The sequence below is a fragment of the Mustela putorius genome, unplaced genomic scaffold (genome assembly GCF_011764305.1).
Source record: "Mustela putorius furo isolate JIRA1106 unplaced genomic scaffold, ASM1176430v1.1 tig00003834_pilon_pilon_pilon, whole genome shotgun sequence".
Lineage (NCBI taxonomy): Eukaryota > Metazoa > Chordata > Mammalia > Carnivora > Mustelidae > Mustela > Mustela putorius.
In genome coordinates this window covers 74,785,741-75,074,098 of record NW_025421987.1, presented here as the reverse complement: position 1 = coordinate 75,074,098, position 288,358 = coordinate 74,785,741, and the positions used below count along the sequence as shown (strand labels likewise).

The 288,358-nt window shown below is 38.2% G+C and overlaps 4 protein-coding genes and 2 pseudogenes across 12 annotated transcripts in view; 3 read left to right on the top strand and 3 right to left on the bottom strand.

Moving 5' to 3' along the window:
- Positions 1 to 67,604, top strand: part of SPATA16 (spermatogenesis associated 16) — a 244,138-nt gene extending 176,534 nt beyond the window's left edge. For both annotated transcript variants that reach the window (XM_045088170.1, XM_045088171.1), the window contains exons 6-11: positions 1,205 to 1,352; positions 18,891 to 19,037; positions 20,087 to 20,199; positions 26,581 to 26,745; positions 29,491 to 29,574; positions 67,273 to 67,604. In XM_045088170.1, coding sequence (XP_044944105.1) covers positions 1,205 to 1,352; positions 18,891 to 19,037; positions 20,087 to 20,199; positions 26,581 to 26,745; positions 29,491 to 29,574; positions 67,273 to 67,395 — 780 coding nt within the window. In that variant the 3' untranslated portion in view covers positions 67,396 to 67,604. The remainder of the gene's footprint in view (positions 1 to 1,204; positions 1,353 to 18,890; positions 19,038 to 20,086; positions 20,200 to 26,580; positions 26,746 to 29,490; positions 29,575 to 67,272) is intronic.
- A 12,390-nt stretch (positions 67,605 to 79,994) lies between these two features.
- On the bottom strand, positions 79,995 to 80,793 carry LOC101692257 (annotated as a pseudogene).
- Positions 80,794 to 132,188: 51,395 nt separating this feature from the next.
- ECT2 (epithelial cell transforming 2) lies at positions 132,189 to 194,593 on the bottom strand. 7 transcript variants are annotated; one of them, XM_045088631.1, is made up of 26 exons: positions 194,436 to 194,593; positions 190,951 to 191,102; positions 187,765 to 187,844; positions 187,549 to 187,641; positions 186,091 to 186,273; positions 184,664 to 184,753; positions 183,824 to 183,931; positions 182,791 to 182,864; positions 181,962 to 182,092; positions 181,666 to 181,781; positions 181,135 to 181,197; positions 179,618 to 179,840; positions 175,451 to 175,587; positions 170,741 to 170,860; positions 163,330 to 163,398; positions 161,402 to 161,512; positions 160,634 to 160,730; positions 159,784 to 159,865; positions 153,986 to 154,064; positions 153,486 to 153,605; positions 150,634 to 150,772; positions 148,706 to 148,860; positions 137,831 to 137,938; positions 136,579 to 136,725; positions 134,809 to 135,077; positions 132,189 to 133,540 (listed from the first exon to the last, which is right to left on the bottom strand). In XM_045088631.1, exons 2-26 carry the CDS (start codon positions 191,078 to 191,080, stop codon positions 133,477 to 133,479), a joined length of 2,988 nt encoding a protein of 995 aa, XP_044944566.1. In that variant the 5' UTR covers positions 191,081 to 191,102; positions 194,436 to 194,593; the 3' UTR covers positions 132,189 to 133,476. The 7 variants fall into 7 exon arrangements, with proteins under 7 accessions (XP_044944566.1, XP_044944568.1, XP_044944567.1 ...); XM_045088633.1 differs by having other exon boundaries at positions 179,705 to 179,840; XM_045088632.1 differs by lacking the exon at positions 194,436 to 194,593 and adding an exon at positions 194,206 to 194,425.
- Positions 144,277 to 144,783, top strand: LOC106006195 (annotated as a pseudogene).
- A 20,846-nt stretch (positions 194,594 to 215,439) lies between the features above and the next one.
- NCEH1 (neutral cholesterol ester hydrolase 1) lies at positions 215,440 to 274,904 on the top strand. 2 transcript variants are annotated; one of them, XR_006609157.1, is made up of 7 exons: positions 215,440 to 215,767; positions 253,148 to 253,376; positions 255,421 to 255,490; positions 266,401 to 266,572; positions 268,899 to 269,964; positions 273,361 to 273,441; positions 274,362 to 274,904. XR_006609157.1 is itself a non-coding variant. In XM_004756591.3 (5 exons), the coding sequence occupies exons 1-5, from the start codon at positions 215,630 to 215,632 to the stop codon at positions 269,514 to 269,516; spliced, it is 1,227 nt and encodes a 408-aa protein (XP_004756648.1). In that variant the 5' UTR covers positions 215,440 to 215,629; the 3' UTR covers positions 269,517 to 272,620. The 2 variants fall into 2 exon arrangements, 1 of the variants encoding a protein (XP_004756648.1); XM_004756591.3 differs by lacking the exons at positions 273,361 to 273,441; positions 274,362 to 274,904 and having other exon boundaries at positions 268,899 to 272,620.
- A 6,995-nt stretch (positions 274,905 to 281,899) lies between these two features.
- Positions 281,900 to 282,918, bottom strand: LOC101691965 (heterogeneous nuclear ribonucleoprotein A3-like). The gene has a single exon (XM_045088630.1). The coding sequence runs from the start codon at positions 282,875 to 282,877 to the stop codon at positions 282,392 to 282,394; it is 486 nt and encodes a 161-aa protein (XP_044944565.1). The 5' UTR covers positions 282,878 to 282,918; the 3' UTR covers positions 281,900 to 282,391.
- Between the last annotated feature and the right edge of the window lie 5,440 nt (positions 282,919 to 288,358).

Below are 288,358 nucleotides of genomic sequence, written 5' to 3'. Positions count from 1 at the left end.
AAGTTTACATCATTTTCTAATGAAAGTCTCAGAGAAAGAAGGACACTTTGTATCCAGAAAATGCTTACAAAGCTGCTCTTTTACATTATATAGATGATCAGAAGAGGCCATTTGACGTCACTGAGAAATGGATTAGGCAGTGAACAAGTTAAATTAGGTTAATCGGTTTAAAATCGTCTCCTTATTGCTCTTAATATCAATCAGAAACTTGTTTACAAAATGCTAATGCTGGTAATAATATAAATTGCTGTTTGTTAAATGGTTTTTCTTTTGTTGGACAGTTCAAATCTATTATTTTTCCTTAGGGTTATTGGCACTCTTAGTAGTCACTGAAAAAAATATTCCTATAAATAAATATGCATTTTTATAATATGCCTTCATGCTATTTTCAGAAAAATAAGATAACTATGGAAATTTCTGCTTTTTTTTCAATGTTTAAGCCTCATTAGAAGGAAAAGTAGGAAAGGAGTAAATTCCTTTTAAAACTCCACAGAACTTTCTTTTTGGTCTGTTTCAAACAGTAATGGACCTAGTTAAAACAGGAAGCTCAGGATGATGGCAGGCTTTATCAAGAAAGGTACATGAGCAAAGAAAATTTAAAGAAATTCTTAAATAGCCAAATCCATCTCAAATGGCTCTTGTGATCTGGAGGGAAGGGAAGCTTTAGTGGGAGGAAGTTGAGAAGGTTTTTCTTATTCCAAAGGCTTTCCCCTGTGTTGGAAGAAGGAGGAAAAAAAAAAAAAAACTTTGTCTAGTTTGTTGTGTTATTTATAGAAAATACTTAGTTCTAGATATTTCAATTGGTTTTTTTAAAGTACAAATTGCTCATCAATGTCTGTTCAAGAGTAAGATAATTATTTTTAAAAAGTAGGATAATTATGTTAGTCTTGAGAATTTGATTTTTAAAATCAAGTGAAAGATGACACCTTGGAAACTAGAATTTTTATTTTTATCTTAAAGCATGCTCTGTGTAGAGGCGCCTGTTTACAAACTTTCCTCATTTAATTGGTTTTCTTAATATGAAATAGTATTTCCAGAACTAATTAAAATTTTATTCTAATGAATATTCAGGACCAAAATATGTTATCTTTGCAGTACAGTATATAGATTTTTAAATTATCCATAAAGGTAATTATATTTCTTTACATTCGTAAAGAGTCATATATTGTTATTGATGCCAAATGGGTTTTTTGCTTCCTCTCAGGCTATGATTGAAGAAGCCATCACCAGAGCAGAATCTTTCTCAGTTATGTATACACCATTTGCAACAAAAATCAGAGCTGATAAAATAGAGAAAGTAAGAGAGGTTTTCACAAAAACTCATCCTGCATATGTGGAATATATCTATACAGGTAATAATTCAAGAATCGGCTGATATTTTATTTCTATTAAAACGAATACAGGGCCATTTCTGATTTATTTGTTTATTATTATAGTTTCAGGAGTACATTGCTGGGTGTGGTTTTTTTTTTTTCATTTTAGTGTATTTTTTCATCATTGTAAGTGTACTTTTTAATCCCCATCACCTATTTCCCCCATATTCCACTTCCCACCTTCCCTCTGGTAACCATCACTTTGTTCTCCCTAATTAAGACTCTGTTTCATTGCTTGCTTCTCTTTTTTTTTCCTTTGTTCATTTGTTTCTTAAATTACACACAGGAATGAAATCATATGGAATTTATCTTTCTCTGACTGACTTATTTTGCTTAACATTAAACTCTCTAGCTCTACCCAAGTTGTTGCAAATGGCAAGATTTCATTCTTTTTTATAGCTGAAATATATATATTATATATATATGATCACTTCTTTATCCATTCATCAGTCAGTGGACACTTGGGCTGCTTCCATAGTTTGGCTATTGTAAATAATGCTGCAATAAACATTGGGATGCATGTATCCCTTGACTTCGTGCTTTTGTATTCTTTGTGTAAATACCCAGTAGTGTTATTCCTGGGTTATAAGGTGATTCTATTTTTAATTTCTGAGGCGCCTACATACTATTTTCCACAATGGTTGCACCAGTTTGCATTCCCACCAACAGTGCAAGAGGGTTCTACTTTCCAACACTTATTGTTTCTTGTATTCTTGATTTCAGCCATTCTGACAGGAGTGAGGTGATATCTTATTGTGGTTTTGATTTGCATTTCCCTGATGATGAGTATCTTTTCATGTGTCTGTTGGTCATCTATATGTCTTCTTTGTAGAGATGCCTATTCATATCTTCTTCCCATTTTTTTTTTAAAGTTGTTTTTTTTTTTTTTTTAATTTATCAGAGAGAGAGGGAGAGAGAGCGAACACAGGCGGACAGAATGGCAGGCAGAGGCAGAGGGAGAAGCAGGCTCCCTGCCGAGCAAGGAGCATGATGTGGGACTCCATCCCAGGATGCTGGGATCATGACCTGAGCCGAAGGCAGCTGCTTAATCAACTGAGCCACCAGGCGTCCCGCTTTTTCCCATTTTTAATTGGATTATTTGGTTTTTGTGTATTGAGTTGTATTGATTCTTTATATATTTTGGATACTAACCCTTTACCAGATATGTCATTTGCAAATATCTTCTCCCATTCCATAGGTTGCCTTTAAGTTTTGTTGATTGTTTCCTTCACTGTACAGAAGCTTTTTATCTTGATGAAGTCCCAATCATTGATTTTTGCTTTTGTTTCCCTTGCCTCAGGAGACCTATCTAGAAGCTGTTCTATAGCCCATGTCAGAAAGATTAATACCCGTGCCCTCTAGAAGGAGCTTTATGTTTTCAGTTCTCACATTTAGGTCTTTAATCCATGTTGAGTTTACTTTTGTGTATGGGGTAAGAAAGTGATCCAGTTTTGTTTTGTTGCCGTCCAGTTTTCTCAACACCATTTGTTGAAGAAACTATCTTTTTCCCATTTGGATATTCTTTCCTCCTTTGTCAAAGATTAATCGACCATATAACTATAGTTTCATATCTGGGTTTTCTGTCTTATTCCACTGATCTATGTGTCTATTTTTATGCAAGTACCATACAGTTTTAGTTACTACCACTTTGCAATATAACTTGAAATCTGGACTGTGATACCTCCAGTTCTGTTTTTCTTTTCCAAGATTGCTTTGGCTATTTGAGTTCTTTTATGGTTCCATACGAAATTTAGAATTGTTTAGGGATACATTCTTTTAATCTGATGAATTGAAATGGGAAGTTATTTTAAGGTTTAAAGTAGAACTAGTCCTCTAGGTCTAGCACAATATTCCTTATGCTACGATGTTTCTATACTTTAAGAGAAGAGGTAGAGACACCTGCATGGCTCAGTCCGTTGAGCATCCAACTCTTGATTTCAGCTCAGGTCATGCACTCAGCGTCCTTGGATGGACCCCCACAATGGGTTCCAGACTCAGTGTAGAGTAGGCTTGAGATTCTCTCTCCATCTCCCTATGCCCCTCCCCCACTCGCGCACTCTTTTTCTCTCTAAAACAAATAAATTAATCTTTTCAAAAACAAGTAAAAGGAGAGGTAAATTCTAGAAACTCTAATATTTTTATTTTTTTAATTTTTTATTTATTAATACATTAATAAATTAATATTTATTTAATTTGTTTATTTATTTTATAGAGGGAGAGTGCAGGGGGAAGGGTGGAAGGAGAGGGAGAGAAGCAGATTCCTTGCTGAGCAGGAAGCCTGATGCAGGGCTAAATCTCACAACCCTGAGATTATGACCTGAGATGAAATCAAGAGTTAGATTCGTAACTGACTGAGCTAACCAGGAACTCCATAAACTCTAAATTTTTTTAAAATGAAGGAATAACCTGTAGTAAAATGCTGCCTTTCCCCATATTCCTCATCAGTAAACTAGAGGATTAGAGTATTTTCCAGAAGATGAAATTTTTCCAATGCTTCCCTTTTCTACTTTCCTTCTTCCATCTATCTCACACTTCAAACTTCCCTCTTTCCTTATGTTCTTGGATCATTGATATCCAAATGAGATCTGGTTGCTCAAGTATACATAGAGGACACAACACTGACATTCTCCCTTTTCCCTCTTTTTGTCTTTGGAAGACACTGGCTTTTATTCATTCATTCAAAAATCATTTTTAATATCTACTATGTGCCAACCATTATTCTGAATTAAGACAAAGACAAAGCCACTCAATGGCTACCATGGTAAGGAAAATCTCTAAATGCACATACCTAATATCACATCTTCCCATTAAGAGTCCTTCATTCCTCATTTTCATGGTTTTGAGACCAAGTCACTGGTTTGTATGATTAATAATGTACTCTGTTAGCGATTGCTTTTAGGTGCCAGTATTATGGACTAAGATGATTCTCAATTTGAAACAAAAGAATAGCACCCAGAGAAAACAAATAGCTTTTCCAAAGATGCATAGCAAATTAGTGGTGGCAGGCCTTGGATTTGAACCCATGTCCTTGCTATTGAGCAGCTGTACCATTTCCATCTGATAAGAGCAGAGGTGTGACAGAAGTATTAAATTTAGGTCCTACATAGCCCTTATTTTTCACGCTCTTTAGAGGAAACGTATTACATAAACATAAATAGTGATGATTGAATACTGAATCTCTAAAGAACAATGAGAATTTAAAGGCAAGGTAAGGGAAGAGAAGAAACCATAGTTTATGCTATAAGGACCACTGATGCTGATTTACTCTGAACATTTTGTAAGGAAGTGGATAAGAATGTTTCAGAACTCACATTTTTTGCTAATTGTTATAAAGCATTTATTATTTGTTATGGATATATTAAGAGTTTTTTGGGGAGTAGCCTTAATAGCAAACAAGAGTCATGTCTATCTAGTGTCATGGAAAATGAATTAGATTCAGCTATTTCCATATCTATTCTTGGATCCATTGGTAATGAAGAGAAATTCATTGAGGATATCACCTGTTTGATAATTCTTCTACTGGTAGAATGAGTTTAGTTATATTTAACTTACTTTACAGAGAATTCATGAAGATTAATTAATATTTTGGAAGCACTGTTGCCACTCAGAGTTTAAAAACAATAATAACTTTAATGAGCCAGATTCATGTCTCATGTAACTCTATCAAACCTGTTATCAAGATGAATTGTGATCTATTGGCAAGATGATTCATGCTAAAGGATCTTATATGTTGGAAAAGAAGATAATAATAAGTTACTAATGATTGTTTCTATTATTTTATAATTACTAATTGCTGGAGTATGACAGTGCTATTTTAAGGAAACCAGAGAGGAAAGACACAGCTTCTGGAGGGAAAAGTGGAGGTAGAGAAGATAGTCTAGAATTTTAAATTTCATTGGGATTGGTTAGGTGCTTCCCCTGTAGAACTTGTACTTTAGGTGACCAATGCTATTGCACTGATGACATTACTTGACTGGTACAAATCAGGGAAGGATCTTCCCCAAAGTCATTGTTGTAATGGTAGTGAAACCACTGTTATTAACTGTATGTGTACAGTCTGTGGTCTGGCTTCTTTTCCCCCATGCAATTTTAATGTGAGTGAGGACCTAAAACATAGGAAAAGGGAACATAAAATGTTATCTTTAGCATCTGTATCTCTCTTATAGGTGGTACCAAGATATTAGGGCAGGCAGTAGCTAGAAAGTGAGTCACACAAGAGAATAGTTATTTTGTTTTGTTGACACTTCCCCAAAACCAGGATTTTCCTTTTTTCTGTCTCATAGATAGAATTTAAGAAACTTCTATTCTGCCAAAAATTTATTCAGTTATTTTCAACAAATAGGCACATAGCAAAGCAGATATGTGCAAACAGATTTTTTTTTTTTAACCTATACATATTCATCTTTGGTCTGTTCAGGGCCAGTAATATATTCTATCCCATTCCCATGGACTCAGTCTCCTTCAATCTTTTTTTTTTTTTTCCAGTGTTCCAAAAATCATTGTTTATGCACCACACCCAGTACTCCATACAATACATGCCCTCCTTAATACCCACCACCAGGCTCACCCCTCCCCTCCAAACCTTCAGTTTGTTTCTCAGAGTCCACAGTCTCTCATGGTTCATCTCTCCCTCCAATTTCCCCCAACACTTCTCCTCTCCAATCATTAATTTCTAGGAACTCTTTCTTGAGCTCTCTGTATCCTTTCTTATATACACCATGTCTTTTAAATGGATGTAGAATTTTTTTTTTTTAACTCCCAATGTCCTCCATGTCACCAAACTGTGGAAAGAGCCAAGATGCCCTTCAACAGATGAATGGATAAAGAAGATATGGTCCATATATACAATAGAATATTATGCCTCCTTCAATCATTTCTAAAATTTAATCTTCCTTCAGTAACTAATCAAATTCACCAGCTTCCCTTCCCCTTTTCATGGGATTTTCTTCTTTCCCGGTCTGGTTCAACTTTCACAGAGCTCAAGCATACCCATTGCCCAAAAAGGTCAGTGGATATATGAGGAAAGATTCTTTTTTTCGAAGTCTGATGCAGGCTGGTGCAGCTGCTGATTACATGGCTAATGCAACATGAGATCACCTCTGTTGACGAGCACAACCAAATGGGCTCATTTATGTGACACGTTAGGTGACCCAAGGATACCTGTATGAGTTCTCCATGCTGTCTTTTGATGGAGATGCTTTTTTATATGTATACCAATCACCCTCACCACGTAAGTTGGCCCAAACTAGAGCCATTCTCCGAGATTCCCTTTCATTGCCAGAGTGCTGGCTAGTGAACCCAGTCACTTTCTGGATCTTACTCGAAAAATCCCCTGTACTCCACCAAAGGCTGGTAGTAGTTTTAGCCCTATATTCAATTCGCTGTGTTAGTCTGCCATGTCTCTTCTCCCTTTCTTGATGCTCCAGAATCCCAAGATACTCAAGACAAAAAGAGAATCAACAATGGAGATGGGTGGTTTGTTCATTTGTTCATTTATTCATCAAACATTTATTGGGCACATATATTCCAGACTCTATTCTAGGGAGTGCTAGAATATACCTGCTCCTAAGAAAGGACCTGACCTTAGTAATTTGTAATTTAGGGTAAATATTAGACTATATTTTTCCACTCTTCTGGAGAATATTTTCAATTAAAACCTAAGCTCTAATGGTGGAATGGAAGGCTGACTCTAATTAAAAGAATGATGGAGGAGAAAACAGACAAGGGAGCAGTTTGAAACTAGAAATCCTCCCCCCTGAAAGCAGCAGAGACTAGCTAGTTGTTTACCAAGTTATTTTTTCCTCTCATGTATGTAACTAAAATAAATTTCCAGCCTCCCTTGTGACTGAGTAATGGCCAATAGAATGTGGGCAGAAAAAGTACATGCCACCTTCGGGGCTGGTCCATAAAACCCTACAATGCAGAACTCTCTTTCCCTGACCACTGTAGATAGGACTGTGAAACTGAAGAAGCCACAGACAAAAGAAGCTTGGAGTCCCTGAATGACCATGTTGAAGGTCACCCCTCTAAAGACCCACATGAACAAAAAACAAAATTCTCTTGCTTTAAATCACCGAGCTCTGGATTTGGAGGTCTTTTGTTTTGGGTGTTTTTGTTGTTAAAATGCATAGCTTTACTCTACTGCACTGCCCTATATCATAACAGGTAGGCAGCTTGTTACTCTATCCACAATGCACACAATAAATTCTTGTGAACTCAGTGACTAAATAAACACTCCCTCAGAAACACTCAGTTTGTACACATTCTTTTCTACTTCACTCTCACTCATCCTTCTCCATACAGCTACCGGTGACTGCTCTCAAGCACACATGTTTGTACCCACAATGGAAAAATAATATTTCAGGAGACCCACTGATGGCCCACGGAAAGCAGAACACAAGTATGTAGTTTTGATTGCAGCAAGAGAAATTTAGGCCATAAGAACTTCTAAATTATAAAGTTCATCAAAATAAACAATCAACAGATGAAGGTCATAAAATCTATACCTTGAAGATCTTGGATAAAGAGTTACCTATCTATGTTGTGCTGGATAAGTAGTTATTATCATTAAAACTTGGAGACTAACACTTAATTCTCCCAGATGGGCTGGCAGAAAAACCTCTAACTCAGAAACTCTGCCCAATCCAGGTCACCTTCATCAAGCCTAGATAGTGTTGAGTTCTTTACACCTCCATCTTGTGACAGTGCAGTGAGCCCAGCAATAGCTGGCAGAGGTGGCGGTAATGAGCAGGTAAAGTTTTCACAATAAAGATTTCTGGGGCAGTATATTTTTCTCTAGCTAACCTTCAATTCACAGTCACCCATGTCAGGGATTTCCACAAAAACAGATGGAAAGGGGAAAGCTATAAAAATAAATCAATTTTGAGATGTGTATAGGTATAAATATTTTTAATCTTCTTACTGAATAGACCAACTAAATGAGTGATTCGTTATGAGAAAAATCCACTTCACCCTCAGTGGCAGACAGTAGAACCATATTGCCCTTCTAAGGTCTACAAGACCGACGAGGGAAGGTTAAAATTCAAATCTGCCTTCTGGGACAACCAGGCTTATACATCCTCAGAAACTTACTATGCATCCTCTGCTATTTGGAGAATCTAGTAAGACCAGCCAAAATCTTAAGCTGTATTATATTATGTTTCTCAGAGAAAAAAAATTACTGAATTTTTAGCAGAGTAGCTATCCATTTTTCTTATTTAAAGAAAAATCCAGTTTGATTCATGCCGAGTAGTCAGGGTATATAAAGCAAATAATAATTCATCAGCCCCAGAATTATGTTTTCATTTATAAAGATTTTGCTCAAGATTTTTATTCATATATTCCAGCAAAATAATGTAATTTTGTATAGTTCTCATTCTTGCATGGTTGTATTTTAATAATAATAAAGTAATACAATAAGCATATCCTGTCTCCTCTTGATGAAAATATCAAGATTTATTTGCTAAATAAATAAATATTCAATAATGGATCTATGCTTAGTAATGTTTAATAGAAAAGTTTTCTGGATCAGATATCAATTACTCTAACACTTAGGTGGATAGAGTCATATTTTGTCTTTCCAATGCAATTTAACTCCCAGGAGTAAATATGTATGTTCAGAGGAATAATATATTGTTTTAAAATAGGCCTTTAAGAATTGTTTTTTACTGAAATTTATAACCCTGTTCTTGTTCAGCCATCATTCACCAGTAAGGATAATACATTCTTGTGCTTTCTAGAACAAGAAGTTAAAAATTCCTCATTTTATTCTTTTTTTCTTTAAAATGTTATAATTTTACCATGATCATGAGTTTTCAAGATCAGACTATTTCCTCTTTGTAACTCACTTTCTCAGATGGAAAAGGTTATAGAATTAAAGGCCTATTCCCCAATATTATTACGAAAGTATTATGGCCAGGTTGGTTATAAAGATGATAAATCATCTTATATTTGTACCACAGTATTCTTGTTAGAAACAAAGAATCATTCCCAAAGTACAGAAATCCCTCATATAGAGAGCTAAATTCTCTGTTCTTAAAAATATAAAAATGTTGGGGCACCTGAGTGGCTCAGTCTTTAAATGTCTGCCTTCAGCTCAGGTCATGATCCCAGGGTCCTGGGATCAAGCCCCGCACTGGGCTCCCTGCTCAGTGGAAAAGCCGGCTTCTCCCTCTTCCACTCCTGCTTATATTCCCTCTTTGGTTGTCTCTCTGTCAAATAAATAAATAAATAAAATATTTTAAAAATATATGAAAATGCTGGTCTTTCCAACTGGAAGTGTGGTTTTCTGGCACTGTTCGATCTTTTCAATGAACAGTTCACTAGTCCTTTGCAGTAGCAGGTTACAGCACTGTTTGCCTCTGGTCTCCATCATCTACTCTTACCTTCCATGATTTTACTTTTTCTGGACCTCCCTGGAACTTTAATTCATCCTGGTTGGTATGTTTTCTTATGGAGTCTGACTGAAGACAGATAGAGTGGCATTTAAAGAAATACCATTTAATGATCCAAAAATAAGTGGAAGTATTGTAAATTTTTACGGCAGCCTCTCAAAAAAAAATGGGTTGGGGCAAGATGGAGCTCTTACCATGGGATACATGGCAGGAAGCAGGTTTTACAGGTACGGTACCCATAATGCTCAGCAAAACCTTGTGATACACATACACACTCACAAATACATATATATGCATGCACAAATGCAGACACACACACATACACACACACTTATATGGCACCTTCTTTCCAAGTTCCCTCTCCCACTCCACTCATAAATTCTTCCCAAATTTATTCCTTCATAAATAGATTAGGTCCTTTCCAGTGTTAATCTCTAGGAATATTGTGAATGAAATAGTTGATCCTGTTTAATTCTAATAAGTATATAAAAATTTATAGAACACATTTTGGGTATTAACCTCACTTACGGCTTTATCACCCATCTCTTACTTTTCCTTTTGCTCTGTTTTCCTCAGACATTCTTGTACACTTTTTCTTATGTTATAAATATCTATGTAAGGCAAGTCATTACACTTCTACCGTGGGATATAAACAAACAAATAAGTAGATTACCAATCCAGATAGGCCGGGAAATTAAATTTTCAGTTTATGTAAGTCTTGTTTTGCATTCTTAGTTAACTATCCAAGAGTCACTTTCTATAAGATGTAGAATCTAACCAAAACTGAAAAAGTAGTAAAGAAAATGATCAAGATGAAAAAGATCAAGAAAAATAATGCTAGTATATATTTAAGTTTAATTATTGGTAATAATGTCATAATACTATTATCATAATAATGGCACCACCAAGATGTATTCAATTTTTCTATCTTTGTCTAGTTGTAAAAATTAATTCCTAATCCTCAAACAGTTGAGTCTTAAATAAGGAATATATTCTTCCCAGATTCTTGAAGAGTTTATGATTTCCTTGCATCTCAACTATAATATTTAAAGGATTCCAAAGTATTTGCAGATATATTGAACTACTAGCTAAATACCTATATCAGAAATCTTTGGTTTCAAGTGGAAGGAATCACAGCTCAAACTGACTTCAGTATATTATAAGTTTTAAAGGGGTAAGGAGAGATATGGAACACATTGATTTATATTATTGAAAGATCCACAGGCGGCACTGCCTTTAAATGCAGATTAATCCCACAACTTACTCACTGCTCTGTTTTCTGCTGTCAGCTTTATTCTCAAGTTCTGCCTGGTATTCCACTACCTATATCATCCCCTCAAGTGCTAGGATCTTGAGTAGTAACAAAATGCTCAAATGTCATTACAGATCTCAAATCACATTGTCCTGAAGAACAGTGAGTGCCTCTTCCACGCAGTCCCTGGACTCACTCTTACTCATTGACCCAAATTGCACTTATGTTTATGATTGAACCAAAACTGAGGTCAAGGTAATGCCAGGATTGAGTGTTCTGCACCAGTTAGGCCTCACTTTTAGAGCAGGTAGAGATTAAGAAATTTGCCAAGAGGAAAAAGAAGTAAGGAGAGAAGGCATAGTAGACAACCAACCAAGAAATGTCCACTCTAATTCTTATATCCTGCAAAAATATAGCTGGGGGCACTTGGGTAGCTGAGTCAGTTGAGTATGTCTGACTCTGGATTTTAGCTCAGGTCATGACCTTGGGGTTGAGAAATTGAGCTCCATGTCAGCCTCTGTGCTCAGTAGGGTATCTGCTTAGGATTCCCTTGATTCTCTTTCTCACTCGCTCACTCTCTCTCTGCCCCTTCCCTACTCTCTAGCTCTCTCTCTCTCTCTCTCAAATAAATAAATAAATATTTAAAAAAGCTGTTTATGGGATTATAACAACATTGTATTATTTCTTTGACTGTGACTCTAATAATATTAAAGGGAATAACAGTAATTTAATGTTTGTATTGTCTCAGGTCTACATTGGTGGGGATAAAATTAAGAAACTCTCCCAGAATCAATACAGTACAGCAAATTAAACATAAAACTTTGGAATCAACATGAATTCCAGGTGAAATGGAAATGAACTAAGCATAAAAATCCTGTGGGATTATTTGTTTTTTCAAAGTTTATATATGGTCTATGAGACCAACCTTAAAAATTCAAAGATCGGTTTTGAATCAGAGAAGACCAACAACCTGAAGTGAAAATTAAGAATCTCAGGAATGGAAACTAAATTTTTCCATTTGCATTCAGAACTCTATAATGAAGGTCAAAGGGAAAATGCAGCTTTTTATATGAAGATTCATTATACATAGAGCTTTCTCACACATCAAATGCAAAAATCAAAATATGCTATGTTTTTAAAAGTAGAAACTGTTTTATTATTTATGGGAGGCAATAATGATAACTTAGCTGCAAAGCTGCTGCCTTTTGCTATTTTCTTGCTGATGTGAATTTGTGGATAACTTCCAAGATAGAAGTATTGGCATTAAAAGGAGTACAAGATAAAACTCAGAAAATGGTTGGAAAAGAACTAATGACAAAGTGTTGGCATTACGAAGATACTGTGAAACTGATCAGTAAAAAGAAGTCATATAACACTGACATGGTCCCATCTCATACTGAGCAATTGGGACCTTTAGAAATGAGATTTTGCTCCAACCCAAAATGTCAGAACATTTTGTTATGGACAAAGGGCAGAGAAATGACATAGATGCCAGAAAATAGAGAAGGAAATGAAACTTAGAGAAAGGTGATGATAGAACACTAACAGATCTGCATACTTCTAAAAGAGTTTATAAATTTTTTGTGCTTTTTCTTTTTTAAAAAAATTTGCTTTGTAAAGTTCATTCGTAGTTTGTTGTCTACGCTTATAATGAGGTGTCCAACAGAAAACACTGATGCTGATGGCCTCTACATTTTGTACTTTACTTCCAGAGAGCTTATATTTTACAGATATTTAACTTAATAACAGTTAAAGCTATTTCTCATATATATAGATGAGTCTGCTGATCTACAATCAATATTTCATGTTTGTGCAAATGCTTTTCTGGTGATGCCGACAGTTTCGCTAAGTCAGACTCTCTCTATTAACCCAATCTTTTTGTGACTATGAGTTTGTATTTCTCAGAGAACAAGCTGCGACAAAGGTACAACCCAAATATGAAACTAATTTTTCCATCCAGGCAAAGCTACTCTGTTCATTTGAGCATTTTACTCCATTGAGTTATGCAATACTTATTATTTTACTTCACTCTTCATAAGTTAAACAGAAACCACTTGAGATTTAGGTAAAATAAGGACCAAAGTCTGTGTGATATTTATTTCTAAGCTTAGTGACAAAGAAATAAATCATATCTCAGAAGCTCTGAACATTTTATTCGTTCTTTCTGAAGTTCTTTTTTTTGAAAAAGATTTTTTGAAGTTCTTTTTTTTGATCATTAAAAATTCAGGGTTTGGAAAAGTTTGTTTTTAGATTCAAATATTGATGAGCACCTACTAGATGCTTAGGCATGGGCATAACTTAAAAATAACTTAAAAGAGGATTAAAACTTGTTAGGGAGATAAGACATACTCCCATGAAACCTTAGGAAATTCACTCTGGAGTGAATAATATAGATTTCTTTAAGAGTTTGAAGAGTGATGTTGAAATATTCAGGTAAACCTGCATGGACAAGATGGGACTTAAATTAGGTACATCTGGAAAGATAGTCATCAACTGAATAAAGAGAAAAAGAGAATATGTAAGTGTTTCTTAGGAAAAGAAGTTTTCTGAACAAAGAAAAGTTCAGAAGCAGGATAAGCACAGGCTGGTACAAGTTAGTGAAATCAGCAGAGCAGATGATAAAGGTTTATATTGGAGGAAATGTAGGAATTAGGTAGAGACTGTGAAACAGATACACACAGTTGAGAACCTTGAATACCAAGAAAGAAGTCACTAAAGTTCCTGAGAAAGTATGTGGCAAACACAAAGGCAATGTTCCAGAAATATTCCTTGCATGGTGGGGTGGCATAAAATGATAGTGGTGGCAGTGACGTTGGCTGGGAAACTTTTTCTGTAATCCAGATGTTATGTGACCAGAAATTTGACCAGGATGGTAGCAATGGTTATGCTCAGAAAGAAGTTAATATGAGATGTATTACAATGGGCAGACTTCATTAGTTTTTGAGACTCACTAAATGTCAGAGATAAGAAGAAAGAAAAGTCAACAAGGGCTTCCAGATTCTAAGCGCGAATAATTGGGTGAATAATGGTTATCCTAACAACACATCAGTGAAAAACAGGGAAGAGGGAAGTTGTGGAAATTATGAAAAATCACTTTTTTTTTAAAGAGTTTATTTATTTATTTGACAGAGAGAGACCACAAGTAGGCAGAGAGGCAGGCAGAGAGAGAGGAGGAAGCAGGCTCCCTGCTGAGCAGAGAGCCCGATGCGGGACTCGATCCCAGGACCCTGAGATCATGACCTGAGCTGAAGGCAGCGGCTTAACCCACTGAGCCACCCAGGCACCCTGAAAATCACTTTTGAAGAACCTATTTGCTCCCTTCTGGTGATTTCTGTAATGATGAGCCAATAGTAAGTATCAGGAGACATTTGGAAACGCTGGGTTTGAATTTGGCGATGATTTTTCAGACCAGACTAGAGCTTTGATCTCTTTTTGCTTAGAAGTAAGAGGGAAAGACACAAAAATTGAGAAAGCCCCCAGGAGTGTGTATATGAAGAACTCGTCAGTGAGCCAGGGACCGCCTAGAAGAGTACTGACTGAGAAGGCAGGAGGAACAACAGAGAAAGAGAATCTGGGAGGTGTGTGTGTGTAGGAGAGAGGGTGAAAGACAGGCACAGAGACAGAGAGAAAGAAAGTAAAGAGACTGTCACTGTACTCCAGGGAGGTGACTTCAAGGAGGAGGGCAATGCTAAAGAAGGTCAAGGTGCATTAATGACTTGAAGACCTGAAAACTGGTCAGTTCCAGAGTTCTGTGGTACAATGAAAGGTTCTTGATAAAGGGCAGACTTCATCCTCTTTTGCTGAAGTGAGGCATATTTCAAAAAGAATTGCAAGATTATGTTTCTATGCAAGAAACTTAATCTGCATAATCTATCTTTGATATATTTTTTAAAGCATCACTGGTGGTAAAAATTTGGAACTATGTCATACCTGCAAACTGATTTTTTAATGATAAATTTGGCCATGGTCATCTAAATTTCATCTCTAATTGCGATAAATTGTAAAAGGACGCATTAAGGTACTTATTTCTTTTCAGTTCTTCTGACATGACAGAAGCAAAGAAGACATTTTTAATCAATTCAACTTTCCTACCAAAGAACAAAAAAATACAATCTGGTTAACTTTCATATCTATCAGGGGCACAGGGCTTTTCGGACGTAGGTAGAGGTTTATGAGCATAAAATTGAGAACAATTAGCACTCAAATTAATGTTACATGAGATTCAACATCTGGTAAGTATGTCATCATTTTGGGTCATAGACCACCTGCTAGGCTAAATGTTCATACAATTGCAATTTACTCTGCATACAAATCGAATAAGAATGATACTTTAAAAAATATTTTTTTCTAAACTTAACAGTATGAATGTAGGGGCCTCTCACATTTTAAAAAACATCACCTGGAATTTAATAATAGATCAAACACACAAGATGAAACATACAGGGTCGAAAGGAGCAGAAAATAGTTCTATTTTTGCAAGCATATTTTATAATAAAATAGCTATAGTGCTCACATTAGTTTCACTAGTCAATCTAATCACTGCAACTATTAGTATCAGTCTCCTCTTTGTCCCCCAAATATTTATGAGCAAGAAGACGTCAACCTCTCAAAGTTCTCCTGTTATTTATATAATCGAGCTCTCAAACATCTGGCTGCTTCTGGCAATAGAGCTGCACTGGAAAATAACAAATCTCAAGATGCTCCCTACAAACCCACTATAAACACCAGCCTATGGGCTGCACACCCCAATCAGTTCTGGACTTTGCCACTCTGGGGCCTCCTGTCACTTCAGTGTAGACCTTAAAGTTTTAAAGGTGTCCTGCCAGGAGCCCTCTCTGTGCTAACAGGTTTCAGCCATGGGATCCAGAAGCTTCTATGTCTGGATGCTCCTTTCTGGGTTTGTGTGGAGGTCAGAGCAGCCACACCAATTCTTGGGGACGCTAGTCTTCCAGAGGTACCCAAGAAGCCAAGAACATCTCCATAGGACAGTCCCCAGCATCATCCCCAGAATGGCCCATGGAGACCTGCAAGCCTTCTATGTCAGGGAGCAAAAGCAGATGAAAGAGCAAACCGTAGCCAGGGATCACATATCTTCCAGCCTCAATCTCCAGAGTATGTCAATTCCTGAAGATGCTGACAATTTATAAATGTTGGCATCTTATAGAGAACTAAAGGATGAACACGAAAGAAATGCGATGACCGTGTATCAGGGTGAGTTAGTGGCCTTTTGATTTCTCAGCAAAACTGGCAAGCTCTTCCTGTATTGTTCAGAGCAAGACAGTATTCAGTTGGAAGCAGAGGGTGTGTCTGTGATGATCTAATGCAGATTTCAAAAGCAAAGAAATTTCCTGCACTTTTGAGATTGAAATGCAGAAATCACATTTTTATCTTGTTTATAGAAATGAGACATCCTTTTAAAAAGAAGCCGTTTGTAATTCAAACACCAACTCAAGAGGCATGTTTAAGCTGCACGTTAAAACCCACAAAAGTTACTCTCTTCATTCTGAGAACTCTGTGTGCTTGCTATACTTTTCTAGTTAGGGTAGGAAATGTTCTACCCAGAATCATTGGCATTGCCATGATTTCTGGAACACATTTCCCATTGGTTTTCAGAGTGATCATTATTTTCATGGCTAAATTGTCCTGGGGATAGTTTTGGGAGTTAAGTTTTGACATCCAGCTGCCTTTCGGTTCTGGTCCCTCCCATTTGCTCACTGTGTGATCTTAGGAAAGTTTGCAACCTCTTCTTAAAGCTCAATTTTGCCATCTGTAACCTGGGCATAATAATATGCCCTGTCCTGCCTGGTTCTTGAGTGAAAAAGGTAATCCTGAAAAAGCATATGGAACAGAGGTTCTAAATAATAATCTCAGGCCAGATAAGCCCTCAATAATCTCAAGGGATTGCTTGATTTTGAATCACCATGAAAAGACTAAAGCATGTCTAATATATTTTGTTCTGTATCTTTGAAACAAAGATATTTTGTGATATTTTTAATTTTTTCAATAGTGAGCATACATGTTAACTCTCTGTCTGACAAGCATACCCTATTTTCTTAACCAAAATGTGCCAAAGAGCTTTGAGAAATTATTGTTCTGGGGAAGGATTGAAGATGGCTATTGCATGTGAGGTGTAGAATAGGGTACAGACATGAGGATGGGTGGTCAGTATCCCATGCTCCAAATAGAACAGCTCTATTTTAGCAACTTTAAATATTGGGCTTAGTAAATTTTTGTTTGAACGAAGGATTCTGCAGCTAAAAACAGGAATGGAGGATGCCAGGGAGGGTGGATAAAAACACTCATTGTTTACTACATCTATTTTTTTTTTTAAGATTTATTTATTTTAGAGAGAGTGCACAAGCAGGAGAGGGGCAGAGGGAGAAGGAGAGAGAATCTCAGGCAGATTCTGTGCTGAGCTTAGAGCCCCATCTCAACCCCAGGGCCCTGAGATCATGACCTAAGCCCAAATCAAGAGTTAGCCACTTAACTGACTGCACCACCCAAGAATCCCACATTTATTACTTTTTAAGGACATATGGCAGATAAATAATGAAGGCTATATCTGAATCATTACCATTTAAGTTCTGATTCTACATTAAAAATTGACTTTTAACTAAATCATAATTCAAGGATATTTGGAATTCCATTTTTTTCCCTTTCTGGCAGCGTTAAGTAGGGAGAGCTCATTAAATCCTCTGCTCATCATCATTCATTTGTGAAGTCTATCACAATCAAAGTGTTATTACTCAGAATGGAAGTGAATTAAGTGAATCTGGCCACCAAGACTCCATGGATGACATTTGTCCCTATATCGAAAGTAATCAAGAGCCTAGCAAGCCTGAAGCAAAATACAATGGTTAGGTCTGTGGTCTCTGGAGTCAGACCGCCAGGTATGAATCCTGCTTTGTCCACTTATAGGTTATGTTCTTGTGAAAGTCACCTCCCATCTGTGTACTCAACTTCCTAGTCATTAAATGGGGAAAATAGCACCAATTTTGTCAAGTTACCATGAGGATTTAAAAAGACATTGCACAGGAGCACCTCGGTGGCCCAGTCAGTTAAGCCCCCCAACCCATGATTTTGCCTAGGGTCATGACCTCAGGGTCTTGGGACCCAGCACCACATTGGGCTCTGCACTCAGAGTGGAATCCGCTTGTCCTTCTCCCTTGCCTCTCCCCGCTGCTTACTCATTCTCTCTCTTTCCCTCCCTCTACCTCTAAAATAAATAAATGAATAAAATCTTTAAAAAAAGAAAGAGACAATCTGCTCAAACTACTTAGAACAAGGGAAAGTAGAAAGTAAGTACTCAGTAAATAGTAGCTCTCAAGGTCATTAAGTATGTGAGTTTGTTTTACGACCATTCTCCTGACCCTAAAATTATTTCCAAGTCTAATTGTGAAAGTCAGTACATTTGTCATTTCAAATTTTCTTCAACTATGGGAGGGATGTAACTAAGTTAGCATGATAGATTTTAATTCTCACTTGGTAATTGTTCTCTTTCCTTTCATATAACATTATTTCTTTAAATCTTAAACTTTGAACAGAAAAATCAAATTCTCTTGAAAAGAGCACACAGAAAACTATTAAGCCTGCAAGCTGGTCCTGAATTTTCTATTATTTTGAATATGGAGAAAGAAATCCATGTAATCCAACCATATTTTACTAATTGTTCTATGTCTTTATATTTTAAGAAAAGTATAAATAATGAAATGTGATTTTGATATATCATCTATTTGACATTTTAATGCATATACTTTTACTTTGCACATTTAATATTTATATTTATCATGTCTTCCAAGTACAATTCCTGAATAGGAGGAAAAAATACCCTTTGTAATCAAACTCTTTAGTTCATTTCCTATTGTATTTCAGATCTTCAAGGACTCCATGTATTGCCCCAGACAGTTGACTGGTCATCTTTTCCACCCCAACAATATCTCTTGACTCTTGGGTTCAAAAACAAAGAAGATGGGAAATTTTTGGAAAAATTATCAAGTAGGAAGCTGCCTACATTTACAGGTAAATCACCTGGACTTATTATTATCATTTAATGCTGTTATAAGGCAGGAATTGTGCTTTCTTCATCAAGTCTTATTCATCATAAGGCCTAGCATATAGTAAGGGTAGCCCCCCAAAATATGTTTGTCAAGTTATAATGAACTTATTTCAGTCTTCTTTGTGGGTTAGTTACCAATATCTGGGATTCAGTTTCCTCTAAGACCAATGCAATTCTAGAGTGCCTGCCTCCCTCACTCCAACCATCTCATCCCAACCATGCTATTACCAGTGCCTAAGCACAGGGCACTTAAAGAATGTAAGTTTTTGTCATCATCCATTAACAAAAATTATCCAAAATACTTGTGTAAAATCAAAAATACAGCCAATGAAAACCTTAAATCACTTGGATTATCTGTTATATTTCTATTTGTTCTACTCTTTTCTTATGTAATTTACCAAGAGCTTAAATCTCCTGAGGAGTTATTATACTTTAATGGTACTCAGTAATTCTGTTGAAACTTCCAAAACTCAAGAAAATATTTACATGGAGCCGAAGTTTCAGATTTGTGGGCAAAATTCACAACCGGGTTGAATTTATTCCTTCAGCTCTACCCACATAATTAAGGATTTGTGTTTTGTCTGACACTCTGTCCTCTGAGGCTTATCTTAACTTCAAGCTACATTCAAAGTCAATGGGATCTGCACACTTGAGTAATACCTCGAAGGAACAAGACAACAATCAGACACATTTATGACAACATTTTTTCACAAGTCAGGGAAAACATACCCTGCTGAGAGGGATGAATTGTTATAGGCTGTCTCTTAGATCTCTCAATCAGGAAACACAACAAAATGAATAAATGATAGTCTCTAAAGGGCAATGTCTCCTCTGCCTTTCTCCTCATAGATCTTTCATTGCTATGCATGTGGTCTAGGGATGGTGCTAGTTTCTACACTAAAAATTTCATATCTATTAACATTGAGATATCTGTTTATAGCTTGCTAAAGAAAGCATTTGGAAATGGAAGCCTGGAAAAAGTAGTATAAAAGTTTATTGTTACAATTTTTAGAACATAAAACTCCCTTCGGTCTGCTGACCAAAGAAGACACAGTGAGACACATGGAGACAATGGGGAAGCGAATCTTGCCAATACTGGATTTTATTAGAAGCACCCAACTGAATGTAGGTATATGAGTCTTTTATATTTGTCCAATGCACAAATATTAGGCAATCCTAGAAGTATGGAAAGTTTACGGCACAAATATTGCAAGTGTTAGAGGAGTTTAGAAACATTCACAGTTAAATCTCATCTGCAAAACCAAGCAAAGTTTAGCTAATGATTTTATTTTATTTATTTTATATTTTAAAACATACGACAATGCTACACTTTGCAATTTCCAGCATTTATTAGGCTGGAAGAGCCTTTGTGTGTGTGTGTATGTGTGTGCGCCTTCCTACTATCTAATTCAAGTTTGCAGTACATTTCCTACTTCAAATCAAAAACAAAATTTTAGTAAATATAGTGTTTCCCTATTTCATATCCTGGGCTAGCATACATAACTATTTTGTTATCTACACAAGAATTTGGAGTTTTCAAGCTAGTGCCTCCATACCACACTGATAAATTAGAGGCTTCCCGATGCATTGGCAATTGATCTTTGTACACCCTTAGGGTAAGTTATCTAATCTCTTTTTCTGATCTGGGGAAAATATGCCCTTTTACTTTTCAGTGTTAAAAAGCCCAAAATAATACCTGGATTTTGCTGTGCTGTTTTACAAAATTTAAGCCATTATACTGAAAGTACATAAAGGGAACTTCTCATTAAAGGGCTATAAAGGCTGCATATTTCCCCTTTTTAAAATATTTTTCAAAAGGCCTGTAAGCTGGAAATTTTGAGGAATTTTCTTTTTGTGGCTTTTGTATTACATCATTGATTTGATGTTCTTACCTTACAAGGGGAACCAAGGGGGTCATCACAAACAGCTACTTAACATCTGTTGAGCAGTTTATCTGTTCAATAACATTATTCAGCATTTTAGAAAAGCTATAAAATCCCTAATCTATTTGCATGATTTGTAATTCTATGCATTACAAATACAAAAGCACATTTTTATCAATTTTCCTACCACCAGAGCTCCCCCCCTTCCCATAACTCTGTTCCACTCGATTATCTCCCCTATATTTCTATTATGAAGAAATTCATTTCCATTTTCTCACAGTTCTAGAGGACAGAAGTCCAGGATCGTGGTATCAGCATGGTCAAGTTCTGATGAAAGCCCTCTTCCTGGCTTTGTAGACTTCCATCTTTTCTCACATGGCAGAGAGCAAGCTCTCTGGGATCTCCTCCTATAAGGACATCAATCCCATTATGGGGCCTCCACCCTCATGACCTTGTCTAATCCCAAAGGCCCCATCACCATACCATCACATTGAGGGTTAGGACTTTAATATATGAATTTTGGGTGGACACAACCATTCAGTTTACAGCAATCTCATTGGCTTTACCACAAGCTTTAGGTCCTGTTCTCTAAATTACCCTTTATCATAACCTCCTCTAGCCACACACCATCATCACCAAACTCCCCATCTTAATTAGAGATCCACATTCATCATCCCTGTCAACATCAGACCTTTATACATAGTAGAATCTTTGATAACAAGAACCATCACCATAGAGCATTATTTTTCCTCATCGGTTCATGGTAAGCCTAGCAGAGCCAATGTACTAGAAGTTGTGGAAGTGATCTGCCTGTGTCCTGGCTCTTTGGGGGCAATACCTGCCATACCTTGTTACTCGTCAGGACACTGGCCACATCACCTCTTGCCAGCTCATATCTCAGTGTTCTGTATTCAGGTTGGGCCTATCTAGGCATCACACGCTTTTTAAGTGTTCTTAACTCATTTTTTTTTCACCCTCCAAAGGGCATTCTAGCCACTTAGAGATTGGTATACACATGTATCTTTATGTGTCTATAAAGGATATTTGAAAACCATAACTAAGATTCTTGGCATCTAATTAATAACTGAATCCTTTAAAATTAGTCAGTACTACTTAGCTAAGTGCGAAGAATTTTATCAACATTTCTATGCTAGCTTCTGTGGGAATTAACAGATTTTAGAAGATTATCTCAAAGATTTTAATGAAATTGAAGCAAGTGAGCTCGAAGGTATCCAGGGACCACAAATATATCCAAATACTGGCCTCTAGGTTTTTTATTATATGCCCAACCACAGCTTAATAAAGCAGGACTGAATAAAATTGGCTGCAAAGGTAACCTAGATTAATGAAGCAAGTAATGAGTTGGTGAGTAGAAATTATTCCTACATGGTACCATTAACTGTGACCCAAGAAGCACTCAACAGTGTTTTTAGGATTCCCTGAAGTGTGTTTTTTTCTTATCACATAGCAAATGCTGTCCACTTGAATGTCTGGGTATTGCACTGTTCTTATTAGTTGTCATCTTCACTTGTGATGCCTGTAGATGAAGACTTTTGTCCATAGATGTGCTCTGTCAGTATAACCCGAAGGCAAATCATTTAACTTCTGAGCTCTTTTTTCTCATTTATTAAATAAGCTTATATCTGCCAGGCCAACTTCACAGAGTTGTTCTGAGACCCCAAGTACATAATCCATGCTGAAGCACTTTGTTAAGCATTACAAGTTGCAGAAGTTTTTAATTGTTTATATTGGTTTTTTAGTGTGCTTTGACAAAAGGACTATTTTATAGACCTTTCTCTTACTTGACTCAAGTGTGTACTCTGAAATTATATATTCTTCTAAAATGAAGATTATGCAGATGTCCTACAGATTTCTAATTTTTTTCCTTATATCACTAATGTGCTCAGAACTACTCACAAAGCCAGGATTAGCGGTGTTATCTCCAGCCATGGAATAGATCTACTAACCACAGCAGGCCTTCCCAGGGAACGTGAATTTTCACCGCTTGCCATAAGATGACAGAAGGAAACAAGGGCTTTCCTTGTATGAGGGAGGTTTCTATGTATCAGGCAACGATTCTCCTTACACTCTGATCCCAGTTTCCTTACTTTATAGATTCCTTTACTAGACATAAATAACCATGGCCATACAAGAATGATTTTGACATTGAGTTATAATTTAAAATATTCTACCGCTTCCTACATGGTGGCTTTTAATCCTACTGAACATCAGTCCCATTCAACCAGTAGCTCTGTTCTAATGGTATTTTTCTTCTCTGGATCCTTGTCCTAATGATTTCATGTGCTACCCGATGCCACTGTACTTTTCCATTCATTAACTTTATTGGCTGCTGTCAGTTTCAAACCTTATGTATTGTGCTTCCTGGGCTAAATGTTAAAAAGTTAAAATAATAAAATCTCTTGCCGTGCATGAAGCCTTCTTCACAGGCTGACTTGCCAAAAAATGACCTAACCATGTTTTTAATACCTCATTAATTTTACTTTTAATTTCCTCTAAGTGAAGCATAAAAAAATGTTTACATATACACATTTGAAATGAACAGTAATATGCGTTTTCTATCCCTTTTTGGCAATTAATGTTTCTATATGTATGTCAAATGGAATTACAGCCCAAAAACTTGGGCTCTGCTTTCTGGTGGTATTATGTAGTATCACTTACCTGCCAAACATTTAACCATACCTGCTATTACAGGTAGGCAATTCTCTGACTGAAGTCTTCATTTAAGCTTGCTATTTACCTAACCTTCATTATACCTGTGTGAGGTTTTAGTTTCAATCTTGGCCACTTTATTACCCTCTCTCCAGCAGTTAAAGACCCCTTTGATCATTCCTGAAGTCTCATGGGTGGGGTGGGGGAAGGACTACTTCTCCTTTAGATTTAGCTCCTGGTAGCATTACACGTTTAAGCTACTTCATCCCTTGTTATTTCCTTTATTTTCTTAAAGCAACAGCATTAAAACATTCTGCCTGGCTTTAGATGGCAATTTGTATCTCTTTTTCACTTTGTCTCTCAAAGACCCCCATCATGTATAGGTAAAATATTAATTTATTAGTTTCCTGATGAAAAACTGCATCGTTTCCCAAAAACTGCATTGGCTTTAGGAGAGGAGAAGGATAGGTGACTATTAGCAGTCAACTATGTTCTGTCCTTGGTATCTGATTCGCATGGAGCACTTCCTGTTTTGTTATGCATCCAACAATCTAGCTAACAAAGCACCATTGCCTTCCACTATTTTTATTTTCCTGATGTTTTGGAAAATTACACTGATAGATTATGTTCCCTAGCAGACTGCTGTTGTTTCTGCTCTTTGGAGTTGAGTCACTACACTACTTTCCTACAAGGAGCCCCATTGTTTATTTTAAAGAAGAACAAAGCAAGCAATTTTTCTTCAGAAAGAAAACGGTTTCTCCTGCAACTTGCTTTTCTCTATTTGACAGTATCCCATTGTTTAGCTGCATGTTTAAACTGAATGGGTAGGCTAGCTATTTTGTCAAGTCAAAGAAGGGATCCCAATTCCACGATTTGCAGTCATCTCTCCTATAGGTTTATAGGTTTTCAGATAAATGATTAATCATAAAGAACAAATTAGCAGGGATAGAAGGACATTATTCAAGTGATATAGATAGGTGTTAGAGAGACACACAGCAAATACAACGTAATGGTGCTCAATCATTCGGTATTACCAAGATTCTAGAAAAGTGCCAAAATATGAGTATGACATTTCAGAAGGAACTGCTTTGCAAATTCAAGTTGAAATTCAGATGCTCTTTAGTAATGTTAGCTTCTAATAATTTTTCTCTTTAGAAGAGATTTTCTTTGAAGAAGAAAAAATCATGTCTGCCTTCTCTAATGTCTGGGGAGAAAAATCTGTTTTATAAGCATACACAGACTAAAATAGTCCTTGTTCAGATACTAGCCTTTCAGATGGCAGTTTGTTCAACTTCCGTTTGAAATATTAGAAGATTGGGGGTAGGAGGGCACCTAGCTAAAATTAATGTTTCTAGGACCACATATCAAGAGATAGGTGATTCACCCAGTAAGGCCCAGGACTCTGCCTAGTTCACAAAACCTCATGATTCTGGTCCAGGTGGTCCAGGAGGAACCCTATGATAAAGGAACACTGGTCAACCAGACTTTCTCTTCTGGTTCCAGGATGCAGAATGCAATTGACAAATTAAATCCTCCTGTGACTTCCCACTTCTTATCACCCAACAAACACGGCAGAAACCCAAAGCTTTTCTGTTAACCCTTAGATAAACTTTATGCCCCCCTTTCCCCAATATAAATGAGAATTTTGTGATAAACTTTACATTAAGCATGACAGTTTGTATTAAAATTTTTAGAGAAGGTCATGTCTCCTCTTTTATGGCTGGCAGTAGAAAAACACATAGCTGGGCCATCTTACCAAAGGTATCCCGCATTGTTAGAAAGCCCAAAATAAGGTGCCTGGGTGGATAAGTAAATTAAGCATCTGCCTTCGGCTCAGGTCATGATCCCAGGGTCCCAGGATCAAGTTCCACAATGGGGCTCCTTGCTCAGCAGGGAGTCTGTTTTCATCTTCTGCCTGCCGCTCCCCCTGCTTGTGCTCTCTATCTCTCTCTGACAAATAAAATCTTTTTTTAAAAAAATCCCAAAATACTATAGGGGGTGGTGGTCTCTACAAATGTACACAGTAGCCTATTTCAAGATGGATTTTATCAGTTGTTGGGATGGTTCAAGGAACCAGAATCAAGTGCTCTAATACCTCAAGGAGGGGAACCAGAATCTAAGGCCATCCAGTGAAAACTAAAGATGAAAGAAGAGCTGGAGATCCAATGTAAGCCATTGGGGTAGACAGAATTCAACTACACAACGTTTTTCATGATTTAACTTTCATAGAGAATATTATCTTATAGAAATAAGTTAGAGGGACACCTGGGAGGCTCAGTCAGTTAAGCATCTGCCTTCGGCTCAGGTCATGATCCCAGGGTCATGGGATGGAGTCCCCCACAGCAGGCTCCCTGCTCAGTGGGGAGTCTGCTTCTCCTTCTGCCTGTCTCTCCCCCTGCTTGTACTTGCATTCTCTCCCTCTCTCTGACAAATAAATAAAACAGGAAGGAAAGAAAAAAAGAAAGAAAGAAAGAAAGAAAGAAAGAAAGAAAGAAAGAAAGAAAAGAGAGGGAAGGAAAAAAGGAAAAAAAAAGAGAAAAGAAAGGAAACAAGATAGTAGGCAACTCTTAGCTCCTGTGATGCTTTGGTGACATAGATAAAGTCCCCCTCTTTAAACAAACACACCTTTGTGGGATCCCTACTAGGAGAGTGGAATGGAATGCATGTTCAATTTCAGTCCCCTCTCTCCCCCTTAGCCCAGGTTCCTTATGCAGGGCCACCTGCAAATCTTTCTGAACAGTCTTGCAAAGAATTCCCTTTTATATACATTCATCTACATGAAGGCAGGGTACAGATGATTCTCAAAAATAATGGAAACAAACATTTATTTGTGCTCAGTACTTATTGCTTCAAAGGATGTAAACATATCGCAATAATATCTGACTTCAATCCCCGGGGAGAGGTCTATGTCTGTGATTTTGTTCTAAAACACTTCCTTTTACTGGGAGACTAGGGGAGTTTCCACGGGTGCTCAGGTGTGATGGAGAAGTTGCAATACGCCAGCCTCCTCAGCGGACTGCAGAGAGTAAAGGAGCAGTCCCAAGTGATCAATCAAGCCATGGCGGAGCTAGCAACCATTCCCTATCTACAGGACATCAGTCAACAGGAGGCAGAATTGGTAAGTGTTTTTCTTTGTTTAAGGATTTCATGGGCCCTGGGCTAACAGAAGAGTGATATGTTCTGAAAAGAAAAAAAACTGTGAGAATCAATGTAGTCTGAGGGAAAACTGCCCAACCCTCCTGAGACATTTTAATAAAGAAACTAGAAAATGTAGAAAGGTGTTTCTGTCTTTTATTTGCTCTCATCAACTAACTTCCATTTTTATAGCAAGAATTTTGTGATGGTAAAAACATGGAAAAGGGCTGATTATTCATATCGTGGATCAGGCTTTTTGTTTTAAAAAAAGTATAATTATAATAAATTATTTCTTAAACTCCAAGTTATGTTAATATATAATTTTCTTGAAAGGGAAAGTGAGAGGACAAGAGTAATCGCTATATAAAGACCAACCCTGCAAAATAGTCTTTAGAGTTTTCTTATTCATTTCTAGTTTCATACATATGTTGGCAGTGCAACACACACACACATTCACACTGGTACATTTCTTTTTTAAGATTTATTTAGAGAGAGGGAGCACAAGCCGGGTGAGGGGCAAAGAGGCAGGGAGAGAGCATCCTCAAGCAGACTCCCCACTGAACATGAAGCCTGATACAGGGTGTGATCCCAGGACCTGAGCTGGGATCAAAGTCAGACACAATTGACTGAGCCATCCAGGCGCCCCCACACTGGTCCATTTAGATAAAACAGTTGTTTCATTGAAAAGGAAAATGTAGTTAGTCAAATGATTTTTTTTAACTAAATTGACGAATGAACTCAGAAAACACAGAGCCAGTCAAAAATTAGTTGAAGGAATATCTTGGAGAAACAATCTTCAAATAGATGTGTATATTCTAACAATAATCTTAGGAATAATGGCTCCTCATTTGTAAAACTATTACTAACCCCTGTGAGGGCCATTCGAGGATAGGTAAAATTTACTATATATGGAGATCCTAATGGTTTATAGGGAAGGGCTCTTTACTTTGAGGCTTTAATTGAAGGTAGCCAAAACTAATTATAGACCTGAATTGAATTCACATAGCAGGGATGAGATCAACCCAAACTGATCACCTGTAATTTTCAGATAAATAAAGCAACCCTCCCTCTTGGAGCTTTTAAAGTTGTAACAAATTAATCCATCAAGAAATTAACTGCCAACATTTATAATGTTCACCTAGGTATTAAATATGTAGTGATATTCAGAGTCAGTATATAAAGTGGTCTGACTCGCCAAATAATAAAATTATGCATACTAAAGTTTGAAACTATGGGGTGAGGAAAAGTCTATTAATCAGGGAATTATAAAGTCAAAACTGGCAAGAATACTTTCTAAACCTTTATGGTTCTGTGCAGTGGAACACCTTCTAAAAGGCTAAGTGTTTATCCTACCACTCATAAGACATTCAGGAATGCAGTAAGTATGGAGTTTTCAAAGTGCATATTATAGCCAATTTTAGATGATTAATGCTCCTCTGAGATAAGAGGAAGCAAAGAAAATGTTAATTTAAGAAGCTGGCACACTGTTGATCCTGTCTTCCTGAAAAGCACATTCAAGATTTAAATGAAAAAATACAGGGGAGTTTCCTGCACTTAGGTTTTTCAACCACTTATCTGCAGCTTTTTCCCCCCCTCTGGAAATAACTTATATTTCTAAATATAGACAAAGAGCATCAAACTAGCATTATTGACATGTTTTACTCACATGTTAGTGTAATAGCTCACTATCTAAAACCTTGGAAAATAGATTCATGGAATATTTTCATAATTTTTATGCCTACTAGAAAAAAAATTAATGTCTATGGATTTATATGTATAGGCCAAATATTTAAAAATCACATATCTTGCAAGATTTCATCACCTTAAGTAATAGATTTTACTTTCCAACTTCCAAGCGCAGGTTAACCTAGGAAAATAAATCCTAGTAATATCACCTCTGGTGCTACATAAACAAGGACTGCTCAGTAGAAGAGTCTTGAGTGACTCAACCCTCCACCTTCCTGCTTAAGCTCTGCAATATCTAACGTAGAGAGAGATCATCTGAGAGTTCACACTCTGATGCCACAGTGAACTGGGTTGGCATTTGTTCTTTTTTTAGAGAACTTTCTTTTTCAGTTTTGATCATCACATGGCTTGATGCAGTTTCATTACTTTGCAGCCACATACGCAGCATGTACATGGGATTGTTTTAACTTGGAATGTGGCAATTTTGGGCAAAGGGCGGAATTTTCTAAACTTGCCTTTGAAAAAGGCAACTTGGTTATTTTGAAATTTTAGAAAATAAAAGAATAGTAAAAGACTTTAAATGAGCTAACATCCTTTAGAAGGCAATAAAACAGCGCAATTTTAGTATTGTCCTCGGGTGAGCTTTTGCATGATGCCTCGAATAATGATACATTAGCCTCAGGAGAAAATACTAAAATGTGTTCATGTACTACATGCCATTTCCTGAGTGAATTAACTACTGCCTTCATTCTTTACAATCCGAATCTGTTTTTTTACAAAACATCAACACTTACTACATTAAAACCTATATGTTTTCTACAAATTTTCAAGAAGAATCTTTTCATTGTTATAATATTTTATATCTGCAATAATACTTGGTAATGACTGAAGCAAAGACGAGGTGGCAGTGTTCATTGTTGGAAAGATGAGTAATAAAATCATCAGCGTACAAATGATTTTTTAATTAGGTTTTAATCTGTGTATTTAGAGAAGTTATTTCTGTGTGAATTCCACACTGATAATTTTTATCTTGGTGCCACAGCTGCAGTCACTAATGGCAGATGCTATGGACACCCTTGAAGGAAGAAGAAACGATAAAGAACGTGTGTGGAATACAATCCAAAAGGTAAAACTTTCAGCTGAAGGGAAAAGATATATTATTCTCAAAGAAAATATCCATCTTGGGTCAAATCTGTTTAGAAGATAAAAAGAAAAGAGAGCTCTTCAGGTTCTTTTATTGTTTGTTTTCTTTTTTAAATAAATGCAGCTATCTCCCTGGAAGTATAACCAGAATCAAAATGGATTTATATAATGTTTCCTCGAGTCTGTTTCTCCAACAGATTGTGGTCATATGCTTTCATGGGTCTTCTTATGTTCATTTTCATATTCTATTTTCATTATCTGCTTTGTTATTGGTTAATATAGACTTTTTTAAAGCCCTCTCATCTATGTTTTAGTCCAACACCCCCCCCCAACACTTTCCCCACTTGAGGAGTAATGGCTACATTTCAGGGAACTACAAAGAAAATAGCACATTGATGTCTTGGGTGAAGGAGTAACATACTGGTTGTTAGAGGTAGAAAACCCTCCCTTCATTGGCTACCTCAGTTAAATATAACAAGCACAGAGCTGCACCTAGTACCAGGTACTCGGAAGACTCATGGGATACTACAGAGCTCTTCGATAACGTAGAAGGGAATATGTTGAGTCTCCAGTCCAGTTAAAGGCAATAAATTGTAGTCAGTCTACTCCCTATTCAGTCTCATCCAATCATTTTCAGAACCCATAAAGGGAGAACTGGTGTCAGATATGAGAAGAGCAAACCAAAGGAAACTCCAGTTTAAGAGGTAACAGTCAGCCATGATGGATTCTAGTGCATCTGAGGGACTGGGTGTCTTCTGTAATCAGTTCAGAGGCCCTATCATAAATGCATAGAACAGAAATGATATTTCTGTTGACTGTCTACTGTGCTGGAAGGAACACTGGGTGTTGTGAATATTGTGCTGGACAATACAAACACAACCCCTGCCTACGTGGCCTTTACCATCTAGGAAAGAAGGCAAGTACACAGCTACAAGTTTACCGAATATTATAGTTAAAAAGTAGATGTGCAATAATCTGTAGAAACAAATAGGGGAGTATAATATGGTCTGAGAGGTCAGAAAAGTCATTTTGGAAGGGCTCCTAGGTGGCTCAGTGAGTTAAACATCTGCCTTCAACTCATGATCCCAGGATCCTGGGATTGAGCCCCAATTCAGGCTCTCTGCTCAGCGGGGAGTCTGTTTCTCCTTCTCGCTCTCCCTCTGTGGTCTCCCCACAACTTTTGCTTGTGCATGCTCTCTTTCTCAAATAAATCTTAAAAGAGAGAGAGAGAGAGAAGCCATCTCTGAGAAAGTGATACTAATACAACATTTTAAGGATATGTAGTAGCTGTCCAGGTAAAAACAGATTTCTACAGAGAGGGCAGAGTTTGTACCAAGAGTGTAAAGAAAGCATGGCAAATTTGAAAACCAATAAAGGGAGAAAAACTAATGAAGGAGCAAGGAACATGTTTCAAAATGAAGTGCAGAAGCAGAAGTCAAATCACAGAAAGACTGATAAATTATGCTAAGGATCCAGAGTGTTTCAGAGAGTATTTATCTGTAAAGTGTTTTTTGATACATCTCTAGGGCTACAGTGAGAGAACAGATTGAAGAACTACAAAAAACATGGAAAGGTCAGTTATAAGGTGGTGGCTTGATCTGTGGTGGTGGGTGTACAGATGGAAAGAAGCGACAGTTAGAAGGAATGTGCAGGGAGCCAAATCTATAGGCCTTGTTCACTGATTGCATAAGGGAGTTTAGAGAACAGAATAAGTTAGAACAATGCCCAGACATTGGGCTTGAGCCACTGGGCAGGGCATGGGGAGAGGTTTGCTGGTGCCATTTACTAAGGAAGAATGCACTTCAGAAATGTAGCTTTGGTGGGTGCCTGGGTGGCTCCTTTGGTTAGGCGGCTGACTTCAGCTCAGATCATGATCCCGGGATCCTGGGATCCAGCCCCACAGGGAGCCTGCTTCTCTCTCTCCCTCTGCTGCTCCTCCTGCTTATGATCTTTCTCTCTCTCTCTCTGGGTCAAATAAATAGATAAGATTTTTTTTTTAAAGGAGGGGGGTAGCTTTGTGCTGAGAATATAAATTCAGAGTCCAGTCAGGAGACAGAAACCAATGCAGATATTTGAAAGAGAATGTAATATAAAGAATGGTCCACTAGGTAAAACATTGTTAACTCAGTAACTGAAAAAGCAAAGGAGAACAATAATTTAGCACAGAAGAAGCAATTAAAGGGAGCGGCAACCACCCATTAGGGCTGGGAAATCAAATAGAAGAGACTGGAATTATTAAAACTTGGAAACTTGAAGCAGGAACCACCCTGTGGACCAAAACTCAGACCTCCCTCTAAGAGGCACTGCTAGGGGTGCCTGAGTGGCCCAGTCATTGGGCGTCTGCCTTCAGCTGGGGTCATGATCCCAAGGTCGTGGGATCAAGCCCCACATTGGGCTCCCTGCTCAGCGGGAAGCCTGCTTCTCCCTCTTGTGTTCCTCCTCTCACTGTGTCTCTCTCTGTCAAATAAATAAAAAAATCTTAAAAAAAAAAAAAAAAAAAAAAGAGGCCCTGCTCAACTGGTGCTATTATCTCCAAGCTTGGAGGAGGAATCCTGAAGGGTTGAGATCCAGGCTTCGGAGGAGGGGCCACTAACTGACTGGGGCTGATGGGAGGAAAGGTGGCGGGAGTGAGGAGGCAGTTATAATGGAGGTAATTCTGCAACTTTTGGAAAAACTAGATTCAACGGCTACTACAGAAGAAAGCATAACTTTCTGGGGCAAAGAAGCCTTGCTAAAATGATGCTCGCAGGAACCCCCAGCAGACAGGAGATCAGCAAGTCCCTGCTTTCCCCTTTGGCATTGCAATATCCCTCTAACACCTCCTATTGACAGAGACTAACAGCTGGCAAAACAGAGATGGGGTTTGCAGAGTTCCAGCTCCCAGCATAACAGAGCTAATCATAGAAGGGTGGGTTTGGAGTTAAGAGGCTATAAGCTAGTAACTGGCACATAAGTGTGTTGAACTCAGGATGCTGGAAAGACATCCAGGAGGATGTACAGGAGTCTGGAGTTCTAGATAAAAAACTGAATCAAGAGAGATTTCTTGGTTGTTGGCAAACTGATACTAACTGAAATCATTCGAGAAGTTGAGATGACAGAGAAAGAACATTGAATAAGAAGAGAAGAGAACCTTGAGGAGCACATTTCAAACTTAGGAAGAGAGCCCTACAAAGGGGTCTCAGAGGAAATGGCAAGAGGAACTGGAGCTAGAGGTGAATCAAATCCAATTCTGATGAGATTCAAGCAATATAACCAAATACCTCTGTTGTTTATAGAAATAATTTTTTAGCATAGGGTCAGTAAACTACAGCCCACAGGTGAAAACCAGCCAATCACCTATTTTTATAAATACAGTTTATGGCACACAGCCCTGTCACTCATTTATATATCATCCATGTCACCTCGGCCAAGTTGATTAATTGCTATGGAGACCGTAAAAAACAAAATATTTTACTGCCTGACCCTACATTGAAAAAAATTTGCTGTACCCTGGTTTATAGCATTATCCATCCCAGAAATATTTACATTTGTACAAACTACATATTTGTATTCACAAATCCCAGTGATAACACAGCAACAGTCCAATTGTGAAATTCCAAGGAGCAGCCAAGAAGATGGAAGAAAAATTAACATTCGTCCCTACCTGTCTCCATCTCATAGACAATCACCAATTCCACCTGACACTAAGCTAGGTTTTGATGTCCACACTCATAGGAATGCTTAGCCCGTGGCTTCCCACTTTGCCCCTAATGCAGTTATTTATTGTTGTTATATATCACCCCAGATATAATGGTTTAGAACAATAACCCAGTACTATATCTCAATTCTGTGCATTGACCAGACTTGTCTAGGTGGTTCTTGCTCAGTGTCTCTCATTCAGTTCAGTCAGGTCGCTGCTATGCCGGGGGCTGCCGTATTCTGAAGGCTAAGATGTACTAGACTACAACATGGTTCACTCATATGGTTGACAAATGACATCAGTCAACTGAGACAGCTGACTGGAGTGCCTGCATGCGGACTCTTCGTGTGAATTAGGCTTTAAACAGTTGGGTTCCAAAAGGAACTATTTCAAGAAGAAAGGAAATAGAAACCACCAGTCCTCTTAAAGGTTAGGCCCAGGACTTCTGCCATATTCTACTGGTCAAAATAGTTACAAACCAGTCCAGCTTCACAGGGTTGAAGGAATAGGTTCCGTTTCTCCAAGGAGATATGTGCATTCATAAAGAGAATGAAATGATAACATTGATCTTGGAGACAAGCTCCAGCAGCAGAGCTTTGGATCTCCGTCTTGTGCAGGAGAACACCTGCAAGTGAGAAGAAGTCAGAATAGTAAAGTCAAGGCATCTGAAGCTGGAACATTGCAAAGCCACACTACCCAACCATTAGGTGTCTAGAAAGTCTCACTGGCGAGCAGCCAGTCTTTCCAAATTAAAAGCCCTGGTAATGATCCTAGCTTTCTAAATGGAAGCTCCTGAGAGGTCTTTAGGAAGATGTGAATGGGAAGGAACAGGGTGCCAAATTTTTCCCAAGGGCTTTTAATTTGGTTAATGCGGCTCTACAAAGGATGATCATATCACTTTCAGACAATTCCGGTAGCAAGTAAGTAATTTCCTTTTACTGCTACAGAGTTAATTTGCGTGTGCAGAAAAAAATAATTAAAAAAACCTAATTGTACAAGCTACACTGTGTTCTGAGCCCACTAGAAGTTGATATCAGCATCCCCACCTCTGAGATCTGTTATCTGTAATAGAAACAGCTGTTGTACCTAATGAAAACACTTGGAATTTTCATCTGAAGCAGCAGAATTATAGCAGCACCTCCTAGCTGCACGTACTTAAAGGGTCTGTCAGAATCCCCATTACCTAACACAATTTCCAGGGCTTCACTTTGTTACAGGCCTATAAAAAGCCTATCAAGATGAAATCTGATTCATGAGTGCTGACCTCCTGTCTACGTTTTTTTTTTTTTCTTTGAGATTTCTCTAGGAACCCAGAAAAAAGAAAGGAGACAATTGTGTTTTTTCCAATTCACCAAAACTAAAATATATTCTTTATAGAGTTTTAGGAAAGTGGTTTTTGGTTTGGTTTGGTTTTATAGGATATTTTCTTTCTAGTAATTAACTCAAGAAAAATATAGGTACGTTGGATAAGCTGTGGCAATACAAAAATAAGCATTTTGTGTGTAAAAAAAAAAGTATGTTTTCTTATGTTGGAAAGTCCCATGTCACAGCAGGACTCTTTAACAAGGTTTAGTCCATAACGACAACAAAACCCTAAGAAAACATACACTTTTGAATATCCCAAAGGTCTTGTTATCATACTGCTCATTCATGCACACATCCAACCTTTACTGGGATCTCCTGTGGGTCAGACAGTGTTCTAGACATTGGAATACAGCCGTGAAAAAGTAGTGTCCTCATAATGTTCGCATTCTAAAGTAGACACTGAATTACTGAAAGTAATATACAATATGTTATAAGTAATGATTGCCATGGCTGGAGGAAGCTGGAAAGGAAAATAGAAAGTGCCAATGATTGCAACTGCACTAGAATAGTCAGGCCAGGATTCACCAAGGTGATGCTTGAACAAAAATCCGAAGAAAATGCAAACCTTGCAAATACCTGGTGAAAAGCATTCTAAGTAAAGGAAACAGCAAATGTAGAACCCCGAGTTGAGAGAGTACCTGGCATGTACAAGGGACTATAAGGAGGGCCAGGGAACCAGAATAGAATGAGCAAGAGTAACAGAAGATGAAGTGAGCAAGCAGAGGACACAATGCTTTGTCAAAGAGAAAAACAAAAACACTCTAAGCTGCTGAGTTGAGACTAGATTGAAGGGGGTGAGGGGAGAGTCAGGGAGACCAGTTAGTAGTTTACTGCAATAATACAGGAGAGTAATTATGATGGCTTGAACCCAAGTTTGGATGGCTTCAATCTTGAACCCAAGTGGGAGCAATGGATGTGAGAAATGGTCAGATTCAGTCTTCTATCCAAAAGAAGACCAAAGGCTTATTTAGAGGGTGGCTAGAAAAGTAAAAAACCACCCCAAAATAGCAATTTGGAGACCTGGGCCTGTTGCATATTAGCTCAGAAGCCACTTCCTTTCTCTGGACCTCAGTTTTTTGATCTGTAAAGTAAAGATATTGAACAAGAAGATTTTAGGTCCCCTCTCAACTCTGAATGGATGAGTCTTTTGAAAGCCAGACCATCAAACTGAAGAAATAAGAGTCAGTGCTTACTGAGCTCTCAATACGTGCCAACACTCTCCTGTATTCTCTTTTCATATACCAACCTGCTAATCCTCGCATGAGGTCAAATGTTTAACAGATGTTTATTAAACAGAGAGAGGTCAAATGTTTAACAGATGTTTATTAAACAGAGAAGTTCAACAGTTTGCATTGATCTGCACTTGATCTGACCCTAGAGCCTAACCTCTTTCTTACTAGAAAGAAGCGGCCTGACAAGGCCCAACAGACCAGCATCATTTTACATATAGCTGAGCATTTAGGTGTGAGGCCAAATGGGGAATTATGGTGACTTCCAACTAAAGTGAAATTTGACCATAAACTAGAACAGTTTGATTGTCTTCAATTCTCAAAATAAATTTCTTTCGATCTGGGCCTAAGGAGTCACTAATCAATTCTTGGTGTAGTCTACCTCTATCATCCTCCAAATAGGATCCTCATCCTCTGGTCCTTAGTTTTTCATTTAGAACCAGAAAGGGTGCAGAACCTGAATCTGCAAATCCCTGACCATTAATTCAGTACCCACTCATGGGACCTTGGGCAAGTCACAACCTTCTGAGAAATGTGTGTTTATATCCTTACCACCTTCAGAGTCTATGATTTTATGTTACCTTGCATTGAATCCTAAAGCCCATTAAAGCTTTATGAACTAGGCCTGAAGATAAATAGAAGAAGTCTTTAGAAAAAGGAGTCTTAAAAAAAAAATCATGTGCCAACTGTTAAGTTGGAACATTCCTATTTCTTCTCACCACAAAATGAGTTAAGAGAAACAGTTAAGTAGCACTCTGTCTGCAACTCAGAAGAAAAGTTCTTTGTTCTTCCTTTACAAAGTCTAAATTTCACATTGAGGAGATCAGAATTTAATCTGGTACAACATAAAATACTGTCTTTATTCTGATATGCCTCTGGATCACTGATTTGAGACTCTGAGGAGAAATGAAATTTTGTTATTTTAAAAGTAATGAAGAAATACTCTACCATGTAAACATGGTTATCCTGTGAATTTTCATGAAAAGAAACACTATTTTAAACTTTCATCAAATATTATAATGTGGTACATCACAATCTTCAATGAATTCAACTAATGGAGTATAGGTAGATATCTTTAAACCATCCATATGAACTTGTTCAAAATTATTTAGCTTTTTATGTCCTTTTGTCTCAAAATCTTAACTTATAAGTCATATTCATCATCATACAGACATGATATTCATTGATATACTAATTTAGTCTTTTAAGATGAAAATGGGATAGAATTGTATGTCACTTAGCAACTCTGTTCTGTTCAAGGCTGTTGATGTAGGCAGAGCAAGCAGGGGAGAATACAAATCTGGGAGATGGGCCAGGGGCAGTTGGTTGAGGAGGAAGAGAGAAGAGCAAATTGGAACATTTTATTTACTTTCCACATCAGCATTCAAACCTGAATCCCTCCAGAAACTCTTCTGAGAGAGATTGCATATGCGGCACTATCATTCATCGGCCAGTCATTTGGGCTGACTAATATGTGGTTAGGGCATGCAGTTGTGTCTCTCTGAAAGTACCACTGGCTTTTCAAAGATTCAGCAGCCGTACTACTCATTTGCAAAGCAGTTTTTCCAGCAATCAGGCTTTTCCTGTGTGTCTTGTTCTTTAAGGAGTCTCTGCAGATTTATTGCAATTTGATTGTGAATCTTCTCCGCTTCTGGTTATAGGCTTCCTCATTAGCATATCCCCAAATTCCTTTACAGTGTGTACTCTAAGCACTGCTAAGCAGTTCTGTCCATGGTATAACGCAGACTGTGCGGAGAAACCCAAGCGCTCTTGTTGCTGACCACACTGGGGAGAAGGGCAGGGACAGACTCTGAGGTCAGAGAGAGAGGCAAGGCTCAAGGAGCAGAAAAGGCCAGATGATGGTGCAACATGGAGGCTTAAGTAGGTAGAAGAATAAATGAAACAAGATGGGATTGGGAGGGAGACAAACCATAAGTGACTCTTAATCTCACAAAACAAACTGAGGGTTGCCGGGGGGAGGGGGTTTTGGAGAAGGGGGTGGGATTATGGACATTGGGGAGGGTATGTGATTTGGTGAGTGCTGTGAAGTGTGTAAACCTGGTGATTCACAGACCTGTACCCCTGGGGATAAAAATATATGTTTATAAAAAATAAAAAATTAAAAAAAAAAAAAGAAAAGAAAAGAAAAGGCCAGATGCCTGGGATAAAACGTTGAGGTCCCTAGGATAAATGAGTCTGTGCCAATAGGTGTCCAGACAATAGCAATAACAGAGTAGCTGCCACCAAAGCCCTGTCAGACCTCCTGGGTGTGGTCAGAGGCTGGGCACTGGGGCATTTGGACCTGGAAGGAGCATTTCATCCTCAAACGTTGCACTCAGCAAAGCCAAGTCTAGCCCAAAAGTGGAGAAAGCCAAACACCTTGGTTCTAGTCATTTTCCCCAGCTGTAGTGTGACCCTCCAAATCTAGATGACAAATTTCAGTTACCATTTAAAGTAAACAACATCTTTCTCCTCTGATTTAAAGGAAAAATATGTGGTTAATCTGTTAAACATTTTCAACAACTGTATTTGCTAAGCACTTATTTTCCACCTGTGCTTGTTCTTCCCTCCAAAACAAAGAATACCTCTTTTATGTACTTCATTGGTTGAAAGTATTCTAAAACTTTCATGATTTCTGCAGCAGAAGCATTTCTGTGCAGGAGTCAAATCCTAGCATGGCCCTCATCCAGGAGCTTTGCCAGATTTAACCAGGAGTTTATCAAGGGGCAGACAAAACTAACTGCCATTGTGCTCACATACCTTATAAAATACTGTGTTACTCAACAAATGATCAAACTATGATAGTCTCTTTGAAGTTTGCTTTTGAATAACTATCCCAATTAAAACAAGCTATGGAAAATTTTATTTCAGATAAGTAATTATGTTAATTAATACTGTGGTGATGGCAAATATTACCAGTGATTACTATTGATCTTTTGATATGTGCCAAGCACTTCATCATCAGGTTATCACATTTGATCATTGCAACAACCCTGTGAGGGAGATGTTATTATTTTTCCTTTGAAAGATGAGAAAAAGAGCTTGTAGAATTAACAAGGAAACAAACCTAAATTTGTAGTGACGGTGTTTAGGTTTAAATCAGATTTGTTTGGGTGGACAAAGGCTCTGTTCCTAACCATTAGCTAGAACAATTATGTTAAACCAAATGCAGCTACTAAAAGTCAGTGGCACAAAGAATATTGTCTCACCCAAGTTCAGATTCTGTAAGACAGCCAGTAAGACAACCCTTGAGCCTATTTTTTAGCAGTGAGTAGACTAGAAGCATCAGAGGCTGTTGTAGCCATCCTCCGTCCTTCTCTAGATTATGGCTGACTGGCCCACCTGAGGATTTATCCAGACAGCTTTGAAGTAGTTGCCTGACCAAATCCAAAACTTGGCACCCAGTGTCCCCTGGATCATCAGCTCTCAATGTCTTCCCTCGTTATCCTTCCTTCTATAAAATAGTGTTTAGATTGGCTTTGATATCTTACCATTTTCCTCTCTTCCTGCAACATTAGAACTTCAAGGAAAGAGCTTAGAAGTCTGGTCATTCCTATAGTGTACTTGTTATCGATCCGAGGGCCACCTTCTGGTGAGTTATCTGAACTATTCTGAAATGCAGGCTATCAATGATAATGCAATTTCAGAAGCACATATTGCCATAACCCCTCCAAGATTATCCTCAGAGCCTGGAAGCCTTGAGCCTGAGACTGGACAACATATTTTTCTCATTCCTTCTCTTCCTGAGATGACTCCCCGCCTGTCCCACTAGTGAGCTAGTATAGGAAGGTAACTAAAACAGAAATTGGAAATGCTTATGGTTTTTTTAATGTCTATAAAAACTTTTCAAACCGTATCTTTCAGAAGTTCAGTGAAATATCTGGGGCAAGGGAGGGGAGCATATATCTCAATTCTATTTTGAACCAAAGAGTGAGTTTGCAGTTCATTCTAAAGTTACTCTCCTTAAATTACCAAAGGTGTCTTCTTTGCTTGGCAGCCCAGCATTTTATTGCATGTATTTTATACATTAAGTTTTGCAATCCTTTATAATTCTGGAGAATAACACAATAACAGCTTATACCACTTGGTAGTTAAATGAACCATAGGACATCTTCCGTTCTGCATTGAAAGTGGGATTAATACAGAGTTCAGAGCAATTGACTTGTAGCTCATTCAATCATTTACAGTGTACTCATTACACCTTTCATCTTTTGGAGAAGGGCAGAAATGAAAGTGCCTTTACATGCAGCCCTAAAGGAAGGTATGGCCCATTTCTCATTCTGATTATTTCTTAAAGTGGTGCATGTGGAGGAGGGGATAAGACTATAATCTAAAACACATATAAATGCCATAAGCATAAACACACCCATATCTCTTAGCATCAAAACTGTGTGTGTGTGTGTGTGTGTGTGTGTGTGTGTGAAACTGACGTGTACTCTGCTAAAAATGGTTTTCTGCTTAGGAGAAGATACTGAAGAAGAGCATGAGATGGCTGGTGAAAGGATGAATATAGACCTATGTTAGAGATCAAATCTAAAAACAAGATAAAGTTAGGCCTCCTCTCTTACTGAATTAAAAGGTATCAGAGAGACTTCTAACTTCCAAGACCTCTTATGCAGAAAAGACCTCTTCAGTTTCATAATGATTGACTACATCATATTAGCATAGATAATTAGAAGCAACTGGAAAAACTGATTCAAGAAATGACAGTATATCTCTCTGAAGTACAGGGGTCAAAAATTATTTTTTAAAAAACCATAATAGAAGACTTCCACTTCAGGAACATGGGGTAGATATGCTTTTCCCTATTCCTCCCATTAAGTACAACTAAAAATCCTGAACATTATATATAAAACAAATACAAGATTCTGGAATGTGAAATGAAAAGGACTGACAACCGAGAGACATGGAGACTTAAGGAACTACATGATGGATTTTTGTTTTCTCATATATCCTACTTTTGTTGCTGAAGGAGGTAGAAACCCAGAAACACTAACATGTGTTGACAAAACAAGCCCCAACAAAAGCATGCTCTCTCCAGTCAAAGGACAAGGAATGAGGAAGCCTAGCAAAATGGAAAATTCTTAGACAATAATCATTCTACTCCAGCCAAACATCATAGAAAAGAATGGTGATCCAACACACAAAATAGTCAGCAAAGGTCAAGGAGTTAGACTTCTATCCTCACTAGGCTCTAACAAGGTGTCCAGTCTTTCCACTCTAACAGGGTGGTTTCAGAAAAGACCAGATATGGACTTTCATCTCCTCTGGATGGTAAGACACCACTTCCTCCACTTCCTCCTGCTAGTGTGGTGTCAGAGGCCTGGTAGGCAGTCAAGATTTTTGCCATGGACCAACAATTATGAGCCTGCCTCCTCAACATGACGTTAGTGGAGGCCACATGGCAAACACTGATGAGGTATTGCTACCCCTCCCAGCTAGAGAAGTATCAGTGAAAACCTAGTGAAGAACATCCTCAACCAGAAGTGACAAGGAGCCCTTTCAGTAGTCAATGAAAGTTGAGTGGGGAAACTGAACTTGCATACCCACCTAGCAGTAACAAGGCAGTGTTCCTCCCATCCTCTGCCATATCAGTGTCAGAAAAATCTGGCTAAATGAGAAGGTTTAAATAAGATCCAGAGCCTCATATCATAATGCCCAAAATGTCCAGATTTCAAGTGAAAAATCACTTGTCCTACCAGGAAGCAGGAAGATCTCAAACTGAATGAGGAAAGACAATAGACTCTAACACAGAGATAATAGAGTTATTAGAATTATCTGACAAAGATTTTAAAGCAGCCATCATAAGAAATGTTTTAGTAAGCAATTACAAACACCTTTAAAAAATGAAAAAATTGAGTCTCCACAAAGAAATAGAAAGGTTAAGCAAATAATAGAAGTTATAAAAAAGAACTAGGGAGGAGGGTAAGATGGCAGGGAAGTTGGAGACCCTATTTCAACCGGTCCCCTAAAGTGAGCTAATTACTACCAGAGCACTCTGAACACCCATGAAATCAGCCTGAGATGTAGGATTATACACTTCTGGATCTCTACGGGGGCAGAAGACTCCAGTAGAGAGGTAAAGCAGAGTGGGAATGATCGAACTGATATCAGAGGACAAACAGAAGGGGGAGGGAGCCACCAGAAGCAACCCATTAGAAAGTAATACCCCAATACAAGAGTACCCTGTGATTGGGGACCAGCATTAACTTGGAGTCTGGTTAAAGCACTCAAAAAGAGCAAAAGATCTTAAGGGGCAGCTGGTGGAATTAGGCGGTCACAGGCATGGGCGTGGGCCTAAGCCCACAGACCCAGGATGGCCTGGCCAGTGACCACCCATGCCAGAAAGAGTATGGTGGAGCCCCCCAGGGTTGCACAGCTTTCACCACCACTCAGCCAGGGTGCACTCCTGCCCCTCATGAGGGAGTCTGTTGATGGCACCAGCCTGTGCTCCCTAGAAGTTTTGCCCACTGCACTACCCAGGTCTGACCCACCTGGGAAAGCTCCATCCTGGTGCTAGCTGACCATCTCTAGGACCAGCTGAGTCCCAATCCCCCAGTGGCAACCCAAGGTCTGGACCCCAGATAGCAGTCCCAGCAAAGGCAACCACTGGAAGTGGGCTCCCTGAACCAATATTGCTCCTGGTTTTAGTGACTCAGGGTTGGGGGAGGTGGTGCAGAGCCAAGTAGCCACTTTGCATGACCCCTGAGATGGTGACTAGGGATGTGCTCTGCCTGTGGGAGGTTGCACAGCTCAGCAGAGTTTGCAGAGGGCGAATCTGTGTGTTCTGGACTACCCAGAGGGGAGCAGACTGAGGCTTCTCTCTGAGACGGAGGTCTGGGTACAGTTTGCTTTCTACTAAACCTCTGAAAAGCTGCAAAAAGCCGCCAAAGAATAAAAACCTCCAGAGAACAAAAGCCTGAAAAACCGGTTTCCATAGAGCCCAGCTCCTTGATAGGGAGCAGAAGGACTCAACTGAAGCAAGACTGCCTGAAAAACAACATAGCAGGTCCTTCCCCCAGAAAGCAAGCCAAAAGAACGAGAGGACAACCAACACAGGGTCCTCTTAAAACTGTAAAACCCCAATATCAGGGGAAAACAATATATTGAGCTCCTGGTATTGCCTTAAAACCTGTATATTTCATAGATACAACTTCTATTTTTAATTCATTCTCACTATTCTTGTTCTGTAATTTTTTTAACCTATTTATCATTACAACTAGAGGTTTAATACAACATGTTCCATAATAACCTTTTAACTTGAACTTTTTTCATATGTATACCTGTGCTTTTCTTTTTCTTTTCTATTTTTTTAAATATACATATAGATATAAGCTTCAAGGTAATCCTCTTTCCCTAATCAATACTACCCCTATATATAAGAGTTTTAATCTCCCTTTAATCTCTGGAAAGTTTAGTCCTTTAACAAAGATATCAAGATACACCCAGGAAGAATCAAAATATCCTTTCTCACCCACATGAAGGATTTATAACCACCCTCCCATCTTTTTCTTCTGTCAGTGTTTCTGTGTATTTGTTTTTGTTCTGGTATTATATAAATCTTATCCTTGGGGTTCATTTTGGCTGGGTTCTTTTTTTTTTTTTTTTCTTGTCATTTTTGTCAGTCTTTTTGTTTGTCCATTTTTGTTTGTATACCTTATAAATAATACCTCTGGGACCCATTCTGGCTGGGTTTTTTTCTTTTTTCCTCTCTCTCTCTCTCTTTTTTTCTTTTTTCTTTCTTTTTGGTGGTGACTTCTGATTGCTCAGAAGTGTTCCAGGGTACACCTTGCCTAGATCGCAGTTGATAAATTTAGCTACACATCTGCTCAACCACCTCTCACCAAAATGACTAGGAGAAGGAACACACAACAGGGGGAAAATTCAGAGACTATGCCCTCTCCATCAAAACTATTGGATATGGACATAAACAGTATGTTAGAAAGGGAGTAATTATCCAGGCAATGGCCAGGTTGGAGAAAACTATTAGTGACAACATGGAATCTCTAAGGGCAAAAGTGAAAGCCTCCCAGGAAGAAGTTAAAAATGCTATCAATGAGATCTAGTCTAATCTAAATACTCTAACAGCTGGGGTAACTGAGGCAGAAGATAGAATTAGTGATCTAGAGGACAAACTGATACAGAAAAAGGATCAGGAGGAGGCCTGGAACAAACAGCTTAGAAGCCATGAAAACAGAATTAGGGAAATAAATAATGCCATGAAATGTTCCAACATCAGAATTATTGGGATCCCTGAGAGGAGAAGAAAGAAAGAAGACTAGAAGATATAGTTGAAAAAATTCTCGATGAAAAATTTCCCAATCTGGGGAATAGAACCAGTGTTCCTGTTCTAGAGTAGAAAGAACACCCTCCCAAGATCAACGAATCTAGAAAGACCTTGAGGCACTTGATTGTGAGACTAATGAATCATAATTTTAGACTAGAATTTTTGATAGCAGATGGGGGAAGAGATCCCTTACATACAGAGGAAGGTCCATCAGAATAATGTCAGACCTGTCCAAAGAAACCTCGCAAGTCAGAAAGGGCTGGAAGACATATTCAGGGCACTAAATAAGAAGAACATGCAGCCAAGAATACTTTAACCCACAAGGTTGACATTCAAAATGGGTTGAGAGATAAAGAGCTTCCAAGAAGGGTATGTGAAAAGGGTATGTGACCTCCAAGCTGGCACTATAAGACATATTAAGGGGGGTTCTATAAAGGAAGAAAGAACCCAAGAGTGTCATAGAAGAGAAAATTACACAGACAATCTATAGAAACAAGGACTTCACAGGAAACATGATGTCAATAAAAATGTGTCTTTCAATAATCACCCTCAATATGAACAGCCTGAATGCTCCCATAAAATGGCACAGGGTTGCAGACTGGATAAAATGACAGGACCCATCCATATGTTGTCTACAAGAGACCCATTTGGAACCTAAGGATACATCCAGACTGAAACTAAAGGGATGGAGGAGCATCTTTCATGCCAATGGACATCAAAAGAAAGCTGGGGTAGCAATTCTCATGTCAGATAAATTAGATTTTAAACTAAAGACTGTAGTCAGAGATAAAGAAGGACGCCACAGCATTCTTAAAGGGTCTATCCACCAAGAAGACCTTACAATTGTAAATATTTATGCCCCGAATATAAGAGCAGCCAACTACATAAGACAACTGTTAATCAAGATAAAGAGTCATATTGATATGAATACAGTAATAGTAGGGAATCTTAACACACCACTCTCAGTAATAGACAGATTGTCCAAGCAGAAAATCAATAAAGAAACAAGAGCATTGAATGACACATTGGACCAGATGGACCCCATATATATATATACAGAACATTCCACCCTTAAAACAACAGAACACTCATTCTTCTTGAGTGCACATGGAACTTTCTCCAGAATAGACCAGATACTGGGTCACACATTCGGTCTCAACTGACACCAAAAAATTGAGATCATTCCCTGCATATTCTCATACAACAATGCTTTGAGACTGGAACTCAACCACAAGAAAAGTTTGGAAGGAATTCAAACACTTGGAAGCTAAAGACCACCATGCTTAAGAATGTTTGGATTAACCAGGAAATCAAAGAAGAACTTAAACAATTCATGGAAACCAATGAGAATGAAGACACTTCAGTCCAAAACCTATGAGATAGAGAAAAGGCGATCCTAAGGGGAAAATACATAGCTATTTAAGCCTCCCTCAGAAAAGCTGAATAATCCAGAATACACCAGCTCTCTTTACACCTTAAAGAACTAGAGAAATCAACAACAAATTAAGCCAACCCCATACACAAGAAGGGAAAAAATCAAGATTAGAGCAGAGATCAATGAGATAGAAACTAGAGATAGAGTAGAACACATCAACAAAACTAGAAGCTGGTTTTCTGAAAGAATCAATAAGATTGATAAGCTATTGGCCAAACTAATCCAAAAGAAAAAAGAGGACCACAATTAATAAAATTATGAATGAAAAGGGAAAGATCATGACTAACACCAAGGAATCAGAAACAATCATCAGAAATTATTATCAACAGTTATATGCCAATAAGTTAAGCAATGTAGACAAAATGGATGCATTCCTGGAAACCGATAAACTTGGAAAACTGAATCAGGAAAAAATTGACAACCTGAATAGACCAATATCTAGTAAGGAGATTGAAGCAGTGATCAAAAACCTCCCAAAAAACAAGAGTCCAGGACCTGACAGATTCCCTGGAGAATTCTACCAAACATTCAAAGAAGAAATAATACCTATGCTCCTGAAACTGTTTCAAAAAATAGAAACAGAAGGAAAACTTCTTCCAGACTCTTTTTATGAAGCCAGCAGTACTCTGATCCCCAAACCAGGCAAAGACCCCACCAAAAAGGAGAATCTCAGACCAATATCCCTGATGAATATGGATGCTAAGATTTTCAACAAGATCCTAGCTAATAGGCTCCAACAGTACATTATTCATCATGACCAGATAGGATTTATTCCTGGGATGCAAGGATTCAACATTTGCAAATCAATCAATGTTATGGAACAAATCAATAAGAGAAGAGAGAAGAACCACATGGTCCTCTCAATTGATGCAGAAAAAGCATTTGACAAGATACAGCATCCACTCCTAATTAAAATGATTCAAAGTACAGGGATAGAGGGAACATTGCTCAACTTCATAAAATCTATCTATGAAAAACCCACAGCAAATATAATCCTCAATGGGAGAAGCTGACAGCCTTCCATTTGAGATCAGGAACACGACAATGATACCCACTCTCACCATTCTTGTTCAACATAGTACTAGAAGTCCTAGCAACAGCAATCAGACAACAAAAAGAAATAAAATGTATTCAGATTGACAATGAAGAAGTCAAACTCTCTCTCTTCACAGAAGACATGATACTTCATATATGAAAGACTCTGCCCCAAAAATACAACTCATATAGCAATTCAGTAATGTGGCAGGGTACAAAATCAATGTACAGAAATCAGTTGCTTTCTTATACATTAGCAATGAAAATATAGAAAGAGAGAATGGATTCCATTTACTATAGCACCAAGAACCATAAGATACCTGGGAATAAACCTAACCAAAGAGGCAAAGGATCAGTACTTGAAGAACTACAGAACACTCATGAAAGAAATTGAAGAAAACACAAAAAGATGGAAGAGCATTCCATGTTCATGGATCAGAAGAATAAACATTGTTAAAATGTCTATACTGCCTAGAGCACTCTATACTTTCAATGCCATCCCGATCAAAATTCCACTGGCATTTTTCAAAGAGCTGGAACAAACGATCCTAAAATTTGAATGGAACCAGAAGAGAACCCGAATTGCTAAGGAAATGTTGAAAAAGAAAAACAAAACTGGGGGCATCATGTTGTCTGATTTCAAGCTTTACTCCAAAGCTGTGGTCACCAAGACAGCATGGTACTGACACAAAAACAGACACATAGACCAACAGAACAGAGTAGAGAGCCCAAATATGGACCCTCAACTCTATGGTCAAATAATCTTCGACCAGTGTAAAAAAGACAGTCTCTTCAATAAATGGTGCTGGGAAAATTGGACAGCTATGTGCAGAAGAATGAAACTCAACCATTCTCTTACACCATACACAAAGATAAACTCAAAATGGATAAAAGACCTCAACGTGAGGCAGGAATCTATCAAAATCCTAGAGGAGAACATAGGCAGTAACCTCTTTGTCACTGGCCACAACAACTTCTTTCAAGATATGTTTCCAAAGGCAAAGGAAACAAAAGCAAAAATGAACTTTGGGGACTTCATCAAGATCAAAAGCTTCTGCACAACAAAGGAAACAGTCAACAAAACAAAGAGGCAACGCACAGAATGGGAGAAGATATTTGCAAATGACACTACCGACAAAGGGCTGATAGCCAGGATTTTTAAAGAACTCCTCAAACTCAACACACACAAAACAGATAATTATGTCCAAAAATGGGCAGGAGACATGAACAGACACTTCTCCAATGAAGACATACAAATGGCTATCAGACACATGAAAAAATGTTAATCATTTTTAGCCATCAGGGAGATTCGAATTAAAACCACATTGAGATACCACCTTACACCAGTTAGAATGGCCAAAATTAACAAGACAGTAAACAAGAAATGTTGGAGAGGATATGGAGAAAGGGGAACCCTCTTATACTGTTGGTGGGAATGCAAGTTGGTGCAGCCCCTTTGGAAAACTGTGTGGAGATTCCTTAAGAAATTAAAAATAGAGCTTCCCTATGACCCTGCAATTGCACTACTGGCTATTTACCCCAAAGATACAGATGTAGTGAAAAGAAGGGCCATCTGTACCCCAATGTTCATAGCAGCAATAGCCACAGTCACCAAAGTGTGGAAAGAACCAAGATGCCCTTCAATGGACGAATGGATAAAGAAGATTTGGTCCATATATACAACAGATAATTATGCCTCTATCAGAAAAGATGAATACCCAACTTTTGAATCAACATGGATGGGAATGGAAGAGATTATGCTGAGTGAAATAAGTCAAGCAGAGAGAGTCAATTATCATGCCGTTTTACTTACTTGTGGAGCATAAGGAATAACACAGAGGACATTGGGAGATAGAGAGGAGAAGGGAGTCAGGAGAAATCGGAGGGGAAGGCAAATCATGAGAGACTGTGAACTCTGAGAAATAAACTGAGGGTTTTGGAAGTTGGGGGGTGGGAAGGTTGGGTGAGCCTGGCGGTGGGTATTATGGAGGGCATATATTGCATGGAGCACAGGGTGTGGTTCATAAACAATTCTGGAACACTGAAAATTAAATAAAATTAATTTTTTTTAAAAAAGATATAAAGAAGAACCAAATAGTAATTTTAGAACCGAAAATACTGGAATTAAAAACAAAATTAAAAAAAAAAAACCTCAGTTGATATAAAGTATGACAAGTATCTGAAATGTGGAGGGGAGAGGAGTAAAGAATGAGTTTAAAATTAAGTGACAATCATCTTAATATAGACTGCTATATGCAGAAGATGTCATATATAAACCGAATGGTAACCACAAATCAAAAAATTATAATAGATATGCAAAAATTAAAAGTAAGGATTTAAAATAAATCCAAGGGTAAAAAAAGAAAGGACCAAAAAAAATAATAATTTAAAGAAGAGAAATGATAACAAGCACCATAGAAATATAAATTATTGTAAGAAAATATTATGAAAAACTATATGCCAACAAATTAGACAACCTAGAGAAAACGGATAAATTCCTAGAAACATAAAACCTACCAAAACTGAAGCAGATAAAAATAGAAAATCTGAACAGACCAATCACCAGTAAGGAGATTAAATCCAAGAGTCCAAAAACTCCAAACAAACAAAATCCAGAACCAGACAGCTTCAAGGGGAATCTACCAAATATTTAAGGAAGAGTTAATACGTATTCTTCTCAAGATAGTCCAAAAAATAGAAGGAAAACTTCCAAATTCATTCTATGAAGCCAGTAGCACCCTGATACCAAGCCAATATCTCTCATTAACATAGATGCAAAAATCCTCAAAATACTAGCAAAGTTAATCCAACAATACATTAAAAAATCATTCACCATGATCAAGTGAGATTTATTCCTGAGATACACGTGTGGTTCAATATTCATAAATCAACTTGATACATCACATCAATAAGAAAAAGATAAAAACCATATGATCATTTCAATAGATGCAGAAAAGAATTTGACAAAGTACAACATCCATTAATGATAAAAGCTCTCCACAAAGTAGGTTTGGGGCACCTGGGTGGCTCATCTGACTTTTGGTTTTTGTTCAGGTCATTATTTCCATATCATAAGATACGCCCCACATCAGGCTCCATGCTGAGTGTGAAGCCTGCTTAATATTCTCTCTCCCTCTGCCCCTCCCCCCAAACTTAATCTCTCTCTCACTCAAAAAAACGTAGGTTTAAGGGAACATACCTCAACATAATAAAGGCCATATGAAAAACCCAAAGCTGCCATCATCCTTAATGGGGAAAAATTGAGAGCTTTTCCCTTAAGATTAGGAAGACAAGGATGTCCACTGTCACTTTTATTCAACATGGTACTGAAAGTCCAAGACACAGCAACAAAAATACAATAAAAAGAAATAAAAGGCATCCAGATTGATAAGGAAGAAATAAAACTGTCACTATTTGCAGAGGTCATGATACTATATACAGAAAACCCTAAAGACTCTACCAAAAACTACTAGAACTGACAAATGAATCCAGTAAAATTACAGGACACAAACTAAATGTGCAGAAATCTGTCAAATCTCTATACACTAATAATGAAGCAGCAGAAAGAGAAATTAAGAAAACAACCCCATTTATAATTGCACCAAAAAATAAGATGCCTGGGAATAAACCCAACCAAAGAGGTCAAAGACCTGTATTCTGAAAACTATAAAACATTGATGAAAGAAATTGGAGATGACACAAGAAATGGAAAGACATTCCATGCTCATGGATTGTAAGAACAAATATTGTTAAAATGTCTACACTATCCAGAGCAATCCATAGGTTTAATGTGATCCCTATGAAAATACCAACATTTTTTCATAGAGCTAGAACAAACTATCCTAAAATTTATATGGAACCACAAAAGACCACAAATTGCCAAAGCGATTTTGAAAAAAAAAAAAAAAAGCAAAGGTGGAAGCATCACAGCTCTGAACTTCAAGTTATATGACAAAGTGGCAGTAATCAAAACAATATAGTCCTGGCACTAAAATAGACACCTAGATCAATAGAACAGAATAGAAAACCCAAAATAAACACCTACTTTTATGGTCAATTAATCTTTGACAAAGCAGGAAAGAATATCCAATGAGAAAAAGACCATGTTTTCAACAAATGGTGTTGGGAAAACTGGACAGATACACGCAAAAGAAGGAAAATGGACCATTTTCTTACAACATACAAAAAATAAACTTAAAATGTATTAAAGACCTAAATGTGAGACCTGAAACCATAAAAATCCTAGATGAGAACAGAGGCAGTAATCTCTCTGACATTAGCCTTGGCAATATATTTCTAAAATGTGTCTCCTGAGGGAAGGGAAATAAAATCAAAAATAAATTATTGGGATACATACAACAAAAGTTTCTGCATAGCAAAAGAAACAGTCAACAAAACTAAAAGGAAGCCTACTGAATGGGATAAGATATTTGCCAAGGACTTATCCGACAAAGGGTTAGTTTCCAAAGTATATAAAGAACTGATACAACTCAATACCCCTCCCCCCAAAAATAATGCAGTTAAAAAATGGGCAGAAGGCATGAACAGGCATTTCTCCAAAGAAGACATCCAGATGACCAACAAACCATGAAAATATGCTCAACATCATTCATCATCAGGGAAATGCAAATAAAAACTACAATGGCATATCACCTCACACCTGTCAGTATGGCTAAAATTAAAAATAATAATAAATAAATAAGAAGAGACAAGTGCTGGCAAGGATTTGGAGAAAAAAGAGCTCTTGTGCACTGTTGGTGGGAATGCAAACTGGTGCAGCCAGTATGGAAAATAGTATGGAGGTTCCTCAAAAAAAATAAAAACAGTACTACCCTACAATCTAGGAATAGGACTACTGGGTATTTATCCAGGAAAAAAGAATGATTCAAAGGAATACATGCACTCTGATGTTCATTGCAGCATTATTTATAATAATCAAACTGTGGAAGCAGCCCAAATGTTCATCAACTGATGAATGGATAAAGAAGAGGATGTGTGTGTGTGTGTTTGTGTGTGTACACACACTGTGGAATTTATTTGGCCATAAAAAGAATGAAATCTTTAAAAAAGAATGAGATCTTGCCATTTGCAACAACATTGATGAAGCTAGAGAGTATATCATTAAATGAAATAAGTCAGAGAAAGACAAATACCATATGATCTCAAGCATATGTGGAATTTAAGAAACAAATGAGCAAAAGTGGGGGTGGGTGGTGAGGAGAGAGAGATAAACCAAGAAATGGACCCTTAACTATAGAGAAGAAACTGATGGTTACCCAAGGGGAGTGAGTTGGAAGATGAGTGAAATAGGTGATAGGGATTAAGGAGTGCATTTGTATTGTTGAGCACTGGCTGATATATGGAATTGTTAAATCACTTTATTGTACAACTGACACTAATATAAAAGTGCATCATAACTATACTGGAATTATAATAAACACTTAAAAACTCAGTGGAGGGTCTCAATGACAGAATGGAGGGAACAGAGAAAAGAATCAATAAAATGAAGATAGGAAAATAAAAAAATAATCTAAACACCAATCGGCCCTAATAAAGTCTTGTGTCATGGGTCCTGCCTCTCTCTATCTCCTTGTACCTGCCTCGACTTCATATGGTGCTTCAAGGCATGCTGTGGACTTCCTCCAGGACTTACGAATAACCTATTTCTCTATTTCAGTTTCCCTTGTGGTTTTTTGTTGAATGCATTCAGCTCATCATCCGGCACCCTGTGCTCTACTTAGTAAATGTTGACAAAGTCATATAACAGCCTTCCAGTTTTTCTCCCCCTTTTGTGGTTTGAATTGGGTGTTTTATATGACTCTATTTTCTCTCCTTTCTTAGCATATCAGTTATAATTTTTTTACCAGTTGTCTTAGAGTTTACAATATATATTTACAACTAATCCAAGTCTACTTTTTTTTTTTAAGATTTTATTTATTTGACACAGATCACAAGTAGGCAGAGATGCAGGCAGGGGAGGGTGTAGGAAGCAGCTTCCCTGCTGAAGAGAGCCCAATGTGGGGCTTGATCCAAAGACCCTGAGATCATGACTTGAGCCGAAGGCAGAGGTTTAACCCATTGAGCCTCCCAGACGCCCCCAAGTCTACTTTCAAATGGATACCACTACACAAGTAGTGTGAGTCCCTTATAATAAGAAAATAATCATTTTTTATCTCTGTATCATTGCTTTCATTCATTTTGTTTACGTATATAAGTAGCCACAAGTGTGTGTACAGACACACACACACACACACACACACATACACATAAGAGATGTACATAGGCAGACATAATCAAATACACTGTTGCTTTATTGTTGCCCGTTGGCCAAGATAGACCAATTCTAGGCCATAAAACCCACCTTAAAATTTAAAATAATAGAAATCATACCATGTATGCTCTTAGGCCATGATGGAATTAGATTAGAATCAATAATAGGAAAATCTCAAAATACATAGAGGTTAAACAATATACATCTACATAATACTTGGGTCAAATAAGAAATCTCAAGGGAAATTTTAAAATATTTTAAACCAAATGAAAATAAAAATATAACCTACCAAATTTTTGTGCCATATTGATAGTAGTGCTTAGAGGGAGATTTGTAGCATTTGAATATACACATTAGAAAAGAAGATCTAAAAACAATAATCTTAGTTTCACCTTAAGAAACTAGGAAAAAAAGAGCAAATTAAGTCCAAAGTAAGCAGAAGAAAATAGGTATTAAGAATTAGAGCAGAAGTCAGTGAACATGAAAATAGGAAATCAATAGAGAAAATCAACCAAACAAAACTGGTTCTTTGAAAAGATCAATAAAATCAATATGCCTCTAGCCAAGCTAACTAAGGAAAACAAAACAAAACAACACCGAAGACACAAATTACTAATAACCAGATATTAAAGAGGAGATACTATAGATCCCATAGAAATTAAAAGGACAAAAAAGGAATACTGTGAACAAATGCTATGCCCACAAATGTGATAACCTAGATGAAATGGTCAAATTCCTTGAAAGACACAATCTGCCAAAACTCACTCAAGAATAAATAGACAATCTGAATAGGTCTATCTATTAAGGAAATTAAATCCATAATTAATAACCTTCTAAATATATGTAGAGCAAATATTTAAATGGGGGAATATATGTAGTGAATTATAAATGGAGAAAGGTAAAGACATGTTAAAGTAAGGTCTCTACAATCCAATTGAACATAAAATAAAGAAAAAAGTAAACAAAATTATCAGTCTACTGGTGTCTGCATTTAACATTTGGAATGTATTTATATATACAAATATTTATATATAATTTTATAGTATATATTGAAATACATACTAATACTTAGAGCAACTACTAAAAATGCTATATAAAATGATAAAAAACACTAGTAAATTAAAATGGAATTCTTAAAAATGTCTCAGTATGCCTAGGAAGGTTTTAAAAAAATTAAAAAACCAAAGAGCAAAAAGAAAACAAAAAATAAAATGATAAAGCCTTACATAACAATAGTTATATTAAATATAAACAGTGTAAATATACCAACTAGAGGACATATTGACAAAATGAATTTAGATTCATGATTCAATAATATGCTGTCTACAAACTCATCAAACATAAGGGCATAGGCAGGCTGAAATTCAAAGGATGGAAAAAGGTATCACACAGATATTAATATAAGAAAAGTGGTAGTGGCTATATTAATACCAAAATTATTTCAGCGCAAAGAAAATTACTGGAGACTGAAAGAGAGATTATGTAATGATAAAAGGTTCAATCCACCAAGAAGACATTGCAATGTATATGCACCAAATGAGTCTGAAAAAGATGAAACAAAAGTTGGTAAGACTAAAAGGAAAAATTTAAAAATTTAAAATTTAAATTTAAAATTTAAAAATTTAAAAAGTCTGCGATTATAGTTGGAGATTTTAACTCCTCTCTCTCAACAATTGATAGAGCTACTAATAGGAAAGGCAGCAAATATATATATATATATATATATATATATCTCCATAACACCATCAAGCAAGAGTACCTAACCCACATTTATGGAACATCTATCCAACAAGAGCAGAATACACATTCTTTTCACGTGCCCCTGGAATATATACCAAAATAGACTATATCTTGGGCCAAAACAAACATCAACATTATTTTTAAAAACTGAAATCAAAAACAATGTTTTATGCAACTTCAATGGAACAAACATCAGAGAGATAACAGAAAATCTCTAAATACTATGATAATCCATGTATCAAAAAAATGTCTCAAGGAAAATTATAAGCTACATTGAACTGAAAGAAAATGAAAATACAAAATATCAAAATTTGGGGGACACAGCCAAAGCAGCACTGAAAAATGTATAACACTAAACCCAAAGAGTATAATAGAAAAAAATCTCAAATCAATTATTGAAGCCCCACCAAGGACATAAAAAAGAAAAGCAAAATAAACCAAAGCAAGCAGAAAGAAAACTAAAACTCCATGAAAATGAAAACAGAAACAAAATAGAGAAAATTGGTTAAACAAGACACTCATTCTTTAAACAGATCAACAAAATCTGAAGCTTGAATAGCACTAATGAAGAAAAAAAAGAGAAGACACAAATCACCAATATCAGAAATGGAATGGGATATCACTAAAGATACTGCAGACATCAAAAGAATAATAAGGGAATACAATTATCAACTCTACACATATAAATTTGTCACTTAGATGAAATGTACTAATTCCTCAAAAAACACAAACCAGCACAACTCACCCAATATGAAATAATTTCAATCATCCTATAACTATTAAGAAAATTTAATTCATAATTTAAAACTCCCAAAAAAGAAATCTCCAAGCCCAGTTGGTTTGATGTAAATTCTATATAATCTCTTCCAAAGAATACAAAAGGAAGAAATATTCCCAAATTCACATTATAAAGTTAATATTATCCTGATAACAAACAAGATAAAAACAGTACCAGAAAATGCAACTTAATATCCTTTATGATTATAGATGCAAAAATCCTTATAATCTTAACAAACAGAATTAAACAATATGTAAAAAGAATTATAAGCTATAACCAAGTGGAGTTCATTCCAGAAAGTCTGAATATTTGAAATTCAATGTAATCTTTCAAATTAACAGGAAACAAACAAATAAAAAATCACATGATCATATCAATTGATGCAGAAAAAGCAGTCAACAAAATTTAACACCTATTCATGATAAAAAAAAAAAAAGTCTCAGAAAATTAGGCATAAAAGAGATGCTAAACAGCATCTATAAAAATCCTATAGCTAAATTATACTTAATACTCAAAGACTGAAGGCATTCTCCCTAAGATCAGAAACAAGGCAAGAGTATCAGCTCTCACCACTCTTATTTAACATTCTACTAGATATTCAAGCCACCTCTGAAAGGCAAGAAAGGGTAACAAAAGGCATAGAGATCAGAAAAGAAGAAATAGAACTTCCCCTATTTGCAGATGGCATGATTGTCTACATAGAAAATCCCAAGTATCACTCTTTATTCAAAAGCTGACTAAGGATCGCCTGGATGGCTCAGTCATTAGGCATCTGCCTTCAGCTCAGGTCATGATCCCAGGGTCCTGGGATGGAGCCCCACATCGAGCCCCACATTGGGCTCCTTGCCTGGCAGGAAGCCTGCTTTCCCTCCCTCTTTTCCCTCTTTCTCACTCTCCCACTCCCCCTCTCCCTCTTCTCCCACTCCCCTTGCTCATGTTCCTGCTCATACCAAAAGCATGATCCATAAAACTCTAACTGGCAAATTAGACTTGAAAATTAAAAACATTTGCTTTGTGAAAGATTCTGTTGCACAGGATGAAAAGTCAAGTTACAGTGCAAGAGAAAAATATTTGCAAACTACATATCCAACAAAGGATTAATATTTAGATTATATAAAGAACTCTCAAAATTCAACAGTTAAAAAGCAGTTAAGCCAATTTGAAAGTGGGCAAAAGACAGGAAAAGACATTTCACCAAAGAGGATGGCAAGTAAACACATTAAGAGATGTTGAACATCACTGGCCACTAGGGAAATGCAAATTAAAACCACATTGAGATAAATCATTGCACACCTATCAAAATAGCTAGAATAGAAAATAGTGGCAACACTAAATGCTGGCGAGGATCTCTCATATATTGCTGGTGGGGATATAAAATGGTACAGTCACTGTGGAAAACAATATGACAGTTTTGGGGAAATGAGGAGGTTAGGGTTTGTTTTTTTGTTTTTGTTTTTGTTTTTGTTTTTTAAGGAAGAGAAAGAGCATGTGTGTCAGGGGAAAGGGGCAGAGAGAGAGGGAGAGAGAGAACCTTAAGCAGGCTCAACACCCAGCACGGAGCCCGATGCAGGGCTTAATCTCGCCACCCTGAGATCATGACCTGAGTTAAATTGAGTTGAATGCTTAACTGACTGAGCCTCCCAGGCACCCTGACAGTTTTCTTTATAAAACTAGATATTCATCTTCCATATAACCTAGCAATTGTACTCCTTGCCATTTTTTCCAGAGAAACGAAGTCTTATGTCCACACAAAAACCTGTACACAATTGTCCATAGCAATTTAATCCATAAAAGCCAAAAATGAGAAGTAATCTGGTCACCCTTCAAAGGGTGAATCCTTAAACAAACTGTGGTACATGGGTTACTACTCAGCAATGAAAGGGACAACCTGCTGATACAACAACCTGAATAGGTCTCTAGAGAATTGTGAAATTCTATGTGTTTCCATGTATATGACTTTCTTAAAATTACAAAATTTTATAAATGGATAATACATTAGTTGTTGCCAGTGCTTCAGGGATGAGAAATCTGGAGAAAAATTGGTGTAGTTATAAAAGGACAACATGTGAGAGATCTGTGTGGTAATGGAGATGTTCTATGTCTTAACTCTATCAGTGTCAATATCCTGGCTGTGGTATTCTACAGTTTTGCAGGATGTTACCATTGGTGCAAACTGAGAGTACATAGGTTGTATTGCTTCTAACTCAGACGTGTGAATGCACACTTACCTCAAAATTAAAGTTTTAGGAAAATATATTTAAGTCTTCAGATAAATTATGCCATTATATATTGAAAAATAGGCTGCCTGGTGGCTCAGTTGGTTGAGTGACTGCCTTCTGCTCAGGTCATAATCCTGGAGTCTCGAGATAGAGTCCTGCGTTGGACTCCCTGCCTGGCTAGGGGTCTGCTCCTCCCTCTGACCTTCCTCCTCTCACACTCTCTCTCATTCTCTCTCTCTCTCAAATAAGTAATATCCTTTTTAAAATGTTGAAAAATATTTTTTTTAAAAAACATGATACATGGTTTCCTGGACAAAGTCATAAGATTTTGTAATTATTCTTTAACTCTATACTAAACATGACAAAAAGTGTTATCATTAGGGGAGTTTTCAATCAAGAGCTGATAATATGGTTTAATACAAAGTTTTTTTGCACATATAATTTCTCAGGGGTGGGGGCCTCATATTTTCACAATGTACTTTTATGACGAAAATATGGAATAAAATCCCAAATTCACGAAATAAAAAAGGAAAAATGTGGGGCTTGTCTGCTTGAATGCAGGCCAAAAGCTGAAGGAAATTGATATATTATGAATAACAGAAACAACTTCGTTTCAGAAACTAAGTTTATTTTTGAAATTAATTTCAAGCCTATTTGAAAACAACTGTCATTCCAATAAGAATTAAAATTCAAACCATTTTGGATGATAAATATTTAAAAGCATTTGGTCTGGAAACTAAATGGAACAGAGCAAAGAAACTAATGTTATCAAATCCACTGTGGTGGAGTGAAATGTCTGTTTTGCCGAGAGGATTTTGGTCCATACTGCTAATCTCTAGAAACACATTCTCCTTCTGTAACCACCATCATAGTCATATAAACATGATATTTATTCCTGAAGAATGTGATTCTTATTTCATCTACATTTTCTCTTCTTAATAATCATCTTTAAAAGCTTTACTTAAAAATCCTTTGAGCACCCAATTCCTAAGGCATGAACATATGCAAACAAACCCCTGTCAATATACCTAATCCCCTCTCCGTGATCCAGACTACAAGAAATCCGATAGGCAGTCCCAATTCAACTCTTCTTAGTGTAATTTACCCACGCTTTCACGTTTGAGGTCAACTTCCTCTCGCTGCCATTATTGGAAAGAAACTGCCGTGGTTCCCTTGGTACATACTAAACTGGGCAGGCTTAGTAAGGAGCATGAACCAGCAGGAAAAGTGAATTTTAGAAAAGTATCAGTCATGTTTGAGGGTAAAATTAGAACTTAACTGAGCTTCCATTAACTTTATGTCTCAGTTGTTGTATTAGTTTGCTAGGGCTACTATAAGGAAGTACCACAGACTGAGTGGCTTAAACAGCAGAAACTGATCATCTTGCAGTTCTGGAAGCTGGAAGTTCTAAGATCAAACTGTCACAGAGTTGGTTCCTTCTGAGAGTCATGAGGAAGAATCAGTTCCATGCCTCCCTAGCTTTCCGGGTTTGTTGGCAGTTTTATCATACCTTGGCTTATAGGAATATCACCCCAATCTCTGCCTTTGTTTTCACACGGCACTCTCCCTGTGTGTCTATCCAAATTTCTCCTTTTTATGAGAACACCAGTCATTTTGGATTAGGGCCCACGCTAATGACTTCATTTTAACTTGACTATCTGTAAATAAGGTCACATTCAGAAGTACTGAGAGTTAAGACTTCAACATATGGATTTTGAGAGAACACAATTCAACTCAATCCAGTATTGTTTGATTTTAATTGACTTGGGAAGGAAAGGGATCACGCAAATCTTCACAGTGACTCTCCTTCCCCTCTGAATGATCTGAATGACTCCCCTTTCAAAACGTTATCAGGCCAATGCTGTGTAGTCTCTTATTGTTATCTCTCACTAAATTTGCTCATGTTAAGCTTTTGGTTATTTCTTTCCTTATTTTGCCCCCATTCCTAACTATTGCCTTAAATTTCTGTTCCTTTCTTGGCAGTGCCTTTGGTCTCATGATAGCCCTCACACAATAAATGGAAGGCAGGAATGTTGCTTTCACCTTGGCTCATATGCCTTCAATTACCATGTGAAAATAGGTTGAATCTCTGTGCAAATGAAGGCACAGTCAACAACACAAAATGATGGAGAGTTCATGGTAATCCTTCACATGAAAGCTCTTAAATGAACAGAATGTCACCTGACCCAAGGGCATCCCTATACTTTCCACCTACATATAAGATACAAACCAATTTAAAGTAAAAGATTATTGGAGTAAATATTCAAGTACCTTTTAGCATGCCTACATTTAAAGTGATTATGAGTGGTTGTATGTGGGAAAACATATTATTTTTATCTAATAAAATGTTTCATTTTATCCTGAAATCCAGTAGAAAATTATAAGTTTTGATATGCTGAAAAAATATAAAATCATTAACTGAAAAGAAATATTTCAGTGCCAGTACATAATCTTGCACAGTTATAAGATGAAAAGGAAATGAATGTTCTGTGAACTACCTTCTGCTATTAAGCTAATCCATAATAGGGGCCCTGTGCATGCAAGATACAATTCTGATACATCTAGAGAAGAAAATATAGGTCTTTCAGATGTGATAATCTTATAAATGGGACACAGGGGAGGCTCAAGAGTCTCAGTATCTATGGGTGTTTATAGTAATTAGTTCAGTCCTTTCAGTATATAAAAAACTACAATAGAAGCTGTTAGATCCCTCTCATTTCCGCAGTGCTTTTCCATGTAGTACAGGCAAAATGCAATATGCCCTCCTTCCACGGAGCACATTTCTGTGGAATGAATCCTGGTCAAACTAAACATCATGGAATTAGTACTTTAAAGTTGGAATGAATTTTAAAAATTTATTGAGTCCAACCCCTGGCTTACACATGACTCACAAATATTTCATGCTCTCCAGAAGAGTCATCTAATGTTTGATTTCCAGTCTCCGTGATGGGGACGGAAATAAAAAATGAAAGTCCCTTTCATTTTTATACAGTAGTGAAAAGAACAGTTATACCTCATATCTATTCTTTCACTCGTTTGATTACTCATCCAGTTATTCATTGACTCAGCAAATATTTACTGAGAACCTACTATGAAGCCACCAGGCACTACACAATGTAACTGCTATAAAAATCTTCCTGGATGGCTTAACCACTTATGAAGAACTTTTCACGAACATTAAGCCATTTAATCCTCACAAAAACCCTGTCAAGTAGAGAATGGTTATCATTATTAATTCACAATTTATATGAGAGATGAGAAAGTTAAAGGTCAGAAGTTAAGTCACATGACTAGCGGAAGACTCAAGAATCAAACTCTCTAATTGTACACAGCATTCTTTCCACTGTATTAGCTCACACAAAACAAATCCACCACCCCTTCCACATAACTACCTTGATATACTTGGACACCACAGACTCCTGTTATGATTGCAGGAGCTATCCAGATCCTTCAGCTTTTCTTCTTACAGTTTGGAATTAGATCCCTCACACATCCAGAACCAAGCATGTGATATGACCTGAGCAGAGAAGGGATAAAAGTATTAGTCTCCTTTGAAACAGATACATTTTACCTGAAAGGGTTTTTTTTTAATATTTTTATAGAGATATAATTGACATATAACGTTATATTAGTTTCAAGTGTACAACATAATGATATTCATATATGTTGTGAAATGATCACTACAGTAAGTCTAATTAACATCCATTACCACACATACTTATAAGATTTTTTCCTTTTTTGTTTTGTTTTGCTTTAAAGATTTTATTTATTTGTCAGAGAGAGAGTGGGGAAGCACAATTAGGGGGAGTAGGAAGCAGAGAGAGAAGCAGGTTCCCCACCTGCAGGGAGCCCAACTCAGGACTCAATCCCTGGACCCTGGGATCATGACCTGAGCGAAAGGCACATGCTTAACCGACTGAAACACCCACGCACCCCACCTTCACCCAATCCTGAGAAGCGTCAGCATCCTTATTTGATTTAATTGACTTAGCCACCCAGGCATCCCTACAAGCTTTTTTTGGTGATGAGAACTTCTAAGATTGAATCTCTCATCAACTTTCAAATATACAGTACCATATTATTAACAGTAGACACCACGCTGTTCCTTACATCCCCACAACTTATTTACTTCATAACTGGAAGTTTGCATCTTTGACTGCTTTCATCTATTTTGCCCACCTCCCCCCATCCCCTGCACTTCTGGCAACCACCAGTCTGTTCTCTGTGTCTATGAACACGGTTGTCTTTCTCTGACTTATTTCACTTAGCATAACGCCTTCAAGTTCCATTCATGCTGTTGCAAATGACAAGATTTCTTTCTTTTTTCTGGCTGAATAATATTCATGTGTGTGTGTGTGTATGATATTTTCTTTATTCATGCATCCACCAAAGAACATGTAAGTTGCTTCTATGAGACAGACACATTGCTGTCTACAAGGAGACTGATTTCCAGGGAGGAAATCAGAGAATACTGTTGATTTATATTGAAGTTGCTACTAATACGTGCTATCAGAAACTCTTCTCTCCTCTCCTTTCTCTGCCCCCTCCTAATTCTGACTTTTTTATATAGTGGAATTTTGAGACCTGATCGCAAGACTTTAATGTGTGGCAACTACAATTAGTGTAGGTACTGAGCCAGGATCCCTGAGGCCAAAAACTGAGTGTCTATTAATGCTGTTTATCTTTTTTTATTTTACTTCACTTCTGTATTTTTTTTTTCATTTAGTTATCTTTTTTCTATTTACTGAACACATACTTCTAGATTCAAGTATTAATGTTACTATTAAATAATAGTGATTCAGACCTATGCAAATACTTCTCACAAATTAATTTAATCTTACTAGGATCCTGTGAAGCAATTGATAGAAAAGGAAACTTAGGTTTCAAAAAGTTAAATAAAATTGCACAAAGTCACACAACAAGAAAATGCTGGAGCTGGAATTCTAAACAGGTATACCTGACTTTGATCCAGTACCGTATCTCTGTACTAATCACCTTTTTACTCTGAATAACTGAAAACATTGTTTTTGTTTTTCTTTGCACTTTTTAACTGCTAGAATGCTTTTCACATGGTAGACTGCAAAATGGTAGGTTGTTAGTTTTTTTTTAATTTGGAGTTTTGATCAACCTGGCTTTTAGCCTAATACTAGGCTATTATTATAGGTCCATTTTTAATTAATTTCTTATTATGTGACCTTTTCTCCATTTCTTATATTTGTCACAAATCAAACTCACTTCTTTCCCCTAAAACTGTTCATCTAGTTGTATTTCTTATCTCACTAAAAATCATCATTATCTCAAGTTAGAACTTTGATAGTCATTCCAAATTTTGCATGCCTTCTTGTCCCAACACAGAATTTTTCATCAAGTCTATAGAGCTTTCTTCCTAAATATCCCTTAAGTTCTTGATTCAGGTCCTCATAATATTCTCCATATCCTATTATACTGGTCTCCTAATTGATTCACCTGCCTCCAGTTTCCCTGGCTACATTCCACTCCACATAATGGTACCAGATTTACTTTCTAACCACATGGCTAAATATATTTTCCATTCTTACAAGCTGACCCAAATCAATATTCCCAGCTGTATGTATCTCTATTCCCAGGCCCTTGATGCCCACATCTATGCTAGAAGAAACTTATCCTTATTAAATAGCCCATGTTTTTTCACAACCTTGCTCTGATGGAATCCCCTTCCCTCTGTCTGGAATGCACTTCTTGTCCTGGCAAAGAGCCAGCTCCTATCTCCCCAATGTATGCCTGTGTTCCTTCGAGTAGAATTCACTGTTCTGACATTTTTGCCAATAGGAATTTTCATATATAATTCTTACAGAAGCAGTTATGCTTTATTGCAATCATTTTGTTTTTAAGCCTCTCCTGCATCAATTTGAGTTCCTCATAAACAAATATCTTGATATTTTTGCTTATCACCCTATTACAGTGCCAAGCACATAGTAAATGTTCGATAAATATTTGCATGAAAGAACACATGTGCTCCCTTTGAAATCTGAGCTGATTTAGAAATTTTCCTCTAATATAAGTTGGTCTGTTTAGTTACCTCCCCATTTCTCACTCAATTGGTATTTATTTGTTTTTGTACTGTCAAAATTTCAATTTGGAGATCTCCTATTGCTTCTCAGGCTGTCTTCTCTTTTAGAGTTGCATAGCTCTGAACTTCATTCTGAACTTCTTGAATCTACACGAAATCCTGACTGAGAGATTTTTGTGTATAAGATTTAAGAGTCCTGAGAAACTCATTGATAATAATTTCCTTACTCTTTGATGTGAATTATGACTGATGGCCATATGATAGGTGAGCATCTGCCCTCTCACTGAGACCTTCAGTCCCCTTGATCATCTGACATCCCAGAATTCTCTGCAAGCTCATTTGGTCTGATGTCCATAGCTCTGTAAAGCCAAGTCAGCACTGGCACATAGATACATTAAAAAAATGCCATCTTTCCATTTTACAAATGGGAAAATTAGACCCAGAATGACCAAGTAGACTATCTGATACAGTTAAGCAAGCAGATTCTGTACCGAAAAGAAAGTCTAATAAGGCCTCTGCTCCAAAAACTGGCTCATTTCCCTTCCTTACATGCTTACATATTTCTTTGTGTTTTATTTCCCTAAGGGCTTTATAGAAATTTCTATCGTTTGCAATCTGTTCTTCTTAGTTATATGAATCTATTTTCTCTTCAACTAGCATTTTTCTTTCCTTGACTTAAAAAAAGAAAATAAAGAACCAGTTTTACTAAAAACATGTTGCAGCTCTCCTACACTTCAAAAAGTATAGAAGCTAAAATTGACTTACTTTGCTGCATAGTGTGTCATTCATCTAATGGTGTAATCTAAGAGAATAACCTCTGATTTGAAAAATGTGAGGACTCATGTAAGATTGGACTAACTTAGATGCGATGTGAGTACAAGTCATGGAATTTTTTGGCTTGGTGTGTCCTTGGAAATTATCCAGGCGAACCCTTTCTTCACCAAAGATCAGTTAAGCTAAAGCTCAGAGAGGCTAAGTGACCGCTCTGGGGTCACAGATCAGGGTTATCAGTCTGGCCACAAGCAGAACTCAATACTCCTGACTCCTTCTTTACTCGGTGCCTTTTGTACCTTAGTCCGTTTTGAGTATGGAGATCACACCTGGTTAGTACCTTGCCTGGAGACTCTTAAAGCTAAACAATGATGACAGAATGATGGCATGTGAAAGTGATAGTTATTTAATTTGTAAGAGAAAAGAAAGCCTTCTGATGTGCTGCATACTAGGTATCATTGCGAATATGGAAAAACAATTTTGTTGCTGAATGTCTTCAGCTCTATTATCAGAGAGAAGAATTATGGAGGGTCTACCATATCCTAGATTCTGGGAATAGTGGAAAACATGTACCTCACTCCTGCCTTAGAGACCTTAAAACCCAGATGGGAAGACAGATATTAAAGAAATCACTATGAACAATTAAGTAAAAAAAAAAAAAAAAAAATTACAATTTGCAATGAGATGAATGGGCTGCTGTGGGAATATATATGTTACTGAGAGACCTAACCTGGTCTAGATTATAAAGGAAGATGTCCCTGAGGCACTGATGTGGAACCTGAAATCCAGAGGAAATTTAAGGGCTCCAGTGGGAGTATTCCATCGCATGGCCTATCATTAAGAAGATCAAGGGTGCTGAGAACACTGTGCTGCTGTGTTCAGATAACTGAAAGATGTACTACACACTGAGGCGAATGCAGTGATCGAGACAGAATTAGAGATGCAAGTGACACCAGATCAGTCAAAGGTGTGTGGGACATGTTAAGGGATTAGGAATCCATTTAGGTATTTTCAGCAAGGAATAATGTGACCAAACTTACGTTTAAAAAGATCATTCCAGTACCAGTAGGAGAATGGATTGAAAGAACAGCATGTAGACATGCTATGTAGGAGGTAAACACCCAGGCCAGGCTAAGACAGGTAAGTAGCACATACTCTAGACCTCCAGCTTAATTCAGCAGTACTCTCTGTCCCACCCAGACCTCCTGTGTTACTTCTTTGTCTTTTATAATGAAGGCAACCGAGTTAGTCGACACTGCTATTAATAAATATAATTTAAACAGGAGAAAAGACAGCAGCCACCTAATGGATATTTTAAAGCAATTATCATCGAAGAAGCTTTTTTTGTTGCATTAGGATTGTAATTTTAAATTGTATTTGGACTAATTGCAAACATTCTAATTGTAAAGAGCGTTGATTTAAGTGATACATTTTCAGTGCATAAATATGAGGGAGTCATCAACTCAACTATTGAAGTAATGGTAAAGTGCCATCCATTATGTCTGTTTTGATTGTGCTGTGTGTTAATTTTTTACTTACTATTTTGGTATAAGTTGTATGGAATGTATCAATGTATGGAATATATAGAATAATTCACTGGCTTCATGACAATCCAAAAATATTCTGTCAAATTATTTTGACGACTACCACAATGATCAGACATCATAACAACGTGCTTTTGGAGAAATTTCCCTGAAGTGATTTTTAGGTTTTCAAAAAGAATTGTTTTCACATAAATAAATTATCTTATTTTTTTAAGGAAACCGACAGACAATTTACATCACCTGGTGTGATAAAAGATCCAAGCATAACATATAGATGAGTGCTACCATTTATTATTCTCTTTTTGACAATCTGAATTATCTTTGGGATATTACCCTGAATGATAAATCAAGTAATTTAAAAGTAGAACTCAAAATTGGAAAATTAGAATTTAAGTGCTTTTATCTTAAGTAGGTGATATGTTCATGTACCTTGAATAATAAGTGCTCTAGTTCTGAGCTAACTTTATGACAATGGGCTCTTCAGTGAGTGACATTAGGCTAATGCTATATGCAGGTGCTGGGAGTCAGAGCTAAGTATAAATTATTATATCTATGGACTTTCATGAGAACCCAACTCAGCATATATGCAAACTGTTTTATTCTACAGTTCTTTAGTAGGATAAAATAGTGACAAATAGTACAACATATTCAGCCATCACTGAATAATTATAAGTTTTCTTTGGTAGAAAGACTAATAGTTTATTTTTGTTTGTTTTATTTTTAAACAAAATATTTTGTTTTGTATATCATTATTTTATCTTATTCCCCTGGGGTGTGGCATTTTTTTAAGAAAATGTATTTCCCCAAAATTGTGTTTTGATTTAAAGGAGAAATGTTTCTTTGCTAAGACAATATGTAATACCATTTTTCTCCCAAGTTGGCCAGGGGCATACAAATGCTGGAAACTCTGGCTTTGACGGGGGTGTATTTGTTTCTTTCCATTGAAAAGGAATCGTTTTTCACCATTTCTTTCTTTTTGAAATCCCTGGTTTTACTGACCATCAAAGACAGTGGGTAATGATAGTTCCCACTTCAATAGCCAGGACATAGGACTGAGTGGTAAAGCAAACTCCTGCGTGTCTGCTTCACGTTCCTGAAATAAGGGAACCCAACATGGAGACTGAAGGAGGCTTTTACGTTCAATCATTTCCAGCTCTGCTAATTCTGTCCCAACATGGACCTGCGTGTGCCTTTTCATTTTAAATACCTCACCATTTTCCTAATTACACAAAACCTGAAAAAAAAGAAAAAAAAAACCCACAAATCTTATTTCTTCTAGGTTGGTCGAATTGAAGACTTTCTATACCAATTAGAGGACAGTTTCTTAAAAACTAAAAAACTGAGAACTGCCCGAAGGCAAAAAACAAAACTGAAGCGGCTTCAAACTGTGCAGCAAAACTAGGCACTGGGGAGCAGGTGCTGCCATGAAGAGGTCCCAGAGGAAGGGGCAGTGGTCTCCCACCCCACTGAGGGTGACCAGTCCAGTAACAAAGGCTGAGCCAAAGAAGTGAGGGCACCCCCAACCGGCTCGTCTTTACAAAGGGATTCTATACATCTTTCATTTCCACTGGCAGCAATAAATGTTCTCAACAAGTTTGATTTGACTCCGGTTCCAATTTGACTTACTTCGTTCAACAGCTTATAAAATAACCATTGCTACCTCTTTCACCTGCTTTATTCTTTCAAAATCTACTAACATTTACCAGGTCGACTCAAGTATGCTTATTATATTCATGTGCATCATTAAGAATTACTCACATGTCATGTACAGATATGGACAAACAATATATGTGCAGATTTCTCAAGTAAATACATAAAAATCCTTAAAAAATAATAAAAATCATAAAACTCATAATATACTTTCTCAGTCCTATGGAGAGAAGTCTTATGTGGTTAGGCAGATATTATCAGTTGAGTTGTCTCATTAAAATCTCTGTTCTTTCCTCTGGGTCCTTTATATTCCCTTCCCTTAAATGTGTGATTCAGCACAAATACACAGACCTGACAAGGTAGTGAGTCAAAAGCCATCACTCAAGACCTCCACTGACACCACCAAGGGGGTGTGAAGAAAGGTAAGAAGGAAGAACTCAGACATAGAGTAAAATAAACAGGAAATCGGATTTTTTTTTAATAATGGGAAAAAATGAGTAGGATCTCTGAGAACATTGATAATAACATGAAAAGGAAAAATGAATAAAATACATAGTGCTGAATTTTTCATGATATGATAAGATTGTAAAGTCATCAATTAATAATTTAATCTTAAATGTATGTCAGATTGTGTAGTCATAAGTATGCAAGGTATAACTACTTTTAAATTTTGAAATAAAATGACTTTAGTTTTCCAGGGGACCATCTTACCTTTATCAAATCGTCCCCTTTTTTACCCCACGTCAGAGAATCCATCACTGTTACCACCGTCCCTCAGGCTAGTTGCTAATACAGTTGTAGGCAGTTAAAGGCTGTGAAGTTTAAGAAACTCCTTTTTGTTTTTAAACTCACACTGTCATAGCATCTCCGTTCTATTTTTGTAAGTACTGGAAAATAATATCTTTCTATGGTAACTTGAGTCCAGCCAAATGTGGGAATCTAAAGTAAATGGCTCAGACTCCCATCTGACCACCTCTGATATTATCACGTCTCACCATTGTGAGAATTCCCCATTATTTGAAGAAGAAAAAAAATCTCATAACATCTCTAGGAAATGAGGCTTGTTCACTTTGAATTTTAACTTTAGTGTTAAAATTTTATTTTCCAAAAGGATTTCTATGCTCTGTAACTGTTTTTTGGTTCTTAATTGAGATAAAATCTTACACTGCCTGTTGGTTTACGCCCCTGTTTTATGGAAATCCTATTGATATTCAATAGCTGATCAATTGCTTTATCTTTGGTTTTTGAAAATTAGAGTCCTCTCATTCCACAGTGCCTGAAGATTGTATTTGAAAATAATATAATTGCAATTACTTGATTACGGCTTCAGTGTTTGATCACTTTCTCCAAATCCAACACTAAATGTCCATAGGTTATTTTGGCTGGTGCCTGGTTAGGGATAGATAGAGAAGAAAGTTTCTAGTCAGTGTTAGGAAGGATGATGTATAATGGAAATCCAAAACTTTCAAAAGAAACTTCTTTTCAGAAAGAGAGAATCTTCATAGCTTTGCAGTAAGGTATCAAGGTAACATATCTTTAGAATTCTTAATAAGTTCAACAGCATTGTCCATAGAAATGAATTTTGCTCCTGATCTCAGTTTCTGCGTCCATCTCAAGAGCCTTGCATAGCAACAATGCAGCATAAATTTACTGCACCTGGCCTCCCATCCTTTCTTTCTTTCTTTCTTTTTTTTTTTTTTTTTTTTTTTGAAAGCAGAAAGGGGCAGAGAGAGAGAGTGTGAGAGAGAAGATTTTCAGCAAGTTCCACGCCCAGTGAGGAGACAAAATGGGGCTTGAGCTCAGGACACTGAGATCATAATCTGAGCCAAACCCAAGAGTCAGATGCTTGACTGACTAAGCCAGCCAGGCGCTCCATCCCGTTTTTGTTTTTAAGTTCTCTTAAATATTTGTAAAGTAATAAAGTAAATAAAAAACAAATATAAAGGATTTGTAAAGTAATATGGTATTAGTAAAATAATAATTATTATTATTAATAGTAGAGAAAGCAAAGTTTATAAAGTACTTTCAGAATGTTTATTTCATTTCAACTTCACAAGAATTTCATATATACATTTTCTCCATTTTACAACTGAAGAAACCAAGAACCAAAGAGGGTAATGCCTACCTTAAATACAAATACTTGTTTTGTCCTCTACTTGCTATTTGGGATGTGATCCGTGGGCCAGCAGTATCAGCATCACCTGGGAATTTGTGAAAAATGCAGAATTTTAAGCTCCTCCCCAGATCACGTGAATCTGAATCAAGGTTTTTAAGAAGATCCCTAGGTAGGGGTGCCTGAGCGGCTCAGTAGATTAAGCATCTTAACTCTTGGTTTTTGGCTCAGGTCATGACCTAAGGGTCATGAGATTGAGCCACCACAGAGCTCTGTGCTGAGCATAGAGCCTGCTTAAGATTCTCTGTCTCTCTCTCCCCTACCCCTCTCCCACATTACCCCCCACCCACATTCTCAGTCTCTCAAAAAAAAAAAAAAAAAAATCCCTGGGTGATTTATATGCATATTAAAGTCCAAGAATTATTCCTTAACTGTATTGGAAATATTTCCTTGTCAGCTCAAAGCCAACCTGACACAGGGACTAATGATGTAGCCTCTCTTAAGTTTTGGTTCAAATTAGTATCTCCTAATATCATTTTTGCAGAGGTTTATGGACCAAAAGAAGCAAAAACTTAAAGCTCGGTGATAATAGGATAACTACTTTCTCTCTGCCATTTTCTTGAAGAGATACTGGATTTTATTCTGTAACATTACAAAGACATGTAGTGAAACAATAACAAAAAAAGACATATTAGCCAAAAAGGAGAAGCGATATACACTTAATAATCAGACCAAGTGAAATCTTATTAATTGTATAACTAGTCCACGCCATAAATGCTTCAATAATCTCAGCTTGCTTTGTCTTCTACTACTTCCCATGCCCCTCCAACATTTGCTGAAGCATCTGGAAGACTCTCCTGATCTCTGGTGTTGGGGGCAACTTCCCTTTCAAAATGTCTAAACAGATTCTTCTCAACTTGTCTATATTAAGATGATAAATTCCGTTCATAAAATATACTGGGAGGTTGGCAGTGGGTATTCTTTTGTAAGAAATAGTTCAAGTACACAAGTCCCACACCCAAAGGAAGAATTCCGAAGGAGACTGCCCATGATCACGTGAAAACCACATATGTTCTGATCCACATCTGCCTTGATGCCAGGCCCTTGATCATTTTCAATCAATCCTAGGTCGTTCTTCAGGGCCTGTGGTGTTGTTGGATGAGTAGGGATTCAGAATATATCACCCTAAAATATCTTGAATAAAGATACTTAAGAAACAACCAATTTAAGAACATTCTGAACGTCCTCTGTCCCCCTGAAAGCAGGAAATAAACCTCTCATGTGACAGGGACTCTCCCTGTACCAGGAGGATAGAAGACAACCTTATCACTAGAGATAGGGCCGAGAAGGCTTTAATCAATCTTGTTAACTCTTTACCATTTGCTACCCCAAGCCCAAACCCCTCTGCCTTGTTAATTCTACACAACCATCATTTCTTTTTCTTTTTTTTATTTAAAGATTTTATTTATTTATTTGACAGAGGGACAGCGAGAGCAGGAACACAAGCAGAGCGATTGGGAGAGGGAGAAGCGGACTTCCCCCTGAGGAGGGAGCCCCATGTGGGGCTCCATCCCAGGACCCTGAGATCATGACCTGAGCCAAAAGCAGACGCTTAACCGACTGAGCCACCCAGGTGCCCAAAACTTATTATTTGTCTAAAAAGCATAAAAGCTGCCTGCTCTGGTAACCTTTTTGAGTCTCATATATTTGAGGGGCTCCTATTCATACATACATACGTAATTAAAGTTTTTCTCCCATTAATCTTTTTATACAGGAGTGTCTTGGCCAAGAACATAGAAGGGAAGAAGAAAGTTAGTTTTTGTCCCTTATAGATGTTTGTTTTTCTCATCTTTCCAATTTCCAACTTTTCAAACCTATAGAAAAGTGACAAGAATAGTAAAAATCACTGATGAACTCTTCACATGGATTTCCCCAGTTATTTCCCCAGTTGTTAAAATAACCTTTTTTGCTTTCTTTCTGCTCCTTGTATCTATCTATCTCTGTCTCTGTCTCTCTCTCTCTCTCTCTCTCTATCTCAGTTTTGCTCTCTTTCATCAAGTAAAATCCATTAAAACATGTCCCATAGAAAAACCAGGTTGTTTCCTTTAGAAAAATCACCTTGTCATGAATACACCGTGCCCATCCCCTCGTTCAGATCTAAATTTGTTCTCTGCATCAAATGCAGCCAAGTGAGCACCAATACTTAGACACCGCCAGGGGAGGAGGTTTTGGACAGCACACACCACACTGCCCCTCTCCTCCTCACTTCTAGCCCTTCTCTGGCATTTCTTCTTCTTCTTCTTCTTCTCCTTTTTTTTTTTTTTAAGATTTTATTTATTTATTTGACAGAGAGATCACTAGTAGGCAGAAAGGCAGGCAGAGAGGGGGAAGCAGGCTCACCGCTGAGCAGAGAGCCCAATGTGGGGCTCGATCCCAGGACCCTGAGATCATGACCTGAGCCTAAGGCAGAGGCTTTAACCCACTGAGCCACCCAGGCGCCCTCTCCGGCATTTCTTTGATGGTCACAGCAGCATCCAACAGGAGCAGGGTCCTCAAAGAAGGAAAAGCCAGTAGCAAGGGCCATTGGCTGGTAATTCATACTTTTGTGTATCTTTGAGGGTAGCAAGTCTTCATTCTTTGGGAACAGATCATGCAATTTTGAAAAGAGCCAAAAATCACTCAGAACCTGAATTGGTGACATTATTCTATATTTAAATCATGGGCCCCTCTGAAGTAACAGCATGTACACAGGCAACTACATTTAAATAAGTATAGCTCTTTTCTGAAGAGAACATCTGTACTTTGGTTATCTACATGCTAATATATTTGTTTAAAATATCTGTCTTCTCAAGCACTACTATATGCTTCTGATGGGACAGAACATTGGATAAATTAAAAACCTTCTAGAAAGGAATGTGTCAATATGTGTCATGAGCTCTAAAAATATTTATAAACTTTGCACAATAATTTCACTTTTAGGAACCTATACTAAAGGAGTGATAAAATACGATTTAGAAGATAAAAATTCAAAGGTGTTCATCACAGGGTTATTTTAAAGAGAAAAATAAAATGAACTCAACCAAAATTTTCCAATATAGGTAATAGACTAAATGATTTATGAGTCTATCCAATGTTTAACCTAGTAACATAAAACTTTAACAGTGTTAAAAGAAAAAAGCAAGATATAAAACTATATACAGCACAATTATAACTAGGTTATAAAATACATGCTTATAAAAGGCTGGAAGGAAATACAAAATAAATTAAAAATGGTTATCGTTAGTAGGAGTACTTATGGGTGATTTTATTATCTTTCCCTTAACATTATACAATAAATATATGTTCCTTGATAATAAGAAAAATCCTTTAAAAACTCATTATTCAATATTATTCTGCAGAGAAAGGCCAGTTCACATCAGCTTTCCTTTGCCCTTTTATAAGGAAAACATATATTTTGATACTTGCATCATAGATCATTGCTGTTGCATAGACAGAGGCCTGTGGAAGCATTTTATTTACAGAATGCCCATGGCATAAAATTTTTATGACTACCTCTACCACACATCCCTGAGACACACAGTCTGGAAGGTCACGGAAGTAACTTTCACATGGTACCAATTATAATGTTTCACCTGCCTTTATAAATAACAACATGATACCATGTGTGGATTAGCCCTATTTCCTTTGCTTATGTTCCTCATACCTGTCTTCTCCAAATGTTTCATTTCATTCTTTCCCTGCACTTACAGAATATCACCTCATAAAGGAGGAGATGATCAGAGACCAAAGTCCCTTAAATCAAATGTATTCAAAGTTGGAAGACCACCGGTAGAACAAAGCTTTAATTTACAGTGGCTTGATTCATTGAGATGGCATGATGGAACCCAAGTTCAGTCAGATATTTCACAAGTTGCCTAATGCATTCAAAAGTGCCCTGGGCTCCCAGACAAGGACACAAAGGACTATGGGACAGCCTTGACAAGCAGCAGATTGTCAAGACAGAATGGACTGGAATGACACATAGGGGCAGACTCCAGCTTTTGATAGGTCATCAAAGGAAGAGAAAAATCAGAAAACAGACCCAATGAGTATCCCAAAACTTATAAACGTAAGCATATTCTGCTTGTGCCTCAATGAAAACAAACCCAAAACACTCAGACTACATGAGATAATTAGAGCTCAAAATCACTGTCGACACACAATCTTTAATAAATGGCATGGAAACTTGAAAATTAACTATTGCTTATGTTCCTTCATTGTGATCTATCAATCTGAGGCCATGTGCCAAAAACACATGCCATGAATAATCAAGACCTTAACTTTCTTTTTAGGTAAGTGTTTAGGGAAGTAGAAAGGCAAATATTTCATGAGAAATGGGTAGTCTGAATCCCTAATATCAATAACAAGTCTGCCTCTTCTCTAAGCCTTGTACAATAGGTTTATAGATATGAATAGCTGTGTCAATCCCTACTTCCTCAAAACCAGAAGGGGAAAATTGGTGTAGTGTGGCTATCAAAAGTGCATCCCTAAGAAACAGTACCTCTCGGGGGCACCTGGGTGGCTCAATGGGTTAAAGCCTCTGCCTTCAGCTCGGGTCATGATCCCAGGATCCTGGGATGGAGCCCCGCATCGGGCTCTCTGCTCTGCGGGGAGTCCGCTTCCTCCTCTCTGTCTCCGCCTGCCTGTCTGCCTACTTGTGGTCTCTGTCTGTCAAATAAATAAAATAAAATAAAATAAAAATCTTAAGAAAAAAAAGAACAGTACCTCCTATAGAGACCACTCGATTCAAGCCAACTGGCAGTGATAGTAATCATAATATGGAAAACAAAATAGGCTTAGATTTTGAAGACCTGTTCTAGATCTTTTATAAAGGGAAATAATAAATTTTTCCATTCTTAATGAGATTTCAGTAAGGAGAAAATGAAATAATGAACTATGAAAGGATTTTTAAACTCTGAAACAGTATTACCTTGCCTTTATTGACAACTCACTGTAAGGTAGGCATTGTCCTATTTAGTCCTCATTACAAAACTCAGGCCAGAAATATTATCTCTTTCCACAGATGAGTAATCTGAGGTCCAGAAAGTGAAATAACTTCCTTTTAGACAGAAAGTAGCAAAACTAGGGTTCAAACCCAGAGTTGGGACTTAATATATTATTTCTTTGTGTTTTATTATATTACTGTTTTTAAGATTTGCTGGTTCTCAGATAATACTAACATTATACATACCTGGGATTGCCCAAAAATGACTCCAGGAGCTTGCTCTGTGTCCAATACTGTACCCACTAGCCAAGTAGGAATATCAAGGACCTGAAATGTGCCTACCACAAAAAACTAATTTTAATTTAAACTTTATTTTTTAAATTTTTTTAAAGTTGAATTTAAAAATTCGTACTTAATTTAGGTATTGGAAAACTTCAAAGTATTTATTTGGAACAATTTGGAGATGAAAATCTACTTTCCTTTTTTTTTTCTTAAAGATTTTATTTATTTATTTGACAGAGAGAGACACAGCGAGAGAAGGAACACAAGCAGGGGAGTTGGCAAGGGAGAAGCAGGCTTCCCACTGAGCACGGAGCCTGATGTGGGGCTTGATCCCAGGACCCTAGGATGATAACCTGAGCCGAAGGCAAACACTTAACGACTGAGCCACCCAGGCGCCCCAAAAATCTACTTTCTAACTGTAAATTGTATGAAATCTATATACAGATAAAGTATTTCCAAAAGAAGTTTAGTGTCCAAATTGAGAAATTCTGTAAGTCTAAAATACACACCTGATTGACATTAAAGACTTAGTAATTTTAAAAAATGTAAAATATCTCAATATCAGTTTTTATATTGATTACATGTTGAAAAATTTTGGATATAGTAATTTAAATAAAATGTATTATTAAAATGGATTTCACATTTTTATTTCCTTTTTCAACTGTAGTTAGTAAAACGCTCACACTTGCATATACGGTTCCTATACATATACGTTTTTCTGTTGATCAACACTAGCCTGGATAAGTCATCTGCAACTGAGACCTCTCCCCTCTTACCAGCAGGAGTTGCTGATGAGGAACATGGCCTTTCTATCCTAGTGGTAAGTTACCATGGACCCCAGGTTCCCTTTGTTTCCTCAATTCTTCACAAATTTATTGTTTCTTTGTCTAACATATAAAAGTGCATTGATCACTTCTTTGGTGCTCCTGTAGGTATAAAATTAAATTTGTTTTTCTCTGGTTAATCCGTTTTATGTCTGTTGAATTATTAGACTAATCAAAGAACTTAGAAGGGAAGAGTAAGAAAGTTCTCCTCTCCTACACTTGCCCTATAAGATGAGAGATCGAGAAACAGGTCCTGCTCCTAGAATGTTCACCCTAGAATGTGCACAGTGCATTGCACACAGCACACCTTTCTATTCTTGCCATTCATGTCATGTCACCACATCTTGCTGAACATTGCTTAAAGTTCCCCTAGCAAAGCCTTTCTAACCCATCGAACTGTAGAATTTGCCTTGGCTCATGACAGATGGTGACTACGAAGGGACCCACCTTGCACAACAGGGGCTCCTGGGAATACTCGGAGAAAAAGATCTAGGAAAAGTCTGAACTTCTTCCCAATAGAAAGATAGGTACTCAAAGAACAATGAGATCTGTGATCTTATTCTAAGTGTGACACATGTGTAATTAACACCGGAGAAGCCAAGGGCATACTGGTTACATTTGTAACCAGTGTTGGTCTCCTGAGGCACATTATCCCATAAACACAATAGTGGCTTTAAAGCAAGATTCCTGTACTAACACACAATGCTGCATTTAACCCAGGATAAAGCTGAAACACAATACAACTTATATACTCCAGGGACAGGGGAATCCCTATCTGCTAGCAAGCTTGACAGAGGGCTACCTATTGATGAGAAAATCTACCTCTGTTTAAACGCTAATTAAACATCTACTGAGAGCATCCACTATATGCCAGGACATAGAATAGACATTAAGATAGTAATGTGAAATAATATAAAAAGCATTAGCTTTCTCATTATGTGATCGAGGTCTCCACTCTCCCAATCTGGGAAACCATGATAGTAGTCCTCAAATGCGTATTGAGAGCCTTAAGTCAATCACGTATTTTAACGACTTAGGGAGTGACGTAGTAAAGACTTTAAATTTTAGCTCCCTCCCTCTGAGAGCTAGAAAAGTGGAAAAGAGTCCCTGGCCTGAAGGAGTTAATGCCATATGGCTGGAAGGGGTGGGGAGCAGACCAGACTCTTCCTTGGGGCTCCTAAGGCAGTGCTATAGCTGAGGGTAACCAAGGACAGGCACGGTGGCAGGAAGGAAGTAGAGCCACTGCAGAATGTGGGTGTGAAGGTAGGAGAGGAAGGGCCAGGAATGTGACCGGGAAGATGAAAGAAATTGAAATGATCTAAAACGATCCCAGAACATAAAGGAAGAATTCCCTCCTTAAATATAAAATTGATTTTCAATTTGATTTCTTGTCATTTGCCTTTCCAAAAAAGTGGAAAAACCACTTATTTGAGGAATTTAAAGAACTATGTTCCAAATAATCACAACTTTAAACTAAATATGTTGTGTTTTACCAGAATTCTAGATTTTTATGAGATGGAAACATGCCTTCCCCCTTAAACTCTACAACTAGGTGTTTGGGTTAAGTTGTTGTTTTTTGGTTTGGGTTTTTTTTTTTTTCCATTTTCTCTCAAATCTCAAATTTGTCCACTCCACTCCCTTAGTTCCTATGGTCACTGTCTTAGTTCTGCCTTTTTATCTTCTTTCTGTCATTTCCTGATGGGCCCTGCTTTCCAATTTGTCCTCGCTCCAATCTCTCTTCCGTGTCATGACCAGAGCACCGTCTCAGGATCCCACAGTGCCTGCACTTCTTACACCATCTGCAGCTCCCCATTTCTACAGATGAGCCCCAGCCACCTGGAATGCACAGGGAGGGACTACACGTGTCCTGCCTAATTGGCTGCCCCAGGTCTTGAGCAGCCCTGCCCCGGGACACGCCCTATCTGGGACATGATGGGTTTCGCACCCTGGCCATCTCTGCCTTCCCTGTGCCCTTGCCTTCTCTCTACTCTGCCTTCAATTTATCAGCTCCAAATGTCACTGACCCTTTAAAACCTTCATCCATTTACTTCTCCCTCCTCCACCCCTGGGCAGATTCTATCACACTTCCTTAGCATTTACAGAGTGCTTCGTACATACCGCTAGCACAACTCTGGTCATATTGGATCGTATGAGAATGGATTATTTTTAAAGATTTTATTTATTTATTTGACAGAGAGAGAAAGCACAAACAGGGGGACCAGCAGGCAGAGGGAGAGGGAGAAGCAGACTCCCTGCAGAGCACAGAGCCCAATGCAGAACTCAATCCCAGGCCCCCAGGATCATGATCTGAGCTGAAGGCAGACACAACCCACTGAGCCAGCCAAGCATCGCTAGGACATCTTTTCTGTATCCTCAGTTTAACACTGGACATGGGCAAGGTATCATCTTCAAAAATTAGAGCAGGTAGTATAAAGTGTCCAGGATAGAGTGAATGTCTTTAAAAAATTTATAGAAAAGAAGAAAATTAGAGACTAGAAAAGGAAAGACCAGGGGGAGGTTTTTTAGCAACTGAATTTAAAATTTAACACAATTGGTTCTTAACCTAGTTCCTATGAAGTTGCAGTGCTGTGATCGAGGATAACCCACATTGTTTCTGTGAATGTCACTCACCCCATCTACAAAGTGGCAATAATAATAGTAGATCTTACCGCCCTGGCACTGTTATGGAAGTAAATGAATTGCAAGAGTGGCTGTAAAATTCCCGTTTTGAATTGAATCCAAGGTCATTCTGTTTTTAAAAATGTATTTTTCAGAAAATTGGAAATTTGCTCTAAAATTTTTATTGAAAAAATATTCTCTTTTGTTGAATAATGATAGGAGATAAAACACGCTAGAGTTCCAACTCATCCCCCTTTATTAATGAATTAAGCCACATCAAAATGCAATAAAAAGGGTAAAAGAGGCTCCTAAGAAGCATTCAAATTTTTATCTGTCATTTCCCTTCCATAAAATGAGCATTTCTATTAAAATGATATTACATAAAAATGGAATTTTAATGTGTGGAGATTCTTTAAAATCATAAGACCACCTGGTAAAAGGCAGGCTTAACACTTCTTCTCCCTCCCTAGAAATTAGGAATGAAAGAAATAAAAAATGATTAAAATCAGGAAATGCAAAACCAAAATAGCCACAAAATAAATGTGCTCCCCAAATGTGGAAATGTCAGGGCACCCAACTCAAAGATGCCATTGTTAGGAGTATTAGGCTCTTGCTCGGCAGTACACGGGAGGTAAGAAGGTCCACATGGGTCATGAAAGCACATAGGTCGTGCAGGAAGGCATGTGCAGGAAGGTTGTGCAGGAAAGAAGACCAGTCTGACCGAGAAACGGGGACTGTGACACTGCAGAGTGGAAAACATGCCATGAGAGTCACCGTAGGCAAATATACAATAAAGTGGAAAGGATGGTCCACAAGGACCAAGGGAAATGGGTTCCACAAAGAATAGGGAAAAGGTGTGTTGCTAAATATCTATCAGTATTCAGGCTATGATGTCATTTTCAAAATACGACTATAGATGATGAATAGAAAACATTTTAAATTGAGAAGTGTTGAGACAACAAGCATAAAAGCTCATACACTGTATTTATAAATATTTGGGGGATGTGAATATTTCTCTTGATCAGCTCTGAAGAATTTTAATTTTTTTCTCATTTATATTTGTAATTGAAGCATTGCTACTCATTTTTTCTCAGATCTCTCTCATAGGCACCAAATTTTAATATCTAAGTCAATCTTTGGGAAGAAATAGCATCAAGAACTCCCCTTCAGAACAAAACAATGATGTTCTTTCCTCAAAGAAACCAAATTTAAAGTCTACCAAAACAAAAACAAAAAGCCTGCATGTAAAAAAAAGGTAAGAAAAATCACATTATAGGGATTCAGTGCATTTAGCAGTCTTTACTGTGGAGCCCAATCATCCTTCAGCTGACCTTCAAAAAAAAAATAACACACTAGTTCATCAAAATATTTATTTCCCATTTGTCCTTTTCTTCATTGAAATAATTTTTAAAAAGAAAGAAACCTTGAAGGAATTCACAGTGAATCTCCTGACTCATTTGGATGTCATGTACAGCATGCAGAGATCAGGAAAGCTGTTTGCAGCACACATGATTAGGGGATATTGGTCTTCAAGGCTTTGCTTTCTTCCAAATAGTGTAAAATCTCCACTGTTGCCAGTATGAAGGAATTCAGACTATCTCCTTTGAGAATTCCACAGGACAATACAGGCACCCAAGCTGTTCACCATAGAATGCCAGGGCTTCTGTCAGATTGACACTGTTACCCTCTGGAAAATATTTCCCATCCTGTTTCAGAAGAAACAGATCTCTTTCATGAAGAGGTCAAGAGTCCGTCTGAGCAACTCCCATATGAAATCTTCAGGAGATGCGGAGATCAGAACGGCTGTCAGATCATTAATCCACATAATCAAACTCTCTTCCTTCTTTGATGTACCTCTTTGGTACTAGAATACAATCTTCTATTAAAACCTGAGAGCAGTCTCCCTTAAGATTGTCTAAGGGGTGGCTACATGGTTTTCACAGGTGTTCCTTACATCCGTCAATCACCATTGTGTCAATCTCTACCATAGTGACCATCTTTGGTTTCGGTTTGACTATTTCACATAATATGCCCCCTACCTCCACCACCTGGAGTCAGTGTATCTTAGCCACCATACGTAGTCTTTCCTACTGCTTGGGATGGCCTATGTGAATCACACTCCACTGGATGAACATCTCCAAACTGCTTCGAGTGTAGAATTTTGATGTTCTTATAAGGGGAGTCTTCATCATACACAACTTCATCGATGCCAGGAGACCATCAGTAGTGAGCCAATACCTGTCGAGGCCCTCCTTAAACTACAGGTGGTAATCTCTACACCTCCTCAGTATGGTCCTTACCCAGTTCTTTCATTCTTTCTTCTACTGGTTTCAAAAGACTGTCAACTTCCTGGCCTTGCAAATCGTCACCATAACTCTACGCGTCCAACAACGCCAATCCATGTGGGTAAATTCTCAAATTGGCGAAGCTACCATTTTCGTTTCTACACATCATTAAAATAACCATTTGCACACCATTTGCTAGGTGTGCCCCAACTCTGTCTTCCCTTACTCCTGGAAAATGGATTGGAGACCCTTTTAGAATGGTCTCACCACCAATGGCCCAGCGTGCCAGTGCTGCAATGCTGTCATAGCAGGGGGAGACCCTGCTATGCGGAGGTGGCTTCAGGAGACCAGGGGGCCATGGGCACGCCAGACTGCCCAGGGAGTGCCTCTCAGAAGAATTTTAATTCAAAAAAAAAAAAAAGATAAAAAAATGTATGTGAGAGCAAAAGACCCAACAAACAAAATTCTTTCAGGGTATTAGCTGAGTACCTCGGAGGGGGCAGCGCCTCCATAGTCCCTCAGACACAGCTAAAGAAATAACTTTTCTTACACTAGTGTTTCCCCAGTGTACTCGAACTGGGTCTCCCAAGGGATTTCATTCACTGTTAACCATCTTTCATAAGCAGGAAAGATCTAGCTCAAAACACTCAATGTACTACGTCTACAGGGCCACAAATCACTAGGACTATTATCTCCCATTAGGCTTTCTTACCTCGCTGTCAGATACCAATACTGATGACATTTTACATTTGCTGTAGGTCATTTATAAGAAATATATATTTGGTCATTTAAAATATACATTTTCTTTATTTATTTGCCTCCTCCCACAGTACTTAACTGACCCCAAAGAGAGATAAAGTTATCACTTGTTATGTTAATGAGGTGACTTTTGCAAAGCGCTTAAGGATGGAGCCTGGGGGCCCCTGGGGCCAACCCTGGTATCTGAGGGTGAGAACGCACAGTCCCACCCCTTGACCCATGGGGTGGGGTAAATGGTAAAGGTCGGAACAGTTGCCAACCACCAATGATTTGAATCAGTCATGCCTATGTAATAAAGCCTCCTAAAAATCCAAAAGGCCGGGACTCAGAGACTTCCAGGTTGAAAAACATGGGGAGATTTGGGGCGAGTGGTGTGCCTAAAAAAGGCATGGAAGCTTTGAACCCTTTGGCCATACCTTGCTCTACACCTCTCCTCTATCTGGCTATTCCTGACTTAATATCCTTTTATAACAAATCAGTAATTTAGGAAGTAGGATATTTCTGTGTTAGTTATTAATATTTATTAATATTAATAATAAATATTAATATTAATTTATTAATGGTTATTAATAGTTATTACTATTTCTATTTCTGTTAGTTCTGTGTTCTAGCCTCTCTAGCAAATTAATCACACACCTGAGAGGGGGTGCTGGGAACCAACGATTCATAGTCAGTTGGTGAGAAGTGCGAGTAACAAACCTGAGCTTGTGGCTGGCCTCTGAAGGGTGGGAGGGACAGCAGTCTTGGAGCACCGAGCCCTTAACCTGGAGAATCTGCTGTTATGTCTGGGTAGAGAGTGTCAGAACTGAGTTAAATTGTAGGACATCTGGCCCGTTTCTGGAGCATTTTTTGTTGTGGGGAATCCCAGCATGTGAGCGCGCGCACACACACACACACACACCCCGGAACTGGCTTCCCAACGTGGGAAAAGTTTCCAAAGCAACTTCACACACACTAGCTCTTTTGATCTTCAACATGGCCCCTTGCAATATGTATTTCTGTTATGTATTTTTGTTATTTGGGGGATGAGAAACCAAAGAGCATGAATGTATCCTCCTGGAAAGAGGCATGTGGTAGACAAAACTCCAGGTCTCCTGGGTCCAAACCTTCTGCCTGTCTTGCTTCCCTTTTAAATTGCATAAATAACAAGTTTCCATTCTCCTCCCTCCCAGGGAGGGGGGGGAGAGCAAAACCTTTGGCAAGTGCCCCTACTTTTTTCCAGGGCCCCTGGGAAGAGTAGGTGCTGTGTTTTCATCACCTGGGGAGGATAAGACTGCGGTGAGCTGAATTTCTCCCGTGCGTGGAGGCGTTGGCAGCGGACTCAGGCTACAGATGGGCTGAGGGAGGGGAGACCAGGGGACCACGCTCCAAGCGGGGATTAAACATGCACAGCGGAAGGAGAACAGCTGTAGCCCCTGTACATTACAGTTTTAAAATGCTGCGCATGTTAAGAACTATAAAAATCACAAGTAGGCCCTGGATCATAACAGATGAATAAGGGATTTATAATCTTTAAACTGCAAGGAGAATGGCTTGCATTTGTACCATTTCCTATTTTGATTACAATCATTGTCCTGAGAGCAGATTCATGTTGTGCCTTTTCTGATTCTTTTTGCAATCCATCACAAGCAGACAACAGAATGGTAATGCTGCTGTACATTCTTTGAAAGACAATAAAAGCCTCTAACTTCAGACCTTCCCATTTGGGTTTTTGGTTTTGTTTTTTTCTTTTCCTTTCTTTCTTTCTTTCTTTTTTTTTTTCATTGTCATAATTTGATTGGGCAGTCATTTTCTATTGTGGCCTGTTAGCTACCTCATTAACCTGGAAAGGTGAGATGGCCTGGACAATTAATTCCAGAATATTAAAAAGGTTAAAGCAAGAAACCTGCTGCTTAGTGCTTTTCATAAACTAGCTCAAATATTAAATTCTGATATCTTGTTCCAGGTTTCCAGGCTGTAATCGTAAGAAATGGCACAAAGCAAGGCTCTTCCTGAATTGTTTTACAATGACATTCTTCTCCTAATGCTTTCTGGGCCTGTGTAGTTTATACATCAATAAACCTTAGGGAAATTTCTATGCCTCCCTACGCTACATTGCCCCGCTGCAGCCGGATGTCCTTTATTCCTTGGTAGGGACTTTTTCAGCTCCATCTGTTTTTCTTGGTATTAGAGGAACATGCATAAACTTGATAAGAACTTCTATCACAACGAAAATTTTCTATTAGTCTGGAATTCACCATCCACAAATGTGGCGTGAGGGTAACAGAAGCTCATATGCAAAGAAACAAATGCAAAACCCTTAGAAATGGGTGGGCGCCTCTGGGCTCTGGCCTGGCTCTCAGCTCTTACGGCCCAGAGTAGGGCGACAGCGGGATGCACCTGCCCGTCTTATCGTGCTATCCATGGAGCCATCTGGAAAACTCTCACTGCACCCATGCAAGAAAAATGAAAAAGGAAGCCATGGGTTAGATGACATTTTTCAGGTGTCATTCAAATCCTACCACTGGGTAAATACAAGGATGACATGAAAATCCAGTGATTTCTAAATTCAGAAGGAAACATGAACTTTTTCTTCGCTATGTTAGTTTTTGTCACTCACAGCCCAGCCAGATTGTCCAGGCTTTTATAGCCTAGGACATATGTGGATCATAAGAAACTAGTAGAAGGCCCTCAGCTGGACCTGACCTTACAGAAGTGCACTCCTAGCCACATCCCCTGCGTGGCTTGATACCCAGGTAGCATTTGGGACCTATAGGGAAATGCCCTTTGGAAGCCACAAAGCCTAGGGTAGGTTATATACCACATGTGGCATATCTAGGAGCTCATTAGGACATTTTGACACAGTGCTTTATGACAGATTCAGCAGCCTCAGGAATTTCAGTTGGATACAGAAAGAGCCTCTTGTCTGTTATTCTAATTGTGGTCCTTATACAAATGGAAATGAAATGTACATGTACATGTACATGTACATTCTGCTCTTCCTTTGCAAGTAGATTGGGCAAGTTGTATCTGAAAAAACCAGCCTTGTCATCCACTTCTTTTACCAATCAGTATCCATCTCGGACAATAGATTAACTCATGCATTCACCCTTTCATTTATTCCACAAACACTCTACATCTCTCACGCACCGGGCTATGTGAGAGGGTAACACGCATGGGATATACAAAAATGGTGAGAGCTCTCTGCCCTAGTGGGGAGAGAAATCTAGACAGATAAATTAAAAGTACTATTTGTTTGTTAAGTGGTATAATTCATGTGCCAATAAAAATCTATATCGGGAAACCCAAGCAGGCGGGTTTGGTAAACATGTTATTTGAATCGGATTTGAGGAATGAGCAGGACGTTTCCAAACACACAGCTCTGAAAACATCTTCGATGGGGAAAGAGCAAAGGCCTGCAGAAAGTGTGTGTCAAGAGAATGCAGTGTTAGCCCCCGCCTAAGCAAAATATAATTCAGTAAAGGAAATCCGCTCTCCATTGCTTCCTCTCCGTCTTCCCTAAATCACATAACATGGGCAAACTCCAATACAAATAATCCGGCACTCGGCTTCTGTTCTTCTCTGCTGTAAAAAACAAAGACAAGATTTTGTTACAAGGGTCACAAAGGTGCCGCGCTCTTCGCCATCTCCTTTGATCTCACAGGTCGTAGGAAGCAATCTAACGCTGTTGCAGGACAGACAATGTCTCAAGGAGCTGGTTAGTGCCCCAGCAAGGAAATGGTCTGGGGACTATATTTTCTAAAGACAGAGTGAAAACGTGGGGTCTGGTAACGGGACAATATTATCTTGAAGAGCTGCCAAGATGGAAGGGCACAGCAACTATTTCTCGGAGCAGATCTGTTCTCCAGACCGGGACTGCCCAGGAAGAATTTAACGTGAGCCACAAATGTGAACCGCATATGCAATTTTAAAAAATTTTGTCGCTACATTAAAAAAGCTTTAAAGAGTGAAATTCATTTTAATTATGTATTTTATTTAATCTCATCTACCCAAAATATAATCAATGTTGTTAAGTAGTAGCAAGACATTTTACCTTATTATATATATATATTTTTATACATAAAGTCTTTGACATCCCATGTGTATTTTCCACTGACAGCACATTTCAGTTTGGACTTGCCCCACTGCAAGTGCCGAGTAGTCATGGGTTTCTGGTGGCTCTGGTCTCAAAAGGCATGGATCTATACGTGAGAAGCTCTCTGCAGTCCTCTCTTCCCTGAACCACTCTGCATTGGTTTGGTTTGTAATCCCCAAATAATCAAAGGACTAGCCAGGGTTAATAAAAACTCTAGCTAAGGACAAGTGGTAAATATTCTCGGTTCTCCATTAATTCACTTACTCACTTACCAAACAGTGGTTCAGCAACTATTATTCTATGTCAAGTTAGGTGCTTCATGTGGGAACAACAAAGGAAATGGGTCTTGGTCTGTGCTATCAGAGTCTTGTTGAGAAGAAACAAGTACCCAATGAGGGTGCCATGCCTTGAATCTCTGACTGTGTGTCACAGGAAGTCTTAGGAGCTCAGAAGAAAGTCAGGAGTGAACAAGGAAAAGAAGGGAGCTAAGGGAATCATTCAGAGCATGGTGGGGCCAGTGAAAGTTTAGTTAAACAGCTGTAAAGTGGAAGGGAAAACATACCTTGAAAGAAAAAGGAATATGTGCAAAGACCTAAGGCATTATTCTGCAAAAGTCAAAAGCAAAAGTAAAGTAGGGTACCTGGGTGGCTCAATCAGTTAAGCATCTGCCTTTAGCTCAGGTCATGATCTCAGGGACCTGGGATCGAGCTGCAAATCAGGCTCCCTGCTCAGCAGGGAGTCTGTTTCTCCCTCTCCCCTTGCCCTTCCCATGTTCATGCTCTCTCTCTCTCTCTCTCTCTCTCTCTCAATCTGTGTCTCTCAAATAAATAAATAAAGTCCTGGAAAAAAAAAAAGTAAAGCATTATTTACAATAGCCAAGATATGGAGACAACCTAAATGTCCATCCATAGATGCATGGGTAAAGAAGATGCAGTGCACATATACAATGGAATATTACTCAGCCATAAAGAAGAATGAGATCTTGCCATTCACAGTGATGTGGATGGAGCTAGAGGGTATTATGAAATAAGTCAGACAGAAAAAGAAAATACCATATGATTTCATTTATATGTGGAATCTAATAAAACAAAAGCAAAACAAACAAGGGAACAAACAAACACAAAAGCAGAAACAGATCCATAAATACCGAGAACAAAGTGATGGCTACCAGAGGAGAGGAAGATGGGGGGGTGGACAAAAAGGAGGAAAGGAAGTGGGAGGTACAAGCTTCCATTTATGAAACAAGTAAGTCACAAGGATAAAAGCTACAATATAAGGAATATAGTCAATGGTATTGTAAGAGCTTTGTGTAGTAGCAGATGGTAGCTACACTGGTGGAGAACAAAGTGTACAGTATAGAGAAGTAGAATGACTATGTCATGCACCTGAAACGAATGTAACAGTCTGTGTCGACTGTACTTCAATAAATAAAATAAGTAAAAGCTTTAGCAGTGGGGTGCGGGCATTCTGAGGATATCAGAGAATGTGTTAGGAACATCTGTGTGCCCGGGTTGCATGTACCCAGACACAGCCGGCATGACATGGAACCAGAGAACCTGCAAGCCTCCAGTCGGGGTCTAGAATGTTCTAGTGATTTCCACGAAAATCCCTGCAACTTGCTTTTAGATAGGGACAGTAGGTATCTGTTTTTAACACTCCAACACTCCAGACCCAAACTAAAAATCCAACAACTTACACCACAAATTTATATGCCAGATGTGAATATAAGGTACTGCCAGTTGCTTAAAATATTTTCAAACCAAAGACTGGAGGCTTGAGGTCAACATGTCTTGCTTATAAAATAGAACATCTGATACCAAATCGGAGAACTCTATGCTAAAATATTTTCGGCAATAGCAGCAGAATTACACTTACCTTGGTTGACTCCCTTTGACTCTAAGGTGGTAGACAAGCTTGTTTCTCCTCCTACATCCTCACCCTGACATTCACATGTGCAAGCAAGCTGCCCTCCAGTTGTGGCAAATCACACACCCTTCCTGAAATACAGAGCTGTGTCTCTCCCATTTGCCCACCCGAGGTCCTGCAATTCCCAGAATGCGCTGCTAATTTCTACCTAACCAGCTCCTTAAAACTCAGCTCAAGCACAATGTCCTTGGGGAATCCTCCCCAATCCTCCCACTCTCCTGGCTCTGGGTGGGTATTACTTGTAGGTCCTCTCTTGGACCCCAGTGAATATCTCCACCACAACTTTTTCTTCCATTTACTTGCTATCTTCTCCCACAAGACTGTTAACTGCTAGTGGGCAAAGTGTTTCTTTTACCTCTATATCCCCTACTCAAGTGCTAAGTGATGATAAATGAATAAATGAATGAAACAATCAGTTAGTTAGAACAAAATGATTTGAGTTGAAGCATTTATGTTATGAATAATTTCCATACAAAAGGCAGAGTTGGGGCCAAATATTTTTTTATCGAAAGTAATGCATGGTAAAGATATAAAAGGTTATAACTGATTTAAAGAGAGGCAGATGTGGGATGCCTGGATGGCTCAGTCAGTCAAGCGGCTGAGTCTTAATTTCAGCTCAGGTCATGATCTCAAGGTCCTGGGATTGAGCCCCGAGACGAGCTCTGTGCTCAGCACAGAGTTTGCTTAAGGATTCTCTCCATCTCCTTCTCCCAGCTGACCCTCCCACCCTCTCTCTCTCGTTCTCTAAAATAAATAAATAAATCTTTAAAAGAGAGAGAGAAAGAGACATAAGTTTGGGCTCAAAGTAGAATTTTCTAACATTCGGGGCCATCCCACAAAAGAAGGGCATAACTCTGCCTAAGCAAATTATGCCAGTGGGCTGAATCCAGCCCATGCCCATTTTTGCAAATAAAGTTTTCTTGTAACACAGCCAGAGCAGAAGTGAGTGGTTATCAGAAAACCCTAAGGCCTGCAAAGCCTCAAATATTTACCATCTGGCCCTGTAGAGAGAGTTTGCTGACCCCTGATCTACTAATGAGGTTGTGAGATTCCCATTATAGAAAGTATTCAAGTAAGTCTTGATCTGTCCAGGATGTGGAAGAAGTATGTTCTTTTAACAGGAGAGTGGTAACCTTTAAATTTCCTCCCCTCTGGGCAGGTCTGTGATCACAGGCCTCCTTTTGTGTGACAAGTCAGACTCTCTAATTCATCTTTGACTGACAGCCCATATAATGGGCAACATTTCTAGGTGTGGAAAAGGAAATCATTGCCCAGCCGTGGTTGAAGTAATGCATCTGACTCCCTAAATACACTTTACTGGTGCTCTGGATAATGAAAGAAATAAATTTTTGCTTTTAAGCATCACCACGGCAGTAGCATAGGAAGCTGTCGTGAAAGATTCAGAGGAAGCCAAAGGGACAGTGACCTGACCTGCTGCTCACTTTGTATTTCCCACAGACCTAACCCAGGCTCTCCCTTGGGACTCCATGTATTAATCAGCCGGCAGCCCTTCGGCCTTCACTGTTCTTGGAGAAGCTGGGTGGTGGCAGTGGGAGAGGCCCTCTCCTGCTTGCTTGCTTCTTATCGACTCTGCTCAACAGTGCCCGGAGGTCAGGCCTCCAAGGCCGCTTTTCATCCTTTGGCAGGTTTACTTTCCAGGAGCGACAAATTCTCGGAGTCGAGCGCCCTGGATGAAAAAGCATTCCCTTTCAGACAGTATTTCATCTTCATGTATTAACATGAGACTTGTGGAATGTTGTTGATGTTGGACTAAAATGAGGTCTGTCCAACCATTTGTTGTTTATTAGGAGGGTTGAAATGTCTGTACGCTTCCAGACTTTCCTTTCCAGAGGCAGGCCCCTTTGGGTAGATGAAGGAAGGAGCTCCTGGATCAGGAAGACAGAAGGTGGGTCTATATCCTGCCATGGAAGGCCTTGCTGCAGGAAACTGGCCACGGAGGGCAGGGAGGAAACAAGGGGTGTCTTGTTCCCACTGCCACATCAGTACAGCTCAGCGGCCGTCTTAACACATTTACGGTACCACTGGGTATATTGTTCTACAAATAAAGAAGGGACAGAAGCTAGCCCCAAAGACGACTTCTTCTTCTTCTTCTTCTTCTTCTTTTTTATTAAGATTTCGTTTATTTATTTGACACAGAGAGAGAGCACAAGCAGGGGAAGCAGGAGAGGGAGAAGCAGGCTCCCTGCTGAGCGGAGAGCCTGATGTGGGACTGGATGCCAGAGCCGTGGGATCATGACCTGAGCTGAAGGCAGACACTCAACCAACTGAGCCACCCAGGCGCCCACACCAAAGGCCTCATTTTCAAGTGGTTATATGAGCTTTCCCCAAAGACACTTAACATTCATTCAACCCCCCTTCAAATTGCTCCTCACCAAATCTATCAAGTCCCAGGAGATGCTCAAGGAGGAAGGCAGCTGAAAAGACCCCCAAATATTTGTGGTCAAAATTATTTATGGCTTCTGTTGACTTCTTCCTTGGCCACATTCGAAAATGCTTTCGGGTTTCTAACTAATCCTCCATCGTTCCTTCCCAACCCTTCACGCAGTGGCTGTCTCCTTATTAACCACAGTGGCTGTGCCAAGGAGTTGCACTCTTGCTTCCAGATTTCTGCCGACCCTTGTTATCAGTCTGAAGGAACCGGCTGCTTTAGAAGGGAAGGGAAGAAATCTCTCCAGTATCATGTAGTATCAAGGAGCATCCTGTAAGTTATAGATGTCTGGGGCCAACTTGCCCAGATCCCTGGCGTTGGTTACCCTCTCCCTCCTTCTCCCCCTCCCCTCGCTGCTGGAGGATACCTGTGGTAATAAAAAATAATAGAGAACATTTTGCTCCCATGAAACCTTATTGAGATGTTTCACGGGAAGGAGTGACTGGAGGTCAGTAGGGAAAACGTTCAGTCAGTGGGATTCAGAGCATCACTCCCTCTTCTGAACTCTGTAGCACCAACGGGCTGAACAAGTCCATGGCATCTATCAAATCCTGCTCTGCTCCGTTGTCCGTGTGTGTCTGTCTCACCTACTCAAAGATCTTGTAAAAATTCCCTAAAGGCAATATAATCGCACCTGCTCTCCCCTGTACTTCAATAGCTCCAAGCACAGGACCACGCACCCTGAGATCATTTGACTTTTGTTTTGTTTTGTTTTTTTGTTTGGTCTGCTACTTTTGAAGCCTGTGAGCTAGTTTGAATACACTTAAGAATTATTAAAAGTTTGGAGAGTAACCCAAACACAAAGAGAAAGGATCAGATTATTTGATCCTTCCTTACTGCGGTAGTCAGAATGATGGTACTCCAGAGATGTCCAAGTTCTAATCCCCAGAAGCCGTGAGTGTATATTTGACATAGCAAGAGGGAATTAAAGTTGCAGAATGAATAAAGGTTGCTAATCAGCAGACCATAAAGTAGGAAGGTTTCCCTGGATTATGTGGTTAGACCCAACATAAACACAAAGGTCCTTGACAGAGGACGCAGGAAGTAGAAGGACCAGTGTCAGAGTAAGGCCATGTAAGAAAGACTCTGCTAGCCATCGCCGACTTTGAGGATGGAAGGGGACTCAAGCCAACCATGTGGGCAACCTCTGCAACCTGGAAAAGCCCAGAAAACAGATATTCCCCAGGGCTTCCAGAAAAGAAGGCCACTGGGTCAATTCCTCACTTTTAGCTCAGTTCTGCCTTCCCCAAAGGTAAGGTAATAAATTTGTGTTGTTTTAAGTCACCAAGTTGATAAAAATTTGTTACAGACTTAGTAAGAAACTAACAGACTCAACTATCCAAGATTTATGGAAAAGGAAAAAAAGTTCAATGAGGAAATATTAAGGATGTTTAATAAGGAAGGGAGTCTAATTTCATGGAGAAGGATAATGTCACCCAGTTTACTTTCCCAAAAATGTCCCTCCTACTTCCCAATGGGACTTGAGAACTGGGAAAGTAATACCTCAGCCAGTTGAATAGGGCACTGTCCGTGGTTTATGTAAGGAAATCTTTTTTTTCTTTCTTTCTTTCTTTCTTTCTTTCTTTCTTCCTTTCTTTCTTTCTTTCTTTTTTTTTAAAGAGAGCACATGGAAGGGGAAGAGGGACAGAAGGGGAAGAGGGAGAGAGAATCCCAAGCAGGCTCGCAGAGCCAGAACGGGGGCTCAATCTCACAACCTTAAGATCATGACCTCAGCCAAAATCAAGAGTCAGATATTCAAGTGCCTAAGCCACCCAGGCACCCATCTGTAAGAAAATCTTGTATCAGCAGCAATCAGGGGTCTAGTTTTCATGACGGAAAACCTCTCGCTATGGTGCCTGGTCAACAAAAATGTCACTGAAAGTGGTGTCCCCAAACCTGATAAGCCGTGGACGTTGCCAACTGAGACAGGCTCAGAACCAATGATACTAGCTGGAAATGCAAGGTGATGCTTGGCGACACAGGTGTCTGCCAAGCCAGGAGGAAAATCAAGAGAACTGGGCTCCAAAGACCATCTTTGCTAATATCACAATTTTGCTTACAGTCAAACACTTAAAGGGACAGGCTCCCCAGTTTAGTCTTTATTGAGCGGATTAGCCTGGGAGGGCTACGGAGACTGCCTCTATTACACGCATCGAGTGAAATAGGATCCTCCAGGGTTCCTGTAATTGCTCAGTACCAAGGTACAAGTCAAACACATTTATGGGAGTTGGCCTCTAGCCCACTTCTTATGAATACACATAAACACACCTTTTATTGCTCAATAATGTTTTCCCTTTTGCAACTTTTTATGAACCACTAAAAAAATGGGGCCTGTATTTTAATTTTTTCCAAAAAAGGAACCAGAGAAATACCAAATCTTCCAAATGGGAACTCCTCTTGGCTGCTGCCTCAACCAAATATTATTCGCCAAGGGAGCGGTGAAAGCCTCAGCATCGACAGCTTGATATTAATTTGGCCCAAATCCAACTGACTCATTCCCCAGACTGAGTTTCGGCATTCCCCTTTATGAGCCCAACCTCAGCCTCCAGGGTGCCAAGGTACAAAGCAGCAGAATTCATCAGCTCTTTATGCCTATGGGAGGGGCTCCCCACTGGCTCCGTTACTATCAATGTTCTTGCCTTGGCTCCCATCCAGAGAAGCAAGAAGCTCTTTCCTCTATGCACACCTTTCGCTGCCACCTCTACAACGTGAGTCAAGCCTTTGTGAACCCCTACCTGGACCATTGCAGTAGTTTCCTAACTGAGTACCCTATCTCCAGTATCCACGTTTCCCAATCTCTCTAACCAACCACACCCAATCTCTATGCCAAATTAATATCTAAAGGAGAGATTCAATCATGTCAGGCCCTGCCCATCCTCAAGACCTAGTTCAGACATCACTTTGAAGCCTGAGAGCATCTGTCTTGTTGTGTACCTCTAATTCAAAGTATGCTCCCTCCTGTCTTGGAGCCCTCTTACTTTCTTCCTTGATTTGTAATTTTTATCTCTCATCCCTTTCTTCGCTAGCTTTGGACTGAGGAAGTTACACACACACCCCCTTCTGCTCCAGTTTCTGGGTCTATAAAATGCAGACAGTAATAACTGTTTCACAGAATCTTAGGATGTAATGGGATTAGCTCAGGGCCTGGCACATAGTAGGTCCTCAGTATATGCTGTTGTTGTTTGTATTAGTCTGGCATCATCACCATTATCTGTATATAACTCTTTTAGACTGGAAGCCAGGATGAATCTTTCTGTATGGACCTCAGTGAAATATTTTACATACAAAACTATTTGCCACTCCTGGTGAATAAATGACTCAAATCAATAGAACAATCAATCAATGAGGTAAGAAAAAATTTGGAAGCTGAAATTAAAAGTGGGATTTCAGTAGGCCTACTTTTTCTACTTTTGCTACCCAGTAACAGACCCCAGCTAGAAGAGCAAGGGTCATTATAGAAGTTCTGAGAAACAGACAGAAAGAGAGCTTTCCGTTGAACACTCTGTGGTCGTGAGGCGCTTGGAAATACAGCCCCAGCTCTGTTCTTTTGCAGCGACAGCCTGTGTCGGCAGGAGATTTAAAAATCGATAATGAAAAGAAGAAAGAAAGGAGGGAAAGAGAGAGGCAAGGAGACCATTCATTAAATCTTTAGAGTAGCCCATGATAATAGGAAGCAGATACCCTAGCCCCCGACCTAGTTTTCCAGCTCCGTCAGTAGTCGCATCAAGAGCCATCCTAGGCGTTGCTACTGTGTACAGTAGTTAGGATGCCCCTCCGGCTTTCTTATCTCCTTGGTTACCATTATGAGTCTGTCATCTATGAATTATCTAAACCTTCTTCAAATCTATTTATATGCTCAGCCTTTGCCACTTTCCACTTGTATCTTAAAGCTTTGCTTTAAGCCTCATCTGGATGACTGGGGTGGGGGGAATAAGCAAAAATAAGTCTTTCCAACAAAAAACCAAAGAAAGTCCCATTGAAATCTTACCTGTGCTACTCACTCAGCAGCCTCGGACCAGGCATTTGCTCTCTCTGTTTCATTTTGATTCACTTAACATTGACATGATAATCTTCAGATTAGTACATAAAGGTTGATTAGATTTTAACTTTTCCTGCCATTTAAGAACATGAAGGAGATTAAATACATATTACATCTTATTACTGATTATGGATTAGAATCCATTTTTAATTTGCCTAATTATGTGCCACTCCCTGATCAATTCTTTGACATCATATTTTTTACACCCTTTCGATAATTATGATAGGACCACAACAATGGTTGTGTGGCCTATGCACTGCAGTACCTAAGGGACAACATTAATACCTTGTTTATCATACATGTACATTTATTATCAAAATTTCCGGACAAGTACCAGTAAGGTGTCTCAAGGAAGGGTTACCTTTTTCTACCTCACACAAGATATTAAGAAGACATTATGGCTGGATTTGAGACAAAGTATGTCTTCCCCCACTTTATCCTTGGGTGTTTAATACACTTCCATATTAAATAGATTCAAGGGAGCCCACTGGTAATTCGAATGCAATGACCCCCTGCATCAGACTTATCACTCACAGTGTACTGACAGTCCTTTGATGGCAGCTGTTCCTTATGGAGTTGGTTCTTGTAAGATGCCAGCAAGCGGGTGCAGAGGTCTTCTCAGTCAACAGCAGCCCAAGGCAAGCCCCCAAGGTAGGTAAGTTCCTTGTTTCTTAAACCTGTCACCTACCAATCTGGAGTGGTCTGCCTCTTTCTTCAATCTCTTCCTGCCCTCTGTGTGCAGGGCAGAGGGGGACCAGGGGAGCTCCTGAGACTGCAAACCCCAGCACCTAGTCTTGGGCCCAGCACAACATAGTCAGGAAATGGTGGCTGGGGGATGGGATGGAGGAAAGAAGTAGAGGGAGGGAGGGAGGGTAGAAGCAGCAAGGTGACAGGACATGAGGATTTGGCACTGAGACCCACAAGGCTCCATCATTTGGTACAAATTTGCCTCCACTTATAGATTTTGAACTTAAGAACAGAGATCAAAATTTAGAATCATCCTTATATTCCTCCAGCCAAAATGCCTAATATAGACCCAAACATGTACTAAACATTCAGTAACTGTTCACAACTTTGAATGTCCTCAATGAAATGTGTTGGCTTCCTTCTTTCTCTTTTAGGGAGGGTAATGTGTAGATTAGCCATACTTTTTAAAATCCACAGGTTTTTGTGGATGGGTAGCTTCTAAATCCAAAATTATAATGAGTTTACTCCTAGTACTAGTAGTAGTACCAATGCTCTTCTTGCCTCTTATGCCCAGGAATACTTAAGAAACCCATGGGCAAAGGAGACTGGAGTCTTTCAAAAACTCAAAATTAAATGAGCCTATCTTCACCTTCTCTCCAGTATGCCAGCAAGAATTAATTGCCTGCTTTGGGAAGAATGAGCAGAAGCATCACCCCATCTAGAATGGGAAAACCAGGCCCTTGGGACTCAGAGGACTTCAAAGCTGAGCCTGCTAAGCTGCATCAGTTTAAGGGGGATTTAAACACTTTAGTCTGTTTCCTCTGTGCCAGAAGTGAATCACATTGCGATGAGAAGGAGGTCTAGCAATGACAGCAAGCATCTCACATGAGGTCAGTTGGCATCGTCTATCCTAGATACTGGAAGTCTAAAGATAGCAACCGTGTCTCTGGAGTTAGCACAACTTTGAATTATTAAGAACAGGGATTCAAGATTAGAAAGAAGCCTTGAATTTAAAAACAGATGGGTTTCTCTTAATTTCTAGGGAAATTAGGAATGCCTAGATGCTGCTGCTGATGGAATTGACTTTTCCTATTAGCATACTACAAGGTTGATGCTGGGTCATTTGTGCTTTATTGCTCTGTAAAATTCCAAAATCTTTAAGTGCTCTCAACAGTAAAAACCCAAGCAAACGAAAAAGCTACTTTTGACCACATCCCTCACCATCTTGCGCTTCCCCTCTTCTGCTTTGCCCTGAGTACTTTCTGATTAAAAGGCAGTCAACCATAAAATGCAGGCAGAAGCCCAGAAAAGGTAATGTGCTTTCCCTTTATAAAATGAGTGGAATGTCAAGCTATTACCCAGTACACCAGTTTTAAAGATCTTCAGCAAGCTTTCTTTCTAGGTGATAAGCAGTGCACAATGATTCACTCGTTACCTGAACAAACTTTTCTTGAGCATCTATGTTATGCCGGGATTGAGCTGTCATATGTACTGGTCAGAATCCATCACCAAGGGTTTAGGGCAAAAGGCAATGGTCTAGACCTCACAGGCACAAAGGCCAGTGCCCTCCATTCAGTCAAAGGTAGGGTGTGATCTCTTCCCAATGATATACTGGCAAGAAAGAAGAAAGTCTTCATAGTGCCTCTAGTGGCCTTTGAAATAAGTTTTTATAAATCTCATGACTTTTTTTTGAAAAACCTACTTACATTGCTCTCTATTTCTGTGTTTCAAGAATTATTTGGTCATAGATAGGTACACATAGATACACATATATTTTTTAATATGCCAGTTTTTAACCCTGTTTTACCATTTCTCCGTGTGTGAATAGACTGGGTATCTCAAAATACGGAAGTGGCCCAGGCATCCCCAAGAGTATAAAATAATACAGCCAGCATTAGTTTGTGGAAGCGACATCATTATTTTCTAGCACTTAAATCATCTCAAAAGTAACAATTACTACCCTTCTAAATCTCCACTAAAGGTTTCTGACAACTCTCTTCATAATGGCTTGATGGCATTTCCATGCAGTTTCGAATTGTATTCTGCTGTACTTTCATCTAAATCCCCCCCGCATCAATTTCCCTCCATTCTTTCTTGACCCATTGGTGTATGTAGAAAAAAAAAGAGCCATTGACCATCTTTTATAGTGGCTACTCCTTACCTTCCTGCAGTGCATATAGACAAAGTACTTTGCTTATCATAGATGCTGAACAAATGTTATTCAAATTTAACCCAACAGACTCCTACACCAATTATACCTATCTATTAGCTATACATAGATATATAGAGAGTGAGACTATTGAGCAAACTGCTTCTTCCAAAAAACTTCATGTACACTATTTTGCAAAATTCCTGTAAAGTTGTTTTTATTATCCTCGATTATACCGCTGAGGAAATGAAGTTTCAGAGAGGCTAAGTGACTTGCCCCTCGTCACACTGCTCATAAATTACAGAGTTGGGACGTAAGCCCAAGCTCATCTGACCTCAAAGCTATATTTTTGGCTCCAGATTACTAGGTAGTGTCTCACCTTTGATCCTGGGGCTAGATTTGGCTGCTTCTAATTGCCGACAGTCTCCATATGTACTTTCTAACAAAAACAATTCTTAGCTGTGAACAACTCTACAGAGAATTTGAAAAAAATGAAGAGTAAATTTGGAGAGGTCAAGGCTTTGAAATTTGTTCTCATCATATTTCTTGAAAGTAATTGCCCAGGAAGATAAGGTGGTACTTGCTTCCAGTAAAATGGTGACAGTCCCAGAAATGCTGACTCACTTGTAAGGGAACATCATTCCTGGAACTATGTCCCATATAAAGAGTCCTATCAGAGCTCTAGTGGGCGTGAGAGGGCCTCCCTGACCATGGCACCTCTTCCCCCTCACGTCAGCAAAGGTGTTCAAGGGACACCTGTCTGCTTGATGCTGACACAACATTTCTGCCTTAAAGAAGCCACCACTTCTCTGGTTGCATTCTAAAATATGTGGCTGCCAGGACAGTTGTTTTCTTTAAAATGAACAGTTTGAAATTAATGACTTATTTTGTCTCCTTTATTATTTTAGCATTCCACTGTTTGGATTATTATGTGCTTACTTCATTTATGTGCAAGTCACTTTTATGAGCTCTGACCCTACATCATATAGAGCAGGAAGCCAACCTCTGGCCAACCCTCTCTCCAAAGCTCCCCACCCCATAATTTCTAGTGTCCTACGGCCAAGCTTTATAAAGATTCATGTCCAGCCTATCATTTCTCATTCTCTTTCCAGTGTTCAGCCTTCAACCCACTGTTCCCTCCACCACAGTAAAATGGTCTTAGTCATGTACTTCTCAAAAGTCACATTGAATGGACATTCTGTTCCTTATTTATTTAATCTCCCCAATATTTAGAACCACTCACCATTCCCTCCTTGAGACTTTTGTATCCTTTGATCTCCTTGGCATCATATTTTTCTTGTTTTCCTCCTCTTTGGCCAATCCTCCTTCCCATTTTCATATCCTTCATCATTCTTTTTCCTCCTGCATACTGAATGCTGATTATTCATGAGATCCTATTTCTGCACGTCTAACTTAGGTGACCTTACTCTTAAGACACTCTTATAATGTGCCCATACTGCTTCTGTCAACTACTGCAATCGTAATAAAGGCAAGGATCACACCAGTCTTGGTCTGGAGCATAGAAACTGGTTATTAGATGTTTGTGGAATGCAGAAATATCTGTCTTCAACCCAGGTCTCCCTCCTGGGTCCCAGACAATAAATGTATATATGTACGTGTGTGTGTACATACTACATGTCTACCTCCTGGACTACTCCACCTACATTTCCTACAGGCATCGCACATTTATCTTAGTCCAAAGAAGTTTATTCTGCTGGCCCTCAGCCTCTTCCTTGCCTTTGGTCCTCTTTTTTAGTAAATGGCGTCATGCAAATCAGACACCTAAAGGGTGTCTTTATGACTCCCTCTTCATGCACTTGCCCTCTTCCCATATCGAATTATTCATCAACCACTTATTTTTCTCTTCCAGAGCTTTCAAATCTACCCTCTCTAATCCATCTACCCATGTGACCACAACCTGAGTTCAGGCCTTGATCATTATGTATCTACCATGACCCTTCTAACTGGTCTGTCTCTTCACTCTCTGAACACCTCCAGGCATCTTCTACTTTGCCATCGGTCAGAGTGTTTTTTTTCTGAAAGTAAACCCAATCCTGCATAACTATATATCCAGCATTAAATGTCCATGAATTTCCCCCTTTCTCCATCCTTATAAGGACTGCAACAAGCACATTTCATGAAAGGCAAATGCAACTATGCCTTTGTAACAGGATTCAGCCAACCTTCTCTAATGAGGATCAGAGCACCAGGTCAAGAGCACCCTAGATTCTTTTTTTTTTTTTTAAGATTTTATTTATTTCTTTGACAGAGAGACAGAGAACACAAGTAGGCAGAGCAGCAGGCAGAGAAAGAGAGAGAAGCAGGCTCTCCACCAAGCAGGGAGCTCAATGCAGGGCTCAATCCCAGGACCCTGGGATGATGACCTGAGCTGAAGACACACGCTTAACGACTGAGCCACCCAGGCACCCCAAAAAGCACCCTAGATTCTCTGTGTTCATGCAAGCGTGGTAGTACCTGTACCATATTCCCAGGCAAAAAACTCATCTTGAATAGTACTTATTTCACTGCTGTAAAAATTTTTGCTAGCATCCCTTGGGCTAATTAATAAACCCTCTAGTGCTCACTGAGATGGCTGAGACTTTAGCATTTACAGTAGCCACCTGATTAGACTCTTGTAAATGCCAACTAACCTCCTCTGGGGTGTAGATTTCTGATCAAGGTACTTCCAGTATTAGCAAGCTGCCTTCGGAGGTAAGTTTAACTAAACACACACTTATGCATTACACTTTCTGTGCTGGCATGATTTTCAACTAGATGACAGAAAATATAATGCCCTATTTTGTGGGGTCTTCCATGCTGGTGTAATTTACCTACTGGGTAATTAAGCGGTGCCAGTAGATACCCAGCCCTTGGCCTTCTTGCCTCAATAATCAATACAGGAAGGAACACGCAACAGAGGTTTTGTTAATGAATAAATGAGTGACTCTCCTCACTCATACGTTGTAAGGACAAAGATTCTGGACAGGAACTCAGAGTTCATTTCACCTATCTAGGCTTCCGTCTTCTGTTTCTCGGATCGTGGCTAATATTAAGTTAAAACATACTGAAAATGCCATCTTTAAAAGTGAAAAACCTGTGACTATTGGCAATTTTACATGGTTCAGCCTTCCATGAGGCTTCCAAGCCACCTTCAAATAAATGACAAGTGCTTTAACCTTGTGACAAGTTTCAAGTCCTTGTAAGAATCGAGTTCTGTTGAGATGCCTAATGGTGGGGTCCCAGGAAGAGGAGCCCCTGCCTGTCAGTGTTGTTCATGCCTCCAACCCCCTTAATATTCCTTAATCATTCAGTGAGGGCTGCGGCTGCCTTGAAGTTGTCACGGATCAATTTAAATCCCGGGTCCTTCAGAGGTGACATACAGATTAGTGGCCGGGTGAAAAGAAATCAATTCTTACTCCTCGGCCTGTGGGTACCCAACGATGTCCCGGCGTGACGAGTGAACTCTCATTTCAGACACAAAGGCAAGGGGGACCTCCCCTTTCAGAACCACTAGCTGATTGCTGAGGTGATGCGTGGAAGAGTAGGAACCCCAGGGGCCTCGCCTTGCCATTAAGGGCACTGACACAAAAAAGACCTCTTTATACCAGCAGTTCCAAAGAGGGCAGGACAGAATTCCTCTTTCACCAGTCCTTGAAGTGAAATTACCTTGAGAATTCGGGCTTCAAACAGGGATAAGAGCACCAGCTTTCATTACCCAGTCAACAGGCGAAGGGAAGAAATGCTTTCTGTGAAAGAGTGTCCCCGCAGAGGGGTGAGGGGAAGGAGGAGCGAGGCAGGTTGAGGCAGGTGAATTCCACCATTTAATAAGCAATCACCCCTGACCCACCAGACCCAGAGAGTGTGATTCCTGAATGGTTAAGTCAAAGCAAAAGAGCAGGTAATTAGACCGCGAGCGCCAGAGCATTGACGAGTGCTCCATTTCCAGGGTTTGCACTGAGAGCAAATTGGATATATGTCCTCTGCTTTTAATGTATTCTGTTTTCTAATTAGCAATCAGGGCTGATTTGTCAGTCATTCCACCTCTAATGCATAAAGCACTGGAACATGGGGCGGGGGGAGAAAGCAAGTTCACAAAATCAATTATGCTTATATTTACATTCCCTCCAGGCTGAGGCGTTACAAAAAAAATGCCGAAATATTATCTCTCTCTTTACAAAGGAGCAGAAAGGAAGGGTGAGATTGCAATTCAATATAATGAATAAATCTCTGGCTGTTTGGGGAGAGGTATAATAGCTGAATATTTATGAGACCGATGATGGGAAATGCATTTCATGTGGTCAGCAGTTGTGGAAATAGTCTACCATTTTTAAAGAGCCTAGGAACAAGTACATGGCGAAGAAATATAGAATCATCTTTTCTATGTGGGGTATTAGCAGGAAATGTTTAAAATCCAGCCTTTTTTTTGAGCGGGGGGAGGCAGCATGGGAATGCCTCACACACCTCCGAAAGCCATGTGAGCGTAACCACACTCTTACAAGAGGTGGTATCTAACCTCTTTCCAGGCTTCTCAAGAGTGTCCTCTAAACTCATTCAGTTACACCACTTCCTCAGCCCACATTCAGTCCCCAAAGAAAATGAAGGCATTCCTTTATCATCAGCCGGTCCGACGAAGCCCTCGGCCAAGGCCACCAGGATCTCTTAATTTCCAGGTTTGTGAAAACTTTCCATACTCATCCTAACAGACTTCCCTGTGATTGTTGCCACTGATGCCTCCTCCCTTCTCCTCCAAAGGCCCTCGTCCTTGATGTCTGGAGATCTCCGTCTGCCTCTCTGGCCACTCCTTTTGTATTTCTTCCATGAGCTTCCCTTTATCTACGTGTATCGTAAATATCTGTGCTGCCTGCTTCAGCCAGCACATTTTCGTTGAGTGTTGTTTCTGACCTTATTGTTTTAACAGCCACTGGCGGGCCAACGACGCCTAAGTCTCTGCCTCTTGTTCTGATGGTCCCTGAGCCTCAGAGTCAACATCTAACTTCCAGATGGGCATTTCCACTGAAAAATTCACCAGCACCGCATGCTCACATAGAACTGGCTTTTACGTCTTATCGCCCCAGCTTCCAATTCCACTCTTCCTCTTGCCTTCCCTGCTGTGGTTTGCCATGTGTGGCAGAAACCCTCTCTGAGACGCCCCGAAGGACTCCCACTTCCTGTTCATGTGGTTTCATTCCCCTCCCCTTGCATGTGAGTTAGAACTAGTGATTAGCTTCTAACACGGAATATGGCCATAAGTACATCCAAGATTTGGTTTCCAAAAGAGATAGTGACTACCTTCTTGCTTGCTCTCTTCCTCTCTCTCTCCCTGGCTCTGAGGAAAGCCAGCTAGCAAGTTGTGCACTGCCCTACTGAAAGGCTCACATGATGAAGAACTGATGTTTTCAGACAGCAGCCTGGGTGTGCCTGTGTCCTGCCAAAAGCCAAGTGAGTGAGTTTGCTAGAACATTCTCCCAGAGTGGAGCCTCAAGATGGTTCAAGCTCCAGACACTTTGATGGGAGCTTTGCAGAGCTTGATCTGGCTTATATACTATAGGAATTCACTGTTGAATAGATTAAACAATGAATTTTTTAAGAAAAAACACACATGGTGAAACAATAAAAAAGCAGAAATTATTAACATAGTATTGAGAGCAGTGGTAACTTTGGTAGGAGAGTATGGAGAATAAAATCAAAGAAAGGATCATAGGAACTTTGGAGGTGTTGGTACTATTTAAGTTTGATGGCAAGAAGTGTTTTGTCATTTAAATTTTATCTTTGTGTGTGTGTGTGTGTGTGTGTAAAATGTACTCTTAGTGTACATTTGTATTTGCAACATTTTACAATAAGAAATTAATGTATCCCATACAATCCAACAATTCTATTTCTGGGTATATATCCAAAGAATTGAAAACAGGGTCTCAAAGAGATAGTTGCACACCCATGCTTATAACAGCATTCTTCACAATAGCTAAGAGGTAGAAGCAAAGTGACCATGGATAAATGAATGGATAAACAAAATGTATTATAAACATAAAATAGAATATTATCCAGCCATAAATATAAAATAGAATCTAATTTAGCCTTTAAAAAGGAAATCTGGGGCGCCTGGGTGGCTCAGTGGATTAAGCCTCTGCCTTCGGCCCAGGTCATAATCCCAGGGTCCTGGGATTGAGCCCCGCATTGGGCTCTCTGCTTGGCAGGGAGCCTGATTCCTCCTCTCTCTCTGCCTGCCTTTCTGCCTACTTGTGATCTCTCTCTGTCAAATAAATAAATAATCTTAAAAAAAAAAAAAAAGGAAATCCGGGGCACCTGGGCATCTCAGTTGGTTAAGCGTCTGACTCTTAATTTCCATTCTAGTCATAATCCCAGGGTCATGGGCAGTGCCCTGTGTAGGGCTCCACACTCAGTGGGGAGTTGGCTTGTCTCCCTCTGCCCCTTATCCCAAATAAATCAGTCTTCAAAAAAAAAGAGGGAATCTTGTCACGTGCTGCAACATGGATGAGACTTGAGGATATTATGGTAAGAGGAATACGTCACATAAGGACAGTAGTGTATGATTCCACTTAGATGAGGTACACAGAGTAGTCAAAATTGGACATCAGAAGTTAGAATGGTGGTTTACCAGGGGTGAGGGAAAGAGAAGTTGTTGTTGCTTTTAATTATGATTTTAAAATGCTGCTTATTTATTTGAGAGAGTGAGTGAGTGAGAGAGAGGTCATGAGCAGAGGAAGGAGAAGAGGGAGAGGGAGAAGCAGACTCCTCACTGAGCAGGGGGCCCAATGTTGGGCTCAAACCCAAGATCCTGGGATCATGATCTGAGCCCAAGGCAGATGCTTAACTGAGTGAGCCCCCCAGGTGCCCTGAGGAGTTGTTGTTTAGTAGGTACAGAGTTTCAGTTTTGGAAGATGAAAAAATTCTGGAGATCTGTTTCACAACAGTATAAATATTTTTAACACTACCAAATTTAACCTTAAAAATAGGCAAAAAAATGGGCAAGATGATACATTTTATGGTACTGTCTTTTACCACAATTAAAAAAAAAGTATTTAATTAAAAGAGTAAATCTATGAGCACCTGGGTGGCTCAATCATTTAAGCATCTGCCCTCTGGCTCAGGTCATGATCCCCGAGTCCTGGGATCAAGTCCCACATCAGCCTCCCTTCTCAGCAAAGAGCCAGCTCTCCCTCTGCCTTTCACCCTACTGGTGCTCTTTCTTGCTCTCTCTCAAATAAATAAATAAGTCGTTGAAAAAAATAAATATATTCATTTTTCACTTCAAAATGGCAAAAGGTATACTTTTTATACAGAAAGGTCCTTTCTGAGACTAGATTTAAATGCTAATAAATTGTTTAAATTTTATAAAAATAATTTTAGACATAAAAAATCTGGATAAAAAAGAACATTTAAAGTTCAAGTATACCCTTTACTCAGCTTCTTCTTCTAAACTTATAAGTTACATACACAATTTAATGATCAAAACTGGGACATTAACACTGTACCAATACTATTAAGTAAACTAGAAAATGTATTCAAATACCATCAGTTTCTCCCCTAAAGTTCTTTTATGGCTCCAAGATCTAATCAGAATCCTAGATTGCCTCCTTAGTTTTATTTCTCATTTTTCCCTTGTTTTTCATGCTCTTGACAAAATACTGGCCAGTTATTTTGTAGAAAAGAACTTAATTTGTTTTCTCTCCTGTTTTCTTACCACTGGATTGACCTTAATTCTTTGGGGCAAGAACACAACATTAAGTACTGTTTGGCCTTCTCTGTGCCTATCAGAAGGTCATGCCTTATTACTTGTGATGTTAGCCTTGATCACTGACTGAAGTGGTGCCTGCAAATTTTTCCTTCCTAAAGCTACTATGATTCCCTTTGTAATTAGCAGAGATGGTTTGAGACTGTGCTAATACCCTGGTTTTTCTCAAAATATTACCCAATCATTTTAGCATCTATCTTAGTTAGAGGATCTTTCTTCTGGATTTATTCAGGAATGATTTTGTATTTCCTTTCCTTCTGTACTTTTTAATTGGATTTTTTCTGTAAGAAAGAGCTATCCCTTTTCTTCATGTATTTATTTGATTATTTAATCAAATAATCAAGTATTGACTGAAGGAGACTTACTTTATTTTATTGATTATATATTTATATATGTCATATATATCAAATGTTATCATCTTTATATATACAAGCACTAAGCCACAAATGCACACATCTATATTTATTTCTACATCAATCTATCTGCATTTTTATTAAAAATCATGAATTCGTATTGGTGCATCTGATTTGAATCCAATACGATGAGGTTCATTCTTGTTCTCTCCCTTTACTTTTCTGTAACTTCTTTCCTCAGGGAGACCCAGCTGTCATTATCTACAATATATCATGTATTTGTTTAAAAACTAGTTTACACATAAGGTAGTTACACTATTGTTCATCAATATCTCTAAGAGAAACAGACTTACTAACTAGATAACAATATTTGTATATCATCTGGCCTCTCAATATCCAGTCAAAACCTTTTCCAAATCTATTTAGGTGAGTTCTTTTTTAATCCATTCATTTCAGTGCAGTTATGCCTTTCATTTTTAATACAGTTAGATTTGTTTGTTATTGATTACATTCTATTTTAGATTTCCTTTACTTCCTCATTGATTTTATTTATGAAGGAGAAGGTTGTATATGAAACATTACTATGGTTCTAAAAGTCACACCTGTATTTTATTTTATTTATTTGTTTATTTTTTTAAAAGATTCTATTTATTTATTTGACAGTCAGAGATCACAAGTAGGCAGAGAGAGAGAGAGAAAGGGAAGCAGGCTCCCCAGCAAGCAGAGAGCCCTATGTGGGGCTCGATCCCAAGACCCTGAGATCATGGCCTGAGCCGAAGGCAGAGGCCTTAACCCACTGAGCCACCCAGGCGCCCCTCACACCTGTATTTTAAAACATACATAGTACGTACATGTATAATATAATGTGTGCGTGTGTGTACCATTATGTGTGTTTCTCCCTCTTCCTCCCTACTAACCTGTTCCCATTCATGCCTTCTTCCTGCATCTTTTCCCCCCAGCTTCTGCAGTAATCAAACTCTTTAGTTTCTCGTTTATCTTTCCTGTCTTTCTTTTGTACGGATGCACAGATACATGCGTATTTTCTTATTTCCTTTCTTTCACACATGAAAGGTAGCATCCCATAGACACGTGTTTGTATTTTTCCTTTCCACTTATTTGGAAAAACGTCCTAGAAATCACTCCATAACAGCTCAGAGAGATCTTCTTCATTCCTTTTTACCAAAGCAGACAATTACTGTGTAGGTGGCCTATAATGCTTTCAGCCACTCCCCTATGTATTGGAATTTAGATTGTTGCCAGTATTTTGCAATTACAATCAATGCTGTCATAAGTAACATTGACATATATATTTTATTTATTGGAAGTATATCTTCTGATTCCTAGAAATGGGATCTCTGGGTCAAAAAGCAAGTGTATAGGTGGTTTTGCGATACTATTAATTTGGTCTCCAGGAGAGTTGTAATGGTGCACATTCTCACCAACAGTTTATAAGTAGGTATCCATGTCCTCAGAGCTTCACTAACAAAATGTGATGACATGCTTTTTTTTACCAGTCTCATAGTGAGATGTACGTTAATGTATGTTTCTCTGTTTTAAGTGAATCTGAACATCTTTGCATATGTTTGAGGACTTTCTGTAGATTTTTGTGTCAGTTCATGGGTTTTCCCCATTTTTCTAACATGTCTCAGCCTTTGTCTCTCAGTTTCTCTGTATAAATATCTTTGTGGTATATGTTATAGATATTTTGTCCTAGTTGTCAATCCACCTTTGATTTTGTTTATGGTGTACAGGTTTTCCTGTGAAAAATTTTTTAATATAGTTAGAGTTCTCAGTCTTTACTTTTATTGATCTTTGATTTTGAGTCATGACTAGAGAGATTTTTCCCTCACCTTTAGTAAGGTTGAAGGGGAATTCGCTCATGCTTTCCTCACATATTGTACACTTTCATTTTTTACATTTAGATCGCTAATCTTTTGGAGTTCACTCTTGGGTACAGTATGAGATATGAGTCGAATAATATCTTCTTCCAAATGGCTACCCACTTGTACAGCACTGTTTATTAAAAAATCCAACTTTGCCCCAATGATCATAGATGTCACCTAATAAACTAACTTCTAAATTTGACAATGAAGAGACTATGAGAACCATCAACTGACAAGAGATTTCCAAAAATTATTTATTACAAGAAGCAGATAGAAGAACATTGACAAAAGAGGGTGAGCTAAAGAAGCCATGCCTAAAATACATACAGAGGAGTGACATTTTCCAATGGCAAAAAAAAAAAAAAAAAAAAATCATCAGGAATACATAACACTCTTAAATGGGTTTAACTGTAACATGTCTCTTGACTGATGTTCTAATCTAACAAAATATTATGGGCCTCATTTAACGCAAGCGTTTGGGTTGGAAAGCCATTTCTTTATTGTTTAGAAATTGTTTTCCATTTCAACCCACAGAGCCAGAGGCGCAACAAGGAGTTTTCAGCCACATCCATAGCAACATCTTAATATTCTCAACATCCTTTAGGTCCTTGGGACACAGCTGGATATAGTATTCATTTAATTTTTCCAGCTGTGAGTTTTTAGCTTTTGCTTTTGGCTTTTTAAAATTTTACCAATTAATTTCTATTTTTCAGGTAATGAAAATGTCAAAAAAAAAAATTTTAACAGAGTGGTTCTGGGGCATGACTTTATTCTAAAAAGCCATGAAAAGTCAAGCAAAGCAGCTACTGGCTACATAGTACAGGTAATTCCGTTCTGTGTTAGTCCTGATCACTGCTCAGCTTCCCACTCTGCGAAAGCAATGAACTTCAAAAAACACTATGTGTTCGTTACCAACTGGGTGATGATTTTTGTTATAAGTAAGATCAGTTTGATATTTAGGAAACTCTCCAGAAGCCATTTTTAAGGTGTGCATGAGATGGGTAGATTAAATAACTAGAATTCATACCAAAAGATTTTTCCATGTCTCTAAGCTATTAGAATCAGTGAGTCAGCTAAACTCTTCTCTTCATGTTTATGAAATGTATTTCCTCCAGGGAGTTCTCCTCACACTCATTATCTCATTAATCATCCACCTATTCCCTTGGAGAAAGGAAAGTGGGTAGACGTGGGTTATGTTAGCTCTTTTATTCCCAGGAGGGAATATTGATGCTCAGAGAGAACAAAAATAGTAATTCAAATCTGTGGGGGGGAAAATGGCAACCTAAGGAATGTGTGGAGTAATCATGTAAATTTTACTTTTAATTGATACTGAGAATAAAATGTGAACTTTGCCCAATGAGTATCATTAGCGTCAATTTGTGCTTTAATGTGAAAAGAACTTTAGAGCACTGTACCAATAATGTTGGTTAAAGTTTTGACATAAAATCCAAACTTATAAGACTTTTTCTGGCCCAGCTGCTGAAAGACCTATCTTCCTGTGCAAGCTATGAAGACTTATCTGTGATTTGCCTCAGATGGGGATAAATTACTGAATTTCTTCATCTATAAAATGAGTCCTCTGGCCTTGCCCATATGTTTTTGCTCTAGGTACTTGGTGAGAATGAAAGATTAGAGAAGTTCCTTATGCTTTAGAACAAAATAATTCCCTATGGCTAGTCCACAGATTGTTGCAGGTTGAAAGCCGCAGGACCTTAAGAGAAATGAGGACCTTACGCCGCTATAACCTCAGTGAGAATTTTAAGAAAATGAAAATATACCATGAAAGTACCTACAGCTGTTTTGTGCCTCCTGATATTTATTTCTGGTGGAGCAAGGCTATCATCCCAACCAATGAGGCTTTCATAGGTTGGTTGTTTCCATTTGAAGGTATTGATGGGTTTATCACACATATGATAGAATGAAACTAACTAACATTTGAAGGTACTACCTTTGAGTGTGTAATTGCAATTATTCTTAACATCAGCTAAAACAATAAAGCATTATTATCCTCCTTGAATATTTTATATAGATAAAATTATAAAAGAAACTTATCTAGGATATCATAGCCAGTATGTGGTAGAGCTGAGATTTGAATTCAGGTATTTTAATTCTTAAATACAGGTTCTTTCCAATCCACGGAAACCTTGTCAGCCATATTGTATCATTTTAATTTGAATTATTGCAATATTTTAAATTGTGTAATTCGCAAAATGGACATACATCTGTATTTACTGTTTTGGAAATCCTGGGGTTCTGGATAAGATGGGAACAAATTCAACATTCGTAAGTAGAAGAAGGATATATAGTGTCTCTTCTTGAGAAAGGCATCCCTGGGGAGTTTGCAGCTCATAGAGATCCTCTGAAGAAAGTTCCATAACCTGACATACCTGGGAAAGGAGTTGTTGTGGGTATTTTTAATATAACTGAATAGTGGGTACTTTCAAAATAACAATGTTCAGGGCTAAAATTATGATTGTCATTCAATATGACATAATTTTCAACTTTTATTTTACCCCAACATCCCTGTGGGATACAATACATTGATACCAGTCATAGTGGTGTGGTTCTCTGCTATACCATCCACAGCCAAGTGAACAATCTGTCTGATTGCTTAAGGATGAGGTGGTATAGTCTCTGTAGAAAAGTTCCCTTTCTCACATAATTCAGCTGTGAGAGTTGGGAGAGGTAAGGGGAGACATACTCTCAACATTAACTAAATCCAATACTTGGGACACCTTGGTGGCTCAGTTGCTTAGGAGTCTGACTCTTGATTTTGGCTCAGGGTATGATCTCAGGGTAGTGAGAATGACCCCTGTGTCGGGATCCACACTGGGCGTCAAGCCTGCTTAACATTCTCTCTCTCCTCCTCCCTCTGCATCTCCCCTCTCTCCCTCTGTCTCTAAATTAATTAATTAATTAATTAATTAAATCCAAACCTCATTAGAGCAGACCATGCTTTCACACAAATTATTAGAAATAACAGCCTAAAAAAATTACAGATTCCTGTAATTGTATGGGCCTGGTGTAGCCCATACACGGCATGTAGCTTGAAAAGTACATATTATATACATCAGTCCCAAGTCTCCTCTCTGGGCTAACTGGGGGTTACTCTCCACAGCTACCAGCAGCGACAACGCTCAGGGGCAGTGAAGATACAAGTCTCTACATTTTATTAGAAGCACAGAATGATTCCAACAAAGTAACTGTTAAAAGATTAAAACTTCAGTGTCTTTGCTCCTCAGTAATTATCAACAACTCAGTTGATTTACTTCCCAGAAACATTTAACCTAACTAGAAATTAAAGAAAAACTAAAGTGATTTTCCACTTCTCAAAACTGTGATTTTTATAAAGTTTAAACCAATGCTGATGACTCAGACATTTCTGCTGGCGGCGTGCATATTGGTACAAACTTGCTGGAAAGCACCGTGGCAAAGTGACTCAAAAAGTAAAGATAGAGACACCTGGGTGGCTCAGTCCATTAAGCCTCTGCCTTCAGCTCAGGTCATGATCCCAGGATTCTGGGATCAAGTCCCACATGGGGCTTCCTGCTCAGTGGGGGACTTGCTTCTCCCCTTCCCCCTACTTGTGCTCCCTCTCTCTCTCTCTCTCTGGCAAATAAATAAATGCAGTCTTAAAAATATATTTAAAAATTACAAAAGTAAAGATAAAGGTTACATTATAATTCCAACTGTTTTATATTCAGGAAAAGGCATACCGTGGAGACATTAAAAACTGTCAGTGGTTGCCAGAGGTTAGGGGGAAGAGAGGAATGAATAGGTGAAGCAGATCATTTGTAGGGCAGTGAAACTATCCTGTATGATACTATAAATGGCAGATACATGACATTACGAAGTTGTCAAACCCATAGAACATACAACACAAGGAGTGAGCCTTAGTATAAACTGCAGACTTCGGGTAATGACGTATCCATGTAGGTTCGCTGTTTGTAACAAGTGTCCCACTCTGGTTCAGGATGTGGTTAAGAGGCGAGGCCGTGCCTGTGTAGGAGCAGGTGGTATAGGGAGAACTATAATTTTCACTCAATTTTGAGGTGAACCTGAAACTGCTTTAAAAAAATTAAAGTAGGGTGCCTGGGTGGCTCAGTGGGTTAAGCCGCTGCCTTCGGCTCAGGTCATGATCTCAGGGTCCTGGGATCGAGGCCCGCATCGGGCTCTCTGCTCAGCAGGGAGCCTGCTTCCTCCTCTCTCTCTGCCTGCCTCTCTGCCTGCTTGTGATCTCTTTCTGTCAAATAAATAAATAAAATCTTAAAAAAAAAAATTAAAGTATTTTAAAGGAAAAATTTAAAAATTTTGTTTTAAAAATCTTACTACTAAGAATCAATCTCGAAAAAATACTCAACATGCAATCAGAAAGTTACATTAAGGATGTTTATCAGAGTAGTTGTGAAAATTTAGAGACTAAATATCTACCAGTAGGATAACAGGAAGAGAACTAATGGTATAGCCATAATGGAATACTAGGCAGACATTGAAAATCGACCTTTTGATGAATACATAAAACTATGAGAAGATTCCCATTGAGGGTAAAAATCAAGATATAAAAGTGAAGATATAAAAGTGAAATCCGTAGGATTTATAGTCCCTTCCATCTCCAGGATATAACAAAATCTGTATCTAGGAGAAAGTGTGAAAGGTTTTTCTTTTAATTCGCGGATGGGGAAGGCTTTCTGAAGCATGGCAATAAAATCAGAACCCATAAGAAAAAATGGATGAAATTTAATTACATAAAATATTTTAACTGCTGGGCATCAATCAAAACAACAATTTAAATAAAATTAGTTGTAAACTGGGGGAAAACTCTCACAGCATATGTGACACAAACAAGCAGTGAACTAACCTCACAATCTGGTCATCCAGACCATTTCTTACTTGTGTTTGTTCATATTAAACCTCTCTTAAATCAGTTTCTGTTTCTCTAATAATAGCTACCATGTTCAGTTGTTGTGAGGATGAAATTAAACTTTGAAGTTCTTAGCACAACTTATGACGCATAGTTCTAAATTAAAATAGCTGTTACTAGTAATAAGCTAAAGAAAACTCTAGCAAGTCAGTATTTTTCACCCAAAATATTAGTAAAAACTAAAATGGAAAATAATACCAAGTTCTGGGAAGGGATGAGGACTCTCATAGTTTGCTGCTTGGGAGTATAAACCTGTAAAGTCTTTTTTGATGGCAATTTGGCAATACATATCAAAATCCTTAGAATACCCACATTTTCTTGGAGAAATATCGCTTCTTAAAATTTACCCTAAGGAATACCAAACACACTATGATGAATATACAAGGTTTTTCATGAAAAATTGTATGTAAGGTTGGAAATAATCTTAATGTTCAACAACAAGGAATTGATTAAATAAATTATGGTACATTAATACTACTAGAATTTTTTTGGTTATAAAAGAGAGACTCGTTCAATTTGCCTCAAGTAAGTGAATATTTATTGAAACTATAAATGGCACAGAATGAAGTTGAGAATCTTATCCACATTATCATGCTTCAGTGGAACCCAAAAATATTCTCAGAGGAAGCACTAGTCCAACCGTCCGTTAAGACCTCCCAAAGATGAGAATGAAATTAAAAGAACTAAGGAGTTATTCAGCAGGCAGCAACCTAAGAAACCCAGGGTATCTGTCCGCTCGGCACTCTTGAGTTTGTGCTGACTCAGCTACTATCGAACCACTTCTGCTACCCAGCTACCCCATCCTAGCAGCTTCTAATAATAATGATTTTCTCTTACGCTTGGCATACTGCTCTTTCACTTTCCTTCTGCGATCTCTTCCATGAGGGTATCCTAATTTCTGCTCTGTCACTGACTAAATCCTTGAATTTATCATACAAATTCTCAAAAGAATATGATTGGTTGTGCCAATCGCCGTGGTCTCTGAGTAAGCATGCTTTGGTAGTAGACTATCTCGTAGGTCCTAGGTCCTTGGAACATGCACAATTGACTGCTCTTAGAAAGGCCAGGATTGGGGAGGGCACCTGGCTGGTGCAGCACACTAAGCAATTGACTGTTGATATTGGGGTTGTAAATTTGAGCCCCATATTGGGTATAGAGATTACTTTAAAAAAAAAAAAAGCAGTTCAAATCAATAAGAGTAGTATCTCATTTTTTTTGTAAAAAATATATGAATTTATATTCAGTCATTGCTTGTTGAATCTAATCCCTCCCCCATTTGATACATTGGATTTCAAATCTGGAAGTAGTGGGAGAGTGGGCTATACCTATTCCACTATTTTAAGGTTATGTATTTTGGGAGAGAGCGTGTGAGTGGGGCGGGGAGGGGCAGAGGGAAAGGGAGAGAGAGAATCTTGAGCAGATTCTGGGCTGAGTGCAAAATCCAAGCAGAGCTCCGTTCACGACCCTGAGATCATGACCGGCACTGAAACCAAGAATCCACCAAGCCACTTGGGCATACCATATTCCACTATTCTAAATGGGAAAAATTATAATCTGTCCATCCAAAAACCCCAACAAGTTCTCCAAAATTTAACTAAATATTCTTAAACACCTATACAATAATATCCCTAAGGATTTCTGCATAAATGTATAAAATGCCAGCTACATACTTATTTAATACCTTGTGGGCTTTTTAATGGATCAGCTTTATATAATATGGAACAATACTGTAGAAATTAGTTTTCCATCTGTACTGCAACAAGCACATATGATAGTATAAATTTAAAAGTACTATATCTTTTAAAGTTATGTTAAAAACATAAGTAACAGTTAAGCAAACATGGAAATTGTTTTAAATGATTACATATCAAATAAGGAGTAGTTTCGGGAGAGGAAGTTAGGCCCTGCTGATGTTGCTCAGAATGGGGTGAAGGTGGGGCCCCTGGGTGACTCAGTCCGTTAAGCTCAGGTCATGATCCTGGCGTCCTGAGATCAAGTCCCACACTGGGCTCTCTGCTCAGTGGGGAGCCTGCTTCTACCTCTGCCTGCTGTTCCCCCTGCTTGCGTGCGCTCTCTCTCTCTCGCTTTCTGCCAAATAAATAAATAAAATCTTTTTTTTAGAAAAAGGATTGGGTGAAGATGAGCTGGAGGGAGTCGGCAGAGAGCAAGTGAAAACAGCAAACACCTACAGTTCACTCGTGTTAAGTCCAAGACTCTAGTGAATAGTCATCTCTCTTTGGCACTTGAGTTTCTAGAAGTGAAAGGCTGTGCTTCATTATCTAAAATGGTAGATAACCACAGAGCAACCAAATAAATAAATAAAACCTTGCAAGAACAGTCACTCATCTGCATAATTCCAAGTTCCCTAAAGATCAGCAACAAGTATTTACGGCTCTGCTTCCTTCTCTTCCTTTGACCTAGAATGAACATCAAGTCAACCAAGTGCAAACAAGTGCCTTGGTCGTAAGTTCTTTGTACCATCCACTTCACTAAATCTAGCCTTCTTCACAAGATTTAGGACTTTTGCTCTGCGTTAATCACTTCCTCCAAACCTTGAAAGTCAGCAACAATTGCGGGACTAGTTTCTCCCATACAGCATTCATTGTTTGTTATGATACCTGCCAAACCCAGTTGATAAATCTGAAGACCTTCTGAATGTCAAAACTCTTCCATAAATCCTGAATCGAAGTAGTGTTGCCGGCATCATCAGACCATCTATCAGCAGATAAGCACCACATACTGCATCACCATCTGTAAACAATATGCCTTGAAGGCTGCAGCAACTCGTAGGTTCAGAGGCCACAATAGTGACATAAGTCTGGGAAGCAAAAAGACCACTGTGACATTATCTCCATAATCGTCAACACTGGAAGGACATCTGGGCGCATTGTCTATTCTTGAAAGAGCCTTGTTCGCAAGTTTTCCATCCTTGTGTGCTCTCTGATGAATAGAGACAGTTAGTCCCTCGTATAATCACGGAACACTGCCTTGGTCCCCCAATCTTTCTGAGCTGAGTATCTCAGAACAGACAATTCCCTCTTCAACAGCCCCTAAAAGGCGCCGGGGTTTTCGAAGTGATACAGCAGCAGAGGTTTTAGCGTCAACATCACAGTCACTTTAAAGCAACGTTAGCCTGTTTTGGATGGTTTATGTTCTGGCACTTTTGTCTCCTTTACTGAAATGAATGTGCAAAGTAGCCTTCACTTCCAAATAGCCTCGTTTCAACAACACTGAAAATCTGCTTTGCAGGTCAATTGCCTTTGTCAATTGTTGTCTGCAATTCACAGGCCCATCTACTTTCTGCACAGGCTTTTCAGCATTCTGAGGAGACATTTTCATTTCATAATGCAGGGGATCTGACGAAATAATGCACAATGTGTGTAAAGTGTGCAAGCACGGGGTTCCATGTGATCAGCAGAAGAGTTGAGAATCCGTTGCAGTGGGCTCTCTATTGTCTCCTTTGAATTTGTGTACAATTCGGTTTGGCTGTTGTGACAATGTGGGTTTGCTAAAGCAAGTTCTTTTTTCAGAGAGTGAATTTGGGAAAGGAGAAATTATGTCATTTAAACACGGATTTGTGTAGTGAGATTCGGAAGACAAGACATGTCCGTTAGAGTGTGAGAAGAATATGAAAGGATATAAACCAAGGTTAAAGCAAACTATCCCTAAAGCATGGGACAGCCATTTTCATGACTTTTCTCTCTGTTCATTAATGCTTCTAACCTCTCAAGAATGAGAACATATCAATTTTATAGCTGAAATGGGAAAAAGAGATCAATCAATAGAATAAAATGTCATCTACCTGGACTAGGAGATACTTTACACCTGAAGCACATGTTCTGGTCCTCAAAGGAGAAAGGCACTTTAACAATATTTCTCATCCACTTATACTGCAGAACTTTATTAAAAATGTAACAAGGTATTGGGGCTCCTGGGTGGCTCAGCTCCACGTTCGGCTCCAGTCATGATCCCAGGATCCTAGGATTGAGTCCTTCATCCTGCTCCCTGCTTGGCAGGAAGCTCTCTTATCCCCCTCCCACTGTCTGCTGTACCCCTTGCTTGTGCACTCTTTCTCTCTCTTTCAAATAAATAAATAAAATCTTAAAAAAAAAGAAAGTAACGGAGTACATCATACTCGAACCTTAAACACACCTTCCCTACCAGAACCCATAGAAAGCCATCACCCCAGTCTGTTCCAGCCACAGATCTACTCCACAGTGGATTGTCTTTATGTTCCACTCACTGTGACTCAAGGAACTGGTCCTGAGGGTGGTGGCACCAGCTGTTGCACAGCTGAGAATATGTCCAGAATATAGTGCGTGGCCCCCTTCTCACAAATACACCAGACACTCTGCAGGCACATGAGTGACAACCTCAATCTTAGCTTCATCTTACAATTTCTACTTTTTGTCATTGTTCTCTTTTCTCTTTTCCTGTACTACATTTCTATATAAACCACCTCAAATCCTTTCTGTACTGTGGCAGGGCAATAAATATATTTATCACAAATGTCTACGGTCCTACCTTAAAATAATTTGTACTAAAATTCATCTCGGACATAATTCAACTTTGTTCTGATAACTATAAAGAAGCTTTGGGGTCTTATAGTGCCTTAAAATATTATCATATATTATGAACTCCAAATTTAAGGTCACAGGTAAGGAAGAGGACAGGAGGATAGGGGACTGAAAAGAGAGTGATTAAAATTCCTCTGCGATACACCTGGGAGATGGGGTGGGGAGGTTGTGGGGACAGTTGAAGGGAGGAAGGCAATACACAGGGGGAAAGAGCCTTACAAGAAATTTCTGTCCCCCAAATCATCGACACTAAAATATGGCACGATTTTGAACAGCTGGAAGAGGGCTTGCGGAAGAAATGGAAATCCATTTGATTTGGCTTTGATTGGCTAAAATATTGAATTTATAATCCTAAAATTATTTGTCTCTATATAGGACAGTATTCGCTTCATCATAACAAAGGAAATACTGTGTATTAATATTCAAACTTTGAATTCACCTATGAACCAAATCTGGAAAACTTAACAATGTTAAAAGAATGTAACACAATGTAAATGTTGCAATTTTGACATTATATGGTTGATTTCTTTGGGCACAGACTGTTAATACTCTCCACCTGCTCACACCCCCCACCATCCTTCCTGTGGCCCTCTGCTCCAGGGCACCCCCACACTGGAGCCCCTGCCAGGGTGCACGAGAGCACGCCCATCACCAGTACCACTGTTCCCACTTCCAATGCATGGGACCTGGAGGAGCTGCCTTTTCATTTCTGGAACGTAGGGACAGATGGATCAGAAAGCTTCCTTGGGAGAAGAACCATAGAGTAAAAAGAAGAATCATGATACTCTCCCTGTAGGAGGTGAACAAGATGTGTGTGGAGAATGAAAAGGAAGAAAGAGTGGTTAGATGTAGGGGACAGGAAACACATGAAAAAGTGGACAGACATAGTGGAAGGCAGACAGGCATTCTAAGAGCCTCCTTCATGTGGGAAATAAATATATTTGTTACAAACATATTTCTCACTGTGGGGAAATTGGAGCTTACTAACCAAGAGCACAGACTTTAGAGCTATCCTACCACCACCACTTATTAACTGGTAACCTCATGCAAGTTATATAAGGGCTCTGTGTCTCAGTTTCCATGTATGACAAAGAGGGAAAAGAATGGTGATTTCTCAGGTCCAATGTGAAGATAAATGAACTACCTGAGTTCTAATAAAAATTTGCTCAATAGGGGGGCCTGGGTGGCTCAGTGGGTTAAAGCTTCTGCTTTCGGCTCAGGTCATGATCCCAGGGTCCTGGAACTGAGCCCCGCATCGGGCTCTCTGTTCCACGGGGAGCCTGCTTCCTCCTCTCTCTCTCTGCCCGCCTCTATGCCCACTTGTGATCTCTGTCAAGTAAATAAATAAAATCTTTTTTTTAAAAAATGTGCTCAATAAATTTAATGTTATCTAAAGTCATTGAGAGGGACGCCTGGTGGCTCAGTTGGTTAAAGTTCTGACTCATTTTAGCTCTGGTCATGATCTCAGTATTACGAGATGGAGCCCTTTGTGGGGCTTCACACTGGGCGTGGCAACTGCTTAAGGTTCTCGTTCTCTACTCTTCCCCCACTCAAAAAAAAAAAAAACAACATTGGGAATTATGAGATGCTGTTTCATGTAATATAATAAAAAATCAAACAAAAATAACAATTGTTTTAAATTGGAGGTAGAAGGAGGCGAGGAGAAAGTGTAACATACGTAGACTAAATATTTTTTAGCCTCTCAGAAGTCTGGCTAATAAATAATGCCTAAAGTTGACAGTTGAAGAAACAGCAGTATTTTGTATTATTTAAAGTTAGGGAAGTAACCATTAAAAACACTAAAACCAGGAATAGTAAACGCATTTATTATTTTTTAATCAAGTAGAAAATTATACAGTTCTTCATTTAAAAAAATAAAGTTATAATAAATTTGGCATGAATTAATTCTAGGGAAGTTGAAACCACAAAAGCCAAACAAATCAAGCTTAATCTATTCTTTTGCAAATGAATTCAGCCTGGCAGATTTATTTGGAAGTGAAAAATAATCTCTCAGCCTACAATATTTTCCCAAGTCTCTGCCACACTTTCTCAGGGTTATTTCCAGCAATGCCCCTCCTCTTGGCAGCGAGGCACAAATCCTGGGGAGGTACAATATTAGTGCCGTATGTCACATTTTCCAACTCTGCAAAAATTATCCTGGCCCACAGCCCAACTTCATCCGGGCTTACGTGGCTGCTTTTCTAGCTCTAGCATGTGGGTGCAAGGTATGGGGACAAGGAAACACTTTCTCTAATGGATTGCTACAAAGGTTATCAGTTTTCACACTTTTTGCAGGCAGGTGATCAGCCAAGCACTGTTTCCATCAGTAACAACAAGAACTCTTTCGACACTTCTAGCAGGTCAGAGCTGCCACCTTTCTCATCTCTTTACCTAACACTCTTCCATGCAATGCTTACAAACTGCATTCTTCCTGTGGCACATCTAACTGAAACAGGTTTGATTTACACCTGCTGAGAGGAACCAAAACCCCAAAGGTATTTAGACATACATTGAATGTGGTTATTTCTCACTTCAGTGATGGAGTTGGTTCACTTTCCCCAATATACTTGGAAAATTTCGATTGTTGTTGAGCACCTGTTACCTGCGGATTCTGTGCTTGCAATTGACAATCTAGTTTAACAGAAAAATTTGACAGCTCTCCCCACCCCTGCAAGTTCTAGGACGAGGGCAAACACAGAATGCTGCTAGAACATGTAGCAGGGGAACTAATTTAGCCTAAGCAAAAGAGTAGAGCAATAGGTATGGTTTCTTAAAGGAGAGAATAGTTAAGCAAAAAAGGAGAGGAAGGGCATTCTAGGAAGAGGGTGCATTATTGACAAGGAGCTAGAATAAGACTGGGAAATGTTCTGGGAAGGTTTTATATGAGGAAGTGATGAGTGAGGGCTCTAAGGAGGTAGGAAGGGGGCAGATCATAAAGAGAGGACCATTATAATATTCTAAGAAGCATACATTTTTCTGGAAGTATCTAGCAGAAACATCAAAATAATTTTAAACAAGAAAATAACAGAATCATTTGTTTTTAAGACATTGCTCTGGGGGCACCTTGGTGGTACTGAAGTATCAGTGGGTTAAGCGTCTACCTTTAGCTCAGGTAATCCCAGTTTCTGGGGATGGAGCCTGCATTGGGCTCCCTACACAGTGGGAGTCTGCTTCTCTTTCTCTCCCCCTGCCCTTCCCCCAACTCATATGCTCTCTGTCTCCTAAATAAATAAAATCTTAAAAAATATATATTACTCTGGCTCTAAAGGATGGACTACAGAAGTAGAAGAATCTGTCAGTTAGGAGGTAAATCAGACACTTCCTAATCTACCTCAAACCCCTCCCTCTTCTTACTGAAACCAGTGATGAAGAATGTGCTACCTACCTCTCACTTCTGCCCCAGGCCATTTCTGAGGCTTGGAGGTGTCAGAATTGCCTGGCATTCAGCAGGCAAATACAGCCTAGAATTGCTGAAAACCTGACTTTAAAAAACTGGGGATGGAAGCTTCCCCCAATAACAAAATTTTTCCACAGGACTGAGCAACCCTGGCTTGTGGTAGTGGCCAACTTGATAAAGCAAACTGTGTTGGATTTCCCGTCTCTCTTTCTCCATTCCTACTCAAGATAAATCAACTCAAAACAAAACAAAACAAAAACCTTCAACACAGCCTTGTTCCACATTCTGCTTTTGTAGAATGTAGGCTAAGACTAGATTACCATATAAGTCAAGGAGAAAGTCATGTACACCTAAAATAAAGTATAACAATTAGAATAGTGATATAGGCATGGATTCCTTTATAAGATCCTAAGGAGTGAGATCCCAGGTTGACTATGAATAATAAGAAAGAGAGACAAACCAAGGCATTGGATGATTCTCAGGAGTCTGGCTCAGGAGACAGTGTGGACAGCAATGCCATTCATAGAAAGACATAGAGGGGAAAATAAGAAAGAAAGAAAAACAGTATTACAGGGATGAAGGAGGAGGAAGAGACTTCAGATTTGAACTATAAAGTGTGAGGTGGCTTTAAGTCAGGGGATGGTTAACTTGGGAGCACCCTAATATATAAATCAATTAATAACCAAAATAAAGAAACTCATTTATAATAATAATACAATAATAGTAGGGTACTTCAACAACCCATTTATAGCAATGGACAGATCATCTAAGCAGAAAATCAACAAGAAAACAATGACTTTGAATGACACATGGGACCAGAGGGACTTAACAGATATATTCAGAGCATTTGATCCTAAAGCAGCAGAATACACATTCTTCACAAATGTACATGAAACATTCTCTAGAATATATCATATACTGGAACACAGATCAGCAAGTAAAAAAAGACTGAGATTATACCATACATATTTTTATTTTTAGACCACAATGCTCTGAAACTTGAAGTCAACCACAAAATAAAATTTGGAAAGACCACAAATACATAGAGGTTAAAGAACACCCTGCTAAAGAATTAATGGGTTAACCAGAAAGTTAAAGAAGAAATTAAAAAAAAAAAAATACATGGAAGCAAATGAAAATGAAAACACAACAATCCAAAACCTTTAGGATGTGGGGTACCTGAATGGCTCAGTGGGTTAAGCCTCTGCCTTTGGCTCAGGTCATGATCTCAGGGTCCTGTGATTGAGCCCCATGTCAGGCTCTCTGCTCAGTGGGGAGCCTGTCCCCCCACCACCTGCCTCTCTGCCTACTTGTGATTTCTGTCATGTAAATAAATAAACTCCTTAAAAAAAAAAAAAAAAAACTTTAAGACACAGGGAAGGCCATCTAAGAAGGAAGTATATTTTGATATAGGCCTACCACAAGATAGAAGGAAAGTCTCAAATACACAACCAAACCTTACACCTTAAGGAGCTAGAAAAGGAATAGCAAATAAAGCCTAGAGACAGCAGAAGGGAAATAATGAAGATTAGGGGAGAAATAAACAATATAGAAATGAACAAATAAAAAGAAAAACAGTAGAACAGATCAATGAAACCAGAGCTGATTCTTTAAAACAATTAATAAAATTGATAAGTCCAAAGCCAGACTTAACCAAAAGAGAAAGGACCCAAATAAAAAAAGCACAATGAGAGAGGAGAAATCACAACTAACACTACAGAAGTATAAACAATTAGAATATTATAAAAAATTATATGCCAAAAAACTAGACAATCTGAAAGAAATGGACAAAGTCCTAGAAACTTATACACTACCAAAACTAAAACAGGAAGAAATAGAAAATTTGAACAGACCCATAACCAGCAAAGATATGAAATCCATAACCAAAGATCTACCAACAAACAAAAATGCAGGGCCGAATAACTTCCTAAGGGAATTCTACCATATCTTTATTTACTTATTTTTAACATTTTTATTTATTTACTTGACTGAGAGAGAGCAGCAAGAGAGGAAACACAAGCAGGGGGAGTATGAGAGGGAGAAGCAGGCTTCCCACTGAGTAGGGAGCCCAATGTAGGGCTCAATCCCAGGCCTCTGGGACCATGACCTGAGCTGAAGGCAGATGCTTAACAACTGAGCCACGTAGGCACCCCTCTTCCAGATATTTAAAAAAGAGTAATAACTATTTTTCTCAAACTGTTCCAAAAATTAGGAATGGAAGGAAAACTTCCAAATTCATTCTGTGAGTCAAGCATTACCTTGATTCCAAAACCAGACAAAGATTCCCTGGAAAAGAGAAACACAGGCCAATATCCCTGATGAACATAGTTATAAAAATTCTCAAGAAGATATTAGCACATCCGATCCCACAGTACATTAAAAGAACTGTTCATGGGTGCCTAGGTAGCTTAGTTGGTTAAGCAACTGCCTTCGGCTCAGGTCATGATCCTGGAGTTCCTGGATCAAGTCCCACATCGGGCACCCTGCTCAGCAGGGTGTGTGCTTCTCACTCTGACCCTTTCCCTTCTCATGTGCGCGCACTCTCTCCCTCAAACTCTCCCTCTCAAATAAATAAATAAATCTTTAAAAAAAAAAAAAAAGAACTGTTCACCATGATCAAGTGGGATTTACTCCTAGGCCACAGGTGTGGTTCAATATTCCTAAATCAATCATTGTGATCCACCACCTTAGTAAAAGAAAGGATAAGAACCATATGTCCTCAATAGATGTAGAAAAAACACTTGACAAAATAGGGCATCAAATCTTGATTTAAAAAAAAAAAACGTCAGGGCGCCTGGGTGGCTCAGTCGGTTCAGCAGCTGCCTTCAGCTCAGGTCATGATCCCAAGGTCCCAAGTCCCATATTAGGCTCCCTGCTCAGCAGAGAGCCTACTTCTCCCTCTCCCTCTGCCTACCACTCTGCCTACTTATGCTCTCTATCTCTCTGTCAAATAAATAAATAAAATCTTAAAAAAAAATCAGCAAAGTAGGTAGAGGTGGAACATACCTCAACATCATAAAAGCCATATATGAAAGACCCACAGCTAATATCATCCTTAATGGGGAAAAACAGCTTTTCATCTATGGTCAGGAACACAACAGGGATATGCACTCTCACCACATTATTTAACATAGTACTAGAAGTCTTAGCTTCAGCAATCACAACAAAAGAAATAAAAGGTATCCAAATCAGCAAGGAAGAAGTCAAACTTTCATTATTTGCAGATGACATAATACTCTACATAGAAAAACCAAAAGATTCCACCAAATAATTTCTAGAACTAATACATTAATTCAGCAAAGTTGCAGGATATAAAATCCATATATAGAAGCCTATTGCATTTCTATATACCAATAATGAATCAGAGAAAAATAAATCAAGTAATAGATCCTATTTACAATTGCACCAAAAACTGTAAGATACCTAGGAATAGATCTAATCAAAGAGGTGTAAGATCTGTACTCTGAAAACTATAGAACATTTATGAAAGAAATTGAAAAGAACACCAAAAAATGGAAAAGTGTTCCATGCTCATGGATTGGAAGAATGAATATCGGTAAAATGTCTATACTGCCAAAAACAATTGACACATTTAATGCAATCCTTATCAAAATACTACCAGCATTTTTCACAGAGCTAGAACAAAATCAATCCTAAAATTTGTTTGGCACCACAAACAACTTTGAATAGCCAAAGCAATACCGAAAAAGAAAAGCAAAATTGGAGGCATCACAATTTAAGACTTCAAGCTATATTACAAAGCTGCAATCATCAAGACAGTATGGTACTGGCACAAAAACAGATGAATAGGATAGAAAATCAAGAAATGGACACAAAACTATATGGTCAACTAATCTTCAGCAAAGCAGGAAAGACTATCCCATGGTAAAAAGACAGCCTCTTCAACAAGTGGTGTTGGGAAAACTGGACAGCAACATGCAGAAGAATGAAACTGGACCACTTTCTTACACCATACACAAAAGTAAATTCAAAATGGATGAAAGACCTAAATATGTGACAGGAAATCATCTAAATCCTAGAGGAGAACCCTAGAGCAGCAACCTCTTTGACCTCAGTCATATCAACTTCTTACTAGATATATCTCTGGAAGCAAGGGAAACAAAAACAAAAATGAACTATTGGGACTTCATCAAGATAAAAATCTTCTGCACAACAAAATAAACAATCAACAAAACTAAAATCCAGCCTAGGGAATGGGAGAAGGTTTTTGCAAATAACTTATCTGATAAAGGGTTATTATCTAAAATCTATTAAAAAAAGTTATCAAACTCAACACCCATTAAAAAAAAAAAAGAAATAAGCAGAAGACATGAATAGACATTTTTCCAACGAAGACATCCAAATGGCTAACAGATATGTGAAAAGATGCTCAACATTGTTCATCATCAGGGAATCACAAATCAAAACCATAATGAGATACTACCACACACCTTTTAGATAGGCTACAATTCACAACCAGATGTCGGTGGGAAATGTCGGTAAGAAAGGTGGGACCCCTCTTACACTGTTGGTGGGAATGCAAACTGGAGCAACCACTCTGGGGAAACAGTGTGGAGTTTCCTCAGAAAGTTAAAAATAGAGCTATCTTATAATCCAGCAATTGTACTACTAGGTATTTACCCAAAGGATACAAAAATACAGATTTGAGGGGTACCTTGGTGGCTCAGTCAGGTAAGCATCAGCTCGTGGTTTTGACTCATGTTCTAATCTCAGGGTTGTTGAGATCGAGCCCTGTGTGGGGCTCCGACTCTTGGTTTCAACTCTGGTCAGAACCTTAGAGCTGTGAGATTGAACCCTTTGTCAGGCTCCACACTGGGCATGGAGCCTGCTTTAGATTCTCTCCCTCCCTCTTCCTTTGCCTGTCCACCACACCTCCCCCTGCCACCACACACACCATTCCTGCTATTTCTCTCTTTAAAAAAAAAAAAAGAAAGAAAATACAGATATGAAGAGTTACACACCCCCCGATGTTTATAGCAGCATTATCAACAAGAGCCAAACTATGGAAAAAGCTTAAGTGTCCATCAACTGATGAAGGGATAAAGATGTGGTACATATCTACAATGGAATATTACTCAGCCATCAAAAAGAATGAAATCTTGCCATCTGCAGTGACATGGATAGAGCAAGAGTGTAGCTAGAGTGAGTTATGCTGAGCAAATTAGTCAAAGACAGATACCTTATGATTTCACTCGTAAGTGGAATTTAGGAAATAAACACATGGGAAGGGAAAAAAAGAGGAAAGGGGTAGGCAAACTATAAGAGACTCAATGGTAGAGAATAAACTGGGGGTTGATGGAGGTAGGTAGATGGGGTATTAGCTAAATGGGTGATGGGTGTTATGGATGGCACTTGTTATGATGAGCACTGTTTATTTATTTATTTTTTTAAGATTTTATTTACTTGAGGAAGAGAGAGAGAGAACATGAGCAGGGGTAGGGTCAGACAGACAAGCAGACTCCCCAATGAGCAACGGAGCCTGACACAGGGCTTGATCCCAGGACTCCAAGATCATGACCTGAGCCAAAATCAGATACTCAACCGACTGAGCCACCCAGGTGCCACAGCACTGGGTATTATATGTTAAGTGATGAATCACAAATTCTACCCCTGAAACCCATATTACACTGTATGTTAACTAGCTAGAATTTAAATAAAAATTTGGAAGAAAACAAAATTAAAAATAAAAAAAAAGGAATCAGAGCTGTTTTACAAATAGATAGTTTTATAAATATTTATGTGTATTGATATGTATATAGATGTAGAGATAGAGATTACATACATACATACATACATAAAATAGTATAATGTAAGTATATAAGATGCAGAGAAATAAGGACCAAAGATGAATATTTGGGGAGCATCTATATGTAAGAAATAGAAAAAGATTATTTTATTCACTCAAAGATATATTTGAGATGTAGCTCAACAGGTAGAGGGGAAAAAAGTAGTGTCACAAAAAAGCTATATTACAAAGCTATAGTAAACAAAATGGTTTTTATTGGTATAAAAACACAAATACTGATCAATGGAACAAATGAGGAACCCTCAAATATATTCATGGATATATGGTCAATTACTTTTTTTTAACAAAAAAGCCAAGAATATAGTGTGGAAAGGACAGTCTCTTCAATAAACAGTGTTGGGAAAACTGGTTAGCCATGAGAAAATCAATCAAACTAGACTGTTATTTCCAATACGGACAAAAATTTAACTCAAAATGGATTAAAGATTTGGGTAAGATGTAAAACCATAAAACTCTTATAAGAAAAATAGGTGGTAAGCTTCCTGACAATGGTCTTGGCAGTGATTTTTTGGATTTGACACCAAAAGCCAAGGCAATCCATAAAAGCAAAAATACACAAGCTTTGACTACATCAAAAAAAGCTCCTGTACAGCAAAGGAAACCATCAACCAAATGAAAAGGCGACCTACTGAATAGAAGAAAGTGAAAAAACAATCCAATTTAAATATGAGTAGAGGACCTGAATACGCATTTTCTAAAAAGATATACAAATGAACCAACAGGTATATGAGAATGTGCTCAACATCACCAATTATCAAGAAAATGTGAATTTAAATGCAATGAGATACCCATTTATACTGGTTAGATTGGCTATTATCAGAAAGGTAAAAGATAACAAGAGTTAATAGAAATGTGGGGGAAAGCAAACCTTTGTGAACTGTTGGTGGAAATAAATGTAAATTTGTACAGCCACTATGGAAAGGAGTAGGAAGTACCTCAAAAAATTAAAAATAGAAATACCATATGATCCAGCAATATTAACTATTTAGATGATTTCAATTGTGAAATGCTTGTTTTTCTACATGGAGGTCCAATTTTTTTGGCTTTCTAACTCTCTATAATACAATTCTGGCTAAGTCCATCAGTTATATAGGTTGTACACATATACGTTGTGACTTCTGCTCTTAATGATGTCTTTTCATGACTAGAAGTTCTTAATTTTAACGCAGATTTATCAATCTTTCCCACTACAATTATCTTAAACATAGTGAGACGTTTAAGCAATATTTTCCAGTCCTGGAAAGATTAAGATACTTTGCTGTATTATCTAGTAAAATCTTTAGTTTTACCTTTCATATTTACATCTCTAATTCCCCTGGAATTGATTTTGTATAGAGTGTGAAAAGAGATTAGATTTTTCTTTTTAAAGAAAAAGATAGCTATTTTTCTCAGCACCACTTATTGAAAAGACTGTCTTCACTGTTTTAAAGTGCCACGTTTGTCTGTTTATCAGTTTTCAATTATGATCCCTAATTTATTTGTGTTCACTGCACCAAGACTTCCAATATCTGGCTGTCCTGATACTACTGTTTTATAATAAACCTTATTTCTGATAAAGCAAGTTCTCTCACCTCTTCAACAGATTGCTCATATAACCCTTTGTAATACTCATATACACTCTGCAAACAATTTGTCATGTTAACAACCCCCCACACACACACACAGACATGAAACTTGTATTTTGATTGCTTGGATTTCTATCAATTTCCCACAAATGGTGAGTTCCATATTTTTCTTTACCCTCAGTTACACACTAAAATTTTTTTGTATTTTTTAATATTTTTAAATTATATTTCATAAATGTTTGATATTTCCATTAGAAGGATACCCACTCTAACTGAAGTCATGTTGCCCAAGTCTTTAGTTAGAATTTTATGAATTACAGTGGCTGAGTTTTATTAAATGGCCTTATAGAATCTATTGATAAATCATGTTTTTTTCTCCTATAAATTGTAAGTCATGTTCGTAAACTTCCAAATATTGAACAACACTTGTATTCTTGAAAGAACACTATTTGATGCAGTAAAATCCCTGAAACTTCAAAAGACTCTTTACATTATTATTGGATCCATGCAAGAACCTGATTCCCATTTTGGCTCCACAATGGTGCAGAATTGAGAAATTTGAATCAAACTACTCAGTCTAGGGTTTTGATAGATTCCTCCCTCACATTGTGGTCTTTTATCCATTTAGAGTTTATTTTTGTGTATGCTGTAAGAGAATGGTCGAGTTTCATTCTTCTATACATAGCTATCCAATTTTCCCAGCACCATTTATTGAAGAGACTGTCTTTTTGCACTGGATATTTTTTCCTGCTTTGTCGAAGATTATTTGACCATAGAGTTGAGGATCCATATCTGGGCTCTCTACTCTGTTCTGTTGGTCTATATGTCTGTTTTTGTGCCAGTACCATGCTGTCTTGATGATCACAGCTTTGGAGTAAAGCTTGAAATCGGGCAACATGATGCCCCCAGTTTTGTTTTTCTTTTTCAACATTTCCTTAGCAATTCAGGGTCTCTTCTGATTCCATACATATTTTAGGATCATTTGTTCCAGCTCTTTGAAAAATTTCCGGTGGAATTTTGATCGGGATGGTATTGAAAGTATAGAGTGCTCTAGGCAGTATAGACATTTTAACAATGTTTATTCTTCTGATCCATGAGCATGGAATGCTCTTCCATCTTTTTGTGTTTTCTTCAATTTCTTTCATGAGTGTTCTGTAGTTCTTCAAGTACCGATCCTTTACCTCTTTGGTTAGGTTTATTCCCAGGTATCTTATTGTTCTGGGTGCTATAGCAAATGGAATCAATTCTCTCATTTCCCTTTCTATATTTTCATTGTTAATGTATAAGAAATCAACGGACTTCTGTACATTGATTTTGTATCCTGCCACGTTACTGAATTGCTTTATGAGTTCTAGTAGTTTGGGGGTGGAGTCTTTTGGGTTTTGTATCACCATGGACAGGACTGGAGATTATGCTGAGTGAAATAAGTCAAGCAGAGAGAGTCAATTATAATATGGCTTCACTTACTTGTGGAGCATAAGGAGTAACACGGAAGGACATGGAGATGGAGAGAAGTGAGTTGGGTGAAATTGGAGGGGGAGATGAACCATGAGACTGTGGACTCTGAGAACAAACTGAGGGTTTGGAGGGGGTGGGAGTGGGCGGTTGGGTGAGCCTGGTGGTGGATATTATGGAGGGCACGGATTGCATGGAGCACTGGGTATGGTGCATAAACAATGAATTTTGGAACACTGAAAAAAAATAAAATTTACAAAAGTAAATAAACAGGCACGCACGCACGCGCGCACACACACACACACACACACACACTCACACTGCAGAATAGAATAATCAGAAAATAGAGAAACAAAATGAACACCGTATTAGTCTGCTCAAGCTGCCCTAACAGAATACCACAGACTGGGTGGTTTAAACAACAAAAATTTATTTCCTCACAGAGGAAATTTTCAGAGACTGAAAATTCCGAAGTCAAGATACTGACAGTGTTAGCTTTGGGTGAGGCTTCTCTCGTTGACTTGCAGGTGACCATCTTCTTACTGTGTCCTTCGATGGCCTTTCCTCTGTGACCACCACTCCTAGTATGTCTATTCCTCTTCTAAGGACATTAGTTATATTGGATTAGGGCCCCATTCTTATGACCTCATTTAACTGAAATTTCCTCCTTAATAGCCCTCTTTTCAAATACAGTCCCAGTGGAGTTAGAGCTTCAACATATGAATTTGAGTGGGGAGGACACAATTTAATCTGCAGCAAACATTAGACTCTCATAATATTCTTTTAGATATATGTTATGTATAAATATGTGTATAGTATATAATTTTTTTAGATTTATTTGAGAGAGAGAGAAAATGTGTGTGTGGACGAGTGGGAGCAGGGGTAGAGGGAGAGAGAGAGGGAGAGGGAGAGAATCCCAAGCAGGTTGCATGCCCAGAATGAGCCCCACCACCCAGATCATGACTTGAGTCAAAATCAAGAGTTAGGCTTAATGGACTGAGCCACCCAGTCACCTCTGCAGTATGATTTTTAAGAAGATTATATCAACTATTTTGTTTGGTAACTTGCATTTTAAATTAGTTCATCATGACTGCATGTGAATAGATGCATTTCAACAATTTTTTTTTTTTTTAAGATTGTATTTATTTATTTGACAGAGATTACAAGTAGGCAGAGAGGCAGGTGGGAGGGGTGGGAAGCAGGCTCCCTGTTAAGCAGAGAGCCCGATGCAATGCAGGGCTTGATCCCAGGACCCTGAGATCATGACCTGAGCCAAAGGCAGAAGTTCAACCCACTGAGCCACCCAGGTGCCCCTCAACAACTTTTTTTTAAAAAGATTTTATTCATTTATTTGTCAGAAAGAGCACAAGTAGGTAGAGAGGCAGGCAGAGGGAGAGGGAGAGGGAGAAGCTGGCTTTCCAGTGAGCAAGGAGCCCAATGTGGGGCTGGATCCCAGGATCCTGGGATCATGACCTGAGCCAAAATCAAGAGTCAGAAGCTTAACTGACTGAGCTGCCTAGGCGTCCCATGTCAGCAACATTTTTAAAGGAAGTATATTATTTCATCGTCTGGATGTTTGATAATACCAATTCTTTTTTCCTTGACATTTGGACTGTTTTACTTTTGCTACGAAAACTTTGAACATAAAAAAAAAAAAAAAAACTACTGAGTCTAAGAAGGCTAAAGTAATAGATGAGAATATACTCAGACTTCGGATTAATGTAATGCACCATTATCCTATAATCATGTTGTATTTCACATGTCTGATCTTTCCTTTAGTCAAGGAAGGGTGTTTCATTTACTATGATCATTTTGTTGATTTAGCCCTACTATGTTTATTAGTCAGTCTAATGGTCGTACATTGGTTAGACTGTATTTTAATTGTACTCCTAGACTTAATTGTTCATCATTTATTTAGAATGATTGCTTCTATATTCAAAACTGAAATTAATCAGTACTTTTCTTTCTTACATTATCCTTTTAAAATGTTGATAAAATGCTTATATTTTAACTTCATGAAATGAACTAGATAGCTGCCAATCTTTTTTAATTCTACAAAGTAGGACTATTACTATACGTTAAGTAGTATTTAAATGCTGGAACTCAGCTTTAAAATCATTTGGAATTTGCATCTTTTTCTAACAGTGCATATTTACCTTTTTAAGTTGTGCTATTTATGGGGACATTAGAAGTTTCTACGTCCTCTTGAGTCAAGTTTGGTTATACTTTGCTTAGGTCCTCCACAGTTTCAAAATCGCTATGGAGTTAAACATTTTCTTATGTCTCTCTCATGAATGTGATTCTTTATTAATATGGTTCTATATTCAATACATCATGTATGAATTATACAGTATAACCCACAAATACAAGAATGGGTTAATATTACAAAATATATTAATATAATGCAACAGATTAAAGATCAGTGAATAAAACATTTTCTCAATAGAGAAGATTAATTTTATGTAATATCCATACATGATAACACATCTTAACAGATAAAGAATATAAACAAACTGTTTTTAATTTGTTAATGGGGATATACCAAAAAAACTAGATCTGAGAGCAGGTCTCATTATGAGAAAAACTAGAAGCATTCCCTTTAAAGTTAAAATTAACTACCTGTTAATATTTTGCCAGTATTCACCCAATACATTTCCAACTTCATGCATTATCTCAGGTCATTTCCTCTCCCTGAAACACCGTAGTTTCGAAGGGAATCAAAGTTCCATCTCCAATAAAATTTCTCCAATAATAATTTCTGCCAGAAAAATGTGTAATGCACTAAACACAAAATTTTATATAAACTATCATAGGATTCACTAGCTCCACACTGCAAAATAGATTCCAGATTAAAAGCTGCTGTCCTGGGGCACCTGGGTGGTTCAGTGGGTTAAGCCGCTACCTTCGGCTTGGGTCATGATCTCAGGGTCCTGGGATGGAGTCCCGCATCGGGCTCTCTGCTTGGCAGAGAGCCTGCTTCCTCCTCTCTCTCTCTGCCTACTTGTGATTTCTCTCTGTCAAATAAATAACAAAAATCTTTAAAAAAAAAAAAAAGAAAAGAAAAAAAGCTGCTGTCCTGGAGCATCTGGGTGGCTCAGTCCATTAAGCATCTGACTTCAGCTCAGGTCACGATCTCAGGGTAAGAGGATCAAACCCCACATGGGGCTCCACGCTTAGCAGGGAGTTTGTTTCTCCCTCTCCCCTCACAACTTCCTGCTCATGCTTTCTAATAAATAATTTTTTTAAAAATTGCTGTCCTACATATAGCTCAGTATATATAATGCTTAGAAATGTTAAAGGAGAAAGGAATGAGCAAATAAATAGGCAAGCAGAGAAGTTGATTTAAGCATTCATACTGACCTATGAAAATTGGTGTAAAGGAATTGTTTAAAACACGAAACAGGGGTGCCTGGGTGGCTCAGTTGGTACCACGTCCAACTCTTGATTTCAGCTCAGGTCATGATCTCAGGGTCTTGTGATGGAGCCCAGCAACATACTCCATGCTCAGCAGGGAGTCTGCTGGAAGGTCTCATTCTCCCATTCCTTCTGCTCCTCTCCCCCTCTCTCCAAAATAAACAAATAAATCTTTAAAAAAACAACAAAAAACATGAAACAAAATATACTTGAGTTTTAATTATTTATTTACAAAGTTCTTACTAATACAACTGCTTTTAAAATTTATCAGTAGAGTGATTTACTATTTAAAAATGGCAAATATGTGGTATAGAAAAAAATCTATAGTCAGTTAAACTATTAAAGCAGATGAATGGAAATTGTTAAATGACAATTAAGTGTTTACAGTACTCCCTAAACAAATAGGAAATAAAAATAAAAAATTCATAGAAACTTGATTATTTTGTATCACTATTAAAAAAAAAAAAACCTGTTGTGAAAATTAACATCAGGTTTGAAAGATATCTTACAACAGCAAATAAATGTATTTGATTTTACATTTAATTATGGGACCAAAATAAAAGGCAGACCATACAAGTACCTATGTATTTTACTGCACATTGGTAAAACTGATGGATGTCAATTTTAGAATTATTTCATAAAATGTATAAGTCTATACCACAATTTCCCCATGGTCTTATACTTCAAAATAAAATTCCTCACACTATCAAACTAAATGAAGATTTGCTAGTGGCTAAAATCACCCAAAATATATGGTCCCTGAAAAAGTAACAAGTATACACCAATACCATATTTGTCAAAATATACATTATTCTTTAATCTTTCTGTTCTTATCTCAATTTGCAAAAATATTTTGAAACATCTCCTTTAACTATTATTCTTGTTAATGAGGGCAAATCTTTTAAAATCCACACTCTAGATCTTGAAAACATTTGAGAATACAATAAACTGCAATAGGAGCAGTTAAATAACTACTACAAACAGCATAGGTGAAACAAGTCCCCACTATTACCTGGGAATCTGTGCAGGTGTTTTATCTAGTAAGTTCTGTGATATTACTAAATCTCTTCACAAACTGAGATACACAAATAGGTATTTCAAAAAATTCATTCATGGACAATATACAGAGAGATTCACAGCAGTATTTGGCAACCACCAATAAAATTTATTTAGTATTGTCAAGTTGCAAAGCTACTAATATCATGAATAACTTAAATTATTGGTCTTCAAATGAAAGATTCAAGCAAAGAGAAAAATTACATCAAAATCAATATAACTTTTTACATGAATTAACTCAAAATATGTAAGAGGTTAATCTTACTCTTTCAAGAAGAAAATCAAATGACATAGTTTTAGTGTTACCTATATATTCTTTCCAGCTTTCACCAAGTGCTTATGACAAGTACCATTTAAGTCAGTTTCTTGAGTATGAAGTATTTATAAGTTGCTATAAATTAACATTTTTTAAGCTTCATATCAAATGAGTTGTAGATCTGCTTAAAGTATGACTTCTTCTTTCAAAGAAGGAAGGCAGGCTGACAAGGGAGGGAGATGGGATACCCTGTAAAGACAAGACAAATATTTTTATATTTACATTTTTCTTTTAAAAAATTATAACGTGGTTTAGCATGATGCATATTATTTTACAAATTAACACAACAATTAATTTTAAAACATCCAAAATTCTAAACTCTTTAAATAAATAAAATAATTTAAATGAGGGGAAGGGGGATAGGAAGAAAACATAATTAAAACTGTTTTAGCATTTCGAAAACAAAAAACAAATGGACAGGCTAGTTAACTACATATTAACTCAACTGGTTTACTGCTTATAGGGTATTTCGGTGTGACATTAAAGACTGTTTCAGGTTCTTTGAGAAAACTATAAATCAGTAAATTTTTGAGGTAAAAAGACAAACCCTAGTGGTTTCTTCTTAATCATAAAGCAAAATTAAGAGGAGTGAAATTACTTCATGAAAAATAATTCTCTAAAATTAAAGGTCATACATTCCTACAGTTTTTGTATTATGTGTATAATCCATACATAGGTGTAGGTATATAATTTTGCTCCATATAAAAATTGAGCAAAATAGCAGCACTTCTGATAATAGATTATTAAGTTACTAAGCTATCTAAATTTATTGTTTCAGAGGTCAAAGTTAAACATCATAAGAATTTTCAATAATAACAAAGGAACACGTACAAGAACACCAAGAACTTCAGAGCAGGTATAAAACAAAATGAATTATAAAAGAAAGCTACTGCTTTATTTTAACATACATGAATGTCTAACTATAACTAAAGTTAGAGCCAACAAGGTAGCTGGCTGTAAATTCTCATCAACAAGGTAGTAAAATGTAGTATTTAAAGAGCTAGGTTGGTAAAGAATTACCATTCAGGTGATAACAAAGATGATTTAAGTAGATAGTATAAAAGCTTACATTTTCTTCAAGGGAAACGTTTATGATTTGCCATATTAAAAAGCATGAATTTTATATAAATGTCATAAATCTAAGATTAAGAATTAGATTTGGAATAAAAATCTACTTTACATCAATATTATTACTATTCTTGTAAAATGATCATTTTCATAAATTGGAAAATTTCTAAGGGGATTGATTTTTTTCTGGACGTAAGAGTAAATTACCTAGCAAAAAAATTTTTATGTGCCAATACACAAGGAATCTCTATTAAGCTTAAATTGTTATGAATTCGAAGCAGTTATAAAGTTGTGAATTCAGAAGTACCCACCCACCTAATAATGATTTAGTGAAGAAAGAATACTTTCTTTTTTCACAAATATAAATTTCAAATAGCTAATAAGCTCACATTAAATTTTCACGAGGCTTGTTTCCATTATTGCTTGGCATATCTCCTAATTCTTCACAAATGTCAAAGATGACTTGGATAGGACTTTTTTTGAAATTTGAAAAATCAATACTTCCTTCTAGTATCTCTGAAAAACTAGCTCGTGAGGCAGAATGACGGATAGATCGAAACCAGGAGTTTTGAGAGCGCCCACCAGTAGAGTTTGAGCGCTGTACATAAACATGCTTAGTAAATCCAATTATATTGCTTGTGGAAACAGAATGGACAATCTGTTAGAACAGAAATAAGCAATTGAGAAGAGGACATGAATGTCTTAAAGATATTTTAAGTACTTCTTATTTATATTATCTACAGAAAAGTGACAAAACCATAAATAATTTTCTAAAAATTTCCTGTAAAATCCAATTACATTCATTTGAAAAGCAATGCTTATAATAGTTACAGTTATATAGATGCAGGATATAAAGAAGGGGCAGTACTTTGGCCTAACTGTATTTTGTCCACTTTAATTCATTTTATCAAATTTCTTTGCATATATTTATATTATCAAGCATAACTTCCCTCCCACTAGAAGGCTGACCTTCCTCCAAAATTTGTGTAAACATACTCATAGGTTAAACTGTAAGTCTCTGAGTTAGAGACTGAACTGCCTTAAAAAATAAATAAATAAATAAGAGTTCTTGTGTATGAAGTACCTTATCTATAAATTTCATATAATAAAAGGTAACCATTCAGAAAACAGTAGGCCATTCACTATGTGCCAGGAACTATTCAAAGCAATTTGCATATATAAACTTATTTAATCCTTACAACTACTACCTTAAATTCATCTAACTGATAGTGAAATTGAAACAGAGAGATCTTTAATAACTTGCCAAAAGTCATACAGCTAGCAAATAGCAGAGCCAGGATTTGAACATGTGAGTTCCAGAGTTCATGTTGATAACCACTATTCAAACTGTTTCTCATTAGATAATCACATTGTGTGTGTGTGTGTGTATGTGTGTGTGTGTGTGTGTGTTTAGTCCTTATACTTAACCCTATATGGTTAAGTACTTTTAACCTCTTTTCTTCTCAGCTGCAAAAATGAAGATAAGAGAATAAGAAACTTACTGAAGGAAACACAACTAAGAAGTAAGAGTCACTTGCTTTTCTTAACCTTAGTAGATTAGATCAATAATAATTTTATAAAGAACAGATAGAGATACATCACTCATATAGTTAGTGACAGTAATAAATGTTAGAAATGTCCCTAATATTAATTATCTAATAATTCTGACATCACTAGGAATTTGAATTATTCAGAAAACACTTAAAAATATTTAAAACATTAAAAAATTTAGAACTATATCATCCTCCACATATGAATTTAGAATCCATATCACCCTCATTATATTCTACTCATCAGAGAAATAGTTTAAAAACAAAAAACCTCAATCTCCACTATATTTTTGGAGCCAATCTCCATAAACAGAACCATTTTATTATTTACACTAAAGTGAGGGGCCTAAATAAAACATGTTCCTTTTCTTAGATTTTTTAATGTATCTCAATCCCAATAAAATTTCATATCAAATTATACACTAAGTATGTCTCTAGTTCATTAAATGAAGTTTCTCTCAGTTACCTTTACCCAATAAAGAGGCTAAAAGTTTAGAGATTTTAAAAAAAGAGACTTATTAAGACTTCCATCTTCAAAAAGTTCACAAATTCCATACCAACTCCATAAATACGAGTAAGTCTTTAGCCCATTAGATCAAAGCCACTTACTGCTAATGATGATGTGCTAGACAGACGACTCATTACATGCTTGTCATTGCTGGAAGGACTTCTTCCCTCCACTGAGCTTTGGGATGTCATAAGGGCCCTTCGCAGAGCTCTTTTTGGAGTTTTTGAAAAAGAGAATGCTCTTGTAACCTAGAGATAAAAGGAGTCACAATTAATTAGGCATAGATAAATCTAATACAACTGATGAGAATATAAACAATGCCAAATATACATGACGTTTTTCTACAAATGGTATATGGCAGAATTAGAATTTCTTTGGACAAAACTGTGTGAGAAGATGAAGTACTATATTGCAGACTATTCCACCATGCACTCATAAAGCACTACAGCCCAAAGGGAGAAAGAAAGCAGGCTGGAAAAACCTGGCCTGGGAAATTAGAAACCTGGGTTTTTATTGGATTCTGCTAAAATTTGGTTGTGAAATCTTTAGTCCAAGGCCACTTGAACCTCAAGTTATTTATTAAAAAAGTGAAAGAGCTCATTTGACATTATTCAACATGTTTATTAGTATACATTAAACGCTGGGAGATACAAAGATGGTTAAATAAAGTAGAAGGCCTCCCCTCAAAAACAAAGAAAACAATAACAAAAAATTGTAGATCATGACTGCAAATTTTGCTCGAACTATTAAAATTCTAGTTCTACTTTTAAGATGTCCCATTACATGGAGCACCTGGGTGGCTCAGTCAGTTATCTGACTTGATTTTGCCTCAGGGTAGTGAGTTCAAGCCCCATATTGGGCTCCATGCTAGGCTTGGAGCCCACTTTAAATGAATAAATAAATACCCCATTGCCAACATTCTTACATAGTCCTCAACTCTAATAGGTTAAGAAGGGAAGTGATCTTCATCATTAGGAAACTAAAACATACTTATGGTCAAGAATAGATCCCAGGTCTCCTGATTCTGTCAGTGCCCATTGCCAAAAAATATCTGAGGCAATATTTAAGATGAATGTACACATATCTACATCTAAACGATCACCAGTACATTTATAGTGAAGCATGGTGCATAGAAGCATCACTATAACAAGAATGGGAGGGATAACAAGTTGTTATAATTACTGAGCAAAAGAATTTGCTGAACTAAACTATTATCTCTATGCGCCATTTCCTAGAACCAAGAAAACAGCTCTGTTAGACTATCCTTATACTGGTATTTATGGCAATATTATTTTAGTATACTCTGAAAAATACATTTTGGAGATAGACGTTAAATAATAAGCTAAGATTCACCTTTTTTGAAGTCTTTTTAATTGCTCTAGATGCTCTACTCAATGTACTGTCCATATCTTTAGTATTTACTTCAAAGGATTCTGGATCAGCACTATAGATAAGATTCTCCTGTTGAAAAAATAACCCTTTTTTATTATTTTAAAATAAATAAGTAAAACAAAATAAAAATACACAACTGTTTCTAAAATCAAGGCTCTAAGCACATGGGAGTATATACAAACGAAGCTACTTGGGCTTTTTATATGCTTGACATAATTTCAACTCTTAAGTGTACTAATTTAAGGAGAGTAAAAAATTAGCATTCACTAAGTGAAAAATACATTCCAAGGACTATGGACACCAAAGCAACTGAAACAAGAACTCAATACAAAATCTTTTTAACAACCTTAAAACCAACAAGTTAGAACCTTAGTGGACATAATGCTTCAGTATAAAGTCTGCTATAAAACCAATATCAAGAAACAATTTCCTTGAGATTATCTCAAATTAAAACTTAGACTTTTTCCTTTTTCCTTTCTTCCTCAGCCAACATCTAGATGGATTCTAAATTGGAGGTTCTGAATCTGTGATCCTAGGAGTGCTAATGGATAGAAACAGGAGGTAGGCAACCTCCCTGAAATCCTGTGCAGAATTCTGTGTGTTCATAAATGCAAAGGTCAGTTTTCTGAAGAGTAGGTTTGTAGTTTATGTTACATTCTAAAAGGAGTCAAAGAGTTCATATAGGCCAAGAACACTGATCAAAATTAACCTTAAATGAGACAACTAATTTTCAAGTAATCCAAAATATCACTTGCTCAAATTTCATTTGGGCTTTTTGAAAAAAGCAGGGGAGACAAAATATTTTTGCATACTCCTATAACCAATTTGCACTTTAAATTTATAAATCTAGGTCATGAATCAAGCTCCCCGCTAGTCTAGCACTATTGAGACTATCCTCCACCACTATCATTCTGTGGCTAGAGAGAATTTAATACAACCTTGTGAATATTGGTTTTTCTGAAAATGTTCTCAAATGCAAAATGTAGAAAATATCTGCATATTTAATCCACAGGAATTATGAAACAAGACAATGCACAGTAGTTCTTTGAAATAAAATGTTAAACCCCCTTGCAAATAATAGTCTTAAAAACAAGACAATGCACAGTAGTTCTTTGAAATAAAATGTTAAACCCCCTTGCAAATAATAGTCTTAAAAATCATACTCTACAGTTTGCTTGTTTTGGCTCTCTACCATTGACATCCAATAGACAGGCTTGATTTTGCCAAAGCTTCTTAAAACAAGCAAATTCACCATGCCTATTCCAGACCCTCTCTTTCCACTTTGTCCATTTGCTAAGACTGTCACTTATCGAATTCTGATGAGGTAATATTATTTGCAATCATCAGTAACTTTTTATTTATTTATTTATTTGTTTGTTTGTTTATTTTTATTTTTTTTTTAAATTTATTTATTTGACAGACAGATCACAAATGGGCAGAGAGGCAGGCAGAGACAGAGAGAGGGGGAAGCAGGCTCCCCACTGAGCAGAGAGCCTGATGCGGGGCTCGATCCCAGAACCCTGGGATCATGACCTGAGCTGAAGGCAGAGGCTTTAACCCACTGAACCACCCAGGCGCCCCCATCAGTAACTTTTTAAAATGCTATTAATATTTTTCCTGAGTATAAAAAAATAATTCCATTATAGAAAATTTGAAAGAAAAATTTAAAAATAAGAAAATTACCCACTGTTATGCCCAAGATTTCATGTCTGAGGCCACCAAGGAGCCAACACCGATGCAATCACACAAGGGTTTATTTAAAAGCTTAAGCTTGGGCCCAAGTATACCCGGTACAGCGGAGTAGGGACTTGGACCCCGAACTGGATTACAGTCAGAGTTTTTAAAGACAGAGTGGGGGTGGACTCGGCAGTAGATAATTGGGCCATGACTGCTGGCTCAACAGTAGGTGAGGACAAAGGGGATGTTCAGAAGGGCTATCAGGGTAAAGAAGACTGTCAGGATATTGAAGTCCTGGTTATTATCAAGTCAAGGCCGTTCTCCCTCTGAAGAGGCACGAACATGACAACAATTGGGAGTTTCCTGGTGGAATGTCACATTTCTCCTAACAAGGGTTCTTGTTAGTGAGATTTAGGTTTAACTTTGTTTCCATTTTCTTCAGCCTCAGCCTCCTTCAGTTTTATGGAGAGTAGGGTGATGTTAGGGCTTGAGGAACTGAGTTACTTGTAAATCTCTAGGACATTTGTAAACCAAGGGAGACTCCTGTCTTGCAGGGTTGTGATCTCTGCAAGTTAACTATTTGTTTTTCTTGGCCTCCACACCCACCAAGTATCATTTGCTATTAAAATAACAAATTAAGTGTCATTTGTTATTTACATTTACACACACTTCTTACATATATTTTTATATGCAAAAATGTTTTATTTTAACAAAATTGGAGTGGTTCTATTCAGTTTTATATCTTATATTTTTCAATTAGCTGTATATTATGGTTTTCCATATCATTATATACTCAAAGGAATTACTATTAATGAACAGATGATAAAAGTCTCTTCTGATTATAAGAGAATTAATTTTATCATTTCATTATTTTCTAATACAAAATGCCTCTACTTTCTTCTCCTTAAGAAATATCACATCAGAAAAAAATAAAATACTTAGGAATAAACTTAATCAAAGAGATGAAAGACATACATTGTAAACTACAAAATGTTGTTGCTGAAAGGAATTAAAAAATACATGAAAAACTGGAAAAATATCCTGTGTTCTTGAATTGGAAGATTTAATATTAACATGTCAGTACTACCCAAAGCAATCTACAGATTTGATAAAATCCTTATCAAAATCCCAGCGACTTTTTGGCAAAGAAAAAAAAATTTTCATGCCAAAGTTCATATGCAATCACAAGGGGCCCCAAATAGTCAAGACAATCCTGGGAAAAAGGCACAAAGTTGGCAGTCTCAATCTTCTTGGTTTAAGAACCTATTACTGGGACGCCTGGGTGGCTCAGTGGGTAAAAGCCTCTGCCTTCAGCTCAGGTCATGATCCCAGGGTCCTGGGATCAAGCCCCGCATCAGGCTCTCGACTCAGCGGGGAGCCTGCTTCCTCCTCTCTCTCTGCCTGACTCTCTGCCTCGTTATGATTTCTCTCTGTCAAATAAATAAAATATTAAAATAAATAAATAAATAAATAAAATAAAAACCTGCTACTAAAGGGTGCCTGGGTGGCTCAGTTGGTTGAACATCTGACTCTTGATTTCAATTCAGGTCCCGATCTTGGGGTCACGGGATTGAGCCCTATGCCAGGCTCCTCCCTTAGCAGGGAGTTGCTGGAGAATTCCTGCCCCTCTACCTAACCCCCACTCTCTTCTCTCTCTCTAAAATAAATAAATCTTAAAAAAAGAAGACTACTATAATCAAAATAGTACTGTATTGGCATTAAGATATAGAATAGAATGGAATGAAACAGACTGGAGAGCCCAGAAATAAACCCTCATATAATATGGTCAAGTGATTTGACAAGGGCATTAAGATTATTCAATAGGAAAAGGACAGCCTTTTCAACAAAGATGCTGGGAAAACTAGATATCCAGAGGCAAAAGAATAAAGCTGGATCCTTACCTTATATAACACACAAAAATTAATTCAAAATAGATCAAAGATCTAAATATAAGAACTAAAACTATAAAACTCTTATAAGATAAGAATACATAGGTCAAAACCTTCAAGATACTAGATTTAACAGTACTATCTTGGAGATAACACCACAGGCAGAGGCAACAAAAGAAAAACAAAAAAAGAGATTTAATAAAAATTGGTAAACGTTGTACAAAAGACTCTATCAACTAAGTAGGTGGCAATCCAACAGAACAGGAGAAAATATACATCATATAACTGACGTATCTGAGAAGGGATTAATATCCAGAATATATAGAGAATGCCTAAAACTCAACATCAAAGAAAGCAAAACAAGATTCAACATTCACCACCTACAACTACATTTTCTTACAAGTTTTTTAAATGGTTTCACTTTTAACTCACGACTCTACCTACATACTTATGTCGATATGAGGTTAGGATATATATCTAATCTTCCCTACGTATTTAACCAACTATCGTAGCACCATATATTAACAATCTTATTAAATTGTTAAAGTACTATATTTATCATGTTTATCATGTGTAAAGTCTTATTTCACGGACATTTATCCTTTTCATTTTGCAGTAATGTACTTATCATTGTAACTTTAAAAATGTAGTAGCTCATAAAAGAAGTACAGTTCTTTACTTTTTTTATAATTGCTTTTTCTTTAAAAATTATCTTTGGAGTCATTCTGTCAAAATCCAGAAATTTCCTGTAGGATTTTATAAGAACTACAATGAATTGCAGCATTCTCATTCAGGAACATCATAGATTTCTCTGCAAAGTATTATATAGTTTCCTTAAAATAGAAAACTTTCATTTATCTCTTACAAGGCTATTCCTAAATTTATACCAAGTTTTATTAGAAAGAGGGGTCTTCCTTTCCTATACTTTCTAGTTGGTTACTGCCAACATAGAGAAAAACTACTGCGGGGCACCTGGATGGCACAGTCAGTTAAGCCTCAACTCTTGGTTTTGGCTCAGGTCATGATCTCAGGATCATGAAACAGAGCCCTGTGTTGGGCTCCACGCTCAGCGGGGAGTCTGCTGAGGACTCTCTCCCTCTGCTCCTGCCCCCCTCCAGCCAACTGCCATGCTCTCTCATGAGCTCGCTCTCTAAAATAAATAAGTCTTTAAAAAAAAATAAAATAAAAACTATTAATATATATGTATTTATGAGAAACAAAGCAGTCAGGATTGTGATTCAAGCTCTGCCTATCCCTGAGTCTTCCTTATCCCCATTCACATACACCTGTAAGGTTCTGCATTAAGATTTCCTACATCTTATAATAAAAGGATCACATTTCCTTCATTGCTGTACATATGATACCATAAACTAAGCACAGCTGTAACTTTAGTATTATGAATTTGATTTTGTTCTCATTTCATTTTCAATTTTAGTTTCATATGATTTCATTTCAAACTGGCTTTCATTCAATAAACAAATATATATTAAAAATCTATCTGCTAGAAGTTTTTTATGCTCCTAGATACAAAAAGAAATTCAGAAAATGGATGTTTTGACACAAATATCTCCTCCTTCATGATGTTTTGTTTTCAAAATTCAAAGTAATTCATCAATGCTCACTCTAAATTGGTCAACCCAAGACATTTTAAAAAAATTAAACACTTAAGGGATGCCTGGGTGGTGAAGTCAGTTAAATATCAGACTCTCAGTTTTGGGCTCAGGTCATGATCTCATAGTTGTGAGATCGAGCCCCACAAAGGGCTCCACGCTCAGGATAGAGTCTGCTTAAGATCGTCTTTCCCTCTCTCTCTGCTCCTCCTGCTCATGCACACGCCCTCTCTCTCTCAAATAAATAAATCTTGAAAAAAATTAAACACTGAAAGGTCCAATAGAATTAGGTGGGACACAATTAGAAGCTATAGAATTAATTTAATAAAAGTGACTAGTTACAAAACTAACATCCATATCAAACATTAACCTACATACAAGACAGCTAGAAAACAATTTAGCTAAAAGATCTCATTTATGAATAGAATTATAGATAGAAAATTACCTAAGAATACATCTAACCAGAAATTGATGTGTCTACACTCTTTTTTTCTGGAAAGACAGATGAAACTGTCAAAAGTTGCACTGCTGAAAAAAAGACTAGTGGGACAGGTGCATATGTTTTACTGGTGTATACTTCCTCCATTTGATTTTTTCTTATGTGCAAATATTATTTTTCCATTTAAATTACAGAGTAAAATTCACAATATGAATATAAAACGAAATCCCTAAGCAGTTGCTAATAAAGATAAGAGATATTTTCCTATTGCTATCTTAACTATTAAGCATATAATAACAAACTTTGAACTGAAAAGAGACCAGATGGCTTCCTGTTTTCTCTCAACAAACAAATAAACTACTTCTAATTTGGTTAGGGTACAAAGATAGGAGGTCTTTTACATTTCTAGAAGCTCTGGGTTCAGAATGCCTGAAAGACTAAGCACCTAGGTAGCTCTCGAGGCTGAGAAGACGTATAGCTGTTTGCTAAGATATAAAGATGGAAACACTTCCTTTAGTTCTCTCTACACAGAGAAAGGCAAATAGGGCAAATCACAGACAAAAATGTAAAGTAGGAGAAACTCTCCTTTATTATTCCAAGGTTTTCTTCTACTAGTCTTATCTTATTAACAGTTCCCATACTCTCTATTCCAAATATTGAAAAAACCTACCCTGGGCGTACTGTCGTGACCTGTTCTTTCCCCAAGTTTTCCTCTCTTGTCCCCACTCACGCTTCTCAGACATGCAATTCTGCAGAGGATTGGATACTGAGACTGTCTAAAGCCTCAGGGAAATGGTGGGAAATTCACCATAACCATTGCCAGAAAGAGTGATATATGGCTTTGTTCTTTTCTTAAGCTCTCAACTTGGCTTCATACTATATCTTGTGTGAGCTTTTTATACCTGAATCTTGGCTCAACTCCTTAGGCTTAACCTATTGGCCTCAAAAATACTAGGCAATTGCACTACTCATCTACCTCATTACCATAGTAATCAGTTAATGTACTCTTATAAACCTGATGAGTACCTCTCCACTCAACTCCATTTATACAATTCCAGGCAACTATGCTAAAAATCAATAGCAGAAGAAATACCAAGAAGACACCAGCCCACCTTAAGAGATATTCCTATTAGTGAAGTAAATTAAATGTTCTTTCTTGCAACCAAAGAACTTTATGTCAAAAAGTAAATTGTATGAAGACTAACATCAAGCATTTAAAGTTTTGATGAAATAATTTTGACCATAATTATTTTTACTATCTTTTATAGTACCCAACACTGAAATGTAAAAAAAGCTGAACTTGTCTTAAGATTAAGTTCCACTGATATTATAAAATGTTCTCAAATATTAGAAATTAATAAATAAAATACAGCATAACCACATACCAGACTTTTTAAAAAGTAATTATCAGTAAAAGCAAAGTCCCTCCAAATAAAAACTTTACTCTTTCCTCTAAATTAATCGTCCAAAAAAACTTTACTCTTCTAAATTTCCAAAATAAAAATAAAATTTATGCTAGAACTAAAACTCACTTTTAATAACATACTAATATAATTCTAAAAACATTTCATGATTTCAACATATCTCAAGGATTAAAGGCTAGAAAGGGAAGGAGTTCTTCAATAAGCCCCAAATTCACATGTACCTAAGACTCGTTCTAAAGACAGATCTGCAAATTTTAAGATTAGAAAGTAGTAACTGTGGGCACCTGGGTGGCTCAGTGGCTTAAGGCCTCTGCCTTTGGCTCAGGTCATGATCTCAGGGTCCTGGGATGGAGCCCCGCATCGGGCTCTCTGCTCAGCGGGGGGGAGCCTGCTTCCTCCTCTCTCTCTCTCTCTCTCTCCCTGCCTCTCTGCCTAATTGTGATCTCTGTCAAATAAATAAATAAAATCTTCAAAAAAAAAAAAAGAAATAAATAAAGTAGTCATCGATTTCTACCAATGAGTGACATCTTAATTTCAGGAGAAATGAAATCTCCGCTACAAATGTATTCATGGGTATTAATTCAAAAGAAATTTTCCAGCATTTCTGACATCTTGAGCTAATGAGCCCACACACGTGAGTTATCAGACCCTTTTTTCTTTAAGCTCTCCTCTCCTACTAGTGCTCAAACACAGATGCTAAAGAAAAAATAACTAGTAATGCCTCCCCTTAGCTTGTGTGTCAGTGATTTCCTCAAGCTCTATAATCATATTTACAGCTCAGAACGTCTGCTTTAGCCAAATTAAAATAGTACCAATAACAAATATTTATATTAGCAACTTATTATGTGTGGCTAATAACCAGCAGAATAATTTTAAGTACAAATCATAATAACTCCATTATAAATAACATTGGCTCAGAAGCACAAATTCTTACATGTTCTACTTTCAGTCTATTATTCATGTAGCTAGTTCTTAAACTTGTAAACAGAATTTCTAAGAATGAATATTGCTACTGAAAAGTAGCCAGTAGTGATTTAACTAAAATATTAAAACTTAATATTTTTTAAAAATAATATTTTTTTAAAGAAATCTGAAGAATTAGTAGTAAAAGAACTGAGCTGCAGCATTGGGCATTTAATTTTCAAATTACTTCCTCTAAACTATTCAAAGTAGGGGTAGTGGAAGAATAACATTGTTTAAATCCACTTGTTAATAAATTATACTTTTGATATTTGAGATTAGAAATCTGCAATGACTTTAGAAAGCTACCATCTGGCCTTAGGCAATATATGAACCTTAAGAGTATGGACCATACATTTAAAGGCTACATGCTGGCAAGAGACCAAAAATACAAACCTAAGTATTCTGAGAGATAAAACTCTCAACAGATTAAAACTCTAATGTTAAATTCTAAATGAACAGACAATGGGACACCATACCCATGGCGAGAAAAGCTATACAAAAGGGTTTAACCAAGAATTGGAATACCTGGATTCTAATGTAAGCTTTATATTCTTGGCCTTAATGTCACAGGTAAAATAATGAGGTTAGATTAGGTTTCATTTCAGCTTAAAATTCTTAAGTCATTTATAAATGGGCATGAAGAATGAAACAGTACAGAATAAGACAGCTGTATTACTTTGACTCTTAATTAAGCAAGCTCCCATTGTTTAGGTAACCCAAAATTTGTAACAGAAGGACAAAAACTACTGATTGAAAGAATCAAGAAAATTTTATCTTTTACACTGTGTGTGTGTATGTGTGTTTATTTAGAAATCTTCAACAGGCAAATGTTATCAAATGGTAAGATATCAACTCGGGGCTTTTTAAAATTTACTCTATGTAGTATCTTAAATGTGGGAAAGAACTCAACTGAAGTCAGTGAGAATATCGCAATTTACAAAATATTTCATAGTAACAAAATTTCGCAACTTGAAAGAATTTTGTGATTTAAGTATAAATCAGGACATAGTTAAACATTTGCTGCCATCTTGTGGCTAATGTATGAAATGTTTCCATTAGCTGTTTACATTTTAGTTCCAGAATTATTAGCCATCCTATGGCTAATAAATTTACGAAAATTTTTCCATTGATAGCACTTCAGTATTATGGTTATAAATTTGGAAATAACTATATAAGCCATCTAGTCTGACATGATAAATGTAGGAGTAATTTCTATAATAGGCAGTAATCCATTTTGTATATGCATTCTTAGAGAGCTGTGAAAAAAAAAATTCCTCCTAACAATGAGCATTTTGTAAACTTTCTAACAAAAGCTGTCTCCATCATTTTTCAAGCTAGTACTGTTGTATGCACTAGCCTTCTGTGAACCTTTTTGTGGAACAATCTTACTTATAACAACATATTGTTGGCCCATAGAAATTAAAAAAACAAAAACAAAACAAATCATGCTGGATGAAGTGTTCTGTAAATGACAATTACGACAAAGTAGTCAATCTCAGGATTTTATTCTTTGGTTTTCCCTGTCAAAAACTGAAATCTCGGGTGCCTGAATGGCTCAGTCATTAGTGTCTGCCTTCAGCTTCAGTCATGATCCTAGGTTCCTTGGATCGAGTACTGCATCAGGCTCCCTGATCAGAGGAGAGCCTACCTCTCTGCCAACTTGTGCTCTCATCCTCTCTCTCTCTCGGAAAAAAAAAAAAAAAAAGAAAGAAAGAAAAAGAAATTTAAATCTCCTCCTTATTAAAAAAAAAGTCTGTTAATTGTTCTTAACGCTTAAGTAGGAGGTTTTAGTCAAATATTATCTACTCTATAAACCACTAAAATTATACCTCAATAGTCTTCAAGGTCAGACTTAACTATGATAAAATAATATTCCAACAGGAATGTCCAAGGCAAATTTCCATTATAGTGCTACTGTACTGAAAAGGGTTGTTTATCAATACATTCTCCTCTATCTATGTCATTTGTACATGGACGGAAGGGTCTATACCTGTCTTTCACATGTCTCTCCCATATATAATGAAGAAATCAAATTATCTGTTAAGGGATCTAGATTTCATCCAAGATCTCCTACAGGCTTTCTGATTTCTGTGAGTCATTTAACTTTAGTAATTTGATTTTCTAATGTATCTGCACGTTAAACTGTGTAAGATAATTATATACTTATAATGGTATTTGATTTTCAGAGGTTGGGCTGAGAAAACCGGAGTGGCAACTTGCTGAACAGAAAAAACAGCTTGCTACAACTCATCTATTGCTTTCAATAAGATAAAAGATTAGAACAAGATACCCTCTATTTTACAAACAGCCAGGTCATAGAGCACCAATAAAAAACTCAGGGTATGGGGCGCCTGGGTGGCTTAGTGGGTTAAAGCTGCTGCCTTCAGCTCAGGTCATGATCCCGGGGTCCTGGGATCGAGCCCCACATCAGGCTCTTTGCTCAGCAGGGTGCCTGCTTCCCTTCCTTTCTCTGCCTGCCTGCTTCTCTGCCTACTTGTGATCTCTATCTGTCAAATAAATAAATAAAATCTTTAAAAAAAAAAAAAATCTCAGGGTACATCAGAACAAGTCCCAAAAGCCTCACAAGTCAGAAAGGCACAGAAGCTATTAGGCTTTGAGGACCTATCTGTAAGTTAGGGACTCAAAATGTCCGTGTGTCTATATTTTTAAAAATCTTTTCCAAAACAGCTTTTTAAACCAGTTTTCCTCAATTCACGTAAAACTAAAACTCTTCTACATTCATAATCACCGAGTCATCAGAAAGGTACAGGGTTAGTCTGAATGCATTGCAATGAAGTTAAAGCTTTCATTTTAATAGTTGTTTAAGAACTTACAGCGTCCGCTTTACAAATGGTATTGGCTACATGTCGACACAGCATCTTTAACCAGTTTTCTTTTGGAAGTTCCTCTGATGTCATCTGGAAACTGAGCAGCACATTTGCCCGCTCTGTTGGTGGCCTCACAAGCAAGGCAAAAGCATTATGGCAATCTAAGGTTCCAGAATAAGTATAAACATTAAGTGTTACTCCTTAGAAATGATAGATTTATTCAAGCTTTCCTCAGAGCAATAAATTCCAATAAAGTTATCTCTTCTCCACCCTTTTTATCCCTCTATTTTTTTTTTCCCCCAAGGAGATCATTCTATCCCTCTATTTCTCTATTTTTAACTGGACAAAGAACATTCATATTACATTGAAACACTGGTAAGAATTATAATAGTAAGTACCATGTAAGAAACCAACAATGAAATTTACTGACATTAAGTAGTATTTTCTATGAGATAGTTTTTTGAATTAGATGATATCATTTCTTAGAATTCCTAAATTTAAGTTTTAAATTAAAAAAGTATTGTAAGATTAATTTGGTAAATTAAATCAAGTTCAAAGAAATAAAATATCCAAATATGAAAACTGTTACAAAATGTTTTTGGACCAAAATGCTAAAACAGAACCTATTTTAAATAATAATTATAATCTATAAGTCAAATCCAAAAATAATGGAGGTGATTTAAATAAATGCACTATTTTAACCCTTAATAAATCCAGAATCTGACAACCAAATCAAGGTAACAATATAAGTTGCTGTTCAAGTTTTCTTTGTTTCTCATAAACTTCAAAGTCTTCCATTATTAGTGGGCGGGATCAGTAATGAAGCCAGCTTACACCATAAAAACATTATGTCTAACATCTAAAATATGGTCATACACACACATCACTAGATGCCAACTAACCAGATGATACAGGTTTTGGTAGGTATAAACTTTTGGTAATTTCAGGCTTTCAGAGAATCTCCCTAACACTATCAAGCTTGAGAGGAAACTCTCCTTAATACACATTTGACCCATGTTAATTCTACCATAGTTATTTTGGGTGCATTTATTCAAGTACTTCTTTTCCAGACATATCCTAAACATATTTCTAGCAATGTAGCCATTGCTGACAGGGAAGGAATAAGATGCAGAGTACAGGCAATAGACTGGTGATTTCTTTTGGATTCTGAAGAAATAAAAGTAAGTTTTGTTGTGGTAAGAGCTAGATTAGGGCACTATCTTTAACTTTCACTTTTTTTTTTTTAAATATTTTATTTATTTATTTGACAGAGCTCACAAGTAAGCAGAGAGGCAGGCAGAGAAAGGGGAAAGCAGGCTTCCCACTGAGCAGAGAGCCGGATGTGGGGCTCCATCCCAGGACCCTGGGATAATGACCTGAGCTGAAGGCAGAGGCCCAACCCACAGAGCCACCCAGGTGCCCCTAGGGCACTATCTTGACATAGAACCATTTAAAAACTACTTTATCCCTTAAGGGATGGAAGATATCCCACAGGTTGAAGAGCATTTTCATTTAAGAAAAGTAAGATATCAAGTAGGTTCCGAGAGAAGAGTGGGGATAGATATCTAAGAAAAATTACAAAAACTAACCAACTGTATTTAAAGATAATTTACCAGTTTAGGAGTGTCTGGGTGGCTCAGTTGGTTAAGCGTCCAACACTTGATTTCAACTCAGGTCATGATCTCAAAGTTGTGAGATCAAACCCATGTCAGGCTCCATGCTCAGTGGTGAGTCTGCTTGAGACTGTCTCCCTCCCCTTCTCTCTGCCCCTCCCCCAGCTCACACGCTTGTGCGCTCTCTCTCTCAAATAATTAAATCTTTAAAAATAAAAATAAAAGGAGAGTTTGCCAGTTTAAAACAAAAACAAAAGGGACTGAATCAAACCTACAATGAATAAAATTATTTTCTGCCAACAGTTTATCCAGTGAACATACCTTCTGTTTCTCTTATGTCCAGTACCTTCTTAATTTGAGAAAGAGGCATTAGATGAATATGCTTAAGAGAAGCTGGGGGTCGGGTATGGCCAGGAGGACTCCTAAAAGTGCCAATAACCTTGTGTCGTTTTCTTGCTATCTGAGTATAGAAAAAAATAATATGATGAAAACAAAGACCAAATACATAAAAATGATAATAATCATATAAATTTACATGAGATCCATTTGATAATTAGTCATTTGAGAATTACTCTGTGATAAAAAGCAGAGTTACCATGTGACTAATTCATACAGGCATGAAGTTGTGTAAAAGAAATGCTCATGTATGTATGAGAAGAATGTTAAAAGTCAGGAAAACAGACCAAAGAAGAAGATCTATGCAAAAGGTCCCAGAGGTGTGAAAGAACTTAGAAGCATTTTGAGAGGGAATAGCCTTGAAGGACAGAGGAATCTTCAACAAAAAGCCTTGAGTTCAGAAAGGGGAAGAGTTGCTCTGGATCTTGGTCTCAGGTTCAAAAGATAATCGATTTTAGTTTAAGAGCAGAATTCACAATCTCAGATCCTGTACAAGGCATTGAAGACAAAAGTAAAAAACACAGAAATGGTTCTGGGTCTCATGATATTTACATACCATTGAGAAAGAGGCAGAGTAAAGAACTAACTAAACAATACATTATGCAAATGATACAAATTATAAGGTGCAGTGTTAAGATTAACTTTACCTAAACTAGGAATTCCTGCAAGAGAAAGAGATAGGTAAAGTAACTCAGGGGAAGACAGTAATAAAATCAGAAAGAACCCTGTGATTCATAATGTACTGACTTCTGTGAATTTTCTAAGGTCTTTAAATTTATTTTTTTCATTTCCATGAAAGTCTAGTGTACTATTTTGCTTTTTTAGAAGAACATCATTTTTGAGGTCATGATCATCAACTGAAAGACATTAACACAAAATGATTTAGGGTAAGTTAATTAATTAATTGAGATTGGTCATCATCATGAATGACAAAGTCTGGCTAAAAATGCACACTGAAGCAGAAATAGGATATAGATCTATGTTACATTATCAAATATTAAAATTTATATTAACATAGGAAAAATAAGCAATAAAGACTTTAAGTAATTTCCACTATAAATCTGAATATACGTTGAAATCAATTTGGATAAGCAAGTAATTTTAAAGTTCATTTTTTTAAAAAGAAAAAACAATAACAAGTACCAATAGTGATGACACAAATGCTAGCACACCAAAGTAAAAATTCAAAGCACAAAGTTTAGAATTATAAATCTTGAAGTCTAATTTGAATGTTGGGGATAGAGCTGTTTTGGTTAATATGATTCTAAGAGAGAGAGCTGAGATACACAGAACAAAAAGTCAGTGGACTTAAGAAGGTAAAAGAAATATGAAACTGGAATATCACATAATGAACTCAGAAGCTATAGGGAATAACCAATGACAGGAATTAAAGTGGCAGGTAAGTCGATGAGCCAGTTATAGAAAACTTCATGGAATTTGAAGACATATGACCAAAAATTTAAAGTAAACCACAACTCTGTCAAGATTAAGAGGATAAAACCCAGAATAGATTAGCATAGAAGTACAGACAATGGAGCCAGTTGACCTGGGCACGTCAATGGGAAAAAACCTAAAACAGGCTTTTAAGAGAAGTAAATAAATAGAAGTACTGAACAATTACGTACAGTAAAACCCCACTGGAAATTGACTTCACCCAGCCTCTGTCCTCCAAAAGCAAGCTGAAGTTCTCCTCATGGAGGTGACAAGTAGTTCAAAATCATCTGCCTCATGATTTTTTATGACTTTTTCAGTTCAGGGTATGGTCAATTATGTGTAGTATTTTCACTATCTTTTGTGACATTACTGACCAATAAAAATATCATTTTTTATTAACCTCACTACAACAAAACTCTGCATTTAACACAAATCAAGTTTTGGTGAAATTTTATTATACCTGTAACTGCGCATGCTTGGTTCTTTAAAATTCCCTTGTATTTTATACTTTAAATAATAATATACATAAGAGGGCAGCACTTCTAGAGAAGTAGAAAAGCATAAAAGGAAGAGGTACAGACTTTAAAGAAAAAGGAAACCCATCAAATCACTGCAATGAAAGCAACAGCAAGTTACCCAATAACAGAAATATCAAAAGTCTTCTGGTTAGTATTTATTTTCAAAATACACAGGGTTTTTTTTCTGAGATAAAGGAAAATACACATCTTTATATCTTCTATTAGACTGTTTAGTTGTTTAAAAATACACTACTAAGAAAAGAGTTGGAAAAGCACACAAAGATGATTCAATTTGCCCACAGAATTAATATGTGGGAAATTCCTGAATACAGGAGAAATTTAAAATTAAAATCATCGCACCCCATCTGATACACCAACCACGCACCCTAAAATGGGTGGTTTTAAGCAAAAATCAGGGATCACAATTCATAGTAGTAAATAATCACATTATCCCACTCATCAACAAAATACAGGCTCCCTCTTCGCTTGAAAAATCTACTTAAATTTCGAATTACTTTGTGGATCTTGAACAAACATACATAGAAACAAGAAGTTCCTAAAGTTCTTAACCTAAGCATTTATTAGCATGAAAATAAACCAAATTTTTCATTTTGACTTGTATTTTAAGTCATGAAAATTTATCGTACTTCCTAGTATTGGCCTTCTCTAAAAGCAGTCTATTAATAGTGTTAAACCAGTGGTCTCAAAAAACTGATTACATTAACTTTAACTTGTATATTATACTTCAATCAAAGCTTGGCTTTAAATATTCAAGGAAGTCACATAAATCAGCAGTTTATTATACTACATTAAGAACAAATTTACCTCCAGGCAGTCATTGAAGAGAAAGAGAGTTACTTGCTCTCCTCTGTCACAGGGGTGTTCACCTAGAGAAATTGTTTCAACTCGCTGGACTAAGCTTCGGTGAGAAGACAAAAGATTAGCCTGTACAGATTGAAAATATTAGTAAAAGAGTCACTTGGTAGTAATCTTTTTAAAGTTACCATTTAAAAGAAAATGGTGCTGGGCACCCGAGTGCCTTAATTGATTAAGCATCTGGGTCTTGCTTTTGGCTCAGGTCATTATCTCAGGGATAGAGCCCCACACTGGGCTATGTGCTTAGTGAGGACTCTGCTTCAGATAACTTTTTCTCCCTCTCCCTCAGTCCCTTCCCACCCTCTAGAATAAATAAATTTTAAGAAGAAAAAAAGGAAAAATGAAAATAAAAAGAAAAAAGAAGATGGTGCCAAAATTCTGTTCATATTTAAAATACAGAATCTAAATAATAAAAAATAAATTGACACTCATCAAAAATGAATACTTACTGGGCAGCCATCTACTTCATAAACAACATCAAAAATTTGCTTTTGGGCTTCTGTTTTTCTCTTATCCTCATTAATATGGCTGAAAAATTAAAAAGTTTAGTTTTAAAACTTCAACTTTTAAAACTTAATAAAATTGGAAAACTGCATTCAAAGACATCTCATGTCACAAAAAAAGATCTTCCATGTGAGTCTATCTTAATTTTGACAACTGCATCAGTTAAGATATTTCCTAACAGTAGCCAACTATATTAAAAAAAACTCCATAGAATCCTTCAGAAAAGTGTTTTATTATCTTCTTTTATATTAGTTTTTTATTATACCCCGATATACTTCCTAAAATACAATAAACCCATACAAACTTCAGGTTAATAGAAGTTCTAAATCTAAGTTCAGTTAAGGTTTTATGTAGGTTATTCCTAAGTCATATGCTAATTATTTTATTGAAACAAAAACTAAGACTACTACTTCCATGTAAGATGAATTAAGAAGGAAAGGATACAACTTCTTCCTGAAACAACTAAAAAATCATAAAGATATAAAGAAATAGGGTTGGGGTGCCTGGGTTGCTCAGTTAAGCGTCCAACTCTTGATTTTGGCTTTGGTCATGATCTCAGGATCCAGAGATCAAGCCCGGGTCCACTCCTTGCTGTGTGTAGAGTCTGTTTAAGGTTCTCTCTCTCCCTTTCCCTGTGCCTCAGTCATACCCCTAGCCCACCCTCCCCTCCCCACCATGCACAGGGTGCTCTCTCTCTTGAAAAAGAAAGAGAGGAAAGGAAAGGAAAGGAAAGGGAAGAGGGCTTGTCAAGACACTAGGAAGTCAATTCTGTGAGACAGGAGACAAATAAGGCAAGCCCAATTTAATGCTGTCTATAAAAGACACACTTTCGAATAAAAGATATAAATAGGCTGAAAGCTAAATGATAGAAATACTCTACCCAACAACAACAAAATACACATTCTTCTCAAGTGTATATGGACCATTTTCCAGGTTAGGCCATAAAATAGGCCTCAAAAATTCTGAAAGGATCGAAATAACACAAAGCATCTCCTCCTACAACAACAGAGTAAAATCATAAATAATAAAAGGAAATATTGGAAATTCATGAGTACACTGGAATTAAAGAGCACACTCCTAAATAACCAATGGGTCAAGAAGAAATCATAAGGAAATTAGAAAATCCTTAGGGAGAAGACAAAAACACAACATACAAAACATACAGTAAGCAACTAAAGTAGTACCTATACATTTATAGCTATAAATGCACATATAATAAAAAAAATTTCAAATCAATAACCTAAACATGACTCCGCTCTGAGCAATGGGGAGAAAAACAAGTAAATCTAGAGCAAGCAAAAAGAAAGAAATCATAGAATAGAAATTACTGAAATAGAGAATACAAAAAAATAACTGAAAAATAAACAAAATTATTTACTTCTTTAAAAGATTGACAATATTGATAATCCTTTAGCTAGACTGGCCAAGAAAAAAGAAAAAAAGAAGATACAAATTACTAAAATCAGGAATAAAAGATGGGACAGCACTACCAACCTTACAGAAATAAAAGGGATTATGAGAAAACTATGGACAACTACATGCCAAAAATTAGATATCTTAGCTGTAATAGACAAATCCTACAAAGACACAAACTATAGAAACTTGCTCAAGAAGAAATTAAAAGTCTGAATAGATCCGTAACAATAATTTCAATTAGTGATTTTTAAAGCCTAATGGCTTCACTGATGATTTCTACCAAACACCTAAAGAATTGGAACCAATTCTTGCCAAGTTCTTCCAAAAACCAGAAGAAGGTAACTTTTCAAAGTAGTCTCTAAAACCAGTATAAGCCTGATACTAAAGCCAAAAGACATCACTAGAAAACTATAGACCAACATCCCATATGAATATAGACACCAAAACCCTCAACGAAATACTAGCCAACCAAATCTAGCAACATAAAAAAATATACTATTCCAGGAAATACAAGCTTGAGTAAACAAGCAAAAATCAATAAATGTAATACACCACACCAAGAGAATAAAAGGCAAATACTACATGATCACTTAAATAGACAGAAAAAGCATTTGACAAAATCCAATGTCCTTTCAGGATAAAAACACTCAACAAACAAGAAGTAAATAAGGACTTCCTCAATCTAATAAAGGCAATCTATAAAAGTCCCAAAGCTATCATTATACTCAGTAGTGAAAAACTGAATGCTTTCCCCCTAAAATCAGTAATAGGGCAAGAACAGGATGTTCATTCTCACCACCTCTGTTTAACATTGCAGTAGAGCTTCTGGCCAGGGCAATCATCACATGAAAAAATCCTCAACATCATTTGTCATTAAAGGAAACACAAGTCAAAATTACAAAGAGATATCAATGGATATACACATCTATTGAAATTCCACAAATTAAAACAACTAACATCTGAGAATTGGTAAGGACATGGAACCACTGAAATTCACCATATACTGTTGGTAGGAATGTGAAATAGTATAACTACTTTGGAAACAGTTTGGTAATTTTTTAAAAGTTATACATATACCTACTAGTTGACCTACTCATTCCTACCACTAGATATTTATCCAAGAGAATGGAAAGCATAAATTCATACAAAGACCTGTTCACAAATGTTCATACCAGCTTTATTTGTAAGAGTCAGAGATGGGGGAAACAATCAAAATGTCCACCAACAAATGAAAGCACACATCAGTTGTGGTACATCCATACAATGGAAAACAATAACAACCAATGCACTACTGATATGAGCAATGACTACTCTCAAAATAATCGTGCTGAGTGAAAGACTGACAAAAGACAATATACTGTCTGATTCTAATTTTTTTTTTTTTTGGTCTGATTCTATTTAGGCAAAATTCTAGGAAATGCAAATTATACTGATAAAAACAACACCAGTTGTTATCCTGGCATGAGCAGGACTAGGCATGAGTAAACTTTTGGAGGGGACAGAAATTGTCCCTTATCTTGATGGTAGTTAGTGTTGGTACCATGGGAGAGTATACATACCAAAATTAATAATATAGCTTGAAAAACAAAAACAAAAAACACACACATACTAAAGCTACTAAAGCACAGACCTATAACAAATTAATCTGTATAAGCTAAGCATGTATGGGCATCTGAGTGGCTCAGGGGCTTAATCGTCTGCCTTCAGCTCAGGTCATGATCCCGGGGTCCTGGGATCAAGTTTGCATCGGCCTCCCTGCTCAGCAGTGAGTCTGCTTCTCCCTCTGCCCCTTCCCCCTCTCCTGAGTTGTGTTCTTGCTCTCAAAAATAGGTAAAAATTAAAAACATATGTAAATAAATAAAAACAATAAGTTAAACAAGTGTAACTAATGTTGTAAGAATCTAATCTTAGGGGGGTTTTGTTTGTTTAAATGGCAAGGACTAGTTAATTGGCCTGAAAAATTATAGTTGTTTCAATCAAGCATAATAAGCATTTAAAACCTAAGCTAAATATTCAGAAGTCTCAAGAACTCAGATGTGGTGAAACTGTATTAAGTTTATAAATCAGCATCACAATTCAACACTAAAATAGTAGCTCCTATAACTCAACACTTACTGAAAACCTATTATGAGCACAGCATTCAGGACAGAGATATATTAGAAAGATTCTTAAATTCTCAGAAAGCTTAAATAATGTTGAAAATGAAAGAAATCTTTAATCACCTATCTTATCAGTATGGCTCATTATCCCTAAAGCAGCCAATAGATACTATTCTAAGGGAGACAACAGGTCAAATGACTATACCCTACTTAGGTACTCTATAATCTTTGTTTATAGAACATAGGTACTCTATAATCTTTGTTTATAGAACATATAGAACATTATAGAACATAACAAATATTTATGTATAATATGATAATACTGGTAAAGTACTCTACACACCAAACAGTAGATTGGGCAAATAATAACCTTTCAGTCCTCTCTTTTGTGAGGACAAGTTACCACTGACTGTCTACTTCATAGTTTGTTGAAAGGATCAAGGTAAATTATGTGCAGAGTATGTTAAACCATGAAGTGTTGAAAAAAACTATCCTCCTAGCATCAAAATAAAAAGTAAAAGCATGAAGTCTGGCTGGCTGACATATAAAATATAAACATAAGCAAAAAACAAAACACCCGTAACTCTTTCAGCAAAAACAGAAGCTATTATTGTTAATTTGAGCATTATTCTACTGGTGGACCCTCTCTCTAGAGGCTAGCAAAGTCTCTAAGAGCTCCTTTTCAAGTATTTTAAGAAACTGTTTCTCACAGAAGCACCTCAAGGAATCTGAGAAGTCATTTAACTAAATCTATTAACCATGTTGATGACAAAATCCAAAGAGTAGAAGTGCCCTCACCCTCCTTGAGGCATAACAATTAATAGCAACAGTTTTCTTTTCTGATTATAATAATCAGGAAAGATAATTTCTGTGGTGCCTGGGTGGCTCAGTCGGTTAAGCATCTCCCTTTGGCTCAGGTCATGATCCTGGGATGGGAGTCCCACATCAGGCTCACTGCTCAATGGGGAGCCTGTTTCTCCCCCTCCCTTTATCCCTCCCCCTGCTGGTACTCTCTCACTCGCTCTCTTGTTCTCAAATAAATAAAATCTTAAAAAAAAAAAAATCAAAATGTAAAATATAAGAAATAAATAAATAAAAGAAAGATCATTTCTTTTTTCTTTCAGTTTATTTGCTTATTTATTTTTAAATAATCTCCACACCCAACATAGGGCTTGAACTCATGACCCCTAAGATGTGGTATATATATGCGGGCACACATACATGCACACACACACAATAGAATATTGGTCAGCTATCAAAAAAAATGAAATCTTGCCATTTGCAATGACATGGATGGAACTAGAGGGTATTATGCTATTATGCTAAGGGAAATAAGTCAATCAGAGAAAGATAATTATCATTTGATTTCACTCATATGTGGAATTTAAGAAACAAAACAGAGCATAAAAGAGGGAAGGGATAGGAAAAATAAAACAAGATGAAATTAAAGAGGAAAACCATAAGAGACTCTAAGTCATAGGAAACAAACTGACGGTTGCTGGAGAGGAGGGGGGTGAGGGTGATGGGTATTAAGGAGGGCATGTGATGTAGTGAGCACTGGGTGTTATATAAGACTGATGAGTCAATTAACTCTACCTCTGAAACTAATAATACACTATATGTTAATTAATTGAATTTACATTTTTAAAAAAGATCATTTCTAATTAGAGCTATATCTCCAAGTTAGACCTACAGAAATTAGCCTAAGTTTAACAATCAATCACCCAAGTCAGTTCCACAGGGTTTATACTTTTAATACATCTCCAACTAACCCTATCAATTCATACGCCATTAAACTCAAGGTAAGAAACAAAAAGTCAAAAGTAAAAATGAAAGAAGTATTATAAATCTTTTCTTTTTATTTCACTACAGTCGACTTCCTAGTTATATCTGAGTAGTTTAAATGAAGACAAGAACATGCTATGAGTGGAGGTATATAAAGAACATGTCCAGAAGTAAGTTTATAACATTACCATATTTCTAAATCATTGTTTCTTTCTATACATAATACTTTAATACCTTAAGAAATAAATGTTTTTGGTTAATCAATGTATTCTCGCAATACTTCTCTCATCATTTTAATGTGTAACTATACTATTAGAAAAATAATTCAGACATTACTTTATAAAAATTTGCTATTGATATTTTTCAATCCATTTATGATTCTAACTGTTCTACAATTCCATTTTAATCTAGGAAACAATAAGAAATTGAAATAGTGCACTTACGTCATTACTTCCTTTAGTGATCCAATAGCTTTTTCTAGAGTGCTTTTGTCAGGATTTTCTTCAGCTGTATGCTTCTTAAGATCTGTTATATAAAATTTTTTTTTCCCCAAGATTAGAAAAATAGTAGTTAAAAAAAATTGTAGTTTTTTTTATCTAAGACTTCAAAATACTGTACATCTTAGAGTGCCTGGGTGGCTCAATTGGTTAAGTGTCTGACTTTGGTTCCAGTCATGATCTCAGGGTCCTGGGATCATGCCCCACATCAGGCTCTCTGTTCCATGGGGAGTCAACTTCCTCCTCTCTCCCTGCCTGCCTCTCTGCCTACTTGTGATCTCTGTCAAATAAATAAATAAAATCTTAAAAAAAAAAAACAACACACCAAAATTAACTCTCTTTAAGCTTTAGAATAAATGGATGCTTCAAGAGTGTCCTGTATAACTGAAGAAACAAAGCATATAGACCAAGTATACAGACTTTATAAAGATTCAGATTGAGACATGAATTATCTCTCATCTTGTGATTTTGTGGGTGAATTTTGTTTACATGGATATAAACTGATTTTCCATTAATGACACACCATGAAATGTAAGGCTTTCCTTAGAGAAACAAAAACTGAAAAAATAATAGTCAATATAGTTGATATGGTAATAAATAAAGCATTTTAGGGGACTGAATTATTATAGTATCTGTGTTTTTAAGATTATCCATAAAGGTATTTTCTACATAAGACAGAAACTTTAATGCTGAAATTTAAGAAAACTATGAAAATGAAAAGAATTTCAAAATTTTTAGAGCAAAACAATTCCATAAAAAACATCCAAAGTAATATGAAAACAGATCTGACAAGTACCATTTAAAAGTAACGCAACACTAGGTAACCTCTGTACTGGTCGAATCAGAAGTTCAACAAGGCTTTGCCGTCCACATTCTGGTTTAGCTTGGTTTATCTGAAAGGAATTAATTTAACAATAAAAAAGTTTTCCTGCAAACATTAAACACCTTACATTTATTAGATTACACCTTATCACAACTGTCATGAAAAGAACTAATAGAAGAGATGGGGGGTAGCAGTTGTTCTCTGGAAGATTACTGTTGGGGAATAAATTCTAAACTTCCAGGACCTGAAATGACCTCCTGGCCACTCAAGGATTAAGATCTTAAACACAAAGTGAGTTTCTCTGCACACTCCTATAAATTCCATCTTGAGTTTTTCTTGAGTCTACACCATTCATGAGAAAAAACAGTTTTTGAGGAATTAAGTATGCAGACACCACTGAGTAAACAAAATAAAGCACTGGTAAAGAAAAAAAAAAAAATCCTTAAAGGCAAAACCAAATCACACTAACAAATGTCTCTGAACTAAAACATGTTTAACTTTAAAAAAATCTGAGTACTTGCAGATAGCATTTTCACTCACTCAGCTCCCTCACAGCTTCTGCTATCTAAATCTTCTGAAGACTATCATCACTGCCCCCCTTCCCCAGGTTTGGCTGAAGTTAACAGGTTAAACATTAAGATGTTCTTATATGGATAGATTTTTACTAAAAGCATTATTTAAGTGAACTCCTTCAGAAATTATTCTCAAACTTTTTTTTTTTTTTAAAGAAACACACATTACCTTCAGAAAAGCATGAAATCTTGGTTTCTGTTTTTCACATTTAATAATTGTTTCCTTACTCATTTCAAAGAAGTTTACAAAGGGAGGGTAGGTTTTTACCAAATCCTTTGACTAGGAAGAAGAAAAAACACATTAATTTGTTATACATGTTACCCTTAGATAATGAAATTTAAAGCCAAATAATAAATAGTCAAAATCTGACATACTGGATGAAAAAGAAGAATTTAAAGTAAGTTCTTCTCAAGTTAAATATAGAAATTTTACAAATTTCTCATTAATGAGTTAACTGCTAACCAAAACACATCAAATGGTACTTATAGCCTAAAACTTGAAAAGCAAAGACTCAGAAAGAATACTAATTCCTATTGTATTGACAGAAACATGATAAAGTTTAAAAACTTCTGTAAGTTCAGAATATAGTAATTAGTACCCAAGAACATGTTATTATTTACTGATGAATCCAAACCACCATTTTTTTTTTTTTTTTAAGATTTTGTTCATCCATTTGACAAAGAGAGATCACAAGTAGGCAGAGAGGCAGGCAGAGATAAAGGGCGAGGCAGGCTCCCCGCAGAGCAGAGAACTCGATGCAGGGCTCGATCCCAGGACCCTGAGATCATGACTTGAGCCGAAGGCAGAGGCTTAACCCACTGAGCCACCCAGGTGCCCCAGTTTTATTTTCAAACTACCATTTTAAAGATCAATTATATTACTCCAAAACTCAACAACAAAAAAAAAGGAAAAATGTCTTGGCTAATTGAGGAGACTAAAAGGTATCAAAAAGATATGCAACACATTATCCAAAATATGGAAAGAGCCCAGTTGTCTACTGACAGATGAACGGATAAAGAAATGTGTATGCATGCAAGCACGCACACTCTCTGAAATATTACTCAACGACCAAAAAGAATGAAGTCTTGCCATCTGCAACAACATGGGTAAAACCAGAGTATGGTATTATGCTAAGTAAAAGAAGTCAGTCGGGGAAAGACACCAAATGATTTCACTCACATGTGGAATTTAAGAAACAAAACAGATTAACATAGGGGAAGGGAAGAAAAATAAAATGAGATGAATACAGAGAGGGAGGCAAACCATAAGAGATTCTTAACTCTAGGAAACAAACTGAGGGTTGCTGGAGGGAATGGGGTAACTGTATGATGCACATTAAGGAGGATACTTGAAGTAATGAGCACCGGATATTGTATATAATTTGATGAATCACTAAATTCTAGCTCTGAAACAAGAAAGAAAGGAAGGAAGAAAAGAGAGAGAAAGAGAGAAAGAAAAAAGAAAAGGAAAGGAAAGAAAAGAAAAAGATATGTGACAATAATCTGCATATTTGGAATTCTCAGTCAACCAGAAAAAAAAAACATGTAAGACTATATGGGAAGGACGGAAGTTAGGAGGTTTCAGAAAAGTATATGCACCAGAACTCAAGGAATTGAAACTTATAAATTATATTCAAAGAGACTGAAAGACACTTATAAGCCTTATTCACAGCATCTCTTTCAAAATGAATTTACTTTATTTGATAATTATGTGGCTCCTACCCTAGTAAAGAAAAAGCCGTTCATTAGAAGTTGTTAGGCAGAGAAGTAATGACAGCAAAAAAGGTATCAACTATAAAGAAAAAGAACCTCAACTATAGAAAAATTTTTTTTTAATTCTGTGATGATATATAATAAAGAGATTATAGCACAGTATGACAATTAGTGTCCCTAATAATGACCTTAGGGTATCAAGAAAGTGTTAACTTACATATAGCAATTATGTTTCAGAAGACAGGAACACTTCCAATATATTTCACAAACAACTATGTCAAAATTGAAAGCTCTCACATTTAAACAAGTAACTGTCATTCTCTGCAAGTACTTAATGAGATGATGCTTTAACCTGAAATCCTAAAAGAAAAATAAAATACTTACATATTTAAGAAAGATGTCACCAATGCTTTTGCTCTCATCCCAATTAACAATAAGGTCTTCAAGATCATCCTATAACAGCACAAAGTGAAACATTCAAGCTTGCACTTGACAGTCCCTTAAACATCTTTCAGTATTTTTAAAATATTTGAAAGAAGCACCTTATAAAGAATCTTACTTTGATGTGCTAAACAATTAATATAACACATTCTTTCTCCTCAAGAAGGAATTAACTTTTTGACTAAAAGGAAAATATCCTTGAAAAATATTAAGAAAATATAGCCTAAGCCTAACTTTCCAAATTGATATGACAGCTCAACATCTTTTTCTATTAACTACAAAGTTGATTGCCGCTATTAATTATAGAAAACTACTTTTGATCTTGCTGCTGAAGCATCTTATTTAACATCAGCCATTTGAAACTATAATCTCTAACAGGTCAGCAAATTTTACTTAAAGGGCCATATGGTTTCTGTACAAGTACTCTCCCTTTGTTCTGGGGAAGCAGACATAGACAATCCATAAGTAACTGAATGTGGCTATTTTCTTTCTTTTTTTTTTTTTCTTTTTAAAGATTTTACTTATTTATTTGTCAGAGAGAGAGAGAGACAGAACGAACACAGGCACAAACAGGCAGAGGCGGAGAGAGAAGCAGGCTCCCTCCTGAGCAGAGAGCCCGATGTGGGACTCAATCCCAGGACCCTGGGATCTTGACCTGAGCCGAAGTCAGCAGCTTAACCCACTGAGCCACCCAGGTGTCCCAATGTGGCTGTGTTTCAATAAAACTTTCTTTACCAAAACAAGCAAAACACCAAAATCCAAAACTGACTGGATTTGGTCCATCAACTGTAGTTTGTTAATTCCTGATCTATAAAACTTTTCTATCATCATCCTAAAATATGAAATATTTATAAGAAATTAGAAGACATGTAAAACCATTATAAGATAGTAAAACACAAATCAGATGATAAAATGAGATGCCAAGAAATGACACATTTCCTAACAGAAATTTTTGAAAGTGACTTTAAGTTAGAAATTAATCAATAAGCTCTTATAACCAAAAGTTCTCCAAGTGTCAACCACAGGCCCCTCAGGACATCCTTTTAGTGGGATTCACGAGATTAAAACTATTTTCATTACAATACTAAAGTTCTATTTTATTTTTCCACTCTAATTCTCTCAAATCATACAGCAAAGTTTCCTAGTCTATATGATGTGGGATACTACAAGTGACTGAATTCAGAAGTTGATATGAGAAGCCTTCTTCTCTTAAACCAGACAGAAAAAACGTCTGTCCATCACTCTTCTCACTATTTTGCTTTGGAAATTAGTTATTCTCCATAAAGATTATGTTACTTATGCTACCCACATAATGAGTTATTATTACTTTAAATGTATTAATTTTTAAATTGGATTGGATATCACATGCAAAAAGATGAACCCTCACTTTACCCAAAAATTAATTCAAAATGGATTACAGACCTAACTATAGAGCTAAAACAATACAACTTCTAAAAGAAAACAATCTTTAAAACCTTAAGTTAGGCAAAATTTCTTAGATATGAAAGCAAAAGTAAAGTAAATAAAAGAAAAAATGGATAAACTGGACTTCATCAAAATTAAAAACTTTTGTATTTCAAAAGACACCATTAAAAAAATGAAGAGATAAACAATAGACTGAGACAAAGTATGTACAAAACACAGCTGATAAAGGACTCATATCAAGCATTTATAGAAAACATTAGCAACTCAATAAGATGACGAAAACCCCAATCAAAAAATGAGCAACAGGGATGCCTGGGTGGCTCAGTTGGTTAAGCAGCTGCCTTCGGCTCAGGTCATGATCCCAGCGTCCTGGGATCGAGTCCCACATCGGGCTCCTTGCTCCGCAGGGAGCCTGCTTCTCCCTCTGCCTCTGCCTGCGATTCTGTCTGCCTGTGCTCGCTCTCTCCCCCTCTCTCTGATAAATAAATAAAATCTTTAAAAAAAAAAAATGAGCAACAGAACTAAACACACATTTCACCAAATATAAAAATGACAAAAAGCATGTGAAAAGATGCATAACATCATTACTTTTTTTTTTTCTTTGAAAAGGCAGGCAGAGAGAGCGAGGGGGAAGCAGGCTCCCCACTGGAGAGCCCATCGTGGAGCTCAATCCCAGGACTCTGGGATCATGACCCAAGCCGAAGGCAGAGGCTTTAACCCACTGAGCCACCCAAGCGCCCCAACATCATTATTAAGGAAATGCATATCAAAGCCACAATGAGGGGCAGCTGGCTGGCTCAGTCAGTGGAGCGTGCAACTCTTGAACTCTACATTGGGTGAAGAGATTACTTAAAAATAAAATCTTAAACAAGCCAAAAAAACAAAAAACAGACCACACCACATCCTAGAATGGCTTTAAAAAAAAAAAAAAGATAAAAGTATTGCCAAGACTGTGGGGACATTTGAAGCTCATACATTACTGATGAGAATGTAAAATGATGTAAAAGTTCGGCAGTTTCTGAAAAGTTTTAAATATAAGACTACCAATATGACCCAACAATTCTTTTTCCAAGTATCTACTGAAAAGAAATGAAAGCATGCCTACACAAATATCTACATAAAACGTTCATAGCGGCATTATTCGTAAAAGCCAAAAATTGGGAAAACCCTAAAGAAATGTGGCAGAGCTATGTAATAGACTATTATCTGTCCGTGCACAGGAACTACTAACATGCTACATTATACAGGAAATTTAAAAATATGCTACATGAAAGAAGTCAGACCTACGACACAATATACTGTATATTTGTATTTGTAAGAAATGTCCAGAAAAGGCACATTTATAGAGACAGAAATCAGATCAGATTAGTTGCATCACTTAGTTAAGTCATTAAATCATTGAATAGTATATTTGAAATAGATGAATTTAAAGACATATAAAATATACCTCAATAAAGTTAAAAATTTTGAAGCATCCTGAAAAATACTTTTAAATTTTCCATTTTAATTTCAAATACAGTTAACACCAATAAAAAAACCCACATTAACAAAAGTTCCTCAATAATGATACTAGCAGATTCAGAAAAGTTTTAAAAAGGGGGAAAAACCACTTCTGATAGCATAAGAGTAAACTCAAAGGAATAATACCATAACAGCCCAAAAATCAAGAACTAAGATTTAACCATTTAAAACTGCATTTGGGAGAAACAAAAGAAAGCACCCCTCAGGATTGTTCTAAGTACTTAATAAGTATTAATTTAATCCTTTTAGATAGAAATTATTATTATCCTCATTTTTCAGAACAGGAAACTGAGACACTGAGAGGTTAAATAACTTGCCCAAGGCCACAGAACAAACCCTAGAGCCAGAATTTAAAACTAGCTAGTCAGTGTCAGAATCTACTACATTATATTGACCGAAGCATAGTCTTATTTACAAACTTCCTCTCTCGTTTCTCTTTTGGTAGAACATACGACTCTTGATCTCAGGGCTGAAGTTTAAGCCCCACATTGGGTGTAGAGATTACTTAAAAATAAAATCTTAAAAAAAAAAAATCCTTAACAGATTGTAGTGCTAAGTAAGCTATCATTAACTATATTTACGTATGTATTTAATATAAAGTACACAGAAAACTCAGAAAGCTGTGATACAAAAGAGAAAAAAACCTACAGGTCTGGCAATCTAATCTAGTGGTCCTTTTCTAAAGGGTAAAAAACTGGGGTCCCTGGGTGGTTCAGTCAGTTAAGAGTCTACCTTCAGCTTCAGTTATGATCTCAGGGTCCTGGGATTGAGCCCTGCGCTGGATGCCCTACTCAGAGTGGGGTCTGCGTGCCCCTCCCTCTCCCTCTGTCCCTCCTGTGGCTTATGCTCTCTCTCAAATAAATAAAATCTTAAAAAAATAAAATGTAAAAAACTGTAAGAAGAGTGTATATACTTTTGTAAGAACATTGCTATCAGAAAGCAATATAATTTCTAGGCGCTCTGAAAAATAATCTATTTCTGATGAACCTTGAATTCCTAATGTTTGTTGACTCAGCATTTCTGTCTTCATGAATGGTTACCTCACAAACTATGTAATAAAGGAATTAAGGCTTAGAGAGATCAAGCAATTTGACTCAAATCACATAGTTGTGAACCAGTTCAAACTCAAGTAGTCTAGCTCCAGATTCCATTATTCCACTTGATCTACACAACAGTTCCTCTCCTTTAGAAATGGGAGTCAAGGGGCGCCTGGGTGGCTCAGTGGGTTAAAGCCTCTGCCTCCGGCTCAGGTTATGATCCCAGGGTCCTGGGATAGAGCCCTGCATCCAGCTCTCTGCTCTGTGGAGAGCCTGCTTCCTCCTCTCTCTCTGCCTGCCTCTCTGCCTACTTGTGATCTCTCTGTGTCAAATGAATAAATAAAATGTTTGTTTAAAAAAAAAAAAGAGAAAGAAATGGGAGTCAAGACAGGGGGTAGGTCCCTAAGAATATTATTCATAGTGCCACCATTTCTTACAATGTTTCTATCTGAAAATGCTTCACCCAATTTAGCACAGACACTGGGGTATATCTCATTCTCCCTGCCCAAACACATCAGGAATTCTCCATAGGATTCTCCCAGGTTTACCTCCTGGCCATTAAGAAAGAACTCTATAGTTCTAAGACATAGAGCAGGCTACAACAACCTGCTGGAAGAGGAGAAACTAAACAGATGGGACTAAAAGAGCTGAGCTTACTTCTTTTTGTCTTTGTTAAGATTTATTCTGTACTGTTATTATCTACTTTTTTAAATTTTTTTTTGTTTTGTTATTATCTACTTATATTTAAGCTGGACTTCTCTAGCTCACCGCACAATAAACCAAATTAGCAGACTGCCCAATATACACCTGTTCCTGAAACAAGCACCAGGATACTTTGAGACTTACATTAAATTAACAAAGGATAAACATATAAAGAAAAAGTACTCTATCCAATCCCTCCCCTTTCTCTTTTGTTTCATCATAGTTCCACACAAAAGCAGGCATTTGTATGTCAAGGATGAATGTTGATAAATTCTGAAAAGGAAATATTCACACATAGGAAAAGAGAGATGTTGATAACAACCTCAAAAATTCTCATCTTAAACTAAGTATCATCACTATATTATTTTGGAGTCAAATTAAGAATGAGGTCAAGTTGTTCATGTAATATCTAGATAAGGAAACACAGACTTCCAGTCTGATCTGGAACGTTTAAAAGCAGCATGACCACCATTCAGCAAACATTTACTGATAGAAATCTAAGTGCCAGACACAGCGGTTGTAAACACGGTGAACAAAACTAGTTTTAATCCTTTACAAAATGTCTGAATATTAGTTTACTCAGCTTCTGAATTTAGATTATTAATATGAATTGCTATTGTTATTTATTGAAGGCTCAGTTAAGTATCAAGCACTATGCTTAGTGTCTTCTAAATATGTAAAAAATAAAAAAAATTCCACAACCCCCAATTCAGACACTTACTATCCCCATTCTACAGATAAGAAAACTGAAGCATTTCACTACCTGACTTCATGACCAAATATGCCTTATTCCACAGTCTACATCTGTAACCTCTATGTGATACCATAAAATACATACACACCAGTGCTTCTCAGGAATTCTGTATTAACAAGATAATATGAAAAACTTTACCAATTTAGGACACATTTACACAGTTTATTCCTTTACATACTAAAAGAGTATACCTACAGCATGATCAAGAAGCAATACACCATTAATAGCCAAGACATGAAACAATCTAGCATCCATCAACAGATGAATGGGTAAAGAAAATGTATGTGTATATAAAACTGAATATTACTCAACCACAAAAAAGAAAATCTTGCCATCTGCAACAATGATGAACTTTAAGGGCATTATACTAAGTGAATTAAGTAAGAGAAAGACAAACGCTGCATGACCTCAACTATATGTGGAATCTAAAAAAACCTAGACTAACTAAAGAAATAAATAAAACCAAACTCATAGACACAGAGAACATATTAGTGGTTGCCAGAGCCAGGACGGGGGGCAAGGGGGAGGCAAAATGGGCAAAGGTGGTCAGAAAATACAAAATTCCCAGTTATAAGGTAAGACAGACGTGGGGATATAACATACAGCATAATTATGGCTAATAATACTGTGTTACATGTTTGGAAGTTACTATGAAAGTAGATCTTAAAAGTTCTCATCACAAAGAAAAAAGAATTTGTAACTATGTGTGGTGATAGATGCTAACGAAATTTATTGTGGTGATCACTTCTTCACAGTATATACACATATCAAACCATTATGTCATATACTAAAACTAACACAATGTTATACCAATTATATCTCAAAAAAAGCAAGATAGCATTAGGGTTTAAGAAAAGAAAACAGTCTTTGAAATCAGATAAACAAAAGTTCAAACCCTGAATGCAGCATTTGTTAGATGACTTGACTTTGGAAATTTTATTTAATTTCCATGTGTAGCAGTTTTACATCTATATAACGCAAATAGTAATACCAACTTCTTGGTACTACTCAAATAGCTGTGGCAGTACTTGGTGGCTAGCTACATTTAAAAGAAGGGAAAAAACTGCTATGTATAAAAAAATAAGAAAATACAAAAAAACTTTTTAAATTTGGGTGATGAGATTATGGGTATTTTCTTTTCTTTCCTTTTTTTAAGATTTTTTATTTGTTTGTCAGAGAGAGAGAGAGCAGAAGCAGGGGAGTAGCAGGTAGAGGGAGAAGCAGGCTTCCCGCCCAGCAAGGAGCCCAAAGGGGGATTCTATAATTCAGATTGATCTTTTTATTGGAATATGGACAAAACATTCATATAGGGTGTCCTGAGGAGAAAACGGATCAATTTTGCTCTAGCACCTTTTAGGAAAAATAAGAGGAAATAAAGTTTAACTACTTTTAAGAGTTCAGCTAAACCGGTTCCCAAATTACTTAACTATGAGAGACTGATAGCTATAAATCACGAACACTTCATCACAGGAAAAAAAATCATTAAACAGATAGATAGCATTGTCTTATGTGGTTTTTGTATTTATTTGACCAGATATAGAGAAACAAACAAAATGGTCTCTAAGTCTTTTCCAGCTTCACAGTTTTTCAAACATTCCAAAGCAAAACAAAACATACAAACTGAGAGGAACAGTAGAAAAATAAGAAAATAAGCACTAGCAACCACATGTCTCTATAGAAAAGACTTGAGAAGGTTTAATCCCTTATTTTCAGAATTAAAAAAAGAATCAAAAAGCAGGCAAACAACAAATATTAATAAGGTTCTGGAGCAAAGGGACATAAATGACTCAAAGGAATAAAAAAGAAAATAAGAAGTTTCAGGTATAAACCTCATTTGGCCAATCAATAGTACCCGAGAAATTATATAAACACAATCCAAAAAGAATTACTTACCAACCTAACATAAAAAATTTACCTTTATCTTCATGTGCACGTCAAAGATATCAGGGATACTACCAAAAATAGTCTTAATCTCTTCTGGTGCAAGGATAGGCCCACCACGTTGTCCTTCCTCTTCCAAAGGTACTTGAAATAACTAGATTTAAAAAAAAAAAAAAAAAGACTAGTTTAGATAGATTGCGGGAAAAGGAAAAAAAAAGTAATCATATAAATAATGATAAGAGAGGAGATATTAAGAGGTGCCTGGGTGGCTCAGTTGGTTAAATGTCTCCCTTTGGCTCAGGATATGATCCCAGGGTCCTGGGATGGAGCTCTACATCAGTCCCCCTTCTCAGCAGGGAGTCTGCTTCTCCCTGTGCCTCTCCTCCCTTCTACTCACCACTCCCCACCCCTGGCTTGTGCTCTCTCTCACAAATAAACAGATAAAATCTTTAAAAAAAAATTTTTTTTAAAGGGAGGAGATGTTAATGGAAAAGAAAGAACCAATTAAAAAAATACTTCTTAAATTTGAGAACTCTTTCCTTATAACATTTTCTATTTTATCCTATTTATTTATATATTTCTATGTGTATACACATTCCTTTAATAAAATGTTGTTAGGATCTAATAAAAGTTTATCACACAGTTCTACAAATCATTTAAATTGTTAGAAAACAAGAGTAATTTGTACTTTCTATTCGAGTTACTAAGGAAGACAATAAGCAATCAGTTTTTTCCAGACATGCACTTAATATAAGTACTAAATGTCTTGCCATAGTAGTATAGAAACCTGGTTTATAAATAGAAAAAAGACTGGATTTCAAATGAGAAGAACTGTTAATGTCTATATTGGTGCTTGTATCAAACTTTAAAAAAGAAAAAACCTGTAACTAATAAGTGAGCTTAGCAAGGTTACAGCTCAGCATTCAGATATGCATGTTCTCACTCCCTCTCTCTCAACACAGACACAGATCACATTCCTATAAACTAGTAATGTACAAATGAAAAACAAAATTCAGTAATTGTTCACTTACAATAAAGAACTAAAATTAGTATAAATACAATAAAATACCTACATCATGCTGAAAATTACAGAAAGTTGATGAAAGAAATCAAAGACCTAAATAAATAAGGACGTGGATTGAAAGATTCAACACAGCAAGAAATGTCCATTCTTCCCCAATTTGATTTATTGATCTAACCCGACGTCAATCAAAATTCCAGGACTTTTTGTAGATAAAGAAAACCTAATTCTAAAAATTAATATATAAAGGCAAAGGAACATCTTTGTATAAAGTTTCAGTATTCATGACTGTGATATTGGTGAACGGAAAAATATACAAGATTAATATAGAATAGAAAAATGTCCACAAACCAACAGACACACAGATGACCAAGTAATATTTGACAGATTCAATGGTGGAAGGCTCAACATTCAACAAATGGTACTAAAACACCATTTGCCCTAGGCAAAAAAATAAACTAAAAATGGATCATAGGAGACGCCTGGTGGCTCAGTGGGTTAAAGCCTCTGCCTTCAGCTCAGGTCATGATCCCAGGATCCTGAGATAGAGCCCCGCATCAGGCTCTCTGCTCAGCAGGGAGCCTTCTTCCCCCTCTCTCTCTGCCTGCCTCTCCGCCTACTTGTGATCTCTGTCTGTCAAATAAGTAAAATCTTTTAAAAAAAAATGGATCATAGTCCTAAGCAAAAAACCTAAAACTATGAAACATTTAGAAGAAAACATAAGGGAAAATATTGTAATTTAGGCTTAGGTAAGAACTTTTAGATAAAAAATCAAATGCACAAACTATAAAAGAAAAAAAAATTAATAATTAGACTTCACCAAAATTTAAAAGTTTTCAACCCAGAATAAAAAGACATGATAAGGGGGCGCCTGGGTGGCTCAGTTGTTGAGCATCTGGCTTCAGCTCAGGTCATGATCCCAGGGCCCTGGGATGGAGCCCCAAGTCAGGTTCCCTGCTCAGCAGGAAGCCTGCTTCTCCCTCCCCCACTCCCCCTGTTTGTATTCTCTCTCTGTCTCCCTGTCAAACAAATAAACAAAGTCTTAAAAAAAAAAAAAAAAAAAAGACATCCTAGAGACTAGGAAAAATTATCTGCAAATCACATATCTGACAAAGGACTAGTATTCAAAATATATAAAGAATTCTCAAAACTCAGGAAGGAAACAACTCAATTAAAAATGGGGAAAATCTTAAGCAGTTATTTTATCAAAAAAAGGTATAGAAAAGAGATATTCAACACCATCAATCATTACAGAAATGATAATTAAGGGCATAATAAGATACCATGACATACTTATCTATGTGGCTAAAACAAAAAGTACTGATAATATCGAAACTGGCTGGGATGTGAACAACTGAACTCCCACACACAGATGGTAAAAATGCAAAATCATAACCCCTCTGGAAAAGGGTATGACAGCTTCTTATAATGTTAAACATTACTTACCATATGATCAAAAAATTCCACTTCCAGCTGTTTACTCAAGAGCAATGGAAAATTTATGTTCACATAAAACCTATACATAAATGTTGATAACAGCTCTTTTTATAATCATCCAAACCAAAAATAACCCAAATGTCCTTTAAGGAGTCACCAAATAAAACTGTGGTACATCCATACAGTGGTATACTCTTCAACAATAAAAAGGATCAAACTATTCACACAGACAAGTTAGAAGAACCTCAGAGGCTAAAAAATGCTAGTCCAACAATAGTTATATTAACTGTAATCCCATTCACAGGACATTCTCAAAAAATATAAAACTTTTTTTAGAAAGACAAAATTATAGTGATAAAGAAGAAATCAGTGGTCAACAGGAGTTATAATGAGGAAAGGGTGTGACTTACAAAAGAAAAGGAAGTACCGGGAGTTTGGGCGAGATAGCAATGTTCTGTATTCTTTTTTCTTTTTTTTTTTTAAGATTTTATTTATTTATTTATTTATTTGTCAGAGAGAGAGAGAGAGAGAGAGAGAGAGCGCACACGCGCACAAGCAGGCAGAGTGGCAGGCAGAGGCAGAGAGAGAAGCATGCTCCTCACTGAGCAAGGAGCCAGATATGGGACTCGATCCCAGGACCCTGGGATCATGACCTGAGCCAAAGGCAGCGGCTTAACCCACTGAGCCACCCAGGCATCCCAAATGTTCTATATTCTGATTGTGGTAGAGGCTCTACAAATTTTTTCATGTGTTAAAATTCATAGAACTGTACAAAGAAAGTCATTTCACTGTATGATAATTTAAAAAGTAAAATTTTAAAACATCAATTGACTATTCAAACTAAAAATAATAATGTATTATTGGGATCTTAATATATGTCAAGTAAAATGAAAGCCAATAGCAAAAAGAGAAGGAGGAGATGAAGTAAAAAAAACAAAAAAGATAAAGATAAAAGGAAAATACATTATAAACAGTATATAATTATATAAACAGTATATAACTATAAACAGTGAGTTTATAGTAAGCATAGTGGTATGAGACCATCTACAGTCTAATAATTCTAAGGGCTTTTTTTAAAAGGCATTTTAGTGAATTTAATTGATATGCAAATTAAATTCGGAAACCCCAGTACATTTACCATGGCCTGAAAGGATTTACAGTTCTGGGTAATAAATGCTACCAAAGTACATGAACAGTATATGCCAAGGGGATTTTCTGCTACTTGACTACATTTTGGCTGACTATAAAAACTTAACTCATCTAGAATGATTTCCCTTGAGGGAGAAGAGCAAAGCTGACTTAAAACAAGTAAAGTTCAATACAGCAGAGGGCCTCATAAACCTGTGACTACAACTAAACAAATTAACTGTGAAGAATAACCTCTCCATGAATACCAAGAAAGAAGTCTTTCCATTTCTTATCCACGCATTTTATCAACAGCGCAAGCAACTAAAGGCTATTATACTGAACACTAATCAGTTATATTAAGAATTCAAATAGAGGTATCAATATAAATAAAAATTAACCCCAATCAGAAATTTCCTATTATTTTTCTATTCAAAGAAAAGCTTGATGGTATCAACTTTATTTTCCTGACAATCTCCTTTATAACCTAAAACAATCTATTCTCTCTGCAGATGCCAAAATAATATCCTAATATTGTCTTTCAGAACCTTGAATTTCAGTTTATTCTTAGTATCTTCTTCAATCGCATCCTACAATGATCCATTAGAATTCTTCTTTGGCATTAACTTCACAGTACATTTTAATGATTTGCAATGAGTTAACATTTATGACCAACCACTGCATACTCTAAGAAACTTGATACATGAAAGGATTACCAAAATAATTACATCCATATTGTTATGCTTCATTGTTATTGCTTTTCATATATTTGCCACAGTAAATAAAGCAATGACTCCTAGAATGTACACTTTCAGGAAAAGTTACCTACCATATCCATGTATAAATATAAATAAATGCAGTATCATGACAGGGAACTTGTGAAGTTCTATATCAAATAAAACTTGGTCCCCTCTAGATCATCTACAGAGGATCCTTCTCTTTTTAGTCACTATAGAAAAAGGTGTTATTTCTGTATGAATAAAAGCTACTATTGTAGTATGGCATTTCCCCAATAGCAGTTTTTTGTCATATATTTTCATTTTTATTACCTACGTTCAAATTCTATGCTTATATAATTTTTTCTTTTAAGAAATATTATCTCTTAGATTTTTTTTTAGTTACAAACATTGGAACAGGATCATTTTGCAACCAAACTTTTACCTGAATAATTGTGGCCAATATATTTACATAATTACTTTCAGTCTGATAAAGTTCTTTTGCAACTTGCCATCTGGCTGACTGCTTCGAAGGAACCGGAGTGGAATTTTTAGAAGACTTAGTACAAGACTTTGGTGTTTCTAAAAGGTAAAAAGGAAGAAAGATTTAATGAAAAACCAGATATAAGTACCAGACATTGTACAGATTTAAGAACAAAAAAGAGGGAAGTATATCCACTCTTAGAAATATACCCATTTAGCTTTTCATTAAAGTAAAATTTCCTCATAGGATAAGGCCAGAAAAAAATAATGGTCAAAAGTATCCATGACTCCAAATTGATAGACATTATACAAATAACTAGCCTGTACTCTTCAAAGATGTCAAAGTCATAAAAAAACAAAGAAAGTTGAGGAACTATTCCAGATTAGAAGAGACTAGTGAGAGATAACAACCTATGATCCTGGACTGGGCCCTAGACCAGAAAAAATAATTTTTCTTTTCCTATAAAGGGTATTAGCTAAACAACTGATAAAAATTAAGTTAGTCATACTATTAATATCAACCTCCTAATTTACAATACCTCTACAGTAGCGGTACAAGAAATGTCCCTCTATTTTGGGAGACACACATTTAAGTATTTAGAAGAAAAGGCACATCATATCTGCAATTTAGTTTCAAACAGTACAGATATAAAAAATACGTGTACATATAGAAAAAGAGAGAATGAATGAATGCTAAAGCAAACATGGCAGAATATTTCCATTTGGGAATTCTAAGTAGAGTACTAAAATCTCTGTACTATTTTTGCAGCTTTTTGCAATCTGAAATTATTTCAAAATAAAAAGCTCAAATAATAAAATAAAATGAAGAACTATATAAAAATATTTAAGTTTAAGGATAAAAAGGTTATGATGACATAGTAAGAGAAAACTTACATATACAGAGGAAGCCTTCCTCAACAACACACAAGATCAACTGCAAATTCTGTTAGTTTTCAACATAATATAAAACATCCAGTGTAACACAAAGTGGAAGGACACATTAGAATACTTTATATGTGTTTCAAAAAAGTTAAATTTCATAAAAGCTGGAGATACACTTTCTTACTCTAGATATGGTTAAAGTACTTTAACATAATGTACAGAATCTCCTAATGGCAAGTTTTTAAATACAAAAACAAATGTAAAACACACAATGACATGACAAAAACAATACAAAGACCCAGTATATTATTTTTACTCAATGATAATTTTAAATATTAAAACAATGATGCATACTATGGAGTCTGAATGCTTTTTTAAAGCTAACAGACCAAAAACTTTCCCACGTGCCATGCATTATTTCAGACTATTCTCTAGACCCAAGAGCTTCTGCCATTATATGTCAAGAAGAAAAATCTGACATACATTGATTCAATTTAATTATTGTGTTCACACAGCGATCCACTAACTGGGGATTCTATATAGAGCACCTAATATATTAGTATAGTTGTCATGTCTATTATCTTTAGTGATTCATTTCCTTCTCCATCCCCTAAACCGCATATTCAAAGCTTCAGTCCTTCATGATCAGCTCTTACCACCCCATGCCCAGTATGTCCATCACAATCATGGAACCAACAAGTTCTCAGACCTAAGTGTCTAATCATAATCTTTCCACCCAAGCACCAAATTCAATTCTTCCAAATACCCGCTGGACATTTGTACCTCAATTTAACCTGGACAGTCTATAAAACTACACTATCTTCTTCCAAAATATAGACTTCGTATTTTTGTCAAGGTAACATTTCTTCTATTTTAATACTCTGCTGTCATCTCTTTTTCCCTTCCTGTCACTCCATTCCATCACTATCTCCATAGTGCTTCCTTCTTTCCTTTCCAACCACTAGCAACCCTGGTTTAGGGTTTTATCACCCAGTGGGAAAGCCACTGTAGATTACTTCATGGTCTAGCCATCTCTGAACAGTCTTCATTTTAATCATTCTTCAGAATAATCCATTACAAATTACCTACTCAACCAATTACTCTACTGCTCAATGTTTGTAAAGTTCATTATTAATGACAATACGAAGTTCAGACATACCAGTCTGATTTCAAAGTATTCTAATATTAGGCCCAAATTAACCTTTCCAATTTAATTATTACTCCTCCATACTCGAAAGCAAACTGACCTATTCATTATCCCTTAAAATGCTAGTTTGTATAGTATTATTTGTATTCTCGCTCCCCTCATTGCTCAACTCCCCCTCAGTTTCCTGGGCCTTCTACAAGTTGACACTCAACTCCTTCCATGAACACTTACTGAGTACCTACTCTATACTAGGCATTTAAAACAAAGCAACATAGTAGACAAGGTTTTTGTTCTCTTAAAGCTTACATTCTGGTGAAACAAATAAAAAATATAATTTCTAACAGTAACAACTATTGCTAAAAACAATCAGGTAATGGGTTAGTGAGAAGTGTTGGAACAGGGACTTAACTTCGCAGAAAACACAAAAAGATTTCTTTAAGGCAAAGAGGGCAAGTATAAAGTTCCTTTGAATGTAATGGAAATACCCAAAAATAACAGAGATAGTGTGACTGAAGCTTAGAGTATTATTGGAGAGCATGATATTGTCGTATGAGGTTGGACATATGTGGGAAGGATCATATAGGAATTTGAAAGCTATGATAATACAAAGTCATGGGAATGACTTCAAGCACAGGACTGGCATGATCTAATTTTAGGACCTAAGTGCTGCATATAGAATGGCAAAAATGTGGGCACTTGCTGACTCAGAACAGCATGCAACTCTTAATCTCAGGGTCATGAGTTCAAACCCCACGCTTGGTATAGACAATTCTTCAATAAATAAATTTTTTTAAAAAGGCAAAATGAATATAGAGAAACCACTTAGGAGACCAACATAATCATCAAAGAGAGATCCATTTTATAGAAAAGGCTGATAAAGGAAGAGTGGCAAAGGAATAGAGTTGAGAGTGGTAGAGAGTATCAAAATCCAGAGTTTTAATTTGATTATGGTAGGTTTAAGATATGTATTAGACAAGGGCAAGTAAGTATTAAGTAAGCAGTTGGACAGGGAAGAAGACATATTGGAGAGTCAACAGCATAGGAATGTTTCTAAAGCCACAGAATTCAATGAGACCACTTAGGGAGAATACAATAGAGAAGAAATGACTCAGGAACAACATTCAACAGTTAGAACTAGAGAAGTTAGGCAAAGGAGAATGAGAAATGAGGTACAAAAGAGAAAAAAAAACTATATCCAGGAAGAAATAGCTATTCATGTGTTAAATGTTGCTGAATGTTACATAAAAACTGTCAGTCTTGGGGCACCTGCGTGGCTCAGCTGGTTAAGTGTCTGAAGTCAGCTCAGATTATGATCTCAGGGTCCTGGGATTAAGCCCGACGTCAGCCTCTAGGCTCAGCAGGGCATATACTTGTCCCTCTGCCTCTCCCCTGGCTCATGCTTTTTCTCAAATAAATAAATAAAATCTTTAAAAAAAAAAAAAAAAAAAAACCTGTCAGTCTCCTCACCAAGAGCAATTTCATGTAGTAAGGGCTTAAGTTCAATTGGAATGGGTTGAAAAAGACAATGAAAAGCAAGGAAATGACACAACAGATTAAGGCAATTCTTTTAAGAGTACTCATGTAAAAGACAAAAGAAAAACAGATTAATAAGTAGAGAGAGTCATGGAGTCAAGAGGTTTTGATTATTTCTTGAATCTAAAAAACAACATATTTGTGTGAAGATTAAAAAATAAAAATACAGGGGAAAAATTGATGATCATGAGGAAAGTGTTAATTGTAGGGCCTTCCTTTATCATTTGAGAACAAACTGAGCTCACCCTCCACAGATCTCACCGTACCTATTTTCTCCATAATACATTTGACACCCTCTATGATCTTGTTTTGCTAATGTTAAGAATTTGCTCTTTGAACAGCTCTATCATTTTCTAGAGTAATATACAAATAAAATATAGAAAGCACTTAGCATATAATAAGCAATCATTAAATGGAAGCATTTTTCTGTGCTTTTTCTCCTCAGCTAGAACAAAGGTAATAAAAGGCAGAACCTTTCATATTCTCTGTGGTAGTGATTTATCTATATTCTAGTAATTATTCCATTCCACTAAATTTTAATGATCAATTTTTTAAAATGTGAATTACCTCCATAGTTAATGCTAGACTCTGGTGTGTTGGAGATATCTAGGAGTGACCCTATAGAAAGGGAATGTTCAGCTGACGGGCGCTTACGGGGAGGAAAAGGTGACATGTCTGTCTCTCTTGAAAGCTGAGCAAGGGTCTCTTTTAAACGACGTCTTTTGCGATTGCTGTTTGGGGTATTTAGAGAAAGCAGTGACACTGATTTCTTGAGCTCAGGAGTATTAGCCTGCAATCAAAAGCACAAAAGCTCAATTTTACTTCCTTAGTTCTATACTGAGACAGGAACAAAAGAAAAATATATTTACAAGTCTAACAAAATCTGGATTCTGCACAATAATTTTACCACTCCATACTCTGCCAGGTAGTTCAGAAGAGTCATAAAACACAACAGTCCAGGGACTACTGTAATTGCCCAATCCCAAGCACCAAATTCTGTTTCTTCACAGCTCTATCACCATTCCATATTCGTCCATAAGCTTGTTTACTGTCTAGTCCCCCATTAGGCCATAAACTCCAGAGGGCAGGGACCATTCATAGTTTGTTCACTGCATCCTTAGCATTGAGCACAGTGCCTGGACATACTGCTCTCCAATATTTGCCAAATAACATTTGACTTTTAAAAGTTCTCTCCTGAAATTTTAAGCAGTTTTTAAACTTTATGGGTAAGAGCCTTATGCTGAGAACAAGAGTCAGAAGACAAGACAATATACAATAAATCCACACCTCACCTTCATTATTCCATTTAAATTAAATCTCCAACTAAAGAAAATCTTTAAGTCTGCTTCTATGACTTTATGCCACATTTTGGTGAATGATACCACTCTTCACCAATCTAGCATAAAGGTTCCATTTTCCTTGCCTACAATTTACTACTAGAGTCAGTTTTCTAATGACATCTCTTCTCTTAATATTCTTCAATGGTCCCCAATACTTAAATTCTTTAACATTATAAAAAACTCCTTAGTTCTACCTAAATCATTAGCTTTATTTGTTGGCATTCTTTCCCACACTCTTTTTCTAGAGCCATACTAAACTACCTGCTATTTCAATATACTTTCACGCTTCACACCATCTCCATCTGCTATCAAAGTTGAATGACCTTACAAGATTAGCCTAGAAAGTTGGCTCAACATTTATTTGCTCTTTTCAGTCCTGCCTGAGTTTCTAAGTGAGGTTAGTAATTACTCAACTATAGTACATATTCTGCACTATAATTGTATTACCTATTTTTCCCTTAAGGTTCTAAATTTCTAAAGATACGATTTTATTGTTCATAATGGCATCACTAGGAAGTACCACAAAATGACATATATTAGATTAAAGTAATTCTATTGCATTAGTTTTACTTAAATCTACACAAACTGTTACTCAGTATCTAATTGTTCAATTATTCTCAAACTCTTAAACATGATATAAAAGATGACTGGTATGCCAATTCTACCTGCTCTTTTTGGATAGAAATGTTATCTTTACACAATCAAATTCACAGAACAAATGACTAATGGACAAAAAAAGCATACCTTTTCATATAAATACATAGTTTCTCCAGCTCGGGCATCCATTTGAATGCTCCCCCAGAACCACTAGGTAGGAGAAAAAAAAATTTAATTAAGAATTTATCTTATCAGAGAAGCGATTAGTAGTATTTTTAAAAACCCAATCTTGGAGCTTCTAGCTGACTCAGTTGGTAGAACACGCAACTCTCAATTTCAGGGTCATGAGTTCAAGTCCCACATTGGGTGTGGAGCTTACTTTAGATAAAAAATAAAATAAAAATAAAACTCTATATATTTAAAAAAAAAAAAAAAAAAAAGCCAGGGGTGCCGGAGTGGCTCAGTGGGTTAAGCCTCTGCCTTCGGCCCAGGTCATGACCTCAGGGTCCTGGGATTGAGTCCCGAATTGGGCTCTCTGCTCAGCGGGGAGCCTGCTTCCCCCCACCCTCTCTGTCTGCTTGTGACCTCTCTCTCTCTGTCTGTCTCACTCTGTGTGTCAAATAAATAAATACAATCTTTAAAAAAAAAAAAAAGCCAATCTTTTCTAGAATTACTTGCCTCTTGCTTGACCACATAAAGTTTTTTCGAAGGTTCAAATGGAAGTTCTTTTACTACATTCTCTTCAACTACAAGGTGAGTGCATCTTTCATCTCCAACGGGTAAACAGTTACCTCCTAAAGATAAATACATGCAAGCATAAATAAACCAAACTATTTATCTCCAAAGCTCAATTTTTAAAGAGGCATATTCGCCAGGAGATGATTAAACAAGAGTAAGGAAAAAAATATAACTTTTATAGTATATTCTAAAAATAATAATAAAATAAAAAATTTAAAAATTATAGTAAATTCTACCTTGCATTTTAGTCATTTCTTCCATATTGGTTTTTTCTTCATCTGAAAATCCTAAGAAGCTTAAAATGCAATCTTGAAAAGGAGGAACTTTAAATTCATTTCTAAAGTCATCAACTGAAGCACAGAAATCCCTAAAAAGAAAATAGACTCTTCTAAAACCAGTTTAAATTAAATTCAGTTAAGTATATCAATTTATAAATCTATAATAATTCTCAAGGTTTTCAGGATATCTACTTATTGAAAATATTTTACGTGTAGTCCAGAAATGTTCACAAAAACATCAGTTAAAAAAAAAATTGGTGCATCCTTGGTCATCCCCGAAGTAACTTCTAACAAAATTCGATCACAAGTAGTCTTTACAAGATTCAAATCCTTGCTCTGTATATGAAATTTTCTCTGTATTCCAGGGGTTTTATAGTTTCATGAAATGTTAAGTAATAATGTAGTAGAAGAGCAAGGAATTTTGAAGTTGGAAAGCTTAACACGTTACAAATTGTAATCACCACTTAGAAAGTAACCAGAAAAACAGTGAAAAAAATGTAACAATCTAAATATCCAGATGCATTCAGTTTTTACCTAATAGTTTTAAAATGATAATCAAAACAATTTCACAAGGAAGAGTCTGAAGATACCACAGACTTCTTCCAACTTTCAATTTTTTATAATTTTTTTAATAACTTTGCTCCTCCTAGACTTTATTCCTTAGGCTACCTAAAGACTAAATTCATTTTGTCTATACTATCTATGAATTTAAGGGTTTGGACACTTGGGTTTATCTTCATAACATACTTAATTCAAATACTGAACTACTGAATTTCTAAACACTTACTGTTCATTCCGCCTTTCCCAAGCTTTATAAATCCATTCTGACTTCATAATTGGAGTGCCCAGACTCACAGCAATCTAAAAATACAAACATTAATTACAATAAATTTTCACCTTAAATAACTGCATTCATGGAATTTCTAAGCAATTTTATACATAGAGTTTTTTGCAGCTTTAGATCATTATTCATCTGCTTTATGACAAAATATAAAGAAAAATTAACACAAAAACTGTCTTTCAATCATACAAGTTAGGTTAAAATAATTTAGAACAAGTTCCATGATGTCCAAATCATTTTCTTATTTTAAATAAATATAACTCTGAAGCTAAGTTCATCTTTATTTTATTATATTTCTATTTTTCCATGTTTACTTCCTTGGAAGTACTGACCCCAAAACAGGACTACAGAAGAAAATAGCTGATTAAGTCATAAAAAAATAAGATATGAATTGGAAAGTATTCCTCTCAGGAATTCAACATTACCCAAGAATTACCATTTGTTACATAAATACACTGATGGAGGGTGGAAACAAGGTGATAAATTCTTCCTAAGATATTCAAGTGCAATCTTAAACTGAGATTTTTATTCTAATTAGTTTCTCCTGTTCTTTTATAGTTTGCACTAGTTAAATCTTTCAATCATCTTATAAAAACATAGCTTTGTGCTTATTAAGACCATTTAGACAAGAGTGAAATATCTGCTCAACACTTCCCAACCCCATTATTCACCAATGTTTATAGTAAACTTTGCTAATATTAATCAACTGTCTGAAATGTTACCCATCTATCAAACCTCCACAGTCCTACTCATTCACAAATCCTACTTATTTCAAGACCTAACTCAGGTACCATTGCTTCCTTAAAAACCTAAAAAGGGCCACGCTCCTTTGATTTAAAATTTTTACTAAATGTACATTTGCAAAAATTGAATTTCTTATCCTCAATAAACTATGGGAAAAATAGATGGGATGAAAGTACTGTTATTAAATTCATCCCCCTCCAAAATGCTAAAGTGAAATGCACCCAAGTTTACATACCCTGAATTTTTCTCCTTGTGTACAATTTGCCACCAAATGTGTAACTTTTGAATTAAAGTCTTTTCGAATAACTCCACCCATGTGATGAACCAATGTCACCAATCTGACCTCAAAAGAAAAATTAGGCAACATTAACTTTATGATTAATTTGAACAAAATTTTAAATTATGTTTAGAAGTCATTTAGGATCTACTGAATAATTTTTATTTATAAAGTACATACAAGAATTTTTATACAGTTACATATTTTATGTCAAAAAAATTCAAAATTGATTGCCTAATTGGCACAGGCAAAATTACACATAGAAATAAGCTAGTAAAGATAATTACCCAAAACTTAATTAAACAACTGGCTTTCATACAACCTAAACAGAAGACTATTTTTTTTAAACACCAGGTTATATAATACCAATATTATCCCACAGTTACAGTAATATTCCATTAGCTCCAACACAGAAAATTTTATGAATCAGAAAAGTTTCTATGAATTCTCTAGAGCAATGAACATACTTTAAGGCTGGATTTGTATAACAAAAAACTGTAATGTATTAACAAAAACTTCAAAGAATGTGGCTGATGATACTTAACAAAAAGACAATTTAAATGGATCCAATAATAATGGAAGTTTTTCTCTTAATTCATATGCCTGTCAGCCTAAACAAAATGTTTTTTAACAAGGCTTCTCAGAATGTTTCTTCATAAAATTTCAAACAGTATATTCATAAATTCTCCTTCAATATGTCTAAAATAAAACCATGATATAATTAACCAAAAAAGTGTCAATTTAAATTTATTTGGCTGGGAAAAATATTCCTTGAATAGAATGTTTTAAAATACTTACTAGTTCCTCTTTTTTCCTAAATCCAGTAAAGCATAGTACTAGATTCATCATGCTTGTACAATAGAGTGGGCGACATGAAAAAGGCAAAGGCTGAAGGACACAACAATTTTAAATCTGTGAGCTTATAGTAGGGAAGAGAACACATCTTTTCAAGCTAAAACATATTTCCCCCTCTTGCCAGTCAACTTTGTCAATCCAAAGATTTCTTGCATTTTTTAATATGCAACCAAAAAATAGCAAAAAACAGATTACAAGTTTTACAATACAAAAATCCCCCATAACTACTAACTCATATTTGACAGACATAATCTAAACACACGTAACTACTGGCAAATGAAACACATTTATATGCAAACCTTCAGTTCTAAAATATACTTTGACACATTCAAAGTTTTATCTACTAGGAAAAATTTAAGACTCCATAAACTATTGTAAATGATTCTAATCAAAATTAAAACAGTTCAAAATATTTTATAACAAACACCATGTAAATTACACATATACTTGAACCAAATATGATTCCAATTTTTGAGCTAAAAACATGCAAATAGTAAATAACTTTAGCAGTGGAGATATATATAATGGGAAAAAAATGGTTAAAAAAATAAGTATAGTTATATAATTTCCACCATTATGCAAGTATTTCACAATTTTAATCTTGAAAGATTTACTTGGTTTTTGAAAGCAACACCCCTGAATCAAAACAGAGAATTAAAGATTATCATGCACTTTACTAAGTATCTATAACAAAAGAAGCACAAAATTGACCTAAACAATTTTAAGTTAATAAGGCAAGCTTAAGAACGGCATAATGTAGCAATAAAACCAAAGTATATAGACTAACTCTACTACAACTCTAACACTGAAATGTTACTAAAAACAAAAAAGTGGGGCCCTTGGCTGGCTTAGTTGGAAGAGCATGAGACTCCTTACCTATGGGTTGGGAGTTCAAGCCCCATATTGGGTGTAGAGATTACTTAAAGTAAATAAACATAAATTTACAACCCAATATAAAAAAAAGCTAAAATAATTTCTTTAATTTTAAACCATGCAGTAACAAATAAAAATGAAAGTGTGTATTTATTCTGTGGAAGAAAGTAAGTTTATATATGTATATACATTTCTGGAACCCACGTTTAACAAATTATTTCTTGCCAAGACATTTTATGTACTAAGATATTTATATATGTATATATACACACAAATATGTTAATTGTCATTATTTAACCTCCAAAAGTCTTAGATTTTCACTCCAAAAAGTTACAATAGAAAGATTTTTAAAACAATATTAGAGTAGCCAATACTACCCCTGTTCTAAATCTTACATATTCCCAACAATTAACAGGACTTTTCTGCTTATGAATTTCCACAAAATTCATGAATAAAAATTTAACCTTGAAAGTCATAATAAATGTATATTTTCTTACCTCTCCTTTTTGGGCACAGTTTAAGATAACTGGTGGTCCAATAATTCTACAATCAGTCTTGTGTAACTCATCAAAAATGGAATCCTGGAAGTCCATGACTATGAATACATTTTCAAATTCTGGAGAATCCAAACTTTCAAATTCTTCCAGTGACTCCATCTTTACAAAGGGCACTTTAATTTCCTTGATTTTTTTTCAGGTGGTTATTAGAAATAAAAGTTATTTATAGATTATAAAATTAATTCATTTAACTCTAAATAACACCTAAAAATAAATTCACTATTGATACTTTTATTTTTATATTTGTAGTAAACTTTTAAATTTAAATAGTACTTTTATTGTGTAATAAGCATTATACTTAATAGTGAACAGCCTTATTTCTTTACTTATTTGTATTTTTATATAAACATATCTCCATCTATATTGATATTAAATTTTGAATATTAGTATTATAAAGGCATGCCTTTTGACATGTCTTACTCATTATAAATCATCTAATACACATATAAAACTAAAATGATTTCTTTTAAGTATACACATTTTGATAGTAAGATGCATTAGAAAGATGTCCACTATTACTTTTTATTCTAAGAAAATGATGCCACATTTAACAGTTCTTCCTGCGTAATCAACTTCAGAATGATCTATAGAAATAAAAATAGAAAAAATACTATCGCACTTAGTATCTACAAGAAGGGTGAAAATTAATTTAATCATTTCAATATATATGAAGGAAATAAGAGAAAGATCGGAAACATATAGGTAGTAGTCATGTGGCAAATGTAGACTATAAAAAAGCTAATTTACTATTTAACATTTTATAATATACAACTATGAAAAAGAATGAAAATATTTAAGTACCTACATGACTCCTATGCAAAAAGAATGGAATCATTTAAAAGAAAATTCTGAATAGCTGAGTTGTTTGGACTTTATTTGCTAGGCTGATGTAATGAGCTGAATTGTGTATCCTCAAAACTCACATTGATGTCCTATCCCCCGTACCTCAAGAGAGGTCTCATGACCTCATGAGACTGATTTGAATATAGGGACTTTTAAGAGGTAATTAAGGTTAAATGAGGTCACCAGGTGGGCCCTAATCCAATCTAACTGGTATACTTATGAGAAGAGGACATTTAGACACACAGAGTTATCAGGGATATGCATGCCAGAAGGGCCAAGTGAAGACATAACAAAAAAGTGGTGGCCATCTGAAAGCCAAGGAGAGAGACCCGAAGAAAAACCAAACCTGCCAACACCTTCATTTGAGACTTCTAGTCTCCAGAACTTTGAGAAAATACATTTCTGTTGTTTAAGCCACCTAATCTTGGTATTTTATTATGGTAGTCCTCACAAACTAATAGAGCTGGTATATAGGTCCCATCACCATTAAACGGAATTTAAGAACACAATCAAGAGTAGTGCAGCATGCCACATGCAATGAAGTGCTTGACCTACCATATTAACAACACTTTTTATTAATTTTTCATCCGATTTTCCAGGACAACTTTCTCTTATCTTTATAACAGGGACTTCCATTATTTTAATAGTCTGTGGAAAAGAGACTTATGTATAAGATTAAGAAAACTATAAAATTATTTAAGCACTGATGGAAGAAAAATAGCCTTCCCTAAAAAAAAAAAAAAAAATTTTAAAAAGGCTAAAATTCCATACCTTTAAAGCTTTTATAAGTTCTTCTTGTTTTCCAGCTTCCTGAACCAATATCATTCTCGTTTCAATTTGAGGCATTTCTTCTATTAAAATTAAAAATGTTTAAATTAGTTTATCAGGTACTAATATCAAAACCAGCAGTTCCTAAAGGAGTTGATCCCATTTACAATTGCACCGAAAACCATAAGATACCTAGGAATATATCTAACCAAAGAGGCAAAGAATCTGTACTCAGAAAACTATAGAATACTCATGAGAAAAATTGAGGAAGACACAAAGAAATGGAAAAATATTCCATGCTCATAGATTAGAAGAACAAATACTGTGAAAATGTCTATGCTACCTAGAGCTATCTACACGTTTAATGCAATCCCTATCAAAATTCCATCAATTTTTTTCCAAAGAAATGGAAAAAATAATCCTAATATTTTTATGTAACCAGAAAAGACCCCAAATAGCCAGAGGAATGTTGAAAAAGAAAACCATAGCTAGCAACATCACAATTCCAGACTTTAAGCGCTATTACAAACTGTAATCAAGACAGTATGGTACTGACACAAAAACAGACACACAGATCACTGGAACAGAACAGAGAGCCCAGAAACGGAACCTCAACTCTATTGTCAACTAATCTTCGACAAAGCAGGAAAGAACGTCCAATGGAAAAAAGACAGTCTCTTCAACAAATGGTGTTGGGAAAATTGGATAGCCACATGCAGAAGGTAAGGACCATTTCCTTACACCACACACAATAACAGACTCAAAATGGATGAAAGACCTCAATGTGAGAAAGGAATCCATCAAAATCCTTGAGGAGAACACAAGCAGCAACCTCTTCAACCTCAGCCACAGCAACTTCTTCCTAGAAACATTGCCAAAGGCAAGGGAAGCAAGGGCAAAAATCAACTACTGGGACTTCATCAAGATCAAAAGCTTTTGCACAGCAAAGGAAATAGTCAACAAAACCAAAAAACAACTGACAGAATGGGAGAAGATATTTGAAAATGGCATATCAGATAAAGGGCTAGTATCCAAAATCTATAAAGAACTTATCAAACTCAATACACAAAGAACAAATTATCTAACCAAGAAATGGACAGGAGACATGAACAGATATTTCTGCAAAGACATCCAAATGGCCAACAGACACATGACAAAGTGCTCAACAACACTCAGTATCAGGGAAATACATATCAAAAGCACATTGACATACCACCTCATACCAGTCAGAATGGCTAAAATTAACAAGTCAGGAAACAACAGATGTTGGTGAGGATGTGGAGAAAGGGGAACCCTCCTCCACTATTGGTAGGAATGCAAGCTGGTGCAGCCACTCAGGAAAACAGTATAGAGGTTCTTCAAAAAGCTGAAAATAGAGCTACCCTATGAACCAGCAATTGCACTACTGGGTATTTATCCTAAAGATACAAATACAATGATCCAAAGGGGCACATACACTGCAATGTTTATAGCAGCAATGTCCACAATAACCCAATGAAGGAAAGGGCCCAGATGTCTATCAACAGATATACAATGGAACAGTGGAATACTATGCAGCCAAAAAAAAAAACTTGCCTTTTGCAATGAAGTGGATGGAACTAGAGGGTATTATGCTAAGCGAAATAAGTCAATCAGAGAAAGACAATTATCATATGATCTCACTGATATGAGGAAGTTGAGAAACAAGACAGAGGATCATAGAGGAAGGGAGGGAAAAATGAAACAAGATGAAATGAGAGAGGAAGACAAACCATAAGAGACTCTTACTCTCAGTAAACAAACTGAGGGTTGCTGGAGGGGCAGGGGGTAGAAAGGATGGGGTAGCTGGGTGATGGACATTGTGAAGGGTATGTGCTATGGTGAGTTCTGTGAATTAATGAATCACAGATCTGTACCACTGAAATAAATAGTATGTTATGTGTTGATTTTAAAAAAAAATAGTTCCTATTCCCTGTTTTGGCTATATCTGGCATATTTTTCCATCTTTGAGGAGATCATAACATTCTCTAAAACTAAAACAACTTAATTCTCAGTTTATTTTTAAAATTTGGCCATCTATCACTTTAGAGAAAGAAAAAACAAATTGCCATGGAGTATACATTAATGAGTACTCCTCGTAACCAAAAAAAGTATTCACTATTTTGCAAAGCCATCCTCTTCAACAGCTCATGCAACTTCAGGACAGACCGTTTTATAAAGTAGTTAAGGAAAGAAGTGGCTTTTCACCTAACCAGTCATAACTGGATAAATTCTAACTGTTGCAGCTGGACTGCCCTCATATATAGAAAAAGTAATATTCAAAAATAAGGTGCTTTCTCCTTCAAAGCTGGGAAGCATTAATCCAAACAATAATAAAAAATCTATACAGTATAAGTGGCTAAAATCAACACCACAAGAAATAACAGAGTCGGTGAGGATGTGGAGAAAAGAAACCCTCTCGTGCAGTTAGTGGGAATGCAAACTGATACAGCCGCTGTGGAAAACAGTATGGAGGTTCTTCATGAAGTTAAAGATAGAGCTACACTATGAGCCATTAACTACACTACTGGGTATTTATTCAAAGAATACAAGAATACTAATTCAAAGGGATATACACACCTATATGTTTATAGCAGCTTTATCTACAATAGCCAAATTATGGAAGCCAAGTATCTCTATCATCAATTGGTGAACAGATAAAGAAGATGTGGAATATAAATATAATTAAATATTACTCAGCCATAAAAAGAATGAAATGTTGTCATTTGCAACAACATGGATGGTATAATGCCAAGAGAACTAAGTCAGTCAGAGAAAGACAAATACCATATAATTTCACTCGTGTGTAATTTAAGAAACAAAACAAGCAAAGTGAAAAAAATAAGAGAGAGAGACAAAGAAAAAACAGACTCTTAATTATAGAAAACAAACTGATGGGGGCAGTTTAAATATGTGATGAGCCCAGGGTGATGTATGGAAGTACTGAATTACTATATTATACACCTGAAACTAATATAACACTATATATTAACTAACTGAATTGAAGTAAAAACTCTAAAAAATCTACAAAGTATAAAGAGATTGTCAAAAATATTTACTCAATAACTACTGTAGCTTAACAGTATTATATAGTTAAATTCTAAATTTCTAGTCAGAAACCTTAGTATTAAAACAGTGATTTGCTGTTTTAAAGCTGATTAATAGGTTTACCTTCAACATATGAAGCAGATCCAACAAATACATTTTCCTTAGAAATTTCAGTAACTTTAGAATCAAAAATAGAGGAGTCTGCCAAGCTTGTTCTCCCAGTAGTAGATGTTAAGACACTATTGTCAGCCATTATTAGTACTCTTCTCTGTTGGCTGAAAAAAATAAAGATTGAATAAAAATACATGAGCATTGGACAAAAACATGCATTAGAGGCTCTACTTTTATATCCAGAATTTATAAAAAGCAGTATTACTCATTTTTCTTAATATTGAACCAAAGAAATGATATTCAACTTGAGCCTCAGTTTCCCCTTCTGTAAAATAAAGATACTACTACCTGACTGATAGGAATATAGTAAAACTAACAATGTATGAAAAGTACTCAGAACATTACCTGACATAATGAAAATTCAGAAGGTGGTCATAAATATTCTACCTCCTTCCGTCTCCATCCCTTTGCCTCAACCAATCCATTCTTCTTCCTATCTTCATTTACAATATACTACCATCATCACTCAAATAATCCCTGTCAAAAACTAGATCCATCCTGACTCTTCCCTCTACTTTATTTGTCCTCCCCCAAGTTCCTACCCATCCTATCTCAAGTATTCTGGACCCTCACTGGGTTATCTCTGATTGTTAATTTATTGCCAAAACAGCTTCAAATTTTAGAAAAAGGAGCTGAGACCTGGCCCCACTTCTCTATGCTCAAAGCTACAATGGCCACTTGGGTCAATTACAACAGCTCCAAACAACTTTATCATCCTAAAAACAAATGTGACCATATCACTTTCCTGCTTAAACTTCCGTGAACATTCTTCCCTTTATTGTCAAGTCCAAATTCACCATAAGGTGTAGGTGTACAGTTTCATCCTAGCCTACCTCTTCAACCTCATCTCCTGTTTAATTCCCACAGTCCACATATATCCTATGCTCCAGCCACAATATATTTCTCAGCATTTTTCAATCACAGATCACGATTTACTCCATACACCTAGTTACACTGAATAGTACTCAATTCTCCACCTAGCACAACTTTCAACTCCCAACCCACTGCTTTTGACTCATTCTCTGTGGATGTCTCTGTATATCTCGTGAGAGATTGCTCTCTCATCTGTATTTTCTTATTAATTTACTATCATCTCTCCTTTAAAAGATTTAACAAGAAAATTACACATGGGTTAATGCCAATATGACTCTGGACATTTAAGGAAACCTTTTTTTTTTTTTAAGACTTCAGGACCTAAGAGTTGTAAAGCTAGGCAAACAGGAAATAAAAAGTTAAATGAATTTTCATCAATTCATATCAAGGGTATTATGTAAGCTTATTATCCTCAAGTTAATTTCCAGAATACTGGGCAAATATAAAGAGGAGGCCCTATCTTTATCTGGTACATGTCTGACCTACTTTAGCCTCCTACTTTTTTTACATTAATAAAATAAACAAATATCTTCCACCAGCTTTTTATCAAAGTAATGGTTTAAATAAACTATATGCTATGGAGAAATAGCATTTAGTAAGGTGTCATTAACATCATACCTAGATGGTGATGCTAAGTAGCATGAATATATGCACATTAATAATATCCAAAGACCTAAGCATAACTGTTAGGCTCACTTCAAAGCCAGGAAACCCAGCTTCCTGTCTCATCTCTGCGCTCAGTTTCCACATCTAAGAAGATAGCACAACTCAAATCCAGTTGTGATGAAAACTGAATAGATGGCATCATAAGGGGGCAATTATTAACTTTCATAATATTCACAATGTGAACACTTTAAATTGTCTTACCATACATCCATAGCAATCATTATTCTAAGGCTCTCCAAAGGAATGCCCCATTAATTATTAATTATTAGTAACATTAATTATTAGTAACAGTCTCTACTTAGAATCAATGACAAATTCTATCCAGTCCTTATTTTTTTTAAGTCCCTTACACTTAAAAGTTCTCAGTGAGAAAGATTCTACAAAGGCTATCACTCAACATTCCCTTAAAAGAACCTTAAAAATAGTCAAGAGATAGACCAACATACTTTAAAGAATGAAGGAGGGAGATTTTAATAATCAAAAACGCTTTATGAGTTTACATTTTCTCTTATGCCTGTTTAAAGGCCATCAAAATAGGTAATTAAAAATTAAAACTGTGTCTGATAATACTGTATATGATCAATTTATTGCTGAAATAGCTTCAAATTTTAGGAAAAAAGAGAGTTGAACGGAACGTTGATGACAACATCAGCACTCTGATTAAAAATGGAAATACAGGGCGCCTGGGTGGCTCAGTGGGTTAAGCCGCTGCCTTCGGCTGGGGTCATGATCTCAGGGTCCTAGAATCAAGTCCCGCTTCGGGCTCTCTGCTCGGCGGGGAGCCTGCATCCTCCTCTCTCTCTCTCTCTCTGCCTGTCTCTATGCCTACTTGTGATCTCTCTCTGTCAAGTAAATGAATAAAATCTTTAAAAAAAAAATGGAAATACACTCATTACTTTTTCACATTCATGTATTCTGTAAACTAGTATAAGATTAGTGTTCATAAACCTATACACCTTAATTCTCATCCAAGAACATAATTAAGCAGCTTTTGACTAAATAACTATAACGCATGCCTCTTTTCATTCCAAAGAGAAAACCTTCACTTAAACAAATATCCACTTTAGGTTTCTTTTTACTTATTTTTTTAGGTAATCATTTTTCAGAAGAGCTAAATGAAATACTGGATATGATGGTGTTGTAACTGACAACAATAACATTAGTATTAACATTAAAAACATTATGTTAATATTTAACGCTTAATATGTGACATTGTTCGAAGTCTTTTACTTGTATTACTCTTTGAAACCATCCTAAGAGGCAGGTACTATTACTGTCTCCATGTCATAAAGAAGCCTAGAAAAGAGAGGTCAAGTAACCATCCAAGCCAGTAAAACAGGGATTCAAACCGGACTGATTCCAGAGGCTCCAGTTTTAACCACAAAGCCAAATAAATCTGTACCCCGGAGGAAAGCGCAAGCGGGCGGTGGGGGGGCGGTGTTAGGCGGAGGCCGGAATGGGCTGGCGTTTTTAAAAACGAAAAAGTCTACTTCCTACACAGAAGGCACCAAGAAGAATCCTAGAGCGAAACCACTAAGCCCTCTAAGATAAGCCCCCAAAGGCAGCAGCTGTGGGCAGCCAGAACCGCAGGGACAAGGCGGCTCGTCGAGACCACTCTTCCCAACTCCCTCCCTTCACCCAGACCTCCTTCCGGAAGAAATATCTCACCAGGTGAGGGATGAAGATGCCCCACGACCAGGCCTTCGGGATCCCACTGCGGTCACTGCCTAGCTGTTGGGAGTGCAGTGGGGGAGTTTCCAGAGCCAGGAAGCCTGAGCAGGGGTGCTTCGGGATTCGCGGTCATCGGGGTGGGGCAGTCCGACCAGAAAAGGAGCCCAATGCTCCGGGGACGTTGGCCCACTCCCCACCTCCCCAACCCACATCCACAAAGTCCTCACCACTCTCAAAAAACGCCTCGGAAGTCCACCTGTTCAAGCACTGACTCCCCTTACTGGTACCGCCATTCCTCGCGGGTGTCAGCCACAACCAATTCAAAAAATGAGCCTCTTTCTCTAAAAGCCATGCCGATTGGCGCGTGATGTCAACCTCCTTCCCATAGGCTGCGGTCTCCAGAGGGGCGGTGATTGGCCACTGCTCTCCGCACCCTCCCCTCAGGCGCCGATGGATTGGCTTTGCGTGTGTTTCAAATAACCCTAACGGCTCGCACGTCGGAACGTCAGGAGTCGGTAGAGAAGTACCCGGATGTGACCGGGAGGCAGTAGCGGTAGCGCCTGGTCTTCCTTGGTTGTGGCAGGTGTGTCTGTGGCTACCGCTTGTTTACTCAATAAACTTCCCATTTCCTGAGTCAAGTTTGAGTGGATTTCTCCGCCCCGCCAGCTTTTTTTTTTTTTTTTTTTTTTTTTTTTTTTTTTTAAGCGTCACTAAATCCTTTAAACCAGTGCTCCCACGATGAATTTTTCTTCACGGCTTGCTGGAAGCGGAAGATTTTCCTGCCTGCGTACTTTCTGTTTTAGGAATGTTATTTAAATTTGGCTTCAGAGGCTTTGACTTTGGTGGTTGTGTTGGCCTGGAGGGGCCCCGGACAGGGGAACTCGGGGCTCTCCAGGTGTAGTTCAAATCAGCAGCCGCTTATTTAAATTCTCGTGTATGTAAGCACTGCTCTGGTCGGGGGAATTGCACCGGTAATCAGAATAAATTCTTAGTGTTTCCTCGGACTTTTTTTTTTTTTTTTTTTTGCCTAATATAAGTTTACCTTTGAATAAATATAAAAATATGTCAGGAGATTTTAGAATCTCTTGGAGCCAAAGTAAATTGTTTTCCTGCTGCCTCCTGCAGCCACCGTGAGATCTTTTCTTTGCTGTAAAGTCTAGCCAAGAATTTATCCTTTGTCCTGTAATTACTAAAGCTGTGGTGAAAACAATCTTTTATTTTCTTCAATTTTTAAATATAATGCCCTATAACATGGTATCTTAAAAATACTTCTCCCCCCAGGTAGGTTTTGCATAGTTCCCAACTAAGCGCTGATTTAAGTAAAAGAAGGGAAATCCGTTGCCCAAACTTAAATCCCAGTAAGAGAAGGAAAACTTGTACTTTTGCAGTGCAGCACTTCCAACCATGTCACACAGGAGAGAATTTACAAGTTTTTCTAATTTTGTCAAGCCACCTTAGGATGACTGAAAAGTGTGTAATGTAATCCAAAAAATGAGTGACACAGTCCAGTATTACTGGTCTCCCTGTTTATAACTGAAGAATATTTGCAGTCTGCCTTTCATTATAATGCTGTGATAACCGTTAAGGCGAATGAAAAAAATAGTCATTGAAATTTCACTTTGGAATGTGCTTGCATACTTAAACCAGGGTGTGCCCAGCATTCCAAAAATTCTCACCAATGAAACACACTAAGCTACTGAAGAGAGCAGCCTATTTCCTCTGTGCACTGCTCTGTTAAACTGGCTTTGCACCCAAATCTAATGACCATGCCGTATCACCACACAAAATGTATGCTAGCCTAGCAAAAGCTATACCTGATTTCTTTTAGGGGATTTATGGCAATTTGACTAACAGACAATACAATCTTCTATTTCATAACCATGTAATAACCTCCTTTTACATTTCCTATCCATGTGACCTCAAGCAAGTTAGTTAACCTCTCTATGCCTCAGTTTGCCCTTCTATAAAACGGTCAAATAGTACTTCAGAGTTTTGTTGTGAGGATTTAATTGATGTAATAAAAACGGGTACCTGGCAGGCTCGGTCTGTAGATCTCAGTGTTGTGAGTCGAGGCCTCACAGTGGGCATGGAGCTATACACACACACACACATATATATTTTTTTAACATTTATATATATTTATTTACACATATATATGTAAAAACATTTATATTATATTTAAAACATTACATATATACTTATAAGATATTTAATATATATTTATACTTTTATAATTATATATATTTAAAACATTAAAACATATTCTGGCATATGGTAAACATGCAAGAGAATGTTAGCTGTTAAAACTATTACTACTTTTACTACTATTGTTATCTCAACTAAGGGGCCCTATAAATTGCCTGATTATCTTCTCATCCCTGACCCCAGGAGCACTGGCACCTATGCCTCCCTTTGCCCTGCCCTACCTCAGCCACAAACTAGCCCCCTCTCCAAACAAGCTCCAAGCTTGATACAGCCAAGACCTCCATTGCTTTCTTTCCCTGCCAGAGGGAGGACAATTTTTCTTTTATACCAATCTATTCTTCCTTTTCTCCTTTGAGGAAATCCTGCTGTGCTCAAGCTGTCTCCTCTTGTCTCAAGACATAGCCCCTTGCTGCTGCCCTTGGCCAGGCTTTTGTCCCCTTCAAAGACAGGTCCTAGCTAAGATTCTTTATCTTAAATGTTAGCCTATTTCTCCAGGCCCCTTCACTGGAAATACAGTTATTAAATTTATGTCAGCCTCTGTTTGTATGGGGTAGACAAGTAAATCAAAATAAGGAGAAACTTGAAATAATAAACCATTAAACAATTCTTATATATCATGCACAACTCCAAATGAACAGGTTTCAGATACGAAATACTAATTAACTGAATTTAAATGCTTCGTAGTGTATGACACATAGTAGTGTATGACATATTTTCCCCCAAGCAATAAAACAATATCTAAAGATGGGGGATAAAAATTTTGAAAGTAGAGAAAATGAAATGTAAAAGAACTACTGAGATTCTTCCTTTGGAGGATTAGCTTTCTCACCTCCATCTCCAAACTGGGTGACTCTCTTTCTTGACCTCCATAGCCTTATTCATCTTCTAGTTTTTTCCCTCTTATTCATATTTCCTCTTTTTCCTCCATTCCCGCACCCTCCATCTCCTCCTTCTTTCAAATTCTTCAGAGCAGCAGAGAATGGGGAGTTAGGAAAGTTAATTTTGAGTTACAGGATATCTTTCCCCACCTCATACTCACCTTAATAAGAACTAGTATATCTGAAAAATTATTAAATCTGTTGCAATAAATGGGCAATATCTGTTGTAATGGACTTTGATTTTAGTACCTAAAGCTGTAATGAAATATATTATAATTTCTAGATTTTATTTTAAAAATGTGCAATGTTGGAATACCTGGGTGGCTCTGCCATCTGCCAACCCATCTGCCTTGGGTTCCAGTCAGGATCTCAGGGCCCTGGGATCAAGCCCTCCGTCGTTGGCTCCTCACACTCCCTGCTCAACAAGGAGGCTGCTTCTCCCTCTCCCTCAGTCTCCCCCATACCCTGCCCCTGCCCTGCTCATGCTTACTGGCTCTCTCTTCAAATAAATAAAATCTTTAAAATTTTTTAAAAATAAAGTGCTTTCATGTAAAGTGACAAAAAAAATTTAAAATGTGAAATGTTATCAACCAATAATTCTATTTTATAGTAAATTTAAATACTTCATCATAGGATTGAATGTTTTACTGTAACTAAATATTAACATTGCGATGTCACAAATTTCATGAAATTGTTTTTCTCCTTCTAGCACCATCCTTATCTCCTCAAAGTATTTTTGAAGTTTGCACCTATATATAATGCCACACGAGATACAAAGATTCAGTCCCTCTAAGAATTTATCACTTAAGGTATTTATTTCAAAAATTTTAATGACTAGCCTTGGAATTCTGTCCTTTCTTGGAATTAATACCATTTTCCAATGGAAATGTCATATATCCAAGTAGGTTATAATGCAGCATCTTTTAAGCTGTCATCTCTGCCTATAAAAAGGCTTTAGAAATTACAATCACAGGAGCCAGAAGAAGCCATTTTAGATACCTCAGTAACCAGTAATTAGGATATGAATTGTAGCTTTATTCATATGAATCATTAGGCCATAAATCACTTACCATATATTTCCAAGGCTATACAAATTTAGCACTTAAAGTTTCACTTGGACAAAGAGAATTAGCTTTGCTTGATGGAGCAAGAGGTTTCCAAATATGATGAGGCCATTATTTCAAATTATGTAATTTGATTAAAAAAATTTTAGATGTGGAAAAAATCTCAGCTCGTTAGTCTCATTCCTTATTTTACAGAAGAACTTTACCAAGGCCAGCACCATAGAGGTTATATTCCTTACCCAAGGTCAGGTAACTAGTTAGTGGCAAAATCAACATCAAATGTTTTATTTTCATTAAGCTATTCTGTCTTTATTAAAATATTAGTGTTTATATTTTATATCATACTTGTAGAAGTGCCAATATCTTTATTTATAATGCATATATATATGTATTTTTTTTTAACCTTTAAAATATCTTAAGATACTTTCAATTACATAAGAGCCTTGTTGGTCTTGTTTATGTACCTAGCAACAGTTCAGTACCTAGCAACAGTTCCTGGCATACATTAGGTTTTTCATGAATACATTGTAATTGATCCCTAAGAATACACATTGCTCTCTAATCCATTCTCCCACCTGCATTCAGAGTGACATTATGCAAATACAAACTCAGCACCACCTCTTTAAAACACTTCAGACCTACTAGGCCTGCATGTCTGACCTCTACCTACATTTCCAGCTTCAACTTACACCATGTTCACTTTCTTTGAGTTCTATACCACATTTTCTTCTCAAGGTTTTTTGCACCTGCTCTTCTCTCTACCAATCCTTCTGATCCCCATTCCTTCAACCTTATTTTAAAAACTTATCTCTTATTTTTACTTTTATCTAACCCATTATTTATGACAATTTTTCAGGAAAAATTCAGTGGAATATTTCCAAAATTGATAAATTTACATCAAGGATAAAATAATTTGCATCTTTGACATTCAAGTACATTACCCAAGAATTGAATGATTTGTATACCACAGCCAGTCCACTTATGAGTGGAAGGGTGTTAATGCTAGTGGTTCTGATCTAATTCATGTATAGTTTAATAGTTTATGAACATAGGCAATTATCCATATCAAAAACTCTGCCAGTTAAGTTTTGCCAGCAACTTCATCTTGGTAGAGTATTATTTGCCATGACAATCATTTGAATACTTTGATTGTACCTAGCAGTATTTTTGTTGCTACTGTTCAAATGAATGGGAAAAAATGTAATTGTTAATCCAGGTGAAATAAAAATGGAAACCAGGTCATCCAAAAATGGTAAATATTTGACCTCAATTTTATGATCATTTGCAATAAGCAGTTTAACTGTAGGTTTAATAATGAAGGAAAAATTACATGTAAGAAGGGCACCTGGGTGGTTCAATCAGTTAAGCGTATGCCTTTGGCTCAGGTCATGATCCCAGAGTCACTGAATCAAGTCCAGCATCAGCCTCCGTACTTATCAGGGAGTCTGCTTCTCCCTCTGGGCGTCCCGTCTCTTGATCAATCTCTCTCTATCAAATACATAAAATCTTTTTTAAAAAATTACATGTAAGAAATAACAAATTCATTGGGAAAATTATTTAAAATGTGAGATTTTAAATGATATTTAAGTGCACAATGCAACTATATATAAATACTATGTATAGAAAAAAATTTCTTCATAGAAGAAATACAAAAAATGTTCTTAATGTTTGTATCTAGCCAATAGCATTTGAGATTATTTCTCCCTCTACTTTCCTTTTTATTTTCCTTTTTTTTTTTTTTTTTGGTAATTTTCAAACGTTTTATCATCATGTTTTAGTGAGCAGTTGTTTTCCTGGCTGTTCAACATTTAACCCTTCCTTCCTAATAATAGTCTGATTTCCCTTTTGAGAAATCCCTCATGGGAATATGGTTTTAGTGAGAGGTACTGCTTCTTTGTTACCACAGATATGAATGGGGACACATTCTTCCCATGATTAAAACTCTGCCAATCAGATGCTCTCTTCATCTCTTCATAGGACTTTGAATGTTTAGCATGTGCTAAAGCTATGAAAAGCAGTTAGGATCATATGTATTCTGATAGCAACAGCAGTATGCAGACCGGAGTTTTTGAATCCAATAATCTCTGCTGGTGTTTCCACTACATACTCCTCCTCCTCTCCAGCTCTTGCCCATATCCCAAGGTTGATCCTTATCCTGATTCTGCAAAAAAACAATAAATCTTTTTTTTTCCTTCAAGATAGAATTGATTTCTATTGCCTGTGACCAAGAGTGCTAAGATGTGTTGCACTTTTACAAATACAGATCTTGTTGGCTCTACCTTCAGAATACATACAGAAGCCGACAAGTTCTTAGCCCCTCCATTACCCTTTTATAGACTACTATCTTCCCTCGCCTGAATTATTGCAGTACCTACTAACTCATCTCCTCAGTTTCACCCTTAGACCTCCACTGTCCATTCTCAGTAAAGCTGCTGGAGCATGCCTGTAAACTCAGAAGTCAGATCTTGTCACTATGCTCAAAAGCCTTTCATGGCTTCCCATTTCTTCCATTCTAATACCAGTGTTTTCACAATAGACTTTATGGCCCCAGCACAATCCTTACCAACATCATCACCTCTCCCCGGCACAGTTTTTCTCACCTGTAGCCACCCCAGCCTCTTTGCTGCTCCTCATATCAGGAGTACGTGGAAGGCATGCTCCTGAGTCAGGCTGTTTCCTCTGCTTTTATGCTCTTCCCTCATACATGGATGACATTTTTCCTCTTCTCTTTCAATTCTTCTCCAAATGCACTGTCTCAATCAGCCTAGGTGGCTATCCCAACCAGAACTGTAGCCCCTCCCCAAACACCTCTGGTCCCCTTTGCCTTGCTTTTTTTTTTTTTTTAAATTTCATAGCCATTATTATTGGCAGTTATGTCATTGCTTATTGTCTGTCTCTCTATACTAGCATGTGAGCGCCATGAAAGCAGAGAGTCTTGTCTGTTTTGTTCTGGGTAGATTTCCAGTAACCAGGTCACTACCCGCTACATAATAGGTACTCAATTTTTTTTTTTTAATAAGGATAAGCAAAAGAAGAAATGAGGACTAAAATATGAAAATGCAGAAGGGAAGAAAGATTTTAAAGTTTCGAAATATTATCTACGTGTTATAATGACAATTTAGTCATTTATTAACTGTTTTCAAGCTTTTTTTTTTAAGTTTTCATTTGCATTCCAGTTGGTTAACATACAGTGTAATAGTAGTTTCAGGTGTACAACTTAGTGATTCAACACTTCCATACATCACCTCGTACTCCTCATGACAAATGCTCTCGGTAATTTCCATCACCTGTTTCTCATTTTCCCAACAATCTCCCCTGTGGTAACCATCCATTTGTTCTCTATAGTTAAGTTTTCAAGCTTTTTTGAGTATTTCTTCAAATGAAACATCACAATGAACTCCCATATACAAAACATATAAAGGCCAAGCTGAATTGAAATAAGGAATAAGGGCACCTGGGTGACTCAGTCTGTGAAGCTGCGGACTCTTGGCTTATGCTGAGATGGTGATCTCATGAGTGGTGAGATCAAGCTCCTTGTTTTGCTCCTGCTTTGGGCTCTGCGTTCAGTGAGGATTCTGCTTGAGTTTCTTTCTCTCTCTTCCTCTTCCTCTGCCCCTCCTCCTGCTCACTCACCCTCTCTCTCTCTCTCTCTCTCTCAAATAAAGAAATAAATCCTAAAAAAAAAAAAAAAACAGTTAAACATATGACTGCATAAGACCCAGCAATCCCATTCCTACACATAAGAATCTTTGAAAAAATATTCATGGTTGCTAAAAATGAGAAAAAAATTAAATGTGTCTCATTAGTGAATGCATAAACAGATAGTGGTACATCCCAAATATGGAATACTACTCAGCAATTTCCATGTAACAAAAAGGATGATTCTCAGATGCATTATGTTAAGTAAAATAAGCCAGAAACAAAAAGCTACCTGTTTTATGATTCTATTTATATGGCATTCTGAAAAAGACAAATATGGGGACAAAAAACAGATCAGTGATTGACAGAAGCTGAGGTTGAAGAGACAGTTTTAGTACAGAATGACACAATAAAATTTTGGGGAATGGTGGAAGTACTCATTTTTTATTGTGGTTATAGCTACACAAATGTACACCTTTGTCAGAACTCATTGCTCTCTAATCCATTCTGCCACCTGCATTCAGAGTGATTCAGTGTACTTTTGTAAGTAATACCTCAATAAACACACTTTTAAAAAGAAAAAAATGGAATCTGTTTTCCATTTTCAAAATTGTTTTATCCTACTGCCTTTCTTTTTGTGCAACTGGAGTTCACAGGGCCATACAGCATCCTAACCATCCATAGTAGAGAGGTAATTTCATGGTAATGTGTATAAAATAGAAAAATGTTTCCCTAATGCACACTAACATGAAAGTTGTGATGCTTGATATAGTCACAGATGTGGGAAAAAAAAAAAACCCTAATGCTTTATCTCTCATTATTTTTACCTTCTTTTTCACACACAGTTGAACTTATTTTATAGAGGCGATTAAAATATTAGGCTATTTTCTCCTTCATTAAGCATAATTTCCTTTAATTTTTCATTAACATTTTGCCTACTTCTCTTTTTGAAGATTAAATGGAGCTGTTATATATAGAATCATATTGAATTGAGATGTTTATCAAGATTTTAAAATTACATTGCTTCATTTTCCTAATTAAAATATTTTTTGTTTGTTTTCTTTTCCTTTTCACATGAATGTGACTGACCAAAGAATTTATATGTATTAAATTACTGCTCTTTGGAACACCAACATGAAATTAAAAGCCAATATGCTATCATATAATAGATACCTCTAGGTAGCACTTCTATATTGCTTGATTTTTAAAATTGTGAACATGGATTATTTTTATAATTTTTAAGTTAGGGAAACAAAGTACCCCTAACTGTGCCATTTTCCTTATGAAACCCTTGACTCCCTGTTAATTATCAGTAACATACATCTAAAAACTGTCCCACGAACACTCAAGGTCTTTTACCAACTCTCCCCCAAAGCAGATAGAACAAATATGATTTCATGCTATGAAAATAAGAAACATAAGTTAAAAGACCCATATCCTGTAAACTCTTGGGATACCTTGTGGTAGAAAACACAATTCATATATTTATCTAAATTTTTAAAATTAAAAATTAATCATCTATCCATAACTTTACAACTAATCGCACAGATCTCAAAAACAAAAACAAAAAAAAGGTTATTTATTGCTTTGTTTATTCTATTATCTTGTTTGAATTATAATGAATATATTTACCATTTTATTATCTTAGGTCCCTAAAGAAGAATCAACTGTGTTTGATTATCACACGATTATCAAAAGGAAGGAGTTTTTTAGTAAAACCAACATTGTACTGTCTTGAGGAAGCTCTGGCTTGATTTCTTGACTTGACTTTGGTATTTCACAAGACAGAAAAAAAATGGTTATTATACCACAGTTCCTCTTCTTGAACCAAGAGATGGGGCATTAAGCATAGGCTTTATTTCCTAAGCCATACAAATGAAGAGCTAAGTTCTATTTCACTGTTTTTGGTTTATACCACATTACTGGATTATACCTCCGCCCGCTTCACTTGGTTGACCTTTTTATATCTCCTCTCAAATGTGGACACATTCCAAAAAACCAGGGATTCCACAGTGGTATCTTTCCCATGCATCTTGACTAGCTTAGGCTGAGTCAAAATATACTACTCCCTTTTTTTTTTTTAAGTTTATTATCTTTTTTAAAAAATTATCTCTTCAATCAACATGGGACTGGGACTCACAACTCTGAGATCAAGAGTCACATGCTCTTCCAACTGAGCCAGCTGGAACCTCTGGAACCTCAGGTTCCACTACTTTTATAAAGGCTGGGAATCTGCTCCACAATACTAGGTGCAAAAAACACCATTTTCTTTACTGTTCTAAATTAGATGTATCTGCTTAAGCTTGTTATTCATCAAGATTTTGGGGAAATCCATCATTAATCCACCTTATTTAACTGATTTTATGGGGGAATGAAGATAGGATAGATAGGTTCCACCCTGTCTCTAGATCATAAATAATCTGGATCATCATATACAATCTAGGGGAAAAAGCTCTAGTCTTTGTCTATTTTGATCACCTTTGAAATGTTAGTTACTGATGCCTGCGTAAATCATCTGTAGGCAAACACCTCTATTACTTTTATGCTGTGCAGGAAAAAAATGTCTTTCATTTCCCCAAATCATGGCACGTGGTGTTCAGTCCTCACACTTCCCCAAACTGTGCCTACTCAGCAGTTCTTCTGTAGGAGTGCTGCATGAGAGTGGGTCTGAGAACTCCCTCCCTCTTAGAACAGCCTTCACCATGTTCAGGAAAAATAAACTGGAGGTAAAGAATCCATCTTTACCTCAAAGAACTGGTCTCATTTTCTCCCTCTCCTTTCCTCCAGTGCTTCTGAAACAAAATGGCTTACTTCCTTGAGGGCAAACGGAAGAGTGCTCATGAAAAGGAACTCTGGTTCCTACATGTTCTTTGTTTAATGCTAATTTACTCTACTATTTATTTATTTATTTAAGATTTATTTACTATTTGAGAGAGAGAGAGAGAGAGAGAGAATGAGCAGGACAGGGGGTAGGGGCAAAGGGAGAGGGAGAGAGAGAGAATCTCAAGCTGACTCTCTGCTGAACTTGGAGTCTGACACAGGGCTGGGTCCTACCACCCAGAGATCACGACCTGAGACCACAACCTTAGCAGAAATCAAGAGCCAGCCCCGCAACTGACTCAGCCACCCAAGTGTCCCACTACACTAATTATTTAAACATGAGTTAGGAGATATTAAATCAAAGTGAATTTAAACATTGATTATTTACTTATTGAAACATGTAACTGAAGTTTCATAATTATTAATTAAAAACCACAAGTCTGATGTCAGATTTTCTTAAATATTACATATTCATTTATCAAATTACACACAAATTATATTGATTATAAAACTTATTACTACTTTTATACTTCAAGTAGTTATAAAAGTATTATACTATGGATTTAAATTTATGATTTTCATTATTTCTATACTAATCTTATTATTTCTCATTTCTCTTAGGGGTTGCCTTCCTTGGGTTACAGAAATATTAATTACTTGAGGGGTGGAGTACCAAATAAAACAACCAAAAAACATCAGTGCAAGGTAGCCAGGGTCACAAATTCCGGATTGTCAGTGTATTGGGTCTGGCTTCAAATCCTAGCTACTGATCTCCAGGCTAAACTTCCTTTTCATATTTATTTTCTGTGGCAGAGACTCGAATGTGAAATTTAGGATAAGGTATTTTGGGCAGAGAAGAGTCAGAATCAATAAGAGCTTTGGGAATAAATCATGGAATATTAGAGCTAAAGAACACCTTAAAATTAGTCTCTGCTCACTTCACTTTCTAAACGTGGAAAAGAAAAAGAAAAAGAAACAGGTACTGGTGGCATGACTATTAAGATATCGTTTTTAATAATCTAAGAGTCATAATTTTATGGTCATGACCAAGGATGCTGGCAATTAAAAAGAAGATTAATGTGAGAGCCAAGATAAGCAAAACTGATAGCCATCACTGTGAATTTATTTTGTAAATGATGAAATCAGGGCTTTCAATCACAAACAACAGAACCAACTCATGCAAGTTAGTTTTAACAATAACAACAACTACAAAAAAAAAACAATCATTCTCAGAACCTAAAGCTTCTTGGAGCAATACCCAAAGTCACCACCAGATTGTCCACAGTGCTCTGGGAATAAGTTGCACAGACTACCAGCAACCCTCGCTTCTGATGCCACTGAGAACTCAGTGGCCCTTAGCCAGATTCTATGCAACACCTCCTTCCTCTCATGATGCTCTTTTGAGACAAAGGCATTCCATGAGTGCTGCTAATGGCAGGATCTAGGGAACATGCTCGATGTCTGAGATGTGAGAGAGACTAGGATTGTGACATATGTAACCTCGAGCTTGCAGACCCAGGACTCACAATGTAGGAATAAGCAACATTTATGAAGAGTGTTCAAAAGTGGGGCACCTGGGTGGCTCAGTGGGTTAAAGCCCTTGCCTTTGGCCCAGGTCATGACCCCAGGGTCCTGGGATCAAGCCCTGCATCAGGCTCTCTGCTTAGCAGGGAGCCTGCTTCCTCCTCTCTCTCCCTGTCTCTGTCTCTCTCTCTGCCTGCCTTTCTGCCTCCTTGTGATCCTTATCTGTCAAATAAATAAATAAAATCTTAAAAAAAAAAAAAGTGGTCAAAAGATTCTGGGAGGCCACAGATATACTAAATGCTCACCATGATGCTCATGCAAGGTTTCTTTGGAATGGTGTCCCATTCATATGCTCCCAAACATTTTCACTGTAAGGCGTATGAAAAGTCAGATGATTCCTTATTTATTTATTTATTTATTTAAAGTAAGCTCTACATGGGGCTAGAACTAACAATCCCAAGATCAAGGTTTGCACGCTAGACCAACTGAACCCAAAAGATAATTTTTGAAAAAACGAGTCAGGTGCAACTATTATGAAGTAGATTATCAAATAATTTCTAAAATTAATGGGACTTTCATTTAATAGAAATAAGCCATTATATACAATAAAAGTATATGTGTATATATATTGGGGTGTGTGTGTGTATGTCCATTTATAAATTTTTTTATTTTTTTACTTTTTTATAAACATATAATGTATTTTTATCCCCAGGGGTACAGGTCTGTGAATCACTAGGTTTATACACTTCCCAGCACTTACCATAGCACACACCTTCCCCAATGTCCATAACCCCATCCCCCTCTCCTGGTCCCCCTCCCCCCAGCAACCCTCAGTTTGTTTTGTGAGATTAAGAGTCACTTAAGGTTTGTCTCCCTCCCCATCCCATCTTGTTTCATTTATTCTTCTCCTACCCCCCAACCCCCATGTTGCAACCAGTTATAAATTTATAATGAGTTAGTTAATCATGAATATTTCAAAAACTGAATGATTTATCTTACCAAAGGTAAAGAAAAATAACTTTAGGCCAATGAATCTAATAGACTTTAATCATGTTCCATGTTTTTTTCCCAATGATAGAATTTTGTGCCAATCCACATTTCTGTGATTTGATCATGATCACTTACTGAGTTAATACTATATCTTAACCATTCCTTGTTTTTTTTCCATACATAAATTACTTTTTCATGGTAGCTTTTGTGTTTTTCTTGTAGAAGTGTGGCATTAGAGCCTTATTTAAAGTACCTTTTGTAATGTTTACCTTATATTTGCATTCTCATATAACTGGTAACTCTTTGAGCTGGAAAGAATCTTAGAGATCCTGGGTCCAAGCCATTATTTTATGGAGAAAGAAACTAAGAGTCAAGAAAGTTGGGTAACTTCCCAAAGTCATATAGACAGTGAATGGTAGAGCGCTTAGTCAAGAATTTCCAGCCAACTTTCCTTCTGTTAGGACAGGCAGTTTGAGACAAATATAAAGGATTATTTTATAAATACAATTTTTGAATTGGATAAATAAATGTAAATAGGTATAACTTTCAATAAAAGTTCAAGTGTATCTGGTATAAGATGGTTCTAGTACCAATTTTCTTAGGTACTTTTGTAAACTTCTGTTTCTACATTATTTTTTAAACATTATTATGTAGTAATGAATGAAGAAAATTGAAAAACTCAAAGTGTTAAAAAGAAATTAAAATTATTCATAGTTCTACTGCATAAACAGAAATGCATCTGAGGTTTGGGTATATTTATCTCCAGTTGTTCTATTTAAACTTTGCAGTTCTTTAAACTTAATTGTTGTCATAATATGTATTTACTTATTATAACCTAAGCAATTGTTTGTGGTAGTATCCTGCTTTTTAAATTATTTTAATGAAAAAATAAAAAGAAATAAAAATAAAAAACATAAATTATTTTAAGGGCTAAGTGTTCCATTTAAATTTAGGTATAATGTTTACTTATTTTAATATGTAGAAGAAACTTATTTTTATATATTTTAAATATATATAATTTTTAAAATAATCTTTATTAAGGAATTTTTTTCCTACATAAAGACTCGTATTACAGCATCATTTATAAAAGGAAACTGGATACTGTGTATTTACCTACCTTTCATAACATCTATTTTCATCTATGATCTATTCTCTCTTCATAATTTTTTGCAGGGGAAAAACAAGATCCTGAAAATTACTTTACATTCCTTGACTCTCAGTAAGGTTAAATATCTTCCTATGTATCTCTTTACTGACTGCATTTTCTGTCACATGAATATAAAGATTGTTAAAATGTATTTATTTTATCAATATATTTTTATATTGATATAAACTTTAATATAACAGAAACTTAAAATATTTAAACAAATGCATCAAAAGTCTGCCATATCAAAAAAAAAAAAAAAGACTGCCATATCATATTTTACTATATATATCAAATTATCACAACTGAGTAACAAACTTCAAGGAAGAAAATCCTTAAAAAGTGCAGATGTAATATCCATACCTAATGATAAAAGGATCAATTCATTTAAAAGATGTAATAATCCCCTACATATATGGACCCAACAGTAGAGCGCCTAAATATATTAAACATATACTGACAGATTTGAAAGGAGAAAGACAATACAGTAATAGCAGGGACTTCAACAATGGTTAGATCATCTAGACAGAATAGAAACAAAATTAGACTTGAACCATGCTTTAGACCAATGGCTCTAACAGACATATATAGAATATTCCATCCAACAGCAGCAGAATTTACATTCTTCCCAACTGCACACAGAACATTCTCCAGAATAGATTGTATGGTAGGTCACAAAGCAAGTCATAGCAAATTTAAGTATACCAAGTATCTTTTCCAAACACAACAGTGTGAAACTAGAAATCAATAAGAGGAAGAAAGCTGAAAAAATTCACAAATATGTAGAAATTAAACAACATACTCCTGAACAACTAATGGGTCAAAGAAATCAGAATGGAAATGAAAAAATATCTTGAAATGAATGAAAATGAAAACACAACATACTCAAATATGTGGGATAGAACAAAAGCTGTTTTAAGAGGGAAGTTTATAATAATAAACATATTAAGAAAAATAAAGATTTCAAATAAATAACCTAACTTTATATGTCAAGAAACTAGAAAAAGAACAACTAAGTCCAAGGTTAGTATAAGGAAGGAACTAACAAAGATCAGGGCAGAAATGAATGAAACAGAGAACAAAAAGACAATAGAAAAAAAAATGAATGAAACTAAAAGCTGTTTTTTTGAAATTTAATTTTGAAAACAAAATAAAGTTTTTAGCTAAACTAAGAAAAAAAGAAGATTCAAATAAGTAGAATCAGAAATGGGGGAGGAGACATTACAACTGATAACACAAAAATACAAAGCATCATAGAAACTACTGTAAACAATCATGCCAACAAACTGGATAGCCTAGGAGAAATGGATAAATTCTTAGTAATGTACAACCTACCAAAACTGACTCATTAAGAATAGAAAATCTAAACAGATCAGTAACATGTAAGGAAACTGGCAACAGTAATAAAAAAAGAGTTTCAAGAAGAAAGGCCCAGCACCATTTGGTTTCTCTGGAGAATTCTACCAAACATTTAAAAAATTAATGTACATTGCTCTCAAACTTCCAAAAAATTGAGGAGGAGGGAACACTCCCAAACTTTCTTTACAAGGCCAGCATTATCTTAAGACCAAAGCCAGACAGTACAACAAAAAGAGAGGTAGAGATCAGCATCTCTGATGAAATGAAAACAGAATATCAGAGAGATAATCCGTACTTCCCCTGTTCATTATTCACAATAGCCAAGACAAGCCAAAAAATACCAAGTATCTATGTCTATCAACAGGCATACAAATAAAGAAGCTCTGTTGCAAGCACGTGCATGCACACAAACGCAGTGGACTAATTCAACCATGAGAAAGAAAGAAATCTGCCACTTGCAGCAACGTGGATGGACCCTGGGGCATTTTACGCTTAAGTGCAATTGGCCAGATGGAGAAAGACAAATATTACTGCATGATATCACTTAGTATGTGGAATCTAAAAGAATGAAATAAAATAAAATGTCAAACTTAGAGTAGAAAAATGAATGCCTTGGGCTGGGAGGTAGGGGAAATAGAGAAAGGTTGGTAAAAGGGTACAAACTGCCACTTTTAAGTCAGACACAGAAAGAAAAATGCTGAATGACATCACTTATTTGTGAAATCTAAAAAAAGCCAAACTCACTGAGAGTGAGAGTAAAATGGTGGTTGTCTGAGGAGGAAGTAGGAAAATGGGGAGATGTTGATCAAAGAGCACAGACTTCCAGTTACAAGATGACTAAGTTCTGGGGATCTTATGTATAACATGGTGATTATAGTTAACAATACTGAATTATATACTCGAAAGTTGAGGGAAGAGTAGATCTCAAATGTTCTCACCACAAGAAATGGTAATATGTGACACCATGAAGGAATTAGGTAATGCCTTGGGGGTAGTCTTTTTGCAATATGTAAGTTTATCAAATCAACACATTGTATACCTTAATCTTATACAATGTGACATATCAATTATATTTCAGTAAATCTGGAAAAAATAAAACAGGAATAAAAGTTTTACTTTAAAAAAAGGATTTGGGTATTTCCAAGTGCTCTCTCTCTCTCTCAGAGGAGATATTCAAAAGTTTTGGATTACTTACCAAAATTAGACATACATAAAAAACAGATTTGAATTTAGTAAACTTACTGTTTTTAGTTATTGCATTATATTCAATTTGTTTCCTGATTATATTTGGCTATGGAAGAGAGGTGATGATTTTCACATTGTTGACCCTTCAGATCTCAATATTAGATTTTATCAGCTATATGTATTTACTGAACTTTGGCTATGTGCCTAGGACTGAGCTAGGACCTGGCTATAGAGCTTAGGGCAGACACTAGAATAGGTAAGAACTTAAATCTGGGGTTCAAATTTTTAAAAAGAATAACTTCGGGGCATGTGGGTGGCTCAGTGCATTAAGCCTCTGCCTTTGGCTCAGGTCATGATCTCAGGGTCCTGGGATGGAGCCCTGCATCAGGCTCTCTGCTCAGCAGGGAGTCTGCTTCTCCCTCTCTCTCTGCCTGCCTCTCTTCCTACTTGTGGTCTCTTTCTCGCTTTATCAAATAAATAAATAAAATCTTTTTTAAAAAATAAAAAAATAAAAAGAACAACTTCTGGGCATATTCTGGAGACTAACAAAAGTAAATGCCCAAAAGAACTAACCAATGGTTTATTTTTCTGAGATAAGCACATATTTAGAAACCAAGAAACAGTAGAGAAACCTAATTGAAATATATAACCCACTTGATTTATTTTTAGCATCTCTAATTGCTAAGCTTTAAGTGTCATCCTGACTACCTGGCCTAAACTTAGGCCAGTGGATATTTTAAACAATTATTATAAAGTATATTTTATCAATAGAAGTCATTTATTCCTGAGATGCAGAGACAAATTTTCCTATCTTTGATATATATACATTCATTTAAATCAGTGATTTAAATGATTGCACATCACTATCTTTGGTTCCACTGGTAGTTCAGTTAAGAACAGACCTGAGGAATGTCTGGCTGGCTCAACTGGTAGAGCATATGACTCTTGACCTCTGGGTTGTGAGTCTGAGTCCCATGTTGGGTGTGGGGCCTACTTAAAAACAACAACAACAATAAAAGCAGACCTGAAACTTCTGCTGATTAATTTTATTATTCTGTATTATTCATAAAATCAGGAGAAGCTGCTCTCTGAAGGTTTCATGCTCTTGCCACAAACCTTAGATTACACAGTATGCTTGCATATGCCTTTCTCTGCTTCTGTGTCTGATGTGCTTCTACACACCTTTGAAGACTATTCTTTCTACACCTCTACTATAGCACTTAGCAAGTTTTATTTTCCTGTGTACTGTTTATTTTTTTTCCTAGTAGACTGAGCACTCCTTCTGTGCAGGGATATTATCCCATCCCCAAGCATGATGGTGTTCCATACTTAGTAGGTCATTGGTAAATGTCTGCAGACCTTAGAAAACAAATGACATCTATGTCCCAAGATAATAAGGTAATTGTGATATATTGTGACGTTATATAAGCCCAAATATTATCAATTCCTTGATACATAATTGCATACATATGCCTGAAAAAAAAATATCTGGTTCCTAGGTGCACACATAAAATGGGAGGAGCCACTTTATATAAAAAAATTATGAAGTCAATTTCTCAGGAATCATAGGAAGATAAGCCTTAAGTGTGTTACCCATAGTTTTTTGCATCAGTCTGAGAATCTAGAAAAAAAATGGAAAACGGAGAAAAGACACTTAACCACGACACTGTTAAAAGACTGGCTTTTAAGCAGGCAAATATCCACTAGTCTTTCTGAAACAAGATTCTGAAATAAAATCATTTTAGTGTTTTCAGAAATATTGAAAATCACTTTTAAAAAGGTTCCTTCAGGATATAAGTACCCAGCAACATAACACTCTTTCCAACTCATTTCCATCTTTACTCAGAGGTAGGTCTTTTAAATTAACTTTGGGAGGAAGATAAGACTGATAGGTAGTCACTTAGCAGTTACAGAAGGTACTCACAAGCTTCAGGGCCCAATTACATGCTGAACTTTAGAAAATATTGTCACTTGGAGGAAGTGACACCTAAGCAGAGAGCTCATTAATAAGAATGAGCCAATGAGGATGGAAAACAGGGGCAGAGTGCCAGGCAGAGGAAACAGCACGGAATGACATGTATAAAGATCCCGAGGCAGAAAAGCCCTAGTGTATCTGATCGGAAGGAAGCCAATGTGGTTGCAGCATAGAAGACAGATGGAGAAGGCAAGAGGTGAGTTACTGAGGTAGGCAGGGGCAGTCAGACCAGCCCAGAGTGAGGTCTGGAAAGGAGTCTGGAACTTCCTTGAAGAGGATATTCAAATTCGCATGTGATTGTCTGGAACCCTGATTACTTTCCATCAGATACACCTCAGGACTAACAACTATGCCCAGTCATCTACATAGGCTACCTCTTTTCTCGTGGGTAGATCCACCAAGGACATCAGAATAACATTCAGTTCCCTGGAGAGCGCAGCAATTTTTAGAAAATAGAATGTGCCCAGTTTTAAGCAATAAATATCTTTGGTCAATGGCCCCAACTTGTATCGTACTGCAGACCATCTTCTTGTACCTTCCTTACATTCTCCCTACGCCCACCCCCATCACCACCAAGTGTGAAAAATCAAAAAGAGCAGAGTCCTGATTGCCTTGCCTCACTCCTTTATTTCCTAGGTTAGGTATATATGTTGAAAGAATGAAGTATTGGAAACAAGTAATGAAGATGTTTAAATTTATCTTAAAGTGGTCTCTCTCTCTCTCTCTCTCTTTTTTAAATTTCTGAGATTTACAGAAGCATGGAGAGTTGCAGAGGTTCCTTCCATCTTTCTTGGCTTGTCTCTTAGCATACTGCTTAAGGGAAATCGTACTTCACTAAGAGGTAGGAGAAGTAAATATTGGTTCTATCGCTAACAAACTGGAGGACTGTGAGCAAGCTGCTCCCGGCCTCGAGAATTTCATCTATATGCTTAAGGGAAATCGTACTGCACTAAGAGGTAGGAGAAGTAAATATTGGTTCTATCGCTAACAAACTGGAGGACTGTGAGCAAGCTGCTCCCGGCCTCGAGAATTTCATCTATAAAAGTGAGCTTGTTACTACTGCTAAAGATAAAAGCTGTGAGTCAGATGTGGGGGGTTTGTTGTGGTTTGTCACCAGCTCTAAGATCTATGATTTTATGAACATAATCAAAATCTAGGAAGAAAATATCAAAATCTACAGTAAAACTTTGAATTATTTTACAGATTACCTGAAAACGAATTATATTAATTCAGTAGTCATTTCGGTTGGTATCTCTGGGATTATTTCTAATCACCTATAAAGATTAGCTTCTGACTTTATACACATGCATTCACCCACAAACATATATAACTCTTTCTGTTTAGAGTTACGTGCTTAACCAGTAGCTACAACAAAAGCTACAAAACAATGATTTCAAACTTGAATGCTTGAAATGCCATGGAAGTGTCCTCTTTACATAAATGTTTTCTTCCAACTTCAAACAAGAAACATATTTTCTCCTAATAATCTCATTATCAGTCCCATACTTGGGACTACTTCACTTCTCTGGATCAGATTAAATTTAAATTACTATATTAAGGTGAACAATTATATGTACCAAGTGTTCTAAGGCCTAGTTTGAGAAGTTTGGAGCTGTCCTCATACCACCTCCTTAACACAGTTCTTCCAAATATTTTCCTCCTGGATCTCTGCTTGCAGTTCTGCTAGTAAAGTTCTTGGGCCCATTCTATATCCACCCTCTCTTCCCCCATCGGAAATGTGGACTCAAGTGATTTTTCTGCTATCATTGACGCACTGAAAGAATTTTTTTTCAGGTGGCACTTCCTTATTTATTTATTCTTGTATATTAGTATAGATTTCTGGCTTTTATGTTATTTATAATCCATTAATTATTTATTTTGATGCTAAAACTACCCCCCCCCCTTAGCTATTGGGAGATCCTTCAGGCTGTCACCTGTGTCCTTTTGACCAGTCCCATCAGTTTTGAGCACTTCCTTACCTTCTGGCGCAACAGACTCAACTTGTACTTTCCTTGCCCGGGCCTTGGAATCACCCTTTCCTCCAAAGAGCCATCAGAGTCCTGGTTCTTTTTACTGGCAAATGAGTTTGGAAGCCAAGACTTGGGTGCTAGCTAGGCTACTGGCTTGTCACTGATTGAACTACGGGAATTTAGTATCTTTTCCCAGCACGTATCAGCTGGAATTTATATTCCATTGCAAGTCTGGCTCTCGAAGATAGTGTATTTTTATTCTTTCTCAGTATCTCCATTGTGAGTCAGAGTGGCCCACGGGCTTTGCACACACAGAGAGACTCATCACACCGAAACTCTTCTGGGTTTTATAAAGTTCGGGATCCTGCAGGAGCGAGCCCTTAGTTACAGGCGTGCAATACAGACCTGTGTCCTCCAGAGTCCGCTGTGCTGCGCCCAGGGCAGCCCGCGAGCGTTCTCAAACCCCGAGTGGCTGCAACACTGCAAGGACACCGAAGAGGAGGCACGTCAGCGCTCCGACTTCCTCCCGACGCCGCCTCTGATTGGCTCCTGGGCGCATAAGAAACCGGTGAATGAGCGGCTGACCCTTACAGAAACTTGCCGAAGGTCTTTGGGTGGCACCGATCTCTCCTCCGCGTCCACCCGCGGGCACGCCGAGTCGGAGAAGGATGAGGTCGTCCTGTGTCCTGCTCACCGCCCTGGTGGCGCTGGTTGCTTATTACATCTACATCCCCCTGCCCAGCGCCGTGTCGGATCCCTGGAAGCTGATGCTGCTGGACGCGACTTTCCGGAGCGCACAGCAAGTGGTGAGACGCAGCCCAGAGCTGATTCTCTCTCCCTGCTCTTAAGTAATATTTGAAGGGGAAAGCAAGATTTCCGGACCGCGTCCCCCGAGAACGCGTATTTTTCTAACGCAATTAGGCGATCGATTTTTAAGGTGGTTCAGTCTGGCGTTTTCGGGGTGTCGCATTTGCCTCCTTGCTAGCAGCGGGCTAGATCTCTATCTTCTCCTCTGCGTTGGTGGCCGCCAAGGTGAAGTTCTTGAATAGAATTTGATAACTGTTTAACCCTTCGTCTGTCCTAAATATCTCCCCTCTTTCTTGGTTGACAACGTCAAAAATAAATAAATAAATAAATAAATAAATAAATACATACATACATACATACATACACCTTTCAGCATTTTTATAAAATCTCCCCATTTTCCTTCTTCTGTAGGGGCCAGCAGAGAGTGAGTTAAATGTTTTAGGAAGGCTGTGGGGAAAAACAGGCTCTGATTCCTGGGGCCGTGTGCGGCCACCTTAAAAGCAGAAGCGGCCCCCGCGATCTCCCGAGGTCCCCTGACTGTGGAGCTCTCTGTTCCTGGGGGCAACTGGCAGGGCTCTTGCTAGCACTTGAGTAACCGCGGTGATCTCCCGTGATCTCCCGCTTCGTGCGCGGTGCTTATCAGCTCAGCCCAAGAAGGAGGCCAGGAGGCCTGGCTGCCACTCCGAAGACCAGGCGGTGGAGGGGGCGGCAGCTGCGGTTCGCGTGATGCACTTGTTTTCTGCCTGCCCTGCAGCATTTCTTTCCTGTCCTTGATTGTCAAGGAGATCATCTCTGAGCCAGGATACTCCTGCTCACCCTGGCGAGGGAGCATTTCTGTCTGTTGTGCCATGGGGATGGATTTCTTTTCCCCGTAGACAGTGCGGTGTAACTGTCTGCAGTTTATTCTACAGTAAGAGACATTAATTTTAGTGCCAGAGAATCTAAAATCTTAACTACAGTCAGCAGCCAAGGCTGGGTCCTATTATTCTAACCCTTCTTAATCTCAGGTTATTTTTGTAAGCTCCCCCCGCCCCGGAGTGACTAGAGAAAGAGGGAGAGAAAAAAAAATCATGATTTTCCTAGCAGGCTGATGTTCCTTTTCCCTGTCCATTCTAATTGTGTGTAAAATCACGGAGTCTCTGAGGCTTTGTCCTATCAAAAAGCCCCCGAAGGAGGGTATTGTAGCACATTCCTACTTGGGATTTGGTTTTCTTTCTTTTTTTTTTTTTTTTAATTATTTAAAAAAAAATTATTTTTAACTAACCTATACACCCATTGCGGGACTCAAACTCACAACTCTGGGATTAAGAGCTACCTCTTCCACCTACTGAGGCAGCCAGACACCCCAGCAATTCATTTTTTTAAATTCAGCCATGTTTTCCGTTCCCTGTTGTCTCTTAGGAATGGTTTATGAAGTTATAGATCCCCTTTCTTCCCTCCTGCTGACTGTAATGCTGACCTGGTGAAAGAATGACCATTCCCTTCTCTAGCATTTGTCCCAAGAAAGGTGGTCTTCTTGTAGGAAGCCCTGAAGTCCCTCTCTTCCTTCAGAAATTAAGTAATTTGGGAGTGCTATCCTTTAAAGTTCTTTTAAAGACCTTAAATGGTCTTTACCTGGGTGGGTTATAAGGGCCTTCAACAATAAAAAGAAGAATGACTAGTTAGAGGAATAAGAAAAACATGAAAAAAAAATCCAACTGCTATATTGGCTACAGAGATTTTTTTTTTTTTTAGTTTTCAGGTCACCAAAGGAGTCTTCCCCATCATGTGTAATTTGGGAAAAGTCAGGTTCAGAGAAAAGCCGTTCTTCCCCAACTATAGGCTGTCAACCCAACAAAGGCAAGACCTTTGGACCCAATGATCCTCTGTATAAAATGTGCCCTCAGCTGGCGTTTGGGACTGATACTGTGTGTAAAGCCAAGTCACAGAGATAAATAAGGTAACCAGTTATCCTCACCTGACACTGTGGCTTGAGAGTGGGTTTGCCCAGAAGTGGCTCTCATCACTTTTCTTCTAAATTGTGAAGTATCAGAAAGATTGTTCAGGCCACATGGTAGCATATTCTACCCAGTAAAGCAATTTACTAATGTCACTTCAAATTGTGCCAGGGAAAAGACAAGGTGACTTGACACATTGTAAGTAAATACGAAAGCATGACTGCTGGAGGTATGCCTCCCTGAGCCCCATCCCAACCAGGCCACTTGCTGGCATCAAGGCCAGGCAATTTACAAACTACCTCTGGTCTTCCTCTGTTTTCCCTGTAAAACAGGCTTAAAACCTACCTTATGAGGTTGCTATGAGGTTTAATAATGTATTTAGATATCTGGAACTTGTAGTTATACCTCTAAGAGTTAGATTGTGGAGAAAATCTGTGGGATTGCCCAACCTTGTTGAAACGGTAAAACAAATGTAAACTGGAAGTGATTTATCTCATTGAAACCTGGGGAGCTATCACTAAATTGCATGGCATGAAGTTTGTGACCCAAGCAATTTTAATTAGAGTTGATTTGCTCATTGACAAAAGCCACTGAAGCTACTTCAGAGGTGAAGTTTGGCCTACTTCTTAGCACAGTCAGCACGTGCCCAGCATCAAGAATGATGGATGCTGCTTCTATTCTGTGTCATTGGCAAATGCTGCACCTCTTCCTGCCCATTCTTATCTCCTTTATCTTGTGCAGGTGAGTCAGATAATTGAGATTTTGTTCACTATACTTTTTCTTTCCTTGGGATCCTCCAATATAACCTAAGAAGAAGCTACTTGAGATCTTTCTCAAGTCATTTCAAACACAGATGCTGCATTAAAATCCCCAAGGATCTTTACAAATCCTGATGCCCAAGTTCTGTGCTATACCAGGTTTATTCAGAATCTCTGGGAGGTGAGTCCCAGGCATCAGGAGCTCTAAAAGCTCCCCACGTGATTTCAAATGCAGTAAAATTTGAGAACCATTGCTCTTTAAGGTGAATCAAATGCATTGCAGATCAAATAATCTATATTCCTTAAATTGCACTAGTTACTTGCACACAGGTTGCTGGAAATGAGTCCTTTTACATTAGCATGGATTAGTTTATCAGATTAGTTGATTGACACTTTGGCTGTAAGAGTCTAAGGGGATAAAATACTAGCTAGGCAAATTACATTGTTATAGCAAAGCCTTCATAAGATGTTGAGCTGTGGAAAAACACGAAAGGTTTGGGAAAGGCAGTGGAGAAGATTGGTCAGCAAGACACTGGGGGACAAAAGTAGAGAGTTGGTGGGGGTGCGTTCAGGAGACTGATTTCAAAATGCTGTGTAAGGAAAGTTTTTTCAAAATGGTAATCCTGGTACAGGTGGAGATACTGAGAACTGTGCACTGCTGATTTGGGCAATATGCATTGGAAATAGTAGAAGTAGGCTTATTCTTTGACCCAACAATCCCTCAGTATGAATTAATTTTGAGTAATCAGTGATATAATCAAAATTATAGCTGTAGGGATCGAAACATTTTACAGGATTAGAAACCTTATTCAACTAGTCCAAAAGCACTACTTTTTTTTTTTTTTAAGATTTTATTTATTTTGAGAGTAAGAGAGAGAGTGAGTGGAGGGGCAGAGGGAGAGGAAGAGCCAGAATCTCAAGCACTCCATACTGAGTTTAGAGCTCAGTGTGGGGCTCCATCCCACAACCCTGAGACCATGACCTGAAATTAAGAATCAGTCACTCAACCGACTGAGCCACCCGGGTGCCCCAGCACTGCTGTTTCATGAGAAATAAGGGGGAACATTCACCAACCTTGTTTTGTTTTTGCAGCATGGTTTAAAAAAAAGTGAAAGCAAGAAAAATAAGAAATCCTATAAATTATGGAACACACATTTTTTAATACTATACAGTCAAAACATTTAGGTTGTAAAATAATGTCTAATGACCTACAAAAAATATGTACTTTATGTTAAGTGAGGAAATGCAACAAAAATATATAGTTCTGTATATCTATATACCAAAACATATAGTTATATACATCAGTAGCTATACCAGTCTATCTTTACTTAGAGAAAAGGCAGAAGGGTATAATTTAAAATATAATGCTTTTTTTCTGGTCTATCTTCAATTTTAATTTCTATATATTCTAGCTTTTCTATGAATGAGTATAGTAATAAGAAATTGTTTTAAAAAGTTTTTGTAGATTTCCTATTTCTAAAAAGGAATTGATATGCACACACATACCAATGTGATTATTTTAGTCATTGTTCTATAAGGAAGTCAGATTTCTTTAAAAAAAAAAAAAAAAGCATCCCAGATCCCCTGATACAGGTATCACAGTGGCATGCTTCATACATAGTCACTTAGATGTGACACAGATGGGAAGCTCACATGTGCAGTTTTAGGGAGATGCTAGAATGGCCTAAAAGAACCTACAGCATGCTGGAATGGAGAAGACATGTTAATATATAGCTATTAAGAAGGCAGCTGCTGACAGGCATTACTGAAGAGGCACAGTTTCAGAAGCTCATAGAAGGGAGAGGTTATGTACAGTTTAGAGGAAGGTAAAGATGGCGGCTAAAGGCAATAGGTGTCTGAAGGGAGCTCAGAGCAAGGGCTGGGTTTGGCTCACCTTGATCATTTCCCAATTTACTAATAACTCTACTATATATCTTTTTTTAAAAAGATTTTACTTATTTATTTGAGAGGGAGAGAAAGAGCGGGTGCAAGTAGGGGAGAAGCAGAGGGACAGGCAGACTCAGAGAGGAGTACAGAGCCTGATGGCGGGGCTCGGTTCCATGACCTGAGGTCCTGACCTCAGCCGAAATCAAGAGTGGATGCATAAGCAAATGAGCCACCCAGGCGCTCCTCTACTATGTATCTTTTTGATGACATAATGTAAAACAGATGATTGAAATTTATATTTTTGCTGAATGTTCCCCCTGTTTCTTCTGGATGACCGTGCTTTTGAACCAGTTGAACAAGGTTTTTCATCTTGTAAAATGTCTCCAGACATCAGAATGCAACTTGGCTTCCCCTGGATGTTCCATGCATGAATGTGCACTCAGGCTGTGTAAGTGTGTAGTTTAAATCCAGCTCAGCTGGATGCCATGCAGAACTCCGGGTTTGCTAACCTTTTTCATAACTGTTTGTGAACCGCAATGTTTCCTACTGTCCGGTAAATTTAACTCAAGAACATTAGTAAATAGTAAGTTTTGTCCGCTGCCTTCAGGGCTTGCTATGATACATATTTCTTCATTTAATTAAAGATTTCACCAATCACAATAATTCTGAACTAACTTGATGGAATTTTTATAAACACCTGCAGCAGAAATGCTTTAAGAATACTTTAGGGGTGGGACATCTGGGTGGCTGTGTCCAGTAAGTGACTGACTCTTGATTTTGGCTCAGTTCCTGATCCTTGGATCATGGGGTCGAGCCCTGCATAGGGCTCCACACTCTGTGGGGTGTCTCCTGGAGATTTTCTCTCTCTCTTTCCCTCTGCTCCTCCCCCAAGCTGTCTGTCTTTCTCCCTCTCTCTAAAATAAATAAATAAATCTTTAAAAAAAATTAGGGCAGATTGATTCAGCTACCAGATGTGTTAGGCAATGCCCAATTTATAGTTTACTTTGTTATTTTTCCTAGAACTCTACAAATAGAGCCCTCAGCACAGGAATGCTATATTACTTTATTTTAGTGGGACATTCTGTTTCTATCCTGTGACTTGGGCTTGACCTTAAGACATTTCTGGGAGGTATAGAAGTGTGTTAATGCACAATTTTTTGTTTTAACATACTGAGTATATATTTTCATTGTCAAATGAAATGATATAGGAGATCATTACTTCTTTTCTCCATTTTATATTTATAAAGAATTAAGAAATATAATTGAATGTCCAAGTGGCAAACCTCGTTATATTCTCTACCCAGTTTGTGTCCTGTTACGAAATTTTAACAATCTTTCAGTGTTTCCAAAATAAAACTAAAATCCTACCCTTTGGAAGTCATCACTCCTTCAATAAATAATAACTAAACACCTGTGTTAAGAACTGGCAAAACAAACATGAAAAAGACCCATATCTAATCTTGAGCAGTTTACAATGACACGAAGGGAAGTTAAGCCTATTGGCAGTTACAAAGGGTGTTCTTTTTTTTTTTTTTTTTAAGATTTTATTTATTTATTTGACAGAGACACAGCGAGAGAGGGAACACAACCAGGGACAGTGGAAGGGGAAGGAGCAGGCTTCCCACTGAGCAGGGAGCCCAAGGCAGGGCTGGATCCCAGGATCCCTGGATCATGACCTGAGTAGAAGGCAGATGCTCAACAACTGAGCCACCCAGGTGCCCCTACAGAGTGTGTTCTTGAATGACAGAGTTTTTGACAGAGGTGTCATGGGTTGCTCCAAGAGCCTGAAAAAGGACCTCTAATGTAGAACCAGGCAGCAGGCATTGAGGACTGTTTTCCCTTCACATTGGTATCTAATCTGAGTTACCAAGGTTGATTGTTGACAGAAAAAAAAAAAAAAAAAAAAAAACGACAAAAAACTAACCTCTGTAAAGCACACAGTAAGCGGATGTTCTTACTCTCCTTCCCTTACAAAGGAGGAAACTGAAAATGCAAAGGAAAAATAACTTGCTCAAGATGACCCAGTTCATGAGAGATTCAACTCCTGCCTGTCTCACTCTGAGCTCAAGAGCTTACCCATTGTACTAGCTGCCTTTCCACAGGAGCTGAGTGAACAAGATGCAGGAGGAAAAGAGGAGGGTGGAGAGGGGAGGGTGGAAGGGCATTCCAATGGGAGAGGGACTGTGCCAGAAGGGACAGTCCAATGGGAGAGGGTTATATAGCTAAGCAACCAAAAGTAGTTTAAACTTCAGAGAGGGAAGGCTGGTGGGAGCCACAGACCAGATAACAAAGGGCTCTGTGGGCTGAGAAAGGGGCCACTAAAAGAGTTTTCACAGGGAAATCACATAGTCGACTCTGTATTCTAGAACAGTCTTCTCAGTGAAAGTGAGTGGAAAGTAGTGAAAGTAGCGGGAATGGATGTGCATGGAGTGAGAGTAAGACTGAGAGATCCTACCAGGGATACCCCCAGGGGGATACCAGTGGCGACACAGGATACAGAGGCCTGCATTAAGAGAAATGAGACCCTAAAGGAACATGATTTCTTATATTTTACGTTTATATAGCAGTCTAGATTTTACAAAATATTTCACTTAATTGCCCCCCCCCCTTTTTTTTATTTTTTCAAAAAAATCTGTGTTTGGCAGTGCCTGGGTGGTGCCCTGGTTAAGCATCTGACTCTTGGTTTTTGCTAAGGTCGTGATCTCAAGGTCGTGTGATCAAGCCCCAAGTCCCACTCTGTGTTCAGTTAGAATTTGCTTAAGACTCTCTCTGCCCCTCCCCTGCCTCTCTCTCTCTCAAATAAAATGAATAAATTATTTTTTTTAAATGTGTTCTAAGTTTTTTTTGTTGTTTATAGTTTTTGGTTGTTGTTGTTTTTAAGTAAGCTCTCTGTGGGGCTTGAACTCATGATCCTAAGGAGAGTCACTTGCTCCACCCACTAAGTCAGCCTGATGCCCCACCCTTCCTTTTATTTTTGTAATGGATAACTGGCTGGCATGAATTGCTTCCATTTATCAAGTGAGGAAACTGAGGTTCAAAAAGGGTCAGTGACCTCCCCAAGATCACATGGTTCATTTATATTGGCAAAACAGACACTAGAATCGAATGTCCTGGTTTCCTATTTTCCTGCTCTCACTTGCTGAGCCAGGCTGACCTAAAAACAAAGTCCTCCATGATGGATTTGCCCTTTTTGTCTCTAGTGCTGTCTCTGTGACCCACCCCTCGTAGCTGCAGCCAGGCACAGGGGAGTGCTCATGATAACTTTGATACTAGCTCACTGAATCCTGACCTTTTTCTGATCTCCCCCAGTTAAATTAATCTTCAGTAGTGCTTCCCAACCTTTTTCCATGCCATAGACTCGATTATGCTTGTAAAAATATGCCAGAGGAAACTGGAGGAGATAAGGAGGGAATCGATCTGTATGGGCTTGAATGATAGAACTGGCAAGATTTATACAGAGGATTACACAAATGGGTCTCGAATAGAATATGGATGCTGATAAATTTGGAGTAGCTATAAAAAACGGTTTTGAGTTTTCACCTCCATGAAACATCGAAACATCAATGTCATGTGGCCCACCTGTTGGGAAGCTCTCCTCTCCATAGTTTATAACCATTTAAGTACAAGTTTGTTATTATTGCTATTAAACATAGATAGATAGTCCCCAAGGTACATATGTATCTAGGTAGTCTTATAACTTATTGTCCAAACCAGGACATTTTTAAGAGTGCTAGGAGCTGCTATTAATAATCATGCTGGGAAAACTACTCTAAGTCAGAATTATTCCCAAACAGATCTGGACTGTTTATTTGGCTTGCCACCATTCAGCATAATCAAGTCAAAGTTGTAGAATAATTCCTGTGCTCCCTGTTCTGCTGAAACCTGACCGTTAACCCTCCAGTAACCCACCCCTGCCATCTCTTCCCTCACCCCCAGGCTTCATGTCCCCTGCAATAGTGGCAGAATAGAAGTACCGACTTCCTAATAGTCACATAGAGCCTGCCCCAGTCAGTCCCACATTGCGGGATCTAGCCTCAGTGTTCCCATGATGTCTGCACACTTGATACCTCTGCCTCCCATGCCCTCCCACCCGTGGACTTTAGCTAACATTCCACACATCTTTCAACACCCACTCAAAAAGCATCTCTTTGGGAAACTTTCCTTTTTCCCCAATCAGCCTTAATCTCTCTGTCCTTTATACTCTGCTGGCATTCTCATGTGTGTGTCCCATTATGTTTCTTTCCTTAGGTGGATGTTTCTTTATGTACAAGCTCCCCACCAAATTCTAGGCTTTCTCAGCTATCATAGACATAATTTCCCTTATCCGTTTTAGGGTTTGGTTTTGCTTTGAAGATCATTTGTTATAGAGAAAACAAGAATTTATGGTTCTGCTTACTTTCAGTCTTCTGTATTACTTCATTTGCACCAAAGAGCAGACTTAGTGCTCCCATGGGCCTGTGACTCTGAACTTACTCCCAAAGGATTTTTTTGCTGCCCTTTGCAACATTTTTTTTTTTTTTGCAAGCCTCACTGTTTTCTGGGTTTTTAACTTCCTCATATTATTTTTGCAGATTGATGCTTATTTTTGAATTTGTAATAAATGTATCTGTCTGTTTCTTGTTAAACATTAGGCTGTCTCTTTAAAAGATCACTGGTGAAGGGGCACCTGGGTGGCTCAGTGGGTTAAAGCCTCTGCCTTTGGCTCGGGTCATGATCCCAGTGTCCTGGGATCGAGCCCCACATCTGGCTCTCTGCTCAGCAGGGAGCCTGCTTCCTCCTCTCTCTCTCTCTGTCTCTCTCTCTCTCTCTCTCTCTGCCTACTCGTGATCTCTGTCTGTCAGATAAATAAATAAATAACTTAAAAAAAGAAATCCTTTATCAGAAAAGATCACTGGTGAATTCCCACATTCATTTGATACTGTTCTACCTTTCCCTTTTCCTCTTAAATGGATAATTGACGAATGCTTCATGAGAAATTAATTTGACTGACCCTCTTCTGTGCTGCCTGTCCCATAATATTGTCCGTGCTCTGGGATTCACATTACCCTTTCTTTGACGGTTCTGAAGTCTACTCTTCTAAAATGCAAGATGTTTATCTCACTCTTCCTAGTTTATGCCTCAGTTCTAAGGGTCACTCTGTCCCAAGCTTGCAGGCCTTTCCATTTCATGGCACAGTTCTTCCCTGTTAGTGAGAAGCATGTCCATGGCAGCAATAATTCCTGTTTCCTTGACTTTCTTAGCAAGTCAGTTCGGCTTGTAGAAAATGATCTAGTTTTAATAGAATGAGATTGCTGGCAGATAAGAGTATAATAATGGATCTGTTTACTGAATAATAAACACAACCACTAGCAAGGTTAAATAACTGCTGGCTGTGTACGGGATCTGTTGGCCTCCATAGCCCTTTCTGTGATATTCCATAGCTTCCTATTATGATTGCTCCTTCTTCCCTCCTTCCCTTCCAAACCCACACTCTGGAATGTTTTGTATTAGTTGTTTGATCCACATTAAGAAAGCATCAAGCAGGGGTGTCTGGGTGGCTCAGTGGGTTAAAGCTTTGCCTTCGGCTCAGGTCATAGTCCTGGGGTCCTGGAGTCCTGGGGTCCTGGGTTCGAGCCCTGCATCAGGCTCTCCGCTCAGCAGGGAGCCTGCTTCCTCCTTTTACTCTGCCTGCCTCTCTGCCTACTCTCTCTCTGTCAAATAAATAAAATCTTAAAAAAGAAAGAAAGAAAGAAAGAAAGCATCAAGGACGTAGCATGGATTTATGAATTTCAGTCCTAGAAGATTTTATGTATTATGCCTTCAAAATTTTAGTCCTGGAGGATTTTAATATATATTACATACTGGAGAGGTTCTATGGTTATATAAGACCAGGAAATAATGAGTTGATCAGGATTTCTTTATTTACTTGTAAAACATTTCAGAATTCCTACCATATTAACATGTATTTTGAGTCTTAGAATATACAGTGGGTCCCAAAATTAACTATAGGTCTTCATTTTACAAAAAACTTCATGATGAGGTGCCTGGGTGGCTCCGTTGATTAAACATCTGCCTTCAGCTCAGGTCATGATCCCCGGGTTCTGGGATCGAGCCCCACGTCAGGCTCCCTGTTCAGTGGGGGGTCTGCTTCTGCCTCTCCCTTTCACTCTGCGCCCCTCCCAACCCCCCCCCTTCACTGCTCATGCTCTCTCTCTCACTTTTTCTCTCACTCTCAAATAAATAAATAAATAAAATCTTTTCAAGAAGTAGGTAAAGGACCTGGAATAGTACCAGAAATAATACTAAGAAATATATAGTCCAGATCTTATTTTTGTAACTGTCTGCAATATACTCCAACAGTAATATACTGTTTTGTATTCTTTTATTTTCACTGTTAATCTTGTCAGTCTGCCACTGCTCTTATAAGCAGACTGGATTTCTGTATAGATATAGATCTTAACTTCAACTTCTGTTGGCTGTGGCTACTGGGTTTAACTCCTGGCTTCAGCACTAACTAGTTGTGAAAGTAGCTGGGCAAGTTCGTAGAACTCTAACCTTAGTTTTCTCATCTATAAAAGTGAGACAATGGTAGTGCTTCCCTTGAGGCTTGTTATATGGACTATATACAATTGCATATATAAAATTCCTGCACAATGCTTGCTGTAAAGCAAGAACTAAAAACTTCTTCCTATGGTTAAAGTTTTGGAGTCTGTGGGCTGAATTTGCTGATGCTCTAACTGAATAGATCTACGAAATATCATCCTCATAGCTAACTCATACTGTTCTGTCTTGTCCTGTATATATTCAACCTTTATAAGAATCCTGTAAGGTAAGTACTATTGCTATTCCTGTAAATGAAGAAACTGAGGCACAGAGGGGGTAGGTATCTTGCCCAAGTCATGCAGAGTCAAAACTCTAATTCAGGCACTCGGCCTTTGGAGTTGGTGCTCTAAAATTCAAAGGAATTGAATGTCTCTCAGGCTTTCACTGTCTTATATCAAAGATTTCCACTGGAGTCTGCCAAGTTATCAATTCGTTTTAGAATATGATGTCACCTAAAAAAGATGCTTGGGCTTTAGGTCCCTAAGGTACAGTTGGTGACTTGACATTTTGCTATATAAATTAAAGTCCTTTATTTGAATTCTGTCCCAGTGGTGGACCATCTTGCCACATCAAGAAAGTGGTTGATATTCTTAACAAAGGACTTTGGATTTGCTCAATTGATTGCCATCTTTTGGGCCTAGAGATCTGGCCTGTACCTATGGAAAAGGTGACTTTGATTTCTAAAGTTATTAAAGGCAGGTGTCTTCAGTTGACTACCATAACAGAAGAAATTCATGATGGCCTCCTATCATTGGTTAACAACCATATACTGGGCACTGTGGTGATAGCAGTTCACAAACCAGACGACACTTGGCCTTCCTAGAACTACAATCCCATGCCAAAAATCTGTGGCAAGAAAATATAGTGAATATGGAGAAATTTGTTGGCAGGCTAGTGGTAATTGAAATCCTATAAAGGCATGAAATCCCCTATGGAAACAATGTTGAATGAGAAGAGAGTAGTTTTCAATCTGAGAAGAGGTGGTGCCAACAAAGGGGACAGAGCAGTCAGGGAACAATGAGGAAAACTGGGGAAATAAAGTGTCAAAGAAACCAGCAAAGAATAGTACCAGGAGAGGGTGGTCAGCTGAGTTGAATTCTCCTGAGAGACTGACGGAAGTGAGGTTGGAATGGGGCCCATCAGCTCTATATCCTGGTGTTCGCCTCAAAGTATCAGCCACAAATGCACTCCCAAGCAACTGTGAGTTTTACATTTCAGGGTCTCAACCTATAGCCTGTTTGTTAGAATGATTTCAAGGATGTTGGCCAAAACTAATGTTTTTAGTTAGTTTGAAATGATAGTTTGAGCTATCATTTCTCACAGGATATAGCAAAAATAAACTTTGTAGCTTATGATTAAAACCCGAATGGAAGTTACTGATGGATATTAATGAGATGCTAAATAGCTATATATAAAAATAAATATACAAGTTATATACATATAACTATTTAGTAGATTTAAAAAATATTTGTTTAAAAAAAATTAGGGGCCCCTGACTGGCTCAATCAGTTGAGCAGTTGACTCTTGATCTCAGGGTCATATATGCTGGATATGGAGGTTGCTTAAAAAAAAAGAAAAAGAAAAAAAACTTTAAAAGAACTATAAAAGTGGAAAGAAAAAGTAAAATAGCTATTATGTTGGTTGGTTCATCTATATGACAACCTATTTTAAAATGTGGAATCTTAGAAGCTAAGTAGCTTTTTCTGTCTACTTCAAAATGAAGTTCACATCAGATGAATATTAAACTTATTGCCTTATAGATTGATGCCTATTAATTCTGTAGTTAAAAGTATACCATTAAAATGCTCATACTATACTTTTGTCAAGAACAATAGGCCAGGGTTTTGTAGGACACACCATGTGCTAGGTTTGAACCTTAGTTAGCGACCACAGAAGCTCAAAACCAATAGCTTGTCGATCTTATTTCCTCACGTAGCAAATTCAAATTGGCAAGTTCTGTGACTTAAATGAGGATGTTTTGGATAAAAACAAGAACATTGTTATTGGTTATGTCCACAGAAGGAATCTGTTTGGCAGTGATTTTCAATTGCTCTAAAAACGTGATTTCCCGACTCCATAAAAGCCTATTTTGGGGTAGATTGTAGAACTTTAACTGCTTAAAAAGTTGGACTTTCATTTGGGTGTTGTTAATGTTCAGATGTCTGTATGCCATTCCCCTCCATCCCATCCATTTTTTGAGTCTGAAAGGATACAAAGAAACCATCAGACAGATGTGGAAGTAAGGGCATTCCAAGAAAATAGCAGGTGTATAATTCTGCAGTGGGACAGCATGGCACCTACCGGAATCTACTTCTATTGAGATTCTGAAAGGTGTAAGAAGTTTGAAGGAGATCTTTATGTAACTGAACCAGGGGTAGAACTAGTCCCATTCCTGGGTTAGGATCTATTTCACTGTTTTAATTATGCGAACTCTAGGTTAGATAATAGTAAAATTATGAAAACATACAACAACAGTATTATTTTTTTCAAGAATAAGTACCACTTGGTGAGATAAGCTTTAAACTACCCATTAAAAACATTGTTACAATCTGTAGAATAGCATTTAAATATTGGTGGCCAAATATGTAATTTGACTGAAAATTTATTTTGCTAGTGTTACTTGGTTTTTTTGGTCTTAAACAAAGACTTTTGCAAGTCAGTCTTTCCTCTTGTGTCCCCAGTGCACTGCTTCAGAAAACTCATTCTTTGTTTAAAGTTTAAAACAAACACTGCAGTTCTTGAGATCTGTGGTGCCTTCTTTGAGACAAATCTTCTTGTCTGCTCATCAAAGAGGTTGGGTCTAAGGTTAGAGACCTCTTGCTTTAACTACCCAGTCTAGTTTCTGTCTCATCCCTATTTCCCTCTCTTGCTAAACCCTGTTCTTCCCCTCCACAGAACATTTGTTATTGGGAATTGCCTGTTTAATTCCTAAGTAATTCGTCTCCCTAAGTAATTCTGTCTTTCTTGCCAGGGTGTTAAGCTCTGTGGGGGAGGGAGCGTGTCTGTGGGTTTCATCACCATGAACCCAACTCCTAAAAGTACCTGGCATGAAGTAAATGCATATCTGTGGGTTGAATAAATGGTGACTGATCCAAAGTCCCTGAACAGCTTTTACTGTAAAGAGGGTAGTGAAAATGTCCTGATGGGAGGTTTTCCCCGTACATCCTGCTTGTCAAATAAGGCATCAACAATAGGACCAGCAGCAAAATGTGCTCGCTGCTGTTTTTGTTTTGGGTTTTTCTTCAAAAAAATTTTTAAAAGATTATATTTATTTATTTGACAGACAGAGATTACAAGTAGGCGGGGGGTGGGGGGGGGGTGGGAAGCAGGCTCCCTGCCGAGCAGAGAGCCTGATGCAGGGCGTGATCCCAGGACCCTGAGACCATGACCTGAGCCGAAGGCAGAGGCCCAACCCACTGAGCCACCCAGGTGCTCCTTTCTTCAGATTTTTAAAAAAAAATTCTAAGTAGTTAACATGCAGTGCAATGTTGGTTTCAGGAGTAGAATTTGGTGATTCATCGCTTGCACCAATACCCAGTAAATATGCTTGCTTTTGCCCTGGATTCCTGTTCCTCTTCATGAAAAGCCCAAGTAGAAAAATGGTAACGGGTAAGATGCCTGCTTTTTTCAGAAAGCAAGAACTTAAAAGCAATAATGAAAGGAAACATAATCTGCACTATATTAATCCATTCACAGTTAGACTGAGCATATTACCTCCCAGGCAGTGTGCCCGTTTTAGGGCAACAAAGGTGAAGGAGGCAGTTGTTATATTTTCACCATCTATTTCTCCAAGTATCAAAAGTAGAAGCTTGAACCAAGAACTAGAGAGGGCAGAGGAAGGAGTAACTGTCTGGGGAGTGACTACGGCAGGGTGCCGCAGAGGAGGGGACATTTGCGATAGATCCTGAAGGATGATGAACATGGGTTTGGTTGTGAGAGGAAGAAGGAGAAATTCCAGTAACAGATGGAACCCTATGGTTCAGCCTTCTGGATCCGTAAGGAAGGGATGTACTGCATGGGGCAAGACAGGCTCTGCGGGCACAGGTGTGTACAGGGAAGTAGTGTGGAGGAATTGGAGTAGGTGAAAGGTGTGTTTATGCAGTAGGTGGAGAATGTTGCTGTGAGTTGTATAATCTCCGGCTGTCACAACTGCTTGAAAACTTTTTCCCATGAAAGCAAAATTCCTCGAGTGAATTAGAGGACTGAATAATTATTTTTGATATACCAGAAGAGGTATAGAATTATGCTATAGAAAAATGTGAAAAATAGAAAAACTTGACCTCCGTCTCACCTTAACACAGCCTCCATTTGCTTTTTGTCGTATTTTCTTCCAGTCTCTTTTTGTGTATGTGCTGGCTATCACACTATACATAGAGTTTTACACACAAATTATTTTACTTATCATTTACCAGGAGGATTTACCATATCATTACTGCTTAGTAGTCCCCTCCCTTTGGAATGGATATATCAAAGAGCATGCGCCATATTTAAGCTATTTCCGTAGGACCAGATACTTAGACTAGTTACTTGCTATAAGCATAGTTACTAGCTACTTATAAGTATAGTTAGTTACTATAAGTATATAGTTACTATAAGTATAATTACTAGTTACTTGCTGTAAGTATAAATGTTACAGTGAACACATTTGAGTATATGATCTTTTTGTTTTTAGGGTTTTTCCTCAAGTGATTGCCCCAAATTAGAACGATCATATCAAAGGGTATAAATATTTTTACAAGTCTTATTTCTTATTTTCAAGTTGTTTTTCCTGTATATGCTTAATAGCAATACAGGATGCCAGTTGTTTTATACTCTTTCCAACATGAACTGTTGGACAGTGGACCATTGAACAAAACAGGTTTGAACTGCGCATTTCTTCTTATACATGGATATTTTTTTTAAGAACATACTATAAATGTATTTTTTCTTCCTTATGACTTTCTTAATCACATTTTCTTTTCTCTAGCTTACTTTATGGTAAGAATGCAGTATATAAGACCTATAACATATGAAATATGTGTTAGTCAATCATTATTGGTAAGTCTGCTGGGTAACAGTAGGCTAGTAGTAGTTAAGTCCGGGGGAGTTAAACATTACAGGCAGATTTTTGACTCTGCTGCTGGTTTGGCGCCCCAACTTCTGCATTGTTCAAAGGTCAACTACAATTGACTTTTTAAAACTTACTTGAAGAGCTTACATGGATGCCTTATTTAACTATAATTTCTTTGTAAACAGTTGACATTTTCTTCACTGCCCTGAAAAGGAAAATACAGGGGCTTGTTAGCAGAGTGCCTGTTCCTCCAAGTATCTTCCTCTGAGCTTAATGTTCAGGTGATGCCATTGCTAGTATTCAGACTATGTCTGAAACACTTCTATGGAAATTTCCTGACGTACACACGAACATCAATCTCATCGCTTTAGGGTCACATCTTGTTTATGAACAGTGCAGTCCTCAGCTTCATTTCACACCTTGTTATTTAGGGGGACTTTGACTTTTCTGGAAATTGAATTCAACGTCAGGGAAGGAAGATTTGTCTTCATTAAGCATATACAAAGGAATGAACCAAAGTCTCTGAAAGCAGTTTTAAAAAAATACTTTCGGGGCACTTGGGTGGCTCAGTGGGTTTAAGCCTCTGCCTTCAGCTCAGGTCATGGTCCCAGGGTCCTGGAATCGAGCCCCGCATTGGGCTCTCTGCTCGGCAGGGAGCCTGCTTTCCCCTTCTCTCTCTGTCTGCCTCTCTGCCTACTTGTGATCCCTGTCTGTCAAATAAATAAATAAAATCTTAAAAAAAAAAAAAACTTTCGTCAGTGGTAGCCATGTTGGATCAAACATATGAACCCCCTACTTCTTGGCAAGGGTGAAGTCATTTTCATGCTCTAGAAGTTGCTTTGGTTTTCAGTTTATGTGAGGATTGTTAGCTCCCATCCCTGCTTATCTTGTAGGGCCCTGTATGTCTAGAGCACCTTTAAGTGTTTATCACATCTGTCAGCCTCAAGGAGAAGGATCAGTGACCCTTAGCATATTACTGGGCACCTACCCTTATAACACCCGGTTATAAATAGCCCACTTCCAGGCATCCTTGGAGGGTGGTGGGGAAGGAGACAGTACTTAGGCAGCCTGGACTTATTTCATACTTATACTCCATCGTATTATATTATATTCTCTTTCATATATTTCCCTTTTGGGGAAAAAAAAAAGGTGGTACACCAGGTTGGCTCAGTTGATTAAGCTTCCAACTCTTGGTTTCAGCTCAGGTTGTAATCTCATGGGTTGGGGATCAAGCCCCCCTTTGGGCTCTGAGCTCAGCGGGGAGTCTGTTCGAGATGCTCTCCCTCTGCGTGTATATGCTCTCTGTCTCAAGTAAATAAATTAAAAACAACAACAACAAACTGTTTCCCTTTTGTCTTCTAACTGTAACTCAGTTTATTTTCTCCATAAAATTAATCTTTATCCCCCATTTCTTTTGTAGTCCCTTAAGAATGACTATAATTACCTCTGACAAGAAGACTACTCAAATTAGGGATAAGGAAATCTGTGTGCTTTGAAGGGAAAAGAAATTTTATTTTATTTTACTTCAGTTTTATTATTGCTTTGAAAGGAAAAGAAATTTTTAAAAGAAACAAGTACATCCATCTCTGTGTCCTCAAGAGAACCCATAAGCCCCACTCAGATCTTCCATGTCCATTGTCATTGCTCTCTAAACTGCTTCTTTGCACCATCAGAATCTAAAATGCCAAATAAACAAAACCCACAATCAAATATATCTAATTTTATGTCTTGGTTTTATTTATTGTTATCCAGGTTTAGAGTTAGAACACTGCCAATCGGGCATATTGTTTGTATGAGGTCTGAATTTCAGACCACCAACTTGAGAGCCACAGGCTGACCTGCAGATATATTATTTTTGGTTCACATTGTATATTAAATATCTTTTTTTTTGAGTTTACTTATTCATTTAAGTCATCTCTATACCCAACATGGGACTCGAGCTCACGACCCCGAGTTAAGAGTTGCATGCTCTTCCAATGCAGCCATCCAGGCACCCCTGTATATTAAACATTTATGAAGTCATTGCCAACACCTAAACTTCAGAATATTTCACTTAACAAGCTGGTCTTCCTGCTTCTCTTGAAAGAATCAGATCATCTGGCGACAGTAGGCCAGAATTTCCCTACCACACAATCACCTAGGGAGCGCAGCAGCTTTCATCCTTATTCTAGGCCTTGTTTCTCTAGGTTGCCACAAGCCTCCCATTCCCTGATGCCTTATAAGTTCATTTGCCTTATTTTCCTCATGTGCATTTTCTGCTCTGGCCCCTGAAGACATGCGTTTAAGATTTCTACAATGTTTAGTGTTGCACAGAAGTTGGCTAACTGAGGCGACGCAGCACAGCCCTGTGTTCTAATTGGATGTGGTATCAAGCTGAAATAAGATCAAACCTCCACCCTTCTCTCCTTCCCCCCCCCCCCGGAACACTACAGGAACATCTGTAGTCTGTCCCCAGCAAAGGGTTGGACACTTTCTTCCAGAAAGAACTGGATCCAGCAGAGGAGAAATAATACTTAGAATAACACTTAGAGAGTAGCCCCTGCCTGGGACTCAGAGCTGGATTGAGGCCCTGGTTCTGGCCCCCAGACAGAAGGAGTTCTCGGTAAGTCATTCAAATTCAGTTTAAGTTTTGATTTCTAAAACAGCAGGGCTGGACTAGGTAAGGTGGTACCAAACCAGTTTTAAGGGGAACTAATAGATAGGAGGACGTTAAAGAGTAAGCAAAATTCAATAAATTTCTCTTTTACGTCAGAGACTTGTCAGTGTCTTAAAAAGCAGGACTTTTTTTTTACTTACTGGGACTGTCTATGAAAAGAATTGATATATAGTATTTCCCAAGGTTATTTAATCACAGTACCACCCAATCCTTCATTCTTCGTTCTCTGTGCAAAATTATCTCCTCAAGATGCTGTTTGATAGAACTCAGCTTGAAAGAAGGCACTTTGAGCTTTCCTTTCGGCTCTGACTTTCTAAGTATGTAAGCCAGAGATGTAAAAGAGAACTCAGGACTCAGGATCAGGTAATGGGACACAATGAAAAAGATTGCAGATCCTTGGGGTGCTTGGGTGGCTCAGTCGTTAAGTGTCTGCCTTCAGCTCAGGTCATGGTCCCAGGGTCCTGAGATTGAGCCCCACATTGGGCTCCCTGCTCAGCAGGAAGCCTGCTTCTCCCTCTCCCACTCCCCCTGCTTGTGCTCCCTCTCTCGCTGTGTCTCTGTCAAATATATATATATATATATATATATATATATATATATATATATATTTTTTTTTTTTTTTTTAAAGATTGCAGATCGTGAGGACTTAGAAAGATGCTGGTGAAACATGGATACTCCAGCTCTTGGTCTGGGAGGCAGGTGGAACAGTAAGGTGGGGAGGGTGGGGTTAAAGCCACAAAAATAAATCTGGAGTTAAGAATTTTGCTATGAAGGGAAAGAGAAAAGTTAGTGTCTGAAAAACTTTCTGAGGTCAGTTGGAACTTTTTTTGATAGAGATGTAGTAAAAACAAACAAACAAACATGAAACAAAACAAAACAACCTGTAGCCAGATTCGCTGACCTGGGATCTAGTTCAAACATGTCAGTAACTGGATGATTTACAGTTTGTCACTCACCTCTCTGGGCATCCATTTCCTCAATGTTCAAAGAAGACAGACTATATAGGTAGGCGCTTTGAGGTTTTAAAATTATACTTTGATTTGCATCTCATTTAAGTTAGTAAGGATTGAGTCCTTCAGAAGGGGATTTGGTGAGGAGAGATGTATAAGCAAAGGAGAGCTGAGATCTAGATTAGAGAGAATTAGGTCAAGAGAGGTACATCTCAAGCTCTTGGAGGCTAATTCTTTAACGGTACTCTGTGAAACTGTGAGTTCCAACTACTGGGGTTTCTCTATAGTATTGCAATAGACTCGAAGGTATTTGGCTTCTTATGTTAACATGGCTTAATTTCCCACTGAAACCACCAAGCATCTGAACTGGATTGAGTTATCATTCACTGCTTAAGAAGCTGATTTACTTGACTAGCTTTCCCAGATATATAGGTTTTTTGGTTAATAGCATGAATGATAACATGCTGTTAGTTGTTTGCATAATTGCACTATGATGAACTGTTTCCAGTTTTGTGTGTAGTCTTGTGCTATTTTCTAGATTTGATTTTCTTGGGTATTTACCAAGATAAAATTAGTTTTAGTAATCATAAGATTATGAGACATAGTAATGTATGTCTCAGTAAATAATTTCAGATGTATGGGAAGCGCCATAGTATTTCATTTTCAAGTGTTAAATGTATACTTTTAAGTGTGATTTTGGACACTCATTCATTCCACAAGTGTTTGTTGCACACATACTATATGCCAGGCCGTGTACTAAGAGCTAAGGATGAAACAGTGAACAAATGCTTTATTATTTTCTTTATGACCTGTGTGGATGTGTGCCTAGCTTCAAACAAAGAACTGCTACCTATGCTAACATTAACTCCCTCATTCATTTTTATCTCATGATTCTATTAATTTTAAGGTATGAAAGAATGATAAGATGATAACCTTCAGCAAAGTTTTACCAGTAGAAAAATATGCCTGGTCACCCTATTTATCTAATATACTACATAAGAGGAAGAAAATGTTTGATAATACTAAATTTTATTTATTTAAGTATTTTATTGTTTATGTCAGGCAAACGTGATAACCACTGTGCTACGGAAACTATTTGTTTACGGTAATACTAAATTTTAGTAATATCACAGTGGCCGATAACCTTATACTTATGTTTCTTTATAAATTGCTGGGTCACATACAATTCAAAACCCACAAAGAAACTAATGGTCTTTAAATTAAATGTGTTCTGGGGCACCTGGGTGGCTCAGTGGGTTAAAGCCTCTGCCTTCGGCTCAGGTCATGATCCCAGAGCCCTGGGATCCAGCCCCACATCAGGCTCCCTGCTCAGCAGGGAGCCTGCTTCTTCCTTGCTCTCTGCCTGCCTCTCTGCCTACTTGTGACCTCTACCTGTCAAATAAATAAAATCTTAAAAAAATTAATTAAATGTGTTCTTCCTGAAAATTCTTAACTGCTATGTGCCAGTTTATCCTCAAGCAAAATTTGATTGCGCACCATTTTATATTTACATAGGAAAATGATGAAGGCACCACTAGGGCAGGCACATTTAAAACTAGTCTACTGCTGGGCTGGAAGCTGGGGCACACTCCTGAGGATTGGTGGTTTTCCTGGCCTCAATGACAGGAGTGTCCTGATCACCACACAGGCCTCCTCTCTTCTGAAGTGTAAAGGTGATGGTCTCTGGGTTACAAAAAAAATAGCATTTTTCTTGAGTTATGCTTTATCTACACTGGGACATTTCAGGGCTAAAGGAGTTGAGAAATTAAGCTTTGAGGAAATGTTGAGTTTGAGCTCGGGTGTTCATGTGTAGTGTGATAGCATAATGAAAGGGTTTCAAAATGAAATTCTTCACTTCATACCTACTTGACAACTTTTATAAGCCCCAATTTTTTTTTTAAGATTTTGTTTATTTATTTATTTATTTATTTATGTGAGAAAGAGAGCAATAGAGCACAGTGGAGGGGAGGAAGAGAAGAAGAAGCAGAACCACAGAGCAGGGACCCCCCTTGTGGGGACCGTGCCAGCCTGACCCCAGGACCCAAGGACCACGACCCAAGCAGAAGGCAGACCTAACCTACTGAGCCATCCAGGTGCCGCTATAAGCCCCAGTTTTCAATCCTCATAGAAGAGATCAAGAAAAACAGTCTTAAGTTTTAACTCCTCTTCTCCACCACCTTTGGATAGATTGTGTTGAAAATGAAAATCGAATTTGAAACTAAAGGGCTGGCCAAGATCTGATTGCTTTCAGTTAATATTATTTAGCAATGTCAGAATAGGTTGACATTGTTATTTTGCTATTATATTTAGTGTTTATATCACATCATTATATTGTTTATTTTTACATATTTTAAAATATTTTAGTTTCTTTTTTATGTATAGATTTTTTCCATTTTCATTCTCCTTTTTAAAATTTCTGTCCCCTCTTATTTCTCTGACTCTTGAGACACTGCAGAGTGGGGATCTTCCTCATTAGACTGAACCTCATCTTCGTCCTCTTCCTCTTCCTGCTCCCACTTGGTCAGGTCCTCGGCCTTTAAAAGCCACCCCTTCCCTCCATCCTCGGTGAGCTCATGGATTTTGACAAGTAGGATCTTAGCGATGTTATGGTACCTCTTTACCAGAGACTGCAATTCTCAGAACATTTGGCCTCTACCTGATCACGCCGCTCCTGCAGCTGAGGGCAAGGACTGGGCCTTTCCCAGAGCGAGGCGGGCTCTCACTTAAGGCATTCTGAGCCTTTGGTGCGCTCTCTCCCCGGCCCCGGGCTGCTCTGCCAAGTGCCCAGCGCGCCGTCAGTCTCCACTCGTCGCTCCGCCTGCGCGCCTCCCGCCTGCCCTCCGTGGCCGCCTGGCGGGGCTCCAGAGCTCCCAGCTTCCTGGGTCGGCCTTGCTGGAGGGCAGGCCTGGAAGGTGAAGGGAGGCGCTGGCCGCCCGCTCTGGGGTAAGGGCAGGCCCCCGGCGGGGAGGGGCCGGCGGATGCGGAGGGAGGAGCTGGGCGCCGCCGGCCGGTGACTCAGCGCCAGCACCAAACCCGCCGCTGCGAGAGAGACCGGGAAGGTGACGCCTCCCCTGTCCTTTGTTCCCTGTCCCCTGTGTCCCGCAGCGTTCCGGCGACCTGACGCCCTCTCCGCAGCGCTTCCACCCCGCGCCCCTCCTGCACGCCCGCCTCGGGGCCTGTGCACGCCCGCGGCCACAACCGGGTTTCTGCTCCCAGAGTCCGCGGAGGGGGCACAGACACAGACCAAACCTCGCGCCGAGACCCGAGAGGGGCGGCAGCGGAGACGCGTCCAAGCCACGTCCGCACACGCAGCCTGGCAGAGCGGAACAGTTCTCTGCCGAGCCGGGGCTGCTGGGGGCTGGGGGACTTCACAGAGGAGGTGTCCGCAAGGATAAATAGGAATCCAGGGAAGGGGCCGTTCAATCCGGAGGGAGGCCCACAGTGCCTTCAGACGTTCTGCGGCGCAGGCCTTCGCTTAGCTACATGGTCCCAAACTGTTCACCCATTACCGTCGCCCACAAAATCAGTAACAAGAGCTGTCTAGGGGCATCTGGCTAGAGGGGCACCTGGCTAAAGGGGCACTGAGCTGGCTCAGTCCGTAGAGCACGTGACTCTTGATTCCAGGGTTGTGGGTTCAAGCCCCTCTTCTGATGCAGAGCTGGTATGAGAAAGAAACAAAATTTGTTTAATGAAATGCTGTTTTACACTTTGAAGTAGACCAATATTTCTCGGTTTAAAGTGGGAAAAAAACCGCCTGGAGAGATTCCTAAGTCCCACCCTCAGAGATACTAATTTAATAGGTAGAGTTGGGGCCTAAGAATTTGCATTCAGGTCCTGCTCCTCTGTGGACCATCCTTGAATAGCCTTGGATTAGACAATTTGTATGATTGCTTAACAAAGAGATATGAGATAAAACTAGTTCTTAATAACCTCTTAAAAACAGGTGGATTTTTAAAATCAATGATTTGCTAATCTATCAGTGAGCCAGGCTCCTTTTGTGTCTTCTTTTAGGAGCTCTGTCCTTTAGTGGAGCCATACTTTGGCTTCCCCGGGTTTTGTTCGGGGAATAGGATAGGGCGGGGAGGGAGAACAGATGTTCTTAAAAAGTATCCTAAAGACCAGAGGCAAAATCATCAAATGAAGGCTATTTCAGCACATTAAAATATGGTGCCACTCCTATTCTTCCTAGGGCTGTAGAACAGTAGTCCCTCCCAACTTTCCAATAAGCCTTGTTCTTCTGTACCTTTGTGTGTTACCATATTATTCCACTGTATGGAATATCCTTCTCCCCCTTTTCTCCTGCCAAATGATTACTTGTTCTTAGAGACACGGCTTGAATGTCACCAATGCTGTGGACACATTGCAGTCTCCTGGGCAGAAATTATTATTTCTTTCTCTGTGTATGTATCCCTGGTCCTTATCACAGTATCACATTGTATATATCCACCTTATACAGTGTCAGCCTCTTAAGGATGGAACCTATGCTTGTATTTCCCCTTATCTCCCTACTAGTCTTGGTGTCTGATGTATAATAAACATTCAAATGTTTGTTGAACAAGTGAGTGAAAAGCACATCCATACCCTTTTCCTTGTAGTGGGATATCTAACATGTAAAATCACCTCAGGAACAGAATACAGTAATCTGGTGTATAGATACTTTTATTTAAGCTTGATATTTTAGGGGCGCCTGGGTGGCTCAGTGGGTTAAGCCTCTGCCTTCCGCTCAGGTCCTGATCCCGGCGTCCTGCACTGGGCTGAGTCTGCGTCTAACCTCTGCCCCTCCTCTCATCCTCCCTCCGTGCCCCCCTCTCTCTCCTTCTCTCTCCCCAAAACAAATAAAATCTTTTCAACAATAAACAACATTTTAGATATTAAACACATTGGATTTGCGTTTTGTAATTGTGGATCTTGATTAAATGTTTATAAGGGGTAAATTTTTTCTGTTTCCCGAGCAGCCTCTCCTGGGGCAGAGATAAACACCTCCATCCTGTCCCCACGGCCTGTGCCTTCCTCGTTGAGCCTCTGGGAATGATGGGCCAAGGAATGACGGAGCTACATTCACTTGAAACTGCTGGCTATAGAAATAACAGTGGCTGTAAATCTTTTGTATTAATTTTCTTAGACATCATTTAAGTTGGCAAACAGGTCCTGCTAAGCAGCCTAGCAGACCTGCTGGCAAATATACCTCTAGCAGAGTGGAATTTGAGATACATTTCATGACCTACTTCCCTTCCCCACCCTGATTTTAAACCTTTCACTCTTAGGTATTCAAAACCTGTGTGATGAGAGAGGTTTGGCTTTAAATAACGGTATGGTTAGTGATTTTCATCTGAGCTCTATTATCGTTGAGCATGATGGGTCAGTCATTTGGGCTTTTGGGTTCCAGTACTTGCTTTATCACTTTGAGCTTTATGATCCTGGGCAAGGCATTTAACTTCTTTAAGCCACAAATGAGCATAAAATATGAGTAATACCTGCTCTTCCTATTTTACAGGTCCTTTCGAGATTCAAACTGGTGAAAGTTCAAGTGGTCATAAACTGCAAAGCATTGCACAAAAGAGTATTGTGATTTTTATTATTTATTACATGTTTTATATAGTATGCATTAATTTATTATAATCGCATTCTGCATAGACACAAATGGAAGTATTTTATCTTAATTTATTATAATCATTATCTGAAGCTCGCCCTTCAGACATCTGTAGATATCCATAAAAATCATTTGCTTTGTATCTTTTGGATTTATATGCCATTTAGGAAACAGTTTTCAAAGGTCACATCTAATTTGCTGCTTCCCGCACTTTACCTAAAGCAGAAGATTACCCCAACTTGTGGCTTATCCTGCGTAACTAACACACTTGTGAAGTCAGGTCGAAGGCATGAGTGGGCCAGCTCTAAACTGTCATATAGCAGAAGGGAGTTTGGGAGGTTTTGCTGTGAAGTCTCATTCTTTTGTGCTGCCTTTAGTCAGCTGCTGTTTGGAACACTCAAATGGAAACAAATGCTTCTTGTCCTGGCCGTCAAGGGAGGCTTTTAGCAGCTCGAGGAGCCTCATGAAGGATATTTATTTATGACCAGCTGTACATGGGGCACTGGCAAAAAATTTTGATCCCCAAGACTCAGACCTTGTCTGCCCCAAGGAGCCCACAATTAAGTTACTGCTATTATAGATAACAGAAATGCAAATAAAAAAGAACACAAAGTAATTTTTTAAAGTCTCACTTCAACAGTCATGGGTGTGTGTATGGAGAAGAGTGAGATAGGAACAGGCCCAAGGAAGAGGTGTTCCCAGAGAGAGAGAAATGCACTGGTGAGGAAGAGCTAGAGGAAAGGGGATGTGGGGGTGTGCCTCTTCAGCCCGAGTGGTCAGGGCCAGACTGTGCTAGAGCAGCTGATCCTGGGTGAGTCATGTATCCTATCCTTTCCAGGCCCGAGTTTCCCTTTGTGTGATAGGGGAGACTAAATGTTCATTCCAGATATAAAATCTTCCAGTTTCCTGATGCAGGTTCAAAACTATATTGACTTGAATGTCAGTTGAGGGTGGCAGTTAAGGGTTCTGGAACTGGTATGTTTGGTTCAGATCCAGCCCCCCACTTCTTGCCTGTGTGACCTTGGGTGATCCCCTGGACTGCAATGGGTCTGAGACTCCCCCAACACTGGGAACAGTGGCAGAGAGCAGATGTCAGTACATGTGAGCCATTGTTCACCTTGATGTACCCTGACAAGATGTAGGAAGCTTTTGGAGCTAGGCAAGCGCATTGGCAATGTAGAACTATTTGTCTTCTGGGTCATAGTGAAAAATAAACAAAAAGTTTTAGCAACTGGAAAGAGACATGCTCCCCCAGATTGTATTGCAACCGTGGGAATGCAAGAACAAAGTGGAGGTTTTAGGGTGGAAGGTGTTAAGATTAAGGAAGGTTAAGGTGTCAGATCCCGCAGTTCTAGGTTACCTTGCTAACTGAATGGCAGTGAGATCCTCCTCAGGTGTGCTTTGTGGCTTCTAATTAAATCCTTAGATAGGAGGCTAAACCAATTTGAAATTTTGTAATAGAGCAATCTCATCAGAGAATCCTACTGTTACATAATTATATTGGCGTTTTCCAGGTTGGCAAAATAATTCTCTCCAGTTCTTTGCTGTATGGAGAGGTGCCCCTGTGCCCCAAACTGAACTCTTTTGGTCCATGCCTACTCTCAGAGTGTGAGATGAAAGATTTTTTTTTAAATAAAAATAATACTGAGTGAAAAAAAATAAGAGAGGAAGGACAGGTATAAAAAGGGTCCCTAAGCAGATGGGGATCTCCCAAATGCCTGAGGGAGGCGAGGCTTCTGCCAATTCAGGACCTCGGGAGAGAGGGGACAAACAGTAAGTAATGTGGACTTATTCCTCATGTGCAAGTTTTCACCTCTATTATCTCATAACTGGGGCCCAGAGTACTTAGGAAGCTTGCCCAGGTCATGTAGTTAATGAATGGTAGAGCTGGGACCTGTCTCACTGCAAAGTCTGTGCTCTTTCTTCTCAGTCATTTTTCCTTAACCCTTTCCGCCCTTGTTCAAAGAATTTCAAGGCAGGAATAATGAAAACTGATTCTTCAGAGCCTTTTCTTCTGAGGAAGCCTTGAAGATGGGGTTTATGTCAGTTAGAGAGTTCTGCTACTTTGAAGTCTTTCTATATCGCTCAGTTTAGGAACATGTAGCTGGTGATTTTGCCTGGCTCTTCAAGCTGGTGTCGCAAGACTACACTCTATGACAGGCTAACATGCTATGAAGTCCTGACATAAGCAAATAAAAAGAGGCGACATTATGAGCACTTAATAAATTCTGAGCTTTATGATAGGTTTCCTTTAAGAAGCACTATAAAGTTGATATTATGGTCTCTCCGATTTCATAGGCAAAGAAACTGAGGCAGACAGAGGTTTGGTGAATTGCTCAGAATCACCCAACTAAAACATATCAGAAACAGGATTGAACCTCGGCCAACTGACCTCATAGTACACACCATTAAACACTGCTATGCTGTGAATGAGTAGGGGAAGGGGAGGGGTGAAGTAGAGGCAGTGGAGTACTGTCCGTGGGATGGGGGGGCTAGGAAGTGGGGAAACCCTGATTTATAGCAATTGTTGATTTCTATTATGTAAATATTCCCAACACGGCCAGTTTCAAGCTACTGACCTGATGTCAGCCGACTTGTAGATTAAGAGCTGGTTACAGCACATCACTGAAGGGCATTGCCTAAGAGACTAGCTGATAAAGAGAAAAATAAACTTAGGCAAGTTATGCCTGAATACGCTTGATTCTAGTGAACTGGAAAGTGTGAGGGGTGAGGAGGTGAGAAATGAGGTTGGCACGTAGAGTGGGATCAGAGCATGCCACGTTCAGATTTTTCTCTGTAGGAACTTAGACGTCAGTGGACATTTTTTTAACAGCCAGGTAATGATTGGCTTTTCAAGGTTAGCACTCTAACAGCAGTACGCAGCAGGTAATAGAAAAGGAGCTCTCTAGAATTCAAGTTAGTAGGCAAATACAGGAGATAATGAGCATCTAATCAAGTCAGCAGTGTGAGTTGGGGTAAAGACTGGAAGTGGAACAAGGCTCAGAAAACGTTGGCAGGTGGAATTGATGTGAATTGATGATTGGATATCACATGAGAGAAGAGAGAAGTGGAAGAAATTATGAAGGTGTCTAACTTGGAAGCTAGATTTATGGTTAGATTATTAATTGAGAGTTTAATGGGGTTGCTGAGTCAGAGGTGGAGAAGAAGAGTAGAACATGTTAATTTTGATGAGCTTATAGGCCAGATCCTGGAGATGGTTGGAAATGTAGATCTGGAGCTTAAGAATGGTAGACCAGGGACTGAGATAACAATTTAGAAGTCTTTAGCATATGGATAGACGTCAGAGCCTTTAATTTAATAATCTGCTGGACATTGAGCCATAATAGTAATTGACTTGCTTAAGGAAAGCAGGAGTTGTAAAGCTGAATATAATAAAAATGCAGCCTTGGGGAACACTGTCACGTAAAGGGCCAGTGGATAGGAGAGGAAGAAACGATCAATAAAAGAGCCCCTTCACCCTTCAAGGAGTTAATATTAGTGTGGCAAAAGAGGTAAGATATTGGAGAAGTTAAAGGAGGAGAGAGTTTTAAGGAAGAGCAAATTATTGTTAAATGCCCACAGAGAAGCCAAGTAGGTCATTGGTGTGGGCAGTGAGGGTCGTGGGGTCATTGGTTAACCTAATAAGGCTTTTATCAGAGGTATGGGGCTGGGAGCCAAGCTGTAGTGAGTTGCCTTGCAAGAGAGCAAGCAGTCTTTGAAAAGGCGCTGTCTTCTTTAGGGTAAAGATAGAACTGGTCTCAACAAAAGTCAGCTTCTAGAGGTTCATCCAGCTTTCAACTTCTAGAGGTTCATCACAGCTTCCTTCCCTGCCTACAGCAAGCTCACCTTCCATGGCCTCCCCGAGGGCCCACCCTTCCATCTCTTTCCCAGATCCTTTTTTCTTCCTCCAGGGTCTCAATTCACTTGTCTTTTTTTTTTTCCCCCCTCCTGTGTAACTTTTCTCTCCCCTGTTCACAGCCTTTTTCCCTACATCCAGGCTCAAGTCTCTCTCATCTACAGCAAAACAAAACAGGTTTTCTTCACTCGCCCTCAGCTTATTACACTATAGCTTTCCTAATCTCTGCAGGGAAAGTACTCCTTCACCTTCACTCTGTTTCTGTCCTACTCCCTTTGCAAACCATTACAGTCTGTCTGGCTGCCAGTCCCATCTCTGTAACTAAACTGGCCTTACTAGGTTCACCAATACCCATGTTCACTGCCAATACCCATGACCTACTTGGCCTCTCTGTAGGCATTTAACAACTCGCTCTTTCTTGAAACTCTCTTCCCCCTCGACTTCTCCAGTCTCTTGATTCTCTTGCTACGCTAATAATTAATTCTTCCTCTTTCTTGAGGGGAGGCAGATCTTTCAAAGATCGGTTCTTTCTCTTCTGCCTACTGTCTGCTTGAAGTGATGATGAGGTTTCAGTTTTTATTTTATTCAACTTTACAATTTCTGCTTTCCCTAAGCAAATTGACTTTCCCTCTCTAGTGGGATTTACTACGTAGCCTAAAGCTTTCCAGAAACAGTGCTCAGACAGTCCTGTCCTTTTATCAGAGTTGGGTTGATATGGAGATCCAGCCGTCAGCAGGTGAAGGAATTATTTTTATCCTTGTAATCTGGGTGGGAATAAGAAAGAAGACTTCGATGCCTTTCCACCCTGTTAGAGGAAAGTGTTGTAAATATCTGTGAAGCGAAGTGTGGGTGGTGGGCAGAAGACTGAAGTGTGGAACAGCTGCCCCACAACCACAAATATCAGCGCGGAACTTGCAAATGGTGGTTCTCAGCCCAGATTTGGCATACAGACGTGGTATTTTTTTTTTGTCTGAAACTTAAAAATAATAATAATCTGAATCAAAGCATTAAAATCAGAGGATTTTCCTTAGAAGTTAAAGTCTCAGAGAAAGTGCAAAGAACTGTGAAAGCTTGAGGAGAGATGGAAATTTGGGGAAAGGGAGGGAATCAGACAACATTTAAATTCTTGACCACTGAAGTTCTCAGTCCATCTTTTACCCACCCTTGCATTCTTATAGCATGTAGCAGAGTCTTTACATAGAGTAGGTGCCTAATTAATACTGTTGAATTTTAGTTGTCTGACTTTTTTTTAATTTAATTTTATTTTATTTTATTTATTTGACAGAGAGAGATCACAAGTAGGCAGAGAGGCAGGCAGAGAGGCAGGCAGAGAGAGAGGAGGAAGCAGGCTCCCCGCTGAGCAGAGAGCCCGATACGGGACTCAATCCCAGGACCCTGAGATCATGACCTGAGCCGAAGGCAGCGGCTTAACCCACTGAGCCACCCAGGCGCCCAGTTGTCTGACCTTTTGAAGTTTCGTGCTGCAGACGTTGTGGGTTTTTGTAGAAAAAAATTTCTGCATTAGTGAATCACATGTGATCTCTACAGTGGGCTTAAGTGTGAGTCTATAATTTATGTGGCAATAAAAAAATCCGCACTTAAAATATACTCAAACTTTATAGTATTTGAAAAATATGATCATAATTTTCATGCAGATATTCCATGAATTTTTTTTTCCTGTAATAGGAGGGAAATAGACCAGAATCCAGATAGGAGAATTTAAAACCTGTTTGAAGGCAGGGACGCCTGGGTGACTCAGTCGGTAAGCGTCTTCCTCTAGCTCAGGTCCAGATCCCAGGGTCCTGGAATCAAGCCCTGCACAGAGCCCCTGATCAGGTTCCCTGCTTGGAGGGGAGCCTGCTCCTCCCTTTTACACTCCCCGCATGAGCAGAGGGAGGGGCAGAGGGAGAGTGAGAAGCAGAATCCGTGCTAAGCAGGGAGCCCAATGACATGAGGCTCAGTCCCAGGACCCCCAGATCATGACCTGAGCTGATACTTAACAAACTGAGCCACGCAGGCACCCTCAAATGAACTTTTTACAGGTAATTCTTTTCCTTCTGTTTAACCCGTACTAATTTCAGAACTTGGTAATTAGCATGGTCCTAAAAACAAATGTACATGAGAAAAATGATAGTCTCATCTTCCCTAGAAATACTGGACTGTCTGTCCCTGGGCTCACATTTCTTTCTGCAATGATCTCCTGGATCAGGGGTATTTTAATAATAATAATAACAACCACCACCACCACCAACAACAACAACAACTCCTATAAGGTTTAGTATATGCCAGGTGCTATGCTAGGCATTTTTACCTTCTTTAAGCTTCACAACAATCTTTTGAAGTAGTTGGTATTATTATTTCTGTTTTATAGATGAGAAATCAAGACACTCAGAGGTTTACTATTTGCCCAAGATCCTACCCCTGGTAAGTCAGGGAGCCGGGCTTTTCACTTAGGCACCCTAGGGCTGGAAGTCTGTGCTGTTGACGTTGGCACTATATGTGACTCTTAGGTCAAGCCTTTTATTTCCACCCTCCCCTCTGCCTTCACTTCCCTTATGTACATGATCTCCCCGTGGGTCTCTGAATTACACCACTTGCCCGGCACTTTTACATCTTGGTTTCCAGCCCTTTTCTTTGCTTCCCATCCTTCATCTTCCGTTAAGCCACAATTTAGGCTAGAAGCCGTACTGAATTTCATCCCAGGAAGAACAAGCAGAAGTAATCAGCCACAGCAACTTCTTTCAAGATATGTCTCCAAAGGCAAAGGAAACAAAAGCGAAAATGAACTTTGGGGACTTCATCAAGATCGAAGCTTCTGCACAGCAAAGGGAACAGTCAACAAAACAAAGAGGCAACCTACGGAATGGGAGAAGATATTTGCAAGTGACAGTAAAGACAAAAGGCTGATATCCAGGATCTATAAAGAACTTCTTAATCTCAACACATACAAAACAGATAATCATGTCAAAAACTGGGCAAAAGACATGAACAGACACTTCTCCAATGAAGACATACAAATGGCTATCAGACACATGAAAAAAATGTTCATCATCACTAGCCATCAGGGAGATTCAAATTAAAACCACATTGAGATACCACCTTACACCAGTTAGAATGGCCTAAATTAGCAAGACAGGAAAAAACATGTGTTGGAGAGGATGTGAAGAAAGGGGAACCCTCTTACACTGTTGGTGGGAATGCAAGTTGGTGCAGCTAGTTTGGAGAACTGTGTGGAGATTCCTTAAGAAATTAAAAATAGAACTTCCCTATGACCCTGCAATTGCACTCCTGGCTATTTACCCCAAAGATACAGATGTAGTGAAAAGAAGGGCCATCTGTACCCCAATGTTTATAGCAGCAATGGCCACGGTCACCAAACTGTGGAAAGAACCAAGATGCCCTTCAACGGACGAATGGATAAGGAAGATGTTGTCCATATACACTATAGAGTATTATGCCTCCATCAGAAAGGATGAATACCCAACTTCTGTATCAACATGGATGGGACTGGAAGAGATTATGCTGAGTGAAATAAATCAAGCAGAGAGTCAATTATCATATGGTTTCACCTATTTGTGGAGCATAACAAATAACACAGAGGACATAGGGAGATGGAGAGGAGAAGGAAGTTGAGGGAAATTGGGGTGGGGGAGACAAACCATGAGAGACTGTGGACTATGAAAAACAATCTGAGGGTTCTGGAGGGGCGGGGGGTGGGAGATTGGGGGAACCAGGTAGTGGATATTATAGAGGGCACGTATTGCATGGAGCACTGGGTATGGTGCATAAACAATGAATTCTGTTACACTGAAAAGAAATTAAAAACAAAAAAAAACAAAAAAGGAGAATTAATTCCTTCATTCTCTGGGCTCCTGCAGCCTTTTGTCTATCTCCCTGACTGCTTGTGTTACTTAGTTCACAGACATGAGCTATTCATTTGCAGCCCTTGTGGAGACTCGTCTGCTCTGGAGAGTGTCTCTTTCTCCCCCGTCAGCCTCCCTGACTTCCTAATTTACATGTTGAGTGAGTTAACAGAAAACAACCCCATGCACAAACATAACAACTAATGTGTATATTGATTAAACAACTAGTAGAGCTTCTGCTTTGCTTCCCTTGATTGTTGTTTGTCCTTCCATCTTTGGCCATCATGCCTGGGTAGGGAGCCAGTGGCTCACCTTTTTTGTTGTGTCTGGTTCTACCGTGGTGTAGTGGGTACCCTCATCCCTTCCATGTCCTCAGGTAGAATTTCTCCCCTAGATCCTGGAATGGTTATGGGGGCAAGTTTTAAGACCTATATCACTGCCCTAGGGTACTTCAACTGGTCAATTCTCAACCTATGAGGCTCCAAAAACTTGGCCTGCTTCTCTGTGCTACTGGAGTTTTCCAGCTACTTCTAAAGAGATTTTGGGAAACTTTCTCAACTCAAGAATGTTTTGGGGGGTGGATCTGAATCCCACTTCACAAACTCAAGGATGCAAGAAATAAAACGTCATTTTGAGTCTACCTTTTTTTAAAAAAAAAATTTATTTATTTTACAGAGAGAGAGAGAGAGAGAGAGATCACAAGTAGGCAGAGAGGTAGGCAGAGAGAGAGGAGGAATCAGGCTCCCTGCCGAGCAGAGAGCCCCATGCGGGGCTCGATCCCAGGACCCTGAGACCAGGACCCGAGCAGAAGGCAGAGGCCTAACCCACTGAGCCACCCAGGTGCCCCTGAGTCTACCTTTTTAAGGTAGAACTTCATGCCTATAAATTTAGGTATTCCCCCTAAGTGCTATTTACTTTTAGGTTTCAGAGGGTCTTACAAAATGTTGAGGCATAATGAATGGGGAGGCCATCTGGGTACTCATCCTTGGCTCACATCATTGTTCCATGCAGACTTTGGTGTTTGAGTCCTGTGCATTGCCCTGGAGTATCCTTTGTTCTAATTTATAAGAACCCTCAGGTTCATTAGTGCTCTCCTCAATCCTCATTGGACCCTTGAGAGCATATAGTGGACCATGGCTAACAAAAAGGTGTTCTCAAGTGTATCTCCAAGACACTCATGCAGCCCTTCCTTGCCACTTTTATCCCTTTATTGGAGTATGGAATCGTTCAGCTGCTCCTGCACTAGTGGAAGCCCAAGGAACACTCTGAGGCCATTTGAGGCACCATCGTCTTAAATATATCTTGCAGCCACTCTTCCCTAGGGTCTGGCCTCCTTCCGAGGTTCTGTCTGGGCGTGGGGCATATATCCACTGCTCTCAGATTCCTCAGATTATCCGGGGGCTGCTGTGTCTCAGGGATCTCTTCCAATATCAATCCACACATTTCTCATTTCATCTCCACCCTTTGTCCTCCCCTCTCCCACTTCCTAGTCTGGAGAATGATCTTCAGGTCTAGGAGACTTCTTACTCATCATGTGATCTTCTAAATCAATGCCTGTTTTTTAATTCTCCCAAGGATATAGGCTTTGAAAATTAAAATTATAAAGTCACTCCCACTTCTTTGCTATTTGTTCTCATACCTTTCCCTGAAGTAACAACTACAGAAAGATTCGGAAGGAAGGGGAGCAGTGAGAAGAGCTAATATTGGGGAGAAGAGAAAAAATACTGGAGAAAAAAGTTAGATAATATTTACAATTTTATCATGCCACATGATATCACATGCACATGCGAGAGTCATCCCATACTGAATAGGTCTACCCTACTCTAGCCCTGTAGGTGCTCGGACAGTGAGACGTGTTATTAACAATAGTAATAGTAAGAGTGGTTGGTGACAGATTACTGTTGGAGTGTCTCTGTTTTCAAATTTTGAAATAATCTTGGCATTCTCTGGAAGGTAACTATTTTTCATTCTCTGATTTATCAGTGCAATTCCAAACATGAGCCCGACTTTATTTTAGCATCTGTCTGACCCTATCTTACTCCTATCTGCTTACTGTCTTTCCCATTTAAGTCCCTTCTTGAGTCAACGCTTCTGCTCCTTGCCGCGCCCCCCCCCCCACCACCCTGCAGCATTGTGAGCAATGCCGGTAGTTGTTCAGAACTTCCGTTAGTGCGAATGATGGTAAGCTGACACGGGGGAGGTATTTTGGGAAAAGCATAGACAAACAGAGTCGAGGCTTCATGCACTCAGAGCATGTGCAGTGCATAAAGGAAACCTGAGGTAGACCCTGTGTAAAATGAACAGTCTTCTCTAATCTGGCTTGTAAAGACAATTCACCTGTTTTACAGCTTTCCTGTAGTCGAAGAAACTCACATATACTTTGTCTTAAGTATTCAGAAGTCTTCATTTAACTTAAAAAAAAAAAAATAGTCCAGAAAGTAACACAGCCAAGCCTGGGATTGCTTTGAAAACATTCATTATTTCATGCCTATCAAGCTTCTTGTTCTGTGAGAAATGGAATGGATCCTGTGTGTTCTTGGTTAATTGATAACGATATTGACAAGGATTTGTGTGTAAACTCTAGAAATGAATGCTTAATGAATGCAGTGATTCTTAGCTATGTCCTGGCAGAAATCAATATTCCCCAAGAAAGCTGACATTTTACCATGAAACTCAAATGATGATTGCCTTTTCCCGATTCGCCAAAAACCTTAATTTAATGGTTCGAAGTTTACGTGTGTGTGAATTTATTTCATAGCACACACATTTATTCATAGCAAGCACACTATTAGTTTTAACTTTTTCAGTAAATTTGGGCAATTGATGGATATAGAAATTGAATTATTTTATTAATGTTTATTTGCTGCTTATATTACCAAAAACAAATATTAATGAAATTTCTGGAGTAGCTTTTCATGGTTAAATTAATTGCCTGTTGTTTCTGTTTTTCATGAACATGGCAAATATAAATGCAGTGTTTTCCTAGTCTTTTCATGGCTGGGCATACATATACAATAATAATATCTTATATGGGACACTGGGGTAAGGTGCTCTCATGAGCTTGGCTCCCCAGGGGTGAGGGGATCAGAATTACAGCACATCAGTGTGCCGCAGGCCCTTACTGGGAAGCTGTATTATGCTGTATCAAAGACTTTTTATAGTCCTGATTTCTACTACTAGTAACATTGTTTCCTTGACCTTATGATGGCATTCCCTATTTCACTAATCATCAGTGTTCTGTTTCATATTTTCCAGAAGGGCACTGTTACTCTCTACCCTAGGTTGGAGAGCCACTAGGAGATACAGTATCTAAATTCATGCCCCTGTGCCAGGAAAGTTTCCAGTCATTCTTTAACACTTGTGAGCCTCTCTGTTGGACTAGTTCCTGGCTACCTGATGGGTTCCAGTTCTCTGGATTTGAAACATGGCCATTAAGCCTTACAGGGAGGTCAGTTTTATAAGTATTTGCAACAGGAGGACCTTGTATAAGATGTGGAAAGAGGGGAGTACACTCTATAGGGTCTTTGCTGGGTAGGTGACTTGGGTCTCTTCTCTCTTTGTTCCTTCTCCAACTAGATAACGTCCTGCAGTCAGTTAATGCAGAGCTCAGTGCCCTTGGGTTCAAAGAGGAAGTGATGTCAGCGTGTTTATTCCTTGCGCATTTCTGTAAAGCTCCTGGTAATGTCTGAGGTTCTGCTTCTCAACACTGGGGCCAGAGTTTCCTGTGCTCCTGGCCTCTCATACACTCATTTCTTTCCTCACTCTCAAAACAACAGACATGCTGTAGTTAAGTCATGCTTGTAGTTAGAGTAAATATGAAACTTCCATATCTTTTATTTGCATCTAAAGAAAGTATTCTTCCTGTATTCTTAGCGTGTTATTAGAACTGTGATGTGCTGATTGAGAGGGGGAAATAAAGGACTAAAACCTAAAATTCACAAGTCCCACAATTACCACTTAGCCAGCTCAATGCTCATGTTTGTTTAATTTCTAAGTCTTCTTGATAAAATGGGAATGATGGGACCTGTCCAATGTCCCTCTCCAAGCTGATCCAAAAAATACAATCTCCTGTAGGAAAATACTTTGCAAACGCTTTGCAAACAAATCCAATTTGTTATTGGATTGAAAGTGGCCAGTGAGTCCTAAAGAGAATTGGCAGATGCTTGTAATAATTTAGACACCAGGAGTTGGTGAGGGTATGACAAAGCTGACTCGTGTTCTCCCTCTGTGTTCCTTCCCTCACCCTGCAGAGCAACCTGATACACTCCCTGGGCCTGAGCCATCACCTGCTTGCACTGAATTTTATCATCATTTCTTTTGGCAAGAAAAGCGCGTGGTCATCGGCTCAGGTGAAGGTGACCGACACTGACTTTGACGGGGTGGAAGTCAGAGTGTTTGAGGGCTCCCCGAAGCCAGAAGAGCCTTTGAAACGCAGCATTATCTACATCCATGGAGGAGGCTGGGCTTTGGCCAGTGCAAGTATGTCCTAGTCACCTCCGGGGCTCTGGGGACTGTGGTTGGCCCTGGGAGAGATGTGCAATTGAGCTTGACTTCCTTGTTGGGTAAGGAGAGGAGGACCGTTTGATTTGGTTCCCTTGAATAGACTCAGTTACTGCTATTATCCCAGCAGAATTATTCACAGGGTCTCCTTTTCACACTTGAAAATGTTCTGTCTTGGATGATGAACTGTATGATTTCCCTATGTAAAACTTTTGCCCATTTGTTTATTGCTTGTTAATTTGGGCAGACTCTTTTGAAAATAGGTCCTGTGACCTGAATCATAGGCTAACTTAAGTGAATTGCTGACAGAAGCTTTTGGCACCAAAACAAGTCAAAGTTTCACTGGGACAGAATATGAGGAAATGATCTGCAGCTCTTTTGCTGACTTGTGTTTTGAAGATAATTTTCTATGAAGTAGGACCAGTATTTCAGAATATCCATGTTAACTCATCCACATTTTACCTTCTTAGGAAACCAAAGATGAAAATATAAAAGGTGCATTAAAAGGAAACAATGTTGTAAAATTCAAGAATGTTCTTTTTGGTGTTTGATCCTTTCATGAGCAGAACACATTGAAAATGGCAGGCAGCCAAGTGGAACAGCCTAGCAGAAAGCATACCAAGGAGGTAGTAAGGGCCTGTAATTATCACGGAGCTACTTTCTCATCTTCAGCGCAAAGCTACTGGCATCCCCTATGATTTCTGTTTTTTGTTTTTGGGGTTTTTTAAAGTTTTATTCATTTGAGTATACTTCACGGGGGCTCGAACTCATGAACTGAGATCAGAAGTCACATGCTCTTACAACTGAGCCAGCCAGGTACCCTGGCATCTCCTAGGCTTAAAGGTAATGACAACTTGTTTGAGCTTGTTTGTGGGTTTTGTTTATTTGTTTGTTTTAATATAGACTCCACACCCAACGTGAAGCCTGATGCAGGGCTTGAACTCACCACCCTGAGATCAAGACCTGAGCTGAAATCAAGTCCGATGCTCAAGTGACTGAGCCACCCATGCATCCCTTTTTCTGTGTTTTTAAATAGCATTTTTTAATGTGGCAAAGGCCAAAAAAGGATAACCTTTCTAGTAATCCCATTTCATATTCATTATTGATTCTTTTATTCATGGTTCGGTTCATGTTTTCAACAGATGTTTATGGACTATGTAGGTTTGTCCAGGACTGAGGGGTTTCCTGGGGTTCAAGACTTCCAATATTCAAACAGTTATGTGCAACACTGTATCTGTAGTTATACTAGTATGTGCTAGGGGATGAGGATACAGAAGTGAATAACAGAAATGATTGCATCTATAGTACTGGACACTTGCCAAGTGCTGCATTCCACTAGAGGCCAGGAAGTATAAGTACCAGGAATCACATGGATTACCAATCCACCTGGCCTCGTCTACATGATTTTGACTGATTACTCCTGCCAGAGGAAGAGCTCGGGTTGGAGACGCTATGCACGTGGCTATGTAGTTATTACAATTGTATTTGTCACTACATGTCTTTGGCTCCTCTTTCTAAGAAATGCTAAGACTTCCCAAAATTCTAATTTTTATGTGTTGGCTTAAACAGAATATGCTGTTCTTCAAATTGGAAGAATGCAACTGAATTGCAGCAAATGAAGGTATTAAAACAAAAATTTTGTGGTTCCAAGGAGGAAACTGTTTATTTGCTGTGATTTTTGGAAAGGTGTACACTGAAAGAGCTATAAAATTGGAATTAATTTGGTGTATTTCATATAGTCTCTTATGAAATAAATGTCTATTAATTAAAAACACATTAAAAGGTAATCTAATGTGGATTTCCTGTTATTTTATACCAATTACATTTTATCAGAAACCAGATTTCATATTTGCTTCTGTATATGTAACCCTATAAATGAGACATAGGTTCACATTTGCTTTTTATTATTTTTATTATGAATAACTTAAGTCCAAGTCTAAAAGCAATCCACAGTGAGCAGAATTTAAAAATGGACACTCTAAAGTAAGTTGTTTAGTACTGATTGTTCCTTTGTCTCTTTTAGAAATCCGGTATTATGATGAGCTCTGTACAGCAATGGCTGAAGAATTGAATGCTGTCATTGTCTCCATTGAGTAAGTTAATAATCCTAATCATAGAGGGGCAGCTGGGTGGCTCAGTGGGTTAAGTGTGCTGGGCGTGGAACCTGCTTAAGATCTCTCTCCCTCTAACCCCACACCCGTCTACTGATTCCCTCTCCACCCCACCCCACCACTACCCGCCTGCCTCCCCGTGCTCACTCTCTCTCAAAAAGAAATACAGGATGCCTGAGTGGTTCTGTCAGTTAAGCGTCTGCCTTAGGCTCCTGTCATGATTTCAGGGTCCTGAGATGGAGTCCTGAGTCTGGCTCCTTGCTCAGTGGGGAGGCTGCTTTTCCCTCTGCCCCTCCCCCTGCTCATGCTCTCTCACTCTCTCATATAATGTTTCTGATACAACTTGCAATTTCTTTTTTTTTAATTTTTAGATTTTTATTATTTTTTTAAAGACTTTATTTATTTATTTGACAGAGAGAGATCACAAGTAGGCAGAGACGCAGGCAGAGAGAGAGAGAGAGAGAGAGAGGAGGAAGCAGGCTCCCTGCTCAGCAGAGAGCCCGATGCAGGGCTCAATCTTAGGACCCTGAGATCATGACCTGAGTCTAAGGCAGAGGCTTTAACCCACTGAGACACCCAGGCGCCCCCAACTTGCAATTTCTTGAACTAGCTTTCTAACACCTTGAATTATCTTTTTATCTTAGTTTTAAAAATTTCTGGAAAAGGAATTAACTGAAACAGAAAAATATGCAGTTATCTATAGCAAATTATTTTGTTTACTGCCTTTTAAAATTTAAAAACCGGGCACCTGGGTAGGGAGGGGCTCAGTCATTAAATGTCCGCCTTCACCTGGGGTCATGATCCCAGGGTCCTGTGATGGAGCCCCTCATTGGGCTCCCTGCTCAGCAGAAGGATCAGGCTCCCTGCTCAGTGGAAGCCTACTTCTCCCTCTCCCACTTCCCCTGCTTGTATTTCCTCTCTCACTGTCTCTCTCTCTATCTTTCTCTCTCTCTCTGTCAAATAAATAAATTCTTTAAAAAAAATTTAAAAATTTTAAAAACAAGTAAAATTTAAAAACCAATCCAGAGTTGGAAAAGTCATTCCCCTAGAATTCTATTCTGTAACTCAGACCTTGTAAATAGAGTGTGTTCAACAAATCTCAGTCATCATCACTAATGGTATTCAGAAGAATATGAGTAAGATTTACTACAATGGTGGTGATGTCAAAAATACAAAATCCTGCTGCCTCTTCCGTGGCAGGCATTATGCGGGTGCTGGTACAATACATGGTTTCTCCTCCTTCAGATCCTAATTCAAATATCATCTTCCTGTTTCCTTTTTCTTCAAAACTGCCCTCAACCTCTGACAGACCATATATTTGACTTATTAGGTATTTATTGTACTGGGTTGAAATAGACAAAGTAAGTTCCACAGAGTCAGAAACTTTCGGGATCTTGGCCCATTTTGTTCATTGTTAATCACTGGCCCCTGGGAACATCCCTGGCAGATAGTGAGCGTTCAACCAGTATTTATGGAACGAATGAATAGGAGTCTATCTTCATTCTCATATCAACTGTTCAAGATAAATGTTTTGATATTTTTCTCTTAGAGGAGGAAATGAGGTCACAAAGCCAGCCAGTTGTGTAAGTAGAGTGTGGCATTAAGCCCACGTCCTGAGGCCCCTATACTTTTGGACCCAGTGTCCAGCCAGTACTGAAGGACACTGATAATGCCGAGCATCCATGCTCGAGCTTAACCAGCTCTCCTCTCCCCACTGCATCCTCTCTGCCCGCTGTTCTTCTGCTCATGGCTCTCCCGATCTGTGGGTCTGTGCCCCTGCTTCAGACTGGAGATGTAAGGGAATCCTTTCTTCTGCGGTCTCGGAAGGGTTGGTCTCCCGTCATCTAGGCAGCAGTGACCCTTGAACGTAAGACTTAGAGTCACCCAGAGCAGGGCTGCGGCTGCCTCCTGAGCAGTTTTGCCTCCCAGACAGCTCGGGACAGCTTCTGGCCGGCCCTGGCCCCTCTGCTGGCCTACCAGAGGGCCCGCGGCACAGTTTCATAATGCAGGAACCTTCACCAGAAGGCCGGCATCTCGCCTGGGCAGCCAGCCAGGACAGCAGGGTCTGCTGAAGTAGCTGGGCCCCATTGTGGAGCAAGGTCTCACAGCTCAGAGCTGCGGAACCAGCCTCTGAGACCTTCCAGTGGTTTCCTGCGTGGTTCCGGCTCCTCACAGGCCTGAGGACAGGAAGGACACTGTGCCGGCTTTACTTGGCACCTTGGAGAGTCTCCATACGGTCCTTACCATCCCGGGCTTCAGTGCAAGCAGTGGGCAGCATGTCTAAATTCCTCCTGTATGCCTGTCTCCACCTTGAGAATCTCTCTCAAGTAAAATAGGTGTTAAGACCAGGCTTCTCACACAACAGATAAGGATGGATAGGATGATTTTAAGATTTCTTTTAAATATGGAAGGGACTACTTTCATCTTAACTTACCATTCTGCCCCATCTCTGTGGTATGGTACCCCTAAGTTTATCACAGGGACATATCACTGTGGTAGGCAAGTACCATTTCCCAAGACTGCCTGACCTCAGCCACATCATTTAGTGCCATGTGCTAACTGGACTGAGGAGTCTGTCCTGTGCATCTAGAATGTGAGCTACTGGGAAGGGGAATCCTGTCTTCTGTCCTCCAGTTCCCATCACCCAATACAAAACTTAGCACAAGTATGCTAAGTAAACATACTCTGAGTTAGGTTAGGGACTGCCGAGAACTGTCTCAAGAGTCAGTCTGGACAGTTGAGCTAAACGGGCTTCAGATACACTAAAGCACTAGACAGTTAGGGAGGATTAGCGCTCTAGCCCATGGAACTGGATGGTCCAACTGACAATTTATTTATCAACATGTGTGTAGAGCTCACAGCACTCGTCTTTGCAGAAATCAAGAGCTAACGTGGTTAGAATCAAGGCAAGTGGAGGGGGAGAGGAACCATGAAAGACTGTGAACACTGGGAAACAAACTGAGGGTTTTGGAGGGGAGGGGGGTGGGGGTGTTGGTAAGCCTGGGGGTGGGTATTAAGGAGGGCACGGATTGCATGGAGCACTGGGTGTAGTGCATAAACAGTGAATCTTGGAACACTGAAAAAATTAAGTTAAATTAAAAAAAAAAAATCCAAGCTAGCTAGCCCATGAAGAGCCATATAACCAGTGCTGTAGTTGAGGCAGAGCCAACATCATGGGATCATGTTTCTCTTGGAAAGTATACTCAGAGGTCGAACTTGGGACCATCATTTCCTCTCACTGCTCGTCTCTTTCCCCTTTCGTTTATTCCAGAAATATTTATTGAATTTCTGTTATGTGCCAGTTACTATGTTATACTCTGCTGATATCACAGCATGAGACATACCTAATTCCTGCCCTCATGGAGTTACAGTCTAGATGAGAAAATAAACAATGAACAAATAATGCTAAATTGTGATAAGTGAGGTGAAGTTGAAGGCTACGTAGTACAGAGGCATCAAATAGGTAAGAGTTTACCTAGTTTGAAAGGTCAGAAAGTTCATGTCTTAAAGAAAGTGGTGTTTGCATTGAGCTCCTAGGAATGAGCAGAATCTAGTTAGACAAAGTGGACTGACCATGGGAGTCCAGTGTGTGTAATGAGAGGGCTTGGAGGAAAGGGAGAAAGCAGAGAGCATGAAGGGAATGAAACACAAGAGAAGATAGTTGAACTTTCTGGTAATAACTAAGGAAAATAGGAAAGAGACGGAGATAATCTTGAGGCTCTTAGGAGGATGATAGACCCTTGGTTCTCCTGGAATCCCACCTTCTAGCAGGGAGCAGTGTGGAGACAATTGCTCCTTATCCCTGAGGCCCACAGCAGTTGGGTGGTGGTGGCTTGGCTTAGCTTCCTATGGGATATGGCCCTGGGAAGGGTTACGGCCTAAGGAAGCTGGTAGGCAAGGGCTGGGGTCAGCCCCAGGAATGGAATCACTCCCACGCAGCCAGTACCAGGAGCTGGCACGCCTCATCCTTGTTGCTGGCTCATGCACAGTTCTGGGGACAGACCCAGCAACTAAGGTTGACAAAGGTCTCAAGTTCTCAAACTAGGCCATGCTCTGCTCAGTTGCTTTTATGACACCATGCTCTTTTTACATATTAATTGCCCAACAAGTATTTGTTAAGTAAATGCAAAAGTTCATCTTATGCTACCTAAGATACACGGATGTATCATGTATCTTAGTCCTAAGTCCTCATAAGTATAGTCCTCATTTATATAATCTAAGAAGGCTCTGTTTTGTATCCACAAACCTATTTTCATAAATTTTAATGCAGTTTAGCTGTAACATTGCACCCTTTTGCATGTAGCTTATATAATAAGACACAGTGCCGGAACCATAAGACATAATAGGAAAAGAAGATTTCTTTTTTTTTTTTTTTTAAGATTTTATTTATTTATTTGTCAGAGAGAGAGCGAGCAAGAGCGAGCACAGGCAGACAGAGTGGAAGGCAAAGTCAGAGGGAGAAGCAGGCTCCCCGCGGAGCAAGGATCCCGATGTGGGACTCGATCCCAGGACGCTGGGACCATGACCTGAGCCGAAGGCAGCTGCCCAACCAACTGAGCCACCCAGGCGTCCCTTTTTTTTTTTTTTTTTAAGATAAAATGCAAGATAATAGCAAAGTAGGCATGTTGAATTTTATTAAATTCTATTTAATAGATCTACTTAATTCTATAATTAAGTTCTACAAGGCATTTATGTTGCTTTTTAGGGTATGGAAAATGTGTTTTGCTTTTAATTAAATCCTTACTACACTCAAACTTTCTGTTTTATGTAAATGGAGATCTAGTCCCATTCTACCAAATATCAGGTGGTCTTGTGCACAGAGCCTTTAAAACTTTACAGAGCCATAAAGAATGTTGCTAAAGTAGATGGAAGAGAAGCTGAAGAACTTTCCTGCATTTGCTGCTAACATATCTATAAGCAATGGGATTTTTAGGCTTTTGTTGTTTTTATTTTTTTTTATTTTTTTAAAGATTTTATTTATTTGACAGAGAGAGACACAGCGAGATAGGGAACACAAGCAAGAGGAGTGGGAAAGGGGGAAGCAGGCTCCCTGCTGAGCAGGGAACCCAGTGTGGGGCTTGATCCCAGGACCCTGGGATCATACCTGAGCAGAAGGCAGAAGCTTAAGGACTGAGCCACCCAGAAGCCCCCCTTCTGTTGTTTTTAATTCACAAAATTAGATGAGTGCAAGCTGACAAAGTCACAGAGCTTTTAGCAGGCCCAACACAATACGGATTTCAGCAAACTGTTGTAGGAATAAGGTCTCCAGAAAAACACAGAGTGAATGGTGACCCAGCTGTGACTTTCTCTCCATGCCTTTTTCTGCTCTTCTTCTGAGTCCTGAGCTGAGAAATCTTTGTGCATCCCTCCTACCTGGGCAGCCCTGGAAGGTGGGCAGACCAAATTCCTAAGCATCCTCCCCCAGTAAGGAAAGATTTGCTGAAAACTTAGAGCCAACTTGAGCAAATCTAAAGGCCCACATCACAAATAACTTAAAACTAGAGAAAGCTAATGTTGTGCTTCTTTTAAGAAGTAGCTTGTTTTATTTTCTTCCCTGTCATCGACTAATGAATCTCTCCTTTTTACACATATTCAGCTCATGTCTTCCCAGCTCTGTTTTCTAGTAATATGAAAAATCCATTGGCTTCTCTCCTGTGGTTTGGGTCTTCAAGAATTTCAGGGCAACGGCCGGTGGGAGGACAAGGGGGACAGTCAGAGCTTTTACAACAAGTCTGTGTTGCAGCTTCAGAGAGCACCTGTGACTGCGAAGCACAGTGAGGGTGTGCAGCTCAGTGCCACCCACACCTGAGCTCCTGGAAGCTATGTTTAGCTCCTGAAGTCACACAAAGAAAGGAGGCCAGGAGGAGGAGGCACCAAGCCTCTTTGGGCTTCCAGACCCACTGGAGAGTGCTCGAACTCTGGGCCTACCCTTGACGTCAAAGGCAAGATTTACATCTGAATGGAAGGAGGCTGTTTAGATCCAGGCCTAGAGCCCAGGGAGATCCCCGCTATGTACTAGAGAAGTCTCCCAAAGTCTTCAACCGTGCTCCAAGAATTATTTCACTTACACTGATCCCAGTGAATCACAGTTGTAGGCTCAATCACTCCCAGGATTTTGGCAAACCACCTTGACCTCTGTCCTTTCTCTTGAATGCCCTTCTTACCCAATGGGCTAAGCCTTCTCCAATCTCAGCTCTCCTTTGCTTGAATGACTACGGTCAAACCATCGCAGGGACTGTTGTGAAACTGTAGTATGTGGACTTTTCCTCCACTAGTAGAGGAAATAGAGGTGTCCTCAATGTCAGAGAGACTGTCAGAGATGTCAGAGAGATTACAGAGACTACTGTCAGAGAGACTTTGAGGACTCCAAGGAAGGAGAGTGACTTTTCCTGGGCTCTCCAAAGGTTTCACGGAAGAAGCGGCATTTGAGATGAGACTTACACGACAGGCACTTTGAATGAAGACTTCCTTGGGGAAGGGCACGGAGGATGGACAGACCAAAGCACTGGGAATGGGAACAGGGAAATGTGTTCAGAGAACAGTGGCAGTTTGGCTGGACTTGGTGATATTTCCAAGTCTTGGCTGTGCCTTAGAATTATTGGGGAAATTTCCCTTTAAATACAGATATGCAAGGCTCCACCCCAATTGGAATGTTCTATAGAGGGGCTCAAACCTCTCTGTGTTTTTGTAAAGCTCCCAAGATTATCCTGAGGTGCACACAGAGTTGAGAAACTCGGAGCTATGCATAGAATGCAAGAAGTAGAGTTCCTGGAGATGTGCCTGGAGAGTGGGTGGGTTAGGAACAATTTCTTTTTTTATGTTTTTAAAGCCATATGGCTTATTACTTTTCTCACCACAGAAAGTGCTCTGTGACATATTTTATATGTAAAAGGTATAAAATTTTGTGTGGAAGGAAGAAAAGTATGTTATTAAAGATGTACCATGTGCCAGGCAGTGACAGTAGGTGGTTTGTTTGAGAATATTGCAAAACCATGGAAATCATGCTCCGGGATGTCAGAAGTCTGTAGTTCTAAGAATTTCTTGGGGTGGGGTAATGAGAAAGCACACGTACCCATGCACATTGACAAGGCTGTGAGTTTTGAAGAAGGAGAATGTTTTCCAAGCCAGGGGTCACACGTGGGTTTGGAAGTCAGTGGTCAATTCACTGCACAGCTTTGCCATGTACCAGCTGTCGCCGACAAGTCACACATCCTTCTTGAGCCTCACGTTCTCATTCTTTTTCTTTTTTTTTTGAAGATTTTATTTAGTTATTACATAGAGAGAGAGATAGCGAGAGAGGGGGACACAAGTACAAGGGAGCTGGAGAGGGAGAAGAAGACTCCCCGTTGAGTGAGGTGCTCCATTTGGGGCTCTATCCCAGGATGCTGGGATCAAGACGGGAGCCCAAGGCAGAGGCTTAACAACGGAGCCACCCAGGTGCCCCTCACGTTCTCATTCTTATTTATATAGTTATTTATTTATTTGACAGACAGAGATCACAAGTAGTCAGAAAGGCAGGCAGAGAGAGAGGAAGGGAAGCAGGCTCCCTGCTGAGCAGAGAGCCCGATGCGGGACTCGATCCCAGGATCCTGAGATCATGACCAGAGCTGAAGGCAGAGGCTTAACCCACTGAGCCACCAGGCGCCCCTCACGTTCTCATTCTTAAACCCAGAGGTTTGCCCTGCGATTTGAGCGAAACACACCTGCAGAGTACTTGGCCGGGTGCCTCACCTAGCAGGAGTTAGATAATTTTTATAGAGAGTATGCGTTTATTAAATTGATTAAGCTTCATTCCTGAGTTCACAACCAAATTTTGCTAGAAGGAGGCGTGTGCCATAACAGATAGGCAGAAGCCCACTCTGCAGAGTCATCTGTCCCCGCAGTGAGTTGGGCAAATTAAGACCATATTTGCCACAAATTCATCAGGTGCTTTAACTCAAGATCTATCATTTTTAAATTTTAAAAAGTCAGAATCATACTTTCATACTTTGCAGGAATGTATCTTTAAACAAAAGGATCAGGTACATAGATATATACTTGCTTTCTTTGGCTCTGGCACTCATTAATTTTCTCCTGACTCCAAGTTTTCTGTGTCTACAAAAATATTACAGCACTTTTGCTCTACTTCTCAGGTCCATTTCAAGTTACTTCAAAGGCTTATCTTACACAAGGTGACCTCAGAAGTATATAGTTTCACTCTATTTTCCAATCTATGAAAATTGTGTCCCTTATCGAATAAAACTAGAGAAAGTTTCCAGCTCAAATAAAGGTAGGAGGGACTAGGAGACAAATGTTTCAGAGTACCAGGAAGACTCTATTATGACCTGTTTGTCTTTTGTTTACTTTGTTATCTGAGCCAATTATTAATAGACTGGTGAGATTGAGGCAATAGCAAGATTGAGGCAATAGCCAAGGTTTTTTTAAGAGTACGGATTTCCCTTGATTCAAATTCCCTAAGGCCTTTTGGGTAAAACAACACCTGAAGATTCAATTCGTGTATGTGTACTGGTAGAATATGTTCTGACATCCTGGCTACCTGGAAAACAGTTTATTGTGATATATGGAATCTTGTTGAGACAGAATAGCCTTTATTGTCACAACTTGAGTCATGAAGTGCATTTGTTTTTATTTCATTGAAAGAATTAAGAATCCAGCCTGGGGGCGCCTGGGTGACTCAGCTGGTTAAGCGTCAACCTCCAGCTCAGGTCATCATCCCTGGGTTCTAGATCAGGCTCCCTGTAGGGGGCATCCCTGCAGGGAGCCTACTTCTCTTTCCTCTCTGACCGCCTGCTTTTTCGCCTTCTCTCTCACTATCTCTGTCGCTCTCTCTCAAATAAATAGATAAAATCTTAAAAAAAAAAAAAAAAAAGAATTCAGCTTGGTAAAACTGAAGTTCAAAAAGAGATCTTGTGCTGGAATTGGGGGTAAATGGAATCATGTGAGATGGCGCCATCTAGTGGACAAAATAGTGTACTCCTACTCCTTTCGTTAACCAAGAGTAGTAGTACATAACAGCAGCTGCCCTAGGACATAATGGAATTCAAAGGGAGAAAAACCATTTAGGATGATTAATTGATCCACAGATGGAAAAATAAAAAAGTCAGAAAATCAGTTTGTCGTTATAAGGCAACCACTAAGGGAATTTTTTTTTATCATACTTCGAATTTTCAAAATTCTGTCATTCTTGAGTAACCAGATCAATGTTCACTAGTTCTTGTAGTATTTCACAAATATTTGTCCACTTGATTGTATCTGTACTGAATGTCAAAATATTTAATTAATTAGCTGGATTCTAGGTGGGAGAAAATTAGTTTCCGAGAATAAGTATGTTAGTTCTAAAATGGTAATTACAAGACCCGAGTTCTTCATATCGTTAATTAAGTAATTGGTTTCTATCCCACCTTGTTTTTATCTGTGTTTGACTTATTTTACAAATAATGTAACTTGCAGGTGCCTCAGTTTCTTTTGTCTGCAAAAGGAAGGTACATGATTCAAAAAGGTTTTACTGGATGAGTGGTTGGTTATGTGCCTGGCACATTGATGGATACTGGGAACACAGTGATGAATAAAACAAAGAACACATTCTTTAGAGGAAGTCCATAAAGAAATCATTTTATGATGTGGCAGAAAGAACAGTAATATACCCCAGCATATAGAAGTATCGAGGAGTGGTACCTAGCTCAGCCCCAGAAGTGAGTAGAGCTTTAGTCCAGAACCTCTACCTGGAGGAGTCCAAACCCTTGGGTAAGGCTTAAAGGATGAGTGAGAATTAATAAGAAAAGAAGGAGATTGAGAGGATCCTCCAGGTTGAGGTTATCAGCAAATATGGATTTGTAAGATGATATTATGGGGGGGGCATTTGACAAAACTGGGTTCTTTGGAACTGTTAAGAGCATAGGAATCCTACAAAGTATACAGAGTTGGATCCCAAAGGGACTCTGATATTACAAAGTGGAGTGATAGGAGAAGCCTCAGAAGTGTCCCAGAGGGCCTGTCTTCTGTCTTGCAGACTTGGCTTCCTCTTTGCTGGTTGGCAACTAGCTTTTCTGTTTCGGCCTCCTAGGGAGTGAATTCGTTTCCTGGGTTTAATGTACTCTTCATTGGAGTACAGTTTTACTATATTTCTCAAGTAAATCATAAAGGATACCACATGGAGGCATTAAGCATGAGGTTAATGAAATGGTTAATGTTGCCAGGTTACCTTCTAACTCACTGATGCTGTAAATTGGAACACTGACTTCAAGAAATAAAATTTCAGAATCGATTGTGGTTCTACCCATATCTTAGTAACACCCACCTTCAACTTCGAAGTTTTGTTTTTCCATTGGTGGTGACCTAGGTGTTTGTTTTGTTTGGAGGCTGATAATTAAAAAAAAAAATAAAATAAAAAGGAGAGGGAGAGGACTACTGCTAATACAAAATCATTACATTCTTAAACTAGGTATTTTTTTTATTTGCAAGAAAATAAATGGTTCGGCATGCCTGGGTGGCTCAGTCGGTTAAGCATCTGTCTTCGGATCAGGTCATGATCCCAGAGTCCTGTGATCAAGTCCCACATTGAGTTCCTTGCTCAGCGACGAGCCTGCTTTTCCCTCCACCTCTGTCCCCCCCCACCCACCCCTACTTGTGTTCTCTCTCTCTCTTTGACAAAAAGTAAATAAGAAATATTATATTTATTTTTTTTTTTGAAGTAAGCTTTGTGCCCAATGTGGGACTCCTGAGATCAAGAATCACATGTTCTACTGACTGAGCCAGCCAGGGGCCCCTTTAGATGTATTTTAATGCCTCACTTGTTTATTTCTGTGTCCAAAGAAGCAGTTTCCCCTTAAACTTCAAATGGACTAGAAAGACTTGGTAAAGTCCTTAAATGAATACCACTTTTGTCTCCACAGATACAGACTAGTTCCAAAGGTTTATTTTCCTGCACAGATTCATGATGTTGTGCATGCCACGAAGTATTTCCTGCAGCCGGAAGTCTTACACAAGTATTCGGTTGACCCAGACAGAATTGGCATCTCTGGTGACAGTGCTGGTGGGAATTTGGCCGCTGCTGTGGGCCAACAGGTAATAGCCCTGTGGTGCTGGTGGTGGGAGGGCACTGGCTTACCTCTTGCGGACAGACAGATTCTCCACCAGGTATGGCCTAGGCGGAGCAGGTGGGCTGGTCAGTAGTGGGCTACGTTATTCAGATGACGGCACTTGGAGAACACGCCGATCTTTCTGAGGTAGGAAGAGAGGTCAGGGATAGAAGTGTCATCTCTTAGTCCTCAGAAAGGCCCCGATTACGACCATTATGAAAGAAGGGCTGATGTTTTATAGGGCTCTCTTGCCGCTCAGGGCTATGCATGGAAATCAAGTATCCCCGGCTTCTTGTCCGTGTCAGACTTGCAAAATGGGGGTCTGTGTGCTTAAATTCCAATGCTGAGGTGGCTTCCTTAGAACTTGGAGTCAAATTGAGAAGTTAAAAAGCGTTTCCCAAAGTTTATTGGTTGGTTGGTTGGTTTTTATAAATATAAAAGAAAAAAATGATAATGGGTCAGCCACTTCAAATGTTATCTTACAAGTTCATCGAGCTTACTTGGTTAAATTCTTTGAAAACTACCTAGCTCTAAGAGCACCCAGAATTTGGGGCAGCTGTGTAAGTTCAAAGATAAGTACATCTTTTTCCTCTGATGGAATAAATAAGTTTAGAACAGCAGCTCTGTCTTCTCGCCTCCAAATTTCTTTTGGTATCCCAGATAGCATCTGCCTTTTTATCTGTGGCGAAACTCGGTTTCTTCTCCTTTTTGCATGTGAAGAACTTTGTTCTCTGGCATTGGCACGTTTGCTATACCTGTGTCAAGTGTGGTAAGAAGAAAGTGCTAGTCCTTGAGGAGAGCCTCATGGGCTTCACAATGAGACAGAACTGGGATGGAATCCAGTCCCCCTGCTTTGAGAGCTACAGGGCTTTGGGCAAGCACCTTAACATCTCTAAGCCTCAGGAAAATGAGGATAATACCATGTGATTGCAGGGCTGTTGCCAGAATTTTGTGAAATGATGTATATGCAATTCCTGGCACATATTAAAAGAACTATTAACCAATCATTTCCTTTTGCTTTGACAGAATAGTTTCATCTTCCCTGGGGATGGGGTTCTAAACTCCTGCGTGAAACAAAATTGTATGGCTAAAGTGACCTTGAAGATTGTTTAGTTGCTATAAAACACAGTGTCCTAGTTAGCTGCCCTTCAGAGAGGAAAAAAAAAGAAAGAAAAAGAAACCAGAAAAAAAAAAGTCTTTAAAAAAATATATGAATAAGGGCTGAGAGGGGAGGATAATGTGTGGAAACAGTTCAAGATACTTGTTGAATAAATAAATCAAATAATAATAATTTATAAATAATTAATAAAAATAAATAAATAAATTTTGACAGACTCAACAAAAAGAGAAAAAAGGAAAATATTTATCATTTTAGATACTAGAACTCTGTCTAAAATGAAGCAGTATGTTTGCATTTTGCGGGGGCATAGGGGATTTGAGATCTGCTGAGGTAGGGGATGCACTGACGTTCCCATTTCAACCTCAACTCCGGGGTGCACGCTCATTAAAGAGAATGGAAGGCACATTGCCAACACCATTTAAATTCTCTCACCCAGTGTGAACACTAACTGCTCATCGGAGGAGAGAGATATCCTAAGGTCCTGCTCCAACACTTTGGAGTCCCATCATCGGTTCCTTTAGCTTTTCCTACCCTTCTCTTCTGGAAGGGTCAGCTAGTTTGTTTCTCTCCAGGAAGCCATTGCCTTTTTTGGGCCTTGCAGAGCATAGTGAACTAAATAAGGTTCATAGGTTATCCATCCGTCGTATCCAGCAGAGTGTGCTACTGCCAAAGAACGGAGACAAGTGAAGTGTGTGTGGGGGTTTAAAGACCTAAGAGATGGTGTACATTTGAAGGGTTCATTCAAACATCATACCTTTCTCAGTAAATATCCAGCAGCTTGATTGGGGCAGTGGTGGTGTAGGGGGGGTGTGTTATTTTTTTTATTTTTTATATTTTTAAAGATTTTTTATTTTATTTATCTGACAGACAGAGATCACAAGTAGGCAGAGAGGCAGGCAGAGGGAGGAGGAAGCAGGCTCCCCGCTGAGCAGAGAGCCTGATGTGGGGCTCCATCCCAGGACCCTGGGATCATGACCCAAGCTGAAGGCAGAGGCTTTAACCCACTGAGCCACTCAGGCGCCCCGGGAGTTTTATTTTTTAAACTACATTACTTAATCCCATGGCTGGTGGAAATTTCACACTTTTATCCTCTGCTTGGCTTAAAGTAAGGTATCAAGCTACTATATAAGGTGTGATTTCTATAAAAGGAGCCATGCCAAAAGAAATAATGTGTTTGCTTCCTCCTCCCCAGTTTTCTCAAGATGCCAAGCTCAAAGACAAGTTCAAGGTGCAAGCTTTAATTTACCCAGTCCTACAAGCTTTAGATTTCAACACACCCTCTTACCAGCAAAATGTGAACACACCGATCCTACCCCGTTACGTCATGGTGAAGTACTGGGTAGACTACTTCCAAGGCAACCATGACTTTGTCCAGGCAATGATAGTCAACAACCACACTTCTCTTGACGTGGAAGAAGCTGTTGCCCTCAGGGCCCGTCTAAACTGGACGTCCCTCTTGCCGGCCTCCATCACAAAGGGCTACAGGCCTGTCATGCAGACCACTGGCAACGCCAGGATTGTGCGGGAGATCCCTCAGCTGCTGGATGCCCGGGCAGCCCCTCTCATCGCTGATCAGGAAGTCCTGCGGCACCTCCCAAAGACCTATATTCTGACGTGTGAGTACGACGTCCTAAGAGACGATGGGATCATGTACGCCAAGCGTCTGGAGAGCGCAGGTGTGGAGGTGACCCTTGATCACTATGAGGATGGTTTCCACGGCTGCATGATTTTCACCAGCTGGCCCACCAACTTCTCAGTGGGAATCCGGACTAGGAATAGTTACATCAAGTGGCTGGATCAAAACCTGTGAACGAGTCACATTTCTAGAATGTGTGAGCCCCTCTTGACCTCCTGCACCTGCTTCGGAAATTGATGCACTTTTTAGTTGACTGATTTCCCCCGGTGACTTGTGAGTGACGTAATCTCTATTCCTTGCCTACCCTGTGTGAATTTAATTTCTGGAAATGTGCTTAACTAACATACGTACAAAATGTCTGAGGCTGGTTCTCAAAGCGGGCCAGTCTCTCTGTTCTTGTTGTTTTAGCCAAACTACTACCAATACTCACTACTGCAGAGAACAGGACAAGGAGCTGAAATAGCTTTAGGTTCTGTCTTCCTCAAGAAAATCTTTCTAGAAGAAATTCTTCCAGCTGTGGATGACATAGTGACCTTTAATGAGGAAAGAAAATGTGGGCTCTTCTTCAACTTGCGAGGGTCTACTTTAAATTCAGAGCAGTGTTACCTGTGTGCACGTAAAGGTCAGTGCTGGGTACCAAGTGCCCTCTGTTCTTTACAGATAGATGGTTTTGTTTCCTATGGGAATTTCGGCCAAGGTGTTCTAGCAAGGACAAGTTTCTCAAATGCCTTTCTTCCTTTAGAGCGTTGATGTTATGGGATAGCTATCTCTAAGTCCAGTCAGATTAGAACAATACTTGAAAGTTACTTTCTACCACTATTATTAGAAAATATAGTCGCATGGGCTGGAAATCTTGTACATTGCTACATTTTTTGGGTATGCTCTCTCCATTGGGGAGAACTTCTGGGAGCAAATTCATTTAGATTTAGGATAAATCTTCTAGTACAGAACAAGTAAAAACAGACAAACGAACAGACCTATTTATTTTCATAAGTAATACTTCTGACGTAAATTACCAAAAGAAGTGTGTAATATATTTGGCATAGTCAGGAAAGAAGATACATTTAATATTGAAATTATGAAAAAATATCTTCAGAGGGTCTAGTTTATTCTTGAAAACTCAATTTTTTCACTTACATGGCTTTAAAATGGGGCTATTTTGGTATATATGATGTATTGTTTATTTTTTTAAGTTATTTAATGTTAATATATACAGCTAGACTTAAGATTTTTCAAAATAATGTCTATAATGAATATTAAAAATAATGATATTTTTTAAAAAAAGAAACTACCTTAGAATTATATCCACATGTAATTTTATGGAAAGACGTAAAGTAGCTACTAATACTACTACACATTAGGCTTAAATATTTTGATGCTTATATGCAATCACAAATTAAAATAATTAGAAACTGTGACTACACCCGGTAAAGTCGTCTAAGTTTATAGCTCAGTAACTTCAGTAAGACACACACTGCTCGTTTCTGCCCTCCTCTGTGGTCAGAAGAACACTAGCTCATATTCTGCTGGGTGACGCGTCCATTGGCACCTGGTACCTTCACCTCTTCTTATCTCCTTCCAGCCTGGTCTCGAAGTTACGATACCCCAAGCTCGACTTCGTGTAAAGCCTTCACTGCCAGTGGGAACATCTTTGGCATAGGAAGGGACTCCGATTCTGGGTTGAGTACCTCTGCCCTCCTTCCTGCCACTCTGACCACTGCCCCGCCACACACACACCTGCGCCCCCCCCCCAAACCTCCCCCATTCTTTGCAAGGGCTGCAGAGGGCAATGGGACAGCCTGGTTATGATATGGCCTGTCCATCAGTGGAGAGGATGGAGAGGAAGTGAAAGCTTCTCGCTCGTTTGAAAGGGAGGCACTAACCACCTCTGCATTGAAATCAGTGAAAATGTGCGCCCTTATTTTTCATTTATTGTATAAGCCAGTAGCATTTTATATATAAAATGTGTGTGTGTGTGTGTGTGTGTGTGTGTTTGCCTCTGTGTATATAAAAAATAATCATGCAGATTAACATGCTAATGGAAAGAGATAAGTCATTTACCATCTCTGGGCCTTTTTCCCTTCCCTCTAAAATCAGCACTTTGAATTACTTTGAGTTAATCTACGAGGTCCCTTCCAAATGTAAATTCCAAGCATTTTGTCAGTCTGACAAATCATATTGACTTCTCTAGTGTTTTGGTTTTTTGTTTTGTTTTGTTTTCTGGGGTTTTTTTGTATGTCATTTTTTCGTATACATAGACACAAGTATCATCGAAGATTTAAAAAACAGGATTTTGTTTCTTAACTCTTTGACAGCTACTCTCCTCATTTAATACTGTTGGGGTTTTTAAATACCATTTGAAGGGACCAATGTCTGGGCCTTATTTTGAGGTTATCGACCTCCAGACATAAAGGAAAATATACATGCAAAAAGTTTTTTGGCATGTTTTTCCCCAGAATTAGGAGCTAAATGCTATGGTAATTACAGACACCAAATGATTCTAGATCTTTAAAGGGTTTTCTTGGATGAACACAGAGTGAAAGAAAAAGGATCAACCACTGTTTCAAATGAAACACTTGAGTTTCATTAAAGCTTTAATGTGTGTGAATAATTTGTCTAATGACTTGTTACTGGATCCTATCTCAGACCTTGCTTGAAGTTCTGTTTTTGAAATTCTCCCTGGAATAATAACAGTTGGGAGTCAGGATACACAAAAACCAGTGGGTACAAGAGAGTTTAAACCAACCAGAAATCTGAGTGCTAAGAACTCCTTGGGGAAACCTATAGAGTTTTTGGTGAAGATATTTTAGTGTGGGGGTGAATTCTCTCTTTTTTTAAGTTTTCGTTCTTATATTAAGAAGTTTATGCTCTGCAGATTAATTTTATAGTATGATGGCTTTGTTTTGTTTTCCTATTTTATGAAAAAAAAGTTGATAGTCTTTCTTAATATTGTTGTTCGTGAAATATGAACATAAATATATGAAGAAAAAACCTTGAAGTGCTGCAAATATTGTGGAGTGTAAATTAGTCTTAACATTTTATCATTGATTTGTGAAGAATTTGAGACTATTGTATAATTATCTTGGTGGCTGTGATATTTTATGCATGACCTTTTAACCTTTGACTTTTTGCTCATTTCCCACTGCCAAGAGGAAGGCAGATTTTATGAAGGATTTTAGTAGCAAATCTATTTTATAAGATGAAAATCCAGGGTGGAGGTAGGAAAGCCTGTATCTGTTTTGACTCAAGTTTAGAAATAAAATGGCTCCATCTGGGAATGTGCCTCTTTTACTTCTTCTCGTCTCTTTTCCTGGTTCCCATCTCTCCCTCTGTATCTCGGGTCCCTAGCCGCAGCTCTGCCCAAATCTTCTGCCCACCGGAGTCCCGGAGCTGCCTTTCAGTCACAGAGAGGTTGGTCAGTGGCCTCCGTGATGACATTCATTTCATGTCTGGATGCAGTATGTGCTGCTTACATTGGGGAAACCAGCCTCGGACTGGCTAGAATCTTTGCAAACGTGAGGCAGGCCCTGAGACTATTTGGGGACTTTCAATCCATGGATTAGAAAGGGATGATCCTTGCTGCAAATGAATTTGGATTTAAAGCAGTTCAGCCACGGAAGTATCAATAGCGCTAGAAGCAAGTTTTCAAATTGACCCTGACATTACAAGCAAATCTAATAATTCCACACTTGAGTTTATTATGCCAAGTTTATATCAGTGTTACAGGAATAACATTGAAGTTCAAAGTGAATTGTTCGTGTTGGTTCTGAACGGTCACATACCTGTGTGTAAATTATGTTTTCCCACTCAGTTGTAGTTTCTTTTATCTTCTCCAACGGAATCTCTAGGGTAGAGCTCTACTTTGTTGGGAAGATCCACTAACAGTTCCAGCAATTCTCCTTCAGAGCATTGACGATGTACTCCATGTGTTTTAGTATTGTTTCTATTGTCAATGTCATTTTTTATCTCCCCCCCCTTTTTTTTAATAACATCTCTTATTTTCCAATACATCCTGTAGTTAAACATCTAGAAGATGTTGGTATCAGGACCAGCCTCCCCAGACCTCAAAGACTGGAGACATAGACACGATTTCTAGTAGGTGTGTATTACAAACTGGATAGCCCTGTCACTTTAGAACCAGCATCTTGTGTCATTAGACAGGCTGGTGACATCTTGTGTCTTGTGGGGCAAGGCTCCTCCCCCAGATTTTCTTACAGCGGACCCACTGTTGACAGGAGGTGGAGGGCCCCACCTTCTGACAGACTGTCTGTCCAAAGGAGACCCAGCCCTTCCAGTCACCAGGCTTACTTCAGCCCCTCTGACCACCGTGGATGGCTGCTGTTTGCCATCTCACTTTTCTGTTTGCAATTCTCGGTATTTAGTTGTGTTTGTTTTCTGTTCTCCCCATATTTAAATGTAAGCTCCATGAAGGCAGGGACTTTGTTTTGTGCATTCCTGTTTCCTCAGCATTTAGAACAGAGCACACCACAGTGGACTATCAAAACGTGTTGTTTTTGTTATTTTAAAGAGAGAGAGATTGGTGGGGAGAGGGGCAAAGGGAGAGGGAGAGAGAAAAATCCCAAGCAGGCTTCATGCCCAGCACAGAGCCCAATGCAGGGCTCAGTCTCTCAACTCTGAGATCACCACTTCAGCCAAAATCAAGAGGTGGACACTCAACCGACTGAGCTACCCAGGGGCTCCTCAAAATGTGTTTTTGAATAAATAAATCCTCGCTGGGAAAAAAAAATGAGCTTGTAAGAACTGGGTTATTATTATTATTATTATTTTTCATGTGTTTCTTTTAGAAGTAAATTAAGTTTATGTCAAATATAAAAAACTACTTTAGATGGAAATTATTGCCTTAAACATTTCTGAGAAAATTTAAATAATTCAAAGTAATTACATACCTGTTTTTAACTACCACATTTTAACGCAAAAACAAATGTTTTTAAGTGAATGGTAATGATGGGGAGAACAAAAGCAAAAGAAATATAGAAAATAATTAAATTTTCTTTGCAGCTCACTGACAAGTACTTCAAACTGTCAGGGTGACCTTCCTCCAGGACCTCAGTGGCCTCACTGTTAATACATTGCTAGAGGCAAAAGGCAACCTGACCTCCAGGATCCTGTAAGTCTTCTTCAACATATAAAAATCCTTTTGGAAACTTGCTTTATCGCTATCCTCCTCCCCCCAAATATATGTTAGCAATCATCTTCCTAACATATGGCCCACTGATACTCATCTGAAGGCTCTGAAGACTATGGTTTTACTAGACAGTAGTAAATGACCTTATCTTACACAACAGCTAGCCCATCAAGGTCCTGAAAATCTTGCTTCCAAATTCCTTAGAGGCATACACCATCCTTAACCCCCTCCCAACTTAAAAGTATCTAATCAATCACCTGTCACAACCCCGTGCAGCTCTTTCTGCCCACAGGTCCTGTCCCTGTGCCTTACTGAAACCACCTTCTTGTGCTGAAGACGTCCTCAGAATTCCCTCTTGACCATTCATTCCCGGACCCTGAATATTCTGTCGCATCCGATAAAGTGAAGTGATTATTTTTTTTCTCTTCCTTCTATAGCTCAAGTCCTTTCTGTATTTTTCTTAACAGATAGCAGCCGAGGTTTTTACTGTGTTAAATAAAATTGTCACAGGGGTGTCTGGGTGGCTTAGTGGGTTAAATAAAGCCTCTGCCTTCAGCTCCGGTCATGATCTCAGGGTCCTGGGATCGAGCCCCGCATCAGGCTCTCTGCTTAGCAGGGAGCCTACTTCCCCTCCTCTCTCTGCCTGTCTTTCTGCCTATTTGTAATCTCTCTCTGTCAAATAAATAAATAAAATATTTTAAAAAAATAAAATAAAACTGTCGCAAAGTGCCCTAAAAGAATGATATAACATAACATATTTCACCAGGTGTTCCATGGAAGTCCATTTAAGAACCTGAGAAATTTTAAAACAGTTAAAGCAATTCTACCCCTTTTAGGAGATTGTCTTCTTTCTGGTCTCATTATTCTTTAATAGGGAATCAAATTCTATGTTCTTTATTCCAGTTAAATTCATGCAATAGGGGCACTTGGCTGGCCCAGTTGGTTGAGAATGTGTCTCTTGATCTCAGAGTTGTGAGTTGGAGCCCCACACTGGGTGTAGAGATTACTAAAAAAAAAAAAAAAAAATATATATATATATATATATATATAATTTAGACTTAAAAAAATCATGCAAAAATATTTATTTGCTTGGCCACAGATTAAAATTATTTTAAGTTTTCTTCTGTAAGATAAAAGGTTTACCAAGCTAAGTAACTTCGTATTATCCCCTGCCGACTTCATTTCCACCATTCTGTTAGAATGAAGTTTCCTGTCTTCTATACAAAGCCAGTACATCAGTTTGCCTCCTTAATTGATTCATTATGGTCTCATTCAAGGACATGTGAAAGTATCTCCCCTTTCTCCTAGACCTTTTACTCTTCCCTGAACTATTCACTCCTTCGTTTTGGTCTATAAAGAGAGTCAAATCTGTCCTGTCCAGAAAAAATTCTCTCGTGGTCCTTTATCTCCACTGTGTCTTCCTTCCGACCCAAACACAAAATAACTCTTTTCGTTATTTATTGCTGAGTCATAAATTAGGCTGAGACTCGTAATTTAAAACACTAGCCATTTGTTACTGCATGATTCCGGGTTGACTAAGTTTAGCCCAGTGGCTCGCCTGCCACCAGGCTAACTAGGGCTGTAGCAGACTCACCTGCTGACTAGGGTCATAGTCTGAGAGTGCTCTGCTAGGCTGGAACGTCACGATGGGGCTCACTACAAGCCTGACAGTTGTTGCTGGCCAGTAGCTGGGTGACTTGGTTCTCTAGCACATGGCCTTTCCTCCTGTATTGGAATTCTAGAAGCATGGCATGGGGATTGCATGATGCAGGATTCTGAGTCTGCAAAAGTGGGAAGGTTTGTACCTCTTAAGATCCAGTTTTAGAAGTTGCCCAGCATCATTTTACCATATCCCATTGGTCAAAGCAAATCACAGCCCAGATTCAGGGGAGGGGAAACAGGCACCACTGCTTCCTGCTTCTTGCTTCCTGCTCACCAGAAGGAATGACAAGGAATTAAAGTCATCTTTGATGCACCACAATTCCTGCCTGGAGAGAATGTTCATTTCTGCAAGTCATTGACAAGAACAAAACCCTCCGCTTACATTTACAGCACATCAGACGATGGGGAGTATTTTCCATAGATTACTTCTGGCCCTGTATGTTCTTGACCTTGTTTTTCCTCCACTACCCCTTGAACTTCTGGTGCTGGTGCAGTAGTTCCTATTTTAATACATCTGGCCCAGTACTTCAGCAGAGGGTGGGGTACGGGGACTCCTGGAAGTTATTCCTCTACTGGGTGAGTCAGCAGTAGCTGAAGAAGATGTGAATCACATAAATATATCCCACTAAACCCAAGGCCAATGCACTGCCAACTCAATTTTCCCCTTGACCAGACCCCCCAGAACATCTGCAACCATTCTAAGCATCCAGAGAATTTGTGATGGACAAACTGGGGTGGAGTCACTGATACGAACAAGGGCAGCTAAATGGTATTTTTAACATTTGTGTATTTTAAAAAGGCAATAATCTTGTGCATCTGTGAGTGGGGTCCCTCTGGTTCCCTGAATGGGACCCATGCATGGGAGGGGCCCTAAGCTCAAGTTTTATGGTAAATCTGCCCCTGCATAAGATTCAGATTCATGCTTTCACCTTCATTCTAAATGCCTCCCTGGGCCCTCTGATAACCCCACTGGTGCAGCAAGTCCCAAACTAAATATATGCATTGTCTTCTTGCTCTGCATTGGTGTGGCCTTACCTAGGCCTTCTTTTACCAGGTCCTACTTCTGTTCTCTCTCCGGTCACCCAAGCTAGGACTGTGAGAGTTGTCTTTATCTTCTTAGTCCTTCAACTTTTTTCTTAAAGATTTTATTTATTTATTTGTTTGTTTGTTTGTTTGTTTTTGAGAGACAACATGGGGGAAGAGGGAGAGGGGAAGAAGTAGGACTCCATCCCAGGACCCTGGGATCATGACCCGAGCTGCAGGCAGATGCTTAAATAACTGAGCCACCCAGGCGCCCCATAGTCCTTCAACTTTGTCAGTCATGGAGTCCAATCAATCTACTTACCAAATATTTCTAGATAATATACTTAGATATTTAATATTTATAAGAGATTTAAATAAAAATGCAAACAACAAATATGTATATCTCAAACATGCAAAATCCATTGCCTTCTTTCCAAGCCTGGACGGTCTGTTCTAGTTCCAAGCTTAACGTCCTTCAGGCCATTGGTTAGGTTCAGGGCATCAAATGTGACAAGCACAGTGCCCCCTCATGGCCCCACCCCTGCAGACTTAGGCAGCCACGCTTCTCCAGGTGTGGTCTGGCCACCCTTGGAGGCCTACAGAATCAAAACAATTCTGGTAATAATACTGTGATGTTATTTGCCTTCATCACTGTTTTCCTTTCATGAGTGGAGATTCCCAGCTGCTACTGGACATGTGGACCAGTTTCAACAGGTAGGATGTTGGCTCGTATTAAGCCAGACATGAATGATTTTTGGAAAGATGTAAAACAATGCCACACTTCCACTCATTTGTGTTGGGTAAAATTTTGCAGTTCCTTTTCCATAAAATACAGCTTAAGCTTAACGTGTAATTAATTCCTAATACCGTAAACATCAATAAACAAAGTCCCTATGAACAAAAGCTCTTTGGGTCCTCCAAAATTTTAAAGAAATGTAAGGTCCTGAGACCAAAACATTGGAGCTCTGCTATTGTACAGTCTCATCGATTGGCAAGCCCTGTATGTTGTGCTAAGCGGTAGATAGCCAACACTGAACTTATTATCATGGTTTGAAATACCCACCCTGTGTCCTCTCCTTCTGCCTTTCTTTGTCCTTTCCTCATCTTCCTCTGCCAGCCTCCTCCAGGGTACCTCTCCTAACTTCTCCTTCCTCCGGTGGATTCATGTATCCCTCCCTTTGGTCTTACTGCAGGATATTTTTTCTCCCCAGTGCCCATGGTTCCTGGTCACATCACTTCTAAGAATGAAGAGGTAGGCCAGACAGAGTGGTGAAGACCAAAACAAAGCTGACTGAGCGATAGCAAAAATGACAGTACAAAGCTCCCAAAGAGAGAGGGGACCCGAAAGGGTTGCCACCAGAGTTTCTAAGTCTAGGGGTTCTTAGAAGCCACTTGATAGGCTGTTTTAATCTGATTAACCCTTGCTGTGTGTGGCATCCAATCAAGTTTTTGTCATCTATCTATCACAGGGGAAAGGGTGGAGGACTCTTTCCCCTGAGGAGCAAAATCCTTTCAAGGGTGGTTTCCTCTTGGGAAGGTTCTGCCTTCCTAGTATCCTTCATTAGTCTCACAGTGCACTGGACACTCGGCGCTGGGTAATTTTTAGTGGGTCTGACTCCCTCACAAGACCGTGGGATCCTTGATGTTGGCCCGAGTGAGCAGCACTTTTGTCATCCGGATGGCTGGGTGGCTGACGCAGTCCTCTCACAGAATAGGCACTCAAGGAATCTTGGCTGAACGAATGTTCTCATGTTCTTACAAAGTAAAACAGTGTTTTTCTTCCTAATATATAAAATTATGCTTGATTCTATTATATTTAATATATTTGCTTATCTATATCCTTCAGATAAAATCCGTTTTGTTTTGCTTTTGTTTTCCTGCAGATTTTTTTTTTTAACGCATTACAAATTTATTTGGTTTGGGGGGCGCCTGGTGGCTCAGTGGGTTAAAGCCTCTGCCTTCAGCTCAGGTCGTGATCCTGGGATTCTGGGATCGAGCCCCGCATCGGGGCTCTCTGCTTGGTGGGGAGCCTGCTTCCTCCTCCTCTCTCTGCCTGCCTCTCTGCCTACTTGTGATCTCTGTCAAATGAATGAATAAAATCTTAAAAAACCAAAATTTTATTTGGTTTGGGGCGCCTGAGTGGTTCAGTCAGTTAAGGTCTGCCTTTGGCTCAGGGTTCTGGGATCAAGTCCTGAGGCAAGCTCCCTGCTCAGCAAGGAGTCTGCTTCTCCCTCTCCCACTGCTGCTGCCCCGCTTGTGTGCTCTCTCTCTTTCTCTGTCTAACAAATAAAATAATAAAATGAAACAAAGCAAAATAAAATATAAAAAAATGTAAAGGCCTAATGGTTTAAAAAAAAAAAAAAAAAACTTGGTCAGCAAATGAAATCCTGAAACCTACCTACCGTATAATATTTTTAAATTCAAGGCAACTGCCAGCAGAGGGCACTCTTGAAAGGCGATGGCATTAACCATCCTCCATATTGTGTTTCACCTGGAATTTTGGAAAAAAGATTTGCTTTCTGTAATGTTTTATATTTATCAAAGATAAATAAAAGGCCATGCTATGTTTCATAACAGAATAAATTAAGTTAGATTTTTTAAAGTGGAGAGACTATAAAATCCTCATTAAATACCTCCTAGAGAACAACTGAATTCTCAAAACAAAGCAAAACAAAACAGAAAAAGGACTTTTAGTGATCCTTTGTTAGAGCATGACTCATCTCCCTGCCCACCAAAGTGTTTGTCTGTTTCTCTTACATGGTTTTATTCAAGGTCTGTAATTGCCATCCCCTTGGAAAGAAGCTGACAGAAAAATGGTGTTCTGCATTTTTGAAGGACCATTTAATGCAGCGGAGAATACAGGACCCTCATCTTTTGTTCTGCCTGCGGGCAAACCTTAGGCACCCAGCATTGGGTGGGTCCTTAGATGCAAAGAAACTGCCTTTGAAAATAATCTGTAAGGCAAGCTAGGTGGCCTTCAAAAGCTAAAGCACATTTTCAATTCAAAGAACATTCAACAGTGACATTTGCAGGACTGCCATACTTTTATTGTTTTTACTTTTACCTTTTTTCTTATCTTTTTTTTAAGATATTATTTATTTATTTGACAGACAGAGATCACAAGTAGCAGAGGCAGGCAGAGAGAGAGAGAGATAGAGGAGGAAGCAGGCTCTCCACTGAGCAGTGAGCCTGATGTGGGGCTCAATCCTGGGACCCTGAGATCATGACCTGAGCTGAAGGCAGAGGCCACTGAGCCACCCAGGTGCCCCAGGATTGCTATACTTTTTTTTTTTTTTAATTTTTTCAAATATATTATTTATTTGACTTCAGAGATCACAACTAGGTAAAGAGGCAGGCAGAGAGAGAGAGAGGGCGGAAGCAGGCTCCCTGCTGAGCAGAGAGCCCCATGCTATGCGGGGCTCCATCCCAGGACCCTGAGATCATGACCTGAGCCTAAGGCAGAAGCTTAATCCACTGAACCACCCAGGCACCCCAATCATACTTTTAAAAAACACAATATGTTCTGTGGCTAAGGGGGAAAATCTTGTCCCTCACTCAGCTCACATGGAACAGAGAAAAGGGCGTGAACTAGCAGTTAGTAAACCAGAATTCCATTTCCAGCTCTGCCAGCAAATACCTCAGCAAATATAGGTAAATCTTTGTTAGTGCCTTGTTCTACCATTTAAAAGGTTGTATTTGTCTAAACATCTTCTTTATTCCACAAAAATACTGGGAGCAGCTTATAATTAAACAAAATATACAATGAAATAATGACATAGAAATAGAAGCTCATAGCCAAGGAAAAGAACAAGAATCTGCCAGCTAGAAAAATCATTGCTTCGGGGCGCCTGGCAGGCTCAGTCAGTAGAGCATTTGACTCTTAATCTTGGGGTTGTGAGTTCAAGCCCCACCCTGGACATAGAGGGTACTGGAAGGAAGAAAGAAACAAAAAAGGAAGGAAGAAAGGGAGGGAGTGAGGGAGGGAGAAAAGAAAAAGAAAAATCAGTTTCTTTGGTTAATTTCTTGCTTGACTCTGAGCACCCTGACAGTTGAGGCAAAAAGTCAAAACCATGGTCAATGATTCAGCCTGCTACGTAACAAAGCATTTCAATTTCTCAGGGGTGACCATCTTTCCCTAGCACTAAATATTAAAAGAAAATTCCTACCTGTGCTCGGGATAATGTCTTCAAATATTTTAAAGTGAATATAACAGGAACCTTTGATATAACTATTTATTTAATGCATCTCAGTGAAAACTGAAAACATGACTTTAAAGCATATCCATACTTTAAATCCAGGGCAGTTATAGTGTTTGCCCTACTGTAGGCCTCAAAGGACTATTTTATAAATAATAAGCTATAGAAGGGTATTTTTTTTGTTTTTTGTTTGTTTTTATTTATTATTTTTTAAAGATTTTATTTACTTACTTGACAGAGAGAGTGAGAGAGCACAGCAGGAGGAACAGCAGAGGAGAGCTCCCAAAAAGTAGGGAGCGCAATGCAGGGCTAATGTGGGTCTTGATGTGGGGCTCGATCCCAGATCCCTGGGATCATGACCCCAGTTGAAGGCAGATGTTTAATGACTGAGCCACCCAGGCGCCCCTAGAAGGGTATTTTTAAAATTTGTTTTAAATTTATCTCTCCAGGCATAGTGATAATAAGGTGATCAGCTTTCTCTTTCTTTCTCTCTCTTTCTTTCTTTTTTCTTTTTGGAAAAAGTTAAAAATTCCTTAATTTTTCATTTCTGATGCCACCACTATAATTTACAGGGCAATATACCTGTACTGCAAAGCCATGGACAAAGACAAAGCTACAGCAGGTAAAAGACCTCAGGAATGTACACGTAATTGACACTACACTGGTTTTATCAATAGCTGCACTGTTCGCAAAGTATGGCTGTGATGGTCCCACCACAAAGGGGTTCCTGTTCAAACTGCAGTAACTTTTCTGACTACGGATCATCGTTCCTTCTGTGGCAGATTTTTTTAGTTCTTTTAATGCGTTCAGGACGATTGTCTCAAAGTGACCTGCAATTGTCCTGACAACCCCTCACTCTCTTTCCTGCAAAGAACTGTACGCCTTTTCTTCTGAGTTTCTTCTGCTGCCATTTCCACCACTTGACCACAAGATACCTAACCACCACCGTAGGGACTCCCTAAGCTTCTCCCACCAAAACTTCCCCTCTTCATGGGCCCAAAATTTGATTGCTGTTGTCCACTCTAATTTCTAAAATAATTATGGTTCCCACCACCACCATAGTTAGGTCCAAAATTATCTCTTGTATTGTGACCATCATATCCTCCACCACTGCTACTGCATCCGCCTCCTTGGTGTCCATATTCTGGCCTGCTGCCACCATAGCGTCCTCTACTGCTACAACCAGGACCACCACCATGGTTGTCACCACCACAAGATCCCTTATATCCCCTCTCACTTCCTCTATATCTGCCGCTCCTGCCACCACCTCCACCAGCAGAGCCTCCCCTTCCACCAGAGTTTCTACCACAGCCCATAAAGTTACCAGATCCATCTCCATGACCTCTTTGCGATCCAGTAGATGGCATTTCTGGTTTAGGAAGGGCCTTTTTCACTTCACAGTTATGCCCATTAATAGTGTGGTGTTTCTGAACAATAATTTTATCAACTGTATCACGATCATCAAAAGTTACAAAAGCAGGGACACCTGGGTGGCTCAGTCGGTTCATTGTCTGCCTTCGCCTCTGGTCATGATCTCAGGGTCCTGGGATCAAGCCCCACATAGGGCTCCCTGCTCAGCAGGGAGTCTACTTCTTCCTTTTCTCCTGTCATTCCCCCTACTTATGCTCTTTCTCTCTCTCTGTCAAATAAAGTCTTTTTTTAAAAAGCTACAAAAGCAAATCTTCCTTTTTTCCACTATACCTAACTTTCATAATTTCTATGGTTTCAATTGTGCCATCTTTTTGAAGTAGTCTCCCAAGTTATAGTCTTCTGCATCTTCTTTAATACCACCAACAGAAATATTCTTCTCTGTGGGAGGGGCATCAGGCTTTACAGAATCCTCTCTAGAAAAGACTCTCTTCGGTTCCCCTCCGTGCCTATCAACTTCCTGTGGTCTGGCACACATGGCTGCATCTACCACTTGAACACAGGAGTAAGTCACAAAACCAAACCCGCTGGAAGGTTTTGTTTGGAGGAAGGGTCTCTTATCCCCACACAATCTGTAAGTGTGCCCTGTTTTCCAAAATGTTTTCTTTAACTATCATCTGTAGCTTCAAGGCTCAAACCACCAAAAAACAGTTTTCTCAACTGCTCTAGTTCCTTTGAATCTACTTTGGGATTGGACTTGCCTCTTCCAACTCAAGTTCAATATGGGACCGAAAGCCTGCTTTTTTTTCTTCAATTAGTACCAAGGGAAAAAACAGGGGCACTTACAGGTACACAGAAAAAATTATTAAAGATTATACAAGACGCTGTTAACCATTTACCTCTAGGAAATAGGAAGAAGGAAGAAGAAAGATCTTTTTTCTATTTTGCTTCTCTCTGAAAATTTTGAGTTTTTCTTAATGACTATGCATTATTCAAAAATTTTAAAAGGTAATTTACTCATAAATTACACCCTATACAATATACCTTATAAATGACTCCAAACATCTATTTTAATTTTCTTTTAGTTGCGCTTTTGTTCATCTTTTTGCGTTATCTATGGCCGGAAACAGACACTCGTTCAAGCTAGATTAAATAAAAAGGGAAGTTTATTGTAATGATACAACCAGAAATCTCCTGGATGTCCAAGATCAAAAAAAATGAAAGAAAGCTTGCTATCAGGGAGCCTAATATAGAAAATTCAAGAACTCAGCTAATTTCTCTGTTTCTTCATTTATCTAATATCTGCTTTTCTCTTCTCCAATAGCCATTTGCTGTCAGTAGACAGACTTTCTTAATTTCTTTAAGAAGTCATCATAATCCTGTATACCTGGGGATAAAAATATATTATATGTTTATAAAAAATAAAAAATTATTTTAAAAAAAGAATCCATCATAATTTCGTATGATCAAAACTGACCACTGGGGTGCCTGGGTGGCTCAGTCAGTTAGGCATCTGCCTTTGGCTCAGATCATGATTCCGCAGTCCTGGGATTGAGTCCTGCATCTGGCTCCCTGCTCAGCAGGGAGTCTGCTTCTCCCTCTGCCTCTCCCCTTCCTGCCTTACTTGTGCTCTTTCTAGCTCTCTCACTCTCCGATAAATAAATAAAATCTTTTCTTTTTTTTTAAATGACCACCAATTCTGGATAGAGTTGAAGTATCCACTCCCGAATCTCTAAAAGGTTTACATCGCTTTAACCAGAGCTTCCAAACATCAGTCTGCGTGTGAATCACATGGGGATCTTGTTAGGCTGCAGATTCTAAGTCAGTAGGTCTAGGTGGGCCCAGAGAAACCCAGGTGATATAGCTTGATGCTGCTGGTTCATGGACCACTCTGTGAGGAGCAAGGCCTTGTGCACATTTTTGAGAGAAGGGATCTGTATTTTGAGAGAAATGGCTACCCAGCCAATGATTTGGACTGGACACAGTCATCAGGGGCTTGGGATAACTGGATGGAATGCTCACTCGGACGGAGCTGTGGATGGGAGCAGAGTATGAGAGAGAGAGGAATGGGAGGACCAGCACCTTCAAAAGAGGTCTACTCTTGTCTGCATCTAAAGTTGCCATGAACATGATCCAGCTGTATACAATAGGAAACCTTCTCCTCCAGTGGCCAGTACACCACAAGCTAAAGTCATGTCCAAAGTAACTCTGGTTCCATAGAGCTTACCACATCCAGATGATGGATGTTCTTCCTTCAGCTTTGTTGTTTCTATTCCAGGTGTGGTTCTTGTCATTTTGAGTTGACAGAGGGATCAGTGGTTCTCAGAGTTGAAATTCTGATCCCTGAATCCGGTGTGGGATATAGGTTTTGGGATCTTGAGTGAGCTTCCTAAATGGGTCATTCTGGTGCATTGGTGTACTCCAGTCTGAGAAGACCACTGAACTGGAAAAATGAAAGTCCTTTCCAGGGGAGTGGAGGATGGGATAGAACAGGATGGGATTCCTTACATTAAAAAGCATATGTAGGGCGCCTGGGTGACTCAGTGGGTTAAGCCGCTGCCTTCGGCTCAGGTCATGATCTCAGGGTCCTGGGATCGAGTCCCGCATCGGGCTCTCTGCTCAGCAGGGAGCCTGCTTCCTTCTCTCTCTCTCTGCCTGCCTCTCAGTGTACTTGTAATTTCTCTCTGTCAAATAAATAAATAAAATCTTTAAAAAAAATAAATAAAATAAAATGCATATGTAACCATAGGTTACACTGGTGGTTTTCCAACTTCAGCTTGTACTGGAATCATCTGGAAGGCTTGCTAGAACAGAAATTGTTGCACAAATTGCTGGCCTCACTCTTTAGATTTCTTATTCAGTAGGTCTGGGTCTGGGCCCAACAATTTACAATTTTATAATGTCCCAGGTGACACTGCTGCTGTTGATGCTGAGCACATTGTGAGAACCCGTGTGTTGTGTGTTAATGCTACTGATGCTTGCCGACCTCACAAAAAGGACCCAGGAAAGAAGACATGGAAATATTTATGAAATTACTTAAAGCCAAATGAAATCTTTTTAAAAAATTAAATAAATAAAAAAATAAAAATAAAAATGATAGTTGGTGAATTGCTCAGAGAAATGGATAGATGATTCCCATCCAGGCTTTTTTTTTTTTTTTAAATATTTTATGTATTTATTTGAGAGAGGGAGAGAGAACAAGAGAGAGCATGAGCAGGGGTTGAGCAGGTGGAGAAGGAAAGACAGACTCCCCGCTGAGCAGGGCACCCAATGTTGGGCTTGATCCCAGGACTCCGAGATCCTGACCCGAGCCAAAGACATATGCTCAACCGACTGAGCCACCCAGATGCCTCCCCACCCAGACTTTTGCTGATGTTTAAGTATCTAAGACTCAAAGGCCAACTCACAGATGTGAGTCTCTCTGCAGGGGAGGTATATCAGTTAGGGTCCTGGCAGGAAAGAAGCAAGCTTCAGCTGGCTCATTTGAAAGGCCAGCCTTTAACAAAGGCACTCTATGTGAAGAAAGATGTGGGCAACGATTACAGAAACCACCAGCAGACAGTGCACACTTTGGGGCTAGCAGCAACAAGAAGGAGGTAGTAAACCCCATGCTAATATCCACTGTGTCCCTTGCTAAGCCATTAGAGAAGAAACCAGGGAAATAAATACCCCCAATTCTTCTGCCCTCCATTCTGCTGACCTGGAAATGAGGGACCCTGTGTGAGCAGTCCATATTGGCCAGACTCTGTGGGTCCACAGAGAAAGGTGGAAGGTGGATCTGGAAACAGAAGATACTCAGCACACAGAGACCATAGGCCGGGCCCCACCCTCAGTGCTTTTGTAGCCCGAGAGTGAACAGCACAGATAATAAAGGGAGGAAGGGGTTTTTCATGTTTACTTCACACACGCAAATTTTAGCCCTTTGGGCTCTCTGAAATAATTACACTTAAAAAAAAAAATACAAGTGACATTTAATGTAGGATGGCACTTAGCAGAAATAATAGTGTCACTCTGTTTCTATATCCAGGCCTAGTGGTCATCCTGGCTCAAAATTCACAGGCACAAAAACTAAAAATAAACTACTAGCCTTTCCTTTTAAGTATGAGTTTGAGGATCAAATGATTTTTTTCTGCCCACTTTGGAGCACTAATTTTGGCTTTTGGTGGGCAGAAAAGGGACCTCATAAACTTCAACTCCAATATGCATAGGGGTGAATACTTCACATAAGTTATCATTTTATTGGTCAATCAAAAAAGAGGATCCTCCTTCTCTTCTGTGGTCATTGAGGACTGTCCATGCAGAAAAGGGCTGCATGGATGAGGCATTCAGCTCAAAATGCCCATTTCCCATGTCATTCATACACACATTCATTCATTCATTTAATGAATATTGTTGCATCCTTCCTCATTGCTTGGCACAGGTGGTCCTTGGGGATCAGTAGGAAGCAGAACCCCCTCCAGGGACCTCAAGAATCCTGTGAGGGAAATGGAAAAATTAGTGGTATTGATCTAATCATAAAAATAACTTACAGCATTGGGCACCTGGTGGCTCACTGGGTTAAGCGCCTGATTCTTGGTTTCAGCTCAGGTCATGATCTCTTTTTTTTGTGAGGTCGTGAGATCGAGCCCCACGTCAAGCTTCACACTTAGTGGCGAGTCTGCTTGAGATTCTCTCTCTCTTTCCCTCCATTTGTGCACCCCCCTCTCTTTCTCAATAAATAAATAAAATCCTTAAAAAAAAAAAAGTACCTAACAGTGTTTGTAATGATTTGAAGTTTATCAAAGCATTTTTTAACAGATGTTACTGAGTCCTCACTCAACTTGGGATGTCATTTTTATTGCCCTGATTTTATGGGCAAGTAACCAAGATGCTGATGGGTACCAAGTAATGAGTGGTGGTGACAGGAATTGAACCCCAAGTCGTAGACATACACCTCTCAGCCAACCATTGAGCTGTAACTGCCATCTTTGTTTGAAACCCAGATACGCCTGGAGGGGTGAAATAACTGGTCATTAATTCCAAACTACAAATCAGCTTTAACCGGAACAGGAACAGAGGCCTTGAGAAAACACAGAAAAGAAAGGAGGTGCATAATGAAAGTTGGCCTGGAGAGGAGGAACATAGTATGAAAACAGAAAATGAGGGTCACTGACGGATGGATGACACTCGCTGCTTCGCAGCTCCCCTCAGATCAGCCCCATTCTGCGACTACTGTCTGTGAGATTTTTCTGTGCGGTCGAGTCTTAGCCAGGTCAATTATAATTAAGCCTGGATAATTTGCTCCAGCTTTGTTGTGAGGGAGTTGAATCCCCAGTCAATGTGACAGGCAGTGTTCTACCTGCCCTGGCCGTACTTGTTCTTTTCACTGAGGCCACAATGAGTTTGTGCCCCAAACAGGAAGCTCTGCGTAGCCAAATTAAAATGCCCTGTTAGTGGTCCCAATACCGTGTTTTTCTCAGTCTCCAAATGAGCATGACCTAATGGGGAGGGTGCAGTAAACAACAGGGAACACGCTGTCGACTGTGGACGCTGATGGAGATGCGCCCTTGACTTGCCTTGCCATCGAAAACGCAGTGAAGATTCAGGATGTCACAAAATTAAAGCACATTATAGAGGAATGT

Bases quoted from the DNA above. Each gene is read 5' to 3' on its own strand.
- ECT2 (XM_045088631.1), bottom strand. From the start codon at position 191,080: ATGGCTGACAATAGTGTCTTAACATCTACTACTGGGAGAACAAGCTTG. The intron at 187,642-187,764 runs GTATGGAATTTT...TCTTTTCCACAG, and splicing joins AACTTATAAAAGCTTTAAAG to ACTATTAAAATAATGGAAGT. The intron at 170,861-175,450 runs GTAAAAGTTTGG...TTTTAAATCTAG, and splicing joins TATTGGCCACAATTATTCAG to TTATTTCAAGTACCTTTGGA.
- NCEH1 (XM_004756591.3), top strand. From the start codon at position 215,630: ATGAGGTCGTCCTGTGTCCTGCTCACCGCCCTGGTGGCGCTGGTTGCT. The intron at 215,768-253,147 runs GTGAGACGCAGC...CTCACCCTGCAG, and splicing joins TCCGGAGCGCACAGCAAGTG to AGCAACCTGATACACTCCCT. The intron at 255,491-266,400 runs GTAAGTTAATAA...TTGTCTCCACAG, and splicing joins GCTGTCATTGTCTCCATTGA to ATACAGACTAGTTCCAAAGG.
- LOC101691965 (XM_045088630.1), bottom strand. From the start codon at position 282,877: ATGAACCGACTGAGCCACCCAGGTGTCCCTGCTTTTGTAACTTTTGAT.